Source organism: Bufo bufo, chromosome 7, assembly GCF_905171765.1.
Source record: "Bufo bufo chromosome 7, aBufBuf1.1, whole genome shotgun sequence".
In the NCBI taxonomy this organism is placed as follows: domain Eukaryota; kingdom Metazoa; phylum Chordata; class Amphibia; order Anura; family Bufonidae; genus Bufo; species Bufo bufo.
Genome location: NC_053395.1, coordinates 188,749,041 through 189,037,398, shown reverse-complemented (window position 1 = coordinate 189,037,398; position 288,358 = coordinate 188,749,041). Strand labels below are relative to the sequence as shown.

The 288,358-nt window shown below is 44.8% G+C and overlaps 6 protein-coding genes across 12 annotated transcripts; 4 read left to right on the top strand and 2 right to left on the bottom strand.

Moving 5' to 3' along the window:
* The first annotated feature begins 57,130 nt into the window (after positions 1–57,130).
* COL28A1 (collagen type XXVIII alpha 1 chain) lies at positions 57,131–125,078 on the top strand. The gene is made up of 36 exons (XM_040441513.1): positions 57,131–57,281; positions 58,233–58,801; positions 68,848–68,868; positions 69,982–70,041; positions 70,874–70,927; positions 72,081–72,125; positions 74,085–74,111; positions 74,369–74,413; positions 74,905–74,949; positions 77,072–77,125; positions 79,869–79,937; positions 80,486–80,554; positions 82,679–82,747; positions 84,970–85,038; positions 85,132–85,200; positions 85,289–85,357; positions 85,628–85,696; positions 87,070–87,141; positions 87,426–87,494; positions 87,963–88,034; positions 88,660–88,728; positions 88,991–89,059; positions 89,214–89,282; positions 89,388–89,456; positions 95,645–95,713; positions 102,408–102,476; positions 102,645–102,713; positions 103,045–103,125; positions 113,880–113,915; positions 114,061–114,097; positions 115,342–115,899; positions 115,983–116,362; positions 117,832–117,934; positions 118,111–118,212; positions 122,951–123,142; positions 124,957–125,078. Exons 1-36 carry the CDS (start codon positions 57,131–57,133, stop codon positions 124,962–124,964), a joined length of 3,747 nt encoding a protein of 1,248 aa, XP_040297447.1. The 3' UTR covers positions 124,965–125,078.
* A 6,815-nt stretch (positions 125,079–131,893) lies between these two features.
* Positions 131,894–161,490, top strand: BBS5 (Bardet-Biedl syndrome 5). Its single transcript, XM_040440035.1, has 12 exons — positions 131,894–132,028; positions 135,277–135,359; positions 135,820–135,885; positions 137,223–137,272; positions 139,139–139,266; positions 148,503–148,638; positions 149,853–149,948; positions 151,830–151,892; positions 153,787–153,921; positions 159,430–159,513; positions 161,043–161,066; positions 161,160–161,490. The coding sequence occupies exons 1-12, from the start codon at positions 131,967–131,969 to the stop codon at positions 161,259–161,261; spliced, it is 1,029 nt and encodes a 342-aa protein (XP_040295969.1). The 5' UTR covers positions 131,894–131,966; the 3' UTR covers positions 161,262–161,490.
* Positions 161,491–171,442: 9,952 nt separating this feature from the next.
* On the top strand, positions 171,443–186,728 carry KLHL41 (kelch like family member 41). The gene is made up of 6 exons (XM_040439758.1): positions 171,443–172,628; positions 178,903–179,060; positions 179,146–179,253; positions 182,156–182,341; positions 183,626–183,772; positions 186,493–186,728. Exons 1-6 carry the CDS (start codon positions 171,540–171,542, stop codon positions 186,602–186,604), a joined length of 1,800 nt encoding a protein of 599 aa, XP_040295692.1. The 5' UTR covers positions 171,443–171,539; the 3' UTR covers positions 186,605–186,728.
* Positions 186,729–187,886: 1,158 nt separating this feature from the next.
* On the bottom strand, positions 187,887–212,473 carry LOC121007660 (FAST kinase domain-containing protein 1, mitochondrial-like). 4 transcript variants are annotated; one of them, XM_040439756.1, is made up of 15 exons: positions 212,416–212,473; positions 209,904–210,301; positions 208,769–208,837; positions 206,598–206,723; positions 204,642–205,040; positions 201,839–201,949; positions 200,991–201,122; positions 199,881–200,367; positions 199,631–199,745; positions 195,463–195,591; positions 193,362–193,493; positions 192,450–192,554; positions 190,621–190,699; positions 190,051–190,162; positions 187,887–188,029 (listed from the first exon to the last, which is right to left on the bottom strand). In XM_040439756.1, exons 2-15 carry the CDS (start codon positions 210,236–210,238, stop codon positions 187,940–187,942), a joined length of 2,421 nt encoding a protein of 806 aa, XP_040295690.1. In that variant the 5' UTR covers positions 210,239–210,301; positions 212,416–212,473; the 3' UTR covers positions 187,887–187,939. The 4 variants fall into 4 exon arrangements, with proteins under 4 accessions (XP_040295690.1, XP_040295691.1, XP_040295688.1 ...); XM_040439757.1 differs by having other exon boundaries at positions 212,402–212,471; XM_040439754.1 differs by having other exon boundaries at positions 212,151–212,465.
* A 6,282-nt stretch (positions 212,474–218,755) lies between these two features.
* On the bottom strand, positions 218,756–238,907 carry LOC121008487 (FAST kinase domain-containing protein 1, mitochondrial-like). Of its 2 annotated transcripts, none has more exons than XM_040441079.1 (15): positions 238,731–238,907; positions 236,385–236,872; positions 236,237–236,305; positions 234,083–234,208; positions 233,280–233,678; positions 232,676–232,786; positions 230,189–230,320; positions 228,478–228,967; positions 227,204–227,318; positions 226,805–226,933; positions 225,335–225,466; positions 224,558–224,671; positions 223,438–223,579; positions 219,914–220,028; positions 218,756–218,876 (listed from the first exon to the last, which is right to left on the bottom strand). In XM_040441079.1, the coding sequence occupies exons 2-15, from the start codon at positions 236,717–236,719 to the stop codon at positions 218,784–218,786; spliced, it is 2,502 nt and encodes an 833-aa protein (XP_040297013.1). In that variant the 5' UTR covers positions 236,720–236,872; positions 238,731–238,907; the 3' UTR covers positions 218,756–218,783. The 2 variants fall into 2 exon arrangements, with proteins under 2 accessions (XP_040297013.1, XP_040297012.1); XM_040441078.1 differs by having other exon boundaries at positions 238,792–238,896.
* Positions 238,908–239,108: 201 nt separating this feature from the next.
* On the top strand, positions 239,109–282,159 carry PPIG (peptidylprolyl isomerase G). Of its 3 annotated transcripts, XM_040440038.1 has the most exons (14): positions 239,109–239,338; positions 243,755–243,823; positions 244,770–244,844; positions 245,290–245,397; positions 245,786–245,830; positions 246,556–246,643; positions 246,948–246,977; positions 247,061–247,206; positions 260,093–260,285; positions 261,338–261,499; positions 261,912–261,981; positions 279,768–279,904; positions 280,820–281,248; positions 281,341–281,492. In XM_040440038.1, the coding sequence occupies exons 2-14, from the start codon at positions 243,763–243,765 to the stop codon at positions 281,351–281,353; spliced, it is 1,557 nt and encodes a 518-aa protein (XP_040295972.1). In that variant the 5' UTR covers positions 239,109–239,338; positions 243,755–243,762; the 3' UTR covers positions 281,354–281,492. The 3 variants fall into 3 exon arrangements, with proteins under 3 accessions (XP_040295972.1, XP_040295971.1, XP_040295970.1); XM_040440037.1 differs by having other exon boundaries at positions 261,915–261,981; positions 280,820–282,159; XM_040440036.1 differs by having other exon boundaries at positions 239,110–239,338; positions 280,820–282,159.
* The last annotated feature ends 6,199 nt before the right edge of the window (positions 282,160–288,358 follow it).

Sequence of the window (288,358 nt, the reverse complement as noted above, 5' to 3'; positions counted from 1 at the left end):
ATCTTCTGTTGAGCTTCAGCTGGTGGACAGATGGCCTTAAGTTCTCCTGCAAAATGTCTTGATAAACTTGGGAATTCATTTTTCCTTCGATGATAGCAATCCGTCTAGGCCCTGACGCAGCAAAGCAGCCCCAAACTATGATGCCCCCACCACCATACTTCACAGTTGGGATGAGGTTTTGATGTTGTTGTGCTGTGCCTCTTTTTCTCCACACATAGTGTTGTGTGTTTCTTCCAAACAACTCAACTTTGGTTTCATCTGTCCACAGAATATTTTGCCAGTTCTGCTGTGGAACATCCAGGTGCTCTTGTGCAAACTGTAAACGTGCAGCAATGTTTTTATTTGACAGCAGTGGCTTCCTCTGTGGTATTCTCCCATGAAATCCATTCTTGTTTAGTGTTTTACGTATCGTAGATTCGCTAACAGGGATTTTAGTATATGCTAGAGACTTTTGTAAGTCTTTAGCTGACACTCTAGGATTCTTCTTCACCTCATTGAGCAGTCTGTGCTGTGCTCTTGCAGTCATCTTTACAGAACGGCCACTCGTAGAGAGAGTAGCAGCAGTGCTGAACTTTCTCCATTTATAGACAATTTGTGAACAGCAAGGCTTTTGGAGATAATTTTATAACCCTTTCCAGCTTTATGCAAGTCAACAATTCTTAATCGTAGGTCTTCTGAGAGCTCTTTTGTGCGAGGCATCATTCACATCAGGCAATGCTTCTTGTGAAAAGCAAACCCAGAACTGGTGTGTGTTTTTCATAGGGCAGGGCAGCTGTAACCAACACCTCCAATCTCATCTCATTGATTGGACTCCAGTTGGCTGACACCTCACTCCAATTAGCTCTTGAAGATGTCATTAGTCTAGGGGTTCACATACTTTTTCCACCTGCACTGTGAATGTTTACATGGTGTGTTCAAAAAAAACATGGTAATATTTAATTCTTTGTTTGTTATTAGTTTAAGCAGACTGTGATTGTCTATTGTTGTGACTTAGATAAAGATCAGATCACATTTTATGACCAATTTGTGCAGAAATCCAAATCATTCCAAAGGGTTCACATACTTTTTCTTGCAACTGTATGCTCCAAAATTGTACCGCAGAAAAATACATCTGATCCTGCAAATATACAAGTGCACTGGTAAGGTTTGGGGTGGTCCCAATGCTACACTGGGTCCCCTGGACACCATCAATATGTCACTACATGTTACTCCTCTCCAGAACGGATAGTAAGGCATGGTGCATCTCAATGTGAAATAACTCAAGAGAGTCAGGGTTTGTAATAAAACAGTGTGCCTCTTTACTGGAGGAAGTCAAGTGCAAAACAATACAGGCAAGACACTAAGCTGGCTTTTCCAGTCTCCCCCGGGCAGAAGAAGGTTTCCTGTTGAGGAAATGCCTGAGCTAGCTGTTCCTCTCTCTCTCTCAGGTACCCTGGCTAAAGGCTGGTGGCCCAGGGTCAGTGGCTCAGTCATCCGGCTGAAGCCCTGTTCAATGGTCTGGTAACCTGGGGTTTGTAGCTTAGCATCCTGATCTCAGCTTTTTCTTCTTGTCAACCACGCAGTCTGGCAGAGTCTCTCCTACTATGCACTGGTCTCTATCTGTAGACAACTAAGGGCTATAACTGCCAGCCTTATTTACAGTTTCTAGCTGAACTAGAACCTTCTAGTAGGAAGGGTGGAGTGAAGAAGCACAGCCTAAACAGAAACAATGTAACCATTTTATCCTGTCATAGACTTGTTTGGAGTTTCAATGCATGTCTACGGGAATGACTAAGCAGTTTTTCCAGATGTAAACAAGTCTTAAGACATAAACAACAGAGCCAAACCAGTCAGAAGGTCAGTGTGTCTGGTCTTTTTCCCTCTCTAAATAGGTAGGAAGTCCTAAAGTCTCTCAATATTAGCTGGCTATGTATTAACCCTTTCCACAGTGCAGTGCACAAATAGTGCAATAGCAAGGCAAATTAACAAGATATATCACAATCAACATAGTGCAAGTTAACATTTCAAAGTGCAATAAAGCAGCGTGTTGATGGCTTTGCGTAGTAGCAATAGGGGCAAATGTCCACAAATGTCCATAGTCCAAAGCACCCTTGCTCCAGGGCACTACCCAAGCCCTTATACAGTTATGTCAACGGAGGATGTTTTGGCTCTCTGAGCGCAGCAATGCAAAAAATTAAAAAAATCTTCTGGTACTCCTTGCCAAAAAATGCATATATCTTTTTTAACCTTCAGCTATGTCAATCACCTATGTAAAGATACTGTATATTAGGTGGCTTTGGTGGTATGGAGATTTGCAAGCACATGTCCGTATAGTAGAAGGGAGCATACATTGAATTTCATGCATATATCATGAATATTGAATTTCCTTTAACAAGCCCTATACTAAAGCTATTCTGTATTTCATTGCTGAGTTATCATAGGCTTATGTTACAAGCCTCCGGGGGGGAATAGTATCTGTGTCTACTGATATATACGTATACTATATGGTATACCATAGAAGCAGACCATAGGGTACATGTAGAGAGAGGACCCAAGCCGGGTTGATCCCATCATCTTTGCAATTACTGAATTGTTAGTAAGCAAGGGGTCGGGAAGGAAACCAAAATTCATGGAATGGAGATGGAGGAAAAGAGATCCAGGGGTCCAGCTTTACCTTTTCTATGGGGCCTTTCTCTTCTTTGTACACCACTTGCTTTGTCCCAATATTTCCCGTTCCAGCGCTCTGGCACCTATGTGTTGTCATAGGGGCACTGGGCCATTGCTATTACTGAGATCCTTATCTGTATATTATTCAGTTCTATACTTTTTTATATTTTTTTTTATATTTTGACAGGTGCTAATTTGACAAGTTGCCATTGGCAAATTGTGAATCACCACCTGGACGGCGGAGACACCTTAATATACCTTTACAGATGACATCATCATCAAATGATCCACTAACAGTCTGTTCATAATGAATGGTGAGCTCATCTTTCATGACATGAGTCAGGGGAAATCTCTATTATTGACACTCGACAGTTAAAAGAAAATATGCAAGCAATTTATGAAAAACTTTGGGCCAGATGGATAAGCCCATGAATTGCCCAGGTGCACAAGTTAATTACAGCCTACCATTCTGAAATGCGAAACAGGACATGCGACGTTTCGGCTCTATGCTGGAGCCCCTGCTTGAGAAAGGCTCCAGCATAGAGCCGAAACGTCGCATGTCCTGTTTGGGTAAATAAAGATTTTTGTACCTTTTTATCTCATGGAGTGCTGCCCACCTTTTTTGACTTTTATGTATTGGACTTGCTAATATCCATATTGGGCCAGTTGCACCCCCTTGTTTGCATTAGAGACGGTGCTGCCACTTTTTTCTTTTTTTCTATATGTATATAGAGATATATATTTAGTTATCTATATCTCTAAATACATATATATATACCATCTATATACTGTATAACTATATGGAGATATATATTTACCAATCGATATCTCTATATACATATATCTATATATATAGAGAGAGAAAGATGTAGATATATCATATATGTACATAGAGAGATAGATCAGTAACTATATTATATACATATATACACTCACCTAAAGAATTATTAGGAACACCTGTTCTATTTCTCATTAATGCAAATATCTAGTCAACCAATCACATGGCAGTTGCTTCAATGCATTTAGGGGGGTGGTCCTGGTCAAGACAATCTCCTGAACTCCAAACTGAATGTCAGAATGGGAAAGAAAGGTGATTTAAGCAATTTTGAGCGTCGCATGGTTGTTGGTGCCAGACGGGCCGGTCTGAGTATTTCACAATCTGCTCAGTTACTGGGGTTTTCACGCACAACCATTTCTAGGGTTTACAAAGAATGGTGTGAAAAGGGAAAAACATCTAGTATGCGGCAGTCCTGTGGGCGAAAATGCCTTGTGGATGCTAGAGGTCAGAGGAGAATGGGCCGACTGATTCAAGCTGATAGAAGAGCAACGTTGACTGAAATAACCACTCGTTACAACCGAGGTATGCAGCAAAGCATTTGTGAAGCCACAACACGCACAACCTTGAGGCGGATGGGCTACAACAGCAGAAGACCCCACCGGGTACCACTCATCACCACTACAAATAGGGAAAAGAGGCTACAATTTGCACGAGCTCACCAAAATTGGACTGTTGAAGACTGGAAAAATGTTGCCTGGTTTGATGAGTCTCGATTTCTGTTGAGACATTCAAATGGTAGAGTCCGAATTTGGCGTAAACAGAATGAGAACATGTACCCATCCTCTGATGGCTACTTCCAGCAGGATAATGCACCATGTCACAAAGCTCAAATCATTTCAAATTGGTTTCTTGAACATGACAATGAGTTCACTGTACTAAAATGGGCCCCACAGTCACCAGATCTCAACCCAATAGAGCATCTTTGGGATGTGGTGGAACGGGAGCTTCGTGCCCTGGATGTGCATCCCTCAAATCTCCATCAACTGCAAGATGCTATCCTATCAATATGGGCCAACATTTCTAAAGAATGCTATCAGCACCTTGTTGAATCAATGCCACGTAGAATTAAGGCAGTTCTGAAGGCAAAAGGGGTCCAACACCGTATTAGTATGGTGTTCCTAATAATTCTTTAGGTGAGTGTATATAGATGATATTTACTGATCTATATCTCTATATACATATATAATATATCTACATCTTTCTCTCTCTATATATATATATATATATATATATATATATATATATATTGTATATAGATATACACCCTGTACAGAATTATTAGGCAAATGAGTATTTTGACCACATCATCCTCTTTATGCATGTTGTCTTACTCCAAGCTGTATAGGCTCGAAAGCCTACTACCAATTAAGCATATTAGGTGATGTGCATCTCTGTAATGAGAAGGGGTGTGGTCTAATGACATCAACACCCTATATCAGGTGTGCATAATTATTAGGCAACTTCCTTTCCTTTGGCAAAATGGGTCAAAAGAAGGACTTGACAGGCTCAGAAAAGTCAAAAATAGTGAGATATCTTGCAGAGGGATGCAGCACTCTTAAAATTTCAAAGCTTCTGAAGCGTGATCATTGAACAATCAAGCGTTTCATTCAAAATAGTCAACAGGGTTGCAAGAAGCGTGTGGAAAAACCAAGGCGCAAAATAACTGCCCATGAACTGAGAAAAGTCAAGCGTGCAGCTGCCAAGATGCCACTTGCCACCAGTTTGGCCATATTTCAGAGCTGCAACATCACTGGAGTGCCCAAAAGCACAAGGTGTGCAATACTCAGAGACATGGCCAAGGTAAGAAAGGCTGAAAGACAACCACCACTGAACAAGACACACAAGCTGAAACGTCAAGACTGGGCCAAGAAATATTTCAAGACTGATTTTTCTAAGGTTTTATGGACTGATGAAATGAGAGTGAGTCTTGATGGGCCAGATGGATGGGCCCGTGGCTGGATTGGTAAAGGGCAGAGAGCTCCAGTCCGACTCAGACGCCAGCAAGGTGGAGGTGGAGTACTGGTTTGGGCTGGTATCATCAAAGATGAGCTTGTGGGGCCTTTTCGGGTTGAGGATGGAGTCAAGCTCAACTCCCAGTCCTACTGCCAGTTTCTGGAAGACACCTTCTTCAAGCAGTGGTACAGGAAGAAGTCTGCATCCTTCAAGAAAAACATGATTTTCATGCAGGACAATGCTCCATCACACGCGTCCAAGTACTCCACAGCGTGGCTGGCAAGAAAGGGTATAAAAGAAGAAAATCTAATGACATGGCCTCCTTGTTCACCTGATCTGAACCCCATTGAGAACCTGTGGTCCATCATCAAATGTGGGATTTACAAGGAGGGAAAACAGTACACCTCTCTGAACAGTGTCTGGGAGGCTGTGGTTGCTGCTGCACGCAATGTTGATGGTGAACAGATCAAAACACTGACAGAATCCATGGATGGCAGGCTTTTGAGTGTCCTTGCAAAGAAAGGTGGCTATATTGGTCACTGATTTGTTTTTGTTTTGTTTTTGAATGTCAGAAATGTATATTTGTGAATGTTGAGATGTTATATTGGTTTCACTGGTAAAAATAAATAATTGAAATGGGTATATATTTGTTTTTTGTTAAGTTGCCTAATAATTATGCACAGTAATAGTCACCTGCACACACAGATATCCCCCTAAAATAGCTAAAACTAAAAGCAAACTAAAAACTACTTCCAAAAATATTCAGCTTTGATATTAATGAGTTTTTTGGGTTCATTGAGAACATGGTTGTTCAATAATAAAATTAATCCTCAAAAATACAACTTGCCTAATAATTCTACACTCCCTGTATATGTATATAGAGATATAGATCGATCTGCAATGTGACAGGAAGATCTTCTGCCTGTGTGAGCTAGGAGATGATCATGTGACTGTGTTTGTATGCACGGTTAGGTTGTGCAGAGCAGGGGGCGGGGAAGGGCAGATTATTCACACCCACAAATATTCATGAGGGCGAGCTCAGGCATTGTTGGTACACGCCCCCTCAGCTTTGCTGCAGCATGTAAACAAAGCAAGAATAACAGAACTATGCAAAGGTGTTAGTATGGTTTTTCTCTTAAGAAATCAAGATTAACCGCCTCAGGACCGCCTAATGCAGGATTGCGTCCTGCGGGCGGTCGATCTGTTCCTCCTGGACGCATCGGCGCGTCTTCTCGCGAGACGCGAGATTTCCTGTGAACGCGCGCACACAGGAGCGCGTGTTCACAGGAACCGGAGGTAAACTAGTACATCTACAGCCTGCCAGCGGCGATTATTCGCTGGCAGGCTGTAGATGCGATTTTTTTAACCCCAAAAAGGTATATTAGACGCTGTTTTGTTAACAGTGTCTAATATACGTGCTACCTGGTCCCCTGGTGGTCCCTTTTGCTTGGATCGACCACCAGAGGACACAGGCAGCTCTGTAAGTAGCACCAAACACCACACTATACTACACCCCCCCTGTCACTTATTAACCCCTGATCACCCCATATTAGACTCCCTGATCACCCCCCTGTCATTGATCACCCCCCTGTAAGGCTCCATTCAGACGTCCGTATGTGTTTTGCGGATCCGAGCCTAACAGGGGGGTGATCAATGACAGGGGGGTGATCACCCCATATAGACTCCCTGATCACCCCCCTGTCATTGATCACCCCCATGTAAGGCTACATTCGGACGTCCGTAAGTGTTTTGCGGATCCACGGATCCGCAAAACACATACGGATGTCTGAATGGAGCCTTACAGGGGGGTGATCACCCCATATAGACTCCCTGATCACCCCCCTGTCATTGATCACCCCCCTGTAAGGCTCCAATCAGACGTCCGTATGTGTTTTGCGGATTCACGGATCCGCGGATCCGCAAAACACGGACACCGCGGATCCGCAAAACACGGACACCGGCAATGTGCTTTCCGCATTTTGTGGATCTGCACATTGCCAGAACTATATAGAGAATGCCTTTTCTTGTCCGCAATTGCGGACAAGAATAGGACATGTTCTATAGGCTCTACAAAAAACGCAGTGTTCGCCCGATCAGGCCTGATCTTGTGCACACACTTGCGTTTAGTCCGCCCCACCGCAGTGATCGAAAAAAAATAATTCTGATCGCTGCAAAAACACCGTAAAATCGCTGTGGCGCTATAAAAAGATCACTTTTGACTTCTTACAAAGTCTCATATTCCACTAACTTGTGACAAAAAAATAAAATCTCCATGAACTCACCATGCCCCTCACGGAATCCAAATGCGTAAAATTTTTTTGACATTTATATTACAGACTTCTTCTCACGCTTTAGGGCCCCTAAAATGCCAGGGCAGTATAAATACCCCACATGTGACCACATTTTGGAAAGAAGACACCCCAAGGTATTTCGTGAGGGGCATGGCGAGTTCATGTAAAATTTTATTTTTTGTCACAAGTTAGTGGAATATAAGACTTTGTAAGAGGAAAAGAAAAAAAATCATTTTCCGCTAACTTGTGACAAAAAATTAAATTTTACATGAACTCACCATACCCCTCACGGAATACCTTGGGGTGTCTTCTTTCCAAAATGGGGTCACTTGTGGGGTATTTATACTGCCCTGGCATTTTAGGGGCCCTAAAGCGTGAGAAGAAGTCTGGAATCCAAATGCCTAAAAATGCCCTCCTAAAAGGTACTCATTGGAATTTGGGCCCCTTTGCGCACCTAGGCTGCAAAAAAGTGTCACACATGTGGTATCGCCGTACTCAGGAGAAGTAGGGCAATGTGTTTTGGGGTGTCTTTTTACATATACCCATGCTGGGTGAGAGAAATATCTCTGTAAAATGACAACTTTGTATAAAAAAATGGGAAAAGTTGTCTTTTACAGAGAAATTTATCTCACCCAGCATGGGTATATGTAAAAAGACACCCCAAAACACATTGCCCTACTTCTCCTGAGTACGGTGATACCACATGTGTGACACTTTTTTGCAGCCTAGGTGCGCAAAGGGGCCCAAATTCCAAAGAGTATCTTTCCGATTTCACAGGGTATTTGTTACGCATTTGGATTCCAAACTACTTCTCACGCTTTAGGTCCCCTAAAATGCCAGGGCAGTATAAATACCCCACAAGTGACCCCATTTTGGAAAGAAGACACCCCAAGGTATTCCGTGAGGGGTATGGTGAGTTCATGTAAAATTTTATTTTTTGTCACAAGTTAGTGGAATATGAGACTTGTAAGAAAAAAAAATAATAATCTTTTTCCGCTAACTTGTGACAAAAAATAAAAACTTCCATGAACTCACTATGCCCATCAGCGAATACCTTAGGGTGTCTACTTTCCGAAATGGGGTCATTTGTGGGGTGTTTCTACTGTCTGGGCATTGTAGAACCTCATGAAACATGACAGGTGCTCAGAAAGTCAGAGCTGCTTCAAAATGCGGAAATTCACATTTTTGTACCATAGTTTGTAAACGCTATAACTTTTGCGCAAACCAATAAATATACACTTATTGCATTTTTTTAATCAAAGACATGTAGAACAATACATTTAGAGAAAAATGTATATAGAAATGTAGTTTTGTTTGAAAAATTTTACAACAGAAAGTGAAAAATTTCATTTTTTTGCAAAAATTTCAGTCAATTTCGATTAATAACAAAAAAAGTAAAAATGTCAGCAGCAATGAAATACCACCAAATGAAAGCTCTATTAGTGAGAAGAAAAGGAGGTAAAATTAATTTGAGTGGTAAGTTGTATGACCGAGCAATAAACCGTGAAAGTAGTGTAGTGCAGAATTGTAAAAAGTGGTCTGGTCATTAAGGGGGTTTAAGCTAGGGGGTCTGAGGTGGTTAACTAATGTATATGCATGTCCTGATGAGTTTTATATGTTTTTTTTTTCCATAACTCGGATAACCCCTTTAATATTTTCTGCTATACATAGACTTACTGTGCACCAGACTCATTGACAATAGGGCTAATATATAGCCGCATTAATTTAGTACACTTGCTGTGCCATCTATACTTAATCTGTTCTGTTATACATAGACTTACTGTGCGCCAGACTCATTGACAATAGGAGGTCCAAAATATAGGTGCGTACTGTACATCAGACTCAGTGTCAACAGTCAGTCTAATTTATAGGCCCGTTTATCTAGTTCACATGCAGCGCCATTTATACTTAATCTGTTCTGTTATACATAGACTTACTGTACATCAGACTCAGAGTCAACAGGTGGTCTAATATATAGGCACGTTTATTTAGTTCACCTGCTGCGCCATTAATACTTAATCTTTTCTGTTATACATAGACTTACTGTACATCAGACTCAGCGTCAACAGGTGGTCTAATATATAGGCACGTTTATTTAGTTCACCTGCTGCGCCATTTATACTTAGTTACATAGTTACATTCTGATTCAGTTACCATACAGACAGTTGCCTAGGCCCTCAAAAGGAACGTACAGTGGCAAAACTGTTGCTATAGCCGGCACAAGTAGCAGCAGAAGAAGGGGTGGTGGTAGCAGCAGCCACAGCAACAGGCCAGAGCTGCCACTGTCATCCAGTGGTCGTGTTTCGACCAACAATCCAGATGTACTAGAATGGTTGACTCACTCTTCAACATCATATCAGGTGACAACAGATACACACAGCCAGGAATTGGTGGTTTCCTATGACACCACACTTAGTTGATATGGCCCAGGAACAACATCTGTGCCCTCACCTGTCTTGCAGCTGCCTCTTTCTTTTGCTGCTCCTTCTGGTCGGGAAGTACTGTATGCTGCCAGCTCTGCTCCACTTTTCAGCAAGGACAAGCTTAGTGAGGACAGTCAGCAGCTACAGGCCAGCACAGACATGGAAGAGAGGTCCGCTGAGCCCTCCCTTAGGCATGCAACTAGCGATAATGACAGTCAGGTGGGAGCACGTGTTGCAAACGGTCAGGGACATGGCCATGAAACTGGTGAGGGTGACATAAGTGACAAACAGACAGTAGTGGATGATGATGTAGCCAGGAGAAGAGGGGGCATCATCATCATTATCATCAGTGGGTGAGGGTGGCAGCAGGCCCGTGAGACAGCAGCAGGGCGGCAGCCATGCGATGAGCCAGCAGGGTGGAAGCAGTGGGAGATCTGGAGCCAAACGTGCCCAAGGTAGACCATCTACTACTCAGGAGCCTACCTGTCACGAAACAACTAGCGATGCACGGGTTCATAAAGGCAGCGCCAGTCAATCAGCACAGAGTGGTGGGGGTAAAATCACATACTCGGCAATGTGGGAATTTTTTATGATGTCGCTGGAGGACGTTAGCATAGCGGTAGGCAGGATATGTGGGCAGAAGGTGAAGCGTGGTCAGGGTGCTAATGTTGGCCCCATGGCCCTGCGTCAACACATGAAACATCACCATAAAGTGGTCTGGGAAAACCATGGCACTAATGTAGTGGTACAGCCTGATGCAGCAACCTGCACCAGTGGCCTGCACCCATTCTCCAGCAGTCAGGGCTCCTAAACCTCAGCAGAGGGAAGTTGTCGTTCCTTCCGTTCGTATATTACTCCTGATGCTCCTCCTACTCCTCGTCACGTGTTTTGCCAGCGATCGATCACCGAGGTAATGGTAAAGAGACAACAGTATGCGTGCACTCATCCAATGGTGCAGAAGCTGAATGTGCACCTGGCTAGTACTACAGTCCCTTCCTTTTCATATTGTGGACTCTAAACATTTTAGAGACCTGATGGCTTGTGCCCACCCATGATTGAGAGTCCCAAGCCGTCACTACTTCTCTAAAAAAAAGCTGTACCAGCCCTGCACACGTATGTTGAGCAGAAGGTTGGCCAGTCCTTGAGCCTGTCGGCGTCTGGTACAGTCAATGCCAGCGCTGACGTGTGGAGCTATAACTATGGTCAATGACAATACATGTCCTTTACAGCCCACTGGGTAAATGTGGTTCCGGTCCAGGCACACCAGCAACTTTGCCAGGTGATGGCAATGCCGCCTCCAAGTCATAGTCATTGGATTTCTGCGCCAATGTCCTCCTCTGCCTCCTCATCCTCCACCTTGACCTCAGCCTCAACCATAGGCACAGTTCAGAGTGGTCCTCCAGCATAACACCTATGCAAAGCACAGTGTTGTCATGCGGTTCTGCACCTGGTCAGCCTGGGCGAACGGAGTCACACCCGGGAGGAACCGCTCTGCATCATCAACCAAGAAATCGAATCCTGGCTGTCTCCTCGCCAACTGGAGATAGGAACAATGGTCACTTATAACAGGAAGAACATTCTGCACAGGGAGGGCTGACCCATGTGTCCTGCTTGGTGCATGTCTTCAATCTGGTTGTCACCTGGTTCCTGAAGTCTTCCACCCAACTGCAAGGAAACTGTTCATGCACTTCTAGGTGGTTTATCTGCCCAAGCGACAGTAGAGGAGCATAAGGAGATGGAGGGAGACGACGAAGATGATGCAGATGACTCCAACAGACCGTGGCAGTATGCAGTGGAAATGGAGGCAGGGAGTCCCTCTGAGCCTTTGCGCAAATGGCCAGAGGCATGCTGAGTTGCTTGCGTAGTGACAGCCGCATTATCACCATTCGGCAGGGGGATGACTACTGGCTCTCGACAATTGCTACCGGGCCAAAATGGGGGTGCCTTTTTTACACCTTCTAAGAGGGATGAAATACTCAACTATACTGATAAGACATCCTTTGTAGTCGGTTGGTCACCGCCTATGTGCATCATCACTCATCCTCATGAAGGTCTAACCAGGGGGACCCTCTGGGCTCACACTCCTCTGCCATGATTGTTGGAGTGGGATGGAGGGGCTGGAGCAGCATCTGCTCCATCAGCACCAACTTAAGTTATAAGTCTCTGATGAGCATTTTTCTTCACCCGCTTACTGAAAAAACCACCCAGCAACAGTAGCAGGACATGGAGCAGAACCTGAACCAGCAGCGGGTGGCATATTTGCACTACACCGTGTCACCCCAGATCCAAGATCCCCTGGACTACAGGGCAGCCAAGCTTGAATTGTGGCTGCAATTGGCTGAGTTTGCCCAGCCAGTAGTGTTTAGTGCGGTGAGCGGCATAGTTACCCAAAAGAGAACTTGTCTTTCAACGCAAAATGTTTAGAGACTAAACTTTATAAAGATGAATCAGGCGTGGATCAACCAGGATTTCCAGACAGCGGTGACTAAGGGAACAGACTAGATCATTCTGGCAGTAACGATATGACAGTAGTGTGCTGCCACACTGGAACATTGTGACAAATGGCCCATTACTTCTGTCACTATTTGGATGCTGCCACCCATCTGATGCCACACACCTGCTGCATCTACTGCCATATGCTCCTACTGTGATCTGACACCATCTTGTGCTGTTACTGCCACTGCTGTTGCATCCCCCCACCACCACCATTCTGTTCAGGGGCCACTATTGTGACTTTTCATACTGTTGCCACCCTCACCACTCTGTTATGGGGACACTATTTTGACTCTTCAGCTGTTGCCACCCTCACCAGTCTGTTACAGGGATACTAGGGATTCCCTGTTTGACCATGTTGACATCACCGTTTATTTTTCGGTTCTTATGATCCGTAAAAAAAAAAAAAAAACAGTCCTGTCGTTTGAGCGTCCATAAGACTTCTATCACATGGTCAATATTTTTCATCAGGATTTGATCATGATTTGGAAGCCAGGACTGAGCCCAAAACACAGAAGACATGAAAATATTTCCATCACATGTTATCTCTGTTTTGGACCCACTCCTGGTTTTGCCTTACCAATACTGATCAAATATTGATGCAAAAAACTGACCAAATACTGAGCATGAGGCCTCCATCACACAGTCAGTATTTTACTTCGACTTTGATGAGGATTTGGAAGCCAGAGTGGGTCTGCTATTAATTCATTCATAATTTCTAGCAGGAATAATAAAGGATTGACACAACATACAATCATAAGAATAGATGCTCCAGAATTACATGGGGAATACAAGTAGTTACTAAAACAGACATGTCAGGAGAGGTTAGAGGTCCTCTTTAAATAAGCACTGATTGATTATGTATATCGTCGATCAGTGCTCGTTACTGGACAGAAATGTGCCCGTGTAAAGGGACCCGAACACAAGGATTTTCTCATGCCTCCACAGGCCTTGTACATCGCATCCATTTTGCCAGACTGTTCATTTAAGTTTCAGCGTCCTATCCCACCCTAAAGACATCCGCAAATGAGAGAAGCATTAAAGAGAACATTAGCTGAAAAACTTGCATAAACTTTTCTTTTACTTTTGCAAAAATGTAATTTTATCATACTTTTCTTAAAAAAGTGAATTTCTTGTCAAACCAAGCAAAACAGAAATTGTGTCACTAAATACTTCGGTCTGCTTGTAACAACTGGTGCGCCTGAAATATTACTGCTCGCCAAATTACATTTTTTCCTTTTACACTGTGTTAACTGCTTCAGGGCCATTTGGGATCTTTCTGCAAAACGAGAAGAAAATGAAAGCATTCCTTGTTGTCAGACACTTAATAAATGGATTTTCCAGTGCTTCTTTTGCTTTTTTAAATAATTGAAAAAGGGGGATATTTGGGACACAAATTATGAGAACTGCAAGGGTTAAAAAAAGATTTCCAATTCTAAATAATTGAATAATACTTGCTGCATTTTTTCTTTTCAATTCAATAAAAAAAGGGGTTGTTCCCAACTGGCCACATTGTACTGCAGCATTTACCGTTACATACTGTATGGCACTTAATAATACAACAGCAAAAGCCATGGCTGAAAAGCACCTAAGATTAGCTTCACATCAGCGTTTTCTTTTACCACTGCCAAGGTGGTCTCAGTCAGGCAAGTCCTACGCTAAACCTACCTATGCCGTATGGGTATCTACATTCAGGAGAGCAGACCCTGCACATATAGTGTGTGTGGCGAAACCAACCTCGCCACTGGGTTTTGGAGGGGCCTGGCTACTAGCCTCTTGCCCCAGGATTATGGGCCCTCTCATCAGCCAGGCCTCATTTGTTCACAAAGGACTTGGACTAACTTGAACTCCTGGTCTAATTCGTGCCATTTTGGGATGTTAAATGTCTGTGTATTGAAAAGGGTGGGACATTGTATACGTTGAGTAGGGAGGTCTGTTCCATTGTCTCTCTGTGTGTATTGGCGATGTCCTTTGTCCTGAGAGATAATTGAATTACTTCTCGGCTGTCTCCAGGACAGAGGATATTGTGTATTCGCCTGCCTGTGATGATTGCATCAACCCAGTGTGAGGTAATTCTATCACGGGCAGAGGGGAGGATTTTGTGTGGGAGTGTCTGAGTGTATTGTACGTGGTTATTGGCTGTTTTTACAAAACCATGTGGGTGGTAACCTTGTTGGAAGATGTGTATAAAATGCTTGTGTGTTAAAATAAAGAGAGTTCCTGTTTTTATACCTTCATGAAGTTTTGGCTCATGTTTGGGGAATGGGATAACTACACTCTTGGGGATTGCGATATCACAATACTCCCCTGAGTATAAGCTCTTGTAAGAGCTTGTTCATGGTTCCTGCTCTCTGCATTTAAGAGAGGTTCTCCTACTGGAGCCTGGAGCCTTGTTGTAGGTCCAGGGTGGGTAGGAGACGGCGAGACCTCCACCAAGCTTCGGCGGTTCATGGGGTCTGCAGTGCTGACGGTGTCAAGTGGAGTGCTTGGAGTCCTCTGGAAGCACTAGGAGCAACTATCAACGCAGGTCGGGGTGCTAGGCGTTCCGTTACAGTGTGCTGCTCCTGGTTACCTCTTTATGCATCCAGCAACCAATGTACCACCTAATCAAGGTCACCTGTGGGATAGGTGGGACAAAAGTGCACAAAAACTGCCAATCCCAAGATGAAATAGAAGTACATTCACACATGAAGGACATCTTTCCATCCAGTTCAGCCTGTTATCCTGCACGATATGATAACTGAATATGCAGATGTGAATGGCTACATTTATAAAAGAAAAATCACAGAAAATAATGCAATCAAAACACATCTGTGCCTGCCTACCAGCTCACCTGAACATAGATGCCCAACTACATACGTAGGTTTAGAGTAGGACCTGCCTGACTGAGACCATCTTGGCGCGGGTAGGCGGGCACAGATATGTTTTGATCGAAATATATTGGCTGAGAATCTCGGATTTTTATATATATTATCTCGGATTTTTATATATATTTCTTTTATATATGTAGCCATGCGCATCCGCATATTCATTTATCACATCATGCAGGATGTTTTGTATTTTTTATTTTTTATTTTTGATGATGTGAACTCTCACTTACATGGAGCTTTGTTGAGGATTTCCTCCTTCGTGAAAACCCACAGTATACATTGACACGCTGTGGATTTACTGTCTGTACCGAGGGTCAATTTCGCAGCAGATTCCTTACTCTTTTTTTTTTTTTTTTATACAGCGGTTGGATGAGATTTGGTAAAGTCTCATCCACTTTGCTCTTGCTGTTAATGATCTTGATTTTTCACTGGCAATTCTGCAGTGTAAAATCAGCATGTGGTTAAAACCTAAAAGTTCTATGGAGTCAGCTTTTTCAACTTTTATGTGCTTGGTGATGAAGATAATGAGACAAGGGAAGGACCCAAAACTGTGCTCTGACATGTCTGATCAATTAACAATGCGTTTTGTTATTACAGTAATGCTTGTCGCCATTGACCAGACAATTGCACCAGCAATAACTGATGTAAGAAATGCAGAAGTAAAATAGTCCGCATACTGTGGGAGGGGAAAGGTCTAAAGGCCAGCTAACCCCAGAAGGGTACAGGTGAGGACGCATTCCTTCACTGATCTCTAAACTTACTCTAACATTATTCACAAAGTGATGAGCTAATACTAACAAATACTGAATAATAAAGAGAAATACTGCTTAAGGGCTCTTGCACACGACCGTATGTATTTTGCGGTCCGCAAAAAACAGATCCGCAAAAAATACAGATGACGTCCGTGTGCATTCAGTATTTTGCGGAATGGAACAGCTAGCCCCTAATAGAACAGTACTATCCTGGTCCGTAATGCGGACAATAATAGGACATGTTCTATTTTTTTGTGGAACAGAAATACGGACATACAGAAGCGGTACCTTCAGTTTTTTTTGCCGACCCATAGAAATGAATGGTTCCACATACGATCCACAAAAACGGACACGGAAAGAAAATACGTTTGTGTGCATGAGCCATAATACTGACAGATACTACAAAATACTGAATGATACTGTCTAATACTGCCAGATACTGAATAATGCTGCCAAATACTGAATAATACTGCCAAATACTGCTTAAGGGCTCATGCACACGGCAGTCGGTCGGCTGTTCCTTGCAATGGGGACCGCAATTTGCGGTCCACAATGCACTAACAACATGCGTGCGGAATCTGCAGACGGATCCAGACCAATTCAACTTGAATTGGTCCGTGGTCCATCCGCACTGCATATTGCCCAGCCGTGTGCGTGAGCCCTAATACTAATACTGACAAATACTACAAAATACTGAATAATATTGTTTAATACTGCCAAATACTAAATAATATTGTCTAATACTGCCAAATACTGACTAATAATGCTTAATACTGACAAATACTACAAAATACTGAATAATACTGTCTAATACTGCCGAATACTGAATAATACTACCAAATACTACCCAAACCTGCCAAATACTGCCTAATACTGTCTAAGGCCTCATGCACACGACCATTGTGTGTTTCGCGGTCCGTAAATTGCGGATCCTCAAAACACGGATGGCACGGACAGCCATTAATATAACTGCCTATTCTTGTCTGCAAAGCGGTCCGCAAAGTACAGGTTATATTTTTTTTCTGGACCACGGAACGGAGCAACGGATGCGGACAGCACACTGAGTGCAGTCCGCATTTTTTGAGGCCCAATTGAAGTGAATGGGTCTGCAACCAAGCCGCAAAAACTGCGGCTCGGATGCGGACCAAAACAACCGCCGTGTGCATGAGGCCTAATACTGAAATATACTGGCAAGTACTGCCTAATGCTGCTAAACACTGCCTAAGGCCTCATGCACACGACCGTTGTTTTGGTCCACATCTGAGTCGCAGTATTTGCGGTTTGGATGCGGACCCATTCACTTCAATGGGGCCGCAAAAGATGCGGACAGCACTCCGTGTGCTGTCCGCATCCGTTACTCCGTTCCGTGGTCCGCCCAAAAAATATAACCTGTCCTATTCCTGTCTGCGCCATTCCGCAAATTGCGGAACACACACGGACGCCATCCGTGTTTTGCAGATCCGCAATTTGCGGACCGCAAAACACACAACGGTCGTGTGCATGAGGCCTAATACTGCCAAAATAACACATCTACTAATCCTGTAGACGACATGCAGACAGTCTAAAGATGCGCCAAATTCATCACAGTGACTCATACTGGATGATAGATTTGGTGCACACGTAGGCACATTTATCCAAATATACACCAACTATTGGTTAGCTTACTTTGAAATTGCACCCAAATTGTGGTGATGGTTGAAGCCACACACCTATTCGATAATCCATGCCCTGTTGTTGATCTGTAAAACTAAAAATTTATGTCAAATAATGTAAAATTATTATTTTTGGTGCTTGATAAATATGTCTAAAACTTGATGCAACATTATGTGCACAAGTGCATCAAGTTTTGGTTATTTGGATAAAATAAATTTTTACGACAAGGTCTAGGCACAATCACATTAGTAAATTTGCCAAATTATACTGTATATACCAGCCGCTTGTGTAACCCATCAAGCATATAGACATAATGATGAAGTGTTCCATATTATTTAATTATTATTGAATTTAATACTGAATATATTTTCTTTGTATTTTTACAGAAATGTACATACTGTTTACATCCAATAGATCAGATTATAATCTGACATGTGAACAGACCCATAAACGGATTGTGTCACAAAAAAATATTCTATATTTTTTAAACCAGCACCTGGATCTGAATACTTTTCTGATTGCATGTAATTAAAAATGTAGTATAGCCAGTGAGCTATTCAATAACAACCGATACGAATACCAATAGTTGAATATGTGTCACTAAACAGATAACCAAGAATGATAATACACACATATAGTATAAACTCAATCTTTATTGTTTAAAAAGAAAAATTAAATACATATTAAAGCAAAGATGCGTATAGTGGTAGCAGTGCAGGAAAATACTGCGACAAGTATAAGACCACCATCCCTCCAACACCAATAACTCCTATGGTTCGTTTTGCACAGTGAAATAGGAGATTACAAGCCAAAGTCTTAATATAAATATTGTGTACCAAACACATATAAGAGTATAAATGGCTCACATATCTCATACCTTGACCTCATGCCATAACATCTTACCATACCTATTAAATATCATTGCATGTTAACTAGACATGGAGTCTCCAAAGGCATACTCCAAGTGCAACCATATATGTGCAAACCTAGATGCAAGAGTGGCTAATGGACGATGGAAGGCATGAACCAAGCAAATACTGACCCGGAATGGAGAGGGGATAATGGCACCAACCCGACGCGCGTTTCGCCTCGCTTCTTCAGGGGGCGTGTGAAGAAGAGGTGAAACGCAGCTACAAGATATTCTGACCCACTTGGACGACATTGAAAACAGAAATCAGAGAAACAATCTCCGCCTCAGAGGGGTCCCTGAATCAATAGTTGCTCCTGACTTGGAGACTTGGGCCCAGAAATATTTTAGCAAGTTGCTGAATGTGGACTCTGGCAAACCTATAGAAATGTATTGTATACACGGAGCACTAGGCCCTAAGCCATCAGATCCTGCACGATTTGCCGAATCCATTTTTATAAAGAAAAAGAGGCCATTCTCAGAGCGTCCAGAAGTGAGGAGGCATCAAGACATACTCTGATGTTAAGAAAGGCGTTAAAACCCCTCCTGACGATTCTCAAGGAGAAAGCCATCATCTACAGATGGGGGTATCCGTTTCAACTCATCACTAATAAAGAGGGGAAATCAGCTGTTTTTAAGTCATTGACTGACCTCCCTAAAATATTGGTCACTTTTGATCTTCCTCCGCTGGAGCTCCCCGACTGGCCTCGTCCCCAGTTTGTGCAGCTGCCCTCGGGAAGAGTAGAATGGCAGATGTCGACTTCCAAGTCCCAGAGATCCTCTCGACGACATCAAAGACTGACCAGCTGAGAGACCAGCTTCTATTGTTGTTCTATTGTTCCTTTTCCTTGGTGTTCTGTGCTCTCTTATTCTGTTACATAGCTTTGTTCCTGCTCGCTCTCTTTTTTGCGCATCATCTAAAATTTTGCGCTACCTCTTTCACCTTCCAACCTGATTAGTATACTTGCTTACTGATTTGACATGTGTTCCCTGTCATATTTACAGTTCTTATATATTTTATGACCGGAGATTAGTAAGGCTGCTGTTCGGCCCTTGACTTCTCCTTCCCCTACTTAGGGATTGCAGCACTCAGTGCTGCTTGTGACTGTAGTCACTATGTAGTTTAATTTTGAGTCGCAGTAGCCGGCTCTCTTGTCCACCTTTGTTGCGTTTTTTGTCTGGTCTGTCTAATATTTGTCCTACCCTCCCCATATCTTACCCCTTTGTTGCCCCACGTTATTGGGTGATTGATCCACTTTATCTAAAGGTCCCGATACCGACCCATTCTCCATGATAGTACACCTTTTATTCTGTACTTACAATGCCAGAGGTCTCAACAAGCCGGAAAAGCGTAGTCAGATTCTATACCATTTCTATAGGAAACGAGTCATGCTAATTATGTTACAGGAAACCCACTTTAAGGCTAAGTCGGTTCCCAATTCTGAAAGTAGTTACTATAATACCTGGTTTGATAGCCCCAACCCCTTCCACAAAAGCTTCCGTCCGGTGGTTCTGTCCGCAGACATTGACCACAGAGGCAGATATGTTTTTCTCAAGCTGTCGGCTGACAATACCATTTTCACAGTCGCTAATGTTTATTTTTCGAACCAGGACCAGGCGACCTTTGGATCCTCAATACTTAGAAGATTAGCCCGGTTTGCGGATGGCTCCTCTATCATTCTTGGAGGCGACTTCAATATGGTGATGGACCCCTCCATTGATTCATCAGCTGGTAAGTCTCCAGTCTCCCCAGTGTCTAGACGCAGATTTAGGGCAGACCTGGCCGCTCTTCGCCTGGTAGATTTATGGCGGATACTGCATCTAGGAGTCAGGGATTACAGCTTCCACTCACAAGCCCACAATAGTTACAGTAGACTGGATCATTTGTTCATCTCACATAAGCTATTAGACTCAGATCCCCGCTGCTCGATGGACGGGTTCTTGTGGTCAGACCACTCCCCTGTCTATGGCCTTATACAACCGCATTTTACAAAACAGCGTTCATTCTCTTGGAGGTTGAATGATAATCTGTTACATGACATAGTATGCATGTCAGATATTAGAGCTGCTATTTCGGATTTCATTGAAAACCACCAATCAGACACGACCCCACCACCCATGAAATGGGAAGCTCTAAAATGCATTCTTAGGGGCATCTTCATTTCACACGGAACCAGACTAAAAAAAGATCGTTCACATAAGCTCTCCTCACATCTTGTAGAGTTAGACCACAAGGAGGCTCTTAATAAGATCTCCCCCTCTAGCCAACTTAAAGCTGACTTATCTTCAATCCGCCAACAAATCCTTCAGATCTTAGATCAAAGAACACTTTGTGTCAGAGACAAAATTAAACATGGCTTTTTTTAATACGGTGATAAAAGTGGGAAATGGCTAGCGAGAGCATTACATCCTCGGATTCCCTCCTCATAAGTGTCATCTGTGAACACATCTTCTAAAGGAGTGATACACGCCCCTTCTGATATAGCATCTGAATTTCAGGCATACTATGATAAACTCTATAATCTCGAAACAGGGAGAGACACCACGTCAGAAGCATTTCTACAAGACATACGACATTACCTGAACCAATTCGGCCCTTCACGTATTCCAGATGACTTAGCTTCCTGCCTGGAAGACGACTTCTCTGCCTCAGAACTCATGTTGTAAAAGACCTCAAAAACAGGAAAAGCCCAGGACCGGATGGTCTGACACCACGCTCTTATAAGATGTTATGCGAGGAATTATCCCCAATCATCCTACAAGCTTTCAACTCAATCTCGGCAGACTGTCCCTTCCCGCGTCAAACCCTTCAGGCCTGCATTACGGTGATTCCAAAGCCAGATAAAGATCCCTCCTCATGTGTAAACTACCAGCCAATTTCCCTACTGAATGTAGACCTAAAACTCTATGCCAAATTATTAGCCCTAAGACTACAGCCACACATTCCTAACTGTATCCGTAGGAAACAAGTGGGCTTCGTTCCAGATAGGGAAGCACGAGATAATTCCCTGAAGTCTATAGATATTATTGCTAGATTTAGGTTGACAAAAACGCCATTATGCCTCCTCACAGTTGACGCAGACAAGGCATTGGCTGGCAGTTTCTGGCAAAAACGCTGGAGTGTGTGGGACTGGGAAGTAGGACACTGGCACTTTATGACTCTCCCTCAGCGCAGGTTCGAGTGAATGGCCTTTTATCAGACCCCTTTACTATTGGGAAAACAAGTTATCACTATTTGCAGATGATCTCCTGCTATTCCTTTCCTCTCCAAGATTAGGGCTACCCTCAGTCCTCCGTGAATTTTAACTTTTTGGGCGCCTCAGTAACTTCAAAATTAATATCCAGAAGTCAAAAATATTAAATATTACTTTACCCCATAGTGAAGTTATACATATTAGAGACACATTCTCATACCGCTGGGCCTCGCAATACATCAAACACCTCAAGATTTGCTTACCGGCGAACCCTGCCCATCTTTTTAAACTTAACTTCAAACCGATGCTCGGATCCATTGAATCACTCCTTCAGAGATGATCTTCCCTTCACATCTCATGGTTCGGTAAAATCAATGCCCTTAAGATGGACATTTTGCCCAAACTCCTGTACCTTTTCCAGACGATCCCCTGTGATATCCCCCAGACATTCTTTAGCCGACTTTGTAAGATGGCTTCTCAATTTATTTGGAGTGGCTCTAGGGTGGGGTTAAGTTACAGTGTCCTGTCTCGCCCTAAAGCTAGGGGAGGAACGGAACTTCCTAATTTCCTTTCATACCACAGGGCATCAGTTGTGAACTGCGTCCTAGATCTCTTTCATAATCGCACTACGAAACTGTGGGTAGAGATAGAACACGAACTGGATCCACATTTAGCAACTGGTATTTTCTGGTTACCTCTCTCTCTCCAACGGCGATTATCTCAAACACAACTCTCACCACTTTTGTTAACATTAGCAAAATCATCATGGAGTAAGTTTGCAACGAAACTTAAGCTAATTTCAACACTAGGACCGCTAACGGTCTTGTCGAATCACCCAGATCTGCCGATGGCTTCAAACTTTTAGGGATCACAATTTAGCCCCAATTAGGATCCGAGATCTATACAATGAACGAGGCCTACTCCCCCTCAATGAACTTTCACACCACTTACCAAATTCGGCAGGACGCTAGTTCCAATACTTTTAACTTCGTAACTTTCTCAACTACCTGGCTCCTGGTTCTCAGTTATCGGCCCCTTTAACTGATTTTGAGAGATTGTGTACTGCTGATTCTGGGTCAGGACACGCTGTGTCACTGGTCTACAGTCTGTTGGGCACTGGTGAGATTGGAGATGGGGCAGTCAACGCTCAGGGGAATACTCCTGGTTTCATCTTGGCATGGGAAAAGGATCTGGAGGTTTCCCTAACTAAGGAACAGTGGGGAAGAGTACTTTTGCTTACACACAAATCCTCCATATCAAGTCGAATTCAGGAACTTAATTATAAGATTTAGACACGTTGGTATCGGACACCGCTAAATATTCACCATTTCTACCCCTCGGCCCCCAATTACTGTTGGCGGTGCATGGCGGGAGTGGGCTCCATGATCCACATATGGTGGGATTGCCCAGGAGTAGCACCACTATGGCAGGATGTATTCGCCTTATACAACAATCTGTACCGGTCCCATATATCACCCTCTCCTCTGATAGCATTACTATCTATATTTCCGGGTCGATTCCAACAAGTGAAAAGAGGAGCACTCAAAACTTTTATTCATTCCTCCATGAGGCAGATAATCCCCCGTAAATGGAAGTCAACTGATAGCTTGTAGAGAGTAACCTGGGTAACCGCACTTGATGCTCTTGTCCACATGGAGGAGTTGAGTGCGGAGGTCCATAACCAGAGGTCTGTTTTTACACAAACCTGGGAACCTTGGTTCCAATTTCAGGAATCAGCGCAATTTTCGGCTTGGTTGACCAGTGGCATTATCGTCTCTCAAGATACATAGAATCCCGGTGTCATCTTCTGGATACTCACCCTTCCCCCCCCCCCCTTTTTTTACCCTTCATTTGTCTTGTCTCAGTCTTTCCCCCTGTGTGTACTTGTTGACTTAATGTTGCTTATATGGTGTTTTAACTTAACTATTACTGTTAAGAAAGGCATACATCTTGTTATGTACCTGGATGTAGGTTCTTTCCGATACCTCCTTCTAGACATCATTTGTGATGTATTTTGTATTTGTGTACAACCTATATGATGGTACCTCTACACTTATTATCCCTCTTTCAATAAAAACTGATTGAACCATAATGTTAGAAACTGTGACAGCTAAAAGGAGACAGCTGCAGCAGAAAGGCCACACCTGCTTGAGCAGTGAATAGATCCATGTGAGTTACATGGCTGGTTCTAGCTTTGTTAGAAAGAGATTATCATGTACTATATGATGTCTAACAGACCTTAGAAGGCTTAATGATTCAGGGCCTGACACCCTTATGGGGCCTGCACTGCCGGACTGACTAGGCATGTCATTTATGACAAGGTACAGGCCTCATCATAAATTACCTGACTCCTACAGCTTTCCATGTGCCAGAATTAAATCTACGGCAGATTAGAGCTGCCGTAGATTTTAATCATTATTTACACCAGTTTCTGACAACACCTTCATTCCATCCTCATCACGCCCCCAGTTTGTAGACTTGGCTAGGGTGGCGTAAAATGCAGATTGCAACTTGAAAAGCTGTAAATACATTAAAAAGCTTAAGAGGAATGATAAATTCCTCCCAAGGTTTTTTACACCAGTTTTACACCAAATTTTTGTCTACGCCTATTTTATGCCTTGTTTGATGCAGCGTTAGACAAATTTTGGCGCATGTTTTAGAGAAAAGCTATATCAGCTGCCAGGTGGACTAAAAAGTAGTATAACAGTCTCAACTATTTTCGGAAGTCCCATAGAAATGAATAAAGGGTGGTCATACATGCGCAGTGCTTGTTCTCTTTGGGAGCTTTGTTCTAGAGACATGGGCGTAGCTATAGGAGGTGCTGATGTAGCAGTCACCTGAGGGGGCCCACAGACCCCTGAGTTGCATAAGAAGACACTTGTATTATAGAAAGTGCATGCTGGTCAAGTTACACCTCTTGACTGGAGGGAAGAGGTTAGGTCAAGAATTTAGCATTGGGGGAGGGGGGTGCCGTTTCGATTTTTGCCTCCAGCAGCATGAAGTCTATGTGCTTCCCTGCCCCTGGCCACAAAGCACTGAGAGAAGGGGAGGCCTAAGCTGAACTCTTTCACCAGAGCCCACGAGCCTTTAACTACACCCTTGTCTAGAGATAGGTGTTGGTGGCATATCCTAGTAGTATGCCACCAACAGGGGCAGATTAAGTGCATGATAGGCCCGGGGCTGTTTAACCAACTTGGGCCCCCCCCCCTCCATTTTAGTTTAGTTTTTTTTTGTATGAAGAGGCTGCGGTGCTTCATGAGCGCCACAGTCTCTTCCTAGGCTATATAACATCTTCAGACAAAAAAAAATACCCCAAATTGGGTCCTAAACTGAAAAATTTGGTCGCCAAATTTAAAATACATATAATTTATAATAAAAAAGACATGGAGGAGAATACAGCACCACATACCGCTTACATCCAGTGACATCTCCTGTCATGTATACCTTCTCTTTCCTCTTCTCCTCCGTTTGACCCAGACCACCATGGCAAATTCTTTCAGCCGCATCTCGTCTCTACAGTTTGTAACACAGACACGTTAGCTTTCTCAATTTTTCCATCAACCTCCTCATCCTGGTGTCCCCACAGTGTCATCCTGCTGCCACCCCCAATACTGTGCCCGTTGTGCCCCCCAATGCCCCAGGTACTATACTGCTGAAAAAATAGTGACCCTAATAGACATAATTGGAGTCATTCATCTAACTGGTGTAAAGTAGAACTGGATTTCCAAAAGAGCTGTCAAATATGAAAGGTGGAATCTGATTGGCTGCTACTTTACACCAGTTTGATAAATTACCCCAAATGTTCCTATAGTGTCCACAGCAGCTATAATGTCCCCTAGAGTGCCCCGAGTAATAATACCACCCTCTATTGTGCTCCAGGCAATAATCCCTGTATAGTGTCCCCAAAAATAATAGAATTGCCCCTACAGTGCCTCCCCAATAGCAACACCCCCATATAGTAATTTTCACCACACTGCCCCACATAGTAATCCCCCCATAGTAATTTGCCCCCACACAGTAATTTCCCCCAAACTGCCCCCATATAGTAGTTTGCCCCCACACAGTAATTTCCCCTACATAGTAATTTGCCCCACACTCCCCCTACATAGTAATTTCCCCCACACTGCCCCTACATAGTAATTTGCCCCCACACTGCCCCCACATAGTAATTTCCACCACACTGCCCCCACATAGAAATTACCCCACACTGCCCCCACATAGCAATTTCCCCCACACAATAGTTTCCCCCACACTGCCCCCACATAGTAATTTGCCCCACATAGTAATTTCCACCACACTGCCCCCACACTGTCCCCACATAGAAATTACCCCACACTGCCCCCACACAATAGTTTCCCCCACATAGTAATTTGTCCACACATAGCAATTTCCCCACACTGTCCCCACATAGAAATTACCCCACACTGCCCCCACATAGCAATTTCCCCCACACTGCCCCCACATAGTAATTTTCCCCCACACTGTCCCCACATAGCAATTACCCCACACAATAGTTTCCACCACACTGCCCCCATATAGTAATTTGCCCCCACATAGTAGTCCCTCCCATAATAATTTGGCCCCACACAGCCCCCACATAGTAATTTGCCCCCACACTGCCCCATATAGTAATTTGCCCACACATAGTAATCCCTCCCATAATAATTTTCCCCCACATAGTAGTCCCTCCCATAATAATTTAGCCCCACACAGCCCCCACATTCCCCCTCCCATGTACTCGAGGTCTCTTCCCTAATATGTCCTCTGTGTGTCGTCCCCCACATGTCCCCCAAAGTAGGCACATGAAATAAATAAAAAAAATAAAATAAATAAAAGCTAAATACTCACCGTCCAGGGCCAGGCACTTGCTCGCAGACGAAGGCAGTGTTGTGCTGTGTCCCGGCACAGGCGCGTGATGATGTCATCACGCACGCCTGCGCCGGGATTTCACTACCGCATAGGCCTCAGGCCTACTAGGCGACGGGACAGGGTGATAGGCGACGGGACAGAGAGCTATGCGCTCCCGTGCCCTGCCGCAGTATGTGGGCGTTTGGGTCGGCGTTGGGCCCCCCAGCGGTGCTGGGCCCGGGGCTGCCGACCCGAACGTCCCTATTGTAATCCGCCACTGGCCACCAATGTTCCAGGCTAGACGATCCCTTTAACATGTCTGCCCCATTATTCTCAACGATACATCATGAATGAGGAATGTTTCATTCCAGATAATGAGAAGGGTTTTCCTTCCACTGACTCCAAGTCCAGAAGAAGAGCGATGGAGCAGGGCGCAGCCATAGCGGAATTTAAAAAAAAAAGGGGGCGGATAAAGATGGGGATTGGTGGAGCAAAAGGTGGTGCAATGGAGGTTGGCGGGCAGTATTTAAGTGTGTTGGGGGCGGAGTTAGTCAATATCTCTGGGGAAAGGTTGAAAGTTCCCGCCCACCTGCTCTTAACTTGTATGTTTAATTCGGGGGAATGGAGGGATTGTCGTTGCGGGAGGCAGGTAAAAGGGGGATTCTGGGAGGCAAAATATTTGGAATAGTTGCATGACGCTTTCGGGCGTGCAGCTTAGGAGGTTTGGAGAGTTGAAGGATGGGTGCTCCTGTTTGGGCTAGAAGGCCTGCAGGGGCATGATGTTTATGTTTGGTGCCCTTGGGTCGGTGAGTGCGGCCAAGGGTAAGGTTAAAAACTTTAACTGGAGGATCAATATGACGGGGTTGCCTTCCAGGATCCCTCATTATCAGGGGGTTATTACATGCAAGTTATGTAAAGAAATGTTATGATGGTTAATATGTTAATAAATGGGCCACTACGGCCTTTTACTCCAAAAGAGATCTCCTGTGTTTGCTAAAGGGAAAAAGGGGGGATGGGGGTGGTAAAGGGCCGCACTAATCTTCCATCCTATTAAGTCAGTGCATGGAGACATTTTACATGCCTGGAACTCTATAAAAGAAACTTCTGCATGTTGTAATTGTCTACCTGCAAAGTTACTGAGGCTTTATGGATAGACTTACACCTGGGAAACCTTGTATGTGGAGGGTAGAAGTCATTTTAACCACCTCCGGACCGCCGAACACAGCGACGCGTCCTGGAGGTGGTTGATTGATTCCTCCTGGACGCATATACGCGTCCTCTCGCGAGACGCGAGATTTCGGTCACAGCCGGCCCGCGCATGCGCATCGCGGGCCAGCAAAAGTTCGAGGAGTATTGCATCAGCAACCTGCCAGCCAATGATCATTGCTGGCAGGTTGCTGATTTTAAAAAAATCGAATCAGAAGCCATCTAACACCTTATATTAGTAAATATAAGGTGTTAAATGGCTTGTCTGCTCCTCTGCTGGTCCTTTTCGTCTGTTGGATCCAGCAGAGGAGCAGACAAAACTGTGAGTACCCACCAAACACTGCCCTTAGCCCCAGATCACCTTCCATCACCCCCATCATCCAAATTAACCCCTTGATCGCCCCCTGTCAATCACCTAGTGAAAGGGAAAAAAGTGATCAGTGTAAACTGTCATTTATTTTTTTTCACTGGTATTGACTGTTAGGTTTTAGGGATAGTTTAGGCCCCTTGGTTAGGTAGTTTAGCGTCAGTAAGCGCCCACCGCACCGCACCGCAGTCACTTTTATTCGCTGATTAGCGTATCGCTAATCAGCATTTGTACTTTTATAGTATCTGTAAGTGATCAAAACTGATCACAGTCAGATCTATAATTGTATTAGTGTCACTTTAGCTCGCCCTCCACCCAAAATGCAGTGTTTGCCCGATCAGGCCTGATCGGTCGCCCACACGTGCGTTCACCCACGCCCGCCCCACCGCAGTGACAAAAAAATAATTTTTTTTTGATCACTGCACAATCACTTTACAAGCACTGCGGCGATAAAAAAAATCAGTTTAGATATTTTTTATCAACCGCAGCGGCCTCCGGTACTTCGCTAGCCTTCCCTTTGTAAGACAGGCTTGCTTTTTTTCTTGGGTAGTCTCAGGGAATACCCCTAAATTTAGTAGTCCAAATGTCAAACAGGGGGTATTCTTCTGAAGAGGCCTACAGGATTCTGACCCAGTCGGATGAGGAATGGGAACCCTCATCTGACGAATCTAGCGGGTCAGAATATGAACCTGTAGAAAGCAGTGGCACTCTGACCCAAAGTTCGGACGAGGAGGTTGAGGTCCCTGATAGCACCAGGCGTACCAGGCCCCAGAGTGGGGCTGGCGCTGTCGGATCACGTGGTGAGGCATACACCAGCAGCGCAGCCCATCCTGGACCTAGTACCAGCACTGCCGTACAACCTGGTGAAGTGGCGAGCACCAGAAGGGCAGTTGAAGCTGGTACGGTGGCACGTGCAGTAGTTACCCCGTCGCAGCCACCGCGCAGACAGGCCCGTAGAGCCCCTAGAGTCCCTGAGGTGCTGGCAAACCCTGATTGGCAGTCACCAACTTCAGCCAGGGCCGGATTAAGAGCATCATGGGCCTGGTGCTGAGGATTTTGCTGGGCCTTTTTATGGAACTGCACTCAGTGTCTTAATTACATATATATTTTATCAATACCATTAAAGTATTTTGTTCCTGCAACTACCCCTTCATTTGGCGTCTATCTTGGCAACATGGAGGGGGACCACGGGAGGGGGACCCTGAGGGTGGGTGCACCCTCAGGGCACTATAGTGTCAGGAAAACCGCTTTGTTTTCCTGACACTATAGTGATCATTTAACATTACCATGAAGATTACTGTTTTCTAGCTGCTGTGGACTGTGGACAACAGCAGCTAGAAACAGTAATTTTCATAGAGCTGTGTTATGATTTATGGACACAGCACTCAGCATGCTTAGCCAGTCAGATAGAAGGCTGGCTAAGCATGCTGAGAGCTGTGTCTAAATAACATAACACATTAAAGGGATTCTGTCACCAGGTTTCACCCCTGTCAGCTAAAAATATGCTGATGTTCAGGGCGTCTTCACGATTCCTAATGTGGGCTTATAAATGTCATCTGTGGGCTTATTTAGCTAAAAAACAGCTTTTACTAACCTGTCAGTCAAACAAATAGGGTGCCCAAGGGGATGGTAATGGATGCAAGGTGCCGGCCGCACCCGCCGCCGTTCGTGCCCAGCGCTGCCTTTCCAGACTTCTGCGCCGCCTCCTAATCCTTTGTGGCCTCTCGCTCTCCCTCCTTCCCCCCTCCTCCTGCTGTAAGATCTCGCGCATACAGGGGTTGAGCGAAGTGCCGGCGCATGCGCACTTTGCTGTAAGAAGCCAAATGGAGAAGTCCGCACGGGCGCATCAGGCAGAGCCCTGTGCGCAAGCGCGAGATCTTACAGCAGGGGGAGGGAGGGAGAGCGAGAGGCGGCACAGAGGATTAGGAGGCGGTGCAGAAGAGCTTATTGTCCTGCCGTTTAGCTAAAAAAATAACTTATATAGATATGCAAATGAGCCTCTAGGTGCTATGGGGGCGTGATTAGCACCTAGAGGCTCCGTCTACCTTAACAAACTGCCGCCGCCCAGCGCGTCCCTCCAGCCCGCCCATCTCCTCCGGAATGCGATGCTCCTCGTATTCGGCGCATGCGCAGTGAATGTCTGATCGCTTCCCTGCTCAGACATCTCCACTGCGCCTGTTCCTCGGAGCACTATGACGTCATCGGCGCAGGCGCAGTGGAGATGTCTGAGCAGGGAAGCGATCAGACATTCACTGCGCATGCGCCGAATACGAGGAGCATCGCATTCCGGAGGAGATGGGCGGGCTGGAAGGACGCGCTGGGCAGGGGCAGTTTGTTAAGGTAGACGGAGCCTCTAGGTGCTAATCACGCCCCCATAGCACCTAGAGGCTCATTTGCATATCTATATAAGTTATTTTTTTAGCTAAACGGCAGGACAATAAGCTCTTATATTAGGATGGTTAGATAAAGCAGACACTAGCGGATCGCTAGTGTCTGAAAGCTAAATAGGTGAAACGAAGTGATAGAAACCCTTTAATCTTATCACTGCTGCAACAAAAGCATCAGCCGAGAGCCTCAGTGTAAACTGTTCTAGAGTCTGACTCACGGCTCTTTTAACTCAAAGAATCGAATGAGTCTCTAACTAATCGGATCTTTAGATTCTTTTAACCTGAGACTCATTCGATTCATTTCTATTCTTAGACTCCCTGCACTACTCAGACGACTCCGAGCTGCTAGTGCTTGCCTTGCCTCAGCTCTGATTGGTTGGTGGGCGGGGAGGGGAGGGGCTGGCAAAAGCAGCTTCCACTCTAGGATCATATTACGCTCCTCCCGAGTCCCTCCCTCAGGCTCCCTGCTGCCAGCGTGAGGTGAGCGTCTCTGCATTGTCTGTGCGCTGTGTGACGCTGCGCTGTGTACAACAGAGGACTTTTAGCGCGGGCCGCTCCCGACGGCCTTTTGGCTGGCGGATGGGCCTATTTTATGGTAGTGGCCTGGAGCTGCAGCTCCATCAGCCCCTACGTTAATCCGGCCCTGACTTCAGCCGCACCTGTAGTTCCCCCTTTCACCGCCCAGTCTGCAGTTCGGGTTGAGAAAGCTCAGATCGGTTCGGCCCTGGGATTTTTTGAGCTGTTTTTGACTGCGGAGCTCTTGGACTTAGTCGTGGCAGAAACAAATCGGTATGCCACACAATTTATATCCGCCAACCCGGGAAGCTATTATGCCCAGCCTTTCCGGTGGAAACCAGTCCAAGTTTCCGAAATTAAAATTTTTCTGGGCCTTCTCCTCAACATGGGTCTAACTAAAAAGCATGAATTGCGGTCATATTGGTCCACGAACCCGATTCATCACATGCCTATGTTCTCTGCTGCTATGTCCAGGACACGTTTTGAGACCATCCTGCGTTTCCTGCACTTTAGCGACAACAGCACCTCTCGTCCCAGAGGCCACCCAGCTTTTGACCGGCTCCACAAAATTCGGCCCCTCATAGACCACTTCAACCAGAAATTTGCAGATTTGTATACCCCCGAGCAAAACATCTGCATAGACGCGTCCCTAATACATTTTACCGAGCGCCTTGGCTTCAAACAATACATCCCAAGCAAGCGTGCCCAGTATGGGGTCAAATTGTATAAGCTCTGTGAAAGGGCCACATGCTATACCCACAAATTTCGGATCTATGAGGGAAAAGATCAGACCCTGGAGCCGGTCGGTAGCCCTGACTACCTGGGGAGCAGTGGGAAGACAGTCTGGGACTTGGTGTCACCCTTATTTGGCAAGGGGTACCATCTTTATGTGGACAATTTTTACACAAGTGTGCCCCTCTTCAGGCATTTGTTACTAGAACAGATTGGCGCCTGTGGCACCGTGCGACCTAGTCGCGTGGGCTTCCCCCAACGGCTCGTTACCACCCGTCTTGCAAGGGGGAGAGGGCTGCCTTGTGTAACCAAGAACTGCTCGCGGTGAAATGGAGAGACAAGCGTGACGTTTACATGCTCTCCTCCATTCACGCAGACACGACAATCCAAATTGAAAGGGCAACCCGTGTCATTGAAAAGCCCCTCTGTGTCCACGACTATAATGCGCTCATGGGAGGGGTGGACTTCAATGACCAGATGTTGGCTCCCTATTTAGTTTCCCGACGCACCAGACGCTGGTATAAGAAGGTGTCTGTATATTTAATTCAATTGGCTGCCTATAATAGTTTTGTTCTCTACAGTAAAGCTGGGAGAACACGATCCTTCCTCAAATTTCAGGAAGAGTTCATCGAGAACCTCCTGTATCCAGGAGGTTCCGTGGCCCCAACCACCAGTGTAGTGAGCCGTCTACACGAGCGACATTTCCCCAGTGTCGTTCCTGGTACCTCAACCCAACCGCCACCCCGAAAAAAATGTTGTGTCTGTAGCAGGAGTGGAATAAGGCGTGACACCCGCTATTTCTGTCCTGACTGCCCTGACCACCCTGCCCTATGCTTAGGAGAGTGTTTCCGGAAGTACCACACACAGGTACACTTAGCATAGGGATTGCATCTCACAGGACAGGCACACAGGGCTATTAGGGCCCTTTCTCTCACAGCTGCTGCAAACCTCTCCTTTCACCTGGGATAAAGTGCATAACGTACTTCGCCACATCTTTGGGCGATTTGCGCTTTGCACATTGTCCCATGGGGAAGGAGAGGTTTGTTCTATAAAGGTAAAAAAAAAAAAAAACACCGGTAAGTATAAAAGTTAACGTTCAGTTCAATAAAGTTTATATGTTCTGTTCCAAAGTTCTTATAAAGTTAATAAAATTTATTGCGTTGAGGCCTGGTTTTTTTCTTTTTTGTTTTGTTTTTTTTACCTTCCAGGTGGACCAACCGATCGACTAGCTGCAGCACTGATGTGCATTCTGACAGAAGCATTGCGCTGCTGTCAGATTACACACAAGTCGGTGTATGCGCCGCTGCAAGACGAGATTTCTCCTCTGCAGTAAAAGATACGTTTGCCGAGGCATATGAGCTGAGGAGGTGGCGGTGTTCATATACTTTGGCAAACACTTTATATATAAAAAATAAAAATAAATCCCGGCAATGATTTATTCATTCACATCGATTGATGTGAATGGAGAAATCGGGTTTGCCAGGGCATACGAGCTAAGTGGGTATGGATGTTGGGCGGAGCTCCTATGTCCTGGCAGACTCTTTTCCCCTCCATTTTTTTTTTTTGGCAGAGACTTTTTCATCCACATTGATCGATGCGAATGAAGAAATCTGTGCCGTTCATTTTTTTCTTTCAGCCCAGAGGCTGAACGAAAAAAAAAAATCTCATTACCCGTATGCTCAATATAAGGAGAATAGCAGAAACTCCTAATGCTGGCCATACATGTAATGATTGCGGAGACCCTCAAATGCCAGGGCAGTACAAACACCCCACAAATGACCCCATTTTGGAAAGAAGACACCCCAAGGTATTCGCTGAGGGGCATATTGAGTCAATGAAAGATTGAAATTTTTGTCCCAAGTTAGCGGAAAGGGAGACTTTGTGCGAAAAAAAAAAAAAATAATCAATTTCCGCTAACTTGTGCCAAAAAAAAAAAAATTCTAGGAACTCGCCATGCCCCTCATTGAATACCTTGGGGTGTCTTCTTTCCAAAATGGGGTCACATGTGGGGTATTTATACTGCCCTGGCATTTTAGGGGCCCCAAAGAAGAAGTCTGGTATCCAAATGTCTAAAAATGCCCTCCTAAAAGGAATGTGGGCCCCTTTGCGCATCTAGGCTTCAAAAAAGTGTCACACATGTGGTATCTCCGTACTCAGGAGAAGTTGGGCAATGTGTTTTGGGGTGTCATTTTACATATACCCATGCTGGGTGAGATAAATATCTTGGTCAAATGCCAACTTTGTATAAAAAAATGGGAAAAGTTGTCTTTTGCCAAGATATTTCTCTCACCCAGCATAGGTGTATGAAAAATGACACCCCAAAACACATTGCCCAACTTCTCCTGAGTACGGAGATACCACATGTGTGACACTTTTTTGCAGCCTAGGTGGGCAAAGGGGCCCACATTCCAAAGAGCACCTTTCGGATTTCACTGTCCATTTTTTACAGATTTTGATTTCAAACTACTTACCACACATTCGGGCTCCTAGAATGCCAGGGCAGTATAAGTGACCCCATTTTGGAAAGAAGACACCCCAAGGTATTCCGTGAGGGGTGTGGCGAGTTCCTAGAATTTTTTATTTTTTGTCACAAGTTAGCAGAAAATGATGATTTATTTATTTTTTTCTTACAAAGTCTCATATTCCACTAACTTGTGACAAAAAATAAAAACTTCCATGAACTCACTATGCCCATCAGCGAATACCTTGGGGTGTCTTCTTTCTAAAATGGGGTCACTTGTGGGGTAGTTATACTGCCCTGGCATTCTAGGGGCCCAAATGTGTGGTTAGAAGTTTGAAATCAAAATGTGTAAAAAATGACCGGTGAAATCCGAAAGGTGCTCTTTGGAATGTGGGCCCCTTTGCCCACCTAGGCTGCAAAAAAGTGGCACACATCTGGTATCTCCGTACTCAGGAGAAGTTGGGCAATGTGTTTTGGGGTGTCATTTTACATATACCCATGCTGGGTGAGAGAAATATCTTGGCAAAAGACAACTTTTCCAATTTTTTTATACAAAGTTGGCATTTGACCAAGATATTTATCTCACCCAGCATGGGTATATGTAAAATGACACCCCAAAACACATTGCCCAACTTCTCCTGAGTACGGAGATACCAGATGTGTGACACTTTTTTGCAGCCTAGGTGGGCAAAGGGGCCCACATTCCAAAGAGCACCTTTTGGATTTCACCGGCCATTTTTTACACATTTTGATTACAAACTACTTACCACACATTTGGGCCCCTAGAATGACACGGCAGTATAACTACCCCACAAGTGACCCCATTTTGGACAGAAGACACCCCAAGGTATTCGCTGATGGGCATAGTGAGTTCATGGAAGTTTTTATTTTTTGTCACAAGTTAGTGGAATAGGAGACTTTGTAAGAAAAAAAAATAAAAATCATCATTTTCCGCTAACTTGTGGCATAAAATAGAAAATTCTAGGAACTCGCCATGCCCCTCATGGAATACCTTGGGGTGTCTTCTTTCCAAAATGGGGTCACTTGTGGAGTAGTTATACTGCCCTGGCATTCTAGGGGCCCAAATGTGTGGTAAGAAGTTTGAAATCAAAATGTGTAAAAAATTACCGGTGAAATCCGAAAGGTGCTCTTTGGAATGTGGGCCCCTTTGCCCACCTAGGCTGCAAAAAAGTGTCACACATGTGGTATCTCCGTACTCAGGAGAAGTTGGGCAATGTGTTTTGGGGTGTCATTTTACATATACCCATGCTGGGTGAGATAAATATCTTGGTCAAATGCCAACTTTGTATAAAAAATGGGAAAAGTTGTCTTTTGCCAAGATATTTATCTCACCCAGCATGGGTATATGTAAAATGACACCCCAAAACACATTGCCCAACTTCTCCTGAGTACGGAGATACCAGATGTGTGACACTTTTTTGCAGCCTAGGTGGGCAAAGGGGCCCACATTCCAAAGAGCACCTTTCGGATTTCACCGGCCATTTTTTACACATTTTGATTTCAAACTACTTACCACACATTTGGGCCCCTAGAATGCCAGGGCAGTATAACTACCCCACAAGTGACCCCATTTTGGAAAGAAGACACCCCAAGGTATTCGCTGATGGGCATAGTGAGTTCATAGAAGTTTTTATTTTTTGTCACAAGTTAGTGGAATATGAGACTTTGTAAGAAATAAATAAATAAATAAATAAATAAATCATCATTTTCCACTAACTTGTGACAAAAAATAAAAAGTTCTATGAACTCACTATGCCCATCAGCGAATACCTTAGGGTGTCTACTTTCCGAAATGGGGTCATTTGTGGGGTTTTTCTACTGTCTGGGCATTGTAGAACCTCAGGAAACATGACAGGTGCTCAGAAAGTCAGAGCTGCTTCAAAAAGCGGAAATTCACATTTTTGTACCATAGTTTGTAAACGCTATAACTTTTACCCAAACATTTTTTTTTTATCAAAGACATGTAGAACAATAAATTTAGAGAAAAATTTATATATGGATGTAGTTTTTTTTGCAAAATTTTACAACTGAAAGTGAAAAATGTCATTTTTTGGCAAAAAAATCATTAAATTTCGATTAATAACAAAAAAAGTAAAAATGTCAGCAGCAATGAAATACCACCAAATGAAAGCTCTATTAGTGAGAAGAAAAGGAGGTAAAATTCATTTGGGTGGTAAGTTGCATGACCGAGCAATAAACGGTCAAAGTAGTGTAGGTCAGAAGTGTAAAAAGTGGCCTGGTCATTAAGGGTGTTTAAGCTAAGGGGGCTGAGGTGGTTAAAGAAGAAGCTATTTTCAGAAAAATGTGCTGCCTAATGAAATGATGAGTCTGTAACACATTTACCGTGTAAAACTCCCTGCACTGAGAAAATAGAATCTGCTTAGTAAACGTACAAGTGGAAGCAAAGATGTTCGCAGCAGGAGCGCATTAATATTTTTTTTTGCTGCCTAAAGCAAACAGTGAAATGATGCCCCTTCCCGAAATTACAGATCTGAAAATGCAAGAATAGACATGACATGCTACCTCCTGCAGAGAGGTAAGAGTGATAGTAATTTTTTTTTCCTATTGGATGGTGCACCCCTGATTAGTAAACTGCCTTACTATATGCTATTTTCTGGACTTGGACTTCAATTCATGTGAATGGCTTTTAGGTGAGGACTAGAGAGAAACCAGATGTTCTATTTCTGTTCCATTGGGGGAGTTGTTCATCTTCTGGGGGTCATTCGGCATACCCCCACAACCCCCCTGGGGACACCCCTGTGGAAAGAAGCATATTTACCTGCTCCTTGCTTGGTCTCAGTTCCTTCATTCCTCTGCTGCCCCTGCAGTGCTGGGGTCCCCCGATGTCAACATCCGGTTTGACACTGTTGCAGCCAATGAATGGACACAACAGTGTTCCCCCTTGCATCACACCAATTGGTCACAGTAGAGAGGCAGCGATGGAGCCAAGGACCCAGTGGCATGGACCAGGTACTGTAAGTATGCATCTCAACAGAGGGTTGGCCAAGAGTAGGGGCCTGCCAAAGACCCCCAAAAGATGAACAACCCCTTTTATTGTCTTGGCCACAAACAATATTCATCCCATATCCATAATTTAGGTGACAAATGTATGGTCACTGGGGATCTGGCCATTTGGACCCCGACCGTTCATAGGAATAAGTCCACGTATGAACGGAGCTGTGGAGCGCTTGACCTGTCTATGGTCTGCCAAGTACAAAACTGAGCTACCTCAAACAGTTCCTCAGAAATGGATGGAGGGGTCATCACACAGCTCCATTCACACATGGGACTTGACCGACTGTTCTTACGATTGGTGGGAAACCGCAGAGATCATACATTTATCACCTATGCTGTGGATAAGTGATAAATACTATTTGTGGGCCTCTGTAAGATGGTCTTACACATTGTATTAATGTTGGCTGAACCTGCCAGTTTTTGTGGGGGAGGCTGACCATCTAATGTAGATCAGAGCCTCCTGACTTTCTCTGATGGCAGTTGTTGAGGGAGTGAAGGATCAGGCTGTTGGAATTCAACATGCCCAATCCATTCCAAGCCACTATAGGTATCTGACAGCACTTTCTCCCCTGTCTGTATGGAATGTTCCTTCCACCAACAGCTATCTAATGAGTATGGCCAGCCTTAGTTTCTGTAATTTTGAAGACCACTGGTGGCCAAGTTGTGGTCTGCAAGTCACATGTCTCCCTCTTATCTATGGCCAAGAGTCATGGTTGATGCACCAGACCAGAGCTGAGGATCAATGCAGGAGATGGCATGAATATTTTATACCTTATTTCTTTATTTCATTTTTAACATGCATTGCCTGGTTCCTTAAAATGGACCTATGAGGTAAGAAAAAAGTTAAATTTTGTTCCTCTGAAAGCAGCACCGCTCTTTCAAGTGTGCACTCTCATTGATTGGAGTGTCCTCAATGGGCATCCTTTATCACTGCGTCCCCCTATACACATCATTATACAGGTGTTGAGTCCAATCAGCAGAAGATTCCTGGGTGACAAGCAGTGATTTGTTACTGCTCCGCAGGTGTAGGATGTGGTCAGTGGAGATAAAGGTCAGCCAGGTACAGGCTATGGACAGTCCTAAAGTCAAATACAGAAGACCACACAGACAAAGGTCAAGGCAACAGCTGCAAACAGACGCACAATTGACAGATGGACTAGTGACAGTATCAGAATGCACTTCATTTGATTTGCTGTGCTGATCTGCAAATGATAAGACCATGTCTACTTAGGTCAATTCACCTAACCCTGAATTATATTGTGTATGTATATATATATATATATATATTATTATTATAATAATAATAATAAAATAAATAACTATGCTGTATCTGATTCTTACATTTTGTACATAGTTGTTATAATCTGCCTGTAGCATGCAGTTAAAGGGCACATGCAACTAATTTGTATAGCTATAGAGTGGGCCCACAGAAAGCCTTCCTTGAGTTCACCAAACTCACTTTATGATTGCCATATGATAATGAATATGCGGATGTGGATGGCTAAATTTCTTCTGTAAATATAGCCATGCACATCCGCATGTTCGCTATCATATCGTGCAGAATGTTTTGTATCTTTTTCTGTGATTTTTTGATTAGTCTTGAAGGAGTGGCACCTTCAGCTGTGAATGCGCTTCTATCTTGGGAGTAGCATTTTTGTGCACTTTTGCCTCGCCTGTCCCACAGGCGACCTTGATTAAGGTGGTACATATAGCTGTGTGTGCTCCTCCTCTCATTGGTTGCTTGGTGCACACAGAGGTAACAGCATAGGTAGGTTTAGAGTAGGACCTGCCTGACTGAGACCACCTTGGCGCTGGTAGGCGGGCACAGATGTGTTTTGATCAAAATATAATGGCTGATAGTCTCATATTTTATCATATCAGAATGAGGGCTTAGTCTATATAATATGTTTGCATCTATTGTTTTAGTGCGTATCTTTTACTACATGAGTAGTTCTGCAGATAGGGTGTCCAGATCGCTATTTTATATGCTCATAGTTCCCCCTCTATGCACCCTCAAAGCTCCAATGTAATACATTGTCAGGACTGCTCAGCATGCGCTCGGGAGGGCCAATCCATTATGTGTGTCAGAACAAGGAGCAGTACAAGGATAAAAATTACAGATTCTGGGCTCTATCTACAGAACTACTCATGCACTACTGCAGGTAATAGGGCTTAATCTAAGTAACAGATTCCCTGTAAACTAGGCAGTCCTGAGGGCCTAATAGTGTTTAACCCTTTGAGAACATGACGACTGTCTGTTTTTGCATTTCCATTTTTACTCCCAGCCATCCAGGAGCCATAACTTTTTTATTTTTCCATTCACATAGCTGTATGGGGCTTGTTTTTTCTGGGACAAGTTGTACTTTTTTACATTTGATCAGGCATCTGACGGGTTAAATCTCTGTGAGGCAGACATTAGCCCCAGGTGTCTGCTGTGTGGGCACATCTTTAAAGAGACGACATCCGGCGCATATAAACAGTGGATGTTATAAATGTCAGATTCTTGGCAAAAACATTTTGTACAAAATAATTTGTGCCTGTCCGCGACCGGCAAGGTGATCTCTTTTATATACGGCGGATGTTTGTGTTAGTTTTTGCGCTTTCAGCCATGGTGGCGTGCACCCGCGCACTGGGATCTGCTGACTGACCCCCATTTCTTTGCAGTTAATACAAGAGCACGTGACTGACAGCAAGGCTAGAGGCCACTTTATATTTTAAATGTGCTGGAAGTGCCTACTGCTGTTGCATCAGCCCAAGGCTATGTTCATTATTAAGTTGGTTTCAATAAAAGCTGTGAGCAACCCCCTTGGTGGAAGTTTGAAAAGGCACCTCCAGTGGGTTTCAGTTGTAGTTCTGTTGTAGGTCTAGTCTGAAACTATCATCCAGCATCAACCTCTGCGATCAATCTGCAAACAGGATCTGTTCACATTCACATCAAACACTTTTATCAGCAATTCTGTCCAGTTTGATGACAAAATAGAGCTGCTGTGCCCTTCTTTGCTTCAAGATGTTTAATATCTAAACAGAAACCGAATGACCCAATTATAGTTAAATGGGTTATCATTGGTATCAGTCAAGAGACAGACTGGGTAGATATGAACAAAGCCTAACCAAAAAAAATCTTCTATCAAATCCGATCACATCCCACCCATACTATGTACCATTTATAAGGGCTGTTTCCAGGGGTGCACCACCAATGAGGCCAGGTGAAGCGATCACCTCAGGCAGCACCAGGTAGAGGCAAGAGAGGGGAAGCCAAAGGGCCATGAGCTGAAGGGAAAGAGTTAGGTTAAAGGGGTTCTCCTGGAATAAAAAAAAAAAGTGAAAATACTTAAATATTACTTTATTATAAATATATTCCCAAATATCTTTAATTAGTTATAATGGTTCATTTTGTCTAGGGAGCAATCATCAGTAAAAAATTAAATGGCCGCCATCCTACTAGTACACAAAAAACCTGTCCTAATCACACAGAAGGACAAGTTACTCCAGAACACTGAGCTAAAGAGCTGCCTCATCCTCCTCTCTGCTCTGCTTGTCAGGAATTATGAACCTGAATACAGCTGATAAGATCTTAAACTAAATCTCTGTAGGAATGGAGTTTATGAGGAGACTTTAAAGAGGACCTTTCATCGGTCCAAACATTGTGAACTAAGTATCATGACATATACAGCGGCGCCCAGGGATCTCACTGCACTTACTATTATCCCTGGGCGCCGCTCCGTTCTCCAATTATGTCCTCCGGTATGTTCGGGGACTTGGTTATAGTAGGCGGAGACTTAGGGGACTTGGTTATAGTAGGCGGAGTCTGCCCTTGTTCAGCTGGGCGTCTCCTTCTCCTAGGCTGTAGCGCTGGCCAATTGCAGCGCAGAGCTCACAGCCTGGGAGGTTTTTTCTCCCAGGCTGTGATCTCTGTGCTGCGATTGGCCAGCGCTACAGCCTAGGAGAAGGAGACGCCCAGCAGAACAAGGGCAGACTCCTCCTACTATAACCAAGTCCCCGAACATACCGGAGGACATAACGGGAGAACGGAGCGGCGCCCAGGGATAATAGTAAGTGCAGTGAGATCCCTGGGCGCCGCTGTATATGTCATGATACTTAGTTCACAATGTTTGGACCGATGAAAGGTCCTCTTTAAGTACGAAGAGGACGCACAGGACAGACTGTGGTAATGTGGGGCTGTGGTAATGGAGAATGCATTTAAGAGCTGCTGCTTATCAGCCACATCCCCACCTCCTCTCTGTACTTCATGTCTCCTCATGAACTCCATGTCACGGCCATGGCTATGACCGTGACTCCCGAACCGCATGCGGTTGTCAGCGGTTCTCTTTGGTGTTCAATCACAGGTGAGGGCTGTGGTATTTGCCTCACCTGTGGTTGCCGCTGGCAACAGTGTGTATGGGCAGCGTAGCAGTCGGAGCTGTGCCATTGCAGCTTGCTACGTTGTAGCATGCGGTTTTGTGTGATGTGTGTATGTGTGCACTTGTTGTTAGTTATTGTGTGCACTTTCCCTTTATGTATGTTTGTTTTCCCTTCTGTTTTACTGGAAGGGTTAACTTCCTTCCCAGTGTGTGTGTGATGTCACTGGGTGTGTCCAATCCTTGGGTGTGGCCACTTGGGCCTATAAAGACCCTCTCTCTTGCAGAGCTCAGTAGGTTGCTTCAGCATGCTTGCTGATAGCAGCCTCCTGTGTTTGTCATCCGCCAGTGAGAGCCACCACTGTGGTCATAGTTTAAGTTTGAGTTCTATGTATGCCTATGTCTTTATGTGTGTGTTGTAGCAAGTTTGTCTGTTGGGATTTTCATATGTGTTTGTGCAGCATAACGGTTCTGGATCCCTGTCTGTTTAGGGATCCAGTCAGCAGGGCTGTGGCAGGTTGGTGAATGTCTGTTCACCTGCCATTTCCGTATTGCTGTTTCTGTTCCCCTTTTCCCAACAGCTTGGCCATTGAGGCTCCTGCTCCTCCGTGTCAAGGAGGAGTAGGTTGCCTTACCCAGCTCTTAGCACAGGGATCTGCGGAGGGTAAGATAGGGCTCCGAGGTTCCGGCGCATGGGCCCTCCTACCTTAAAGGTCGGCCCATGCAGGTTAGGAGTTAGGGTCAGGGTAGGGACGCTGTAGGAGGTGACCTGCTCCCTGTCCTGTGGCTTCATGGCCGAGTAGCTACTTAAACACCTGGCACCTCACGGCTGAGGGTTTCCCCCATCCTCAGCCGTGACAGTATGACCACAATGGTGGCTCTCACTGGCGGATGACAAACACAGGAGGCTGCTATCAGCAAGCATGCTGAAGCAACCTACTGAGCTCTGCAAGAGAGAGGGTCTTTATAGGCCCAAGTGGCCACACCCAAGGATTGGACACACCCAGTGACATCACACACACACTGGGAAGGAAGTTAACCCTTCCAGTAAAACAGAAGGGAAAACAAACATACATAAAGGGAAAGTGCACACAATAACTAACAACAAGTGCACACATACACACATCACACAAAACCGCATGCTACAACGTAGCAAGCTGCAATGGCACAGCTCCGACTGCTACGCTGCCCATACACACTGTTGCCAGCGGCAACCACAGGTGAGGCAAATACCACAGCCCTCACCTGTGATTGAACACCAAAGAGAACCGCTGACAACCGCATGCGGTTCGGGAGTCACGGTCATAGCCATGGCCGTGACACTCCATTAGTACAGAGATTCAGCTGAAGATAGTTACCAGCTCTATTCAGGATCATAATCACTGACAAGTAGGAGAGGAGGCTGAGGCAGCTTTTCAGCTCAGTCTTGTAAAGTAACTTGTCCTCCTGCGTGATGGGTTTTGTGTGTACTAAAAGGACGGCGGCCATTTTATTTCTCCTAATGATTGCTCTACAGACAAAACGAACCTTTATAACTAATGAAAGCTATTTGGGAAAATATTTATAATAGAGTAATATTTTGTCAATTTCTTAATTCCCTGAGAACTCATTTAAGAAATTGGCATTGGGGAGAGGGGGGGGCACCGTTTCAGTTTTCGCCTCAGGTAGCAGAAAGGCTAGGTGCACCCCTGGCTCTTTCACACGAGCGTGTCCCTTGCGGGAATCATGTTTCATGTGAGAGAGGGATTGTGCGTTCTGGACTTGGGAAGTACACGGCATTATCATGATTGATAATGCTGTATGCCTCTGCGTGACCTTTCTGTAACGGAATCATACTGACAGCTTTATGCCCAGAACGCAAGATCCCTCTCTCACTCGGATCGTGATTCCTGCAAGGGACACGCTCGTGTGAAAGAGCCCTAACACTGGTGGCTTCTAATGTAGCAACAGACGAGGTAGGGGTGTTATCTCTTCGCCCCCTATGAATACACCCCTGACAGTGGCGTGACTAGAAATGACTGGGTCCCACAGCAAATTTTTGAACAGGGCCTCCCACCCCCCCCACTCCAGCAAATTCTTTGCAACCCTCTCCTCCCGTGCAACCCCCACTCCCATGGCTAGTCAAGATCACGCTTTCATACCAGGCCAGGCAGCAGCTTAGTCCACTTCCTACATTGTCTGTATATAATGTTATTTTTTATAATACTGTTGAGGGGGCCCTGACAATAAAATATTTTAGTTCTACTCCTGGGTGGGCCCCTTCTGAGTTTGGGCCCCAAAGCAGCCGCTTCTGCTATAGCTACGCCCCTGACCCCTGACATATGGGTTTTCCATAAGCAGGAACATCAAGCTCAGCACAACCCTTGGCTTCACCTTCATGGCTTCTTCTGTATATTTTACACCCTATTTTTATTTCTTCCCATTGAAAAGGCCAAGATCACTGTGAACATGGGTGACGTGGTGTATGATAATAAGAAGTTCCGATGGTTAGAAGGACTTACCATCACCAACAAAGGTCTTTCCAAGGAACTGAAAATCACCACTTGGTCTCCTTGGACCATGTGATGTGTATCAGTCCATACGTGTCCAGATTTAGCTTTTTTTTTTTTCTACCCTGATAAGCACTGAAACATGCTAGACACAAGCCATCTCAGCACCCAGAAGCCTGGTGGCAAACAAATCCGAAGCTGAAACTTCCAGAGGTGCATTCTTCAGTGACAGCTCCATTCTACAAAACTATTTCAGCCTCAAGGTAGTAAGTTGGAATAACGTACCTATCCTGACCACAGCTGGCTCTGGTATTAAAGAAGACCATTCTGCTAAATACATAGTGATATATTTTAAGCAGCTGGATTTTACAAGACGTTTTAGAGGGACTAGAAGGGTCTGTAAGTAAAACGACTAGAAAAAAAAAAGGCAGCACTTAAGGAGCTGAGATTTACTGTATATTCCATTCTTTTATATGTAAGGTGCTGGGGTAATTTTAAGAAAAAGCGAAGCACAAGTAAACACACATAAAAGATATAATAGACTATACAAACAAGTCATATATTCCTTGACAGAGGCAGCAGAATAAAGGCTAACTGCTATAGACACATTGCCTTCCACAAATGGATTTCACGCTGAGACAGCGAGTTTCAGCATGTAAGATTCGAGATGAATCACGGCATGAGTCTCCTTTATATTCTGGTTTGTGCTGTACCCGCTGTCAAATGGGTACTGGGAAGAAATAGGAATAGCGTGATGAGAAGCTTCATTCTGTGTGTGATTACTTTCACCATTATGTACAGCTGCAAACCTCTTACAGGGTATTTTTATTATTTTCGTATAAAATTTAAGAATTTCAATTTTGTGCAGTTAAGTAAAGGCTATGGGGGAAGGATATCATACCCAGAGAAGCCTAGAGAGAGGTGCCAAATACAAGAGATATTAATGCATAGACTGATCGTTAATTATTAACATTGTTTAAAAGCATAGTAACCTCTGCAATCCATCAGCAAGACGTTTTGAAAATCTATTTATATACACTGCTCAAAAAAATAAAGGGAACACAAAAATGACACATCCCAGTTCTGAATTAATTAAATATTCTTCTGAAATACTTTGTTCTTTACATAGTTGAATGTGCTGACAACAAAATCACACAAAAATAAAAAAATCGAAATCTAATTTTTCAACCCATGAGGTCTGGATTTGGAGTCACACTCAAAATTAAAGTGGAAAAACACACTACAGGCTGATCCAACTTTGATGTAATGTCCTTAAAACAAGTAAAGATGAGGCTCAGTAGTGTGTGTGGCCTCCACGTACCTGTATGACCTCCCTACAATGCCTGTGCATGCTCCTGATGAGGTGGCGGACGGTCTCCTGAGGGATCTCCTCCCAGACCTGGACTAAAGCATCTGCCAACTCCTGGACAGTCTGTGGTGCAACGTGACGCTGGTGGATAGAGCGAGACATGATGTCCCAAATGTGCTTAATTGGATTCAGGTCTGGGGAACGGGCGGGCCAGTCCATAGCATCAATGCCTTCGTCTTGCAGGAACTGCTGACACACTCCAGCCACATGAGGTCTAGCATTGTCTTGCATTAGGAGGAACCCAGGGCCAACCGCACCAGCATATGGTCTCACAAGGGGTCTGAGGATCTCATCTCGGTACCTAATGGCAGTCAGGCTACCTCTGGCGAGCACATGGAGGGCTGTGCGGCCCTCCAAAGAAATGCCACCCCACACCATTACTGACCCAATGCCAAACCGGTCATGCTGGAGGATGTTGCAGGCAGCAGAACGTTCTCCACGGCGTCTCAAGACTCTGTCACGTCTGTCACATGTGCTCAGTGTGAACCTGCTTTCATCTGTAAAGAGCACATGGCGCCAGTGGCGAATTTGCCAATCTTGGTGTTCTCTGGCAAATGCCAAACGTCCTGCACGGTGTTGGGCTGTAAGCACAACCCCCACCTGTGGACGTCGGGCCCTCATATCACCCTCATGGAGTCTGTTTCTGACCGTTTGAGCAGACACATGCACATTTGTGGCCTGCTGGAGGTCATTTTGCAGGGCTCTGGCAATGTTCCTCCTGTTCCTCCTTGCACAAAGGCGGAGGTAGCGGTCCTGCTGCTGGGTTGTTGCCCTCCTACGGCCTCCTCCACGTCTCCTGATGTACTGGCCTGTCTCCTGGTAGCGCCTCCATGCTTTGGACACTACGCTGACAGACACAGCAAACCTTCTTGCCACCGCTCGCATTGATGTGCCATCCTGGATAAGCTGCACTACCTGAGCCACTTGTGTGGGTTGTAGACTCCGTCTCATGCTACCACTAGAGTGAAAGCACCGCCAGCATTCAAAAGTGACCAAAACATCAGCCAGAAAGCATAGGAACTGAGAAGAGGTCTGTGGTCACCACCTGCTGAACCACTCCTTTATTGGGGGTGTCTTGCTAATTGCCTATAATTTCCACCTGTTGTCTATCCCATTTGCACAACAGCATGTGAAATTGATTGTCACTCAGTGTTGCTTCCTAAGTGGACAGTTTGATTTCACAGAAGTGTGATTGACTTGGAGTTACATTGTGTTGTTTAAGTGTTCCCTTTATTTTTTTGAGCAGTGTACTATTAGGAAAGTTAAGAGTGGAGGGTCCCTCCTTAAAGAGGTTGTTTCATCTCAGACAATGGGGGCATATTGCTAGGATATGCCCCCATTGTCTGATAGGTGCGGGTCCCACTGCTGGGCCCTGTACCTATATAGAGAACGGATCCCTGAAAGTGGTGGAGGGAGCACTGTACATGCACAGCCGCCGTCTATTCATTTCTGTGGGGCCGCCGAAAATAGCCGAGCACTGTTTTGGCTGTTTCCGTCAGGCCCATAGAAGTGAATGAGAGCAGGGGCCGGTCATGTGCGGTTCGCTCCCATTCACTTCTTTGCGGAGAGCGCTTGGTGGTGGCCAGACCGAAGTCCTCCAGCCACCTCTTTGCCTGCTTCGTTTTCGATGTAGGTGCGGGTCCCACACCTATAAGACAATGGGGGCATATCCTAGCGCAGCGGTCAGCAACCTTCGGCATTCCAGATGTGTTGAAACTACAACTCCCAGCATGCTCCATTCACTTCTATGGGAGTTCTCAAAATAGCTAAGCAAGTGTGCATGCTGGGAGTCGTAGTTTCACCACAGCTGGAGTGCCGAAGGTTGCTGATCCCTGTCCTAGCGATATACCCCCATTGTCTGAGATGAGAAAACCTCTTTAAAATGGGTTTTAACCATTTATTGTCAAGTTCCCCCAAAGATTACACCTGATCGTTGAAGGTCCCAGCAGCATGAGAACCTTCAATTCACTTATTAGAGGACCCATCCAACAAAAAGGGACCGTCCAACAGAGTTGTCCAATAGGATTGCCACACAGAAGTATGGAGGCTTCTATATTCCTTTTCATGTTACATACTTGTTATGGTGCCCCTGGTGTTCTTTTGATCCTCTCTCATAGAATCCACCTAATGTGTCCAATGGTGGTGGTCACATGTGCTCAGGATCGCAGTCCCACTGCCTAGATCATCTCATACACAGGTGGTTAAAGGATAAGTGTCATATTTTTATTTTATTTGCTAGTTTATTAGAGTTAGGCATGTATACCTGAGTTACCTAGTTTGTCAATGATTGCCAAAAGATCTGTAATTACCTTATAATAGCTTTAATTAATGTCCTCTGTCCCTTTCCACTGCTCCCTTAAAAGACCATTGCTATGGCTCATCTGTCTCTGGCTAGGAAGACAGAGGGCGGTCCTTCACACTGCATGCCTGCATTAGGCTTCAGAGTGAGGAGGCGTGTCTCTCAGTAATCCAATCTGATTGGCTGGCAGGGAGCTGCTGGCTACAGCAAGTGTGTATGTGACCTGAGGGAATGCAGTTTTGGCCTCAGAGAACTGGCAGAGGAGCCATCTTGAGAAGATCCTCATAATGTAGGATTCAAAACAGCCGTAACTAAGGGGGAAACTCAAGAAAAACAGTAGTAAGTGAAGAAACTAAAGATTGCTTTATGCATAATGCTGCTGCAGTAGTAACATATGTTAAAATAGATTTTTTGATGAAAATATGACAGTTATCTTTTAAGTGATTGCAGTTACTGTGCAGGCAGCCAATAGGAATTGTTACACCAGAAGTAGTATGTAATAGCAGTATCTACACAAAGGAACTTTTTTTTAAATAAAACTTGTTCCAGCTGAATAATTGTTAGTCTTTGCATAAGGTAACAGAGAAATATAATATTTAATCTAGGGACGGCCTCTTTAATGCTAGTTTCATTAAACGGTAAAATAGCTCGAGAAATGCCAACTCTTAGGACCCAAATACTGAATTAAGCCTTACTAATAACTGTAGACATACTCAACCTCCCATATTCAACCTGATGTGAAGGATTGCAGTATTTTAGTAGAGTACCTTCCATGGAGGCAGATTATGCAATTGCTATGGTGCCCTAGGTAAGGGGGCCCAGCCCCCCAGTGCCGGACACCTTCTTCTGTCTCTTCCTGATATCAAAACACTGCACTTTCGTGCAGCTACCACTACAGGGAGCTTAGTAAAAACAGATGATTACAGTAACTATATAAATTCCTATGCAAAGAGCTCCTCCTAGTGGTGGCTACAAGCCACCAGCTTTGTAGTAGAAGACAAGAAGATTTATCATGAATACACTGAAATATATGGTGCTCAGAAGGACTGCCATATTTATGAAGTACCTGTTCCACTTTAGTGACATAGTTGTCAGATAAAGTAGGCGAGGCCAAGGGTGAATTTTTTATTATTTATAATTTATTATGAATTAAAATGTCTTCAGCTTACTTAATAAAAAAAAGTAAATTCCTCAGAAATGTGGGGCATTGCGCTTTGCATTCTGCATTGCATGGGAGTGATTGACGTACAAGGAAACTGGGTGCGGCAGGCGAGCCCATACTGTTTTGCTATGGAACCCTATGAGATCTGTGTACACAACTGCAGTATGTGTTCCACTAACCACCTGTGTTTCACTAGCCACCTTCCCCATGGAGAAAAACTCACGCTAATAAAGACTGAACTTAGAAACATTATTGAAATCATGTCTGGTTGATTAACGGGATTTGTGTTATCACACTAAGCCTGAGGGGGCCCAAAGACCCTTGTGCTGCATGAAGACACGTACAGAAAGTGCATGCTGGTCAAGTTACACCTCTTGCTTGAGGGAAGGGGTTAGGTCAAGAAATTGGCATGGAGGGCTGCCGTTTCAATTTTTGCCTCAGGCAGCACGAAGGCAACGTGCTCCCCTGCCCCTGCCTACAAAGCACTGAGGGAAGGGGGGCCCAAGCTGAACTCTTGTACCAGGGCCCATGAGCCTTCAGCTACGCCCCTGGTGTGCAATGACCTGGTCTTGATTTACATAATTTTTGCAGCAGAGGCTTCGTATTATTCTGGGATGGTTGAGTATCCCGAATATACCCAAATTTTCTATACTGATTTGTGGCTAGCTGTGCACACTTCAGTAAAGTTTTCTGGTTCCACGGTTTCTCTGTGAGCCTATATATGGTTACATTAGTGAGACAGAGACCAATAAACTGTCAGTATACAGCAAAAATCTCAGTATAGAATAGTGTAGTAGATTACTGTACTCCATATACTGGTATCTGTCACATAGGGTAGGGAAAAGTGCACCCCGGTACTCCACCCACACTTCTGCCCATACCTACTTGCACGATCTGCCCTAAATGGCGGCCTACAACTTGGCGACGGTCCCTGACTTGACTAAATGCCTAAGCCTAGTGAAGTTAAAGAGTAGTCACGCAGAAAGACGTCAAAACCAGACAGGCAAAACCAGGACGGGATCGGAATCCAAAAGCTAAGTCAAAATCAGGCCAGAGTCCAAACCAGAGAGATAGGTCAGAAGATACAAACACAGAGTCAACTACCGGACAGGGTCAGTGGCAGAAGATAACATCAGAGGAATAATCGGCAGTCAGGAGCAAGGTCAGGAACAATCCAAAAGTCAACGCCGGAGCGCAGACAGGTTAGTACTTGACAGTATCCAATAAAAACATATACTTTTTGTTTTGTTTTTTTTATAATGTAACCCTAAGGTTATTGGGGAGCTTGAAGGCAGTACTGAGTTACTTTTACATAGAAAAGTCCCTATAAAAAATGGTTCTGTGTCTAAAACATATTTTGGATCCTATAATGGAAACTGATCAAATTGAACTTTTAAACATAACATTACAACTTCTCAGTTTACTGCTCTATGGAAACCCATTGATCTCTGACGTATACGATACTTAAGATTTTCCATACAGGTAATTTGTGAAATATTCCTGTACGCTGCTTTAGGCATTTCATAGCTCCAGTACTTTTGAAAAGTGGTGTCCCACCTTAACATGCACAGACCCTTCCCACACGTTTATTTGCATAACCCCCCATGTTAACAATATTTCAGCCATTCTGACAGGTACAGGGGTTCAGCCCACATCTATAAGACTAAATTTACAGAAGCCTTCGGTGCAGACCTAAGAAGGGAGGATCAGCAATAACATGGGCAAGAAACCCTGTGGCTATTAACACCTGCAGTCCACCTCTGCTGCCCTGATCGACCTCACATTGCTCGAAATCGCAGCCCTCCCAGGTAAGACCTTGCATTCCTTGTACTTAGTGATCGTCGGTTTGTATCGTTTTCTACGGCACTGATGTAAAATAGTCGTTTTATGCTCCTTTTTTTTGCTTTTTGATATTTACAAATTAAATGAAACTAGCAAAAAAAAAACACTAAATTCAGAGAAAAATTAAAAAAATTTTTGAATTCATTTCTTTGTACAAATACTTAACAGTTTTTGGGATACATATATAATTCATTATGTATTCATAGCACAATGGGTAATAATGAGCCTCTAACATGAACTTGACTGTCATTTAATTACGGTAAAAGGGTTTATCCCACAATTAAATATGAATGAAAAAAATCATTTTATAGCTGATTTTAGTCACTATATATAGCTATTGCTGTTACATATTTATCATGTCGCCTCCTGCTGTCCTTTTGATTCCCTCTCAAAACGTCCACCTGATGTGACGGTCTAGACCAGGGGTCAACAACCTTCAGCACTCAAGCTGATGTGGAACTACTATTCCCAACATGTTCCATTCACTTCTGTAAGAGTTCTGAGAAGAGCAGAGCAAGCATGCATGCTGGGAGTTGTAGTTTACCGACAGCTGGAGTGTCGGAGGTTGCCTATCCCCGGTCTAGACAATGAGAATGAGCTACTGAGCATGTCCGACCACCTGGACACATTAAGTGGATGTTTTGAGACAGAATCAAAAGAACACCAGGGGCGCCACAACAAGTATGTACCAGCAATATTTAGAAACAGGAGCATTTTTTTCCCAAGTAATTCCATTAAAAACATGTTATTTTTGTTTGCTCTAACAGAGGAAATTAATACCACTTTGCAGGACAACCCCTTATGCTGCATAGCCTAAAGTCCATCATAAAACAGTGCATTGCATCAGTTCCACTACACCCACATCAGTGCGCTTAAACCGGCCTGGTTCTTAAAGGGTTTTTCCAGGACTTAGGCTACTTTCACACTCGCGTCATGGATCTGCACAGACGGATCCGTTCAGATAATACAACCGTCTGCATCTGTTCAGAACGGATCAGTTTGTATTATCTTTAACATAGCCAAGACGGATCCGTCTTGAACACCATTGAAAGTCAATTGAGGACGGATCCATTTTCTATTGTGCCAGATTGTGTCATAGAAAACGGATCCGTCCCCATTGACTTACATTGTGCGTCAGAACGGATCGGTTTGGCTTTGTTTCGTCAGACGGACACCAAAACGCTGCAAGCAGCGTTTTGATGTCCGCCTCCAAAGCGGAATGGAGGTGGAACGGAGGCAAACGGATGCATTCTGAGCGGATCCTTTTCCATTCAGAATGCATTAGGGCTGAACTGATCCGTTTTGGACCGCTTGTGAGAGCCCTGAACGGATCTCACAAACGGAAAGCCAAAACGCCAGTGTGAAAGTAGCCTAAAAGCGGTTGTCTCCTGTCAGCAAATGGCATTTATCATGTAGAGAAAGTTAATACAAGGCACTTACTAATGTATTGTGATTGTCCATATTGTCTCCTTTGCTGGCTGGATTCATTTCTCCATCACATTATACACTGCTCGTTTCCGTGTTTACGACCACTCTGCAATCCAGCAAGTGGTGGCCGTGCTTGCACACTACAGGAAAAAGTGCTGGCGCCTTTTCCTATAGTGTGCAAGCATGACCTTACTCTGTAAGATCAAACAACCCCTTTAAAAACAGATAAGCTATCCCTAGGATAGGTGATCAATATCAGATAGGTGAAGGTGTAACTTTGCGCACCTTGTCCTGTGATGTCATGTTTTTTGCCTATTGTCTGTTAACATGAGAAAAGGGGTCTTCATTCAGTTCAGAAACAGCTCCGCTGCTGTCCATGGGTTGTGTCTGGTATTGCATTACTTGAATGGGGTTGAGCTGCAATACCTGATGCAGCCCATGGACAAGAGTGGCGCTGTTTCTGGAAAAAAAATATATTATTTTTTTTTCTAATATCATACAAGCTCATTAAATAAACCTTAAAGTTACAATGATCACATTTGAAGAAGTATTTTTATACCCCATAATTATTCTGTGTCTCATACCCCAAAATCTCTTCAAATCACCATATTTACCGTCTCTAAGGCTTCTGTAAATGACAAGCTATAACACGGTTCAAAGTCATACAGAAGACAGTCTGAGTATTTATGGAATCCTGTTATTGCCTCGTCCTCAATCCTTTTAGGTCAGCCTGAAATAACATGAGCTTGAATACGTAAGTATGGAATTAAAACCGTATTAATGTCACCTTGCCATTGTTATTCAAACAACCATGACACTAGTGTGAACAGAGCCTTAAGCTGGCCATGCATTTTATATGCTCACTCAGCTGAGAGCTATCTCACGTGACGCAAACAAATGTATTTTTTTCAGCGTCCGTTACGGGGTTTTTTTGCGCCCCGTATACAGAACCATTCACATCAATGGGTGTTACGTAATTTACATTCACATCAATGGGTCCGCAAAAAAAAACAGAAATGACTCAGTGTGCATTTCATTTCTGTATGTCCACATAGCCCTTCCGCAAAAAAAGATAGAACATGTCCTATCCTTGTTCGTTTCGTGGACAATGGATCCGCAAAAAAGCGGGTGCAATATGGATGTCACACTGACGTCATCCGTATTTTTTGCGTATCCGTGTTTTTCGGACCGCAAAATACGTACAGTCGTGTGCATGAGCCCTAACCCACATACATGCACACCTGGCCAAGCGTGCATGTGTTCTGACTAGGAAAGAGGAGAACGGTAGTGGCTTCTCTACTACAAAAGGACCAATCATGTTGAAATACAACTACCCAATCCTTCTCTCTTCCAATATTTGCCATTGGGAGGCCCCCATAGACTTTAGGGGATCAGACAGCTTTAGATGTGAATAGGGGACACTTTAAAATGGTATCTTTCTCACTGGTTCACTTGTGTTTGCTTAGATTTACTTCTACTATACAATCAGCCCTTTTCTACTATACAAGCAGCGGTTGTGAATTCATTCATAAATATTCAGGGTTAATAATAGAGGAATGGCACAATGCAATGTGATGAGAGAAGATGCTCCAGAATTCTTATTTCATGGGGTATACAGGTGTATACGAGGACAGACATGTCAGGAGAGGTGACTGGTCGTAGCCAGGAAGTTAGCAAGACTACTTTTATGTGTATAACTTTTTGTTATAATTCTCACATGTATTGCAATAAATATTCTATATAAACGTCAACCAGTGTATTTTATTACTTGATATGACACTATATAATCATAATATCATAAAATGTAATATTTCCATTTGATAGAAGGTATTGTAACAGGTTTAAACACGACAGCAGAACATTTTTCTAATATTTTTGCCCCCCCCCCACTATGAGATATTCCTCGCAACCACAGAATTGCCCCCGAGACTACTCAAACATGTGAACTGAAGTTTAGCTCTAGGGGCTGATGAAGATGAAGATTAATCTGGGAATACATTTTTCTTTATTGCATGGTGCATTGTAAAGTATGTGCATCCTTGTATTACTAATCAGCTATGTGGAAAATTCCAGAGACAAGTCTACGAAGATATCTAGAAGCATTCCTTTATAGAGCGCCAGAATACTAGTGACTGCTTTCACGCTTTACAACCTAGTAGCAGTGGCGTAGCGTGGTTTGCCAGCATCCGGGGCAAGGCAAAAATTGGGCCCCCCATGCCTGTGGGCACGTCCCTTTTAACTGATAATGTAGTAGATCACTTGCAGTCCTACGTAACTCCACAGATAACACAGTGATAACTCTCTGAGTACAGATATTATGATAGATGGGTGTGAGCCCCTAGATTTCAGATCATGCTCAGTGTGACCTGAAGTCTGCGGCAGGGTGGGCCAAATTCTCAATCTCCTCCCCCCAACCCTACCATGAAACAGATATTTGGATGGACATTACATACATCGCTATTAAATATACAGTAGAATATAGCACCATACCTGCCTACGAGCCAGGGACAAGGGACAGGCAGAGTAGGCAGCAGCCTAGGGCACCATTAAGGGGGCAAATGATCAATCTGCCTTTAAATCTCCTTGTACGGTATAGACCCAAAGCATTAGTATCCAGCCCAGTGGAGAAGATTCCCAGTCTCAGTGAACAAGATAAATCAAGGGGTTCTTAAAGAGTTTTCTAGGCTCCTAATATTGAGGACCTATCCTTAGGATAGGTTCTCAGTATCCAGCAGATGGAGGCCTGAGATGGATGGATAGTGAACAGCGTGAATGCTGCGTGAGAGCCGTACATGGCAGTCCCACAGAAGTGAATGATGTGCCAGATAATGATGTGCCACTGCGCCAGGTTACAATGGGCATCTTCCTTTAGTACACTGGCCTTCCACTTCCACTGCATGACCTACAGGCAGAACCTACACACGGTGTTCTCACAACCTCCCACCGCTCGCTCCAAGTACCATCACAAACCAGCCGCCAGTGACGCTGCAGTAGACCTTTAAGCACTTTTAGTATTTCTTATCAACACTAAAAGAATTGAGAAAGGAGTCCCAGAACCCCGAAACGAGTTGTCCACTTGATGTATACTGACCAATAAAGTACCTCTGGTCTTCTCATGGTCATGTTTTGCTCCTACTAGCCAATTATTTGTGGTAGAACCAATCTGGTCCACTACTCCCTACCATCCAGTAATCATCCTGTACTCCTCCAGTTGGCTGGTAACCACAATCTGGAGGATTATCAATGGCCTTGGCAGCATTGATTCTAACAGCTCACACCAGTGTTGCACTGACCATCATAGCACAACAGGAGAGAACAACATATTTCTGCGTGGACCATCAGGCCTCACATACTTACCCTATGAGCACCTCTCTTTTTGGTTGCCTTTCTCAATATATACCAATATATAAGTGGGGAGGATGGAGTTGGGAGAGGAGCTGTATATAGGTAGTAGGGTGGCCACCCAGGTTCTGCATTAAGAACTGCAAATGTTCTCCAGGGTTCTGCAGGCTATAGATATTGATGACCCATCAGTGAGGATCTGACACCCAGCACCCGCCAATCAGCTGTTATGGGCTGCCACGGCTGAATGCTCCATGCACTGTGCAGCTTCTGGTGCCAGCGTACTGAATCTTAGCTCGCGCTCACTTGAATAGGAGCTAAACTGCAGTACCCTGGTATGACCACTACACTGTGTATGGAGCTGTCTGCTTCCAGCTCTGTACACTGTACAGTTTCTGGCCCAAAACAGCTGATCATTGGGGTGCTGGGTGTTGGACCCACACCAACCTGATACTGGTGACCTATCCGGAGGAACAATTAAGTGAATGATTGTTCCATGGGATAGCCATAATGCTAAACATCAGGGGGAAAAAGGTTGGTGGGACATATTCTGAACCCCTGCCATGTCAAAACAATAGGGCCTGTAGCTGTAATACTTATGGCAGTATATTAAGCTAACACTTCCACTTAGACAAACTTGTATAAGGATCAGATCATCTTTACATTTCCATTATGTTCCAAAGAAATCAGTTTGAGCTGTATGGGTATGTGTGTGTGCTTGTCTACTCATCCATACAGCATAAGGTCATGTGGATGTCATAAAGAGAAGCCCCTCCATTCAGGACCCTCCTTTATGAGTAAGAATGAGGAGCCGGGTGGCTAATGAGCAGTAGCCCACACTCACATTGAAGCGCCCAAGAGTTACATGTTGGTCACCCTAAGGAAACCTTCTGTGCGCACCAGCGCCCCCTAGTGTCTGCAATGATCAGAATGTTTGCTCTTTGCTTTTAGCTATGTCATGTCAATTACACTTTGAATGATCAAAAGGTATTCACCCTCATATATGACCTCGGTCCATACAGCAAGATACTCATGCAGATGTTACGTATTTCCAGAAGAATCTAATTTTTTACTGACGGATACATAACCAATCAAAATGTTTCATTTCGCTAAATAATCATTTAGGGTTGTAAGAAATTCTTTTTTAGAAACTAACGTTTTTTTATTCGGGGACAGTGATCTTTTTTAAAAACGTGACTGACTTAAATAATAGCTGTATGGAGTGTTCTTCAAATAATGAATAAATCATTTTCCTTTGTAGATCAATCATGATCCCTCAGGTTTGGTGGTTCTTGTTCTTATTACATGTCCAGATTTCTATGGCCCAGAATTATTTTGAAGAGAGGAGATCGGTAAGAAATAGGCCCAAAGCATTAGTATCCAGCCCAGTGGAGAAGATTCCCAGCCTCAGTGAACAAGGTAAATCAAGGGGTTCCCAAAGGGTTTTCAAGACTCCTAATATTGATAACCTATCCTCACGATAGGTCCTCAATATCCAGTAGATGGGGGTCTGAGATGGATAGTGAAAAGCATAAATGCTGCGTGAGCACTGTACATGGCAGTGCCACAGAAATGAATGGAGCGGTTGTCATGCAAGTACACCACCACTCCATTCTCATTGAGCGCTTCTGGACCTCCATTCTCTCAGTGGTTGGACCCCCAGCAATCAAATACTTATCCCCTGTTCTATGGGTAGGGGATAAGTATTGTTAGTGGGGAAGACCCTTTAAAGGCAATGTCTATATCCACTTTCGCAACCAATGTTTTTTTTAAATGTTTATCAAAAAATATTAATTTAAATTTCATTTTGCAACCATAGCTCCTCTACAGCCTTATGTGTTGCTATGGTTACAGACTACAAACAAACCCTGTGTAGTCTGATCCTGCAATCATGTGTTACTCTCTTCCATTTGACGCCTATGTCTTAGATCAGGCATGCTCAACCTGCAGCCCTCCAGCTATTGCAAAACTACAACTCTCATCATCCCCGGACAGCCTACAGCTATCAGCCTACAGAAGGGCATGGTGGGAGTTGTAGTTTCACAACAGCTGGAGGGCCGCAGGTTAAGCATCCCTGTCTTAGATAATGGATATAGGTTAGCCAGAAGTAGGAGACTAATGGGAGTGTGAAGGGAGTAGGATCAGTCGACACCCTGGGTGTTGACTGATCCTACTCCCTACACAATGTCAACCTAGAGACACATAGGTCTGTAGACGATCTGTAGAACAGAATGGTTCAAAAATATTAATCAAATGGATGCAAAAGTATAAAAAAAAAACTGTTATGTATGTTATAAATGAAATGTGATTATCATCAGAAAGTAAGTACTTCATGAGGACCTCAGTAGGTGTCCTGTGATCTCATTCCAGATGAAGACTGCCTTCTGGAAATGGCCTTCCTCTTGGACAGCTCAGAAAGTGCTAAGGAATATAATCACAATCAGGAGAAAAGATTTGTTTTGCAAATGGTGGACAAACTAAAGGGCGTTCAACTGGACTCCATGAGGCCTTTCAGCTGGAGGATGGCCTTAATCCAGTACAGCAGCACAGTACTGATAGAGCAAACCTTCAGAGACTGGAGAGGACCTGACAACTTTAAGGCTCGCATTTCCCCCATTGTATATATTGGCCATGGTACATTCACCTCCTATGCCATCACAAACTTAACTCAGCTCTACATGAATGAAGGCACACAGAAAAGCTTGAAAGTGGCCGTACTCCTAACTGATGGGGTGGACCATCCCAGAAACCCTGATATATTTGCCGCTACTACTAATGCTAAAAACCACGATATCAAGCTCTTCATTGTTGGAATGACGTCCGTAGCCAAGGAGGCCACCAATGCTGCAAAACTGCGTCTCCTGGCCAGCGTGCCTGCTACCAGATTTGTCTTCCATTTGCAGGAAGCTGATATGGTGGATAAAATCATCAAGGAAGTGGTAAGTAACCACGTGGCCATCATAAAAAAAATGTATAACTATGCAATAAATGCTATTCCAATGTGTATCTGGCGGATGGACTGTGTTAGTATACTCCATCGCCCCATACCACAAAATGGTTACTTGTCTATGGTGCCCAGTTTAGGAAGGAGTCTGATAAGTGGAAAAGAGGCATTTTTCTCTGCTAAGATATACAATATTACAAAGTTTCTTATATTCACCTGTACTATTGATTTAGGCAAAGTTTGTTAACATAATAGTTCTTCTTAAAAGAAGAAAAACTGATACAAGAGGACATAGTTTTAAATTAGAGGGGCAAAGGTTTAAAAGTAATATCAGGAAGTATTACTTTACTGAGAGAGTAGTGGATGCATGGAATAGCCTTCCTGCAGAAGTGGTAGCTGCAAATACAGTGAAGGAGTTTAAGCATGCATGGGATAGGCATAAGGCCATCCTTCATATAAGATAGGGCCAGGGGCTATTCATAGTATTCAGTATATTGGGCAGACTAGATGGGCCAAATGGTTCTTATTTGCCGACACATTCTATGTTTCTATGTGACTGTTTAAAATTTTTATTTGCTTTTTATACTGTACGTGAAGCACATATCTGATGTAGGTCAGAGTTTTTCCAAAGCCACATTCAAAGTTTGCAGGTTCCAGAGCTGCAATCCACAAGAAATCCTATGAGCCCTCATTCACATCTGGATCTGGATTCATTCCACCAGAGCCAATGTTAGTCTATGGAGCTATTCACACGACCTTATTTAGACCTGGCGTAGATTTGGACAGGCTAGTGGATACGCCGAAGTTAGCACCTCTACATAAATTTGGCACGTCCACCACCAGCTAAAGCGGTATTAAGACCGGTGTCTAAAACGCCGGTCTTAATAAATGACCGCCTATGTCCATATGTTGCCTGTATATGTATCTATAATGGAGAAAATACTTTATATATGAAAACAGAGAAAATACACTAACTAAGTGTGAGATATAAAGATAGATGTTCAAGTTGAGCAGGATTTTAATCTGGGAAGAAATGTACACATTTTGAGGAATATAGCCCTCACTATATAATAACTGGCATAATTACAGGGATACATGACGCCCAATATGTCATTGATACAGGTGGATAGATCACATGGGTGACATCAGTGATCTCTAAATCACGACCAGAATAAAATTGCTTCATCGCTGCAAAGTTCTATTCTAAGGAAAGGTCCCTTCAAAGAGGACCTATAACCTCTCCTGACTTGTCTGTTTTAGTAACTATTTGCATTCCTCGTGTAATAACAATTCTGAAGCGTCTATTCTTTTGACTCTATGTTGAGTCTGTCCTTTATTATTCCTGCTAGACGTTCTGAATAAATTACTAGCAGTCTGCAATGAAGGAACCAGATGGGTGTTACCAGTTGGGGGGCGTTTCTGAGGTCTGATACTATCCAATCAGTGCTGCCAGTATCAGACTGTGCAGGGACACACCCTAAACTGGTAACACACAGCTAGACCTTCATTGAAAACTGCTAGCAAATCATTCATACCTTCCGGCAGAAATAATAAAGGAATGGCACATCACAGAGTCAGAAGAATAGGTGCTCCAGAATTATTACAAGAGGAATGAAAGTAGTTGCTAAAACAGACATGTCAGGAGGGGTAACAGCACCTCTTTAAATAAGTGGCAGGCTGCTTACAAGGTTGTGCCTGGTTTCTGGTAGCAAAGCAGTTAGAAAAGTTAGCACCAATAGAATCTTCTTACATGGATTTATTAAATGTAAAAAAATGACTGAGAATTGAGGCTATATTCACACACACACACAGCACTTTTCCACTTTTTGCTGCGTATTTGTTGGCGGTTTTTAAAGTTTTTTGTAGGTCAAAGAAGCTGCAGCCAGATGCTAGATTAAAAACTAGCAAATTACTTAAAATTCTAGATTGGGGATCAGCAACCTCCGGCACTCCAGCTGTTCTGAAAATACAACTCCCAGAATCTTCCTTTCACTTCTATGGGAGTTACAAGAACAGCCGAGTAAGTGTGCACACTGGGAGTTGTAGTTTCACAGCAGCTGGAGTGCCGAAGGTTGCTGATCCCGATTCTACATACATAGTATTTTTGTTTCTGGTGTTTGTGTGATTTTTTCAAAGGTTTGGCGATTGGCATTTTTATGGCGTTTTCTCTAAAGTTCTTAAAGGCCAAGTACACCTTCGGAGGCAATATTTTTTTATGATTGCGTGTTACTCATTTATGGCTGAAAATATTTTTTTTAATTGACCTTTATTAAAAATATTGAGCCGTTCTGTCACAAAGGGTTAACTGTTTTTCTAGCTGTGTGACTGGTACTTTCACTTTATGCTGGTCATCTAATGAACCTTATCTCTAATATACTGAGAGGTCATAAACACTTATTTAAGCCACATTCTCATCAGTAAGATAAGAACTGAGCTTTACTGAGTGTTTACAAGGTCATTACAAGGTCAAATATTTTTAGCTCAAAATGAGTACAATGCAATAATAAAAAAAAATTGCCCCCAAAGGTGTACATAGCCTTTAAAGGACAGCAGAAAAAAATCATGAAAAACGACACAAAAAACCCACAGGAGACTTTCCCCATCTAGTTACTACATATCTAGTAATAACATTTTCAAATTGCATATCTAAAAATGGGTCTACTAAACCAGAAAACTGACCTTATATTTCAGCCCATGTAGCTCAGGAGTCTGCTTGTCTGTGTGTGTCTGATTTAGTTCCTGCTCACTCCTCCCCCTCCCCTCTCCATAGACTTGAATTGATATGTGAAATATGTTCGTCCTGTGGAGTCCGCCTTGGATAGGATTACAGGGGTTTTCTTAGATTTTTTTTACTGATGACCTATTCAATGAATAGGTCCTGGTATCTGATTGATAGGGGTCCGACACCCGGGACCCCTGCCAATCAGCTGTTTGAGAAGGCAGCGGCACTCAAAGTAGTGCTGCGGCCTTCTCTCTGCTTAAGCCAAGTGACTGCAGCTTAAGCGATATGTCTGGTCATTATATGGCTTGTATATAGCATTTCCACCAGTTTTTCCCTAAACTATTAGGTGAAGACTAGCTGCTCTGATGTCTCCTAGAAATTAAAGGAGATTCTGCTCCCTTATTATTATCTCTCATACACAGAAGCAGCAACACCATGGAAGATATTCTAGACAAATACTGAACAGAGTAAATGTGTCACTACCAGAGCTTTGAGACGTTCTCACAGCTCTGTTTCTCCAGCCCTGTGATGATGTCACTACTAGAGCTTGGAGGAGTTCTCACTGCTCTGTTTCTCCGCCCCTGTGATGAGGTCTTTACTTTCTGTTTCCTTCCTCCCAGCTGTTCCTCCTCTGTTTGATTTCTCTGCCTTTAAATCACCCCTCCTCCTTTGTAGGGAGCAGATTATATTTCTCATTTGAGTTGTATCTCTTGCTTGAGTATCTTCACTTGTGGGCTATCATTTCACTGGACCTGTGTTCTGCTGCAGCAAGTACTCCGGATATTGCCAGCTGTCTTTGGATCTGTCTTCACGGCTGCTGCAGCTCCTTCAGCTAAGTGTGCAGACATTGTAGTGTTTCTGTTTGTTTTCTGACTGGATCCGAGGCGACCCCGGGGCCGTCCATATACTGAGCAGGGCACCGGTGGCCGTGCCCCTTCCACTATTGTAGGGGTTACAGTGGTCATCAGTCTTAGGTACGCGGACATGCCTCGTTCCACCATTTGGATCCGGGCATGTGCTTAGCAGCATAGGGAGAGCTTTGAGGGTCTGACAGGGGTCACCCTTTATCCTCCCTAGTTTGGGTCCGGTCAGTAGCTCTATTTAATGTGTATGCTCTTGTTGCTCACATACAGCCGTGACAAAATGTGAATCCAGAAGCTGTGAGACTGCCAAACATGTAGCTGCACTAGCATGTCTTTTTGTGTCTCGGCTTCTCTCTCATTCGGTACCCCCTCCCCTCTCCATAGACTCTCAGTGAGCGGAAAATCCATCTTGCCTTCCAAGATGGAATTAGCAGTGAATTCTGAGTGAACAGTTTAGGAAGGAGCCTGATAAGTAGAGAAAGAGGCATTTTCTTATATTCACCTGTGCTATTGATTTATGTAAAGTTTATGTAAAGTTTCTAGAAATAATAGTGAGTATTTAAAAAAAGAATCTTGCAATTTACGGATCCGCAAAACATGGATACCGGCCATGTGCGGTCCGCAATTTGTGGCCGCAACCATAATAGAAAATACCTATTCTTGTCCGCGATTGCTGACAAATATAGGACATGTTCTATCTTTTCTGTGGAGCAGCGGTACAGAATAACGGATGCGGACAGCACACGGTGTGCTGTCCACATCTTTTGAGGGCCCATAGAAATTAATGGATCCGCAGACCTTCTGCAAAATTGCGGAACGGGTGCGGATCTGTTCATACGGCCGTGTGAATGAGCCCTTATACCGTAAGTGAAGCACATATCTGATGTAGGTCAGAATTTGTCCAAAGTCACATTCAAGATTTTGCATTTCATCTATTTCATTTAAAGTTTATGTGTGTCGATAAGATATCGACAGTATCCCCCATAACATGACCTCTACAGCACCCCACCCCCTTAACAGTGAACTCCACAGCCCCCCACCCCTTAACACTGACCCCCCCACAGTGCCCCGCCTCCTTAAAATGTGACCTCCATGGCAGCCTACCCCTTAACTTTGACCTTCACAGCAGCCCGCTCCTTTAACAGTGACCTCCACAACACCCCACCTGACCCACTAACAAAGACCTCCACAGCGGGGCATTATTGTCTTTAATTGACAGTATATAAAACTCCACAGATATAGTATACACTTAAGGTCATATAAGTTACATCAGCCTCAACAACAACGTTGGCTAAGCATTGCAATCGAAATCATATTAACTCACAAATAAGCTGTCTTATACTAAGAATGTCCTTTGTTGCCTATGGCAACCAATCAGAGCTCATATTAATGACCTGTAGCAAAATAGAAGCTGAGCTATGATTGGTTGCTATATGCAACCTGATAAATATCCAGGCTAACTGCCACAACAGCCAACAGCTCCTGTAGTTTGGCGGTTAGGTTACTAAACGTATTTTTTGGCAAATAATTGGAAAGCGGGGGGTGAAAATTTCCACTCAAAACATAGTCTATGTGACGTTCCTCGAGTCACAGGAGGCGGTTGTGCAAAATTTCTTGATCATAAATGCAACGGTGCGGATTCCTTTAGCGGACATACATACATACATACATTCATACACTCAGCTTTATATATTTACAGGGTCAGACAGGGGCGCCCCTTCCCTCAGTGCTTTGTGGCAAAGGGCAGGGGTCTACATAGCCTTTCTGCTGCGGGAGGCAAAAATGGAAATGGCACCCCCATCCCTCCTCCCATACCAAATTTTTAACCTAACCCCTTCCCTCCAGCTCAACTTAAATACATACTTGGAAAACATTACATACAGAGCTACAAAACATACAGGGTAATACAGCGCCCCATACCTCTTATATTCAGTGATGTAGATGTTCTCTTTCCTCATCTTCTCCATTCAGACTGCCATGATGATTTCTTTCAGCCATCTCTTGTCTCTGCAGAGTTTGACAAACAGACATCTTAGTTTCCTACTTTTCCATCATCCTCCCACCTCAACACTGCATCTTGCCACCCCCAATACTGTGCCCGCTGTGCTCCCCAGTACTATACTGCAGAAACAGTCCCCCTGAAAATACTAGTACCACACAGAAAGTGCCCCCTTCAATAATCATTGGCACACAGTGCCCTAAAAAATTACTGCGCCCAGAAAATTGTGTCCCTGACACTAATCGTGTAAACAAAATTTTCCCCAAAAATATTTGTGTTAAGTTGATACTGTGCCCAGTTGCCCCCCACAGTAATAGTGCTTCCCAAAGTACCACCAATAGAAATAATTATATGCCAGAGGGCATAGTGTTAACAGTGCCCCCCAATAGTAATAATGCCCCCATTGTGCCCATATTAGTAATCATGTTCCTCATAGTCCCCCAGTAGTAACAGTTCTCCTTATAATACAGTCCTGATCAAAAGTTTAAGACCCCTTGAAAAATGGCAAAAAATCATATTTAGCATGGCTGGATCTTAACAAGGTTCCAAGTAGAGCTTCAACATGCAACAAGAAGAAATGGGAGTGAGACAAAACATTTTTTGAGCATTCAATTTAATGAAAACAACGAATAAACAGAAACAGGTTGTTTTTCAGCTGCTCAAGTTTAGGACCACACCTCCAAAAAAATAAATAAACCCCCCCAAAACAGAAATCCAACTTCCAAACATGAACTCAGTAATAAGTAGCTCCGCCGTTATTGTTTATCACTTCAAAAAATCGTTTCGGCATGCTTGATGCAAGCGTTTCCATGAGTTGAGTGGGAAGACGGCCGCACGAAGGCCATCTACCTTCTGGAACTGTTGTCCATCTTTTTTTTAAACTTCTCTTGCCATCCATCCCCAAAGGTTCTCAATTGGATTTAGATCAGGGGAACACGCAGGATGGGCCAAAAGATGGTTTGTTATTCTCCTGGAAGAAGTCCCTTGTCCTGCGGGCATTGTGTACTGTAGCGTTGTCCTGTTGAAAAACCCAGTCGTTACCACACAGACGAGGGCCCTCAGTCATGAGGAATGCTCTCTGCAACATCTGGACATAGCCAGCGGCCGTTTGACGCCCCTGCACTTCCTGAAGCTCCATTGTTCCACTGAAGGAAAAAGCACCCCAGACCATTATGGCGCCTCCTCCACTGTGGCGCATAGAAAAAATCTCAGGTGGGATCTGCTTGTCATGCCAGTAACGTTGGAAACCATCAGGACCATCAAGGTTAAATTTTTTCTCATCAGAGAATAAAACTTTCTTCCACCTTTGAATGTCCCATGTTTGGTGCTCTCTTGCAAAGTCCAAACGAGCAGTTCTGTGGCGTTCAAGGAGACGAGGACTTTGAAGGCGGTTTTTGTTTTTGAAGCCCTTCAGTCTCAGATGCCGTCTGATGGTTATGGGGCTGCAGTCAGCACCAGTAAGGGCCTTAATTTGGGTCGAGGATCGTCCAGTGTCTTGACGGACAGCCAATTGGATCCTCCGGCTCAGTGCTGATAACATTTATTTGGGTCTTCCACTTGACTTTTTTGTTCCATAACCCTCAGGATCATTTAAGAAATTCCAAATGACTATCTTACTGCGTCCCACCTCAGCAGCGATGGCGCGCTGTGAGAGACCCTGCTTATGCAGTTCAACAACCCGACCACGTTCAAAAAGGGAGAGTTTTTTTGCCTTTGCCATCACAAAGTGTGACTACCTGACAGAAAATGACAATGAATCCACATCTTTGCACAGATTTGGCCATTTAAAGGCATGTGGTCCTAAAATTTGGATCAGCTGAAAAACAGCCTGTTTCAGTTTAATCGTTATTTTCAATAATTGAATGCTCAAAAAATGTTTTGTCTCGCTCCCATTTCTTCTTGTTGCATGTTGAAGCTCTACTTGGAACCTTGTTAAGATCCAACAATGTAAAATATGATTTTTTGCCATTTTTCAAGTGGTCTTAAACTTTTGATCAGGACTGTATGTGCTTGTAGAAAAATGCCCCCTAATGTGTGCCAGTACAAACAGACCCCATTATAATGTGTGCCAGTACAAAAATACACCCGAATAATTTGTCAATAAAAAAATACCCCATTATAGTGTGTGCCAGTACAAAAAAAAAACTTACATACCCTCTTACCTTTCAGATCAGACCCCCATATCAGATCCTCAGATCAGACTCCCATGTCACACCTGAGATCAGACCCCCATATTACACCTCAAATCAAACCCCCATATCAGACCTCAAGTCACACCCCCATATCAGACCTCAAATCAGACCCCCATATCAGATCTTCAGATTAGCCCCCCATGTCACACCTCAGATCCGACCCAGATATCAGACCTCAAATCACAGCCCATATTAGACCTTAAATCAGGCCGCCATATCAGACCTCAAATTAGACCTCAGATCCGACCCCCATATCAGATCCTCAAATCAGACCTCCATATCAGATCCTTAAATTAGACCCTCATATCAGATCCTCAAATCATACCCCCATATCAGACCTCAGATCAGACCTCGATATCAAACCTCAGATGAGACCCCCATCAGACCTCCCTGTTAGACTTCCCATATCATACTCTCTTTAGACCTCCATGTCATACCCCCATCAGACATCAGATCAGACCCAAAATAAATAAATCAAAGAAGTTACCCGAGTTATATAAAAAAAATAAAGCACTGTAAATCTGATGGTCAGCAATATATACATAAACTAAGCAAGTTTTATGCAAAAAAATTATATTTACTAATTTCCCTAGTTCTGTTCTGGCCCCTTTGTTTACATGCAGTTGCAGAGCTGTGGGGCATGTAATAATCTTTGAGGTTTTCCTCGTGAATATTTGTGGGTGTCTATAAAGACTGTCTTTCCCTCTCCCTCTCAAAGGGAGTGAATAAATGTGCTGCCCTGCCTGCAGTCTGACTGTTGGGCAACTCATGTTGTATGTATAGAACAACAAATCACAGTTGTACAGTACAATTACATTGCTGATACACACAGGATCTTCCTCCTACCTGTTCTTGTGCAATGCTCTGCAGACACTTTCTCACAGCCAGCAGAAGAGTACAGAGGAGAGAACTGCTTCAGTATTTGTCATTGCTGTGTTGGCAGGGTGAGGGGGGAGGGAAGATCCTCTGCACAGCATTTATCTCTTCAGTGCCTGAAGAAGAGGAAACCCTGCTCAGTACCTGAGACAGAGCCTCCAACCCTGAGTTTGTGCTGCTGATAGTAGAAGGGGTTAAACTTTGCTGAAGAATCTAATGGGAGGGGAGACACAGGGAAGACAGCAGATCGGCAGTGCAGATGGGGCATGGCTTGTTGCTCCAACCAGCACAGCCTTCACAGTGACCTTCCGTGCACAGAGACAGACCTGCTCCCTCCTGCTCTCTCAGGCTTGTGCCCTAAACGTCATCAGAGCAAGGAAAGAAGCTGACATCACAGGTCATGTGATGCTCAGCTAATTAGGATAATACGGCCACTGTAGATGAAGGAAGTGATCTGAAAAGCCCTTAAATTTTCTCAGTTAGAAACACACAAAGAAAAAAAAAACTTTGACAACCCCTTTAATTTAATTCTCCTGCTCCATGGCTACTCTACAGGTCTACTCAGGATCTGCGCTGCACTGTAACCTGACTGGGTACAACTGTGCGCAGTCAGGAAACTGAAGCACAGGCCAGGAAAAGACCAGGGAGTAGTGAGTACAGTGCTTCATACACTGCTCCCCACGCCTCCTTGCATTCTTGTTCCATTATGGAAGTGCTAACTAGTATTCGCTTTATAAGACACACTGACATTTTCCTCCCACTTCTGGGGGGAAAAAAGGCATCTTATAAAGAGAAAAATACAGCAATTGGTGGTGCACCACTGGCAATTGCAGCCCTGCAATTGCGACAGCTGCGAGCCCTCGGGGTCAGAGCTTTATTTTTTTAACAAGTCATAGAATTACATAATAAAATACTGACTGACTGCAACCACCACTAAGGAGTGGACTCTGCGCATTTATTTATGCTGCTACTACAGTGGGATCTGCATGTATCTGTATGCAGTGAGCTCCCCCTAGTGGTCACTTTTATAACTATGTGATGTGACACAGTGCAGTAGTCTACATTTATGGCAAACATTTCTAATACACTTTTATCACATGGACTCAAAGCTCAGGGACAGTTGTGCAGCTGGGACAACTCCGTGGGAAGTCAGTGACTGCATTTACAAGCTCGACCACACAACGCACAATAGGGTCAATTTCATATGAAGCCAATTTGGCTCAGACCCTACAATATAATAATAATCATAAATGTGTGCATCTTGTCTTAATGTTCTATACATTCAATAAAATAAATATTTAAAAATGCATGTGTGGAAAATGGTATGTACGCTGTCGAAAGCTTCATTCACACATACATTCTACTTATACCTTTTTTTTCCTTTTGCAGAAAGAACTGGCAGAAGAAGGGGTAAGGTGTTATGTCTGCCTCCTTAATAACTTTTTTAAATGAAATATTGAAGACACAAAATGTTAAGATTGTCGTCCAGTGTAAGAACTACTAACCATATGGTAAAAATAGTATGAACATTAGTATAGGTTAGATAGATGATAGATAGATAGATAGATAGATAGATAGATAGATAGATAGATAGATAGATAGATAGATAGATAGATAGATAGATAGATAGATAGATAGATAGATAGATAGATAGATAGATAGATAGATAGATAGATAGATAGATAGATAGATAGATAGATAGATATGAGAGATAGATAGATATGGATAGATAGATAGATAGATGATAGATAGATAGATAGATAGATAGATAGATAGATAGATAGATAGATAGATAGATAGATATGGATAGATAATAAATAGATAGATAGATAGATAGATAGATAGATAGATAGATAGATAGATAGATAGATAGATATGGATAGATAATAAATAGATAGATAGATAGATAGATAGATAGATAGATAGATAGATAGATAGATAGATAGATAGATAGATAGATAGATAGATAGATAGATAGATAGATAGATAGATAGATAGATAGATAGATAGATAGATAGACAGATAGATAGATAGACACATGTACATAGATAGATCGATAGAAGATAATAGACAGGAGATAGAAAATAATAGATAGATAGATAGATAGATAGATAGATAGATAGATAGATAGATAGATAGATAGATAGATATGGATAGATAGATAGATATGGATAGATAGATAGATAGATAGATAGATAGATAGATAGATAGATAGATAGATAGATAGATAGATAGATAGATATGGATAGATAGATAGATAGATAGATAGATAGATAGATATAAAATAGATAGATAGATAGATAGATAGATAGATAGATAGATAGATAGATAGCTTTATATCTAGGTATAAGCTCTAAATACAAGGAGTGGATTTACTATGCAGGTTACCAGTGCATTGTTCATCAGTTTATATGTGAAATCCTTGTAGCACTACATGTACTACAGTAAGTACATTGATAACTCTGCCCTGGTGTGTAAGTACCTACTAAGTGACATTTCTCTCTGACTACTCTTTCTCTACAGTGTCGGCAATCGCCCGTTTGTACCTGTGAAAAAGGTGAAAAGGGTCTTTCTGGATCTCCTGTAAGTACAGCAGCAGAACATTGATACTGGCCGTCACCAATGATATGGGAAATATGACAGTCGCTATGTGCCATGGTGCCAAGACTTGTAGGTTTGTTACGTCTCCTTGCAGAGTGCCAAACCTGCTACACGACTCCTCAACTAGCATGTGCCATGTTTAAAAATGGTGTCTTCTTGTAGAATGTTGTAAAATCGCCGGTGTGCTTATTTAGGCGCCAAGGTACGGGTATGACTGTAAAGGTACTTTCACGCTAGCGTCATTCTTTTCCGGTACTGAAATCCGGTAAAGGGTCTCAATACCGGAAAAAAACGCATCAGTTTTGTCTTAATGCATTCTGAAGGAATTTATTTTTTCACCCAGTCTATTCAACCTCTATTTGGAATAGATGTTCATTCTGAACACCACATTTCTCAATGAGGGACAACTGGCATACATGCATACATTCATAAATTTCCCCCATTCAGCTCTAAATCCTCTGCTTCCCTTCATATAGTACATGATAAAACTGACTGCCTGCAGCCACCACTAGGGGGAGCTCAGAGCATAGAAATGCATACAGTTACACCTGAACTCAATTGAAATGGTAAAAGCTCTTTGTACTGAGCCCCCCTAGTGGCAGCTGCAGGAAAATGCAATTGTTTTATTTTGGGAAGCAGAAGGAGTACAGCTCCAAGCCCCATCCCCCTCATAACGGGCCTCTATGGTAAGTACGCCACTGGGAAACTTTACTGAAGCCACATTTATCTTTTAATGAAACTTTTCTGATCACTCCCATAACAATTGTAACACTCCTTATTATTGTACCATAATGCTATTTTTTCTATTTAATAGGGTAAGAAAGGTCGGCCTGGTGATGATGGTATTCCTGGACAGAAAGGCACTAAGGTACTTATCCACAATATGCCATCATGGCTAAACAGATTGCAGGCTGCCATGATGGCATATGGTACACAGGATCACATAATTACTTTCTATTATAAAGCAGGGTTCCAGTAATGAAGAAATCCAGTGTGTGATATGCCATCATGGCTGAGCAGCCTGACAGTAACACTCATAGTACTGTATTGCAGGCACCTGAGTGCAGTGTAAAGAAGTGGGGTCACGTCCCCCTCTATGCAGCTCAGTAGCAATACACATCGTATCCTATACTCATTCTAGGACAGGTTGCTAGCAGCTTCTTTAATTAATTCCCAGAGAATCCCTTTACAATTTATAGAGAGGTTTAGCATAACCTAGAAACACAAAGTGGCAGATTTACTAATCCTGTCCAAGATTCATCAAGCCCTGCACCCCAGATTTCTGGTAATAAAAGTTCCCAATAGAAGTCACAAATTCACTCCAGTAGGGGGTGGTGTAAAAAACTGGAGTAGCATTTGTAGTCAAAAGTGTTATGTTTTAAATATTAAAGGGGTTTTTCCATGTTCAGAGGCCTCTTGGGCAGACCCTTTCCCCCATGTGAGTAAACCTGTGGAGGAAAGTATACTTACCTGCTCCCTGCTGCTGGGTTCTGGCTTCCTCGCTGCAGCCAATCAGTAGGTGCAGTGGTGATACTATCCCCTTGCATCACGTTAATGGTTCACATGATGAAAGGGGCACGTGTCACCACTGCAGCCACCAACCCAGATGTTGACACACGACAGGGACCGGAGCACTGCAGCGGCGGTGGGTGAATGAAGGAGCAGCGGGGAGCAGGTAAGTGTGCTTCCTTCTGCAGGTCCAGCTACTTGGAAGGGGGTCTGCCCAACAGGCCCCTGAATATGGAAGACCTCTTTAAAGGTGTGCCATATTTAACAAACAACATGCAACATCTGATGTACATGTAGGTCAAGGTGCACAAAGGGGTTAAGAAGGTGATCAATGCAAGATTTTATTTTTTTGAGATTCCGGAAAGGAAAACGCAAATGTGAAAGTAGCCTAAATGAGACTATACAATATTACCACTTACCTATGAACAAGATGTAACTTGTCCTTGTATCCAAAATTACATTTCGTAATGAGAAGTATATGATGCGCGTGTCCTTCTTTTTGTTCTTTGCAGGGTGAATCCGGCCTGAATGGTATTCCTGGAAGAGACGGTTTAGAGGTAAATTGTGAAATCATACAGAAAGAGAATTGGGTATAAGGGGTAGCACTCCGCGTTACAGGTACGCCATAAAATGGCAGAATAACGTAAGCTGGTATAAACCTGGCACGTGCTTCTCACCAAAGCCATTCACCACCACAATATTTTCTGAAAATGTGCTGCAACGACAATGCCCTTTACCAACACAGACGACAACTGGCATTAATGGTAATATGTGTTGGGGAGGGGGCTGACAAATTTGGTATGTGGTCCCTCCTCTTATTTTCCCACAGACAAGCAAAGGAGTATGTCTGATGTGAAAATGCTAGTTATAATTAAAAATCATATACCTCTGGGACATTTACAAGACATAGCCTGACTACCTATCTATTGACTACTCTCTTATACGTGACATCAGGGCACTAAAGCTTTTCCATAGGGGGGGGGGGAAGGTGGACTGAGAAAAAATGCATAATAATTCAAGACATCTCGCAAGACTGTCCTGCGCAGTCAGGTCACAAAAGGGTGGAGCCTATTTAAAGGGAACCTGTCATGTTAAATATTCTGTCTGAGCTACAGGCAGCAGGTTATAGAGCAAGAGCTGAGCAGATTAATATATAGTTTTATGGGAAAAGACTGAGTAAAACTTGTATTTTATACATTTAAATTCCTGCTCATTCTGGTCTTTGAAGTCCAGGAGGCGGTTCTATCAGTGATTGACAGCTATTTCTGTATACACAGTCATAGAGGGAAGGCTGTCAATCACTGATAGGACCGCCTACTTCAAAGAGCAAAATGTGCAGACATTTAAATGAATAAATTACAATTTATATTTAATCTTTTCCCATAAAACTCCGGTATATATTTGGCCTCATGCACACGGCCGTTGTTTTGGTCCGCATCCGAGCCACCGTTTTGGCGGCTCGGATGCGGACCCATTCACTTCAATGGGGCCGCAAAAGATGCGGACAGCAATCCGTGTGCTCTCCGCATCCGTTGCTCCGTTCTGTGGCCCCATTTAAAAAATCTAACATGTCCTATTCTTGTCCACTCTTTGCGGACAAGAATAGGCATTTATATTATAGGCTGTCCGTGCCGTTCCGCAAATTGCGGAATGCGCATGGACGCCATCCATGTTTTGCGGACCACAAAACACAGCACGGTCGTGTGCATGATGCCTTAATCTGCTCAGATACTCCTGCTCTATAACATGCTGCCTGCAGATTACAGTGCATTTTCATGGTGACAGGTTCTCTTTAAATTTACATAAAAGAGGAGGTTCTATTCCATTCTGGTCCAATCCAGGGTGGAGCTTAAAGGACTATTCCAGTTTTCAATAACATCCTTTAAAATAATCATTTAGGAAGTTAACTATAATCTCTTAACATATTTCTTTTACCTTTTATCACCCCTACCGCTCTTTCTTATTTGATGGTATGTCCATTGGCGTGTCAAAGCAACAATAGGGGCAGTGATAGGGGAGTGTCTATGTAAATAGCTGGGTGGGAGGAGCTATAAACTAACAGGCTGTTAGGGGCGGGGCTGGAGCTATGGTAGAGAAAGGAGAAGTGCATCATGGGTTTGGTTGGATACAGGAACAGGAAGTACATACAGGATGGAAACAGACCAGAGGGATTGGTTTATAAGGAGACAACGGGTCAGGAGATGCCAAACTGACAAAAAAAAGACATAGGGAAGATGTACATGAGGGAGGCAACTCTATGAGCATATCTGTTAAAAACCATAGGAATCCCAGAAAGCCCCTTTAAATATTTGGCTCTTCATAAGAATGGCAAATAGGCTTCCTAATAAACATTTTAACACCGATTTTTGTCAATTTCAACAATTCCCCTTTAATTATAATTAAAACTTGTTGAAAACTAATGAATTTCCAAAACATACGGAATCAGTTCTCCTCAATGTACTCATTATGATATTATTCATATTGTCTGCTACTGATCGGTGTTCTTTTTTTCACAGGGAAAACCCGGATATAAGGGAGAGCAGGTAATGGATTTAGTTTCTTAACCATCAATTCTACTTTTATTATTATTATTCTACATTTGTATACAGTATAGTAGATATTGTTTTATACATTGACCCTTCTGTTTCACCATTTTCTTTAACTGATGGCCTTGAGAAAAACTGTATGAGAAAATAATTGCAATGATTTACCGTTTTTTTATTTCTCATTAACTGGTTGACCTGAATGCAATACCAGAGACAATTATTATTGGCTAATATCTATGTGTTTTTTATTTTAGGGAGAGAGAGGAGAGTGTGGTATTCCTGGTGTCAAGGGAGATCGGGTAGGTAGCAAAACAAGACTGTACATTTTTAAGCAACAGGGATATTTTCTCATATCATTTTATGTTGTTTTTAGCTTTTTTTTTTTCATTAAGGGCATGGCAAACTTAAAACTACGATGCTAGTGAAAGGGCTTTGACATAAACCCATTCACACGTAGCAGATTTATTATTGCAGATTTGACAGTATGTTGTGGATTTTCATATCTGCAGAACGTCTACTATGTTGCGGATTTGCAGGAGATTGCACGCTTTGCAATGTAACACGTGCAGCTTTTGCTCCAGATTCACTGCGGATTTTTGCTGTCTTGCATGTATGCGGCCTAACAAGGAAAACGTATGCATTACAGGCTAGCAGAACCAGAATATAACTAGTAATGTAGAAATACATGTAGATTATGCTGCAATATTGTGTTCTATTTGCAACCTTTTCGCTATACATATAGTGGTTGATAATAAGTTTATATGCTAATCTTTTTATTTTGATCATTTAGGGTCCTGAAGGTCCTACTGGAACAAGAGGTCTGAGGGGCGTGCAGGTAAGGAAAAGGCAACAGCTTGGAACCAAAATTCTGTACCTCTGAAGCAACAATGTACGAAACCACACGACCAGAGGAGTAAAACAATGAAGGTTGCTATGGAATGGTAGAGACGAAAATATATTGGAAAATCGCATAACTTTTCCTGATGCAAAGAACAACCTTTATTTGAGGTTCATTGGACTACACATGGCCAACTACTTCCAGAGATTGGGCCCTTTACACTGGCCAAGGACCAGGAAAATGATGGGGAATAAATGGTTGTATGAACACTTACTCCTGATTATTTTGCCCATGTAAGGGTGCTGCGGCACCTAAAATAGTAGTTTTTGGCAGCACATCCTTGGTAAACCGAGGACGTGCTGCCGACAATATGCAAAGTGAATGAAAGAACAAACAATCGTAGTAATGGTTGTTCGTGCCCTATTCATTTTGCACCAACAAGGCCCTTCAAACGAGCGCAATCAAATTAAATATCTTTGACTGGTGTTCGTTATTGGTCGTGTAAAAGGCCCAATAGACACATGAGGTGGTTTGCAATATACACTGCTCAAAAAAATAAAGGGAACACTTAAACAACACAATGTAACTCCAAGTCAATCACACTTCTGCGAAATCAAACTGTCCACTTAGGAAGCAACAGGATAGACAACAGGTGGAAATGATAAGCAATTAGCAAGACACACCCAATAAAGGAGTGGTTCTGCAGGTGGTGACCACAGACCACTTCTCAGTTCCTATGCTTCCTGGCTGATGTTTTGGTCACTTTTGAATGCTGCCGGTGCTTTCACTCTAGTGGTAGCATGAGACAGAGTCTACAACCCACACAAGTGGCTCAGGTAGTGTAGCTTATCCAGGATGGCACATCAATGCGAGGTGTGGCAAGAAGGTTTGCTGTGTCTGTCAGCGTAGTGTCCAGAGCATGGAAGCGCTACCAGGAGACAGGCCAGTACATCAGGAGACGTGGAGGAGGCCGTAGGAGGGCAACAACCCAGCAGCAGGACCGCTACCTCCGCCTTTGTGCAAGGAGGAACAGGAGGAGCACTGCCAGAGCCCTGAAAAATGACCTCCAGCAGGCCACAAATGTGCATGTGTCTGCTCAAACGGTCAGAAACAGACTCCATGAGGGTGATATGAGGGCCCGACGTCGACAGGTCGGGGTTGTGCTTACAGCCCAACACCGTGCAGGACGTTTGGCATTTGCCAGAGAACACCAAGATTGGCAAATTCGCCACTGGCGCCCTGTGCTCTTCACAGATGAAAGCAGGTTCACACTGAGCACATGTGACAGACATGACAGAGTCTGGAGACGCTGTGGAGAACGTTCTGCTGCCTGCAACATCCTCCAGCATGACCGGTTTGGCATTGGGTCAGTAATGGTGTGGGGTGGCACTTCTTTGGAGGGCTGCACAGCCCTCCATGTGCTCGCCAGAGGTAGCCTGACTGCCATTAGGTACCGAGATGAGATCCTCAGACCCCTTGTGAGACCATATGCTGGTGCGGTTGGCCCTGGGTTCCTCCTAATGCAAGACAATGCTAGACCTCATGTGGCTGGAGTGTGTCAGCAGTTCCTGCAATAAAAAGGCATTGATGCTATGGACTGGCCCGCCCGTTCCCCAGACCTGAATCCAATTGAGCACATCTGGGACATCATGTCTCGCTCTATCCACCAACGTCACATTGCACCACAGACTGTCCAGGAGTTGGCAGATGCTTTAGTCCAGGTCTGGGAGGAGATCCCTCAGGAGACCGTCCGCCACCTCATCAGGAGCATGCACAGGCGTTGTAGTGAGGTCATACAGGCACGTGGAGGCCACACACACTACTGAGCCTCATTTTGACTTGTTTTAAGGACATTACATCAAAGTTGGATCAGCCTGTAGTGTGTTTTTCCACTTTAATTTTGAGTGTGACACCAAATCCAGACCTCCATGGGTTGAAAAATTTGATTTCCATTTTTTAATTTTTGTGTGATTTTGTTGTCAGCACATTCAACTATGTAAAGAACAAAGTATTTCAGAAGAATATTTAATTAACTCAGATCTAGGATGTGTTATTTTTGTGTTCCCTTTATTTTTTTGAGCAGTGTATAAGGCAAATAAGCTTTACTATTTTTATATAGGGTATCCAAGGACCTCCAGGAGATCAGGGACCTGAAGGACCGCAAGGAGCAAAGGTAAAAAAAGAACTATATTACTATACTTTATCAGGGTATTTGGAAACTGCATTCTCTCCAGGTTCCTAATATGTTTTCGTTAGCTAAATTACTCCAGGACTAATCTGCACCAATGCAAAATATACCATTTATATTGCCGGTGCCGTGCCTTCTTATGTGACAAAAAGGCCGTTAGGACCGTTCAGGCTCCAGGTAGAAATGCTATCCTTGTACCCCACATAGCTACACTCCTCATAGGTTGCCTTGTACTTTCCACTTTTTTATTTTAAAAGTGAAAAATCAACATGACATTTAACGGCTTTGTCAGCTTAAAGGGGTTGGCCCATCTCATACATTGGGGACATATTGCTAGGGCGGAGCCAGCAAAGTGAAGGAGACCGGACCACGCATGCACAGCCACGTTTTATTCATTTCTATGGGACTGCCGAAAATAGAACTGCCTCGGCTATTTCCGTCAGCCCCACAGAAGTGAATGGAGCGGCAGCCACACATGCGTGGTATGCTTCCCATTCATTTCTATGAGACTTCCGAAAATAGCTGAGCTTCTTGCGGGCTCCGTTCTAGATACAGGTGCGGGTCCCAGAGGTGGGACTCGCACCTATCAGACATTGGGGGCATATCCTAGCGATATGCTCCCAATGTATGAGATAGGCGAACCCATTTAATGCGCTGCCCTATGTAAGGATATTACAGCTACAAATCCATACTTCCACCCGAAGTATGGAAAGAATACACTATGCACTTAATTTATGAGTGTGGTGGATTTATAAGCAGAGTGTTTCCCTTGCCTCTCTTATACACAATGCAGCCTGTCAATCACTGCAGAGAGGGGTGTGGAGGCTAAGCGAGTGCTCTCCTTATAAATACCCCAAACTTATAAATTGTGGGGACAATCAGGAATCGCGTTTTTAACACCAGTCTTGATCTAGACTAAGGCGCCGAGAGATGCACCAAATTTATTAAGAGGCACACAATACTTAATAATATTAGTACCTCTTGGCAGGTTGGTGCACCATGATCTAAAATCAGGGTTACCAACCGTCCAGAAATTTCTGCACAGTCCGTAAAAATAGATACGTTTTTTCCTGTGTCGGTGAAAAAAGAAATAGAGGTGTCAATGATTGTTTTGAAGCTGGTGGTATTTGACTATAGGCATTTATTACTTACAGTCTATCATTCATTGTGGTTTTCTAATTTGGCCGTAAAAAATGTTGGCTGTCCGGGATTTTGGGATAAATTGCCCAGTAAAAAGATCAATTCTGGTTGGCAACTTGGCAACCCTGGTTAGGAACTGACATTTCTGGTGTAACTTGTGCCATGTAGGCTTCAGTGAGCGCTGTGGCCTCCTCTTAGGCCAGTGATGTCACATTCATCAGTCACATGGCCTAATTGCCAATCAAGTGAATGGGCCTGGGCTGCAATACCAAGCACAGCCACTATACAATGTACAGCGCTGTGCTTGGTTAGCTGTGCGGAGTCTGTGGGGCTCACTGGAGTGATAGGCTATCAATATGGAGCTCCCAGTTAAACACTTTAATAGAATATTTTTGGCCTTCTATTCTTCCCCACTCGACCATAGTTTGTGAGCTGTTAAAGGGGTTGTACCATCTCAGACATTGGGGCATATCACTAGGATATGCCCCCAATGTCTGGTAGGTGTGGGTCCTACCTCTGGTACCCGCACCTATACTGAGAACGGAGCCTACAAAGTCCTGGAGGGCGCACCACGCATGCACAGCTACCCTCCATTCATTCCTATGGGAGCACCAAAAATAGCCAAGAACTGGCTCGGCTATTTCCATTATCCCCATAGAAGTGAACGGAGTGGTGGCTACGCTTGCGCAGTGCACCTCCCATTCATTTCAATGGCAGTTCCGAATATAAAATTTTCGGCAGTCCTATAGGAATGAATGGAGGGCGGCCATGCATGCACGGTGCGCCCTACGGGACTTTGCCAGTTCAATTCTAAGTATAGGTGTGGTGAGGTGAGACCCGCACCTATCAGACATTGGGGGCATATCCTAGCGATATGCCCACAATGTCAGAGATGGTTCACCCCCTTTAAGATTGCCCTGAAGGCAGACCAGTGAGAGGACATGATGCTCTGTAACAGCTGACTAAGGCTACTTTCACACCAGCGTTTTTACTGGATCCGGCAGGGTTCAGCAAAAACGCTTCCATTACTGATAATACAACCGTCTGCATCCGTTATGAACGGATCCGGTTGTATTATCTTTGACATTCCCAAGACAAATCCGTCATGAACTCCACTGAAAGTCAAAGGAGAACGGATCCGTTTTCTATTGTGGCAGAGAAAATGGATCCGTCCCCATTGACTTGCATTGGGGGTCATGCCAGATCCGTCTTGCTCCGCATCCCAGGACGGAAAGCAAACTACTACATGTTGCGGTTTGCTCTCCGGTATGTGAGCATTCCGTTCTGTTCAGTTTTGTCCCCATTGACAATGAATGGGGACAAAACTGAAGCGTTTTTTTCCGGTATTGAGCCCCTATGACGGATCTCAATACCGGAAAAGTAAAACGCTAGTGTGAAAGTAGCCTAAGGAATAATCTTTCATAGACTTGTAGAGACTTGATTGGCTATATCTCCATAGGCTTTTGAGGCTAGCATGTAGTCAGTAGGTAATTCCCTGATCTATGAAATATCACTCATAAAATACAGCAATGTTTAGCACCTTTTTTTTTTAATCAATAACTTAATGCAATCTTATTGATTGACACAGGGTGATAGAGGTGTTGCTGGACCACCAGGAGCACAAGGAGAAACAGGAATAGGACTTCAAGGACTGAAGGTAAGAGAAATAAAAAGTAGTGCTTCCTAGAATTGGAGTTGACGAGTATGCCGGTTCATTAAAACATTTCAAATGGAATTAAATATTAAACTTCTAGCAACTTCTACATGAATAAGGTCAAAATTCATCTCATCTGTCAGGGGGACAACTCTAAAAATATACAGATGTTCGACAATTTTTGAAGTAACCCAATATTTGCTATTATTGTTAACAGGTTATGTATTTAGGATAAGCCCTCTTCTCCTACAAAGAACCTCACCTGAATAAGTAAGCGAAGAGAGCGTCAACAAGTGACTTTCAATCTGGAAGACTTGCCATGGTTGCTCACTGAATTTAATGGACTCCACATAATATTATATTTTTGTTACAGCAAAATGTGGGCATGCCAGTAGCTTCCTTTAGGAATAAAAGCTGATTACCAGGGGGTTCCAAGAACCAGATGCCAACAATTGGCTCACTGGAGGACATGCTTTAACAAATGGACAACACATTTTTTAAAGTGAACTTATATAACCGGAGTATCAATTAATGTAAATTAATCATTTTAGGGAGACATGGGTCACCAAGGAAGACCAGGACCAAGTGGGCCGCCAGGAATTGGAGAACCCGGACCATCGGTAAGCATTTCTTCACAATACCAATTGTTGATGCAGATTGAAGCTATAGATGTGTATTACTCCACCAATTACTCTTTCTGGTACAATAAGAACATCAACTGAGTTGTATGGTATGATACATGCTACTGATAGTAAATTATTTTTGATTAAAAAATGACATATTGCAGTTGTGAAAAGGTCATCTATAATATACATCTAAAATATACTCTATGGGGGACATTTTTCATCTCCTGTAAACCAGAAAACTAGAATCAAAAAGTCTTAAAGCATCCTGCACAGATGCCCCACAATTATTAAAGGGTTTTCTGGGAGTTCTAAATGAATTCCATTGATTGTGGTGGTCCCACTCCTAGCACCCTGACGATCAGGTGTTTGAAGGGGCCGCAGCCCTCCTCACACCATACCAAGTACAGCGCCATTCATAGTATTGCAGCCCAGACCCACTTACTTGGATGGGACTGAGGTGCAAATAGGCCATGATGTCACTGGTCTAGAAAGAGGCTGCAGCACTCACCAAAGTACCGTGACCTCTTCAAACAGCTGATTGTGGGGGTGTTGCAAGTCAGACCCCCACCAATCACATATAGAGGACCTATCCTGATGCTGGGCCATTAATATTAAACTCCTGGAAAACCGCTTTAAGAGGCATGCGCCTCTTAATAATTGTGGTGGAGAAAGATTACGACTAGCGTGTAATCTTAAAAGGGTTATCCCATATTAGACAATGGGGGCATATCGCTAGGATATGCCCCCATTGTCTGATAGGTGTGTGTCCTACCTCTGGGACCCGCTCCTACAAGGAGAACGAAGCGGAGAAACTTTTTGGAGGGCTCACTGCGCATGCGCAGCCGCCCTCCATTCATTTCTATGGAGCCGCCGAAAATAGCCGAGCGCTGGCTCGGCTATTTCCGTCGGCCCCATAGAAATTAATGGGAGAGGTGGCAGCGCATGCATGGTGCGCTCCCATTCACTTCAATGGGAGAGGTGTGGAGCTGTGCCTGGTGGTGGACGGACCCCGGGAAACCCGGGGTCCTCCAGCCACAACTCTCCCCAGCTCCGTTTTCCTTGTAGGTGTGGGTCCCAGAGGTGGGACCCGCACCTATCAGACAATGTGGGCATATCCTAGCGATATACCCCCATTGTCTAAGATGGGATAACCCCTTTAATAAATGTCCCCCTATATAAAGGTATATTTAGTCATATTTTCTCTGTAAGAAAACTGATTTAAGACTTAACTGTAAAAACCCATACGTTTCCCTAAACAGGGATCGTGCTGGGACAGGTTTATGTAACTTACCCCAATTCTTACAGACCTTACAAAAATTCATTAGCTTAAAGGGAACCTGTCATGTGGATATTTGATTATAATCTAACTAATTATATACAATCATTAACTACTAAAAAGTACCTTAGATGTATTCACTTACTGGTGTGACAGATGGTTACCTCATAATATACACACAAACATGCTGCATGCTAATGAGCTGATTTGAGTCCAGCCTGATGTCAGTGAGTCCAGCGTTTTTTTAATTCAGAGCTATAGCCACTCCCCTGCCCACCTGCTGCTGATTCATATGGAAAAAAAACTGTCAATCAGCAGCAGGTAGGCGGGGAGAGTCAGGCGCTCATGAATATTCAGGTCTCATCATTATGAGCTGGAGCTTTTCAATACAAGATGTTGGCAGATTGACTGGGTCAATTAAAGAAAGTGACCCAGCATTTTGCTAAGAGAATCCGTCACTTATTTATGTTGCCCTTAGTTAGGACACCATAAAACTGGTGACAGGTTCCCTTTAATTCATATTAACTGTAATTTCAAACAAAACAAAAACGTATCATGCATAAACTGAGTGTTATTCAATGAATATCATATGCACAATGTAACAGATTAAAACTCAGTGAAAAATAAACAGTTTAATATTTTCTATTTGATACAATAGTTCTAAACAATAAGGAATATTAGCTTCCAGTCCTAACACTTTCGTCAGTCGTCCTACATGAAATTATTGTAAAACAAGTTAGGACTGGATGGCCGATGCAGAACAAAGCGTTAGCCTTGTAGTGTCAAGTCAGCAGGCATTACATGAGAAGAATGATATATTGTAAATGCTTCCATTGTAACAGGGACCTCAGGGATCGCAGGGGCTGCCAGGAGAAAGGGGACCTCAAGGAGAAGGATTTCCTGGACCTAAGGTAAGGCTTACCCTGTACGTGAAGGGAAAATTACGTTCCTCATAAATTGTTGTCTTCGTTTTTATCTACAAATTAAAACCAAATACTGATACTTTAGTTTTTTTCTAAGGGTACCTTCACACTAGCGTTTTTCTTTTCCGGTGTTGAGTTCCGTCACAGGAGATCAATACCGGGAAAAAAATGATCAGTTTTATTTTAATGCATTCTGAATGGAGAGCAATCCGTTCTGGATGCATCAGTTCAGTCCCTCTTACGTTTTTTGGTCGGAGAAAATACCGCAGCATGCTGCAGTTTTCTCTCCGGCCAAAAATACTGAAGACTTGCCGGAATGCCGGATCCGGCATTAATTTACATTGAAGTGTATTAGTGCCGGGTCCGGCATTAAGTGTTCCGGGAAAACGGATCCGGCATGTGCAGACCTTTCAAAATGCAAAATTTAATACCGGATCCGTTTTTCCGGATGACACCGGAGAGACGGATCCGGTATTTCAATGCTTTTGTCAGATGGATCCGCTTCCGGATCCGTCTGACAAATGCCATCCGTTTGCGTCTGGATTGCCTGATCTGGCAGGCAGTTCCGGCGACGGAACTGCCTGCCGGAATCCTCTGCCGCAAGTGTGAAAGTACCCTAATCCTTTTTTCAGAATTTTGTTTTATTCTACGGGGGCAGCCATTGTGCTTGAACTGCTGCTTTGCTCTGTTATCAGTTCAGAGCCACCTGGACAAATGAAAACAGCAGTCTGGAGATGACTCATTGACTTCTATTGGAGTATGTTGTGGGCATGCTCTGTGCAGAGGTCATTGTGCAGGGAGGGGGGTGGAGATGAGGTGTGTTTATAACACACTGTCAGTAGTGGATCCAATGTTATGTGCCTCCACCCTTTATAATAGATATTGTAACGGAACGCCTAGCACCCCGACCGGGTACCTCCGTCGATAGTTGCTCCTAGTGCTTCCCGAGGACTCCAAGCACTCCACTTGACACCGTAAGCGCTGCAGACCCCACGAACCGCCGAAGCTTGGTGGAGGTCCTACCCACCCTGGACCTACGACAAGGCTCCAGGCGATCAGTTACCCAAACACCAGCCTCAACATGATGAAGGATAAAACAGGAACTCTTTAATGGGTTCTTTTCCAGCTTTTTATGCAGGTCTCCTAACAAGGGACACTCCCCCTGCGGCCCTTGTAAAAGACTGTGACAGTTTATATTTTAGCCAATCACATGCATTTACAGTATTGAAACCCTCCCAGCAATTGTACACAAAATCCCCTTCCCTCTGTCTGTAACGCAATCAACAAAATACAATGAGCATTGTCTGAGACGCAATTAACTAACACACTGGCATTGTCTGAGACGCAATCCACAAAATACAATTACCAAACGTAATGGGCTAACTTAATCACTACCAGACAGAACACACACATTTTTCCCAACACACAGAAAACACCTCAAAACCCCACACATCCCCATAATGTATACATCCCTGGATAGCTCTGATCTGGGTGAACAACATATCCAAAAATCACCCAGATCCGAGCAGGGGTTCCCGAATTCCATGGAAGTCACATTTGGCTGGTCTGTCTTCTCCTTCAAAGTTAGTATGGGCCATAATCCTGGGGCAGGAGGCTGGCAAACAGCCCCCTCCAAAACACCGTGGCGAGGTTGGTTTCGCCACAGATATGTTACATTTTATTGTAATGCCTGCCTGCGATGATAATGAGATGACTGCTCAGAAGTGATCTCTTTAGAACAGGAAGACTCAGTCTATTGGGAGGCTCAGTGGCCAGTGTGGAACCTGTAGGATTTCAGGAATTATAAATATAGACAGAGACATGGCAAATAAAAATATATATTGTATACTCAAAACATTTTGACTTGACTTTAACAATAATGTCCTTTTCTGCTGATATATTTTCTTTCATTTCTCCTGTGATGGTGCTGCAGCGAAAATGAATATTTTCTTTTGGGTTCCCTCGCCAATTACAGGTGATTGCTGTTGGGGACACCCTATGAATAGTTTATTGTCAAGAAATCCTTCCAACAAAAAGAGATTAGCAAAGTAGAACACAATTTCAAAAATTTCCCTAAAGAGATTTGTTCCAATTAAATATAGAGGATTAATTTTCCACTTATCTCTGTATAATGCCTCCGTGGAATAACTCAACATACCAAGTTATCACATTTCTTATGATAAAAAGTAATACACTGTTTCCTTGTATAGGGAGATCGAGGATTTGAAGGACCTAGAGGAACCCGTGGCTCACCAGGACCTAGCATTAAGGGTGATAAGGTGAGAATTTAAGAAGCTCTGTTCCTTAACTGCGTCATGTACTATACTATTATTATTACTCACTTTATGAATTTGTCTTTTTTTTTTTTTTAGGGAGAGTTTGGTCCTCCTGGCTTACCTGGCCCAATTGGTTTACCTGGTATTGGAATACAAGGAGAAAAGGTAAGAGAAAAATAATATATTAGGCATAGAGTACTGATGAAAGGATGCTGACCTTGAAAGTAAGACAAAATATCTTTATTGATTATAGGGAGTCCAGGGTCCTGGTGGGCCACCAGGCATGAGAGGACCACCAGGAGAAGGACTTATGGGGTCCAAGGTAAAAATATACTAGATAATCAACAAACCATATAGTTGTGTTTTGCATAATTTAATTTTCTGATCACTTATCTGTACCATATCTGGGGAGGAACATAGTCAACCACACAGGTATTCTGCTATAGCTATGTTTAGCTTGTATCAGTAGCAAAGAAAAAAGTCTTTACATGGGTACAATACGGAAAATGTAGATCATTACAAAAAAGTCATCATGTCAACTTGTATATCAGTTCCTGTACACATTTCCTACTTATAAACCTTTCTTATTTAGGGAGATCAAGGTTTGCCAGGAGAATCTGGAGTACCTGGAGAAAGAGGGATTGGTGACTCTGGAGCAAAGGTACTTTATTTTATAGGATTCCTAAAATCTGCTTTTTCATACACCTTCAATACCTTTCGGCTTTTACTTTTGACCCCCATACATGAGCAGGTTAGGCTGAGCAGAGGTGCTCCTAATAGGGGTAGGAGAATAAGCTGCTGTCAGACACAGAACAAAAGGATTGGACAGGTTCAAATCCTATATCATCGAGAGAGAGAGTTGGGACATCCCCATATACCTTAGGTGACCAGGTGATCCCAATAAAATTGGAGGGTTCAGCCAACATTGATCTAATTTCTATGGACAGCTACAGTCTGCATATTTACCCATCATCACTTCTGACCAAATGTTCTTGAAGTACAGAATTTTTGTGTATGAGTTTCAGACAAGGGCTTATGTCCCACAGAGGTGGCCCATATGGCTGATATAGGGCTCGTGCAAAGTGTTGACCCATGTGAGGACCTGTACAGAATTTACCTCACTCTGGTCGTACAACGTTTTCAATTAACCTATGAATGATAGAAACAAGACGGAGGGCAAACAAGCATCAAGGTCTACTATCTCAGGTGGCAAGGGGGGTTAACTAGTACCAGAAAGGGGACACATCTTATTGTTTGCCCCATTACAACACTTGCAGTGGGGTGATCCTGCGGCCCAACACTGGACTGAAATACCATGATTTAAGGGGGATTCTGGGCCCCAATAATCAGTAGATTAAGGTCTCCTATTTAAAGGGGTTATGCCACGACTGATGTCAAAAATTAAATGATATAGTACATGACAATCTCTATCTAACAAAGCTAGAACCAGCCCTGTACTCTCCCTGTAACTGCCACAGCTTCTAACAGAACATATGGCCGGTGGCTGTTGAAGATTTAAACTGAGCACGTGTGACCAGCTCAGTGAGACGGGCAAAAAATAAGGAAACGAACAAACAGCAGGTGGAGCTATACAGATACATTTTATTGAATAGATCAGTGGCTATACTACATTTTGAATTCCATGCAATTGCAAAAGTATTCAGATCCAGGGGCTGATTTGAAAAATGCAGAATATGTTTCGTGACACAACCCCTTTAAGTGAAGGTGGGAATGGGACTGAGCTGCGCCTCAGCCATGTGACCAATGGAAAATGCTGCAGCGCTTACATCTTCAAACAGCTGAACGGCGGTGGTGCTGAAGTCGGGCCCCCACCGATAAAAAATGGATGAGCTATCCTAAGGATAGGCAACCAATATCAAAATTTTGGACGACCAATTTAAAAAATTCATTTCTAAAGAAATCTCTAACTAGAAAGGGGAGGGACACAAATAAAATGTAAAGGTATGAGCACTAGGAGCAGAGTCACAATTCATATGCAGTTGTTTCACTCGACATCTGCTTTCTATATTTCAGGGTGAACCCGGGTCTGCAGGTTTAGCTGGTTTACCTGGTTTACCAGGGGAAGATGGTGCCCCAGGACAAAAGGTTTTTAATGTCTTATAAATGTTATAATATTTTTACTATTGTTTTCCTTTTTTCCATAAATTTTAATGCTAATCTGCATATCTTTCAATTTGGAATTTACATTGTCATATGTTATGTTTGTATAATATTATCAATAATAATAATAATAATAATAATGGTTGTTTTATTAATGCCATTACTATATAGGATATGTTTACATGCATAAATAAATGGTTCCAATCTCTACAGGCATAAAGGAGATTAAATATAAAAGAACATATATATTTTTTGGGGTTTTCATTTAGGGTGAGTCAGGACTTCCGGGTCTCAGGGGTCCAGAAGGGTCTCTTGGTATTGGCATACAAGGTGAAAAGGTAAGTCTTAAAGATCCAATTTCATTTATAAACTTTGCTGAATAAAAGGGGTTTTCTGAGACTTTTATACTGATGATGACCTGTCCTCTGGATAGGTCATCAGTATCTGATTGGTGGGGGTACGACACCTGGGACCCCCGCCAATCAGCTGTTTGAGAGGGCAGCGGCACTCACAGTAGCGCCGTGGCCTTCTCACAGCTTTTCCTAGGCTGTGTAACTTCACGTTCATGGCCTAGGCGCAGCTCTGCCCCATAGAAGTGAATGGGGCTTAGCTGCGATACCAAGCACAGCCGCTATACTATGTAAGGCACTGTATAAAAGTCTCAGAAAACCCCTTTAATGTTGATATGGCTTTCTTATATCCTGCAGTCATGTTTAGTCCAACTAAACGTTATTATTGCAGTAAAATTATTATTGCAGAAAAATACTACTGTAGTAACAAATTTTCCCATGTCTGTTTTTTTTAAGGGTGACCAAGGACAACGTGGCATCCGTGGGTTAACTGGGCCCCCAGGGCCTTCTGGACCATCAGGACCAAAAGTAATCAAATGTCATTCATATTAAAAATATAAATGGATAATCATTTAGGTTTTCTGTTCTATGCCTGAAGTACATTCATCTCAGTGGGTATCCTATTTAATCCTTCTTAAAACGGGTTTATCGGAGCTAAATATTGATGACCAATGCTCAGTAAAGGTCATGAATCAGGTCGTTGGGGTCAGACTCGTGGCACGCCTGCTGACACCTGGGCCTCAGTACTCAAGCCAGCACTACGCCTCTTCCTCAGCCTTCCTCAACTCCACTTGTCATATGGCCTTAATGCAGCTCACTCCCATTTAAGTAACTGGGATTGAGCTGCAATACCGAGCACAACCTCTACACAATCAATGGCGCTGTGCTTGGTATACCATGAAACACCAAGACCTTCAAACAGCTGATGTTGGGGTGCCGGAGGTGGGACCCTCATTGATCTGACATTGACGACCTATCCTCATCAATACTTAACTTCCAAACAAATTACTGCTGGTTGAAAAGCTTTGATCATCCTATAGGATAACATGATGTACAAAATATACAATTACTGTATGTTGTGTGTTGTAAGTGTATAAAAAACCAAGATCGGGAACTAAATTGTTTCACTTATTGTGGCCTTCTTGTGTTTTAGGGTGAACCAGGTGCTGCAGGACGTCTTGGACTGCCAGGTCCCCCCGGTCGGGCAATAGTGGGTCCTAAGGTATGCTTTGCTGGTAGATGTAGTACAGTCACTACAGTCACTGAAATGTGGTACAAATTAATAAATATACAGATATGAATCAGTAGTTGTGATAAAGCGATGTAAAATCCTGGCTCATCATTCACATGAACCAAAGTAAAATTCTTGCTCCCACACATAGATGCCCATACTGTATAGCTACAGCTGTGTTGAGTAACATCTTATTTAGATCAGTCTTTCAATAATTATTTTACATGATGGTATGTTTTATATCTTATTTAAGGGAGACATTGGTCCGGCTGGTCGACAAGGTCTTATAGGAGAACCAGGAATTGGTATTGCCGGTCCAAAGGTAATGTGACATTTATCCACTATGGTCAACAAAGATACTGGGTGCTTTATAGAAATATATTCTCAGTGTTTCTGTATTATCTTATAATATAATTTGATATTTTACATATTTAGAATGAATAATGTATGTAACAACTGCAACCTATGTTCTGTAGGGTGACAGGGGCAATCCAGGACCACCAGGGCCATATGGACCAAAGGGAGATGGATTTGCAGGACCTCAAGTAAGTAAAACATTACGCTTTGCTGGTTTAGGAACGCCAAGTACCATGTGAAACCTTTCAAAATCTGATATTTACTAAGTAAGAATTGTTTCTATTTAAAAATAGGGAATGCCAGGGCTTCCAGGAGCTCCAGGTGAACCAGGACCAGAAGGCATTGGACTTCCAGGACCAAAGGTAGCATTTAATATAGATGTAAAAGTACTATAACAGTACTGGGAAGGTCTTTTCACTGTTAACTAATCTAGATATTACTTCACCCGAGGATAAAGACATATCTGACCCTACTAAACAGACTAGGCAAAGTTTTGCTATATTACCCCACACCAGTGGTTCCCCATATTGTTATTAGTGCAGGGGGACCCTTGAAAAATGTTTCCACTTTTGGGGAACCCATAATGTCATTCCTATCTCAAAGAAGCTTGGTAAAATGCCCTATAATTCTTGTCCTGTAGAATCATTTGGCTCAGATACATTTACTTTGGAAATCAGGAATCCCTTCCGTGTTGTAAAAGATACAGGTCTTTATCATGCTGTGTTCCGGGTGAGGACCACAATCAGGGCTCAAGGAACCCCAGATCCTGGAAATCCTGGTTGGGAAACACTACCCTACGCAATAATGGGTCAGAAGTAGTGTATTTTCTGGGTCTGACATTAAAAGAGTCTTGTGACACGTGTTGAAGTCTTTAGTCACTTGAGGAAGAATATGCCACCACTCCTGACATGTCAGTTTTCGCAACTACTTGCATTCCCTATGTAAAAACAGTTCTGGAGCATCTATCTTATGACTCTCTGTTGAAGTTGTGAATGAATTGCTAGCAAGGTCCAGCTGGATGTTATCAGTTAGCGGTATGTGAATCAGTGCTATCAGTGTCAGACACTGCAGGGACATGCACCCAAATGGTAACACCCATCTGGGCCTTCTCTGAAAATTGCTAGTAATTTATTCATACATTTTTGCAGGAATAATATAGGAATAGTACAACATATAGTCATGAGAATAGATGCTCCAGAATTGTTATGACACAGGGAATGCAAGTTACTAAAACAGACATGTCAGGAGAGGTGACAGGTCCTCTATAAAGATCACTGGTCCATCCTGTGACGTGTCTTCTAGACATCCAACTGATTTCTGTCACTACCAGAGCTTTGAGACGTTCTCACAGCTCTGTTTCTCCACCCCTGTGATGATGTCACTACTAGAGCTTGGAGGAGTTCCCTCTGCTCTGTTTCTCCGCCCCTGTATTGAGTTCTTTACTTCCTCCCAGCTGTCCCTCCTGTGTTTGATTTCTCTGCCTTTAAATCACCCCTCCTCCTTTGTAGGGTGTGGATTATACTTTTCATTTGAGCTGTATCTCTCGCTTGAGTATCTTCACTTGTGTGTTATCTTTCTATGGACCTGAGTTCTGCTGTAGCAAGTACTTCGGATAGTGTCTGCTGACTTTGGATCTGTCTTCACTGCTGCTGCAGCTCCTTCAGTTAAGTGTGCAGACATTGTGTGTTTCTGTTTGTTTTCTGACTGGATCCGAGGCGACCCCGGTTCCGTCCATATTCTGAGCAGGGCACCGGTGGCCGTGCCCCTTCCACTATTGTAGGGGTTACAGTGGTCATCAGCCTTAGGTACGTGGGCATGTCTCGATCCACCATTTGGATCTGGACATGTGCTTAGCAGCATAGGGAGAGCTTTTAGGGTCGGACAGGGGTCACCCTTTATCCTCCCTAGTTTGGGTCCGGTCAGTAGCTTATTCACTGTGTATGCTCTTGTTGCTCACATACAGACGTGACATTATAATCCACCGTAACCGTCCTTTTTGACATGGATCCGCTTTCTAACCTGGTTGACCGTATGCAGGATCTTTCTTTGGAGGTAGCGGATCTCCGTCAATCTATGACTCAGCTTCATGCATTGGGCTATGCTCCGGCCCATGGAGTCTGTTGCGAGCCAAAGGTCTCACTTCCGGAAACGTTCTCCGGGGGCAGTGAGAATTTTGTTCGCTTCAGAGAGGCATGCAAACTCCATTTTTGCTTGTGTCCCCATTCCTCTAGTAATGAGGAGCAGAGGGTGAGGATTGTCATCTCCCTGCTCAGGGGTAATGCTCAGACTTGGGTTTTTTCGCTGCCATCGGGGGATCCCTCCCTTCGATCCGTATAAAGATTTTTTGTGGCCCTGGGGCAGATATATGATGACCCGGATCGTGTTGCTCTGGCTGAATCCAACTTACGTTTTTTATGCCAGAACAAACTGTCTGCGGAGCTTTATTGTTCTGAATTTCGGAGATGGGCAGCTGATTCAGGTTGGAATGATGCTGCACTCCGGAGTCAGTTCTGTCATGGTCTCTCAGAGAGATTGAAAGATGCGTTTGCTTTCCATGAGAGACCAACGTCCTTAGAGTCTGCCATGTCATTGGCGGTACGCCTTGACAGGCGTCTAAGAGAAAGAAACGAGACCTCTCTGTCCAGCCATTGTCAGTCTAGGGGCAGTGGTGCGGACTCATTCAGTGTGCAGGGTCCTCATCCTGTCTCGGTCCCCTCTGAGGAGGAGCCCATGCAGCTAGGTCGACTTGCCCCTGATAAAGGAGGATTTAATCCTCAGAGAATGGTGTGTTTTTGTTGTGGGGGCATAGGTCATTTGGCAAATGTTTGTCCGTCTAGGAAATTCATGAACTGTACTAAGAGTGATAATAAGAGAAAAACCTCAAAAGGTAAATCATCAAACTCTGCTTTATCTGCTACTTTGGGCAAAGTAGATGTAGGAATTGATGCTTTTCCTCTGACCTGCAGTTCCCGTTTTCTCCTTTCTGCAAAGGTGGCGCTAGAGAGCAAAGTAATTTCTTGTGAAATTTTTGTCGATAGTGGAGCGGCCGTCAATCTTATTGACACTCAATTTGTAGCCATGCATGGTTTTCAGGTTTGCACATTAGAAAAGGATATACCTGTTTTTGCTATTGACTCTGCTCCACTCTCACAGAGATCCCTGAAGGGCATTGTTCACAATATCCGGTTAGCTGTAGGTGACACTCATGTGGAGGATATTTCTTGTTTTGTCCTTAACGGATTGCCTTCTCCTCTAGTTTTGGGGTTACCCTGGCTCACTAGACATAACCCCACTATTGATTGGCAAGGAAGGCAAATAAATGAGTGGAGTGAGTTTTGTAGAGAGAATTGTCTCACAGCGACTTTGGCAGAGGTGTCTACTAAAACTGTGCCATCATTTCTCTCTGATTTCTCGGACGTGTTTTCCGAGAGCGGTGTTCAGGAGCTACCTCCTCACCGGGAGTTTGACTGTCCCATTAACCTCATTCCCGGCGCCAAGCTGCCAAAAGCACGCCTCTACAATCTCTCACAACCGGAAAGAATCGCAATGCGAACCTATATCTCTGAGAGTCTCGATAAGGGGCATATTCGTCCCTCAAAATCACCTGTTGCCGCTGGTTTTTTTTTTGTTAAAAAAAAAAGATGGCTCTCTGAGACCTTGCCTAGATTTTAGGGAGCTGAACCGTATCACGATTCGCGATCCCCTTCCTCTGATCCCGGACCTCTTCAACCAAATTGTTGGGGCCAAGGTTTTTTCCAAATTGGATTTGAGAGGCGCGTACAACCTAGTCAGGGTCAGAGAGGGGGATGAATGGAAAACGGACTTTAATACCCCTAACGGGCATTTCGAGAATCTCGTTATGCCTTTCGGCCTGATGAATGCTCCGGCCGTCTTTCAGCATTTTGTTAACAGTATTTTCTACCATTTAATGGGGAAATTTGTATTGGTGTATATTGATGATATTTAGATTTTTTCCCCTGATGTTCAGACCCATCAGGATCATCTTTTTCAGGTTCTGCGGATTCTGCGGGAAAATAAATTGTACGCCAAGCTGGAGAAATGTGTTTTTATGGTATCGGAGATTCAATTTCTGGGTTTTCTCCTCTCTGCTTCTGGTTTTCGCATGGATCCGGAGAAGGTCCGTGCTGTGCTTAAGTGGGAGCTTCCTGAGAATCAGAAGGCTTTGATGCGCTTTCTGGGTTTTGCGAACTATTACAGAAAGTTCATTTTGAATTATTCCTCTGTTGTCAAACCCCTCACTGACATGACAAAAAAGGGGGCGGATTTTTCTAAGATTAAAGAAAGTTTTGCGTCTGCTCCCATCTTGGTGCATCCCGATGTTTCCTTACCTTTTATTGTTGAGGTGGATGCTTCCGAGGTGGGTGTGGGTGCGGTATTGTCCCAGGGTCCTTCTCCTGCCAAATGGCGACCCTGTGCCTTTTTCTCTAAAAAACTCTCCCCGGCAGAGAAAAACTATGATGTGGGAGATAGGGAGTTGTTGGCCATCAAGTTGGCTTTCGAGGAATGGCGCCATTGGTTGGAGGGGGGCAGGCACCCTATCACCGTTTTTACCGACCATAAGAATCTGGCGTACGTGGAGTCGGCCAAGCGTATGAATCCGAGACAGGCCAGATGGTCTCTGTTCTTCACACCTGTCCATGGACTTTATCACGGATCTTCCTCGTTCCTCAGGGAAGTCGGTGATCCTGGTGGTGGTGGACGGTTTTAGCAAGATGGCTCATTTCGTACCCTTCCCTGGTTTACCCAATGCTAAAATGTTGGCGCAAGCTTTTGTCGACCATATTCTTAAATTGCATGGCATTCCCTCTGATATTGTTTCCGATAGAGGCACGCAGTTTGTGTCCAGATTCTGGAAGGCTTTCTGTTCTCGCCTGGGGGTTCGGCTGTCCTTCTCTTCTGATTTTTCATCCACAGTCGAATGGTCAGACTGAACGTGTCAATCAGAATCTGGAGACATATTTGCGCTGTTTTGTGGCAGAGAACCAGGAGGATTGGTGTTCATTTCTCCCTCTGGCTGAGTTTGCTCTGAACAACCGTCGTCAGGAATCTTCTGATAAGTCACCATTCTTTGGTGCATATGGGTTCCATCCGCAGTTTGGGACATTCTCGGGAGGGGCTCCTTCTGGTTTGCCTGAGGAGGAGAGATTTTCCTCGTCTTTGTCTACCATTTGGCAAAAGATTCAGAGTAATCTTAGAAAGATGAGTGAGAAATATAAGCGTGTTGCTGATAAGAGACGTGTGCCTGGTCCAGACCTGAATGTGGGTGATCTGGTGTGGTTGTCTACAAGAAATATTAAACTGAAGGTTCCCTCCTGGAAATTGGGTCCCAAGTTTATTGGGCCTTATAAAATCTTGTCAGTCGTCAATCCTGTTGCCTTCCGTCTTGATCTTCCACGGGTTTGGAAGATACATAATGTATTTCACAGATCTCTCTTAAAACCATATGTCCAGCCCACTGTACCCTCCTCTTTGCCTCCTCCTCCGATTTTGGTTGATGGCAATCTGGAGTTTGAGGTTTCCAGAATTGTGGACTCTCGCATTGTCCGCGGTTCTCTTCAGTGCCTCGTTCATTGGAAGGGTTATGGTCCTGAGGAGAGGATGTGGGTCCCGGTGTCGGACATTAAAGCCACTCGCCTCATCAGGGCATTTCATAGGGCTCATCCTGAGAGGGTGGGTCCTGGGTGTCCGGAGTCCACCCGTAGAGGGGGGGGGGGGGGGAAATGTCACTACCAGAGCTTTGAGACGTTCTCACAGCTCTGTTTCTCCACCCCTGTGAGGATGTCACTACTAGAGCTTGGAGGAGTTCCCTCTGCTCTGTTTCTCCGCCCCTGTGTTGAGGTCTTTACTTCCTCCCAGCTGTCCCTCCTGTGTTTGATTTCTCTGCCTTTAAATCACCCCTCCTCCTTTGTAGGGTGTGGATTATACTTTTCATTTGAGCTGTATCTCTCGCTTGAGTATCTTTACTTGTGTGTTATCTTTCTATGGACCTGAGTTCTGCTGTAGCAAGTACTTCGGATAGTGTCTGCTGACTTTGGATCTGTCTTCACTGCTGCTGCAGCTCCTTCAGTTAAGTGTGCAGACATTGTGTGTTTCTGTTTGTTTTCTGACTGGATCCGAGGCGACCCCGGTTCCGTCCATATTCTGAGCAGGGCACCGGTGGCCATGCCCCTTCCACTATTGTAGGGGTTACAGTGGTCATCAGCCTTAGGTACGCGGGCATGTCTCGATCCACCATTTGGATCTGGACATGTGCTTAGCAGCATAGGGAGAGCTTTTAGGGTCGGACAGGGGTCACCCTTTATCCTCCCTAGTTTGGGTCCGGTCAGTAGCTTATTCACTGTGTATGCTCTTGTTGCTCACATACAGACGTGACAATTTGGCATTTACACGTGAGCCCGAATTGCGTGATTGTGATTCAATTCAGATAAACGGCTACATTGTACCATGTATTGTGGGGTTTATCAGAATCAGACGTAGAAACGTAATAACACTATTTTGTCACCTTATTTACGAATGTATTTATTTATAGGGAGACCCAGGTTTCAGAGGCCCTATTGGTGTGTCCGGTCCTCCTGGTGAAGGACTGCCAGGACCTAAGGTAAGAAAACTTTCAAAATTCACCGCATTTTCTTTTTACGTTAAATTTAGATGAAGAGCATTACAGAAACCTGTGTGTCAACTGTGTGGCAGAGAATCACGGCATGTCTCATATCTAAATTTCTTGAGGTTTTTACCTCTGGAGGGACATCACATCCTGAATGCCAAATGGCGTCAAAAAGTTTGGTGCACACCTCCTTGTGCAAAGTTTTGTTCCCTGTTCACCAGTTTTCTCAAAGGCAGGTGGTGCGGGGACAGGCATAGCTGGCCCGGCACATTTATTCTAATCTATGCCAAGAAACTGGTGTAAAATATACCTGAAATCTTCACCAGGTCCCGTAGTGATATAGATTTGAATTCTGGCACATGGACCTGCCATAATTATTAGGAAGAGTGGACTTAATAACTGTGTTGCATCTCACGCCGGCAGGGCAGAGATTAAGATTGGCATACAAAACACCAGCCTTAAAGGGGTTGTCCACCTTTGTTGTGCTTTTCTCCAGACCCACCAGCGTGGCCAGACCCATGGTGGTCATCATACTTACAGTATCTGATTCCTGCTGCTGAGTTCAAGCTCCATCACTCCCCCTTGTGCGCCACAGGTCCAGGGTCTCCTCGTATCAACTTCCTGTTTGACGTGGGTCATGTGACCGCCGCAACCAGTCATTGGCTGTTTACATACAGCATGTTGACGTGGGTAGACCCAGGAACAGAGGCGGACAAGGGGGAGCGACGGAGCTGGGGATGAGGTAAGTACGCTCACCAACGTAGATTCAGCGACGCAGGATGGTCTGAAAAAAAGCACAACATAGGTGGACAACCCCTCAAAAGAATGTACCCAAAAGTGTATAGCTATGGAAATGCTAGCGAGGGAAACTGATAGGTAACCACGTTCATCCTTATAGCAACCAGTATGACATAGACTGCCCTTCAGGTGACACAATGGGAGCATGCATCCCATCTGTAACGCAAACCCATTTAAAGTAGATCCGGCGCCAGTTTCCATTTCCCAAGCTACTCTGAAACAGCTATCCCTATATATGAAACATATATAAATATTTGAGTGAATAGGGTGGCTCACTTGCTCACCAGCAGGATGCAGGTGCTCAAATAAGTATGGTTCAGCCACACACACATTTGTACTATACATATATATACACACTGTATGTATGTATGTATGTATATATATATATATATATATAATAGAGAAAGCAGGACTGCACTCCGGATTGTGATGAAAATCAAAGCAGTTTTATTCACCCATATTGTGGCAAATCTTGCGACGTTTCAGCTCATACGAGCCTTTCTCAAGCATAGAGACAGTGAAAGTGAACACATATAAAGCGTTACAAGAAGTGTCTCACCCATAAGGGTGTGGTTACAATCAACTTAAATTGCAAGCATATGATACAAATATAAAGTGCATGTTTATCAAAGTGACTAGTGTCATACGTTCTATATTATCAGGATACAATCCCTTTTACATAGAGCGAAACATATACAAAACTTTTGTTCCAATTAGAATAATATAATAGTGACAACATACTGAATAAGGATCCCAGAAGTGAAACCAGGAAAGCCATGGAGCCCACATATACCGTCACGTTCCCTTGGCGTCTTGATCTCCTCAATGCGCATGACCAGGATGACGACATCGTGTGAATCACAATATGAGAATAGTGCGCATGCGCTCTGTAAAGTAACAACTAACAACGCCATCTTTCTTTAGGGAGGATTGCCCTATATCTCCGTTCACATCCATCACATAGATAATAACTGGACCGAGTATGTGCCTAAAACAGTGACTATACAGGGAGTGCAGAATTATTAGGCAAGTTGTATTTTTGAGGATTCATTTTATTATTGAACAACAACCATGTTCTCAATGAACCCAAAAAACTCATTAATATCAAAGATGAATATTTTTGGAAGTAGTTTTTAGTTTGTTTTTAGTTTTAGCTATTTTAGGGGGATATCTGTGTGTGCAGGTGACTATTACTGTGCATAATTATTAGGCAACTTAACAAAAAACAAATATATACCCATTTCAATTATTTATTTTTACCAGTGAAACCAATATAACATCTCAACATTCACAAATATACATTTCTGACATTCAAAAACAAAACAAAAACAAATCAGTGACCAATATAGCCACCTTTCTTTGCAAGGACACTCAAAAGCCTGCCATCCATGGATTCTGTCAGTGTTTTGATCTGTTCACCATCAACATTGCGTGCAGCAGCAACCACAGCCTCCCAGACACTGTTCAGAGAGGTGTACTGTTTTCCCTCCTTGTAAATCTCACATTTGATGATGGACCACAGGTTCTCAATGGGGTTCAGATCAGGTGAACAAGGAGGCCATGTCATTAGATTTTCTTCTTTTATACCCTTTCTTGCCAGCCACGCTGTGGAGTACTTGGACGCGTGTGATGGAGCATTGTCCTGCATGAAAATCATGTTTTTCTTGAAGGATGCAGACTTCTTCCTGTACCACTGCTTGAAGGAGGTGTCTTCCAGAAACTGGCAGTAGGACTGGGAGTTGAGCTTGACTCCATCCTCAACCCGAAAAGGCCCCACAAGCTCATCTTTGATGATACCAGCCCAAACCAGTACTCCACCTCCACCTTGCTGGCGTCTGAGTCGGACTGGAGCTCTCTGCCCTTTACCAATCCAGCCACGGGCCCATCCATCTGGCCCATCAAGACTCACTCTCATTTCATCAGTCCATAAAACCTTAGAAAAATCAGTCTTGAGACATTTCTTGGCCCAGTCTTGACGTTTCAGCTTGTGTATCTTGTTCAGTGGTGGTCGTCTTTCAGCCTTTCTTACCTTGGCCATGTCTCTGAGTATTGCACACCTTGTGCTTTTGGGCACTCCAGTGATGTTGCAGCTCTGAAATATGGCCAAACTGGTGGCAAGTGGCATCTTGGCAGCTGCACGCTTGACTTTTCTCAGTTCATGGGCAGTTATTTTGCGCCTTGGTTTTTCCACACGCTTCTTGCGACCCTGTTGACTATTTTGAATGAAACGCTTGATTGTTCGATGATCACGCTTCAGAAGCTTTGCAATTTTAAGAGTGCTGCATCCCTCTGCAAGATATCTCACTATTTTTGACTTTTCTGAGCCTGTCAAGTCCTTCTTTTGACCCATTTTGCCAAAGGAAAGGAAGTTGCCTAATAATTATGCACACCTAATATAGGGTGTTGATGTCATTAGACCACACTCCTTCTCATTACAGAGATGCACATCACCTAATATGCTTAATTGGTAGTAGGCTTTCGAGCCTATACAGCTTGGAGTAAGACAACATGCATAAAGAGGATGATGTGGTCAAAATACTCATTTGCCTAATAATTCTGCACGCAGTGTAGAACGGAATACATAGAGAGTGTGTAGCGGACCGCAGCAGGGATCTCCTACAAATACCAGCATTAGGACCGGGATCCCCACCTCTCGGAAGGGACACCGGACCATGGGGCCATGTATGCCGGAGGGGGACATCTCCATGAACCCCGCCGACAGCCGAAACCCACTTGCTGGAAAAAATGCGGTTATAGAGGGGTTATCCCTCACAATTGCAGAGACAGCAGCGCACTAAAACTTAATGGTACGTCTGGAGTGGCGCGTAGAGGATGAGATGCTGTAATTGGTACTGGGCTGCATCGCTTCCAACAGGCTACAGTCCGGGGATCCAAATCCAACACTGTGAAGATTAAAAACTCTAAAAGGCAAAAAGAAATATAGATAAATTAGTTTCAAGGTTCATGTTCTATTGTAGTTACAGTTACATATAATTCTTTCACAATTCTCCTGCACTATTACATGTATGGGGAAAGTGAATCACATACATCCATGGAAAGCGAGGGCGAGCAACACATCAACAGACATCTACCTGAACTCAACATTTAAGCCTCTTGGGTGCAAGCTATCCAAATCGTATATCCACCGCAATTCTCTTTTTTTCAAAATTGCTAAACGGTCTCCGCCTCTTCTAGGAAGCACAACATGATCTAAAATCCAGCATCTCAGATCCCGCTCGGTGTGCCCTAGGGATCTAAAATGTCTGGAAACTGGTAGATCGACACGTTTCTTTCTTATCGAATTCCTATGGTTGTTCAATCTCAATTTTAATTCTGTGGACGTTTCACCAATATATATTAGGTCACAGGGGCATGCTAGCACATAGATTACATAAGATGATGAGCAATTTAGGTGAAATTTGATGGGATATTCCTTATGTGTAGAGGGATGTATGAAGGATCTGGATTTGCATATATAGCGGCAATTAACGCAATTGAGACACGGATAGCAACCATGTCCCGACTGTGACAATGTTCGCTGTACACTAATTTTCTTGGGGCCTACATCCGCTCTAACTAAATGATCCTTAATGTTTTGACTTTTCAAAACATTAAGGATCATTTAGTTAGAGCGGATGTAGGCCCCAAGAAAATTAGTGTACAGCGAACATTGTCACAGTCGGGACATGGTTGCTATCCGTGTCTCAATTGCGTTAATTGCCGCTATATATGCAAATCCAGATCCTTCATACATCCCTCTACACATAAGGAATATCCCATCAAATTTCACCTAAATTGCTCATCATCTTATGTAATCTATGTGCTAGCATGCCCCTGTGACCTAATATATATTGGTGAAACGTCCACAGAATTAAAATTGAGATTGAACAACCATAGGAATTCGATAAGAAAGAAACGTGTCGATCTACCAGTTTCCAGACATTTTAGATCCCTAGGGCACACCGAGCGGGATCTGAGATGCTGGATTTTAGATCATGTTGTGCTTCCTAGAAGAGGCGGAGACCGTTTAGCAATTTTGAAAAAAAGAGAATTGCGGTGGATATACGATTTGGATAGCTTGCACCCAAGAGGCTTAAATGTTGAGTTCAGGTAGATGTCTGTTGATGTGTTGCTCGCCCTCGCTTTCCATGGATGTATGTGATTCACTTTCCCCATACATGTAATAGTGCAGGAGAATTGTGAAAGAATTATATGTAACTGTAACTACAATAGAACATGAACCTTGAAACTAATTTATCTATATTTCTTTTTGCCTTTTAGAGTTTTTAATCTTCACAGTGTTGGATTTGGATCCCCGGACTGTAGCCTGTTGGAAGCGATGCAGCCCAGTACCAATTACAGCATCTCATCCTCTACGCGCCACTCCAGACGTACCATTAAGTTTTAGTGCGCTGCTGTCTCTGCAATTGTGAGGGATAACCCCTCTATAACCGCATTTTTTCCAGCAAGTGGGTTTCGGCTGTCGGCGGGGTTCATGAAGATGTCCCCCTCCGGCATACATGGCCCCATGGTCCGGTGTCCCTTCAGAGAGGTGGGGATCCCGGTCCTAATGCTGGTATTTGTAGGAGATCCCTGCTGCGGTCCGCTACACACTCTCTATGTATTCCGTTCTATAGTCACTGTTTTGGGCACATACTCGGTCCAGTTATTATCTATGTGATGGATGTGAACGGAGATATAGGGCAATCCTCCCTAAAGAAAGATGGCGTTATTAGTTGTTACTTTACAGAGCGCATGCGCACTATTCTCATATTGTGATTCACACAATGTCGTCATCCTGGTCATGCGCATTGAGGAGATCAAGACGCCAAGGGAACGTGACGGTATATGTGGGCTCCATGGCTTTCCTGGTTTCACTTCTGGGATCCTTATTCAGTATGTTGTCACTATTATATTATTCTAATTGGAACAAAAGTTTTGTATATGTTTCGCTCTATGTAAAAGGGATTGTATCCTGATAATATAGAACGTATGACACTAGTCACTTTGATAAACATGCACTTTATATTTGTATCATATGCTTGCAATTTAAGTTGATTGTAACCACACCCTTATGGGTGTGACACTTCTTGTAACGCTTTATATGTGTTCACTTTCACTGTCTCTATGCTTGAGAAAGGCTCGTATGAGCTGAAACGTCGCAAGATTTGCCACAATATGGGTGAATAAAACTGCTTTGATTTTCATCACAATCCGGAGTGCAGTCCTGCTTTCTCTATTATACTATTGGGGATTGCCGTTGTCCGCCTTTGGATATTGCACCCATCGTCCAGGCTGGTGCTCCCGCTGGATTTTCTTTTTATATATATATATATATATATATATTTTTTTTTTTTTTTTTTAATATTTGTTTTTTCATATTTTGAAAATGTTATTTTTTTTAAAAAAATTGTCCCCTTAGAGAACTTGAACCTGCAGTCTTTGGAACACCTGTATTAAACATTGTAATGTTGTAGTACAGTGCATAGTCAATCATACAGACGGTCTGTCACATTCTGCCAGGCCTTGAGAAGGCCCCCGGCTGCCATGCCAAATACTTGGCACACCACAATTTATTTTTCAGGGTGCCGATTGAAGGACAGAAAGAGCTCTCTTCCTAACCGCTTAGATGCTGCAGTTGCTATTAACCGTGGCATCTGAGGAGTAAAACTGCTGACATAATACAGCTGACAAGCAAGAGCATGGGCACAGCTCCTCAGCCTGCACTGTGACATACTATTACAGCACATAATAATACTGGCACTGAGCATGAAGGGGTTAAAAATGTCAAATCTAAAATTCTCAATATTGCTACAAATTACTACAGTGTTTTGTAATTCCTGGCTTATGATATGCTTCATATTTCATTCATATAAATACTGTTTTTAAGGGAAATGTGGGAAAAACAGGATTACCAGGTCCCCAGGGTCCTCCAGGAGAAGGCATACAGGGATCAAAGGTAAGGAATACACTTAACCCAATGTTCTCTTTTTTGTCAGGACTTTTAAAGTACGAGCCCATCAAACGCAAATAATATTTTTTATTCTTCTTCATAACTCTTTACAACTTTCTAACATTTTTGTTTCACAAGTAAATGTATACATGCATGGTTTTATTCTGTTTTAAGGGAGAACAAGGAGTTCAAGGTTTGCCAGGATCACGTGGACTTCAGGGAGAGGGACTTCTAGGGCCGAAGGTCAGGTCAAATTTTATTTACATTACCTCTTAATTAGGGGGTTTCTGTATGACCAGTGCAAGCACGACCAATGAGACCCAAACCGATCATAACAATGAGTGGACTATTTCATATGTTCCCAGCTGTTGGACCTTCACCTACTATACCTCGCACTGGTAGAATAAGCCTATGACATCAATTTGGAAATTTACAGAACTTCTTTAAACTAAGAATAACAATGCTCCTCCTCAAAGATGTTGTATTATTGTTGTTGAAAAACACAAAATCTTATGTAAAAATAAAAAAAAGTAGATCAAGGACTTTTCTAATGTGAGACTGTTAAACTTTTCAGGGTGATCGTGGTTCTGCTGGCGAAAGAGGAAGAAAGGGGGATAAAGGTGACAATGGAGATCCTGGAGGCCCTGGAGAAATGGTAAGGCCTTACCTTGTAGACAATCCTTCCAACAACATTGCCTTATGCATAAGTAGCATAGTGCGAACCCCTCTAACTTCATTTATCTCCCTTGGAGCAACAAAGGTTACCACCAATCCACTTTAAAGGGTTATCCCATAATTAAGGTTAAAAAAAAAAAAAATCTGACATTTTATCGTACATTGCCATCTCTTTCTAACAAAGATAGAACCAGCCCTGTACCTCACATGGATCCAGAGATTTCCAGCCTTAAATTATCTAGTTTAAAACTCTCACCCCAATGGCGTCCTGAAAGTCCACCACTTACTTTCTTGAATCACTCATTCATTTGTGCACAGTTATCTAGATAGTCATGTATATATCAAAATCAACTGTCTTGGATCTAGAGGAAGCAAAACATAGACACTGAGCAATCGTAGATAGGGGAAGCGAAAATCTGGACCTTCTAAAGCAGGGGTGCACAACGTGCGGCCCGCCCCAGAGCCAAAGTTTGCAGCCCCCGTCTTCCTGGACAGAAACACAGATGATCGTGCGATCAGCTGTGTTTCTGCCATGAGCGCCACACGACAGCGCATTACAGCACTGTAGCAGGAGCAGGACGGGTCCTCAGCTGTCAGTGACAGCACGAGACCCGAGGAGAAGGCAGAGGCAGTGTATCAGCGATTCTGCCTTCTCAGATAGGTAAGCGCTGCGCTATGCAGGGTGGACCAGGCTGGGGGACAGAGGAGCGCAGAGACCCTGCTCAGCCCCCACAGCAGGCTGATTTCCCCTGTAACTGGGGCACTTTTGGATGCAAAAAAACTCCTATTGTCTCCCAAAGATCTTTCAGTGACCTCTTAGGGACAAATTATGTGAAAAAAATAAATAAAAAAAAAGAAAAGTTCAAAAATTATTAAAAAAAATAAAAACAAAAAATATATTAAAACACAATTGAAAGAAAAAATAAAATAAAATATGATGTGGCAAAATAATAGAAAATTATAAAAAAATAAATAAAAATACAAATAAAAAAAGAAAAAGGAAAAATTGCTAAATATAAGAGTGTTCACTGTCCACCAACAAGCTTTTTATGATCCCTTGGGGGACATTTTATGTGTCAAAAATATATTTAAAAAAATTAATACAATAAAATATTAATAAAATACAAATAGGAAAAAGTGAAAAATTTACAAAAAATTTCAGTATCCCCCAAAGGTCTTTTTATTACCTCTTGGGGGATATATTTTGTATCAGAAATATATAAAAAATGTATAAATAATAAAATACATAAAAGAAATAACAGCCACACCAACCAAAACCATTATCACGTGAATGGTAAAACCATACATATTATATAACAAAATGACCGACACAAAATAAGGAACTAATTATAATAATTTATTTTGGTGTCAGTTTGCATAAAGAATAAGGAGCAATAGTTTGAAAAAAATATATACTTTTTAAAAATGTTTTGTACAGTTTTTCCCCCAAATTAAACAAAAAAATAATTTATAAGGCCCTATGTGTCAAGTAAAAAATTGTTTTAAAAATTATTTTAGTAGTCCCAACACATAAAACATAAAAAAATTCAAAACTTTTGAACCACCACAAGCACTAAATCACAAAAAAAGTGTCTGTTCAGGCCTGGTTATTAAAGTGTTAACCCATAAGCGCTTTCCCCACTAGTAAGGGAAAGTGTTTACTGGTTATTACATGGCGCCTGTAACTGGGGGGCAGGAGGTGGTAATACCAATTAGCGCCGTCCAATGCAGTGAAGGAAAGCGCTTATTTATGAATAGGAGGCAGGAAGGAAAGAAATGTCACCACTTTTTACTGTAAAAATGATTTTTTAACAAGTTCCTGCAGCATGGCCCCTGAAATAGAAGATTCAAACTTACCTGCTCCCAGCCGCCCTGGTCCTTTGCGCTGTTCCCATTGCCTCCATCTTCTGGTTCCTGTGCTGTTTACACCAGTCAGTGCATGGACATGGTCACATACATCACTCCAGTCAATCACTGGCTTCAGTGGTGACACGCTTAGGGTACGGAACTGCCTGCCGGATCCGGAAATCCGTGTGCAAACAGATAGCATTTGTAGATGGATCCAGATGCAGATCCGTCTAACAAATGCATTGAAACACCGGATCCGTCTGTCCGGTGTCATCTGGATAAACGGATGTGGTATTTTTTTTTTTTGCATTTCTAAAGGTCTGCAAATGGGCAGACCGGAAAACCGGATCCGTTTTTTCGGAACACTTAGTGTCGGACCCGACATTAATGCATTTCAATGGAAAATCATCCCCGCGAGTCTTCTGGAATTTTGGACGGAGAAAATACCGCAGCATGCTGCGGTATTTTCTCCGGCCAAATGCCATAAGAGTGACTGAACTGAAGACATCCTGATGCATCCTGAACGGATTGCTCTCCATTCAGAATGCATTAGGATAAAACTGATCAGTTTTTTGTCAGTATTGAGCCCCTAGGACGGAACTCAATACTGGAAAACTTTAACGCAAGTGTGAAAGTACCCTAACTGTGCCAGTCACCCCATCATCGGCTGCATCACATCGCCACTCTCTCTCTCTCTGCCAGGCGCCGGGATCTTTGGTGGTTGGATATAGCCTGCGCTGCACGGACACGTAAGAGCTGCATAGGTGGAGCAGGGTTTAGTGCACCTGTGGGGGACTGAAAGGGGTTAATAAATTCTGTGAATGGGGGACTGCTGAAAGGGATTAATAACTACTGTGGAGGGCCTTCATAGTAGTTATTAACCCCTTTCAGCAGTCCCCCATTCACAGTAGTTATTAACCCCAGCAGTCCCCCCTTCACTGAAGAGGAGACTGGCTGGCTCCAGGACACCGCGAGCCCCTCCAGAACACCCCTGGCCCCTCCAAAAGTTCTTCCCCCCCGTTTTTTCCCCCGGCTGGTGTGGGGGCGTGGCCGGCTGGGTTAAAGCCAGTGGCCACCCTAGACACGCTGCTTGTGGCCACATCACCGCTGAAGCCAGTCATTGGTTTGAGAGGTGTATGTGACCATGGTCATGCACTGCCAGGTGAAAACAGAGTGGGGACTGTAAGATGGAGGCAGCAGGGGCAGTGCAGAGGATCGAATCGGCGGGGAACAGGTAAGTTTAACTCTTTGGTTTCAGGGGCCATGCTGCAGGAACGTGTTAGAAATTCATTTTTACTGGGAAATCACTTTAAAGGGTAACTGTCATATATTTTTTTATTTGCTAGTTTATTACAGCTAGGCATGTATACCTGAGTTGGTCTGTCAATGATTGTCAAAAGATCATTATAATAACAGCTTTCATTAACCACCTCAGCCCCCATAGCTTAAACACCCTTAATGACCAGGCCACTTTTTACACTTCTGACCTACACTACTTTAACCGTTTATTGCTCGGTCATGCAACTTACCACCCAAATGAATTTTACCTCCTTTTCTTCTCACTAATAGAGCTTTCATTTGGTGGTATTTCATTGCTGCTGACATTTTTACTTTTTTTGTTATTAATCGAAATTTAACGATTTTTTTGCAAAAAAATGACATTTTTCACTTTCAGTTGTAAAATTTTGCAAAAAAAACGACATCCATATATAAATTTTTCTCAAAATTTATTGTTCTACATGTCTTTGATAAAAAAAAAATGTTTGGGTAAAAAAAAAAAATGGTTTGGGTAAAAGTTATAGCGTTTACAAACTATGGTACAAAAATGTAAATTTCCGCTTTTTGAAGCAGCTCTGACTTTCTGAGCACCTGTCATGTTTCCTGAGGTTCTACAATGGCCAGACAGTACAAACACCCCACAAATGACCCCATTTCGGAAAGTAGACACCCTAAGGTATTCACTGATGGGCATAGTGAGTTCATAGAACTTTTTATTTTTTGTCACAAGTTAGTGGAAAATTATGATTTTTTTTTTTTTCTTACAAAGTCTCATATTCCACTAACTTGTGACAAAAAATAAAAACTTCCATGAACTCACTATGCCCATCAGCGAATACCTTGGGGTGTCTTCTTTCCAAAATGGGGTCACTTGTGGGGTAGTTATACTGCCCTGGCATTCTAGGGGCCCAAATGTGTGGTAAGTAGTTTGAAATCAAAATCTGTAAAAAATGGCCGGTGAAATCCGAAAGGTGCTCTTTGGAATGTGGGCCCCTTTGCCCACCTAGGCTGCAAAAAAGTGTCACACATCTGGTATCCCCTTACTCAGGAGAAGTTGGGCAATGTGTTTTGGGGTGTCATTTTACATATACCCATGCTGGGTGAGAGAAATATCTTGGCAAAAGACAACTTTTCCCATTTTTTTATACAAAGTTGGCATTTGACCAAGATATTTATCTCACCCAGCATGGGTATATGTAAAATGACACCCAAAACACATTGCCCAACTTCTGCTGAGTACGGAGATACCACATGTGTGACACTTTTTTGCAGCCTAGGTGGGCAAAGGGGCCCACATTCCAAAGAGCACCTTTCGGATTTCACCGGCCATTTTTTACAGATTTGGATTTCAAACCACTTCTCACGCATTCGGCCCCTAAAATGCCAGGGCAGTATAACTACCCCACAAGTGACCCCATTTTGGAAAGAAGACACCCCAAGGTATTTCGTGATGGGCATAGTGAGTTCATGGAAGTTTTTATTTTTTGTCACAAGTTAGTGGAATATGAGACTTTGTAAGGAAAAAAAAAATCATCATTTTCCGCTAACTTGTGACAAAAAATATAAAATTCTAGGAACTCGCCATGCCCCTCACGGAATACCTTGGGGTGTCTTCTTTCCAAAATAAGGTGTCTCGGCAAAAGACAACTTTTCCCATTTTTTATACAAAGTTGGCATTTGACCAAGATATTTATCTCACCCAGCATGGGTATATGTAAAATGACACCCCAAAACACATTGCCCAACTTCTCCTGAGTACGGCGATACCAGATGTGTGACACTTTTTTGCAGCCTAGATGCGCAAAGGGGCCCACATTCCTTTTATGAGGGCATTTTTAGACATTTGGATCCCAGACTGCCAGGGCAGTATAAAATGCCAGGGCAGTATAAATACCCCACATGTGACCCCATTTTGGAAAGAAGACACCCCAAGGTATTCAATGAGGGGCATGGCGAGTTCATATAAATGTATTTTTTTTGGCACAAGTTAGCGGAAATTGATTTTTTATTTTTTTTTCTCACAAAGTCTCCCTTTCCGCTAACTTGGGACAAAAATTTCAATCTTTCATGGACTCAATATGCCCCTCACGGAATACCTTGGGGTGTCTTCTTTCCGAAATGGGGTCACATGTGGGGTATTTATACTGCCCTGGCATTCTAGGGGCCCTAAAGCGTGAGAAGAAGTCTGGAATATAAATGTCTAAAAAATTTTACGCATTTGGATTCCGTGAGGGGTATGGTGAGTTCATGTGAGATTTTATTTTTTGACACAAGTTAGTGGAATATGAGACTTTGTAAGAAAAAAAAAATAATTTCCGCTAACTTGGGCCAAAAAAATGTCTGAATGGAGCCTTACAGGAGGGTGATCAATGAAAGGGGGGTGATCAATGACAGGGGGGTGATCAGGGAGTCTATATGGGGTGATCACCTCCCTGTAAGGCTCCATTCAGACGTCCGTATGTGTTTTGCGGATCCGATCCATGTATTAGTGGATCCGTAAAAATCATACGGACATCTGAATGCAGCCTTACAGGGGGGTGATCAATGACAGGGGGGTGATCAGGGAGTCTATATGGGGTGATCATTCCCCTGTAAGGCTCCATTCAGATGTCCGTATGTGTTTTGCGGATCCGATCCATGTATCAGTGGATCTGTAAAAATCATACGGACATCTGAATGCAGCCTTACAGGGGGGTGATCAATGACAGGGGGGTGATCAATGACAGGGGGTTGATCAGGAAGTCTATATGGGGTGATCACCCCCCTGTCATTGATCACCCCCCTATAAGGCTCCATTCAGATGTCCGTATGTGTTTTGCGGATCCGTTCCATGTATCAGTGGATCCGTAAAAATCATGCGGACATCTGAATGCAGCCTTACAGGGGGGTGATCAATGACAGGGGGGTGATCAATGTCAGGGGGGTGATCAATGACAGGGGGGTGATCAGGGAGTCTATATGGGGTGATCACCCCCCGTAAGGCTCCATTCAGATGTCCGTATGTGTTTTGTAGATCCGATCCATGTATCAGTGGATCCGTAAAAATCATACGGACATCTGAATGCAGCCTTACAGGGGGGTGATCAATGACAGGGGGGTGATCAATGTCAGGGGGGTGATCAATGACAGGGGGGTGATCAGTGAGTCTATATGGGGTGATCACCTCCCTGTAAGGCTCCATTCAGACGTCCGTATGTGTTTTGCGGATCCGATCCATGTATCAGTGGATCTGTAAAAATCATACGGACATCTGAATGCAGCCTTACAGGGGGGTGATCAATGACAGGGGGGTGATCAATGACAGGGGGGTGATCAGGGAGTCTATATGGGGTGATCATTCCCCTGTAAGGCTCCATTCAGATGTCCGTATGTGTTTTGCGGATCCGATCCATGTATCAGTGGATCTGTAAAAATCATACGGACATCTGAATGCAGCCTTACAGGGGGGTGATCAATGACAGGGGGGTGATCAATGACAGGGGGGTGATCAGGGAGTCTATATGGGGTGATCACCCCCCTGTCATTGATCACCCCCCTATAAGGCTCCATTCAGATGTCCGTATGTGTTTTGCGGATCCGATCCATGTAGCAGTGGATCCGTAAAAATCATACGGACATCTGAATGCAGCCTTACAGGGGGGTGATCAATGACAGGGGGGTGATCAATGACAGGGGGGTGATCAATGACAGGGGGGTGATCAGGGAGTCTATATGGGGTGATCACCCCCCGTAAGGCTCCATTCAGATGTCCGTATGTGTTTTGCGGATCCGATCCATGTATCAGTGGATCCGTAAAAATCATACGGACATCTGAATGCAGCCTTACAGGGGGGTGATCAATGACAGGGGGGTGATCAATGTCAGGGGGGTGATCAATGACAGGGGGGTGATCAGGGAGTCTATATGGGGTGATCACCCCCCGTAAGGCTCCATTCAGATGTCCGTATGTGTTTTGCGGATCCGATCCATGTATCAGTGGATCCGTAAAAATCATACGGACATCTGAATGCAGCCTTACAGGGGGGTGATCAATGACAGGGGGGTGATCAATGACAGGTGGTTGATCAGAGAGTCTATATGGGGTGATCACCCCCCTGTCATTGATCACCCCCCTATAAGGCTCCATTCAGATGTCCGTATGTGTTTTGCGGATCCGTTCCATGTATCAGTGGATCCGTAAAAATCATACGGACATCTGAATGCAGCCTTACAGGGGGGTGATCAATGACAGGGGGGTGATCAATGTCAGGGGGGTGATCAATGACAGGGGGGTGATCAGGGAGTCTATATGGGGTGATCACCCCCCGTAAGGCTCCATTCAGATGTCCGTATGTGTTTTGTAGATCCGATCCATGTATCAGTGGATCCGTAAAAATCATACGGACATCTGAATGCAGCCTTACAGGGGGGTGATCAATGACAGGGGGGTGATCAATGTCAGGGGGGTGATCAATGACAGGGGGGTGATCAGTGAGTCTATATGGGGTGATCACCTCCCTGTAAGGCTCCATTCAGACGTCCGTATGTGTTTTGCGGATCCGATCCATGTATCAGTGGATCCGTAAAAATCATACGGACATCTGAATGCAGCCTTACAGGGGGGTGATCAATGACAGGGGGGTGATCAATGACAGGGGGGTGATCAATGACAGGGGGGTGATCAGGGAGTCTATATGGGGTGATCATTCCCCTGTAAGGCTCCATTCAGATGTCCGTATGTGTTTTGCGGATCCGATCCATGTATCAGTGGATCTGTAAAAATCATACGGACATCTGAATGCAGCCTTACAGGGGGGTGATCAATGACAGGGGGGTGATCAATGACAGGGGGGTGATCAGGGAGTCTATATGGGGTGATCACCCCCCTGTCATTGATCACCCCCCTATAAGGCTCCATTCAGATGTCCGTATGTGTTTTGCGGATCCGATCCATGTATCAGTGGATCCGTAAAAATCATACGGACATCTGAATGCAGCCTTACAGGGGGGTGATCAATGACAGGGGGGTGATCAATGACAGGGGGGTGATCAATGACAGGGGGGTGATCAGGGAGTCTATATGGGGTGATCACCCCCCGTAAGGCTCCATTCAGATGTCCGTATGTGTTTTGCGGATCCGATCCATGTATCAGTGGATCCGTAAAAATCATACGGACATCTGAATGCAGCCTTACAGGGGGGTGATCAATGACAGGGGGGTGATCAATGACAGGTGGTTGATCAGAGAGTCTATATGGGGTGATCACCCCCCTGTCATTGATCACCCCCCTATAAGGCTCCATTCAGATGTCCGTATGTGTTTTGCGGATCCGATCCATGTATCAGTGGATCCGTAAAAATCATAAGGACATCTGAATGCAGCCTTACAGAGGGGTGATCAATGACAGGGGGGTGATCAATGACAGGGGGGTGATCAGGGAGTCTATATGGGGTGATCACCCCCCTGTAAGGCTCCATTCAGACGCCTGTATGTTTTGCGGATCCGATCCATGTATCCGTGGATCCGTAAAAAACATATGGACATCTGAATGCAGCCTTACAGGGGGGTGATCAATGACAGGGGGGTGATCAATGACAGGGGGGTGATCAGGGAGTCTATATGGGGTGATCCCCCCGTCATTGATCACCCCCCTGTAAGGCTCCATTCAGACGTCCGTATGCGTTTTGCGGATCCGATCCATGTATCAGTGGATTTGTAAAAATCATACGGACATCTGAATGGAGCCTTACAGGGGGGTGATCAATGTCAGGGGGGTGATCAGGGAGTCTATATGGGGTGATCAGGGGTTCATAAGGGGTTAATAAGTGACAGGGGGGGTGTAGTGTAGTGGTGTTTGGTGCTACTTTACTGAGCTACCTGTGTCCTCTGGTGGTCGATCCAAACAAAAGGGACCACCAGAAGACCAGGTAGCAGGTATATTAGACGCTGTTATCAAAACAGCGTCTAATATACCTGTTAGGGGTTAAAAAAATCGCATCTCCAGGCTGCCAGCGAACGATCGCCGCTGGCAGGCTGGAGATCCACTCGCTTACCTTCTGATCCTGTGAACGCGCGCGCCTGTAAGCACGCGTTCACAGGAAATCTCGCGTCTCGCGAGATGACGCGTATATGCGTGACTCTGCACCAGGCTGCCGCCTCCGGAACGCGATCCTGCGTTAGGCGGTCCGGAGGCGGTTAATGTCCTCTGTCCCTTTCCACTGCTCCCGTTGCTAGGGCTTGTCTGTCTTCCTATTAGTATAAACAGAAGACGGAGGGGCGGTCCTTCACACTGCATGCCTGCATTAGGCTTCAGAGTGAGGAGGGTTGTCTCTCAGTAATCCAATCTGATTGGCTGGCAGGGAGCTGCTGGCTACAGCAAGTGTGTATGTGAAGTGAGGGAAAGCAGTTTTGGCCTCAGAGAACTGGCAGAGGAGCCATCTTGAAAAGGCCTTCATATTGTAAATGTTTAAACTGCCGTAACTAAGGGGAAAAACTCAAGAAAAACTGTGGTATGTAAAGAAACTAAACATTGCTTTATGCATAGAGCTGCTGCAGCAGTAACATATGCTAAAATTGATTTTTTTAATAAAAACATGACAGTTACACTTTAAGCCCCTAATACACTATGAGATATTAAGGTCAATTATTGGAAACAAGTGTTCATAACAGCGCTCATTCATGATAAATGGCCGGTATAATCGTGCCGCACATCTCTCTGTGTAATCAGGGATGTGCTACTGATAATCAATATAACTAAATGAAGGAGGAATGACTGTTATAGCGATCATTCCTCCCCAGTCACTCTACATTGGCCGGCTTAATAGGCCAATGCAAATGATTGCCGATCAACACTTTTCTTTATTTGCGGCCCCCTGAAATAGAGCGATGTGACAATTCGGCCGTCAGACCAAAAAAGATTGTGCACCCCTGTTCTAAAGGTTTAGACTACTTTCACACCAGCATTTTTGCTGGATCCATCATGGATCAGCAAAAACGCTTCCGTCACAATAATACAACCGGCTGCATCTGTTATGAACGTATCCGGTTGTATTATCTTTAAAATAGCCAAGACGGATCCTTCTTGAACACCATTGAAAGTCAATGGGGGACGGATCCGTTTTCTATTGTGTCAGGACGGATCCGTCTTGCTCCGCGCCACATCGCGGACAGTCCGCTATGGGGACGCAACCAAACGGAACGGAATGTATTCTGGTGCTTCCTGGTGCATTCCGTTTTGTTCACTTCAGTTTTGTCCCCATTGACAATCAATGGGGACAAAACGGAAGCGTTTTCCCCCGCTATTGAGATCCTAAGGCTACTTTCACACATGCGGCACAGCTCTCCGGCAGGCTGTTTTGGCAGAGAATGCCGGGAATCAGTCAGGCAACCACATGCAGTGGTTTCTGTCCAGCCGAATCACAGCATATTTGCCAGGGAGCTGCCAGATCCCATTATTGTCATTTGGGTCCGAAGGGTAGATGGCACTATCCGGCAACACCCTGGCGGAGAGCTGTGCCACAGATGTGAAACTAACCTAAGGACTCCATGCATGAGCCATCTATTAAGAGCAGAAGATGGAAAACCGTATTGTCATCCAGAAATAACAACTGTTTTTTATGTTACTACAGGGAAAAATGGGATCTAAAGGAGAAGCTGGATTAACAGTAAGTCAACTGGTTTTGTTACTGTAACAAGATCCAGCAAACACATCAAAACAGAACATAAACTTATATTTATACATCATTGTATCCTTATATTTATTTCTCAGAAGATAGATTTTTTCATATGAATAATATTTTTATCACTCAGAGAGAAGATATCATTAAGATGATAAAGGAGATTTGCGGTAAGCTATAATTTTGCTTAACTGTTTTGCGTTCTCTCTTTTTAATTGATAGCATGTGTTACTAAAACTTCAAAGCAGTTATCGCACAAAGAATATTGTATACAGTAAGATACAGTCCATAATTTAGAAAAAAAAATTGTATTTCCACTTGCTAAAATGCTTATAACCCCAAATTATCCTGATATAACGTTAAAGTTTAGTGCCATTATTGAACGGCCCATCTGTCTCCACCTCCGTTAATGTGCTAGGATGGACACACATGCTCAGTCTTGTCTCTCTGCTCCACCAAGTATGCAGAGGGATCCCTGGTGTGGTGAGTCGACTGCTTCTGAAGCAGCAGCATCTTATCTGCATCTCAGAGGAGAATCTGAGCAAGCACAATTGCAGTGAAGATGTCTTACTTTCTTATCACTTGCTCAGTATCACCACCCCAGGGATCCTACACAAAGCTGAAAGAGCAGAGACAGAAGTAAGACTGAGCATGTGTGTCCACATTAAAACATTCACTGAGGTGGACACAGAAAGGCTGTTCAATTGAAACAGCAGGTGGCACTATACTAAGTGTTCCTATAATACCTGCAGATACAAACTTTTTTTTTTTTCAAATAAGTGGAAATACAATATAAAATTCATAATTATGACCTGGATTTATCAATAAACAACATTCTTTGTGGAATAATATGTTTAAAACCTATGCCTAAGGCCTCATGCACATGGACGTTGCTCGGCCGTTCTGTGCATTGGGGACCACAATTTGCTGTCCCCAATGCACGGGCAACATCCGTGCGGATTCCGCAGATGGATCCAAACCCATTCAACTTTAATAGGTCAGTGATCCGTCTGCACTGCAAAAAAATAGTGCATGCACTGCTTTTTGTGGTGCGGAGGCACGGAGGGAAACCGGGCTACGGAGTGCTTCCGTGGGGTTCCATGTCTCCGTTCCGCACCGCATCTTCCAGATTGCGGACCCATTCAAGCTGTTTGCGGGCCACAATACGGGCATGGCCGTGTGCGTGAAGCCTAACTATGCACCCAAATTATTTTTGTTCCAATAAGCCTAAAATGTAGCAAATTTGCAAGGGGTCTCTATGGTAACAGACTACAAATAGTCTGATCCTGCAGTCATACTCCAACCTGTCCCTTACTTTTTGGTAACGTATTTTGAATGTAGCTGATGCACCATATGAAAACCTTAAATAAGGTTATGAGGCTTCTATTGAACTCCTATTCTTTGTTCCCTATAGGTTGTGGTGTGAAATGTAAGGAGATACCCATGGAACTTGTGTTCGTTATCGACAGCTCAGAGAGCGTTGGACCAGAAAACTTTGAAATTATCAAAGACTTTGTGACAGCCCTTGTTGACCGTGTAACAGTAGGACGAAATGCCACACGTATTGGACTTGTTCTCTACAGTTTAGAAGTGCGGCTCGAGTTTGGCCTAAACAGGTTCACCACTCAGCAAGATGTAAAGCAAGCCATCAGAAAGATGATGTACATGGGAGAGGGTACCTACACAGGAACTGCCATACGAAAGGCTACACAGGAAGGTTTTTATGGAGCAAGGAATGGGGTCCGAAAAGTTGCCATTGTCCTCACAGATGGCCAGACAGACAAGAGAGAAGTCGTAAAACTGGACATAGCTGTTCGGGAGGCTCAAGCAGCCAATATAGAAATGTACGCAATTGGAATTGTGAATTCCACTGATCCAACTCAACAAGAGTTTATAAGGGAACTAAATCTTATTGCTTCTGACCCTGATGCTGAGCACATGTACTTAATCGATGATTTCAACACTTTAACAGGTAAAAGGGAACAAAAGTTGAGTAACTTTGTAAATACATTGCATTATTAGTACCAATAATAATTATATATTAATCTTTTTCAGCTTTGGAATCAAAATTGGTTAACCAGTTCTGTGAAGATGAAAACGGGGCTCTTATATACAACCGTGTTGGAAACAAAATCAGCACAATTTATGCACCAAAGGGTTCTTCCCGTTCTACCTTTACTGCACCTCAAGGCAACAGTGACAGTGTCAAGATTGAAGAAAGTAGATTAGAAGAAAAACGTAGGTTAGAAGAAAGAATTAGGTTGGAAGAGGAAAGAATTAGACAAGAAAGACTTAGACAAGAAAGAATACGACAAGAAGAAGAAAGAATACGACAAGAAGAAGAAAGAATACGAAAAGAGGAAAGACTTCGTCAAGAGGAAGAAAGGCGAAGAGCAGAAGAGTCTTTTGTTGTTTCTCGATTGCCAATAGTTCCGGTATGAAAGTTATCAAAATGTGAAGTGTAAATGTTATAATGCGCCTTCTGTATTGTGAAATGTTACCTACTAATTGAGTAAAATAGGGGTTCATCATCTTTGTTTCATATTCATATAATTTCTTATATATTGGGGATTACATTTTACACATTTTCTTACAGAATGGATGGTAAATTGTATAACTTTTAGGATAAAGCTCCATCTGCTCATTGAATGCAAGTGGGCTGATTACACATATTATGACTAGAGGGGGTTGTAAGCAGGGGTGCAGCTAAGGGCTCATGGGCTCCAGTACAAAAATTCAACATCTGGCCCAGACCCCCATGATGACTTCCAGCCACAACTCATCTCAACACACTAACTCCCCATCCAATTGCTACCCCCAATGCCCCTTTCAGTACCCACTACAGTAGTATTGCCCGCTTTGTACTCCACAAAGTATTAGTGCCCCTCTTTTTTGTTCCTCACAAAGTTATAGTGCCACCACACAGTAATAATTCCCCTATTGGGACCACTACAAAATAAAAATGCTTCTTTGTGTAAAAGTAAAAATCCTCCTTTTCTTTTTCTTCCTTACACTATAGCCACTTTGGGCCCCACACAGGGGCGTAGCTATAGGGGGTGCAGAGGTAGAAGCCCTACTGGGCCCAGGAGCCTAAGGGGCCCAAAGACCCTTGTCCCTCAAAAAAAGGACACCGATATTATAGAAATTGCATTCTGGGAGCGCTCTGGTTTAAATTTTGCACTGGGGCCCATAATCTTCAAGTTACACCTTTGGCTGGAAGGAAGGGGTTAGGTCATGAATTTGGCATGGGGGGTGCTGTTTCAATTTTTGCTTCAGGCTGCAGGCTATGTGTTCACCTGCCCCTTGCCACAAAGCACTGAGGGAAGGGGGGGCCAAGCTGAGCTCTTGCAACAGGGCCCATGAGTCTTTAGCTACGCCCCTGGCCCCACAACAGTAATAATCCCCCTTTCTGCATCCAAAGTAATACTCCCCCTTTGCAACCCCCACAAAGTAATAGTGCCACATTTGTGCCCCAAGTATTAGTGTTCCCTCTGTGCCCCCCATAGAAACAATATACCCTGCATCCTATCTTCAAAGCTCACCTTCAAGTAGGACGCACAAGAAAGGGTGTATCTTCAATCCTCTTCCCCTGTCTCCATCACTTTTACACTTTGATTTGCCTTATCTAGTCTTATCCCTTCTTGCTATTCTATCCTGATGGATCTCAATTTTCTTGCCTTTTACCTATCATCTCTTCTAGAAACATAAAAATAACTTGTTTTCTAAAAATGGACGCTAACACATATAGTAGAGCGATCACGACAGCGCATAGCAAGGTAGGATGTGACCAACCGTTATACAAATTGATCGGCAAACACAAAATTTAAATTTAGTTCATTACAGGAAGTACGGTAATTATTCCAAAAATTTCCTTTATTCTTCAACAATTCGTTTTCATTTTTAGCCACGAAAAATTGCCCCTATTCCAAACGTTGAAGAAGAGGGAGAAGATTATGATGACGAGGAAGAGGAAATCGAGCAGCCAGCACCACCTTCTACCAAGAGAGGTAATAAGATACTTTGGTTTTCCCTTTACATTCCATTACTTCAATTCCTTATCTAAGTTTTATATAAAATAACTGAAGGACAATGACACGATATATTCATTTCAGAAAATATTTGAAATTAATAAAATGACACTGATGTAGTAAAACATGGCTAATACATTAATTTACTTTGTCAGCTGAGATTGCAGCTCCTTCAATATCACAATCCTCATCATCCAGGACTGTCATATTATCTCCAAGTTCATCAGAGAAAATTGACCCAATATTACCAAAAATAGGTGAGCATTATTAATATCTACCCATCTCTCAGCCAAACCTATGAAAAGCATAATGTCATGTATTCAATGGCAGCAATAAGGGGCGTAGAGGTTTTGTAGATGGCTGAAACCTACATCTGATCCTACCAAGTGCTAGATCCCTGGTGTAAAATAGAGGAGGTGCATTTTTCGGATCCTGTTTATCCTCTTTCTACAGCTTTGTATTACTAATCTACCAGTTTGGGGAATTTTAACAGATGCCAGTAACAAAGCCTATGATTCTGGAGAAAGGACCACTTTGATTTTGCCATTGGACTAGATTTTCTTTTAACTATTGTAAAGCTGGCCATACACATTAGCTTAACCCCTTAAGGACTCAGCCCTATTTCACCTTAAGGACTGGGCTTTTTTTTGCAAATCTGACCAGTGTCACTTTAAGTGCTGATAACTTTAAAACGCTTTGACTTATCCAGGCCATTCTGAGATAGTTTTTTCGTCACATATTGTACTTCATGACACTGGTAAAATGAAGTAAAAAAAAAATCATTTTTATTTATAAAAAAAATACCAAATTTACCAAAAGATTTTTTTAAATTGCAAATTTCCAAGTTTCAATTTCTCTACTTCTATAATACATAGTAATACCTCCAAAAATAGTTATTACATTACATTCCCCATATGTCTACTTCATGTTTGGATCAATTTGGGAATGATATTTTATTTTTGGGGGATGTCACAAGGCTTAGAAGTTTAGAAGAAAATCTTGATATTTTTCAGAAATTTTCAAAAACCCACTTTTTAGGGACCAGTTCAGGTCTGAAGTCACTTTGTGAGGCTTACATAATAGAAACCACCCAAAAATGACCCCATTCTAGAAACTACACCCCTCAAGGTATTCAAAACTGATTTTACAAACTTTGTTAACCCTTTAGGTGTTGCACAAGAGTTATTGGCAAATGGAGATGAAATTTAAGAATTTCAATTATTTGGCAAATTTTCCATTTTAATCCATTTTTTCCACTTACAAAGCAAGAGTTAACAGCCAAACAAAATGCTATATTTATTGCCCCGATTCTGTAGTTTGCAGAAACACCCCATATGTGGCCGTAAACTACTGTACGGGCACATATGGGGTGTTTCTGCAAACTACAGAATCGGGGCAATAAATATAGCATTTTGTTTGGCTGTTAACCCTTGCTTTGTTACTGGAAAAAATGGATTAAAATGGAAAATTTGCCAAAAAATTGAAATTCTCAAATTTCATTTCCATTTGCCAATAACTCTTGTGCAACACCTAAAGGGTTAACAAAGTTTGTAAAATCAGTTTTGAATACCTTGAGGGGTGTAGTTTCTAGAATGGGGTCATTTTTGGGTGGTTTCTATTATGTAAGCCTCACAAAGTGACTTCAGACCTGAACTGGTCCCTAAAAAGTGGGTTTTTGAAAATTTCTGAAAAATTTCAAGATTTTCTTCTAAACTTCTAAGCCTTGTAACATCCCCCAAAAATAAAATATCATTCCCAAATTGATCTAAACATGAAGTAGACATATGGGGAATGTAAAGTAATAACTATTTTTGGAGGTATTACTATGTATTATAGAAGTAGAGAAATTGAAACTTGGCAATTTGCAATTTTTACAAATTTTTTGGTAAATTTGGTATTTTTTTATAAATAAAAATGTTTTTTTTTTACTTCATTTTACCAGTGTCATGAAGTACAATATGTGACGAAAAAACTATCTCAGAATGGCCTGGATAAGTCAAAGCGTTTTAAAGTTATCAGCACTTAAAGTGACACTGGTCAGATTTGCAAAAAATGGCCAAGTCCGTAAGGTGCATAGAAATGAAGGGAAGGCGGCCGCGCATGCACTCTGGCACTTTGCGGGCTCTGTTCTAAGGATAGGCATGGGTCTCAGAGATATGACCCCAATGTCCCAGATGGGACAACCCCTTTAAGGAAGATATGCTTCTGCTAGAAGTGTCTCGCAGTAGCTTACCCCCTCTCCCCAATTAGAGTACAAGGTCGGCTTAGCTTATTTATGGGGGGGGGGGGGGGGGGGGGGTCAGGAGGGAACATTATATTGTTCAACAACTCTAATATGCTTTAATCCCATCTCATTATAGCCATGGTTGCTTTGCTTTGTCATTTTTCCCTGGAACTAGACTGCTATTGAACTGCAACATATCTAATGCCTGACCAGTGGTTCCCAAGTCCTATAATAACTAACTTCACCATAAGCTGTTCAGTAATTATCATGAATTATCTCCAAAACGATACAAAAAAAAGCAACAGAGCCACAATCATTTACCCATAAAAAAAATCGGATAGGAAATTTGTTTTGTTTAGTTTCATGTGCTACCGCTTGATCCTTCTCTTCTCCTGACGAAGGAGTAACACACGAAACGTGAGCCGAGGTAGAGGGGTTGGACCTTACACGCTGGATAAGTTAGGTTTGGCATCTTTTTGTATTACTGTTATTTCCTATTGATTTGACACTTTTGGGTCATGTAGTGATCAGTTGTGGTCATTTAGGTTAGAGCCCATGTATTTATAATTAATTATATTTGGATATGTGACAGTGCCAATAGTACTAATAGACATATTGAGAATTACATCTTACTATATGGCGTTACTGGTCCAGCCTCATGTTTGTATCCTATCTCCACATGAATTGGGGTTACATTGGTATATTTTAGTTTTACAAACCGGATTCCAAAAAAGTTGGGACACTAAACAAATTGTGAATAAAAACTGAATGCAATGATGTGGAGATGGCAAATGTCAATATTTTATTTGTAATAGAACGTAGATGACAGATCAAACGTTTAATCCGAGTAAATGTATCATTTTAAAGGAAAAATACGTTGATTCCAATTTTCACGGTGTCAACAAATCCCCAAAAAGTTGGGACAAGTAGCAATAAGAGGCTGGAAAAAGTAAATTTGAGCATAACGAAGAGCTGGAAGACCAATTAACACTAATTAGGTCAATTGGCAACATGATTGGGTATAAAAAGAGCTTCTCAGAGTGGCAGTGTCTCTCAGAAGCCAAGATGGGTAGAGGATCACCAATTCCCACAATGTTGCGCAGAAAGATAGTGGAGCAATATCAGAAAGGTGTTACCCAGCGAAAAATTGCAAAGACTTTGCATCTATCATCATCAACTGTGCATAACATCATCCGAAGATTCAGAGAATCTGGAACAATCTCTGTGCGTAAGGGTCAAGGCCATAAAACCATACTGGATGCCCGTGATCTCCGGGCCCTTAAACGACACTGCACCACAAACAGGAATGCTACTGTAAAGGAAATCACAGAATGGGCTCAGGAATACTTCCAGAAACCATTGTCAGTGAACACAATCCACCGTGCCATCCGCCGTTGCCAGTTGAAACTCTACAGTGCAAAGAAGAAGCCATTTCTAAGCAAGATCCACAAGCTCGGGCGTTTTCACTGGGCCAGGGATCATTTAAAATGGAGTGTGGCAAAATGGAAGACTGTTCTGTGGTCAGACGAGTCACGATTCGAAGTTCTTTTTGGAAATCTGGGACGCCATGTCATCCGGACCAAAGAGGACAAGGACAACCCAAGTTGTTATCAACGCTCGGTTCAGAAGCCTGCATCTCTGATGGTATGGGGTTGCATGAGTGCGTGTGGCATGGGCAGCTTGCATGTCTGGAAAGGCACCACCAATGCAGAAAAATATATTCAGGTTCTAGAACAACATATGCTCCCATCCAGACGTCATCTCTTTCAGGGAAGACCCTGCATTTTTCAACATGATAATGCCAGACCACATTCTGCATCAATCACAACATCATGGCTGCGTAGGAGAAGGATCCAGGTACTGAAATGGCCAGTCTGCAGTCCAGATCTTTCACCTATAGAGAACATTTGGCGCATCATAAAGAGGAAGGTGCAACAAAGAAGGCCCAAGACGATTGAACAGTTAGAGGCCTGTATTAGACAAGAATGGGAGAGCATTCCTATTTCGAAACTTGAGAAACTGGTCTCCTCGGTCCCCAGACGTCTGTTGAGTGTTGTAAGAGGAAGGGGAGATGCCACACAGTGGTGAAAATGGCCTTGTCCCAACTTTTTTGGGATTTGTTGACACCATGAAATTCTGATTCAACATATTTTTCCCTTAAAATGGTACATTTTCTCAGTTTAAACTTTTGTTCCGTGATTTATGTTCAATTCTGAATAAAATATTAGAAGTTGGCACCTCCACATCATTGCATTCAGTTTTTATTCACGATTTGTATAGTGTCCCAACTTTTTTGGAATCCGGTTTGTATATACTTAAAGATTCTTTTTATGGGTAAATAGTTGTGGCTCTGTTGCTTCTTTTTGTATTGTTTTGGAGATGCCTCACCAGTGGTGCCTAATACTATGCTGACACAATGGATGTATTTCTGCACCAAAAACCCATGCAGGTCTTCCCCATTGATTTCATTGGAGACTCTGCATGTTAATTCAAGCATCTTTTTTTCCCACTTATGGTTTTACAAACCGCACCACTGAATAAATAACTGTCCCATCAATTCTTGACTCGGAATCCGCATCCAGAATTCCCATTGAAAATAAGCAGGAATAAAATTCTCGCCAAAACCACACCAAAAACAGTGTTAAAAACTCAAAAAAAACTGATGCAGATTCCGATTTTCAGCACAGAAAATCCTCTAACCCTAAGAAGTCAAGTAGTAAAACAAACCTAGTAAATAATGATGTCCTTTCACCTCTTTTATCACTTTGTAGACTATATCCAGGATGCACGGTGCAAACTGCCATTAGATCAGGGTCCATGCCGGACTTATATCATAAAGTGGTATTATGATAAACAAGCCAATTCTTGTGCCCAGTTTTGGTATGGTGGCTGCAGTGGAAATGGTAACCGTTTTGATACTGAAGATGAATGTAAGAAATCCTGCGTCTTCTCTTTTGATGGAGGTGAGTTATGTACATTTATAAAACATTTTTTCCTACATCTCCTATGCATACCTATGTGTCTCCCTGGTCATTTGCTGAAACAATCCCTGTGTAGTTTTATCCTGCAGTTATATTGATGACCTATCCTCAGGATAAGCAGTTGTCGAGGCTCACCTGGTCCCAAGTTGCAATGGAAGCACGGATATTCGCCAGGAACTAATCGATGGTAGAAATGTAAATGAAGAAGGAGATCCAGCTTCCAGACAACGTATAGATTCTTTAATGAAAAAGTGCTAAAATCCAGAGATGTACATTAGGTCTACGCGTTTCAGATCAATAAATTCAGATCCTTACTCATGGCAACGACTCATGTCATGAGTAAGGATCCGAATTTATTGATCTGAAACGCGTAGACCTAATGTACATGTCTGGATTTTAGCACTTTTTCATTAAAGCATCTATACGTTGTCTGGAAGCTGGATCTCCTTCTTCATTTACATATCCTCAGGATAGGTCATCGATATCAGATCAGCGGTGGTCCAACACCCAACACCCCCGCCGATCAGCTCTTTGAAGAGAAAGTAGCACTCGTACGAGCGCTGCCTTCTCTTCAATGATTACCGGCTCGCCATCACAACCGCAGCAGTGAGCAGGTGTAATTACTATGTACGAGCACTGCTTTGTCTTCAAACAGCAGATCAGTGGGGGTGTCGGGAGTCAGACCTCCGCCGATCTGATATTAATGACCTGTCCTGGGGATAGGTCATCAATATACAAAAGCCGACAACCCCTTTAATTATCTTGCACACGTCTCCTACTTCTTGCTAACACAATTCGCTTGGTTAGCAAACTGTACAGATAGGGAACATGACTGCAGGATCAGGGTACACAGGCTTTGTTTACAGTCAGTAACTATGGAGACACATAGATGTAAACTGGAGCTGCATACATGAAATTTTATTTTAGATACATTGGAGCAATACGCAAGTGGACATAGCCTAAAGAAGACCTGTCATCTATCCTGACATGTCTGGTTTAGTAAATACTTGAGTTCACCATGTAATAATTCGTGAGCATGTTTTCTCACAATTCTGCATTGTGCTGTTCCTCTTTTATTCCTCCAGAATATTTATGAATAAATCGACAACAAGGCATTACCTTCGCCTTGTCAAAGCAGTGTGTCCCAACACAGTCTGACACTGGCAGTACCGATTGGACAGGCACCCCCAGCTGGTAACACCCAGTTGTCATTTGATTCATACATTTCTAGGAGGAACAACAGAGTAATAATAAAAGATGCTCCAGAAACATTATTTCATGAAATATACAATTATTCACTAAACTAGACATGTTAGGATTGACAAGTCACCGTTAAAGTGGTATTCCGCTTAGAGCAGTGATGTGCAACCTGCGGCTCTCCAGCTGTTGTAAAACTACAAATCCCATCATGCCCTGCTGTAGGCTGATAGCTGTAGGCAGACTGGGCATACTGGGAGTTGTAGTTTTACAACAGCTGGAAAGCCGCAGTTTGCCCATCCCTGGCTTAGAGCAAGCTGTCCCCTAACCACTGGATAGTGGATAACTGTGAGAACAGTGGAGGTCCAGCAGCTGGGACCTCGCCAATCTAACAGTTATGCTCTATCTAGTAGATAGGGGGATCATTTGCTCTAACCGGTAGCCCTTTGCAAAGTAAAGGCATTTACTCAACATTATACCTATACTGTATATAAAATATCTATAAAGGAACTATAAAATTATGCATGAAGTTAACCTTATAAAATTCGTCTGTATATACAACAATGTTATGATGGTCTTTCTTTTCTTTTGTTTTACAGAAATATAATGTGGAGTAAAGTGAGAGGTGCTACTCTTGAAACTGAAGGATTCAATTAACCATTTCCTTAAGGCCAGATTCACCCACAAGAATTTTCATCATCGTTTTTTAACAGCGCGTTTTTTTTTCTAATCAAAAACAAAGCAGATACTATTTTTTGTAGTATTTTTGGCATTTCTGACTTTTTTCTTTTTTTACAATATAGCATGCTATCGGAATCGTGTTTTTCTGGCATTTTTTTATAGACTTATATATAGGTCTTTAAAAAATGGCAGAAAAAAATGCATGTTCCAAAATAAAAATGCCACCAGAAAAATGCTTGAAACTCACTGTGTCAGATCCCTATCAGTGCTGCTTATGACAAAAGACAAACATTTGTAATGTGCTTTTCTCACAGGGACAGTTGCGTGGCCGGGTCAGTGGCTGCCATATTAGACGCTGAACCCCAACACACAGCGCACACTAGTGCAGGGATTAGCAACTTCCGGGACTTCAAATGTTCTGAAACTACAACTCGAAGAATCCTCCTTTCACTTCTATGGGAGTTACAAGAATAGCTAATTCTGCATGCTGGGAGTTGTAGTTTTACAACAGCTGGACTGCCGAAGGTTGCTGTTCCCTGCACTAGGGTCAATTTCATAGGAAAACAATCTGCCTGTTTGTAGATTTTTGGAGTTTATGATGTCAAGGGATTACTTTTTGTTAATATTTTATTGACATGTACCTATTCCTAAATGTTATATTGACTCACACGTTTCACGGGCAGGCTCTGATGCTCTTAATGCACCAGTAGCAAAAGATTTTGCTCACTTACTCACTTGAACTGATGTCGCACGATAGGAGAGCACATAGTTGTTGTTTTTTTATATTGTGGCCTCATGCACATGACTGTATTGTTCGTTCGTGTGCTATCTGCATTTTTTGCGAATAGCTCATAGACCCATTCATTTCTGTGGACCCAGACACACATTTATATGTTTGGCGGATCCGTATGGCCGTTCTACAAATGATAGAACATGTCCTATTCTTGTCTGTCTGATTCTAAAATAACACTCTATTTAATTTTAAAACCGACATGCCTTACAATATTTATAATATGTTCTCTATAATTCTATACACTGTGTTATATCTAGTTATGGGCCTTGAAGGGGTTGTCCCATTTTGGATATTGATGGCATATTGCTAGGATATGCCCCCCCAATGCCAGAGGTGGGACCCGCACCTATCCTTAGAACTGAGCCTGCAAAGTGCAAGAGGGTACATTGCGCATGCGCGGCCTCCCTCTATTTATTGCTATGGGACTACCGAAAATAGCATGCTTGGGAGCCCCTTTGAAATGAATGGGAAGCGCACTGAGCAAGGCCACCGCTCCATTCCCTTCTTTAAGACTGGCAGAGATAGCCCAGCCAGTGCTCAGCTCACTATTTTCAGCAGCATCCTGAACTTTTCGGGCCCCTAGCGATATGCCCCCAATTTCAAAGATGGGACAGCCATTTTAAAAGGACAGTGCATGTGTTTGATATCCTTTCATTCCATGTGATATTTGCTTCCCTTGGACCTTGCACTAAGTTTAAAGAAGACCTGTCGCTTTTTTTTTTTTTTTCATAAACCTAATACGTTTTCTTGTTGTCCGTCCTAATCAGATTCCAGCACATTTGGGTTTTTAAAATGGGCCGTCGTTCTGCCGCATTGCGCTCCCCACTCTGTTTAAGTAAATGGCCAGTAAAGGCACCGGGAGCAGAAGACCTCTGCTCTCGTCAGTGGGCGGACTCTTCTCCCTGCCTATGACGCTATCCAGTAGCTGCAGACCGCTTCACAGCCAGGGAGAAGACATGCTATTCTCGTGAGATGTACCAGATCTCATGAGAACACTCTATGCAAGCAAGTAATTCTGGAGGTGACGCCATTGTGACAAGAAGAGAAGACGCGAGAGGAAGGAAGAATTGTCGCGATGCGCACCGCACATATTGTCCCTCTTCGGGATTTTCAAACATTGGGAGGTATAGAAGCGGTCTACAGTGACTAGACACCGTCACAGGCCGGGAGAAGACAAGAGCAGAGGTCTCCTCTTCCCGGTACCTTTACTGGTCATTTACCTAAAAAAAGAGAGGGGCAATGTGGCAAAACAGAAGGGACGACTGAAAAAAAAAAGCGCTGGAATCTGCTTAGGAACGAGAACAAGAAAAAGTATTAGGTTTAAAAAAAAAAGTGACGACATTCCTAACTCAAAATACCGTCTCCTTGTGTATGAAGTAGACAAGGGGCAAGGCTATGGGCATAAAATACACAAAACTGAAGGCTATGCTTTGTGTGTACTTGGATGTAGACGAAGACTATAAAATGGCTGAAGATCATTTTAGCTTACCGTCTCCATTTACAGTAGAAATAGCAGCTCTGGAGCACAAACTGCTGCGCAAAGGGTGAATTCAGATGCAGCCGATTTGTGGCAGAATGAGGCTTGCAGAAGAGCAGGTGCTTGCCACTGAAACAGCACAGGGTTAATTATTGTGGAGGAGATGTGAATCTGTATATTATTCATCACCTGAAGTGTACAGTCTTATTGTAGTAATAGAATGCAGTCAGGAATCATAGGTTTCACCAGGCGGATATAAGTGTACTGTATGTGTTTTATACTTCTAATTATTACTGATCGGTTGTGTGTCAGCCATAAGTTATATTTATAATATCTCTTAGTCCTCATCACGGTGGACAGTCACACAGGCCCCATTTGGCTCTACACATGAATGGAACCTTCCATATTTGTACATATAACTATTTTTTTTTTAGCGAGCAGAGATTTTTTTTGTTGTTTTGTGCCACTCTTCAAGTCTATTAAAGTGATAAATAATAAAATAGTTGGAGTCTGAATTTTTTGTTCCGGTTTCATTTAAAAGACTACAGTGTCACTATCTACTTCTGTGTTGATGTCAGCCATATGTACGCTTCACTTTTTTGTTTTTAGAAAGGTCCAAAGTTCTGTGCTATAACTCCTTCTAGAGACAAAGGCCCACATTCACCAACCCCATGTACACCAGTTTTCTTTCATCAAAAGTCTTGGGGGGAGACTTATTAAGACCGGCGCTTTCTGTGTCAGTCTTGATATCCCCTGCACCGCAGGGGGATGTGACTAATTTATGATGAGGTTTCTCCTCCGGCAGTCCGTGCACCTAAACAGAAATCTACAACAGTTCAGAGCTGCTGTAGATTTCTGGCTTCATGTGTACATGTGTACAACAAACTGGTGTAAATGAAGACAAATTTGTCAGGTTGACTGACTACGCCCCCTCCTTGGCCTTGCCACGCCACTTTAGGGAAAGTGGTGAGGGCGGTGTAAAATCCGAGAGATGTGACAATTTTTTGAAAAGTCACGGTTAAAATATTACAAACACATAGGGGGTCATTTATTAAGACCGGTGTCTTAATAACCCCTATAGCTGGCAGTGGATCCGCCGAAGTTATGAAGGGACACCGTCCTCTACATAACTTCAGTGCATCCAGCGCCAGTCTAAATGTAAGACAGTTTCCTTGCTGTCTTACATTTAGACCATTTTCGTAGAAAACGCGTAGAAAATGAAGAATGAGACGGGCCTGCCGGCCGTCCCCTTCCGCTACCCCTTTTTTAGACTGTGGCGCGAGTGGGGAAAAGTCGCAGATTGTGGCCGCCACAACCTGCGCCAGAGATACAGCTAATACGGGCATATTTCTGGATAATAAATGACCCCAATAGTTTGTGACTTTTTAACGCTACTTTTCAGGCGCCACGGGGGATGATAAATCTTCCCCATGGTGCAAACCTGAGCGATGCAGGGCTACCTACCCTGACACATTTATTATAATTTATGCCAGCTACCTGGCGTATATTATCCCTGGAAGCTCTGCCAGCTCCTGGCTGGTGTACAGTTCACTTCTGGCACATGGGCAGCCTGAGATGTAAAACTCAAGTCAGAGCAAGACAGATTAAGACTGGCATCATTTGATAAAATTCTGGCTGCCGTCATATGGAGGAGCTTGAAGTGACTTGAAGTCAGGGGGAGATAAAAATGTAATAAATTAAAACAGAATAGGTTACACCAAAAAATAAAAAAAAATGTAAATTAGTCACCGATCCTTGCTGCTCTTTAGTCACTTCCTTCTCCTGGATCAACACACAGGAAATGGTTTGGAGTAGCTGCCCTGCCGATCACTGGCTGAGGAGGGTTAGCACTGCGGCCAGTGAGCGGGCGTCTTACAACAGCATCTTTATTCAGTTTCCAAACCTGTAAATAGACTGGATCGGTGTTTGCATCAGAGACATACAAGGACCTGTAACAGTGAGCGTAAATATACATACATGTGTCAGATCAATAACAGCCGACATACGTGTCCGTATAGCACACTGACCCATACACATGAATGGGGCTATTCACATATCTGTATCCATCTGCCCAATCAGAGGATCTCACCGTAGGTCTTAGGGCTCATGCATACGACTGAATGTATTTTGGGGAACGGAACAGCTGGCCCCTAATAGAACAGTCCTATCTTTGTCCGTAACGCGGACAATAATAGGACATGTTCTATCTCTTTTGGAACAGACAAACAAAAAACGGAATGCACACGGAGTAAATTCTGTTTCTTTGTGGTTCCAAATACGGTCCACCAGAAAAAAAGAACAGACACGGAACGAAAATACGTTTGTGTGCATGAGCCCTTACTCTGGTGCTTTTTGCAGACGAGAGTATCCCTTTCTTATGAACGGGGAGCGAGAAAAAAAAATAAGGAATGCACACGGAAGCCATCTATTTTTTAAGGCTCAGTTTTTTGGGGACATGGCCTTGTGCATGAGGCCTAATACATATATTTACAACCCTTATTTTACAAACGTGCTCATAAAAGATTGCCATTTCCTATTAGTGCATTTGAGCAGGAGGAGAGTAGGGCAGGGAGGTATATTGATTTAAAGGGGTTGTCTCACTTCAGCAAGTGGCATATATTATATAGAGAAAGCTAATACACGCCGCTTACTAATACATTGTGATTGTCCATGTTGCTTGATTTTTCCTTCACGTTATACACTGCTCGTTTCCACGGTTACGACCACCCTGCCATCCATCAGTGGTGGCCGTGCTTACACACTATAGTAAAAAGCATTGGCCTCTCTGGTGGTTGGGACTGTGGAAGAGCTCATAGGCTAGTGTTTTTTTCCTATAGCGTGCAAGCATGACCACCTCTGCTGAATTGTAGGGTGGTCGTAACCATGGAAACGAGCAGTGTATAATATGAGGGTAAAAATGAATCCAGCCAGCAAAAAAAAAAGCAATATGGACAATCACAATACATTAGTAAGTGCCTTGTATTAACTTTCTCTACATAATAAATGCCATTTGCTGAAGTGAGACAACCCCTTTAATTTCTCATTTCACTTCTGTTTTATTGATGGTCCAATACACCGGTGCCCGCCTGTACCTGATGAAGCTGCTCTTCTATTACATATCCACTGGCTGATAACACACATGGATGACTTCTGTGTTCATCCAAGTCTGACCCGCCAAAACAGACCAGGACAGGACATGCCGGGCACCTGGATTGGAAAAAAACCTGCATATGTAAATAGCTGCATTGTCCTGTATTGGTCAATGCGCTGTACGCTTTAAAAACGGACAGAAGGCGGCAGAGAAAAACAGTCGTGTGAACACAGCTTAGTTAATCACGGTGGGTCTTTCTCTTTAGCAATATTATTCATAAATATATGACATTTTGATACTTCATAAATATTTTCTACATTTGTCTGCAAAATAAACATGAGAAGGGAATATGTAACAAGTCTGTCCGGTATAATGCTTCAATCATGTCCTGTGCAGGTCCTTTACTAGATGTACAGGACCTGTGATGACATCATCACAGGTCCTTTAGCTTTCCCCACTGATACTAGGGATACTGTACTAGAGCTGGACAGTAAGGCCCCTTTCACATGAGCGAGAATTCCGCGCGGGTGCAATGCATGATGTGAACGCATTGCGCCCGCATGGAATCCGGACCGATTCATTTCAATGGGTCTGTGTACACGAGCGGTGGTTTTCACGCATCACTTTTGCGTTGCGTGAAAATCGCAGCATGTTCTATATTCTGCGATTTTCACGCAACGCTGGCCCCAGAGAAGTGAATGGGGCTGCGTGAAAATCACTTGCGGATGCGATTTTTTTTACGGATGGTTGCTAAGAGATGTTATTTGTAAACATTCCGTTTTTTATCAAACGCAGTAAATCGCATTGCACCCGCGCGATAAAAACTGAACTGAACGCGGTCGCAATCAAAACTGAATGGCTTTGTTTGCAAAATCGTGCAGTTTTCACTGAACGCATCCTGACCTAATCCGGACCCGCTCGTCTGCAACTGGCCTAATAATTAGGTTCACTGTGGTCTCCATAGCAGCTGCGTAGTCTGCCTCTGTTGGAAGTACTTCACAAGGCCTGTGTGCAGCTCCATTTCATTCAAGTGAATAGGGCTGAGCTGCAATACCAAGCACAACCAGTATACAATGTAAGGCGCTGTGCTTGGTATGCTGTGAGGAGGCCGCAGCTCTCACTAGATCTCCAGGGGCCTCTTCCTGAACACAACTGCCCTAAAATGCACCCTAGCAGACCAGATCATCCCTTTTAAGCCCCGCCCATGAATAGTCTGATGTCATTTTGTGAAAAATGTATATATATATATATATATATATATATATATATATATATACTGGAAAGTTTGCAAAGCCAATCTTTGCTGAATACATAAGAAACCTAAATTTGTCACATTTGTCGCTGCCACAAAACACGACCACTTCACCGCAATCCTGCACAAAGCACAGCCGCCAGACTGCTCTACGCATGCGCGTTAAAGCCTCTATTTCCCTCTGTACGTCAGTACCTGTTAAGCGCATGCGCTGTACGTGATCTCTGCGTCCCGTGCGCGGATGTCTGGTCGCCTTGGTAACCGGACGTGGCTTCATTCTTTTCTTTCGGTACAGGCCGGGGATCTTAGGGCACCATGTTGTCGGTTCTGGACGCCCTGTGGGAGGACCGGGATGTGCGGTTCGATATATCGCCCCAGTGAGTATAGACTCATGTAATCCTCCTGTGGTATCTTATAGTAATGTAGTACCATAAGTGGTGGGTTTCTAGGTGACATGACAGATGAGAGGCAGCACGTCCGATCTGCCCACCGCCAGGCAATGGCATCTGCTGTTTGTGGCTGTGCCCCATAGGGTTGCATTAAAGGGGTAGGCCATCAATATAAAAAAAAGCGGATAACCCCTTTAAGTACACAATATCTGCGCTGGTGGGGTCCTCGCTGGAATATGGAATGGAGGACCACTTTACTGAGCGCCACAGGAATAAATGGAATTTAATACAGTAAAACAACAGTGCCATAGACTGCTTATAGAGGTAGAAAGAGGAAAATCACTATACATTATAAATGATACGTTTTCTATTTCAGGGACCAATTCACACAACTGTTTTGTTTTAACTCCCCGTGTAGTATCGCGGTCCACCGCAACGTGCACAATACAGGCAGACGCCGGCACCGTAATAATGAATTGACGTCACATGAAGGTTTTTCAGCACAGATTCAATCCCGATTTTGACAGTGTCAAAATCAAACCACAAAATGCATCGCTATATCCTGAGAATTGCCCATGGAAGTCAATGGATACCCGAAATAATTGCTTCCGTTACAAAGATTTGAAAAATGAAATTAACAGGAGTCTGTTGCCAACTTTAGTCGTCTCAGACGGTTCCCACCGCACCGTGGGCCACATAGACCGATAACACATGGTACTTCTCTGCGGCTGTAATGCTCCAAAAATAGTGTTGAGCGAACTTCTGTTTTAAGTTCGGCGTCTAAAGTTCGGCTTCTGGTTAGCGGAGAATCCCGATATGGATTCCGAATTCCGTTGTGGTCCGTGGTAGCGGAATCAATAATTGGCCGATTATTGATTCCGCTACCACGGACCACAACGGAGTTCGGAATCCATATCGGGATTCTCCGCTAACCGGAAGCCGAACTTTAGACGCCGAACTTAAAACAGAAGTTCGCTCAACACTATCCAAAAACTAACTTAGAAGGCAAATGCAAATGAGGCTTAAAAGTGCCCAGGGGCGGCGTCTACGGCTTGCAAGTGCCCAGGGGCGGCGTCTACGGCTTGCAAGTGCCCAGGGGCGGCGTCTACGGCTGCAAGTGCCCAGGGGCGGCGTCTACGGCTGCAAGTGCACAGGGGCGGCGTCTACCGCTGCAAGCGCCCAGGGGCGGCGTCTACGGCTGCAAGTGCCCAGGGGCGGCGTCTACGGCTGCAAGTGCACAGGGGCGGCGTCTACGGCTGCAAGTGCACAGGGGCGGCGTCTACGGCTGCAAGTGCCCAGGGGCGGCGTCTACCGCTGCAAGCGCCCAGGGGTCTACGGCTGCAAGTGTGATAGACACCCCCCATTAGAGCTTCATTTGCATATGGCTTCAAGATTCATTTTGGAGAAGTAAAGCTGAAGAAAAGCCAAAGAAAGGTACCATGTGTTCTATCAGTCTATGTGACCCAAGGTGCGGTGTGCGCAGTCTGAGACGACTTCTAAGGCAGAGTTCACACCAGCAGTGTCCTGTTCTGCTTCATTACAGAAGTAGCAGCACATAACAGAGCAGACCTGTGCTGCACCGACCTCACTGACTGTAATGTGGTCCGTCAGTTTTGATTCGAGAGTCCGGCAATTTATCGGACACAATAGAGCAGCTCTGAGTTATTTTGTCCTATATTCTTTACCAAAATCTGCGCAGGAAGCCCCTAACAGAACTTGCGACGTCGATGTCGACCGAGCCTTAGATCTTATTACAGATGTGAGGGACGATAGAGAATTGTTAATGATTTTTTAAAATTTCTGTGCATTTAAAAAAAAAAACGGAATGCCAGGGCCACATATGTCTCATGACAAGATTGCTGTGCACCCGCCCAACTAATGACGGTGAATGTGGTCTCATTGCTGCGACCACGACACAGTATGTGGCATATTTGCTGTATTGTAATGCCTTTGTACTTCCAAACTGGCAGCCGCTGTCCTTGTAGGTAATCTTATTAGGAGTCTGGAGAATAATCCGCTTCACGCATCAGATCCCAAGTAGCCGTCTAAACCCCCGCCATAATAATGCAGGACGCTCATACACCGCTATGGGAAATCCACCTGGTGATTATGTTCATCTAACTTCAGTATCAAAAAGTTCTTCCCACCTGGACCTTCATGGTATTTCCTCAGGATATGCTAGAAACGCCCGATAGGTGCCACTTCCGGGACTCTCCCCTATCTCAGGTACGGGGCCGCTTTTCGCTCCGCCAGGAATGGAGAAGTGGCCTCGTGTGAGCATCTCACTGCGTAAAAAAATGCTCCCGTATGTACTATAGGACATTAGGATTCCCATTGATGTCAGTGTGTGTCAAGGTGTGGATTTTGGCACAGAATCCATATGAAATATGCGCCCTCTGAACATGCCCTGTCGCCACTGCTTACACCCGTTTACTATAAACTCACATCAATAGGCTAACAAGCCAAAAAATCCCCTTTATTCACAAAGGGGATTTTTTGGATTGTTAGCCTATTGATGTGAGTAGTCTTGTACATCCCCAACACACTATAGGGTCTTTTTTCCGTATTTGTAGTTTACCGTATAGTTATAGATATTATAAGTTAGGAGGGAAAATGGCATCTTTTATGTCTAAGAATTCACGTACAAAACAATCTGGCTGTTGCTGACGGTCAGTTTTCTTATTTTCTTATTAGGCTACTTTCACACTTGCGGCAGAGAGATCCGGCAAGCAGTTCCGTCGCCGTAACTGCCTGCCGGATCAGGCAAAACGTATGCTAACTGATGGCATTAGTAAGACTGATCATGATCCTTATCAGTCTTAAAAATGCCTGATCAGTCGAAAAAATGCATTGAAATGCCGGATCCCTTTTTCCGGTGTCATCCGGCAAAACGGATCCGGCATTTATTTTTTTCACCTTTTTTTTCAGTCTGCGCATGCGCAGACCGGAAGGACGGATCCGGCATTCAGGCAAGTCTTCAGTTTTTTTCGCCGGAGATAAAACCGTAGCATGCTGCAGTTTTCTCTTTTGCCTGATCAGTCAAAACGACTGAACTGAAGACATCCTGATGCAAACTGAACGGATTACTCTTCATTCAGAATGCATGGGGATAAAACTGATCAGTTCTTTTCCGGTATAGAGCCCCTGGGACGGAACTCAGCGCCGGAAAAGAAAATCGCTAGTGTGAAAGTAGCCTAATCTGTATAAAGTAGTCATTGTGCTGTTTTATATTCCAGACAAATGAAAATGAGACCAGGCGAGGTTCTTATAGACTGCTTAGACTCTATTGAAGACACCAAGGGAAACAACGGGGACAGAGGTAACTTTACTTTGTATTTAAAGGGGTTGTCCTGCCCAGGAGCGGACAGCCCCAATGCATGAAATCTGGGACTCGCCTTCCCGACTGCTGCCCTGTTCCCAGCTACTCCTGGTCACTGCAAGATCAGGACGGGACTTGGTCCACTGACCACAGGCTTCAGCAGTAACATTTGCATGGACTACTGTGACGTACCGTTCAAGCAGATACGACCCCTGAGGCCTGTGATTGTCCACAGCAGTCACGCGACCAAGTCAGTTCCTGGTCCTGTGGGGACTGGATGCGAGCTGGAATGGGGCAGCAGCGGGACCTCAGACAGGTGAGTGTGGGTTTTTTTGTAGTGTTTTTTTTTTTTTATGCTGTATGTTTATTTAACATTTTGCCTGTTTTTGGTGTAATGTAAAAACTGCTGCCCTTCAAAATGGTTGTAGTACCGATTTTCTGCTTTTTAATTTTTTTTCAGGTAGGCTTTTAGTAACCAATCTGAGAATCATTTGGCATTCAATCGCATTGCCCAGAGTTAACCTTGGTACGTATCACTTGTTATGTATTTGGATTGTTTATACAAAAACTGCCTTTTTGTTGGGTGAACTAGAGCACAGAACGTCATCTGTCATCTTCCGGGACTGCGCCATTGTGGATAAGAAATGTTTCTGTCAATTTGTCCGCCTAGGGTTGGTTTCACGCAGTCAGTGTTTGATCAGTGATTTCTGTCGGTGATTGTGAGCCAAAACCAAGTGCGGGTCATAGACACAGAACAGGAGCAAATCTTTCCATTACACTTTAATTCTGTGGAGGCTCCAATCCTGCTTTTGGCTCACAATCACTGATGGAAATCACTGACCAAAACACTGACGTGTGACTGAGGCTTTATGGCCATTTTCACACAGTGCGAGAAATATGCTCCATGTGTCAGAGGTATTTCCCGTCCTGAATGCTGATCCTAAGACATGGACCTGGCATTATAATGATTTATAGCGCTGTGTGATCCTGCCCAGCCTAAACTCTAATGAGTCATACTGACGGCATTATGCGAGTATGTATTATTAGATTTGAGGTCAGGCAGGAACACACAGCATTATAAATCATTATTATGCCATGGGTCCAGGTCATAGGAGCAGCATTCGGGATGGGAAATGCCTCTGACACATAGAGTGTATTTCTTGCACTGGATATGCTCGCGTGAAAATTGCCCATAAGGTGTAATGAAAAGATTTGCTCCTGTTCTGTGTTTTTGACCCGCATCTGGTTTTGGCTCACAATAACTGATGGAAATCAATGAGCAAACACTGACATGTGTTTTAGACCTACGGCCTTAGGCCTCATGCACACGACCGTTGTTCTGTTCCGCATCCAAGACGCATTTTTTACGGCTTGGATGCGGACCCATTCACTTCAATGGGGCTGCAAAAGATGCGGACAGCACTCCGTGTGCTGTCCGCATCCGTTGCTCCTTTCTGTGGTCCGCCAAAAAAATATAACCTGTCCTATTCTTGTCCATTTTGCGGACAAGAATAGGCAGTTATATTAATGGCTGTCCGTGCCGTTCCGCAAATTGTGGAACGCACACGGACGCCATCCGTGTTTTGCGGATCCGCGATTTGCGGACCACAAAACACACAACGGTCGTGTGCATGAGGCCTTATTCACACCTCAGTGTTCGGTCAGTGATTTCCATCAGTGATTTTGAGCCAAAACCAGGTGCGGTTCTAAACACAGAAGAGGTGCAGATCTTTCCCCTATACTTTATCTCTGTGGAAGAAGCTCCAATCCTGGTTTTGGCTCACAATCACTGATGGAAATCACTGACCATACACTGACGCGTGAATAAGGCGTAAATGTGATTTCTCTTTCTCTTCTTTCCAGCGGTCGGCTACAATTGCATTCTAAACATTACGACGAGAACAGCCAACTCAGTAAGTGTGGATATTTCTACATGATTTAGTATCTACCTTTTAGTACTGAATGCACCTATATTAAAGGGAACACATTAAGGCTACTTTCACACCTGCGTTCGGTGCAGATCCGTCTTGTATCTGCACAGACGGATCCGCACCGATAATGCAGTTCAGAACGGATCCGTTTGCATTATTCTTTTAAAGTCTACGTCAAAACGGATCCGTCTTTACTTACATTGAAAGTCAATGCGGGACGGATCCGTTTTCAATGGCACTATATTGTGTCAGTAAAAACGGATCCGTCCCCATTGAATTACATTGTAAGTCAGGACGGATCCGTTTGGCTCTGCATCGTCAGGCGGACACCAAAACGCTGCGAGCAGCGTTTTGGTGTCCGCTTCAAAAGCGGAACGGAGACCAACGCAGCCAAACTGATGCATTCTGAACAGATCCTTATCCATTCAGAATACATTGGGGCTGAACTGATCCGTTTTGGGCCGCTTGTGAGAGCCCTGAAACGGATCTCACAAGTGGACCCAGAAACGCCAGTGTGAAAGTAGCCTTATTCTGCTCCCTAAAGTAGCGTCAGATGCAGTAGGTCACTTATGTGTGAATATGTTTTACTTGTGTAGAACTTTGGGGGAGATTTATCAAAACTAGAGTAAAGGAAAACTGGCTTAGTTGCCCATTGCAACCAATCAGATAACACCTTTAATTATTCAGAGCTCTTTTGGAAAATGAAAAGTGGAATCTGGTTGCTGTTGGCAGCAAAGCCAGTTTCCTTTACACCAGTTTTGATAAATCTCCCTCCTAGTATGGCAGCACACAGAGCGTGGAGTATGCCCTGTTTGTCCGCCCAAATTTTGTGCAGTGTATTACAATACGAGCAAAGTGTATGACATTAGACAAATCTCATGTACACTTTGGGGTTTCTTTAGGTGCCACACTGTATGGGGAGGAATGATTGCTATAGCCATTGCTCGTCCCCATCCAGACTCGTTGTTTGCTGGCAGCAGGGCGTGTTTACACAGCATTATCTGCTGCCAGCAAACGATAAATTATGTGCCTACACAAACTATCGAACTACACGACAAATGAACGTTTTGCTCGTTCATCGGGCAATCTGCGACACCCTTAGGGCTCTTTCACACGAGCGGATGCCGTGCGGGTAATCTGCTGCGTGAAAGAGAGCCAAGCCCCGCTCTGGACATCAGAGACACGGAGCATTAACATGATTGATAATGCTAATTTTTTACTAGAAAATCGCAGTGAGATAAAGTTGTCACCGTGATTTTGTAGTAAAAAGATCACAGAGAGGCACGGAGCATTATCAGTCATGTTAATGATCCATGTCTCTGCTGTCCAGAGCGCGGCTTGGCACTCTTTCACGCAACGGATTACCCGCACGGCATCCGCTCGTGTGAAAGAGCCGTTACACAGTCAGATAATTGCTAACGAGCGTTCCTATGAGGTGGCCTTCCTCATTAGCGATTATCTGGCGGATTCTCAGCCTAGGTAAAAAAAACTTCACAGTTTAATCATTGCAGCACGATGCCAACACTGAGTCCTACGTGTTAATGAGATGCAGGCTCCCCTCACCCTCCTCACACTGATTGATGTATTGCTGTATGTGCAAATAAACAACAGCCAACCATCAGTCCATGGGGACCCAGGGGCAGTGCTCTATCATTGATATACTGGACTCACAAACTATGTGTTCGGTGTATTCTTTCATGGCTCCTGATAGCCAAATGGCTCAATAACTTTTTTTTTTTAATGTTTCGTCTCCATGCCATGCTGCCCTTACATAGCGCAGTATAGTATGACAACACATCCACTTTAAAGTTCATCCTATCTGATGCTGATTTCTCTGTTTGTCATTAGAAATTGCGTGGCCAGACAGAAGCGCTCTACATACTGACCAAATGCAACAACACTCGCTTCGAGTTTATTTTTACCAATGTGGTCCCCGGGAGCCCGAGGTTGTTCACTTCGGTTATTGCTGTACACAGGTAAGTTCATCATGTTCTCTGTTGTTGTTCTTCTCGCCGTCACAACATTTTACATATTGCAAGAATTGGAACATAAAAACCGTGTCCTCTTCTCAAAATAAATCTCTGTTGTTCCTAAAAGTGGAGATTGCTTTCCAGCCATTAGTTGCAGTCATTGGATAGTAGATGTGTCCACACCGTACCTCATATTAACTTGGGGTCAATTCACGCGTTTGTGAGGAATAACGGAGGTACACTTTGGGAGGACTTCCTGATGTATGCTTCCAGCAGATGCCTCCAACGTACGGCACTGTATAGTGTGATATATGTTGATAGGTTCCCGCATTAAATGGCATATACTGCATGCTATATGTCTTTTTTTGCAGAATGGCACTGTATGGAATAGTGCAACAAACTGTGCTATTACATACCAGCCCAGCAGAGACAAAAAAGCAAAGAACATATTCAAATTAATATATCATCTGTGTAGCACAGGAAGGTCCATCAAAGAGACAGATGCCCTTTTACTTTGGACAAGAAATCAGAATGGTGAGCATAGGAATTATTTTATTAACTATCCTCTATTAGGGCTCTTGCCCACGAGCGTACCTGTACAGTGCTCATATTGCGGACCATAAACAGCCGGTCCGCAATATATTGGCACTGGCTGTGTGCACACCGTATCACGGATGTGTACCCATTGACTTGAATGGGTCCGCATCCGCCAGATACAACCGAAGATAGGACTTCACCTATCTTTCCACCTCATCACCACGACGGCTACAAGGAGATTGACCCCTGACCTCTGTAGGGGCAGGAACAGAGAGAGGGTTTAAATCCCCCCCTCCCACCACCAACACCAGTGTTTCCTGTCCCTACAGAGGACAGGGGCAGAGAGAGTCTCCCTGCGGGGAGATGAAGATGGTAATAATTTCCTGGCACCTACCGGTGTTCCCCCTGCCCTCCTGCGGTCGGTGTACTAATGCTGGGCAGGGGTGAGGAGGGAGGCCTCGCTCCATTATTAGATGTGAGCCTGCTCCCGGCTGCGATCTCCCGCCGACGCCGAGTCTGGGGCGTTCGCCGGGTGCGCACCAAAGCGCTTCTGGGGCGGCCGACGTCACTTCCGGTGGACGGAGGGAAGTGACGTCATCCAGGAAGCGTCTCCAGATTCAAATTTTCGGCGCCAGCAAGCGCTGAACGCCCGATCTGTGCGGTGTACCTGGAGCTGTGTTGATCATGTCGGCTGAACCCCGCTCCCCTGGAGACCCTCCTGTGCTGCCTACAGTAAGTCCCCTGTGGGGAAGCGCTCGTTGCTCTGCTACTTGTTTTGAAAACACTGTACCAGGTTGCATACTCCTTCTCCTCCACTTCTCAGGCTTGGGGCTTTTTTCTCTCCTCGACTTTTACCTATGGCTGATAGGGATTATTTCCCCCAGGTTCCTAAGGAGGTCCAGAAAAGGATCAAGAAACAGGCCAAATGCGTGTCCTGCCTCAAACGGCTTCCGGACGAGTATCGCAAAAAGCTCTGCAAGGACTGTATCTCTAGCGTCATTGCAGAAGAACAGCCTTCCTTCCTTGAGGAACTGAGGTCCATGATTCGTAATGAAGTAAAGACCTCCTTATCCCAAATTTCCCCCCCTCCCCGGGATTCGCCTCCACCGAAAAGGCGAAGGGAACCATCTCCCTCCTTATCTGACCCGGAGGTAACAGGGGAAGATGCGTCTACATCTAGAGCCTGGGAAGACGAGGAGCTTCTCTCTGATACCGATATGGCTGAGTCAGAGAGGAAGTTTTGCTTTTCGCTAGAGGAGATGTCAGACCTTCTAAGGGCTGTCCGGGCTACGATGGGTATAGAAGACACCCCAAAAGCCCACTCAATACAAGATGAGATGTTTGGGAGACTCCGGGTTAAGAAAACCCGTGTATTTCCAATCAATGAAAATATCCGAGATATGGTTTTGGACGAATGGTCCAACCCCGAAAAAAGGTTGGGGGTTTCCAAATCCTTCAAGAACCGTTTATTATTTGATTCAAATGAGGTGAAGATCTTCAATGAGACTCCCAAAGTGGACATTCAGGTCGCCAAGGTCAATAAAAAGACTGCCTTGCCCTTTGAAGATACCTCGCAATTACGTGATCCTATGGATAGGAAGGCAGATAGTCTCCTGAAAAAATCATGGGAGGCGGCCATGATTAATCTGAAAACTAACATCGCGGCCACCTCGGTAGCCAGGTCCATGAGGATATGGCTAGACGAGTTAGGAAATCATATTAGGGATAATACCCCTAGGGAAGAGCTACTCAGGTCCCTTCCCTTATTGAAATCAGCCACAGCTTTTATGGCAGACGCCTCGGCCGAATCTGTTAGATTCGCCGCAAAGGATGCGGGGCTTTCCAACGCTGCCCGCCGCGCCTTGTGGATGAAAAGCTGGTCGGGCGACAACACTTCAAAGATGAAGCTGTGTGCTATCCCGTTTTCGGGGGAATATGTATTTGGCCCGGTCTTGGACCGTATCCTGGAAAAGGCCGCAGATAAGAAGAAGGGCTTTCCTGAGGAAAAATCTTTTAGAAGGAAATATCCCTTTCGGGCCCCCTCTAGCCAGAATAAACCCTTTAGGGATAAGGGAAAGTCAGGGCGTTGGAGCTATTCCAAAGGGGGCAGGGGTAGAGGTAATCCCTCTTCTGCCCAAAATAAATCCCTAAAATCCCTGATCCCCTTAATAGGGAAGAACGCCCTAATGTGCTCAGTAGATCTTCAGGATGCCTACTATCATGTCCCAATTCATCCAGAATCCCAGAGGCTCCTGAGATTTGCTATTCAGGATCACAAGGGGATAACCAACCACTTCCAGTTTACGGCCCTCCCCTTTGGGATATCGTCTGCGCCCAGAATCTTTACGAAGCTGGTGGTCGAGATGGTAGCCTTCCTGAGACACAAAGGACTAGTGATCGTTCCATACCTGGACGACTTCCTCCTAGTCGGGAACTCAGAGGACGATCTAAAATCGGACTTACTAACCTTCCTATCTCTCATCCAAGATCTGGGATGGTTGGTGAACCAGAAAAAGTCACATCTGGTACCGTCCAGCACTATCCAGTTTCTGGGGGTCATCCTGGACTCCCGGGCTCAGCGTACCTTCCTTCCACCAGACAAAATCAAAGGCCTCCAACTGAAGATCCATCGGTTTCAGAGCAGAAGGTCTTGTCCCATAAGAGAGGCTATGAGCCTCCTGGGCCTTCTTTCATCCTGCATCCCATCCGTTCCCTGGAGCCAGTCTCACTTTCGATCACTTCAGCTATGGATCCTCAGATCTTGGGACAGGCGACAGTCCTCACTGAACCACAAGGTTCTGATTCCCACCGCGGTGAAGGTCTCCCTAAACTGGTGGAGACACTCAGCCAACCTGTCCTTGGGAGTCGCCTGGGAGAAGACCCCCTACATCCAAGTTCTCACGGACGCGAGTGAGAAAGGATGGGGTGCGAAAGTGGGAGATCACTTCTTTCAAGGCTCCTGGGTTTCGGTAACCCGCTCCCAATCTTCCAATTTCAGGGAGCTAGAAGCGGTCCGGAAAGCCCTGAAGGCGGCAGAAGCCCTCCTTGTGGGTCACCACATAAAAATACTCTCCGACAATACGACGACAGTGGCGTACCTTTCTCATCAGGGAGGCACAAGGTCAGAGAAACTGATGTCAATCTCAAGAAAAATCTTCGACTGGGCAGAGTCCCGCGTGAGGTCCATCTCCGCAATCTATCTAAAAGGGATCCTAAACGTGGAGGCAGACTATCTCAGTCGTCAGTGGATAGACCATACCGAGTGGTCCCTGAATCAGGACGTGTTCCAGACTCTCGTAGAGAAGTGGGGTGTCCCACAGGTGGACCTGTTTGCGTCCAAGAAAAATGCAAAAGTACCAACATTCTGCTTCTTGAACCCTCGGGACAACCCTTGGGCTCTGGACGCGCTGACGATTCCCTGGGACTGGGATCTCGGCTACGCATTCCCACCCTTGCCTCTGCTTCCCAGGGTAATTCAAAAGCTCAACTCAGAAAACTCGACTTTGATCCTAATAGCCCCTTATTGGCCGAAAAGGAGCTGGTTCACTTCACTAAAGAACCTATCGATAGAAGATCCATGGCCTCTTCCCTCCAGGAGGGACCTTCTTCATCAGGGGCCGATACTGCACCCAAATTCGAGTTTTCTCAAGCTATCGGCCTGGATCCTGAAGTCCAGAGGTTGAGATCTCAAGGACTTTCTGATCAAGTGATTTCAACCCTTAAAGCAAGTAGGAAGAAAGTCACCTTTTCGATATACCTAAAAATTTGGAAGCGTTTTTGTTCTTGGAGCGGCAATCCTGCCCCAAATCTAGAGCCACCCAACTTCCAGAGGATCTTAGATTTCCTCCAGCAGGGACTTGAATTGGGTCTCAGGCCTTCCACCCTGAAGGTACAGGTCTCGGCCCTAGCCTGTTTTTTTGATCTAGACCTAGCCAATCATCGCTGGATCAAAAGGTTTATGAGAGCCGCTTCCCGACTTCGTCCCTCCCTGAAAACTAGGATCCCCAATTGGGACCTCAATACGGTACTCACAGGCCTGACCCTCGCCCCGTTTGAGCCCTTGGATAGCTGTTCTATCAAACATCTCTCTCTAAAAACAGCCTTTTTAGTGGCCATCACGTCCGCAAGAAGGTTAGGCGAGATTCAGGCCCTATCCATTCAGGAGCCCTACCTCCGCATCACCGATGACCGAATTATCCTAAGATTAGATCCAGGTTTTCTACCTAAGGTAGTATCAGATTTCCACCGGAACCAGGAGATAATCCTTCCTTCCTTCTGCAGTAATCCCTCTAATGATAGAGAGGCTAGCTTCCATTCCCTGGACGTGAGACGTTCAGTACTACGTTATCTTGAGGTATCTAAAGGTTTCCGTAGATCTAACAACCTATTCATCCTCTTCTCCGGTAAGAATAAGGGCCTAAAAGCCTCCAGGTCCTCCTTAGCTCGATGGATCAGGGATTCCATTTCCTTTTCTTATGAGTCTCAGGGTCTCCCTTGCCCCACAAATTTGAGAGCCCACTCTACTCGAGCTATGTCCTCTTCCCAAGCAGAGCGAGCAGGAGCTTCCCTGGAGGATATCTGTAAAGCTGCCACTTGGTCTAACATTCACACCTTCACTAAACATTATAGGTTAGACCTATCCAGTTCAGACCTGTCTTTTGGACGTAAGGTCCTTCAGGCGGTCGTCCCCCCCTAGGCGATAATTTTGTATATCTCCTTGTAGCCGTCGTGGTGATGAGGTGGAAAGCCGGAATTAGACTTACCGGTAATTCAGTTTCCACGAGATCACCACGACGGCACGTATTTTCCCTACCCCTTACTTATTTTCTATGAGGTTATGAAGTAATACCCTCTTGATTTACTATGTTTGTTCTCACCACCTTTTTTGTTTGATTGTCTCTGTAATTTTGGACACACTGGTGTTGGTGGTGGGAGGGGGGGATTTAAACCCTCTCTCTGTTCCTGCCCCTACAGAGGTCAGGGGTCAATCTCCTTGTAGCCGTCGTGGTGATCTCGTGGAAACTGAATTACCGGTAAGTCTAATTCCGGCTTTTTGCGCTGCGGAGGCACGGATCGGTAGCACTATGAAGCACTTCTTTGGGCTTCTAATCCATGCCTCTGCACCGCAAAAAGTTAGAACATGTTCTATCTTTGGCCGCATGTTGACGATTGTGGAACCATTCAAGTTAATGTGTCCGCATCCACAAGCAGTGTGCACATGACTAATGCCCATGCATTGCAGACCGCAATTTGTGGTCCCACAGCACTGGCACTGAGGGAGGAACAAAAATACCAAACTTAAAAAAAGTCCTCAAAAATAAAAATACAGCCGCAAAATAGGATATTTTTAAAAGCATCCTAAAATCTAATTGTGAGAGGTACATACCTTATGGGAATAAAAGGTTAAGGAACAAGAAAAAAACCAATGTGCATAAATAGAACTGTAAAGAAAGCAATAAATGACAAAAAGAAAACATTTAAATCACTAAAACAGGAGGGTGGCGAGGAAGCACTGAAAAACTATAAGGAGAAAAATCGAATATGTAAAAAACAAATAAAAGCATCTGTGCTGCCTTTACAGGCTATTTAAGTTATAGTTATTTATATAGGCTATGTAGTTTATCACTGCCATCTAGTGGCAAAAGTGAGTGGCAGCTTTACCCAGGTTATGTAAATCACTCAGGCAGGAAGTGACCCTTGGTTTAGGAAGTGTTTTCAGCCATTTTAGCTATTCTCGATGGATGCAGCCTGTCTGCTTCTCTCCCAAGGGGCTTGAGACATCATCGCCTTTTCACAAAAAATAAAATAAAGTTTGATTCCTTTGGTAGACAACACAAGCAGTGGGCTTCTGTTTTCTGGAGTCTCGGACAAGTGTTTAGCTGTCCGTTCAGAACCACACATAGTCAGTGTTTTGAGAGCGGAACAGAAGCCAAATTAGAGACCGAGAGATTAATTGCCAAAGAGAGCAAAACTAACCTTAAAATGTTCTACAATTATATACTGTAAATGGTAAAAAGTATAAATCTGACGGTGTTTCAGAGAGCGATGAGGAGAAAGCAAAGCCATTAAATATTTTTTTCTCCACTGTATTCACTGAGGAAAATAAACTGTCAGATAAAATGCAGAATGTAAAAGTAAATTCCCCATTTAAAAGTGCCCTGTCTGACCCAAGAAGAAGTACAGCGGCATCTTAAAATGATTAAAATAGACAAATCGCCAGGACCAGATGGCATACACCCCCGTATCCTAAGGGAATTAAGTAATGTCATAGCCAGACCCTTATTTCTGATATTTAAGGACTCTATACTGACAGTGAGTGTTCCACAGGATTAGCGCATAGCAAATGTGGTGCCAATATTCAAAAAGGGTCCAAAAACAGAGCCTGGAAACTATAGGCCGGTAAGTTTAACATCTGTCGTGGGTAAATTGTTTGAAGGTTTTCTGAGAGATGCTATCTTGGAGCACCTCAATGAAAATAAGCAAATAACGCCATATCAGCATGGCTTCGTGAGGGATCGGTCATGTCAAACTAATTTAATCAGTTTCTATGAGGAGATAAGTTCTAGACTTGACAGCGGCGAATCAATGGATGTCGTATATCTGGACTTCTTCAAAGCATTTGACAGTGTACCACATAAAAGGTTAGTATATAAAATGAGAATGATTGGACTGGGAGAAAACGTCTGTATGTGGGTAAGTAACTGGCTGAGTGATAGAAAACAGAGGGTGGTTATTAACGGTACACACTCAGATTGGGTCACTGTCACTAGCGGAGTACCTCAGGGGTCAGTATTGGGCCCTAGTCTCTTCAATATATTTATTGATGATCTTGTAGAAGGCTTGCACAGTAAAATATCAGTTTTTGCAGATGACACTAAACTGTGTAAAGTAATTAACACTGAAGAGGACCATATACTGCTACAGAGGGATCTGGATAGATTGGAGGCTTGGGCAGATAAGTGGCAGATGAGGTTTAACACTGACAAATGTAAGGTTATGCACATGGGAAGGAAAAATGCAAGTCACCCGTACATACTAAATGGTAAAACACTCGGTAACACTGACATGGAAAAGGATCTAGGAATTTTAGTGAACTGCAAACTAAGCTGCAAAAACCAGTGTCAGGCAGCTGCTGCCAAGGCCAATAGGATAATGGGTTGTGTGGCGAAAGCCACTTCGCCACGGTGTTTTGGAGGGGGCTGTTTGCCAGCCTCCTGCCCCTGGATTACAGCCCTTTAAGATACTTTTACTAACTTTTAAACCCCTGAACCTATTCAAGTGAATTTTGGATAGGTTTGTCCCCAAGTTATACTGGTTAAATTGATATAAGTTATATGTATGTACAATGTAAACTCACAAAGTTGTAACAATTTATAAGAAGTGTAACTTTTCAGCTTAGGAGATAGTTGTGTAGATACAGAAGTTGACTCAATTATCTCCTAGACAGAGGGGAGGAATATGCTGGGTGTGTTTCTATTGTCCCATTGTGCCCGATTGGCTGCTGTACTTACATTGTATGTGTTGTAATATATTGATTGGTTGTATTTCAAAACCCTGTGGGCAGTACTATGTTTGTGGATTGTGAATAAAAGAGGCTGTACGTGCAAGTACAAACAGTTCTGCTTGACCTCAAAACGAAGTGTCGTCTCGTTATTGGGGGAATTGGATTGTTTGCTGATTGCCAGGAGTGTAAGCCGATTGTATGCTTTTCCTGTTCCGCCGTTTCCAGTGTTCGTGTAGTTTGCAGTTCGGCAGACTGGTGCTTGCAGTAGCTGCCTGTGCATGGAAAGGAGAATATCGTCTGAACGGAGTTGTGTGCTGAACGGTCCGTTACAGGTTGCATCAAAGGGGCATAGATGCCCATGATGAGAACATAGTCCTACCACTTTACAAATCACTGGTCAGACCACTGGTGTACAGTTCTGGGCTCCTGTGAACAAGGCAGACATAGCAGAGCTGGAGAGGGTTCAGAGGAGGGCAACTAAAGTAATAACTGGAATGGGGCAACTACAGTACCCTGAAAGATTATCAACATTAGGGTTATTCACTTTAGAAAAAAGACGACTGAGGGGAGATCTAATTACTATGTATAAATATATCAGGGGTCAGTACAGAGATCTCTCCCATCATCTATTTATCCCCAGGACTGTGACTGTGACGAGGGGACATCCTCTGCGTCTGGAGGAAAGAAGGTTTGTACACAAACATAGAAGAGGATTCTTTACGGTAAGAGCAGTGAGACTATGGAACTCTCTGCCTGAGGAGGTGGTGATGGTGAGTACAATAAAAGAATTCAGGAGGGGCCTGGATGTATTTCTGGAGTGTAATAATATTACAGGTTATAGCTACTAGAGAGGGGTCGTGATCCAGGGAGTTATTCTGATTGCCTTATTGGAGTCGGGAAGGAATTTATTTTTACCCTTAAGTGGGGAAAATTGGCTTCTACCTCACAGTTTTTTGTTTTTTTTTGCCTTCCTCTGAATCAACTTGCAGGATAACAGGCTGAACTGGATGGACAGATGTCTTTTTTCGGCCTTATGTACTATGTTACTATGTTACTATGCTAGAGGTCTGATCTTTATGTGGTTGGTTAGGTGTCCTGTTTTCTTCAGTTATACCACTAGGTATGGTATGTTTTTGCTTGCTCACTTTCATGCATCCAGTATTCATTTTTAATCATTTTGCTTCCTTTTGTATTTTCATAGAGCTTATGAAACCTCTAAGATGTATCGAGATCTCAAACTAAGAGGGGCACTGATCCAAAATAGGCAACTAAGACTCCTTCCCCGGGAACAAGTTTATGACAAAATCAATGGAGTATGGAACTTATCCAGTGACCAGGTAATAAACAGTATTTTATCAAGGAAATGACATTTGACTGGATAACAAAAAAACAAGACATACGGTGGCTTGCACGACCTTTCACACTGCTACTTTGAGATGGGGATGTGGGGGAGGGTCTTTATAGTTATATGTACCATTCCGCTGAGTACAGTACAGAATTATGCTGAATTATTAGGACTTTAAGAAACCTCTTGTGTGCAGTTTGCATTTGAATCGTTTTCTGCAGTACTTCAGAGAAGAACTTGCATTATGCACTATGTTTTTTAATTGTTTGCACAGTCTTTCATCTCCCTGTCTATTTATCTCAAAAAGCTTGTTATAACAAATCTTCTGTCTAGATCTCCTGCATCAGCATTTCAGGAAACACAATCTTCAACCATGGACCATAGGAGCCAATTATCCCTTATGGACAACATAGGGGATAACTATGGTATTAGATCGGCAGGGGTCTGACTAATGGGACCCTTACCAATCACAAGAACACCACTGGCTTCCCTTAAATGAATGGAGTGGCACTGCTGTCTCCACCAGTCCCTTAGAGAATAAATAGAGCAGGACACATAACCTGCCTCTCCATTGAGGGGGCCTTGTGGGTATGGGGGCCCCCATTTTTGTGATGGTGGTTGAACCTCCACTGATCTAATAGTTCTATTTCTTATATTGGGGGATAACTTTATATATAGCCAGAATACCCCTTTAAAGTCTACGTCATCAGTATATGATCTGTAGGGGTCCGACACCCGGGGCCCCTGCCGATCAGCTGTTTGAGAAGGCACTGAGGCTCCTGTGAGCGCCACGGCCTTCTCTGTGGTCACAAAGTACAGCGTCGTACGTTGTATAGCGGCTGTGCTTGGTATCGCTCTCAGCCCCATTTACTTCAACGGGGCTGAACTGCTCCTAGGCCACGTGACCGATGAGCGTGATGTCACTGGCCCAGGAAAAGCTGTGAGAAGGCCGCAGGAGCAGCGGTGCCGTCTCTGACAGCTGATCAGCAGGGGTCTTAGGTGTCGGACCCCCACCGATCAGACACTGATAGCCTATCCTAAGGATAGATCATCCGTATTAAAATCTCGGAAAACCCCTTTAAGATGGCTTGTTATTATGGCGCAGAAGTACTTCATATCAATGTACAGAAGCATTACAGATCTAGTTTTAAGACCTTGTTTTCACTTGACTCTGTATATTCACCTTTTCACTGTTTTCCTTCACAGGGTAACTTGGGCACGTTCTTTATAACTAATGTCAGGATAGTTTGGCATGCCAACATGAATGACAGTTTTAATGTCAGCATACCGTACCTTCAGATCGTAAGTTTTTTATTTTTTTTATTTCTATTTTAATGTTGGTAAATCAGATCAGATTTAAATTGTACTGTCTCGGTGATTGCATTGACTTGATCACAATAGTTTCCTGAGCAGCGTAATTAAATAGCATCTCAGTAGACATATAATTACCTAATATCAGTACATAGTAACAATAATCTTGTATTTATATAAAATCCACATACTGCAAACAATTTTACAAATGAGAAAGCTGTAAAACATAAAAAATGCATGAAATAAAAGGACAGGGGGCCCTGCGCCGGGACACACACCTTATCTCCAATTATTAGCAACAAAAATGACATATTCAGGTCAGTAAAAAAGCTATAAGGAATGCCCTGCTGAGTGAGGGTCTCTTCCTATCTCACTGTTAGGCCTCATGCACACGACAGTTGTTTTTCTCGGCCTCCGTTCCGTTTTTTTTGCGGATAGGATGGGGACCCATTCATTTCAATGGGTCAGCAAAAAAAATGCTGATAGTTCATCCGTTTGTGTTCCGCGTCCGTTGTCCGTGTTTCCCTTCAGCAAAAAAAATAGTGCATGTCCTACTTTTTTCACATTTGCGGACAAGGATAGGCATTTATTACAAGGGATCTGTGGGAAAAAACGGGGCAGTAAATATTAGTCAAATTATTAGAAGCTAAAACATGGAGGCAGATATATTAAGTATATTATGGATGCACCATTTTTAGTTTGCATTTTTCACTATATGTATTTAGAGTGTTTAATGTGTTTAAATCTGTGATATTGTTTTACAAAGCGGGAAAGGGAAGATGCAACGCAGTGCGCCACAAGTATTCCTATTCGTGACACAGTGCGCCATAGGACTTTATGCTGTCACACCACTTTTCATACCACCTAGAGCTGACCGCAAGATGCGCTAATATCTGTCCAAGACTGTGACAAAACCAAATAGGACTAGGTAAAAAAAAGTTGGTACAAAAGTTGGCTGAAAAACCCTGGGGGTCATTTGCTATCCAGAAATACACCTATATTAGGCATATTTCTGACGCAGAGGTTACTTATGCCGCATTCTGTGACTATTCCCTGCTGACGCCAGGTCTAATAAAGTGGGCAGAGAAGGGGACAGGCCAGTAGTCCCGTCTCATTCATCATTTTCTACGCCTCTTTTAGGTGTAAAAAAAATGGTCTAAATGTAAGACAGCTAGGAAGCTGGTTTACATTTAGATTGGCCCAGGATACTTCGTACTTATGTAGAGGCCGGCGCCATAACTTCAGCGGATCCATCGCCAGCTATAGGGGTCTTTATAAATGACCTCCCCTGTGTCTAGCATGTTGTAAATTAAATAAAATAGTGGTGCGTACACTTTATGTGTAACACTCACTCATCGGGTGAAACAATCTTTCATGCGGACACCTCAGTTGTCATTTCTGGGCAGCAGATCGTGCCATTTAAAGGGAACCTGTCACCGGGATTTTGTGTATAGAGCTGAGGACATGGGTTGCTAGATGGCCGCTAGCACATCCGCAATATCCAGTCCCCATAGCTCTGTGTGCTTTTATTGTGTAAAAAAAATGTGACTCATCTCAGGTTAATTTGCATATGTATCAAATCGGTTTTTTTACACAATAAAAGCACACAGAGCTATGGGGACTGGGTATTGCGGATGTGCTAGCGGCCATCTAGCAACCCATGTTGCGATCTGCTGCATGAGGACGAGTGATGGCAGCGCTTCACCTCCAGTGATGATCAGGTAATTGTCGGGAGGGACGCGTTCCCTGCTCCATCGGCCTGTGTTTACTTGTTAATTAAGCGCTGTCTCTTGTATTGCATGTCAGGAGTATCAGTATATGGTGTGTCTGTTCAGTTATATAGCTTATTTCTCTGTCTTTTTATTAAACTAGCGTTCCATAAAGATACGCGACTCCAAGTTTGGCTTAGCTCTTGTGATTGAAAGCTCCCAGCAGGTAAAAGCTATTACCATGTACATTGCAGTATTTTATTATGTACTCCGCCACAGTGATAAGTTCTTGTGTATATAGTAAAGTGGGCGTAGGAGCGGTGAGGGGTCTGCTGGAGCGGAAGTAGAAATTAGAGAACATATTCTTGTAGTCTAAAACAACATACATTTACAGTGTGATGGTGCAAAGTCTGAAGGCTGCATGTTTCCATGATCTTGGGTAAAAGTTCCTTAAAATCAGCCAGAAGAGTAAAAGGGTTTTCCGAGACTTTATTTTTAAACTGATGACCCGTCTTCTGGATATGTCATCAGTATCTGATCGGTGGGGGTCTGACACCCAGGACTCCACCAGTCCGCTGTTAGAGGAGGCTCGGGTGCTCACAGTAGCGCACTGCCTTCCCCTTTTTTTTCCGAGCCCATGTGACGTCACATGGCCTAGGCACAGCTCAGTCCCATAGAAGCGAATGCGATATTAAAGGGAACCTGTCACCGGGATTTTGTGTATAGAGCTGAGGACATGGGTTGCTAGATGGCCGCTAGCACATCCACAATACCCAGTCCCCATAGCTCTGTGTGCTTTTATTGTGTAAAAAAACCGATTTGATACATATGCAAATTAACATAAAAGAGTCATATCTTACTTGTGTGATCAGAGAAGAGTCATATTTTCAAGCTCTGACTCATCTCAGGGTAATTTGCATATGTATCAAATCAGTTTTTTTACACAATGAAAGCACACAGAGCTATGGGGACTGGGTATTGCGGATGTGCTAGCGGCCATCTAGCAACCCATGTCCTCAGCTCTATACCCAAAATCATGATGACAGGTACCCTTTAAGCACAGCTGATATACAAGCTATGGTGATGTGCTTGGTGAGCTGAAAGAAGCCTGCGGCGCTAGTGCGAACCCCGCTGCCTTCTCAAACAGCTGTTCAGCGGGTGTCTGACCCCTTCCGATCGTATACTGATAGGTCATCAGCTAAATAAATCTCGGAAAACCGCTTTAAGGCCAGGTTTACATGCTCAGGCTGCCAGTGGAGGCCAATGGCCGCACTGCTTTGCAGGCAATACCTTGATTTCTTCACCCTCATAGCCAGAGCACGTAAACTTGGCTGAATGTTACCTGGCTATATATTTGAATTAAGAAATGAAGCTCTTGAGACTAATCTGGGCATGACAAGGGGTAGGGTGAGTAGGTGGCCAGCTAAGGTTCCACTGGAGGATGCAATTTATGGATTAAAAACAATGCAAATGGATGCCGTATTTAAATGTCTGACAGTGTGGAAGGTGGCGGGATACAATGAGCTCTTCTCTTTAGTGCATTAGTGAGTGACCAGCGCCTCTTATACAAGGTGTCTATTGTAACCGCTTAGCATTTTCCTATAGGAGAGGGAAGAAATCGAGTCAATAGAGGACAGCCACCCCTACATTCAGAAGTGCCCATGCTTGGTGGGGGACAAGTCCATTGATTGGTGGTAAAGCTGGGGCAACATGCAGAGTAAATGTCCATCCAGCAGCTGTGTGGCTGAGCTTCAGGGTGGGTTCATTCATAGACCACGGCCTATAGCGCCAAGCTAGCCTGCTGGGCCCCTTAGATTACTGCAGTGCCTACTGGTTCGAGGATCCATAAACAGACCAGTAAGGATTGGTGACATCCATTCTCCACTCTTTACATCTATCTTACAGTTTCAAGATCTTAGTCTATTAATCATAACATCTCAAGACCTTTCAGATATGAATTGGCTGCAAACTTTTGATATTTTAGTGATTGCAATATTACCTCACTAGGCAGTTTTAATAACCTTTCTTATGTTTTTATGTGGTTTCATTGATATTTATGCTGGACTTTGTTGTTTTCAGCATTATATTCATTAATCTTGTGTCCTTTTCTTGTGGATTAGAGCGGTGGCTATGTGCTAGGCTTTAAAATTGACCCGGTAGAGAAGCTCCAGGATTCTGTGAAAGAGATTAATTCACTGCACAGAGTCTACTCTGCAAGCCCCATATTTGGAGTAGAATATGAGATGGAAGAAAAGGTAAAAAAAATTCTGAATTGTTTTGAAAGGGGTTTTCAGGGGCCCTGAAATTTTTTTTGCTGAAGGCCAGAGATGAACCTGCTTACCTATCTCCCCCTTCCAGTGCTGATGCTCCAGGCAGTCTTTGTTTCCAGCGCTGCCTCCATGCTTGACTTCCCCGTGTGACCTCAGAAGCCACTGCCTGGCTGCAGTGGTGACATAGAGTTGTTGGGTACATCGTCATTGCAGTATTAGAAGCATAAACTGCTGGAAGCACAGAATGGTTTCTGGGTAATTAAGAAGGTGAGTTAAAGGTCCTTTACACGAGCCAGAAATCTGCCAGATAATTGCTAACAAGCTTTCATGGGAATACTTGTTAGCAATTATCTGGCGGTGTAAAGGTCCTGCCGAATACCTGATGAACAAGTGAAACGCTAATAGATCTTTTGTGCGGACACAAAAATCGTTGTTTGCTGTATCACGCTCTGCTGCTGGCAAACAACGAGTCTGTATGGGGACGAGTGATGGCACGAGTGATCGCTCCTCCCTATACTGTGGAGGGGATCGCTGCATGTAAATGCAGCGGTCTCCTCTGCTGACAAGCCGGCGATTGCTTCCTCCTCGACATTTGCTTGCTGTATCGTCCCTTTTTTTTAAAAAAATTTTATAGCGTAAACTTCCTGCCTTTGGTCAAAATTATTTGGAGTCCCAGAACACGCTCTTAACGGGAGTTAAGTAGGACCAGCACTTTTAACAACACTAATACTTGAGTAGTGCACATGCCATTGACTTCAGATTAGTAATTCATACTCACTCTGGCCATGTAATACTTAGAGAGGACTTCTCCTTTTGGAGTCCCTTCCATTATGTGTCAGAAGAATCCCAGCAAGCATTCTGTATTTCAATAAGGTATATTCTTTATTTCAGCAAATAATCAAAGATTACAGGACTCGTTTCTGACCTGGGGAACGCCCCCGTCCCATTGCAGCGCGCCCTACGGATCGAGTGTTGGCTGAATCTAGACACGACCCCCCCATAATGTCAAATAAGAAATGGCTCAGTACACCTCATTTACCTCCCCTCAGGCTTTTTCATGCACATTATGTTTTTTATGGCTCTCCACATTAAAGGGAACCTGTCACCGGGATTTTGTGTATAGAGCTGAGGACATGGGTTGCTAGATGGCCGCTAGCACATCCGCAATACCCAGTCCCCATAGCTCTGTGTGCTTTTATTGTGTAAAAAAAACGATTTGATAAATATGCAAATTAACCTGAGATGAGTCCTGTCCCTGACTCATCTCACGTACAGGACTCATCGCTGGTTAATTTGCATATTTATCAAATCGGGTTTTTCCCACAATAAAAGCACACAAAGCTATGGGGACTGGGTATTGCGGATGTGCTAGCGGCCATCTAGCAACCCATGTAAAAATACATATATACTTCAGAGTAACATATAGCAACAATTAGTGAGGATCCCCTTCTCAGAAAGATCACCGTGTTCCCAGCAGAAATGGTCCTGGAGCTCTTTCAAGCTGCACGCTAAGTGTCTGATGTCAATAATGTCATTTTTATTTATGATAGGTGACAGGGCATTTCTGCTTTACATGTCATGAACGGTTAGCAGATATGTTAGACTCCATTTGTCACAGACACAGTAAGTAACTAGAAGGCTTATGTGTCTTCTATAAAACTGCTGGCACAGGTGCACATCTCTGCCCCATGAATCATGTTAAAGGTCTTTTCAAGAATATATGTGTATAGTTTCCTGGAGGAGATTAGTTGTACCATAAATAAAATGACAATGTGCACTGCTGTCAGTTATACATAGCGAGGTGCCCATGACTCATGGGTGACCCAGAACACTTCAGTTACAGTCTTCATGACTTAGCATGACGCCTCTGTGCTGTCATAGGCAAGAGACAGCGAGAGCTGGAATCACTCAACATTCAAAGTAAGTTAAAGGGTTATGCCATGATTGATGTAAAAAAAAAAAAAAAATCGGACATCATATGGTACATGGCTATACCTTTCTAACAAAGCTAGAACCAGCCCTGTACCTCACAGAGTGTAATGGTCTCATAGAATAGCACTGCTTAGACACCTTGTATTCACTCATTCCTACTTCCACAGAGGTGTATATAGCTTTATCTCTCTCTAGATATAGGAGAAGGAAAGGTGGGGGTAGTGCATACCATATGTGTCTCTGGGGCTATATGTCAGGGGAGGAAGGAGCTAAATGCAGTGCATCCTGGGAGATTCAGGTGCTTGATTGTCTCATGTGCCGAGCTGCTGCCCACCCACAGAAAGGGAAGAAAGTCTTCCAGATATGTGAGTAAAAAAAGAGTCTTAAATTCATGGGATAACTCCTTTAAATGAGAATGTATGAGCTGTCAGGGAATTAAAGATGAGGGCAGCAGATCAAGTTGTCAGAAAACAAACTTTTTTTTAAATATTTTATAGTTCAATTAAAAATGATCTTTAGCACACAATAAGTAGAATACAATAAGAAATAATGGAAAGGTGTCCAGAGTATCCCAGGGCTCCTGACTTGACTCTTGTCAGATTCTGGGCTTCAGACCTGACTATATTGGGGCTCCCGTTGTCGGCCCAGGGGCTCCAGAATGGTATTCTTCAGGGTCCCTGAAGTCGGGGTTCTTCATTTCAAGCTATTCAGCTTCTTTTTTTCTGTAGGGAAAGCGGTTATGACAGCAGAACACCCTATGATCGGCTCATTGTGTGTCTCTGATGTGAAGGACCATTTTTTTTAAGTGGTTGCTATTAAAAGTTGTTAAACTACAATTGTATCTCTCAGTGTGTGTAGGACAGAACAATGCATATCAGGGGTAAATGTATTCACAAATATACTGACCCTACTATGACGTAGTCCTGGCAGGACTGACAGGTCCTTGTAGGAAATATAAATAGACATAAAAGCTCTTGATAAAATGTCTCTTTAACACTTAGATACAGAATGTTCTCTTTTAAAGGGAATCCGTCACCAGCGACCTCCCTATCCAGCTGTTGGCATAGACACATAGCTGTGGTTCACCTGATTAAAACGCTGCTTTTCATTTGTATATATGTAGGTGGGTGGCTCTCACCTAATAGCTATGATGGGTGCTACTAACTCTGAATTGGGAGCCCGATCCCAAGAATAATAAAAGCTTAAATAAAAAGAGGAGAGCGAGCACTCACAACACCTGTGTCATATGGAAATGATTTTACTTGGACCTAATAGGTCAGAAAACGTTATAATACTATTACATTCACTACTAAAATACATCCACATTAAAATACAATAAACATAAAATGGTACCAATTTGATTACACGACTGTGGTCGGGGTAAAGAATCCGTGGCCGCACTCCGTGACACTTATGAAATAGTGTCAGTGTCTATAAATTGAATAGATGAAAGTGTCCTAAAAGTTCCTCATGTGGGGCACTTTTCACGGCTTGTTTCCAATGTGAGCGGACACCATGTATATCAATTCCTGCAGAAAGGTTCGCTCCTGCCAGAAGAGTAAAGGCAAAGTCCCAAACTTAAGATTTTCAGTTCCTACCTGGTTCCTTAGTTATGTACCTCGCTATGTGGCGTCTCCTCGAGGCGAGCGGTGCTGGCCGTCCGAGCGTTCTCCGCCGCAAATCTCAGGCGGGTGACGACACAGTATCGCGGGATCCGACAGGTAGGATTCCAGACAGCAAAAATGCGCTGAAGGCTATGTGCGTACTTGCTTTACTGGAGATTCATCCATGCATGGCCATGCAATCCATAAGAGGGTCCGGTATGTTAGGTGGGCGCTTTTCCTTCTCTTACACCAGACGCGTTTCGGGGCGTCTACACCCCTTCCTCAGTGGTCAAAGTTTTGACCACTGAGGAAGGGGTGTAGACGCCCCGAAACGCGTCTGGTGTAAGAGAAGGAAAAGCGCCCCACCTAACATACCGGACCCTCTTATGGATTGCATGGCCATGCATGGATGAATCTCCAGTAAAGCAAGTACGCACATAGCCTTCAGCGCATTTTTGCTGTCTGGAATCCTACCTGTCGGATCCCGCGATACTGTGTCGTCACCCGCCTGAGATTTGCGGCGGAGAACGCTCGGACGGCCAGCACCGCTCGCCTCGAGGAGACGCCACATAGCGAGGTACATAACTAAGGAACCAGGTAGGAACTGAAAATCTTAAGTTTGGGACTTTGCCTTTACTCTTCTGGCAGGAGCGAACCTTTCTGCAGGAATTGATATACATGGTGTCCGCTCACATTGGAAACAAGCCGTGAAAAGTGCCCCACATGAGGAACTTTTAGGACACTTTCATCTATTCAATTTATAGACACTGACACTATTTCATAAGTGTCACGGAGTGCGGCCACGGATTCTTTACCCCGACCACAGTCGTGTAATCAAATTGGTACCATTTTATGTTTATTGTATTTTAATGTGGACGTATTTTAGTAGTGAATGTAATAGTATTATAACGTTTTCTGACCTATTAGGTCCAAGTAAAATCATTTCCATATGACACAGGTGTTGTGAGTGCTCGCTCTCCTCTTTTTATTTAAGCTGCTTTTCATTTGTTGATCTAATTCTCCATTTCCGAACGATGATACTTTTTCTTAACATGCCTTTGGTGCAATAAGGGTGTCACCATTGCTCTTGTTGCACACAGCCTCTGCTCCTTTCTGTGGCCATCCCCTCCCTGGCTGTTTTGCCACTGCCTGGCCCTGTCAATTAAAGCAGCTAGCCATAGAAAGGAGTGGCGCTTGGGTCCGACAGGAGCAATGTGACGCGCTCATTGCACCCAAAAAATGTTTTGCCCTATTTTACATAATAAGAAAAAGTATCACCACTCAGGAACGGAGCCTCAGATCAACAAAGGAAAAACATATAGAATATTGGATGGTGGCAGGTGTGTGGGGCATTTATAGAAGCCTGATAGTGAGGGGGTTACCTGGAACTAGAATGTGGCTGTATGGGAAGATTGATGATGGACTAGGATGTTATATGGAACATCGCTGATTGGAATTAGATGATGGTAGATGGCTTATTTAAGAGTAATGTGGTGCCGACACCCCGAGAGTGATGACTAAGGAAGATGTTTTAGGAGTGTGTCCTGCCTTAAAGGGATTAGGGAGGGGGGGGGGGGGGAGGTATGGGTTTATTTGTTTAGGATGGATAATTGTACTCACATTGAAGATACTTTTGATACCAGAGGCTATATGTGGATTTATGCCATGTCCTATGTAGATATGTGTAATAGAATGTATATATTATATACTATATATGACAGATAATGTATACATCTGTGGTCTACAAAATATCATGTTAATGTGATAAAATAAGACTGGAAAATGTTAATAAAGAAATATCTGATTTAAAAAAACAAAGGAAAAACAGCATTTTAATCGGGTGAACCACAGCTATGGGTCTATACAAACAGCTGGACAGGGAGGTCGCTGGTGACAGATTCCCTTTAATACGAGGCCAAGCTTTAGGACATAAAACGTCTTTTGTGTTATTTTTCAGCCCCAGGCTCTGGAGGAGCTGACCGTGGAACAGGTTCAGGATGATGTGGAGATAGAAGCTGATGAGCACACAGATGCATTTGTGGTAAGATTCACCTTTTAGGACACTTCCAGATTGTGGATTTATGCTTTAGTACAATACAATTAGGCTCCATTCACACGTCCGCAACGTGTTTTGCGGATCCACGGAGCCGCGGATCCGCAAAACACGGACAGCGGCAATGTGCGTTCCGCATTTTGTGGAACGCACATTGCCGGCACTATAGAATATGCCTATTCTTGTCCGCAATTGCGGACAAGAATAGGACATGTTCTATTTTTTTCGGGAACGGAATTGCGGACCCGGAAGTGCCGGTCCGCAATTCTGTGTCCGGGCAGCACATCGTGCTGCCCCATAGGAATGAATGGGTCCGCAATTCCGTTCCGCAAAATGCGGAACGAAATTTCGGACGTGTGAATGGAGCCTTAAACTGAGTTTTTTAAACCTTTTTTTTAGATGTAGCAGATTTTTCTACTGCAGATTTGAAGACCTGACGGGGGCCGTATAGAAATGTTTCCCTTCAGTTTTTTGTTTTGTTTTTTTGTTCAGTTGACATACAGGTGAAACTCGAAAAATTAGAATATCGTGCAAAAGTCCATTTATTTCAGTAATGTAAATGAAAAGGAATTGCATTAATGCAGATTAAAATTAGAATTTTGTGAAAAGTTTCAATATTCTAGGCTCAAAGTGTCACACTCTAGTCAGCTAATTAATCCATACCCCCTGAGCAAAGGGGACCTCAAAATTTCATAAGCTGTAAGCCAAAATCATCCAAATTATAACAAATAAAGGCTTGAAATATCTCGCTTTGCATGTAATGAGTCTATCTCATACAGTACAGACCAAAAGTTTGGACACACCTTCTCATTCAAAGAGTTTTCTTTATTTTCATGACTATGAAGGCATCAAAACTATGAATTCACACATGTGGAATTATATACATAACAAACAAGTGTGAAACAACTGAAAATATGTCATATTCTAGGTTCTTCAAAGTAGCCACCTTTTGCTTTGATTACTGCTTTGCACACTCTTGGCATTCTCTTGATGAGCTTCAAGAGGTAGTCCCCTGAAATGGTCTTCCAACAGTCTTGAAGGAGTTCCCAGAGATGCTTAGCACTAGTTGGCCCTTTTGCCTTCACTCTGCGGTCCAGCTCACCCCAAACCATCTCGATTGGGTTCAGGTCCGGTGACTGTGGAGGCCAGGTCATCTGGCGCAGCACCCCATCACTCTCCTTCATGGTCAAATAGCCCTTACTTTCAAAGTTTTCCCAATTTTTTGGAGAAGTGAATGGAGAGTAGACCACGCATGTGCAGCATTCTCTCCATTCGCCTCAGTGGGACTTCTGAAAGTAGCCAAGCTAGGGCTCAGCTATTTTAGGGAGTGAAGAGCAAGCTGCACCCGCACCTATCAGACACTTAAGGCAAATCCTAGTAATTTTCCATAAATGTTCCAAATGAAGCTTACCTTGTTAGTTACCTTTTTCTTTCTTTTCCTCTGAAAGCAAATAAGGTATAAAATGAATAGCTCGTCGTTCTCCTACTGATGTACTATCCCTTTTACTTTTTTTCAGGCTTATTTTGCAGATGGTAACAAGGTACAGAAAGTTCTTGACATTTACGTATTTATAATATCCAGTCGTATGATTTTCTAGTAGATTTATTCAAGCTTTTTATTTCTGTCCTATAAGCAACAAGATCGTGAACCAGTCTTTTCTGAGGAGCTTGGCCTCGCCATTGAGAAGCTAAAGGACGGTTTCACTCTTCAAGGATTATGGGATGTCATGAATTAACCTTTTGCACATCTTATGAAGATATGAGGAGATAATGTAGCTTTCATTATAATACATTTTTTACAAGTAACTGTCATTATTGAATGGTTTACATACTAGTCTACCAGAGTGACCTGTACATACACTGAGGAACAGAAGTATTTGAACACCTGCGATTTTGCAAGTTCTCCCACTTAGATATCATGGAGGGGTCTGAAATTCACATTGTAGGTGCATTCCCACTCTGAGACAGAATTAAAAAAATAATTCAGGAAATCACATTGTATGATTTTTAAAGAATGTATTTGTCTTGCACTGCTGAACATAAGTATTTGAAGACCTGAGAAAATCAGTGTTAATATTTGGTACAGAAGCCTTTGTTTGCAATTACAGAGGTCAAACGTTTCCTGTAGTTCTTGACCAGGTTTGCACACACTGCAACAGGGATTTTGGCCCACTCCTCCACACAGATCTCCTCTAGATCTGTCAGGTTTCGGGGCTGTCGCTGAGCAACACATGGTTTCAGCTCCCTCCAAAGATGTTCTATTGGATTTAGGTCTATTGGAACCTTGATATGATTCTTACGGATCCACTTCTTGGGTATCCTGGCTGTGTGCTTTGGGTCGTTGTCATGTTGGAAGACCCAGCCACAACCCATCTTCAATGCTCTGACTGAGGTAGGGAGGTTGTTGCTCAAAATCTTACAATAAATGGCCCCATTCATCCTCTCCTTAATACAGTGCAGTCATCCAGTCCCCTTCACAGAAAAGCACCCCCAAAGCATGATGTTACCACCCCCATGCTTCACAGTAGGGATGGTGTTCTTGGGATGCAACTCATCCTTCTTTTTCCTCCAAACACGACGAGTTGAGTTTAGACCAAAAAGTTCTACTTTGGTCTTATCTGACCACATGATTTTCTCCCATGCCTCCTCTGGATCATCCAGATGGTCATTGGCAAACTTCAGACGGGCCTGGACATGTGATGACTTGAGCAGGGGAACCTTCCGTGCAATGCATGATTTGAAACCATGATATCGTAGTGTTCTACCGACAGTGACCTTTGAAACTGTGGTCCCAGCTCTCTTCATGTCATTGACAGCTCCTCCCTTGTAGTTCTGGGCTGATTCCTCACCTTTCTTATCATCAGTGATACCCCACGAGGTGAGATCTTGCATGGAGCCCTTTAGCCTCTTCCATTTTCTAACAATTGCTTCAACAGTTGATCTATTTTCACCAAGCTGCTTGGCAATTGCCCCGTAGCCCTTTCCAGCCTTGTGGAGGGCCACAATTTTGTCTCTGATGTCTTTTTTGACAGCTCTTTGGTCTTGCTCATGGTAGTAGTTGGCGTCTGACTGACTGTGCGGTGGACAGGGGTCTTTAAAGAGCTCAGACAGGTGCTACTAAGTTAGATTAATGAGTGGAGTAGAGGTGGACTTTTTAAAGGCACAGTAACAAGTCTTTGAGAGCCAGAATTCTTGCTGTTTCTCAGGTGTTCAAATACTTATGTTTAGCAGTGCAAGACAAATATATTCTTTAAAAATTATACAATGTGATTTCCTGCACCTAAAATGTGAATTTCAGACCCCTCCATGATTACTAAGTGGGAGAACTTGCAAAATCGCAGGGTGTTCAAATACTTCTGTTCCTCAGTGTACATCTATTATATAGTTGGGTAACTGTGTAAATGTACGCCTCTGAAAATTTGTATATATTTATTTATTACAAATTGAATAGAATCTAATATTGTTTTGAATATAGAAAGTTATAATTCACATTATTGTTTATGCAATGTTATATTTAAAGGAGTTGTCCCACCCTACACAAGTGATGGCCTATCCTCGGGAGAACTTTCTTCTGGTAAGTGGTTCCCACTTGTCAATGCTGCCCAACACCTCCCCTTTTGCCCTTGTTAAGAGTGTCTGCCTTTTCTGATGTCACTAGTATCCCAATCAAAAACTCATGCAGGTGGTAGAGACGCATGGGCGGTAGGCACTCTGTTGTGGGCGCACATGCAGAATATGTCTGTGAGGCCATTGACCTGAGCAGGTAGTGTACAACAATTGGTGTCTGCACAAGATTTTAATTGGGACTCCAGTTATTTCAGTTGGCACAAAAAGCAAAAGAGGAGATATTTTCTGCGGGGCCACTTTAAAATTATATCAAAAACTTTTTTATTATTAAAGGGGTCACCTCATGACTAATGTAAAACATGAAAATCAGATAATACATGACAATCTCTTTCTAACAAAGCTAGAACCAGCCCTGTACCTTACATGGATCCAGAGATCTCCACATTCATTGCTCTGCTAGATTTATATCAAGCTGAGAGCTCAGGGGAGTGTCTATTCTTCTGCAGCTCAGGAGGCGTGTCTCAGCTCTCCCTATCACAGCTCAGGAGGCGTGTCGCAGCTCTCCTACAGATTGGCGTGGTATTAAAAAGCAGGAAGTGCTCAACCCCATATACAGTGGTGCATCTATACCCGGGGGGGGGGGTCAGATCCTGCACTTGTGGCCCGCTGCTAATGGCAATCCCCAGCAAAAATGCATACAATGAAGGATGCCGGCAGCGGACCAGAAGTACCACAATGGACATACTACACAGGATAGCAAATGTGTGGATGTGATAAACAGTAAAAATAATATAACAAAAACAAAGACAGGTGCACTCTGCGGTCTTACTACCCCTCGTACTGGTGTAAAATTGAGAATTAGCCAACATATCCTGCTTGGAGGACATGTCTGAGCCCGAGCACCGCACCAAAGTTTCTCAAGTAGCTCGAGACCTAACGCTAAACCTACCTGGGCCGTATGGGCAATACCAGGAGCCAGTGGGCGAATTACAGGCGCCCAAGGTCCGACTCAAAGCAATCTCCCAGTGACCTCCAGCATGTGACCATGCATACAATGGGAGGAGGCAGAGAGCTCTGAGCCCCACCCAAGACTGGCTGATATAGCCCGGGCCTCACATGTGCACCAGAATGCGGCCTGTGGATGGAAATAAAGGCACATTCAGACTAGGAGTTTCTACACCTCCGAACAATTCAAAATACAAATTACAGATTGGCGTGGTATTAAAAAGCAGGAAGAGCTCAATCCCATATGTAGTGATGCATCTATACGGGGGGGGGGGGGGGGGGGGGGCAGATCCTGCACCTTGCTAATGGCAATCCCCAGCAAAAATGCATACAATGGCTCTCCCTATCACAGCTCAGGAGGCAGTTGAAGGTTGAAACTGAGCATGTGCGACCATCTCAGTGAGCCGGACAAAGAAATGGAAAAAAAACAGCAGGTGGCGCTGTACAGATACATTTTATTGAATAACTCTGTGGCTGTGCTAATTACATGCAATTACAAAAGTATTCAGATCCAGGTGCTGGTTTGAAAACTGTAGAATATTTTTTTTGTGGGACAATCCCTTTAATGTAACATAATAATGTATTAATTACAAAATAAAATCTCAAATAAAATGTTTTAGATTTATGTTTGGTCCCTTCTTGAATGTGTAATCAGTTCCCCTCCCCCCCCCCATTAGGGGATGTACTTTTTCTCGAACCTGAGTTAGGTGATCTACTAGGGAAAGAATGGACAGTGGAGAAGGAAAGTTGGGACCCTTTGTGGCACTGTCAGGAAGAAGTGGTGTTTTTAGATTTGCATTAAAATTAGTTTTCTTTATTCAATGTTGGGGCTCAGGCGTGTTTCGGGGCCAAACCAGTCCCTTCTTCAAGTGAATATGTAGTATTCATAAAAGTTTTATGAATTATGAGAATATGTAGTATTCACTTAAAGAAGGGACCAGTTCAGCCCTGAAACATGTTTATGCCACACCATTGGTCCACTACTTCCAGAGAGCACGAAAAAGGGTCCAAACTTACAGTGTCCATTGCTCACCTTCGGTCTGTACCCAAAGAACTTACATGACCATCGGCTGCAGTCACCCAAGGAGTGATAGATAAAAAGGCCTTCTTTTTGCCTACCTGTGCTAGTTCTAACAGCTCAGGTCTATTTGCCGTCCTGCACATTAAGTGTTTCCTCCTTTTTACATACTATTTGAATGCTAATAGGGGACCAGGGACAGATATGTGGTGTGCAGAGGGCAATGCTATAATTTTTTCATATGCCCCATTGCTCCCATGACAGTGATAGCAGCTAGAGTTAGTTAGTGATTGCGCCATGCTTCCTTCATACATGACCATGCTGCTTCTCCCCTGTGCTTTGCTTTGAATGAAACCAAGTAATAGCACTGGGAGAAACATTAGCTTTCCCAAGTCTGGTAACATTGACACTGAAACATTAACCTATGAGAAGGTAGTTTCCAACTTTTCCTCTTTTTCTTTGTAGGGCTCATGCACGCGACTGTGATCGTGACCGCAGCTCCCCTGAACTGACTGTATCATGTTTTATGATACAGTCAGTTAATATCTGATCACAGGTTTCCTGTACTGAACTCGCAGATCGGTACAAGAGATTTGTGATCAGATACAAACCGACTGTATCATAAATTACTATGATCGAGTCCGTTCAGCCCAGGAGATCCGGCAGATACACTGACCGTGTTTCCCGGAACAATCACTGTTTTGTGCATGAGCCCTAAAAGTCGCGTGATTTGAGAACTGTTGCTCCCAGACCTGATGCCCTTGCACCTTTAATTGCTGTTGGCCAAACACTCATTAGGCCGAGAGCTATTCCTCCTGACCCTCCTGCATACCCTTGTACGCTCGGCTATGCACGCATGTGGTCTCAGAGGGGAGAAAGCACATACGTTCACTTTATGCAGCAACAGATCCGGTGTTTTGGCAGAGAGCAGCCTGCTGGACTCTACAGTTCACCGCCGGATCCCCATTGACTAGAATAGGGTCTGGCGGTGATCTGGCCACATTCTTGCATAAATGCCGCTTTTCAACCAGGCAGAAACTGCTGCATGCAACGTTTTTTGTCCTATCGACAGCCGTCATTTGTGCCGTATCAGGCATGCCACAGATGTGAACATACCCTTAGGCCTCATGCACACGACCGTTGTTGTGTTCTGTGTCCGTTGTTCCGTTTTTCGTGATTTTCTGCGGACCCATTGACTTTCAATGGGTCCGTTGAAAACTCGGCTAATGCACCGTTTGTCATCCGCGTCTGTGATCCGTGGTTCCAGTCCGTCCAAAAAAATAACCTGTCCTATTTTTTTCACGGAAAACGGTTTGCGGAACCATTCAAGTCAATGGGACCGTGAAAAACTGCGGAGGTACACAAGATTGTCATCCGCGTCCGCGTCCGTTTTTTTCCTATCATTTGCATGGCAAACTTGACTTAGACTTTTTTTTACTTTCCTTCATGTCTGGTGATCCTCCAAAAATAAAGGAAGACCTACAGAAACAAAAACGGATAACGGTACCCCATTTTGCGGAACGGAACACAACAACGGTCGTGTGCATGAGGCCTTAGTCGGCTGGTCATGCTGAAAGTTACCATGTTTATGGGGGCCTGCAGGGACAACAATGATAGCTGGAGGACTGTATGTACATATCACACAAAATATATCCCTTTTACTCATAGATGAATCATCTGATGAACCTTCCAGATGATGTTGCATGTTTCTTTACCAGACTCATAGTAACTAGTCATAGATGCAGACAGACCTATGAAACAAGAGCAAAAACTGCCGGGAGATTAGTGTAAAGACCGAGATCAGATGTTCCTGCCCTGGTAGATATTTAGCATTTCCTTCTCCCATGGAGAGTATTAAGTCATGTATATTGTTGTCACCACTGTAGTACAGCTGCCAGTCTTTTGGATCACGGCTACCTTAGACTATGTGCTCAGCTAAACATGGACTCAAAGGCAACTGAGCTCTTTGCTCAGCTGTTGTTTTAGCAGCTGACTGTCTCCGTGTGGTGTAGCAGGGCTGTGACCGTTCACTAACAGAATTGTCCTTTTAGGCTAGGTCTACACGACGCACGACACATAGGGCACCACTACACTGCAACATGTGTCGCCGCACGACGATTTTTATAGTGGTAGTCTATGGTGTCGCACTGTGACATGCGTCGCGACAGTCACAGAAAAATCACAGCATGTCGCAGTGCGACACCATAGACTAACATTATACAAATTGTTGCGCGACATTGGTGCGACAAAATGTCGTCGTGTAGACTCAGCCTTAATGGCTGTTTCACATGAGCGAGTCCCTTGCAGGAATCGCAGTGGGTGTGTGAGCGTGATCCTCCATTCTGGACTCGCAAGAGAGCACGGCATTATCACGATTTATAATGCTGTGCGCCTCGGCTTGATCTTACTGCTTCAGGATTAGGTTACATGCACACTAACGCTGTTTGTTTCCGTTCCGTTTTTTTTTCTGCGGATAGGATGCGGACCCATTCATTTCAATGGGTCCGCAAGAAAAGCGGGCAGCACACCGCGTGCTGTCCGCATCAGTATGTCCGTTCCGTAGCCCCGCAAAAAAAAATAGAACATGTCCTATTCTTATCCGTTTTAGGCATTGGATCCGCAAAAAAAAACGTATGGCATACGGATGTCATCCGTGGTTTTTTTGCGTACCACAAAACACATACAGTCGTGTGCATGTAGCCTTATACTGACAGCTTTATGTCACTATGATCCTGTAACATTAAGGTCAAGCAGAGGCACACAGCATTATAAATCATGATAATGTCGCTCTCCAGAACGGAGGATCACACTCTCACACGGAGCATGATTTACACAATGGACTCGCTTGTGTAAAACAAACCTTCGGTATGTCACGTGCTTTTTTTTTTCATGACTTTTTTTTTGGTGGACTTTTCTTCAACATTTTATTTATTTATTTATTTATTTCAGGTTTTTGTTTACAAACACTTCAATTAAAAAACCACAACTAGCAAAACAAAAAAAGGAGGCGTGTCCTGAGTTTTAAAATTCTCGTAGACTTTTCAGCTAACATCTGGCGATTGGTGTTTTTCCCAGGAAAAAAACATGAAAAAAGAAAACTAGTCATAAATGACAAAAAACACTATAAAAAACTGTGGGAAGCCGTAAAGGTTTTGTCAGGTAATTGCAGACACAGAAATTAGTCTCCTTATTAAAACGGTTTTCCCATTAAAATTTATCCCAGTCCACTGGATAGGGAATAAGTGTCTGATTGGCGGGGTACAACCTCAGGGGACTCGGTCGTTCATATGAACCCCTGTGGGGCTGCTGGAGATAGCCAAGCGCTTGCACACCATTCATACGGGAGAACATGGTCACCGATTCTCGTGATCATTGGGGGCCCCAGTGGTTGGACCTCCGAGGACCTGACATATAGGGCTCTTGCACACGACCGTATTACTTTTTCTGTATTTGGCGGTCCGTTTTAAACAGATCCTTGTTTCCATTTTTTTGCTTCAGTAGTGTTTCCGCTTTCGTTCTGTTTGGGATACATTTTTTGCTGATCGGAAACGGAAGCCTACGATAATGTTTAAACAGTAAGTACATAAAAAAATTTGGCTGGGCATAACATTTTCAATAGATGGTTCAGCAAAAACAGAACGTATACAGAAGACATACGGATGCATTCCGTTTTCTTTATGGAACCATTGACTTGAATGGAGCCACAGAACGTGATTTGCGGGCAATAATAGACATGTTCTATCTTTGAACGGAAATACGGAAACGGAATGCATACGGAGTACCTTCCGTTGTTTTTGCGGACCCATTGAAGTGAATGGTTCCGCAAACGGAGCACAAAAAAGCAGAATGGAAACAAAAATCGTTTGTGTGCAAGAGGCCTTAGCCCTACTCCATGGAAGAATGGGCATACAGCTGATGGTTTTTGCTAAATAAATGAGATTTATATGGGTTTTTTTTTGTGTTTTTATATTTTTTTTTCATTTAGGTGTTTTTCCCCCTATAGAGAAGGGGATAAAAAAATGCCAAAAGCTTTGACATGTGTTTAAAAAAAAACGGAAAGACAAAAAATGGATCCGCAACAACAAATCACTGGGGTCTCATCTCGCATCCATTGTATAAAATGAAATCAAAAGTGTGAACATAGCCAAATAAGCGAAACATATCTCAGACATAGATCTCTATATTTTAGATCAGGGAGGAATGTGGAAATAAAAGTGCCCCCATAGTCAACTATCCAAAACCGGAAATGTGTCTGTTTTCGTGCTCCTGTGTATCGCCGCCTTGCACTTCACTCCTGCTGATGCTTTGTTTGGAGGCAGCTAAAGTTAGAAACATTGTCAGTGTGTTTTGCTGCCAACATGCAGTACGTGACATTCTAGAGCCCCGACCCTTCTGACAGTGAACAGCAAAATCAGAGAAGTCGAACAAAGCCGATGTAGATGCAATGTGAATACTTTCCACTGTGAAAAACACTTGTAAATCGAGTTTACTTATAGTTTGGCACAGATATACAGGTGAAACTCAAAAAATTAGAATATCGTGCAAAGTTCATTTATTTCAGTAATGCAACTTAAAAGGTGAAACTAACATATGAGACTCATTACATGCAAAGCGAGATATGTCAAGCCTTTATTTGTGATAATTTGGATGATTATGGCTTACAGCTTATGAAACCCCAAAGTCACAATGTTGAGGTCCCCTTTGCTCAGGGGGTATGGATTAGTTAGCTGACTGAGTGTGACACTTTGAGCCTAGAATATTGAAGATTTTCACAAAATTCTAATTTTAAGCTGCATTAATGCAATTCCTTTTCATTTGCATTACTGAAATAAATGGACTTTTGCACGATGTCACCTGTACATGAAGCAGCAGTGAGCATGTGTAGCAATATTCCTTTAATCTGGCATTTGACAATCCAGAAAGCCTGAAAAACCCCGCTCATCAGCAAAATTGTGCTCCCACTGGCTGCCCCAGGAGTGGGGGGGTTGTTTTGGCCGCATGTGACAGCCGGAGCACGTGCACTCACCTTCAGGTATACTACAGGTCCAAGCTTTGTGATCCAGTACTTTGAGTATTAGGCCTCATGCACATGAACGTATATTTTTTCCGTTTACGTTCCGTTTTTTGCGTTCCGTATACGGAACCATTTATTTCAATGGGTCCGCAAAAAAAAACGGAATGTACTCCATATGCATTCCGTTTCCATACTTCTGTTCTGTTCAAAGATAGAACATGTCCTATTATTGTCCGCATTACGGACAAGGATAGTACTGTTCTATTAGGGGCCAGCTGCTCCGTTCCGCAAAATACAGAATGCACACGGATGTCATCCATATTTTTTTCAGATCCGTTTTCTGCGGACCGCAAAATACTTAAAAAGCCATGCGGTCGTGTGCAATAGGCTTTAGTGGGTTGTTTTTTCAGGGTAGGGCTACACAGTGACACTGTTCGCGGCCAGGATCGGAGTGTAGCAGTGATCCCATAGAAATGAATGGGGTCGCAACACAAGTTGTACATGTGCCTCGACTGCGACCTTTGTATCTCAAAAAATCCAGCAGTGTTGGATTTTTGGCAATTCAGGGGTCGCAGTCATGGCACACGTGCAACTTGTGTTGCGACCCCATTCATTTCTATTGGATCTCCACTAAACTGCGATGCTCCTGTGATCCTGGTTGTGACCGGTGTCGCCTTGTTGCCCTACCTTAATTTATGTACCTCATTCTCTGATGTACTACAAGTCCAAGCATTTGCGCCAAAGCTGTGCCCATAAATTCTGCTCCATTGAGCAACTACCAAAAATGTACATAGAACATCGAGCTCCTTTTTCATAAAGAATGTCTAATCTAATTGAATAGCCTTTGAAGATTAACCCTTTATATGTGCATTTGCACTATATATGATATACATATGTCATGGTACCCGCATAATTATTTTTTTGCTGAAATTTCTACAACTCCTCCATACAACTGAATGGGCTTGGCGAAAACCCATGCACATGCTGCAGAAACAACCCCAGTCACATGTACGGGACTTTCTGCAGCAACTCTTCCATGCATGAACATATCATTTATAGGACTGATTAATGCACACCTTCCAGGTAAGTCGGCATCTAATGTGCTGAGTGTTCCCCTTTCATTGCAACAGTTTCACAGAGATATCTCGCCCTAGTAACAACCAAAATCTACAGTTGTTTCTTTCAATCTGTGACAGCTGCAGGAGCCATTCCTCTTTCCAATTTGGCCAACCTGAATTCCATATTGTAAGAGCCTGTACCTATATTTAGCTGGTAGGCTTAAATTGCAGAGAGTTTAAGCCTGGCGGAGTTCACAGATCAGCCTTTTTACTGCTTGACTTGGGAGCTGACAACAGCTAAGGCCTTTCTGCTCTCTCCCTCAAACACTGTGCTCTTCAAGCAAGAGAAAAAATGGATCCCACCAGGGAACTAAAAGAAGAAGTTCGGCTTTATCAATCTACTCTTCTACAGGATGGACTGAAAGAACTTCTAGATGATAATAAATTTGTCGATTGCTTCCTGAAAGCTGGAGACAAAAGTCTACCTTGTCACAGGCTGATCCTTGCAGCCTGTAGTCCTTATTTCCGGGAGTTCTTCTTGTCTGAGGAAAGCGAAGAGAAGAAGAAAAACGTGGAGCTGGACAACGTTGACCCAGCTGTGATGGAAGCCATTCTTAAGTACCTCTACTCTGCCGATATTGACCTTAATGATGGAAATGTCCAGGATATTTTTGCATTGGCCAGTCGTTTCCAGATCCCATCCGTCTTCACCGTATGTGTCACCTACCTCCAGAGGCGCCTCTCACCTGCGAATTGCCTGGCTATCTTCAGGTTAGGCCTACTTCTGGACTGTCCACGTCTTGCAGTCACTGCACGCGATTATGTGTCTGATCGGTTCAACCATATATGTAGCGAAGATGACTTTCTGCAGCTCGCTCCACACGAACTGATCGCTGTCATTTCTAGCGACGCCTTAATTGTTGAAAAAGAAGAAACTGTGTTTGAGGCCGTGATGAAATGGGCCAAGACGGATAAGGAGAACAAAGTGAAGACCCTGGCAGATGTCTTTGACTGCATAAGATTTCGTCTTATGACCGAAAAATATTTCAAGGATCATGTCGAAAAGGAGGAGCTGTTTAAAGATCCTGAAATCCAGAAGAAGATTAAGGTCATTAAAGATGCCTTCGGAGGCAAACTGCCTGAACCACCCAAAGATAAGGCAGGCGATAGTGATGTTGGGGATGAAGACTTACTTCCCGGATATCTGAATGACATTCCTAGACATGGCATGTTTGTCAAAGATCTTGTCATAATGATGAGTGACACGGCTACAGTGGCTTATGATCCAGTAGAAAACGAATGCTACTTGGTAGCTCTGTCCGAGCAGATTCCAAGAAATCATTCCAGTATTGTCACCAAATCCAAGCAAGTGTATGTCATTGGCGGGCTGTATGTGGATGAAGAAAGCAAGGATAGCCCTTTAAAGTCCTACTTCTTCCAGGTATGTAGAGGTAAAGCATCTTAAGATTACCGGTAGGGCTCCTTCACACTTGTGTATGAAAATATGGGTTGTACAATACTGATCTTTTTTTTTTACAATTGGTTCTGTTTTTGGGTCTAGTTTATATCTATTCTTGTTATATTTTGAGTTGTCTGTTTTTTCATCCATATTTGTTCCATTTTTTATTAAAAAGTTTATTTATTTGCTGTTTTTGTCATGTGGCTGAAATACGAATGTAAAAAGACGACACAAGTACACGCATGTGAACCGTGCCAATACACAGGGCATGCGTTTTTAAATTCATCCCATTCTGTGGGCTAAAACTGGCACCAATACATACCCTTTGGAATATGCGCATTAAAAAAACCTGCATAAAAATAAGTGTAAATAAACCATTCAATATATTGGCATATTTGTTTCAATATAAGCAATGTAATTAGTAAGCATCTGTAATAGGGAAGTGTGAAAAAGCCCTTAGATTTTATTTTGTGTTATTACCTTTTGATTATAGAACATTTTTATTATTGTATTGAGTCCATAGAAGTTTATATGAATAATGCACACCAGAAAATCAATTTTAGACACCTAGCATCCAGGGATTATTTAAAGGGAATATCTACCTTTTTAACCCTATTTAGAGCTCCAAATCGACAGCATAGGAACTTACTGCACACTGTTTCATTATTGAGCTCAAGGCATAAACAGTATAACATAAACTCCCCCTAGTGGTGGCTTTTAACAGACAGAATTTAGCTGTATGTGTATACAGGGGATTTTGGAGCTCTGTATCAGGAGAACAGAAACATAAGTGCTATAAAGTTATATTAAGAAATTGATGAGCACAGATTTTTGAACCTATTTAGACAGAAAAGAAACACAATTATATTCTCTGGTGGGCATCATCCTAGAGATGCTATTTAGAGCTGTTATACATATTATGTAGATACAAAATGACTTCTAAGATTTTCAATCGTTTACAACTGTGATGAGGTGTAATATCCCATTCAGTGCACAGACCATACATACAAGTGTATACAATTTTTGAGTTTTAAAGGGAATGTGTCATCTGAAAATGTTCTATTGTTTAAATCAAGTTTTTGTATTTTTTTAGAATTATCATCGTTTTTTAAAATTTTCCCATGTCACTATATTTTTAAAAATATCCTAACATTTTAGGGTTTTTGTCTGGCCACTAATCCTAATAATAGGTCAAGACTTGACCGCCATTTCTTTGTGAGCAGCCATTAGGGCTGTAGACACAGTAGACCAGGGGTCAGCAACCTCCAGCTGTTGTGAAACTACAATTCCTAGCATGCACACTTGCTCAGCTGTTCTCAAAACTCCTATAGACATGAACGAAGCATGCTGGGAGCTGTAGTGGACCAGAGGTTGCTAATCCCTGCAGTAGACTAAAGATCACCTCATTCACTTCTATGGGAGAGTTTTCTAGACATACTCTGTGACCTGTGGAAAGGTCACTGTACAGGAAAGGGGAGTAGATAAGTTGCGACCATCACCTATTCTGAATAGTGGATTCAGTGTTATCTACACATATTGTAATCCTGTCTGATATAATAATGAGATGACTCAAAAGTGATTTGTACAGAACCTGAAGTCTTTGACATATTAATAGGCCTAATGATCAGTGTGAAATCTGATATTGACATAGAAAAGACAAAAAAATTACCAAAAATTCTAACTTGATTTAAACATTTGGTTATTTTCTGAGAACACCTTCTCTTTAAACCAGCCAGATAGGCCATAGGCACTAGATTAATGTCGGATACAAAGCTTTTTTTTTTTTTATAAATGCTGTTATCACACCTGCTTCCCACTGAACACACCTGCTATTTCTGTGAATGGGGGAGGGAGAAGACCAACATTGCTGATGATCCTTCTTGTGAGAATGCATGACAGTGAGGTACTAGTCATACACCTTGAATTGTTAGATATTTCCACTCAAAATTGCAGATTCTACTGAGAAAAAGCCAATTTTTTAAATGTTTACAAATGGCTATTTAGAGGCCATGGACAGAGGAATGAGGACATTTACCAGTATGTGTGAACAGACTTATAATGTCCTGTCTTCATAAGATCTGGTAATGAGGAGTCAAACCAAATGTATATAATTGCATCTGCATGAGGAGGTTGAATTTATAGTCTGTTCAGATCAGTACTCACAATGAATTGTGTTGGGCATTATCCCTCATGGTCATTCTGAATTCTAATCTGCATTCCACAAAGTAGGGCAGTGGTTCCCAACCAGAGGTCCCAGGACCTGGACTTCCTTGAGCCCTGATCAGGTGTTCCCCAGAACACAACAAGACATGTCATTAGGGAGTCCAAACTGATTTCAGCTGCTCAAAGAGGAGTCAAACTATTGCATTGGACAATAATTATAGAATACTTTATATGTCACTACACCAAGCTTCTTTTAAGAAGGAATGGCATTAGGGGTTACATAGTTAATACGGTTGAAAAAAGACATAGATCCATCAAGTTCAACCAAGGGATAGGTGGGGATGCGAATCCCAGAAGGAAGAGAGGCTCAGATTTCTACACATTTTCATAAGCATTAATGTTGTTTAGAATTAGAATTCATCTAAACCCTTTTTGAAACTGTCCACTGTTCCTGCTGTGACCACGTCCTGAGGAAGTCTATTCCACAGATTCACAGTTCTTACAGTAAAGAAGCTTTGACGCTTCTGGAGACTGAACTTTTTCCTCTCCAGTCGGAGGCAGTGCCCCTTGTCTTTTGAGCAAATTTTACAGCTTTTCGCTGTATTTTTTGTATGGCCCATTTACAGTATATATTTGTATAGGTTAATCATGTCCCCCCTTAGACATCTCTTCTCAAGACTAAATAAATTCAATTATTTTCATCTTTCTTCATAACTAAGACCCTCCATGCCCCTTATCAGTTTAGTCGCTCTCCACTGTACTTTTTCCAGCTGCAGTGCGTCCTTTCTATGGACTGGTGCCCAGAACTGAACTGCGTATTCCAGATGAAGCTGCACCAACGCTTTGTAAAGTGGTAATATTACATCCCTGCCCCGCGAGTCCATGCCTCGTTTAATGCATGACAATATCCTGGTGGCCTTAGAAGCAGCTGATTGACATTGTATGCTGTAATTTAATCTACCATCTACAAGGACACCCAAATCCTTCTCTATAAGTGACTCTCCCAGTGCTAGGACATATGAAGCACAGAGATTATTACTACCAAGAAGCATAACTTTACATTTGTCCACATTGAACTTAATTTGCCAAGTTGATGCCCAATCACTCAGTGTTCAAGTCAGCTTGTATTTTATGGGCATCTTCCATAGACTGCACAGTATTACACAGCTTAGTATCATCTGCAAAAATATAAATGGTGCTATTAATCCCCTCCTCGAGATCATTAATAAATAAATAAATTAAATAATAAAAGGGCCCAGCGCTGAACCTTGGGGTCACCACTTATAACCTGGGCCCATTCTGAATAGGAATCATTGACCACAACTCTCTGGACACGGTCCTTCAGCCAGTTTTCAATCCAATTACAAACTATACTTTCCAAGCCTATAGACCTTACTTTACTTATTAAGCATCCATGAGGGACAGAATCAAAAGCCTTTGCAAAATCCAGAAACACTACATCCACAGCCGCCCCTGTGTCCAGGCTACTACTCACCTCCTCATAAAAACAAATCAGGTTAGTCTGACAACTTCTGTGGAGACATTTTTCAGGGGATTCACTGAAGTAAAGTCTTGACAGCTAATGACTTCTACTGACCAGCTTGAGGTCTTGGCTGCATTCATCCACATTCCAAAGCAGTCCATTGAACAGATGATAAATGCTAGTCTGATGGCAGTCTGACCGTTCAGACCCCCACAATTGTTAGAAAAAGGACCCTTGACCCCAGTCCACCCCCAGCCGCAAGTCAACAACTAGGAGGGGTTAGAATGGAATGATGGTCGAGCATGCATCCTGGCGCTTCATTCATATAACTGTCAAACTCATAGTTGTGGTTTGAACTGTGATCCCCGACCTGTGGCTCCCCAGCTGCTGCACAACTACAATTCTTATCATGCCCTGTTGGCCACAGGCTGTCAGGGTATGATGGGAGTCAGGATTGGACTGTCCCACCAGAGTACCAGAGGATCCTCTGATAGGCCCAAGCTCTGACAATAAAACAGACCCCTTAAGGTCCAATATACACATAGGGTATCAGGCTCTCAGGATCATTTCCTCTGGTGGGCCAAAGGGACCAGTCTGATGCGAATTGTAGACTTGCAACAGCTGAAGAGCCACAGGTTGGAGGAATGATACCTGGGACTCTATTTTGGGGAATGGTGTGGACGCCAGCGTTGGACTCCTACTAATCGAGCATTTATCATATGCAATAGATAGAGGATTTCAATGGGCACCATGAGATACTTCATTTTGGGTACCAGTAGTGAGATACTTTATGATTTGCTTTTTTTTTTGTTGTCGACCCCTTTAGGGATAAAAACTAAAATACCAACACTAATATACAGCCGTAATGTGGTTACAGCCCTAACATACAGAAAATCAGTAGAAAATACAGCTTTTACGTTACTCTGGATCAGTGGCGGCGAACCTATGGCACTGGTGCCAGAGGCGGCACTCAGAGCCCTCTGTGTGGGCACCCGCACCCTGGAAAAAGTCTATGGTGTACCAATATGCCTTAGACTTTTCCTGCTATTCATCAGCGCAGGCAGCGCACTGATTGTAGGCAGGCTATTATAGCTGATTGATAAAGTACATGGAAGATATACTATACTGGTATTCAGGGTAAATTGCCGTGTTGGCAATTTGCAATAAATAAGTCGGTTTTGGGTTGAAGTTTGGGCACTCGGTCTCTAAAAGGTTCACCATCATCCTCAAACCCTCAAAAGAGAAGGGGGCACTGCCTCCGATTGGAGAGGAAAAAGTTCAGTCTCCAGAAGCGTCAAAGCTTCTTTAGTATAAGAACTGGGAATCTGTGGAATAGACTTCCTCAGGACGTGGTCAGTTTTAAGAAGTGTTTAGATGAATTCTTAAAAGAAAAACGACATTAATGCTTTTGAAAACGTGTAGAAATCTGAGTCTCACTTCCTTCTGGGATTCGCGTCTCCACCTATCCCTTGGTTGAACTTGATGGACTTACAGTACAGACCAAAAGTTTGGACACACCTTCTCATTCAAAGAGTTTTCTTTATTTTTATGACTATGAAGGCATCAAAACTATGAATTAACACATGTGGAATTATATACATAACAAACAAGTGTGAAACAACTGAAAATATGTCATATTCTAGGTTCTTCAAAGTAGCCACCTTTTGTTTTGATTACTGCTTTGCACACTCTTTGCATTCTCTTGATGAGCTTCAAGAGGTAGTCCCCTGAAATGGTCTTCCAACAGTCTTGAAGGAGTTCCCAGAGATGCTTAGCACTTGTTGGCCCTTTTGCCTTCACTCTGCGGTCCAGCTCACCCCAAACCATCTTGATTGGGTTCAAGTCCGGTGACTGTGGAGGCCAGGTCATCTGGCGCAGCACCCCATCACTCTCCTTCATGGTCAAATAGCCCTTACTTTCAAAGTTTTCCCAATTTTTCGGCTGACTGACTGACCTTCATTTCTTAAAGTAATGATGGCCACTCGTTTTTCTTTACTTAGCTGCTTTTTTCTTGCCATAATACCAATTCTAACAGTCTATTCAGTAGGACTATCAGCTGTGTATCCACCTGACTTCTCCTCAATGCAACTGATGGTCCCAACCCCATTTATAAGGCAAGAAATCCCACTTATTAAACCTGACAGGGCACACCTGTGAAGTGAAAACCAATTCAGGGGACTACCTCTTGAAACGCATCAAGAGAATGCCAAGAGTGTGCAAAGCAGTAATCAAAGCAAAAGGTGGCTACTTTGAAGAACCTAGAATATGACATATTTTCAGTTGTTTCACACTTGTTTGTTATGTATATAATTCCACATGTGTTAATTCATAGTTTTGATGCCTTCAGTGTAAATCTACAATTTTCATAGTCATGAAAATAAAGAAAACTATTTGAATTAGAAGGTGTGTCCAAACTTTTGGTCTGTGCTGTATGTCTTTTTTAAACCGTATTAACTATGTAACTATGAAACCACTGCTCTGGATGCTAGGTGAATAACAAGCAGTTATACTTTTTAAGTAATACCATTTTGTTATAAATTTTCTATATATGTTTGAAGATTTAATATGTCATATGGACGTAATATCGTAATATATTCTTTTGTATTGCAGCTGGACAGCATTGGTGGGGAATGGATTGGGCTACCACCACTTCTGTCAGCCAGATGTCTTTTTGGCCTGGGTGAAGCTGACAACTGTATCTATGCCATTGCTGGCAAAGACCTGCAGTCTGAGGAGTCGCTTGATACAGTCTTTTCTTATGATATTAAGTATGTTATATGTGGTAACCAAGCCCATTACTATGTGCCCCTCCACCCCCACACTGTGTTACTAAGTTTCTATATGTCTTTTCAGATCAGTAGCTTGGAACGAAGCAAAGAAACTTCCTGTCAAGGTTTATGGACATTCTGTAGCGTCACATAATGGACTCGTCTATTGTGTTGGAGGAAAAACAGATGACAAGTAAGTATGTGACAACACGGTGTTACTGTCATAAGGAACATGGTTTTCCAGTATGTTCTTCCAGTCCGTAAGTGCCGCACAGGTCCCTATATTAATACAAGTAGTCCAGTGTAGAATAAGTGGTGGTGTTCCCTGTGAGATCTCCTTGTAGAGTTGAAGGATTTCAGATGCCCTATAGAGTTGGCGTCTAAACCTGTTGACCCCCCATCCACTATTGTTATTTTCCAACATGCGTAGAAGATATGTCAGAAGATTATGTTTGGTGAAATTCACCTTTCGAATCTTTGTTCATGGCTTTATAGTATCATAAGGCTCTGTTCACACTGCCATGATGGGTTCCATTTTGAAATGATGTAGAATGGTTCTTTATGGATCCCATTGACTTATACACTGCTCAAAAAAATAAAGGGAACACTTAAACAACACACTGTAACTCCAAGTCAATCACACTTCTGTGAAATCAAACTGTCCACTTAGGAAGCAACACTGAGTGACAATCAATTTCACATGCTGTTGTGCAAATGGGATAGACAACAGGTGGAAATTATAGGCAATTAGCAAGACACCCCCAATAAAGGAGTGGTTCTGCAGGTGGTGACCACAGACCACTTCTCAGTTCCTATGCTTCCTGGCTGATGTTTTCGTCACTTTTGAATGCTGGCGGTGCTTTCACTCTAGTGGTAGCATGAGACGGAGTCTACAACCCACACAAGTGGCTCAGGTAGTGCAGCTTATCCAGGATGGCACATCAATGCGAGCTGTGGCAAGAAGGTTTGCTGTCTCTGTCAGCATAGTGTCCAGAGCATGGAGGCGCTACCAGGAGACAGGCCAGTACATCAGGAGACGTGGAGAAGGCCGTAGGAGGGCAACAACCCAGCAGCAGGACCGCTACCTCCACCTTTGTGCAAGGAGGAACAGGAGGAGCACTGCCAGAGCCCTGCAAAATGACCTCCAGCAGGCCACAAATGTGCATGTGTCTGCTCAAACGGTCAGAAACAGACTCCATGAGGGCGATATAAGGGCCCAACGTCCACAGGTGGGGGTTGTGCTTATAGCCCAACACCGTGCAGGACGTTTGGCATTTGTCAGAGAACACCAAGATTGGCAAATTCGCCACTGGCGCCCTGTGCTCTTCACAGATGAAAGCAGGTTCACACTGAGCACATGTGACAGACGTGACAGAGTCTGGAGACGCCGTGGAGAACGTTTATGCTGCCTGCAACATCCTCCAGCATGACCGGTTTGGCATTGGGTCAGTAAAGGTGTGGGGTGGCATTTCTTTGGAGGGCCGCACTGCCCTCCATGTGCTCGCCAGAGGTAGCCTGACTGCCATTAGGTACCGAGATGAGATCCTCAGACCCCTTGTGAGACCATATGCTGGTGCGGTTGGCCCTGGGTTCCTCCTAATGCAAGACAATGCTAGACCTCATGTGGCTGGAGTGTGTCAGCATTTCCTGCAAGACGAAGGCATTGATGCTATGGACTGGCCCGCCCGTTCCCCAGAACTGAATCCAATTGAGCACATCTGGGACATCATGTCTCGCTCTATCCACCAACGTCACGTTGCACCACAGACTGTCCAGGAGTTGGCAGATGCTTTAGTCCAGGTCTGGGAGGAGATCCCTCAGGAGACCGTCCGCCACCTCATCAGGAGCATGCACAGGCGTTGTAGGGAGGTCATACAGGCACGTGGAGGCCACACACACTACTGAGCCTCATTTTGACTTGTTTTAAGGACATTACATCAAAGTTGGATCAGCCTGTAGTGTGTTTTTCCACTTTCATTTTGAGTGTGACTCCAAATCCAGACCTCCATGGGTTGAAAAATTTGATTTCCATTTTTTTATTTGTGTGTGATTTTGTTGTCAGCACATTCAACTATGTAAAGAACAAAGTATTTCAGAAGAATATTTAATTAACTCAGATCTAGGATGTGTTATTTTTGTGTTCCCTTTATTTTTTTGAGCAGTGTAATTGGTACATCAAGTTTCTGTTAGGTTTTTATGTCAATCAGAATAAAGCAGCATTCAGCTACTCTGCCTGTCAGGGGGAAATAGAAACCTAACAGACTGGACCATGACGCTGGTGTGAACAGAGCCTTGTACAACTAGTTTATCTGAAAACAAAATCCTTATAGCATTGTGATTTCTCCCTTGAAGTTACTGAGATGTGATTATGCTTCTACTACTAATATAGGAAGCTAGTCAAAGTCCATTTGCCAGTAAATAATGAAGAGAAAAGACTGTATACATACAGCTCACCAGCTTCATGGTCCCAGATGCTTGGAGGATATGTGGAAAGCACAAATGATGAACATGAAAATCAACGGAGGAACTCCAGCATTCGATAAAAGACGGCAAAGACTTATTGTGCATCTTAAAAACCAAACAGGGAACATCATGAATACCTACGAGTTTCGTGTCTGAGAGTAGTGACGCTTACTCATGGCATAAAAAGTAAATTATGCCATCATGTGCCAGATAATGATCCTGCCAACTAGATGCAGGTATGCAGTTTGACCCTTTTTCTTTTCTAGAGTGAGGAGGCCCCTACTTGAAACTGGACTATCAACGCCCCTTGAAATCATTGGATGCACTTTGATTTCAATGGGTACCTCCAGGACTGGATTTTTAGGAAGAGTAAAGGGGTTGTGTCCAATGCCTTCCATCATTGGTTGGACTACCCTTTCCCGATAGGTTATAGACTGTATTATGCCCCTGTACCAGCACTGTTGGAGCTCTTGATGCTGGATGGTCAAATAAGCAAGATTACATTAAATAATAAAAAAAACTAACCATCTTCTTGTGATGGAGACATGGTAAAGCCCATGAATCCTACATTGCTGGACTCTACTATGTCTCTTTTGATGGAAAGCAAGGTTTGTGTTTTTTCGTCGTTACAGGAAATGTACTGGAAGAATGTTTGTATTCAATCCCAAAAAAGGCGACTGGAAAGATCTTCCTCCAATGAGAACAGCTCGCTCAATGTTTGGTATTGCTGTGCATAAAGACAAGATCTTTGTCGCTGGTGGTGTTACAGAGGAAGGACTGACCGCATCAGTGGAAGCCTATGATATTGCCACAAACAAGTAAGTATGAGAGTTGCGCTTGCACACCTCGGTTTCGGTTCCAAGTGGTACCTTGGAACCAAACCCAAGTTCGGTAAAAGGTATTTTACAGTAGAAATTAATTTCTGAAGTTATTACCCGAAGTCTCGCAAGACTTCGCAAAGTAATAACTTCGGCTTTTAGGAGCCAATACATTGTAATACTGTACGGAGCGCTCGCTCCGTACAGTATTCTAACAAAGTTTTATGCGAATCGACTTCGGATGTTTCATCCAAAGTCTATTCCCTCATCCCTAATCCTCATCAATATCAGATTGGTGGGGCCAACACCAGGAACCCCCACCTATTTGGGCAGCCACCGGTGCCAAAAACTATACAGTGGATGGAAGGCTCTGTCCACTGTGTTTACAGTGGTGGCATACTGCAGCTCAGATCCCATTCAGTACCCCGGCACAGCCGATACACAGTGGACTGAGCCATTTGCTTCCAGTTCTGTTGACAGTATAGTTGCCGGCGCCAGCTCCAAACAGCAGATTGGTACCTCCACCGATCTGATATTGATGGCCTATCCTAAGAATATGTCTATAGCTCTTAAGAGTTTTTTATTTTATTTTTGGTGGTGGGGGAAGAATATAAGTAATCAAGGGTGTACTAAAACTTTACACATTATTTGAAGGGTCTGTCTCAAAAAGAAACCCTCTGTCCATATGCCCTGTTAGCAGGGTCTTTCCTCCAGCAGGGTGTAAGACGTCAGATCGGCTGCAGGGTCTGTCTGAAAAGGATTTGTCACACAAACCCTATAAAAAAAAAAGATAGAACATCGGTTACCTTGAAGTTGAAGCCCAGAACATTTCTGCCAGGAGATAAGTGATGAGCGGCTCCACGTCATGTAAAGCCATCCTGGCGAACAGATCCTACAGTAATCCCAAGATGAAACCTAAAACCTGACTGTGCCCACGACTAGGCATGCATGAACCCTTGGCTCTAGGCATTTGAGATCTGTAGATAGAACACAATGCTCTTTCCAGTAACCAGTGGAAAATGAATTCAATGGAATGGAATCCTTCACAACAAGCAGTTTATATCGGTTCCTTAGGAACTGCAGGCTGTCTGGTATAACAGCTCTGCCATAACAAGTGATTAGAGCTAAGCTGCAAATACCAGACACAGGACGTGGACAAGAGCGGCGCTATTTCTGGAAACAAAAAAGTGGCAATATTTTTTACAGTCCCTGCAACCCATTTAATGCATTTGTGCTTTGCTTATTTAACCTTTCATTTCATGCCATTTTTATTTATTTTTTCAGATGGGAAACGATGCCAGAATTCCCACAAGAAAGAAGTTCCATCAACTTGGTTACTTCAGCTGGATCTCTGTATGCTATTGGAGGGTTTGCAATGGTTCAGCTGGAAACAAAGGAATTTGCACCTTCAGAGCTCACAGACATATGGAAGTAAGTTGAGCAGTAAAGACTGTACGGTATATAGCTGTTTGGTCCATCCTGAATACCAGATACACCGAAAAAAGTACCCAAAAGAAAACCTTTGAAGAGGACCTGAAAACAGGCTTTTAAATATTTATGAAGTATATGCCATAAATAGGTGCAGGTCTGATTGGTGGGGATTCCATCCATTGGACCCCACCTCTGAGGGAAACCTGGTTCCCTCTAAGCCTCATTCGGCAAGGGGGTGGCAGAGACTGAATAGAGAGGATACCACATGGATTACAGCGTCAGAGTCCAGTCATAGAAATGAATGGGGTCACAGCGTAAATTTTATGTTGCCTGCAACCGTGACACCAGATCTGAAAAAAATAAAAATATACAGCAGGGTTGGATTTTTTGTGATTCCGGGTTTGCGGTAAGCTTGAAAGTCACACTGCGAACCATTCATTTCTGTGGCTGCACTTCTACACTGCAATTCTTGATCGTGACAACTAGGGATTGACTAATTATCGGATTTACCGATAATATCGGCCGATATTCATGATTTTCAAAGTTATTGGTATCGGCATCTAACCTTGCCGATAATGCGTCCAGCGCAGCTCGCTTATGAGCTCTGAAGATGCCCGCACCCCTGCCACCAATGAATGTCTGGCTAATATTAAAGCAGGAGGAGGGACAGGGGAGGGTTTTCGCTGCGTCGTCTCAGCTAGTGTGCTCGGCGAACGGCAGCAGCCTCCTCCTCCTGAGTGTCCTCCCCAGAGTCAAACAGCCTGCATAGCAGGTGCCTGGCTACTGTGCCACCAATGATCATTTTAATACAAATACAGGAGGCGGGTGCCGGCTGTACCCGCTTCCTGTATCTGTATTAAAGGTTACCATGGCAGCCAGGACGCTACTGAAGCCCTGGCTGCCATGGTAAGCTCCCTGCTGCTGTGTGTACTATGCACAGGGCAGCAGGGAGCGTGTAAGATCCTATTCACCCTAATAGAGCTCTATTAGGGTGGATAGGGAATATTGGTATAGGTTATCGGCTATCTGCCTGAAAGTTCACAGGTTATTGGTATCGGCTCTAAAAAAATCAATATCGGTCGATCCCTAGTGACAACTGTAGCCCTAGCCTTATAAAGTGTTCTCTAGACTGGCAAAAAAAAAAATGCTGACAACTGGTCAGGCTATATATATATATATATATATATATATATATATATATATATATATATATATACACACACACACACACATACATACACACACACACACACACACATTGATAAGAAGACTTCTTACTAAAAAGCAGAATGGTGCAGAGGTGCCATATAATGTATTTTGCAATATTTCTAGTTTGGCAATTGCATCCCATCCACAGTGGACATATGTGCGCAATTTTTGTGAAGTTGAGGAATGTCCCGTGAAAACTGCATCCAGTGAACTTATCAGCAAAAATGCTCAACATTTACAAGCTGATCAACTTGCTAGTGTTTTATAGGGATCTACTACATCTAGCTGTTATGCTTTCTAGGAAAGGTCAGCCAGTTGTGTTAGTGTAGGGAACAATGTAGACCCTATGGGGTCTTTCACACAAGCATGTCCCTAGGGGGAATCGCGCTCCGTATGAGAGAGGGATGGTGCGTTCTGGACATAAAGCTTTCAGTATGATTCTGTTACAGAAAGGCAGAGGCATACAGCATTATCAATCATGATGATCCAGACTGCACAATCCCTCTCTCACATGGAACGTGATTCCCGCAAAAGACACGCTCATGTGAAAGAGCCCTGAAGGTGTATGCAGAAATGTCTGTTAAAAATCCATTCTACAAAATGGGTTGTATCTGCAGCATGTGCATAGATTTCTGCTAACCCCATTCAGATAATAAAGACAAATGGAGAAAGTTTTGCAACAAATCTCAAAGTTCCAGATAATAGTTGTATGAAAATATTATATGAACACTCATTTGTCTGCACTAACACATATCAATTATGTTTTTTTTTTTGTTTTTTTTGGTGTGTTCTCTTTAAAGGGGTTCTCAGGTATATGTCCTGGAATATGAGTGTTGTCTCCACTTGCAGGGGTGAGGGTGCAGGGCCCACTACACACTACACTGCTCTACAATAGATGGTAATGATGTGATCCTGCCTATGATATGTCATCATGGCTGAGCAGCCTGACAGGAACACTCAGCCATATGTAGTACCGTATATGCAAAAGCCAGAGCTGTACTGTGTAGCGAGACCCCGGCGCCTCACCTATCAGGCAGCTCTGCAAGTGGTGGCAACATCCTGCTCACATTCTAGGACATGCTACTGGCAGCCATTTTAAATTATTCCCTTTAAATGGTGTGTGTAGATTACTGTCAAACTCATCATCCGATCGTTACCTTGATACATGGTGTTCTGCCCTTATAAGTGACCGGAGTGGTTGGGGATATCGCCATCCAACATTTAACTGACTTTTTAGCTAATGTTTAGGTGACTGGAAACCTCTCAACATGAGACAGACAACCCCTTTAATCAATTTATTCCATGCTGCACTGGGGCGAGAGACAAGTGTTTGATATTTCATGGCGAATTATATTATACGTTTTTTTTAAAAGAATTGCAACGTGATGACCTGTCTTCTGGATAGGTCATCAGTATCTGATCGGTGGGGGTCCGACACCGGGGACCTCCGCTGATCAGCTGTTTGCTCCTGGTGATCGCTACTTAAATTTCTGTGGTGTGTCTCCCTTTAGATTTGAGGATGACAAGAAGGAATGGAGTGGGATGCTGAAGGAAATCCGATACGCCTCAGGAGCCACCTGCCTGGACTCTCGCCTTAATCTATTTAAGCTGACAAAGCTGTAAGGCTAGAATACGTGGCTGATGATGAAAGTATTACCATATTTTTGTTCGCTACTAATTGTTTTAAACTAAAGAAAGGTTGTACATACATTTATAGTTAAATTAATAAAGTTTTGGAAACCAGATATTCATCTTGTCACATGATAAACGTCATTGGAAATCTGTTAAATATTGGTCTATAATGTATTGAATTTGTAAAGAGCTGCGGAATATGGTGGCGGTATAGAAATAAATATTATTATTATTATAAGCTGGGGCGAACACAGTTTGGAAGATGGTGAACAAGAGTGGCACTGCTTTGGAGAAAAAAAAGCTTACTTGTCTAATTTTGGCCAAAACCTTCAACACACTTTATACTGTACATGCATACATAATATATTGTGCTACTACCACTATATAGCTATTATCTCCATACAAAGATAGAGTTGTGTCATCTCAAGCACTGGTGGCATATTTCTGGAATATGCCACCACTGTCAGATATGTGCGGGTCCCACCTATGTCTAAAATGAAGCCCACAAAGTGAAAGAGAGCAGGCCGCCCTCCATTCATTTTTAATAGCCGAGCGTATTATCAGAAGTGCGTGAGCGAGCGCGCCCACTGCTCCTTTCACTTCTATGGGGGCAGTCCTATTGAAATGAATAGAGGGTAGCCATGCATGAATGGTCCACTCTCCTTCACCTTGGGGGCTACGTTCGAGAGATACGTGCCGGAGGTGGGAAACACACCTATCAGACATTGGTGGCATATCATAGTAATATGCCACCAATGCATGAGGCGAGACAACCCCTTTGAAAGGGAATAGGTCAGTTCTGAAACATGACCCAAAATAGAGTAAGCGATGTGTAGTGCAAGTGGTGGCGAGTCCAGTTATGTCATCTTTATGTTCATACTCATTTGCATCCCAACGCTGTGCCCTGACAAACCAGCAGTAAAATGCATCAAGAGGACTTCTCTCATTGCATTTTACTGCTGCTTTTTCGGAGCCCAGCGCCAGAAGTAAGGTCTACCATCCCTGTGCTGCCACCTTGCTCTCCTGGCAGATGCGACATGAAGAGCTGCCGGCACCGAATCTGTAGAAATACAATCCCATCGTGGTTGCTCACAAGCCACAACTTCTGTTACAAGGCAATGGCTGAAATATTTTCTTACCACTGCTTAGCGGCTAACAAATTATTCATCGCAGGGTCCGAAAGTCTCCCTAGTGATTCCAAGTTACTAAGAGTAAAAGCGATTTGTCTGGAAAAGATGTGTTGAATCATCATAAAGAACACTACAATAATATGTAATAAAATATTTTATCTTTTTTGTTACATGACAATAAAATATACGGTACAGGTCAGTGATTGGCAAAAATCTTCTTCCTGAGATACTGTATCTGGTTCTTTCTTTCTGACACAGTCAGTGATTTCCATTCATAGCTGGGTATCTGTAAGACAAATAAAATCTCATATTAAAACCAATTTATGACATTTATTGGCAAGCTGAAAATGTATATCTGCATACAGTCTTGTTAGCAGCCAATTGTTCACTGATTTTTTTTGTAGTTAAAGGGGTTCTGCAGTTTTTTTAAACTGATGATCTATCCTCTGGATAGATCATCAGCATCTGATCGGCGGGGGTCCGACACCCGGGACCCCCGCCGATCAGCTGTTTGAGAAGGCAGCGGTGCTGGCAGTAGTGCTGTGGTCTTCTCGCTGTTTACCGCAGACCCAGTGACGTCACGACTAGTATCACTGGCCTGGGCGCGGCTAAGCTCCATTCAAGTTAACAGAGCTTAGCCCCGCCCAGGCCATTGATACTAGTCGTGACGTCACTGGGCCTGCGGTAAACAGCGCGAAGGCTGCGGCGCCGCTGCCTTCTCAAACATCTGATCGGCAGGAGTCCCGGGTGTCGGACCCCGCGCCGATCAGATGCTGATGATCTATCCAGAGGATAGATCATCAGTTTAAAAAAAACTGCAGAACCCCTTTAATGAGGTTATACAGCCAGAAGAAAAATGGTGGCGGGGGGCTCAGAGTGGGTTAAAAAAGAAGAGATACTCCCCTCACCACCACTTCAGTTCCAATGCCGCCTGGGTTATTGGTGGCAGCAGGCTCAGAATGGATTAATTCAGGGATGCCCAACCTGTGGCCCTCCAGCTGTTACAAATCTACAACTCCCAGCATGCCTGAACAGCCTACAGCTGGGAGTTGTAGTTTTGCAGCAGCTGGAGGGCCGCAGGTTGAGCATCCCTGGATTAACTGATAGCTCACAGGTCCTCTGCCGTTCCAATGCTCTCTGGGCCCCCAATGGTCTCTAGTTCCTGGTCCTGTCCCGACGCAGAGGAAATGCCTGCTCAGCCAATCACTAGTACGGCCAGTAATTGGCTAAGCAAGCATTTCCTGTGGGGCGAGACAGGACCAGAAAATAGAGACCAGTGGAGGCCGAGGCAGCATCGGGATGATGGAGGACCTGTGAGCAGAGTATCCGTTAACCCTCTCTGAGCCTGCTGCACCAATAACCCAAGCAGCATTGAACTGAAGCAGTAGTTCCCAAATTCCAATAATAATTCCAGTGCTCTTAGACTACCCAGGGTCACCACAGGCAGTGGCAACACTGCATATTCCCCAAAGTAGGGAATAGGTGTCTGGTGTGGGTGCAACTGCTGGGACCCTTGCCAATCACAAAAACAGTGGCCTGTGTTCAATTTGAATCCAGCGGCCGTCGTGCACATCTGCTGATGCTTCAATAAAAGGGGTTATACAACCCCTATAATGCCCTCCAAAATGCCCAGCCCCTCACACAGGTTATACTTACCCTGTTCCCCGACACCCGCGTCGCTTCTGATGCCCGCACGGCCGCTGCTGCATCTCCCCATCACGCGGATCAAAACATCCAGCGATGGGGGGAGCAGCCAATAGCAAGCTGCAACGGGAACGAGCCTCCCTAGCATAGATGCAGCGGCGGCCATGCAGGGATCAGAAGCGATGTGGGTGCCGGGGAGCAAGGCAAGTATAACCTGTGTGATGGGCCCGGGCATTTTGGGAGGCATTCTAAAGGTTGGACAACCCTTTTAAACTCTATGTGCTGTACTCGGCTGTCTTCAGCAGTCCCATAAAGTCGAATGGAGCGTCAGCAGACGTGCTACCGCTGCTGGATTCACGAGACACCCATTTGTGTAAGCAGTGGGGGTCCCAGCAGTAGGACCACCACCGATCAGATACTTATTGAGGATGTGTTGTTTCTTTAGTTTGCTTTTTTCAGTGATAGTTGTTATGTTGAGTAGACGCTCATTCTACTTTAGACTGTCTGTGTCGTACTCAGAATTGACAATCACCACAATCTCAATCATTATCTTCTTAGCTTTAGGAAGTCTTCCACTGCACGCTGTCAACAGGCAGACCCCCCCAGCCACACAGCGCAGCGATGTGTCCCCCGTGATCAATCACAAAATACGCTCCAATGTACCTGAATGACGTGGTATCCTAATATCTCCAAATGCCTTTTCTTCATTGCAAATTGTCCTTTTAAATGTGTATTTTGGCAGAAGGCCTTGGGGCTAAGCAATTCCACAGCAAATCTGTAATACAAAACGGGGAAATTAGCATTAACGAGCAAACTCATGAATTTACTCCTAGAAATGAACACAGAAAATCAGATTTGCCTTTTAAATGTAATAGAAATAACAGGTGCATTGAAACAGAATGTCTACCTCCCTTCACAGTGAAGAGGGGTATTCTGGTTTCACTAAATAAATTATATACAATTGTTGAAAAATACTTTCTGGATTCACTTCCTCGCTTTTGTAAATTCTCTGCTTGCCATCAATCAATAGGAACCTTCATTGTATGCCTCCAGTGGATACAAATCAGTGATGGACACACAGGTCGGCACTGATACGCATACCGTATACTGCAATGTGTAAACAATATAAGTTTCTGCTGAATGACAGCAAGCAGAGATCTTGACAGACCATAAGGAACTGGTATAGACCATGTACATGGCAGTACAGAGAGTACTGGAGAAATAGATATTGACCTCTGAGTTCCTTCATAGACATCGTCCTGCTCCGGGTATGGAATCGGCTCTTTGTCCTTGTCCAACGTGAATTCAAAATCTGAGGAAACAAATATTTATAAAACATTCTGAACCTGATGATAATTCTCCACAGCTGCATTCACAATTCTGCAGGCTACTGAGCTTAAAGGGGTTGTCCCAACAGTTCTATACTATTGAAAATTAAATACAAAATATTGTCCTTCTGTAGCCGCCAGCACAAATGATTAAACCTCCTATATAGACAGGAAATCTATTGTCAGTTTACTGCTGCTGTTTGGGGAAGACATTATCTGCAAGGTAATCCTCGTGATAACAGGAGATAGAAAATAGAAGATAGAAAATTGGGGATAACAGTATGACAGCTCTGTTGTTCTCTTGATGGCATGACAGAGTTAAGGCCCCTTTACACAGACCTGAACGACCAGGCCGTTCCCAATAATTGCCTGATCATGCGTGCAGGTAAGAGCTGCATGGCTACTGCAACCGCTCGTCTCCACACAGATTCCTTGTTTCTGGGCAGCAGGTTCCTGTTTACATAGGCCAATCCGCTGCATAGAAACAAAGGTTTTGGGTGCAACATCAAGGATGCTTTGATCTGATCAACAATCATCAACCCATGTAAAAGGGCCTTTATTAAAGGGGATGTCCCATCTCAGACAATGCTGATAGCGGTGGGACCCGCACCTATATCGAGAACGGGGCCCCGCAAGTGAAGGAGGGCGCACTGCGCATGCGCAGCCGCCCTCCATTGATTTCTATGGGGCCACCGAAAATAGACGAACGCTGGCTCCGCTATTTCCGTCGGCCGCATAGAAATGAATGGGAGACTGGGCCGCGCATGCGAGGTATGCTCCCATTCACTTCTATGGGAGCAGCGCTTGGTGGTGGACGGACCCCCGAAAATCTGGGGTCCTCCAGCCACAGCTCTCCCAGCTCTCCGTTCTCGTTATACTGCTGGGACCCGCACCTATCAGACAATAGGGGCATATCCTAGCGATATGCCCCCATTGTCTGAGATGGGAATACCCTTTTAAACGAGCTATCCCATGACTAAAGTAAAACGTGAAAATCAGACATCATATAATACATGACAATCTCTTTCTAACAGAGCTAGAACCAGCCATGTACCTCACATGGATCCAGAGATCTCCCCATTCATTGCTCTGCTAGATTTATATCAAGCTGAGAGCTCAGGGGAGTGTCTTTTCTGCTGCAGCTCAGGGGGCGTGTCTCAGCTCTCCCTATCACAGCTAAGGGGGCGTGTCTCAGCTCTCCCTATCACAGCTAAGGGGGCGTGTATCAGCTCTCCCTATCACAGCTCAGAAGGCAGTTCAAGGATGAAACTGAGCATGTGCGGCCTTCTCAGTGAGCTGGACAAAGAAAAAGGATACAGATACATTTTATTTTATACTAAATTTTTAATTACATCCAATTACAAAAGTATTCAGATCCAGCTTTTGGTTTCAAAACTGTATATTTTATATGGGACAACCCCCTTTAAGCGAGACTGTCTGCTATGCTAACAGTGCAAACAAAGGAAGTTCAAAAACTAGGAAAGAAAGTAGAATACATGGAGTGACTTTAAAACATTATATCCAGAAAACCATTCACTTGTTTGTTTTTCTTATTTATTTATTTTACATACAGAATAGGCTGTTAATACGTGACAAAAACATTTTGTAATGCAAGTGCATCCCCTGCCTTGGTGTTTATATAAGTTCAACACTGTGTACGTATTTTTCTAATGGCATCTGTGATTGGTTATTATGTAAAATACTAGGATGTTAGCCTGTTTACGCATGTCTTACCTATGGAATAACCGTACGGGGCTGTTACGGAGACCTTTGTATAATGTTTTCCTCCTAAAATCTCTTCTAGCAATTCCTGAAGCAGCAGGTTCACGGAAGTCACTTCTGTAGAATTAAATTGCATATTATTATTACAGGATATTAGATTTCCATTTTGAAAGGCTTCCTAGTCAATTTTAAGTCATTCTTTTACCAACACAATCTAGGCCCTAGGTTCTCCAACACAATCTAGGCCCTAGGGCACATCTATTCTTTCAAAAGCGGTGAGAACACCACAAAATACAAAAAGAAAGGGTCAAAACCTTTTGGACAAAATGCGTAGCATAGATCATTGATCTCTAGAACACGGACATGTTAATATTTATTTATTTTATGCACTTACATAGCGCTGACATATTCCACAGCGCTTTACAGACATTAGCATCCAACTGTCCCCAATGGGGCTCACAATCTAAGCTCCCTATGTCTATGGAGTCTGGGAGGAAACCGGAGAACCCGTAGGAAACCCACACAAACACGGGGAGAACATACAAACTCCATGCAGATGTTAATATATAACAGTTCCTAAAGATTGAAATACTAAAAGAGATAGGATTCAGATACCAAAATCTGCGGTTGCACAAACATATGAAAGAAATACAAAAATCGCTGTCATTAAGCAACTTGTTATTTTCTAAGGTAAAAAAGGGACTGATGACCTTGTGACAATTACACAATTTCCAAAGTGTTTCCCAGTGGAAACATTTATCCCCTCTGTTTGCTGCAATACATATGTGACCGGCTTTGTTATAAATTTGTTATATATCTTATAACAAGCCGATACAATTGTACTTTTTGGCAGCGGTGTTGCAGTAAATAATAAATGCCATGCAGACATGTGGCTTCAGAGAAGAACAGAAATCTGCCTCTTACCTTTCCTCTTCAGGTGCTGACAGTATGGATCATGGAACCATGGAACCTGATATTCTGGGTGCTCAATGCAAACCGCACGATTCAGTTCCATAAGATAATACCGTAAACTCATGCTCTGAGCGTGCGGAAAAGCTGAAACATTATACAGTATGGATGGGATCAGTCATTTGCAACATGCACCTGAATCAAGGCTAAGACTATGGGGCACATTTAAGAGCTGCGTTTTAGACGCCATAACTTTTTTTTATTTTATTCTTTGCATCAGGCCATTTTGCCATACACATCAGTAGGATTAAAATTTTTATCAACTTTTGTTATGAGCAAAAAGAAGGAAAAAAATGCAGCATTTTTATTTATGCTATCTACCAGTCACCCTAAATAATATGTTCATTATAATGTCCGAGCTATTATTATGACTGGATACCAAATACTGTTTTGTGATGCCTAATAGTATGTTACAAAGACACATTGATTGTAATGCTGTTTGCTCTGTTGTTATTACTAATATTTTGTAACATTAACGTTGTAGAGAAATGTAACTTTTACCATAAAAGAAAAAAGCTGGGAAGTAAAAATTCTATTTTTCTGCCACTACTTTTAAAACAAAAATTTTCCTCAGGTCTTGGAGGGATTTGAATCCCAGGCCTTCCTTATAGCAGGCAATAAACTTTCCACTAGTCTATAACACTGCTCTATTGTATAGACATGATTTTCTTTGCTTAAAAAGCTAACTATTTATTCACTTTTATGAATGTGAAGAAAACAGTAATACCATTGGGCATAAACAAATTCCATGTTCATAGCAAAACGTTTATATACAATAGTGAGTAAAGCAGCTGTTTACTGTTACAGACGGTCTGGGGTTCAAATCCCACCAAGACCTGTAAAATAATCTTTAATTTTAAAAGTTAAAGAGGACCTTTCACTGATCCTGACATTGTGAACTAAGTATACAGACATGGAGAGCGGCGCCCGGGGATCTCACTGCACTTACTATTATCCCTGGGCGCCGCTCCGTTCTCCCGCTATGCCCTCCGGTATCTTCGGTCACTAAGTTATGGTAGGCGGAGATTTCGGTCACTAAGTTATGGTAGGCGGAGTCAGCCCGCAGAGCTCACAGCCTGGGAGGTTTTTTTCTCCCAGGCTGTGAGCTCTGCAATGCGATTGGCCAGCGCTACAGCAGAACAAGGGCAGACTCCGCCTACCATAACTTAGTGACCGAAGATATCGGAGGGCATAGCGGGAGAACGGAGCGGCGCCCAGGGATAATAGTAAGTGCAGTGAGATCCCCGGGCGCCGCTCGCTCTCCATGTCTGTATACTTAGTTCACAATGTCAGGATCAGTGGAAGGTCCTCTTTAAGGTAAAAAAAACTGAATTTTTACTATAAAAGTTAAATTTTTCTGCAAAGTTATTGTTACTAAAAAAAAATATAATAATTAACGAAACAAAAACTTTTACAGTGTTTTTTGCAGCCTTCCCTTCTGTAACTTTCAAAACACTAGTAACGCCTAAGGAATGCTAGGTTCACATCAACGCTAAGAAATCCAGCAGGCTGTTCCGGCAGAGGAGCGGCCTGCCGGAGTTCACTGTATCCAGCATAGCCGTATAATGCCATGAACCACCAGATCCCCTTTTACTATAATGAGATCCCACAGGGATCCGGCTATTTAACAGCAGAAATGCCGCCTTTGGGCCAGACAAACAGTTGTGCCAGCCGAATCCCATGATAGTCCACTGGGATCTAGAGGTTCATGGCATTATCCGACTCTCCCTGTGGCTGGGGGATGACATTACTGGAATACCCCTATATAGGAATCTGCAATCCAAAGTCTACTCTCTCCCTTGAACACACTCCTGCTTGGTCACAAACGACACCATATTCCCAGTGACTTCCCTGCAGCCTGTATAGTGACTACAAAACCATAGAGGCTAATAGTTCATTAAATACATTTTAATAGGTTCCAAAGGCAATGTCAGAGATTTTCCTTGCTTATAGTGGACCTTTACCATCTGTAAATCACTTGATATTTAAAACTACTTTACAGATCCTACACAATGACAAAAAGCCATAAGAATAACCAAAAAAGGAGCGAACTTACATGCCAACTGGGCATCTAGCTGGCGTAAGAATTTGATGTCGAATACAGCATTTATTAATTCCTTCGGAAACTGTTTTACCAAAGCAAAACTGTAACAGATCTGAATCAAGCACGAAGGACTCAAAGAATCTATAAAAAATAAATAAAAAAAAGACAAAGATATAATTCAAATAATAAAGTACAAGTGAAGCTCTAACTTTAGTAGGAGGCACCTTAAAGCAGTGCTCCTCCAGTCCTCAGGGCCCACCTACCGTCATGACCTGATAATATCCCACAGAACACCTGTGGTAAGTCCTGATGCACTGACACTAATTATATCACCTGCTCAATACTAAGGAAATCCTGAAAACATGACCGGCAGGTGGACCCTGAGGACTGGAGTTGAGGAACCCTGCCTAAGGCTACATGCACACAACCATTCAGTTTTTTGCGGTCCGCAAAACACGGATGGCGTCCCGCAATTTGCGGAACGGCACGGACAGCCTTTAATATAACTGCCTATTCTTGTCCGCAAATCGCGGACAAGAATAGGACATGTTATTTTGTTTTTTTTTGCGGGGCCATGAAACGGAGCAACGGATGCGGACAGCACACGGAGTGCTGTCTGCATCTTTTGCGGCCCCATTTAAGTGAAAGGGTCTGCATCCGAGCCGCCAAAACTGCGGCTCGGATGCGGACCAAAACAACGGCCGTGTGCATGAGGCCCTAAAGGATATCTGCAACCAACAGTTTATTTCATTGCTCCAATCTGAGAAAAAATTAAGATTAAGCAACTCTGCCAAATCCTGATGAAAAATACCCTACCGTTTTGTGTACACAGCTCAAACTCAGGCCCATGTATCTGCATGGTCACAGACTACAAACCAACCTCTGTAGTCTAATCCTGAAGTTATATTAGAACAATATTATCATGTTCCATTTTCCTTTTCGTCCTACAAACCAGCAGACAGCATAAGAGGGGACGGGGGTAAGACATGACTGCAGGACCAGAACATGGATCATGGATCTAGACAGGACTGTGTTTGTCTTCTATGTATGCAGACCTATTTCTACATACTGTACTGAGTCCAAATGAATCCTGCAATCCTCTAATCCTATAACTGGATGGATATTTAAAATGTAAGTGTCCTCCTGTCTACTGTGCAGTCATACTCTTCCATCTTCTCCCTGTCTGTGAGATGCCCAATCGCAGCGGAGAGCGTCACAACCAGGGAGAAGGGGATGCCCCTTAAGAAACAGGGCCGTCTCCTCCTCCCTGTTCCGATGGTATGAATTTACATACCAGGCGGAAAACCAGAACGGGGGGCACAGCGGGGGAACGGAGCAGCGCATAGGAAACATAGTAAGCGTTATAACATACCTTCAGTATGCCCTACACAGCCCCTATTTACATGATTATGTCAGGACTGGTGAAAGGTCCTCTTTAAGCCAGTACTCTCTGCTCTGCACTGACGAGGGGCAATCACCCTGAAACAGCTGTCTGCAGATGAGATGCTGGCTTATTTAATATCCGACTCATGTCTCAAGGACTTTTTAAAGGGTTGAACATTGACTTAAAGCAGGGATGCTCAACCTGCGGCTCTCCAGCTGTTGTTAAACTACAACTCCCACCATGCTCTGCTGTAGGCTGATAGCTGTCCAAGCATGCTGGGAGTTGTAGTTTGGAGGGCCGCAGGTTGGATATCCCTGACTTATAGGATAGCTGCCTTATATCTGGTGGCATTAGAGGCTTGTTAAGAGCTTATTTGAATCCCTTTTTACCTAGATTTTAACACGTGGAAATAAATGATGAAGATTTTATTGCACGCTGGATTCAATACCTTCTTTAAACAGGGTTTGTCTCTTTCCATGGAGGCATATACCAGTGAGGAACACACGTATTTGAACACCCTGCGATTTTGCAAGTTCTCCCACTTAGAAAAAGAATTCAGGAAATCACATTGTATGATTTTTAAATTTATTTGTCTTGCACTGCTGAACAGAAGTATTTGAACACCTGAGAAAATCAGTGTTAATATTTTGTACAGAAGCCTTTGTTTGCAGAGGTCAAACGTTTCCTGTAGTTCTTGACCAGGTTTGCACACACTGCAACAGGGATTTTGGCCCACTCCTCCACACAGATCTTCTCCAGATCTTTCAGGTTTCGGGGCTATCGCTGGGCTTCATTAAGTTTCAGATTCCTCTAAAGATTTTCGTTTGGATTTAGGTCTGGAGACTGGCTAGGCCACTCCAGAACCTTGACATGCTTCTTACGGAGCCACTCCTTGGTTATCCTGGCTGTGTTTTTTCGGGTCGTTGTCATGTTGGAAGACCCAGCCACGACCCATCTTCAATGCTCTGACTGAGGGAAGGAGGTTGTTGCTCAAAATCTCACAATAAATGGCCCCATTCATCCTCTCCTTAATACAGTGCAGTCGCCCTGTCCCCTTTGCAGAAAAGCACCCCCAAAGCATGATGTTACCACCCCCATGCTTCACAGTAGGGATGGTGTTCTTGGGATGCAACTCATCCTTCTTTTTCCTCCAAACACGACGATTGAAGTTTAGACCAAAAAGTTCTACTTTGATCTCATCTGACCACATGGCTTTCTCCCATGCCTCCTCTGGATCATCCAGATGGTCATTGGCAAACTTCAGATGACTTGAGCAGGGGAACCTTCAGTGCAATGCATGATTTGAAACCATGACGGCGTGTGTTCTACCGACAGTGACCTTTGAAACTGTGGTCCCAGCTCTCTTCATGTCATTGACCAGCTCTCTTATCATTAGTGATACCCCACAAGGTGAGATCTTGCATGGAGCCCCAGTCCGAGGAAGACTGACAGTCATCTTTAGCCTCTTCCATTTTCTAACAATTGCTCCAACGGTTGATCTATTTTCACCAAGCTGCTTGGCAATTGCCCCGTAGCCCTTTCCAGCCTTGCGGAGTTTCCACAATTTAGTCTCTGGTGTCTTTTGACAGCTCTTTGGTCTTGCCCATGGTAGTAGTTGGCGTCTGACTGTGGGGTGGACAGGGGCCTTTAAAGAGCTCAGACAGGTGCTACTAAGTTAGATTAATGAGTGGAGTAGAGGTGGACTTTTCAAAGGCACAGTAACAGGTCTTTGAGAGCCAGAATTCTTGCTGTTTCTCAGGTGTTCAAATACTTCTGTTCAGCAGAGCAAGACAAATAAAATCTTTAAAAATCATACAATGTGATTTCCTGATTTTTTTTATTTTTATTCTGTCTCTCAGAGTGGGAATGCACCTACAATGTGAATTTCAGACCCCTTCATGATTACTAAGGTTACTAGGTCTGCAGAAAACAAAAATAGGACCTTTTTCATAAATAACTATTGCAAAGTTGCTTCATTTTAGAAGCATTTGTGATACTGGTTTGTACGTAGGACATAGCTTTTAAACAGTTTGCATTTATGTTCCATCACTTTATAATTCCTGAGAATCTGACCTTGTTTTACCAATCCTGAAAACACAGAGGATGCGGCCATTCATTGTGTTCCCCCTCCGCTGTGGCACTGCGGCCACCTGGTGTACTGGGAACCGAAGCACAGCCTGATTCATGTGAATGGGACCAGTTACAGTTCTCTGCGCGGTCTGGTGACCGAGAATACTGCTGTGAAGGGGACGCAGTGTTTAAAGCATTGCAGCCCCTTCATTCTCCGAATTGTGGGGAGCCGGCAGGTTGGAACCACACTGATCTCCGATCATTGTGATGGCTTATCCTAGTGATATAGTATCAATTTATAAGATTGGAATACCCCTTTAAAGGGGTTATCCAATGTCTAAAACATGCCCCCCCAATGCCTGGGCCCCTCATATAGATTATACTTACACCGCTCCCTGCATCTCCCTGTCGCGCGGATCAAAACATCCAGGAAGCAGCCAACAGCAGGCTGCGAAGTAGATGAGCCTCCCTAGCGTCACCGGTAACGTTGCGACCTGCTATTGGCTGCTCCCCCCCCCCATGGCCGGAGATTTTGATCTGCGCGACGGGGAGATGCAGCGGCAGTCGTGCAGGGATCAGGAGCAACGTGGGTGCTGAGGAGCGGGGTAAGTATAATCTATATAAAGAGCCCGGGCATTGGGGGGGGGGGGGGCATGTTTTAGACATTCGATAATCCCTTTAAGGATTGACCTGCTGACCATAGCACAATATGACGAAGACACCTACCTTTACGCTCCATTACATGTTGTAAGCATATGTTAAAAAACTCTCTACCCTGAGGTGGCTCATAATTCAGGAAAGCAAAAGGACGGAGAACTATAAGGATACAGGAAGGATGAATCTAGGAGAAAGCAGATGCACATCAAAAAGCAGTTAAGAGCATTAAAAGAGCATTTGAATGAATTGCCTCACAATGGCGACCCCTTTCTACATGGATACTATAGGGTGGGGGGGGGGGGGTCCCTTCCTGTAATACCTTTGTAATATCCTCCATGGTCACTGCAGCAATGGTGTGTAGAAATGGCGCTCGAGCAACGTTCATCTGCATTAAACAAATAGAAAGTTTTGTGACGTTCCTCCAGGTGACCTCATGCAGTAAGCGCTGGCAGGTGTCCAGCACTCCCTCGGCCAGTTCTCCATTCATCCACTGCCGGCTCTTGATCTGCATTATTTCGTCTAGCAAGAGATCAAGGCTGTCCACCTGCTGGAGTCTCTCCAGGGCACAGCTCTTCAGTTTTTGGAGGAGTTCCCTGTAGGTTTTATGGTGGTTCCCAAAGGAACGAGGTGTTTTTGACAACTGCATAAGTAGGACGGCTATCTTTTCCAGGCTTGGCAAGTTGCACTGCTGGATTATAGCATCTATTTTAGAAAGGACAGCTTCATCCACTTGGTTGAGGTTCAAGAGAGAAAGTGCCTTGGCCATTCTGGCCACTTCAGATGGTATAAAGCTTGCAATTAGGTTCCTGCAGGGGAATAAAAAAATAAAAATAATAATGTAATAAATAAGTATTAATTTATTAAATTAATAAATATTTAGTGCATTCCAGACATGACGTCAGAAGATTTCCCGATCGATGAGTGTCCCAAGGCTGTAAACCCTTCCACAGTAAGAAACCTGTCAGCAAGTGTTCAATTTCTGTACAGTGCCCCCACAGAGAAATAGAAGTGTTAGGCCTTATACGCGACTGTATTTTCTGTGGTTCGCACGTGGACCCGTCCACAAAAATGCAGGCACCAGACGGTTGCTGTTCGGCAAATAATAATAGAACATGCCCTATTCTTGTCTGTTTTGCAGACAAGAACATGCATCTCTCTAGAACAGGGCTCCTGGAAAATGCAGGATGCACACGGACCGCAAAACGGATACGTTCGTGCGAACAGAGCCTTACACAGCACCCACTGAAAGAAATGTGCTCTCCCTGTAAGATGCAGAAATGCCTGGTCATTAATAGTAAGAGATGCCACTTTTTTGTGTGCCACGTAATAAATCCTCTAGAACCATAGGGTAACAGCTGATAGCTCAGCAGAGACGATGCACAACAGTCCGCAGACATGCCATTGTACGGTGTCATTTACTGTCACTTACCTTTGCAGATGCCTTTGTAGTTCTTTTAGCAGCTTGGTATTTTGGTGTGGCAGATTCACCACGGACTCCGTCGTGTGAAGTAGTTGTGTGGGTTTGCAGATATCCAAATGTTTCTGCAAGAGGGAGCAAATTCTAAAGAAGAAACAAAAATAAAAAATAAATAAAAAATAAAGGTCTATGAAATCCGTTCACACTATAGCATTACATTGGAAGCGCCTCTATATGACGGAACCTTCGGAGACATTTACAATGATTATCGAGTTATTTTCTGTACAGGTTCCAGGGCAGCACATTACAACCACTGTTGTGGTCGGGGACAAAGCTATAGAAGGTGCAGAGGTGGCCCTGGTGGCTAAGGGGGGCCCATAACAAAACACCACTTGTATAAATGATGCATTGTAGTTGGGGTCCAGACGCTTCCAGGCTTCAGGTTACACTGAAGAAGCCATCTACATGAAGACCGCCATGGAAGTATAAGGGTATGGCTACATGGCGACACTGGTCATGGCCAGGATCGCAGGGCCATCGCAGTGCAGAGGTGACCCCATAGAAATGAATGGGATCACAAGGCGAGTTGCAGGGGTGCTCTGACTGTAATCCCCAAATCGCAAATAAAAAAAGATCAACTTTTGGATTTTTTTTGCAATTCAGGGGTCGCGGCACACCTGCGACCCTATTCATTTGTACGGGACCACATCTACACTGCGATGTCCCAGCAATCCTGACCGTGACAGCTGTTGTGCAACCAGTGTCGCCATGTAGCCCTACCCTAACTTTGGGGATGAGGAGCCATTAAACAGGTACATGTTAACGTAAAGACTATCCAGCGGTATACCCAGAAATCTTACTTTTGGATGAGGGCGTTATTTGTGCAATCCATTTCCACCATTGCTCTCAGGACAACAAGTAGATGGCTCAGGTTCATCTCATCAGTGAAGGCCAGCAGCTTTTCTTCAAGTCTGGGGGAGGAAGCGAAATCCACAAGTATGAAGCTGGGCCATACAAAGTCCTTGGTTGTATTTTATAAAGACATTTACGTACTGGAATGAATTAATGGAGATGTATGAAACTGGAAGAATGGTTCTGATTTGCTCAGCGTCACTCATGCCCAACGGCTGTACCTGGTATTTCAGCTCAGACCCATTCACTTAAAGGGGTTGTCCAGGTTCAGAGCTGGACTCGGACATACAGTGGCGGAAATAATTATTTGACCCCTCACTGATTTTGTAAGTTTGTCCAATGACAAAGAAATGAAAAGTCTCAGAACAGTATCATTTCAATGGTAGGTTTATTGTAACAGTGGCAGATAGCACATCAAAAGGAAAATCGAAAAAATAACTTTAAATAAAAGATAGCAACTGATTTGCATTTCATTGAGTGAAATAAGTATTTGAACCCCTACCAACCATTAAGAGTTCTGGCTCCCACAGAGTGGTTAGACACTTCTACTCAATTAGTCACCCTCATTAAGGACACCTGTCTTAACTAGTCACCTGTATAAAAGACACCTGTCCACAGAATCAATCAATCAAGCAGACTCCAAACTCTCCAACATGGGAAAGACCAAAGAGCTGTCCAAGGATGTCAGAGACAAAATTGTAGACCTGCACAAGGCTGGAATGGGCTACAAAACCATTAGCAAGAAGCTGGGAGAGAAGGTGACAACTGTTGGTGCGATTGTTCGAAAATGGAAGGAGCACAAAATGACCATCAATCGACCTCGCTCTGGGGCTCCACGCAAGATCTCACCTCGTGGGGTGTCAATGGTTCTGAGAAAGGTGAAAAAGCATCCTAGAACTACACGGGAGGAGTTAGTTAATGACCTCAAATTAGCAGGGACCACAGTCACCACGAAAACCATTGGAAACACATTACACCGCAATGGATTAAAATCCTGCAGGGCTCGCAAGGTCCCCCTGCTCAGGAAGGCACATGTGCAGGCCCGTCTGAAGTTTGCCAATGAACACCTGAATGATTCAGAGAGTGACTGGGAGAAGGTGCTGTGGTCTGATGAGACCAAAATAGAGCTCTTTGGCATTAACTCAACTCGCTGTGTTTGGAGGAAGAAAAATGCTGCCTATGACCCCCAAAACACCGTCCCCACCGTCAAGCATGGGGGTGGAAACATTTTGCTTTGGGGGTGTTTTTCTGCTAAGGGCACAGGACAACTTATTCGCATAAACGGGAAAATGGACGGAGCCATGTATCGTGAAATCCTGAGCGACAACCTCCTTCCCTCTGCCAGGAAACTGAAAATGGGTCGTGGATGGGTGTTCCAGCACGACAATGACCCAAAACATACAGCAAAGGCAACAAAGGAGTGGCTCAAGAAGAAGCACATTAAGGTCATGGAGTGGCCTAGTCAGTCTCCGGACCTTAATCCAATCGAAAACCTATGGAGGGAGCTCAAGCTCAGAGTTGCACAGAGACAGCCTCGAAACCTTAGGGATTTAGAGATGATCTGCAAAGAGGAGTGGACCAACATTCCTCCTAAAATGTGCGCAAACTTGGTCATCAATTACAAGAAACGTTTGACCTCTGTGCTTGCAAACAAGGGTTTTTCCACCAAGTATTAAGTCTTTTTTTGTTAGAGGGTTCAAATACTTATTTCACTCAATGAAATGCAAATCAGTTGCTATCTTTTATTTAAAGTTATTTTTTCGATTTTCCTTTTGATGTGCTATCTGCCACTGTTACAATAAACCTACCATTGAAATGATACTGTTCTGAGACTTTTCATTTCTTTGTCATTGGACAAACTTACAAAATCAGTGAGGGGTCAAATAATTATTTCCGCCACTGTATCCTCTTCTTCTCCCAGGCAGCCCCTCTGAGATGAGCATCAGAGCATCTCATGCTTTTTCAGCAGACCCGGCTTCCACCTAGCGGTGTTCCCAGTGACAACACCGGAACTAATGGGCGGGCTTTAACGGTGACCCAGGCTAGGGCAGCACTAAAGCCTGCCCATTAGGGCCGGCGTTGTCACGGGGAAGCCTCCGCCTAGCAGAGACCAGATACGTCACCAGATCTGCTGAAAAACCATGAAATGCTCTGATGCTCATCTCAGAGGGGCTGCCTGGGTGCAGAAGGGGATATGTCTGGGTTCATCTCTGAACCTGGACAACCCCTTTAAAATAGAGCTGACCTGCAATACCAGACACATGCCATGGACAAAAGTGGCACTGTTCCCGGAAAAAATAAAATAAAAAAATGAACATTTTTGTACTGCAAGACAACCCCTCTAACCCCTTAATGGGGTTGTCTGAGATTTTAGTACTGATGACCTATCCTCAGGATAGGTTGTCAATATCAGATCAGTGGGAATCCACTGATCCGATATTGTCCGCATTGGAATGAATGGGTTTGCACCTGTTCCGCGTTTCCACAAATTGTGGAACGGATACTGTGAATGAGCCCTTATTCAATGCTTTCAACATCATTTTGGTGGTGGTGGAAATAATCAAACGCAGGGACGAGGAGAAGACGCCCATAGCAGTCAATTAAATTCCAGCTCTCCTTTTTCAGAGGCCAAATGCCAAAGCATAAATGACTATGTCAATAAAATATGGAAGCGGCTGATGAGGAAGAAAGAGTTTACATGTCTGCTGCATGCAGGAAGAGAGGGACATTCACGCTTTTTCGGACACTTACCCGTCTCTCATACGAGGAGATACCATTCTACTTAAGGCATCAAACAGATCCACAAAGGTCTCGGGATCATTACACATTTTCATCATCTCAACAAGTCGTGGCTTGGCCATAACGGGGAAGTCCGTATTGTTTAGTCGTAGGTGCTTGTACACCCCAGCAATGCTGGACAGGTCTTTGGCGTCCATTGTGCCTATGTGCTGCTTGAAGAAGTTGTCGTATTTCTCCAGCAGGGAGACATAGGTGAACTTGTATTTATAGAAAAGTCTCATCACCCTGAACGCATGCCTGACGTCGGACAGCTCAAATTTCTGGATGACGGATTCAGTCTTTTCGACCAGTCGTTCCTGCAGGTTCGGTGAGCTTACCGACTGCAAGCAGACGAGGAGACAGGACAATGTTCTGGAGAGCAGAAGATGGGACAGAACCATCATAGAGAGGACATCGACAAGAAAGGTTAGGCCAGAAATACATTGTACTGACAGTGGAGCTAAAGAGAACTTTTCAAAGGGTGTTCCAGTGATATCAAGTTCTCCCCTTTGCACAAGACAGGGGAAAACTACTAGATTGGTGGGGGGTCCTACCACCGATCATGAGAACGTGGGTCCCAAACACCATGGAAATGAACGGAGCAGGTGGTCGGAAATGCACGCTGCTGTTTCATTAATTTATGTGGGAGTTACCGAAATAGCTCTCAGTGCAACGCTCAGCTATTTCCAGAACTTTCATTTCCGTTAAAATGAATAGAGCAGCCGCACCCATTTCTGACCACCCATTCTTTCCATTTCAGGGGGGCTCCATGAGATTTGGGGCCTCCATTCTCATCATCTGCGGCAGGACCCCCACCAATCTAATCGTTTTCCCCTATCCTGTGGGCAGAGGATAATGATATAACTGAAATACCCCTTTAAATGCAATGTGTGTAATTTCCTCTTCTCCGTACACATCCAAAGTTGCATTTGAAATTCTTTTTGCTATGGAGGATGAATTTCCTCAGGTTACAAACTCTGCAAATAGACCTGACCCTAAATAGGGTTGTTTCATCATAACAAGACCCTTTAAGATTAAAATGGGATCTGTCAGCAGTTTTGACCATCCTGAACTGCTGACAGCAACAGGTAGGGACAGTACAAACATACCTTTTTGTGGAGCTTTTGTCATCAGGAGGAGTTTGAATATGAAGTTTTATTCTGGCAGATTCTGGAAGTACTCAGGAGGTGGAGCTTCAATGTGAAGTGCTCTCTGCATGGAGCTGCTCCACAGCCCCTCGCCTCTGCTGAGTGACCGCTGCAGTGGTCTGCTGGTTGGATTTCATAGCTGTCACTCAAAGCAGAAGGTAGAGGACCCTTTTATCAAGTAGATGGAAAAAAATGAAAAGTTTCTAAGAAACTTTCTATACTTCCTAATTTGCTTTGCCTTCCAATCCCTTAAAGGGGTTATCCAAGACTTTAAAATGCTCCCCCATATCCCGGGCCCCTTACATTGAATCTACTTACTTCGCTCCCTGCGGCGCTCCTGGTTCCGCACCGCCGCTGCAGCTTCTCCCAGTGCGCAGATTAAAACATCTGGTGTCGGGGGGTGCAGCCAATGGCAGGCGGTGACAGGGACGAGCCTCCCTAGCGTCACCCGCAATGCTGCCCGTCACTGGGTGCTATCCGACCCCCAGACCCCCCCCCCCCCCCCCCCTTTCCTCCGACATCAAATGTTTTCATCTGGGCAAAGAGAGAAGCAGCAGCAGAGGTGCGGGGACCAGGAGAGGCGCAGGAGGTGGGGAGCGAGGTAAGTAGATTCAATGTGAGGGGCCCCAGCATATGGGGGAACATGTTATAGTCTTAGATAACCCCTTTCATTTACAATTTCCTCCATTTTCAAGATCTGTGCTTGCTGTCAGAGTCTGCAGCATTAAAGTTGCTTATTATCTGATACTGGATAAGGCGATGAAGGTGTGAGTATACGTACACAGGATCGTCCGCATCTTCCAAATCCCTGTCCACGACACTGGCCATGTGTCCTATAAGCGGACTAGTGGTCAGATCTTGTTTTTTCAAGCAAACTGCAAACTTTGCTAATGTTGGAAGATCAAGTCTGTGCATTCAAAAAAAATAAAGACAAAATTCCTGATCACAAAGTGCAAATTTACACGTCTCACCTTCTGTAAAACCCTGTATCTATCATCCTGACATGGTGACGTGCAGGTGTACGGCAGGTAACCGCTGCAGCCAATCACTGTCTTCTGTGTAAAAACTGCTGAGGACAGTGATTGTCTGCAGTGGTCATATGCCATAGACTACAAGGTCACCTCTGCAGTTTGTACACAAGCAGCGGCAGAAGGACCGGAACAGCACCGCAAAGAATGGAGATTATATGATGATTTTTTATTTTAGGCTACAGGAGGGCTTGTCCGAGATCTTTCAATATCTTGGAAACCCCTTTCAGGCTGTGGTAAACTGTTAACATGGTTCTGCAAATAGAGACCCCCTGCATACAGCCATACAGCGGCTCCATTTTGTACGCAGCCTTAAAGGGGGGTTGTCCCACCTCGGCACACGGCATTTATCATGTAGAGAAAGTTAATACAAGGCACTTACTACTGTATTGTGATTGTCCATATTGCCTCCTTTGCTGGCTGAATTCATTTTTCCATCACATTATACACTGCTCGTATCCAGGGGTTATGGCCACCGCTGCAGCACAGATACAAGTTGGCCGGGAGCTGCTGCACACGCGTGCCTATGTGCACTCCTAAGGTCCCGGCCACCAGAGAGGCCGGCATTTTTTCATATAGTGCGCACGGCCACTGCTGAGGAATTGCAGGGTGGTCATAACCGCCGTATACGAGCAGTGTATAATGTGATGGGAAAAGAAATCAAGCCTCCAGCAAAGGAAGCAATATGGATAATAACAATAGTAAGTGCCTTATATCAAAGGGCATCTGTCAGCAGATTTGTCCCTATGTCACTGGCTGACCTGTTACATGTGCACTGGGCAGCTGAAGGCATCTGTGTTGGTCCCATGTTCATATGTGCCCGCATTGCGGAGAAAAAAATAAGTTTTAATATATGCAAATGAGCCTCTAGGAGCAACGGGGGCGTTACCATTACACCTAGAGGCTCTGCTCTCTCTGCAACTGCCACACACTCTGCACTTTGATTGACAGGGCCTGGTGTGATAACATTTGCCTGGCCCTGTCAATCAAAGTGCAGACGATGTGGCAGCTGCAGAGAGAGCAGAGCCTCTAGGTGTAATGACAACGCCCCCGTTGCCCCTAGAGGCTCATTTGCATATATTAAAACATCATTTTTCTCAGCAATGCGGACACATATGAACATGGGACCAACACAGATGTCTTCAGCTGCCAAGTGCACATGTAACAGGTCAGCCAGTGTCATGGGTACAAATCTACTGATAGATGCCCTTTAACTTTCTCTACATTATGAATGTAATTTGCTGAAGTGAGAAAACCCCTTCAATAGGGATCCACAAGAGTGAAAGAGTCCTTGACTGTAACTCTTATGTCTCCAATTTCACATTAATCTAACAACAAAAAAAACAGCATGCTCCATCAGAATGTATGCACGGAGGAAAGTTCCTTAAAAGCCCGGGTTCTCACCCAATGGAGCTTTGTACAGCAACACACAGTGTCCGATACAGACCCCCATGTTACACCGTATCGCCTTTGTGCCCTGTAAATCATGCCTAAGGCTTACCCCGGCCATACGCATTAGATTCATGTAGGCCAAACCCGTTGATTTCGGTGAAGCTGGTCAACTGTCTAATATGTATGGGGGCCTCCTGACTCTCCACGTCAGCAGATATTGGGGGGGAAAAGATGGCCATCAGAGGTGTCTGGGAGCCTTTTACTTCCCTTTCCCAATGAAAACACATGCACACTTGGCTGAGAAGGGGTGTGCATGTATATTGGGCGAGGGGTGTCAGGGAAAACTGCCGCCAAGCATTCAGCCATCACTTATCTCAAATGGACAGCCAGCTTTAGTTCAGACTGAAAAAAAAAATAATTACCCCCAAAAAATTATTGTGAAAAAGAGGACGAACTCAGTAAGGTCACGGGCTGCGGTATCAGGATCACTGAGCACTTCTGCATTTGAATCTTCAGACATTAATGAACTCACCTTTCTAATCTTCTCCATCCTTCAACTACCAGCCGCTGTATTACAGCATCGTGCGCCTGCACCTGAAACCTTGAGGTGAACAAATAAAGGGTTAATGCAGTGCATGTGCATAGGCTGAGGTCATACCCGTGTCCCCCCCCCCCCGAGGTCACAGGACAAGCCATGACAGTAACAGACTGTGGTCATTCTTCCTGATGTCACTTGGCGCCGCCCTTCCCCCCCCATTACACATACATGGCACCAGGCGGAAAAACTTTTCATGATGCTCCCCAAATAATGCTCCTAATATCGAGCCTGGTGTCATTTGAAAGCTAAGATTACGGGTTTCAGCAGGATGCCAAGATACTAGCGAGGGTTTCAAAATGTATTCAATAATTCCATGACAGTGAAAGGGTCTAAAAAGGTTTAAAATTCTGTGCCGATTCATCTCTATATCGAGTGGAGCTTCGTTTTTTTTCATTCCCTGCCTAAGGCTAGGTCTACACGACGACAATAAGTCGCGAGACAGATAGGGCACAGCTACACTGCAACATTTGTCGCGCGACATTTTGTTGCACCAATGTCACGCGACAATTTTTATAATGGCAGTCTATGGTGTCACACTGCAACATGCGACTGCGACGCAACAGTCGCAGAAAAATCCACCTCGATTGGATTTTTTGCGACTGTTGCGTCGCAGTCGAAGCATGCCGCATGTTGCAGTGCGACACCATAGACTATCATTATAAAAATTGTAGCGCGACAAATGTCGTCGTGTAGACCTAGCCTAAAAATATGACAACTTGCTTCTGCCTTCAAATTCCACTAGAGGGAGCCTAAGAACTCAATAATAAGGCATTATGCAGCTCCCTCTAGTGGCGGCCAGTATGGTGCCTTTTACATCTACGAAGAGAATTTGAAGATTCGTATAAAAAAAATAAAAAAGAGTGAAGATGATAATTCTGATACGAGACCTGTTTTATAACTGCTGCAAAAAGCATTCACACAGCAGATCTTTGATAACGTGACTTGGATTTTTCTCTGATTATAATGTATTGGGGGAGGGAGTTTGATACTTTTAAACTTGGCAGCATCACCACAACACAATCCAACCTCAATGTGTCCCATATAGTAAGCGTAGTCGTCAACCACCTACATCATTAGGTTGTACAAGACATCCACCAGTTCTTTATCATCTAGGAGATCAACGTTGTCCCGCGCTAATGTGCGGAGAGCAATAAATTCTGGGTGATCTCGAGTTTGGCCAAGTGTTTTACACGTTTCCGGTTTCCCTTCTTGAAAATACCAGAGCAGATTGACTGCGTAGCCCACGTGATGTACCGAAAGTGCGGATCGGTTCATGCCCAGCAGCTGGAACACTTGATATTCTGTGGTGCATTTCTTTAACTGGTCCAACAACGGTTCCGTTTTCACAGTTTGAGTCCGAAGCAATCGCAGTGAGAAACGGAAAGGACTCCTCCAACGAAGCATGGTGGCCAGACTTATCTATAGAGATGATTGCATCGTGTTTCTCATCCTCCTTTCTGCGCACGCCTATAATAAAAGGGTTATGTTAGAAGTGATTTTATAGGAGGTCATTTTTGCTATTATATATTTATATTACAAAACAACAGATTTTTATGATCCCCAGCAAACAAAGATGACATGAACATGGAGAACCAACATAAAAATGTTATAAACAAGTCACGTACACGGCAGGAATCCCGCACAGCACCTAGTACTGACCACAGTACACGACCATATTACGAGCCAAGCAACATACAGGATGAGATCTGAGATCATTTCTGGCCCAAGTTTCATCCATACATTCTTCCCTAAAACAGATCCCAATACACACAATAAGGGAAATGTATAAAACTGATGCAAAGGAAAAGTAAGGAAGAAGATATCTAAAAGGGAACCTGTCACATTGGACATGGTGTCTGATCCGCAGGCAGCAGGCTATAGTTCAGGAGGAGCTGAGCAGATTGATACATAGTTTTGTGGCAAAAGATTCAATAAACCTAAATTTTATACACTCATAAGAGATGCTGCAGAATTGGTATTACATGGGAGATGTAAGTGGATACTAAAACAGACATAACAGGAGAAGTGACCTCTTCTCTTTAAAGGCTATTTACATCTTCGGGGGCAATTTTTTTTATTGTTGCATTTTACTCATTTGGGGCTAAAACAATTTTTTTTCAATTGGTCTTTATTAAAAAAAAAATATTGAGCTGTTTTGTCACAAAAGGTTAACTGTTTTTCTAACCATGTGACTGGTACTTTCACTTTGGGCCAGACATCTAATAAACCTTATCTCTAAACCACTAAAAGGCAATAAAAACGTATTTAAGCCACATTCTTATCAGTAAGATAAGGATTGAGCTTTGATGAGTGTCTATAAAGGTCAGAGATAAGGAGTCCTTCAGCTGCCTGCCTGACGGAGCAAACAGAAAATTCTGATCCTGCTAGTAGAGCATCTCAGCTCTGAACAGAAAAAAGGACTCCATATTTTTTAATAAAGACCAAATGAAAAAACTATTTTTAGCTCATAATGAATACAATGAGCTAATAAAAATAAAAGAAAATTGCCCCCCAAAACTGTACATAACCTTTAAATGAATAAAATACACGTTTTACTGAATCTTTTCGCACAGAATGCTATATCAGCTCACCATGTTCCGTGTGGCAGGTTCCCTTTAAGGCAGACAGTTTGACATTTTCATTTTCCAAAGAACCTCAGAAAAAGGAGGTAGAGTCCGGCTGCCATGAGCAATAACCCAGATTTTCTGCAAGATTCTTAAAAATGACACCAGAAAGACTTGGGCAGGGCCATCTCATGTACGACCCAGTTGATGATTTCATTTAAAATGTACTATCACGAGCTGCACTTTGTTGGAAATTCAAAGTCATGCAAACGGCCCCATCTATTCTGATAAAACCGTTGTGTGCTATGCTGACGCTTTTGCTAACTTTAGCCATGAGTTTTAGAAAAACTTTTCATAGGTCATAGTGACAGATCAAAAGTTTTGATCTGTGGTAGTCTGAGTGCTCCCCCCGGTCGTGAGAACAAGGAGAGAGAAGGGTCACACATGGCTCTCTCTCCTCACTGCAGGACAGAAAGTGAGATGGACTCAACAGAAAGTCTATGGGCCAGTCTCGCTTCCGACACGGTTGCAGTGGGCGCGATTTTGTTTTGATCCGACAAGCATCTAGTCGTGCTAAAACATGTGCTTTACAGGGTGACTTGACATGTCGCACTTTGCACCTATTGTAGGGATGGAAGGTCTAGTTTAACAGTCTTTCATCTGCTTGTCAAAATAAGCTCCTCTCATTCCACACATGATAACAAATACAAAATACTATATTCAACTCTCACAGTTAAAAAAATAACCATTACCTAATACAACTCAGATTCACTTACAAATGATCGCCACTTTTCTCCTAAAACAGAGGGGAATACAATCACTGGAACACAGTGACCCAGAACGTCGCGTTCATGACGTCATCCTGCAAGCCCTGCATTTCTTACACGTAACTTTCTTTGAACGAAGACGGTTACTGGAGATAAGCCGGGTGTAACGTGCGATGGGTATACATGAAAACACATAGAGGCATAGAAGGCTGTCTGGCCCACGGAGCTTACACTCTAGTCTACAGCTTACAGAGGTCAGGAGCAAGGCAGGAATCCTGCTAACCGCCGAGCTGACTTTCACTGACGACCACAGTCACAAGAAGCCAATAACCGAAACATCGATTCTCCCTTTCCCAAAGCGAGTGATCGTGGCCGCCACCTGCTGGTCACTAACTGTTAATGGTGGACTGAAATTGGGAGAAGCTACAACACAAAGGGAGAGTTACCTGTAGCAGTAAAACCATGTTGTTGCTTTAATAGTTCAGATAGTGCCAAAAAAGAGTAACCTAAAAACATCGCTTTACCATGGGCAATGCCAAAACTGACATCTTGTAAGTAGGGGCAACAAGGAGATGTTGAAAAGCTTTGTTTAAGGGCTTGTTCGCACGAACGTAAGGGCTTCGTGCCCGTGCTGTGGATCGCGAATTGCGGTCCGCAATGCACGGGCACCGACCGTGGGGCAGCCGCATGCGGATCGCAGACCCATTCACTCGACTGGGGTCCGCGATCCGTCCGTTCCGCAAAAAGATAGAACAAGTTCTATCTTTTTGCGGAACGGAAGCACGAAACGGAACACCACATAAGCACTCCATAGTGCTTCCGTGGGGGGTTCCGTTCCGTGCTTCCGCACCGCATCTCCGGACCCATTCAAGTGAATGGGTCCGCATCCGTGATGCGGAATGCACACGGCTGGTGACCCGTGTATTTCGAAACCGCTGTGTGTGCAACATTCTACCCTGAGGCTAGTTGCTTTTTTTTTTTTTTTTTTTTTTTTGCGCAGTTAAAAAAAGCAACAAAAATGTATTTTTGCAATGTAGTAATTGCCCGTGTATTTTGTACAGGTGAACCGCCACATTTATTTAACACGTTTCACCCCTTAAAACACAATCATGGTAAAAACGCACTAATAAAATGCAGCATGTAATAAGCCCAGCCTTACGCTCTGCTCTGTTTATATAGAACATGACCCCAAAACGAATACAGACACCGGATCCTAATAAGGCCACAGATCTAAGGACCCTCTAAATATAGACCCCTCAGGCCCCCTAGACTAATATACAATGCAGACTCCTGCCGTTCTCTTCACTCCCAAGCTGGACCCTACAGACAGGAATGAAGAGGACGGAAGGAACATGGAGGGATGAGTCAAGGTCTCAGGCAAACAACCGGAACTGTTTTGCGGTCTGCAAATTGCAGATCCATAAAACATGAAAAACGGCCCTGTGCGTTCTGCAGCTTCTTGTTCCGCACGTCCTGCCCGCTGTTAAAAATGCCAATACTTGTCATTTGCAAAGCGGACAGGTATAGGACATGTTCTATCTTTTTTGCGGGGCCACAGAACGGAACTACAGATGCGGACAGCATGCGGTATGCTGTCCAGGTTTTTTGCGGCCCCATTGAAATGAATGGGTCCACATCCAACCCGCAAAAAATGCAGGTCAGATGTAGACGGTCTTAGGGCTGGTGTTTTTTATTAATTTATTTTTAAACAATTTTTTGCATTTGTTTGGACTTTTTATTTACTAAAAAAATGAAAGGTGGAATCTGATTGGTTGCTGACCAGCTCCCCAGCGTTTCCCCTTATAGAGAAGGTAATGTGAAAACACCTGTGCAGAGGTCATTGTGCAGGGAGGGTGGTGAGGTAAGCTGTGGCCATCGCCTATTGTCAATGGTGGATCCTGCATCATCTGCCTCTAGCTTTATAATCCTGGTTTCGTTTTTTTAAACTGCTATCACTGCGTTTTTTAGAAACTATATCCCCACCCCTCTCCAGGTTACATATGAAAAGGAGGAGGGGATTGCTTCATAATGACATTGAATGGTCTGAAGAAGAGATTGTTAAATTCTCATTTCAGGATTGCACCAAACTCTGCACTAAAGGTTCATCCTCGGAGACAGCGCTGCAGGACCAGATCCTAGCTTTCCCGTCTCCGTTGTTATAAGATAACCAGTGTTATTCACTGCACCGGTCAGGAATATTAGGCTCCATTCACACGTCTGCAAAATGTGTCCGCATCCGTTCCGCAATTTTGCGGAACGGGTGCGGACCCATTCATTCTCTATGGGGATGGAATGGATGCGGACAGCACACAGTGTGCTGTCTGCAGCCGCAATTGCGGAGCGCGGCCCCGATTTCAGGTCCGCAAAAAGATAGAGCATGTCCTGTTCTTGTCCGCAGCTTGCGGACAAGAATAGGCATTTCTATGGGGGTGACGGGCTGGTGTGTTGCGGACCCGCAATTTGCGGGTCCGCAACACACCACGGACGTGTGAATGTAGCCTTAAAGGGCTTTTCCATTTTAATATTGATGAGCTATCCTCAGAATGGTTGAAGGGAAGGCCACTCTTGGGATCCAGGATCCTCGGGAATTAGCTGGTTGAAGAGACGGCTGTGCTCCACGCAAACGCAGGATTCCCTTCAATGTTTACCTGCTTGCTGTCGACATCGCAGCGATGAGCATGTGTAATTATAAGAAGCAGTCCCATTCAATTCTATACACTTGAATAGGACCGAGCCGCCCTATTAAAATGAATGGGACAGCTTGTAATTACACCTGCCCACCGCTGCCATGTCCGACAGCGAGCAGGTAAACAATGAAGGGAAGGCTGTGCTTGCACAGAGCGCGGCATTCCCTCCAACCAGCTGATCGGCGGGGGTGCTGGGTGTCGGACCACTGCCCATCTGAGGATAGGTCAGCAGTATTAAAATCCCGGAAAAAAAAACTTTAGGCCTCTTTCACACGACCGTATGGTTTTGCGGTCAGTTTTAAATGGATCCGTTTTTCCGTTTCAGTAGTGTTTCCGTTCTGTATGTGATCCTTTTTTTTGCGGAACGGAAACATGTCATATACAGTAATTACATTGAAAAATTGGGCAGGACATAAAATTTGCAATACAAGTTTCCGCAAAAATGGAAAGGATACCAAAGACTCCAAGGGTTTGTCTCCAAGAAGGCATAGGGAAGGTGAGTAAGTACAGTCCAGCAGCGAGGATAGCAATCAGGAATTTTTTTTCCAGAATTGCTGGATACGTGGACAAGACCACCAAATGTGGTAGACCGTACCTTCTCCCCCACATCCTCTAAAACATAAAGAAGAAACTTCAGGATAGATATGGTGCAATCTATAGGGCACTAGATATGTCCTATGAAGGACTTTTATCGAAGTCTCCGCCAGAGTAATCTGCCATGAGTTTTTGGTCACGGTCTGGGAACGGAGATGCCATTTGGATAGGGGAAATTCTTCCTGGATATCCTCTTCCCAATCTTTCATGTATGGCAGTTTAACTCCTTCTGGGGAGGCATTAAGCGTCCCGTAAATTCTTGACAGTAATCCCTGTTTGCACAAGGAGAAAGTAATAAACCGTTCAAAGGGGGTGAAGTCTAAAGTTAAGTTATTGACCTTCTGAGAGTGAAGAAAGGAGAATATTTGGTTAGCATTATATGAATCATTATCTGGGAGTGCGTATTTGTCCTTAAAGTCACTTAGGGGTATCATCTTTCCCCTGATCAATAACCTATGGAGAGATGAGAATCCATTAGAAATCCACCACTGAAAAGTATCTGTCCAGAGACCCGGGCGGGGGGGAGGGGAGGAAGCCGGATTTCCAAACAGGTAGAGAAGTGGTGAACATCTGGATTGTAACCTAGCCTTGAACCTAACGGACCTCCAGAGTATTAGAGAGGGATGGGATAATAGAGAGTAGGTCCAAATTCTTGGTGGGGAGGGGAGACCAGAGTAGAGCTTTCCAAGACCAAGGGCTAAGAAGGGATTGTTCAAGGGAGTCCCACAGAGGGTGCGCTTCTGGCTGCAGGTGTGTTAGGAATAACTGGGCTAAGCTCGCCGCTTTAATGCTTTGCAAAATCGGGGACTGAGAGATCCCCTTGTGATTTATGTCTACACATTACAGTACGGGAGATGCGGGCTCGTTTATTGCTCCAGATAAATTTCATCACATCTGACTGCAAACTACAGATATCCTTACTGGGTATTTGAACTGGAAGGGTCCGATACAAATATAACAGCCTGGGTAAGATCACCATTCTGACTATGTGTATTCTACCGATCCAAGAGACTGGTAGTGAGCTCCAGGTTTTGAGGTCTTCCCTGACTTTTCGGTATAATGGGAGGTAATTAAGTTTATATAGGGTGTTTAGTTGGGACGGTATCAGAGTACCTAAATATGGGATGTAATTGGGTTGATGCGAAAAGGGCAAGTTCTGCAGGAGAAGGGATTTTAACGGGGGAGGGGTGTTACATAATAGAAGTTCAGACTTCCCATGATTAATGTAAAGCCCCGAAGTCACCGAGAAAGATTTCAGAAGATATAACAGGTTTGGGAGAGAGGTTATGGGGTTGGTGAGGAATAACAGGAGATCGTCTGCGAATAAGCTGAGTTTATATTCAGTGTTTCCTATCTTAAGTCCTGTAATATTCGGGTTACTCCTAATATGAATGGCGAGAGGCTCCATCGCAATGGCAAATAAAGCAGATGATAGAGGGCAGCCCTGACATGTTCCCCTAAGGATCTGGATGGAGGTTGGATGTGTAGAAGGGAGTTTTAGGTAAGCTACTGGGGTAGAATAAAGGGAGTGGACAGCTTGTAGAAATGGACCTCTAATACCCATAGCCTGTAATACTCTATACAGATAATCCCATGTGAGTCAAAGGCTTTTTCTATGTCTAGGGCCAAATTAGCTAACGGAGGAGTTTTATTATTAGCTACTTGTATTATATTAAGGACCTTTCGGATATTATCAGGGGCCTCCCTGTCGGGGATGAATCCCACCTGGTCTTTATGTATAAGGCTGGGTAGGAGAGTATTAAGACGTCTGGCCAAAATGGAGGAGAAAATTTTTGTGTCTAAATTCATTAAGGATATGGGTCTGTAATTGGATGGTGATAGGGGATCCTTTTTTGGTTTAGGAATGACTGTGATATTGGCCACCAGAAAATCTGGTTGCAGAAGTTGGTGATATGTGGGGTTAGTATGGGGGCAATATTTTTATAGTAAAGAGCTGAAAGGCCGTCCGGGCCTGGGGCTTTCCCCAGTTTCAAGGCTTGCCTTTACATCTTATAACAGGTACAAAGCCATCCTGGAGAAGATGTATCTAGGGACCAATCAGATGGAAAGAAAAGGTGGAATCGCTTTAATAGCTCCAGGTCAGATCTATCTGTATGGCCAGCTTAAAGGGTATGTTCACACTCGGCAGATTTGTTGCAGTAGTTTCTGAAAATATCTGATAAGGCCTCATGCACACGGCCATTGTGCGGCTGTTCCGTGCATTGGGGACCACAATTGCGGTACCCAATGCACGGGCAACATCCGTGCAGCGGGCCAGACCCATTCAACTTGAATGGGTCCGTGGTCTGTCTGCATTGCAAAAAAATTTGACATGTCATATTTATTTGCGGTGCGGAACAATGGAGAGACACCACGGAAGCACTCCATAGTGCTTCCGGTGTTCCGTATCTCCGGAATTGCGGACCCATTCAAGTGAATGGGTCCGCATCAGTGATGCGTGGTGCACACAGCTGGCGGGCCGCAATACGGCCACGGCCGCCCAACAGCTGTGTGGATGAGGCCTAACTGTAATGTGACTTGCAGACATCCATGCGCATGTTGTGGAAACGACTCCTTTCAGATGCTGCATGTGAACATACCTCAAGGCCATGTAGAGTCCACACTAATTTAATCACATGTCTGTCAGGTCAGCCTTTGTTTTCTTCACTTCTGTAAGACAGCAGCCATGTTTTTCTTAGGCCTCTTTTACACGACCGTATGGCTTTTTCAGTGTTTTGCGGTCCGTTTTTCATGGATCTGTTGTTCCGTTTTTTGTTTCCATTGTGTTTCCGTTCCGTTTTTCCATATGGCATATGCAGTAATTACGGTACATAGAAAAAATTGGTCTGGGCATAAAATTTTCAATAGATGGTTCCGCAAAAACGGAACGGATACGGAAGACATACGCAGTACATTTCGTATGTGTTCCATTTTTTTTGCAGACCCATTGACTTGAATGGAGCCACGGAACGTGATTTGCGGGCAATAATAGGACATGTTCTATCTTTCAACAGAACGGAAATACAGAATGCATACGGAGTACATTCGTTTTCTTGTTTTTTTTTCAGGAACCATTGAAATGAATGGTTCCGTATATGGAACGCAAAAAAACTCCCGTAAACGGAAAATAAAAAATAAATAAAAAAAAGTTGTGTGAAATAGGCCTTATGCTGTGGAACCCCTTTAAATTTTCTTCGTACTTTCATAAAAAATCTTGATGCTGCATACATTTTTTGTACATGTTCTGCACACAGATCTATATATATATATATATATATATATAAATATAAATAAATGAATAAAAAACTAGTTTATTTACAAATTTGCATAAAACATTTTATAGCTCATTAGCAAAAATCTTCTTCCTGAGGTAGTTAATCCAGGCGTCCTTTGTTCCTAGTTCCATTGAATTCCATTCAAAACTAGGGATCTGAAAAACAGAAAACTGACATGAAATGTGGGAGTCATAACTAGGTCCCTTTTACACGAGTTTCCGCAAGAGCACCCGTCCTGACCTCCCAGCACTGCTGGGGTCGCATAGCATTGTATTGATTTAGGATGCTATGTAACCCTTACAGTTCTGGAATGTATTGGATAACACTGACAGCATTATGTTAGTGTTATAGAATACATTCCAGAACTCTAAGGGATCCAGTGCATCATAAATCAATATAATGCTATGCAACCCTGGCAGTGCTGGAAGGTCAGGACGGGAGCTGCTGCATAATCATGCTGCGAGTCCAATGCATGGAGCTCGCTCGTCTGAAAGGGGCCTAAAGGTGGCCATACACATTAGACCACTGTCAGCCAAACCCACCAATGTGATGTGCATGGGGGCCTCCTGACACTCCCTTGACAGCGGAGGTAGGGAGAATGATGGATCAGGCAGTTAGGTTTCAAAATGTCTGACCCTTTTGTTCTGGGGGGAGATAAGCTGCCAACAGAGGCGCCTGACGGTAGTTTACTTCCACCTGTCCATTGAAAACACATGGATGTTTGGTTGACCTAAGCAGGGAAGAACAGATGTCCACTAATAGGTATTTTAGGTATATGGCTGCCTTTACAATATTTATTATCTCCAGGTAATTCTTATATTGATTAGTAACTGGGCAATGGGAATCGTCAGGTTTTAAATCCTGAAAGCCACAGATCCTTCCCCTGGCGAGCGGCGCTGCCTCTACAGCGATCAGTGTCTGTATCTAAAGAATAAGCCAGATGCAGCTTGAGACCCAGAACGTATGGATTACTATAGGGATATTTACAGGTTCTAAAATGATCAGCGGATCACCAGGGTGTCCATGGCCTCTGCAGGAGAAATGTGCTTTACATGGTCGTGCTAAATCCCTCAGGGTACGGAACATGGAGGCTTTATGGAACCACACCTTTGTACTATTTACTCAGAATTTACCAAGTTATAAGACTTAACCCCAATGGTCCCAAAACTGAGGACAAGAAACTGTAACCAACCTGCACTACATAGTACCCCAGAATCTCCAAATGTCTCTTCTTCATGGCATTTAACCCTTTGATCTTGGAAGAATTTCTGCAAAATGCCACTGGATTAAGAAACTCAATAGCGACTCTATAAAGATGAAGGAAAGAACATTTGTTAAATGTTGTAATACACTTTATTAAGTAAATATGTTAATTTTTATTACACAAATGTATGTAAAGTCTCCCCTCTGAGGGTTGTTAAAGGAAATCTGTCACCAGGATAATCGCTATTGCAGTAAAGCCATGGCCTAATAGCACTTAGCACCTTATTTCCAGATGAGCCTTTGTTCCAGCAATAGATGTTTTCTATCTTCTGAAAATCCAGTTTATTTGGTATGCAAACGAGCCAGTAAGGTGCCCAGAGGGCGTCACTCTTGCCGGAAGGAGTCCAGACACGCCCCCTACCACAATGAGTCCACCCACTCCTCCTACATCACATTCAAGCCATAACTCTGCCCCCTTTTCCCAGCATGAGGGTGGGCTTGGGCACTAGCAGGAGGCGTGCCTACTTCCTGCAAGAGTGACGCCCCTCTGGGCACCTTACTGGCTCATTTGCATAGCAAATAAACTGGATTTTCAGAAGATAAAAAACATCTATTGCTGAAACAAAGGCACATCTGGAAATAAGGTGCTAAGTGCTATTAGGCCATGGCTTTACTGCAATAGCGATTATCTGTCACCGCCAGCTCTGTGAGAACATCTGGCAGACGTTCTTCTCTACCTGTTGTATGATGTTCTTTGTTTTGGTTTCACTTTCTCATCTCCTTTCCTTCTCCCAGCTGTCATCTATTTGCACTGATTGTCTCCCTTTATATTCTCTCCCATACTGCCTCACTTTGCGGTTTATACTTCTTCCTGGATTGTGTTCACTGCTGGAGGCTGCTTCTCCTGATTCCTCAGATAAGTCTGTTCCCTTTATTTGTGTTTCTTGCTGGCTTGATTGTAGGTGACCCTGACTCCGTCGGTATTAAGTGCAGGGAGCCGGTGGTCGTGTCCCCTCACTATTATAGGGTTTTCAGGTGTCACATAGTATAAGGTACGAGGGCATGAAATAGTCTACCATAAAGATCTTTGCATGGGCATAGCAGTCAGGGAGAGCTCTAGGGGTTTTATAGGGCTCACCCATATGCTCCTTAGTTTGGGATCAAGCCAGTCGGATGTTTATTTATAAGTTCCAGCTTTCTGCAACACCATCCGTGACATTATCCTGGTGACAGATTTCCTTTAAAGGGTTTCTATCACTTCGTATGACATAATTAGCTGTCAGACACTAGCGATCTGCTAGTGTCTGCTCTGGCCAACCATCCTACTATAATCACTTGTGGGGCAGCGGTTTTGCTAAAAAACTAACTTTTATAAATATGCTAATGAGCCTCTAGGTGCTATGTGGGAGTCATTAGCACCTAGAGGCTCCGTCTACCTTCATACACAGCCGCCGCCCAGCGCGTCCCTCCAGCCCGCCCATGTCCTCCTCCATGTGACGCAGCGGCCGAATTCTCGCGCATGCGCCGTGCGCGGCTGTATTCGGCGCATTTGAGATGTCTGAGCGGTCAGACATTCAATGCGCATGCGCCGAATACATCCGCGCATGCGCATTGAATGTCTGACCGCTCCGAGCTCAGACATCTCAAATGCGCCGAATACAGCCGCGCACGGCGCATGCGCGAGAATTCGGCCGCTGCGTCACACGGAGGAGGACATGGGCGGGCTGGAGGGACGCGCTGGGCGGCGGCTGTGTATGAAGGTAGACGGAGCCTCTAGGTGCTAATGACGCCCACATAGCACCTAGAGGCTCATTAGCATATTTATAAAAGTTAGTTTTTTAGCAAAACCGCTGCCCCACAAGTGATTATAGTAGGATGGTTGGCCAGAGCAGACACTAGCAGATCGCTAGTGTCTGACAGCTAATTATGTCATACGAAGTGATAGAAACCCTTTAAGGACTACCTGTCTACTGAACATGACAAATAACTGATGCGGAGGCTACTCAGCCTGCTTCTGTTCTCCCTGTCCTAGCCACTGTCTCATTACTCCAGCCCTGCCTCCCTAAATATATGTAATAATGTACTAATGTAACATGCTTCCCTGCAGACAGTTTACAGGTGCTGCCAGGTGCACCCATTTCTACCTTCTCAGAGTGTCTCTGGTTAGTGCTGGGAAGATAGGTAGAGGAGCAGGGCTGCAGCAATCCGCTCTGGCAGGGAGATGCTGAGAAGGGAGAGGGGGACACTGCTGCCAGTGCCGATCACAGTCTTCAGGGAATCATGTAGCATTACTTTAGTAACTTTCACACTGGCGTTTCTGGGTCCGCTTGTGAGATCCGTTTCAGGGCTCTCAAAAGTGGCCCAAAACGGATCAGTTTAGCCCCAATGCATTCTGAATGGATAAGGATCCGTTCAAAATGCATCAATTTGGCTGCGTTTGGCCTCCGTTGCGTTTTTTAGACAGTCACTAAAACGCAGCTTGCAGCGTTTTTGTGACAGTCTGACTATGCAGAGCCTAACGGATCCGTCTAGACTTACAATGTAAGTCAATGGGGACGGATCCGTTGTTCACTGACACAATATGGTGCAATTGAAAATGGATCCATCCCCCATTGACTTTCAATGTAAGTCAAGACGGATTCGTTTTGACTTAGCCTTTTTTGAATGAATAATGCAAACAGATCCGTTATTAACGGATACAAGTGTTTGCATTATTCGTGCGGATCAGTCTGTGCAGATACAAGACGGATCTGCACAAAACGCGAGTGTGAAAGTAGCCTTAGCTCTATTACATTTAGGGAGAAAGAGGCTAGGGCTGGGAGACCAGAGGCATGCTGAGAAGCCTGCCTCTGTACCATAAGGTTATCTGGCATGTCCAATGTTCTGTCTGACAGTTGCTAGGGGGAGACTTTACATACAGTTTTCTAACAAATATTAACATATTTCCATAATAAAGTGACTAAAAAAATAAAAAATAAAAAAATTGCACTAATTTTAACTCTGATTTATCATGCCTTCACTCCGAAATTCTGGATTCAAAAAAAAAATAAAAATTGGGCTTTTTGCTTTTTTCCACCACTCCAGTTTTGCAATATGGGTGGAAAAGCGGGTGTGGTTAGCTATGTCAAGGAGTTTCACTCCAGATTTATCATTGAGACTTGAAAAAGTTGCAAAAACATTCACAATCTCTCCACAGGAGGAGGGAGGAGTAGGAAAACTGGAGTAGCTTTTTCTAGACAAAAGTGTTAGGTTTAAGGACAAGACAAATTTATCAAATATGTAACATTTGATAAACGTGGCATAAAGTACGCCAACGCAGGCTCCAGCAAAACGGACTTCAAATATTCCCCTCATGATAAGTTCTCCCCATTGTCCCTACTGTCCCCAGAGCAATTTGGTTCATAACAATATAAGACATTGGCTCAATCAAATGGGAGTTATGGAAATATCCAAGCGAACTAAAGTTGCACTGGGATGGAGCACCATGCTTCTACACGCAGAAGAATCACTAACCTCTGAGCCCCTTGTGGTAAGGACTTGTTATCCCACATCTGACTCTCCAGGCCCCACTGTACTTCTGCCACATTAGAGGAAAGCTTGTTCTCTTCCATATATGCAATAGGTTTTTTATTTTTGCTCAGTATGCACTCAAAATCTGCAGGAAGCAATCACACTATGTTAGGAGATCCACAACATAAGGCCTCTTGCACACGACCGTATGGGTTTTTCAGTATTTTGCGGTCCGCAAAAAACGGATCACGTCCGCGTACATTCCGTTTTTCACGGAACAGCTGAACCCCTGATAGAACAGTACTATCCTTGTCCGTTATGGGGACAATAATAGGACATGTTCTATCTTTGAACGGAACAGAAATACAGAAACAGAAGGCATACGGAGTACCTTCCGTTTTTTTTGCGGATCCATTGAAATGAATAATTCCGTATACGGAACGCAAAAAAAAAAAAAAAAAACGTTTGTGTGCAAGAGGCCTAACACCTTCAGAAACTTGTAACATTTATAAGGGTTAGGCTAGTCTCACATTGCCGGCATAGCTCTGGCAGACTGTTCTCTGCTGCAACTATCTGGATCCGGAATTGCCGGAATGCCTGCCGACCCCTTAGACTATAGTGGGGTCTAGCGGAGATCTGGTTGCTATCCAGCAAATATGCCAGGATTTGGCCAGATCTCCACTGGACCCCATTATAGTGAAAGGGGTCGGCGAGCATTCCGGCAATTCTGGAACAAGACAGCCTCGGCAGACTGTTCTCTGCCGGAACTATGCTGGCAATGTGAAACTAACCTTATCTTACAAGAGGCAAGATAAGCATTTCTGGCTAGAAGATGAGGATTACAGATCTGCCTTCTCCATCCCAATTGTCATTGGCAAAATTAATTTGCATCTGGCCATACATGACAGCCAGGACCTCTCACCATAACATTCATGTGCCCCAAATAATGAGCTGATCGCTGGCTGCCCTGCTGCTGGCACACAGTGATCAGCAGTCGTCTGTAGGGAAAAGCAGCAGCAAGTGATCGATTTCCCTGCAGCGCCACCACAGGGCAAATGAAGCATTACACTACTGAATTTAATTTGCTGTCAATGTAATGCACACACAAATTTAAAAATCTTACCTACTGTATAGTAATAGGGGGTGGTTACAAACATCTTGGCATAGTTAATTCCTCCAAAGAGATCTCCCAGAAATAGGTGAATCTGATGATATATGGATCTCTTGGAGTTGGCATCTGAGAAAAAATAAATCCGTTATTAGAGGTAAATGATTCTTACAAAATGTAGTTTTGCAGTTATAGATATTCAAGGGGTTGTTCCATGAAAGAAAAAAAATATTCCGTATTTTTCAAACCAGCACCTGGATCTGAATATTTTTTGTAATCGCATGTAATTAAAAAATTGTGTGCAACAACAAAGTAACTCAATAAAATGTATCTGTATAGCGCCACCTGCTGTTTGTTCTTTTTGTTATCTCTGTTCATCTCACTGAAGTGGTCGCACATGCTCAGTTCCATCTTTCAACTGCCACCATCTATATCTGCTGTTAGAAGCTGTGACAATTACAGGGTGAGAGCTACAACAGAAAAGGCACCCCCCTCCAAGAAAGGGCACACTGCCAGCCTCCCCACCACCACATGAGAAAGGGCACGCCCCCAGCAGTTCAGGCATCGCATTAAAAAAATCACAATTCCGAAGACCTAAAAATAAAATTCCCCTAACTCTGCGCCACTCTTGGGCTTTTGTATTGAAGCTCAGCCTCATTCATTTCCATAGGGATGAACTGCAATACCAGGTACAGCCACAAGTAAGAGTGGCACTGTGTACTAAAGTCATCGAACCACTTTGTCTTGTTAGCATAATAAAATCAAGGAAAATCAACGAAGCTAGCCCCACACCTCTTTGCTTCATCTGTCGGCAGTATTCTTCATGAAACCAAGGAACCTGGTGTTCAGGGCACTCGAGACAGACCGCTCGATTTAACTGCATCAGACGCATTCGTATCTTGGAGCTTCTGTCAGATGGAAAAGCTATAAAGCAAAGACAACACAGAAAACATCAAAGTGCTGAACAAAACTTCATTTATTTAGCCGTTTGTATGATTGGGTGTGCAGATCGGGCCTTCGGGGTGCAGGTAAAGTTGCCCACACACATCAAGACTGCAGACCCCAACTGTATGGGAAAACCAGGATCGAATGTCTAATTTCAACATGCCCAATCTCTCTCCCAGCTATCAATCTCAACTCCCTCAAACACGTGCCCGCTAGGCCGAGCATGCATGTATTTTTAGTAGTAAGTGGAAGCCGCCTCTGGCAGTTCCTTATCTTTCCGATAATAAAAGGATTGGTCTGAACCTTATCTCCTCCGACATCCGACAGTGGGGTAGAGTTAGATACATTAGATCAGGGTTGGACAACCTGAGGCTCTCCAGCTGTTGCAAAACTACAATTCCCAGCATGCCCAGACTGCCTACAGCTATCAGCCTACGGCAGGGCATGGTCGGAGTTGTAGTTTTACAACAGCTGGAGAGCCGCGGGTTGTCCATGCCTGCATTAGATAGTTGGACGGGCCCACCAAAATCAGCAGGTGCAGCCAACAAATATTTATTTTCCGCACTTATATAGCGCTACTATATTCCGCAGAGCTTTACAGACATTACCTTCAAGCTGCCCCCAATGGGGCTTACAATCTGCGTTCCCTATCAATAGGTCTTTAAAGTGTGGGAGGAAACCGGAGAACACGGAGGAAACTCATATAAACACGGGGGAGAACATACAAACTCCATGCAGATGTTGTCCTTGGTCGGATGTGAACCCAGGACCCCAGCGCTGCACGGCACCAGCACTAACCACTAAGCCACCATGATACGCTGATATCCAACATGTATGGCCAACTCGAGGCTTGGCCCATCTGAGACATTGGTGGCCTTCAAAGTCAGATAGGTTTGGGTCCCACCTCTGGGACGCACGTCTTTCTCTAGAACGGGCCTCAATGAACATGCGCGGTGTGCTTTCCATTCACTTCCATGGGAGAGTGAGGGCGGTCAGTGAACGGAGAGCACACCAAGCATGCATGGTCACCTCTCCATTCACTTCTATGGGACTGCTGGAAATAGCTGAGCCAGCGATCAGCTATTTTCAGAACTTGCACAGAAGTGGAGGGTGCTTCGCTCTCGTTCACTTTGGGAGCCCCGTTCTACAGATAGTTGAGGTGGGACCTGCACTTATAGGACATTGGTGGCATATCCTAGCGATACAATATCAATGTCCAAGAGGAGACAACCCCTTTAAAGAGTAGAAGGCTAGTCAAAATGAATGACCTAGATAGAAGCGAAGGGGGCGAGATGCAGAAAAATACACCGCACTTACTGTCAAGTTCAGAATCCAGTTTGGTTAGGAAACCAATGTTAAAAATTGATTTAATCAGCTCTTCTGGAAAATATTGTGCAACAGCAAGTGTGAATCCAACCAGAACCATGAGATGAGGAGGGAACGAATCTGGAAGGTGAAATAAGACACACCATCAGAGGATTTAAGACTTACGCCCCCCCCCACACACACACTGCATGGACACAGACAGCATGACCTTCTGGCCACGTATCCACATTGCTGCATAAAGTCATCCCAAGTGGGGGAACCCAACCTACCCAATGAGGTTTACTGCCACAGTCAAGGATTTTCTCGACACAACCCCATTCATTTCTCTGTATTTATAAATGGGGATTTTGCAAAGGTATCCCCCAAAGGTGAAACCCACAGAATACTTACTCAGATTCACGAGTATATGCTGAATGCACAGATTAAAGAACTCTTCTTCTCGCGGGGGATCGTAGTTCAGATTGATAAAGGCATACAATATTCTGTTCAAGTCAGTGGGATGAATCTGGACACAATTAAGAAACAGCAAATCAGAAGACGGTTTTGATAACGTCTCACATGTCTGTATAAAGGCTTTATACATCTTGTAAAGGCCGTGCACATTACGTGTTCCTGAAAATCAACTTCGAAATTCCATGAAGGTTCATATAGGGTCAAGTGGAGGGGAGATGAAGAGGAACTGCAAGTTAAGGCTTCACTCACATGACTGTATTTTTCATCCACGTGCTATCCACAATTTTTGTGGATAGCACACAGACCCGTTCATTTCTATGGGGCCATGCACACGTCTGTGTGGCCGTTCTGCAAATTATACAGGGTCCTATCTGTGTCCATATTGCAGATGAGAACAGGCCTTTCTATTCATGGGAGTGAGGAAAACTATGGAGTGCAAACGAAAGGTATCTTGTGGATCCGTTTTCTTGCAGAAATACTGACACGGCCGTGTGCCGGCACTAGAACCAAAACTTATATTTGAATAGCAGGAAATTGCATGCACAGCAATTTTCCAAAACATTAGTATTATTGGGACTGTCCCATTGCTATACTCAGAGGAAGACTGGGAACTTAAAGGGGTTCTGCAGTTTTTTTAAACTGATGAGCTATCCTTTGGATAGATCATCAGCATCTGATCGGCGGGGGTCCGACAGCCGGGGCGCCCGCCGATCAGCTGGTTCAGAAGGCAGCGGCGCTGGCAGTAGTGCCGCAGCCTTATCGCCGTTTACCGCATGCCCAGTGACGTCACGACTAGTATCACTGGCCTGGGCGGGGCTAAGCTCCGTTCACTTCAATGGAGCTTAGACCCACCCAGTACATTGTAGTCTATGAGAATTTTTAATTCTCATGCACACGATGCAGATTTTTACCTACGGTGTGGATTATAAAATCCGCAGCATGTCAATTTATAATTTTTTTTTTTCCCTGACCGGATTTTCTCTATTCACTTCCATGGGGAGAGTAAAATCCGTATGCGGGAAAATCCACACCAATTGATGCGGATTGATCACCTGCGGATTGTCCGCACATAAATCCTGAACGTGTGCATTTACCCTAAAGGTTCAGGTGCAACGTGCACAGACCATTTCCCAGTCCTGCGTGATAATCCTCTAATTTCTGCGACAACTTGACAAACTCTATGAGACAAAGCGGATGCATGCGACTACTACCTTTGTAACATTCTCCATGGTGACTTCGGCGATCTTGTCCAGTACTGGAGGACACAGAGTATTACAGTAACTTATAACCAGCGCCAGAAACGGGGCGTTCCTCCAGGTGACCTGATGCAGCAGGCGCTGGCAGGAGTGCAGGATGTCGTCTAGAAGCATATTGTGAAGCCACTGGCCATTCATCATGTACGTCAGTTCATTTAGCAGGTTATCAAGGTTGTCTATGTTTCTGACTCTCTCCAGTCCGTGTCGGCTCACTTTATGGAGGAGCTTTTCATACAGCCCAGATTTATTTTGCCTGGACACCCGGGCCGGCTGCAGCCACCGGATGACGCTGTTAGCAATGCTGTTCAGGTCACTGAGATCGCACTGGGGGATGACCGCGTCGATCTTAGTCAGGATGGTCTCATCCACTTTAGTAAGGGTCAGTAATGACAAGGACCTGGTCATCATAACCAAGATGGTGGGCACATAACACGTCTTCATGTAGCTATGGACATACAAATGAGAAACAAACATTAAGTAAACCTAAAAAGCCAAAATGTCCATTATTACAACTCCTGCAGGGTGGTCACACCGCTCCCACCCGGGGGGCTTTGCTCTCAGCTTCTCTAGAATCCTGAAAACCAATGGGGTCATTTATCAAACTGGTGTGAAGTAGAACTGGCTTAGTTGCCCATAGCAACCAATCAGATTCCACCTTTCATTTTCGACAGCTCCTTTGGAAAATGAAAGGTGGAACCTGATTGGTTGCTATGGGCAACTAAGCCTGTACTACTTTACAGCAGTTTGATAAGGGACTCCATTGGTTTTCAGGATTCTAGAGAAGCTGTGTGAAAAGCCAGTGGTAGCGGAGATAGCAACAATTTTCTAGAAAATAACTAATAAACAAAAAGATCTTTTGTTTATGCTTCCTGCATTTTTTTTTTTTGTTGTGCCATTTTTTTGGGCTTGTAAAAAACGCCATGAAATTCATGTGTATTTCCAAGTGGGTTTTTTTTCCCCCACTAATTTTGACAAGCATTTTTTTCAGCAGTTTTTTCCCCTACAGAAAAATCACCTGAAAAGAAGAGAGAGAAAAAAAAAAAAAGCCCACGTGCTATCATTGCGCAAAAGTGGTAAAAAACGCACAAATGTACACACATTTGGTATCGCCGATATCGTACTGACCCATAAAATAACAGTAACAGGCTAGCTGTGCCGTCGGAAATTTAAAGTGAAAATACAATGGTGGAGCTGCTTTTTTTTCATTATCACCCCAAAAAGGTAATAAACTTAATAAGTTATATGTACCCCAAAATGATGACACTAAAAAATACAATTTGCCCCGCAAAAAAACAAGCCCTCATACCGCTACATCGACAGAAAAATAAAAAAGTTATGGCAGGGAAAAAATAAAAATACCCACTATCTTATTTCAGACTCCTCCTTCACTGAAAATACTCCTTAAAAATGCTAAGAGGAGTATTGTTACTCTTCCGGGAAAAATGTAGTGCGTCCTCTGCCCTGGGATATACCTGTAATATATCACAGCATGTACATGGAAATCCCACCTATCTGCTCTTCTCACCTCCATTACCAACATACAAGAACGGTTCACAGCTCCCGTATTACATCAAGGGAGAGAAGAAGACGGCATCCCGAAGTGCAGACCCGGATGCCTGCATTCAGTGTCACATGCGTTTTATTGCCCCCCTTCAGTTACACTTACGCTGTCAGACGTTTCTGTAGGTCGGCAAACAGTTGATAATTTTGGCAGGGCAGGCAGACCAGGGCATCTGTTATTTTACATAAATACAGTCGCTGATAATGATCCAGATTATCCTGTATGGTTGAACAGATTCTAAATGGAGAAAAAAGAAAGAAAGAAGGGACAATATCAACACGTACGTCTCTATTCACAGGTCATCATGCAAGCTGTGAATGTAGGAGAACAAGACTCTGATCACAGCCGGGTGGTGTAGAATAAGGCCCCTTTCAGACAAGCGGGTGTCATGCCCCGGACTCGCAGCTTAGCTCCCGTCCTGAACTTCCAGCACTGCCGCCGTCCCATAGCATTATATTGTATTGTATGACATAATCTCAAAGACAAGATACTTCAACCCACAAATATTCAAGTGTCTACCAAGGAAATATCACTGCAACTGAGAAAGAGACTGAAGGCCTCCTCTCCAGGTCGGAAAGAGGTTGGGGGACCCCCTTTCCGGAGATAGGTACAGGGTCTCGCATGGATATTCTGTAAATGCCCAAGATGGGAATATGCCTTTAAAGGGACTGCCCATCTCTTATCACATTCATCCGCACAGTACATGTAAGGGTCCATTCACACGTCTGCAAAATGGGTCCGCATCCGTTCTGAAATTTTGCGGGAAAGGGTGCGGACCCATTCATTTTCAATGGGGCCGCAAAAGATGCGGACAGAACACCGTGTTCTGTCAGCATCCGCACTTCTGTTCGGCGGCCCCGCAGGAAAAATAGAACATGTCCTATTCTTCTCCACATCCACGGACAAGAAAAAGCATTTCTACTATAGCGCTGGTAATGTGCGGTCCGCAAAATGCTGAACGCACATGGCCAGTATCCGTGTTTTGAGGATCGCAAAACAGTTGCTGATGTGTGAATGGACCCTAAGGCCTCTTTCACACGGGCGTTGCGGGAAAATGTGCGGGTGCGTTGCGGGAACACCCGCGATTTTTCCGCGCGAGTGCAAAACATTGTAATGCGTTTTGCACTCGCGTGAGAAAAATTGTGCATGTTTGGTACCCAAACCCGAACTTCTTCACAGAAGTTCGGGCTTGGGATCAGTGTTCTGTAGATTGTATTATTTTTTTTTTTTTGTAAATTCTTTATTTTAATTTTTCAATTTTCAATAGAACAAAGCATGACAAGCAATGAGACTGATGTTGAATACATCTCAGCATCACAGCATAGGTAAAATAAATGCCAATCAACGGGTCGTACAATTCTAGATCCCTACTCGGGAGAAACCACAAACGACTGTGGAACAGTATTATGCAAATTAAATACAAACATAATGTAGACACGAATAGGGGGAAACAGGGAAGGGAAGGAGGGGTAAAGGAAAGGGGGGACAGCATTCGCAGATTGTATTATTTTAACATGGTTATAAGGGAAAATAATAGCATTCTGAATACAGAATGCATAGTAAAACAGCGCTGGAGGGGTTAATTTAAAAAAAAAATAATAATTTAACTCACCTTAATCCACTTGATCGCGTAGCCGGCATCTCCTTCTGTCTCTTTTACTGAACAGGACCTGTGGTGAGCATTCATTATAGGTCAAGGACCTTTGATGACGTCACTCCGGTCATCACATGGTACGTCACATGATCGTTTACCATGGTGAATCACCATGGTAAAAGATCATGTGACGTACCATGTGATGACCGGAGTGACGTCATCACATGGTACGTCAATGCTCACCACAGGTCCTGTTCAGTAAAAGAGACAAAAGGAGATGCCGGCTACGCGATCAAGTTGATTAAGGTGAGTTAAATTATTATTTTTATTTTTTTAACCCCTCCAGCGCTGTTTTACTATGCATTCTGTATTCATGTATAACCATGTTATAAGGGAAAATAATAATGATTGGGTCTCCATCCCGATCGTCTCCTAGCAACCGTGCGTGAAAATCGCACCGCAACCGCACTTGCTTGCGATTTTCACACAACCCCATTCATTTCTATGGGGCCTGCGTTGCGTGAAAAACGCAGAATATAGAGCATGCTGCGATTTTCACGCAACGCACAAGTGATGCGTGAAAAGCACCGCTCATGTGAACAGCCCCATAGAAATGAATGGGTCGGTATTCAGTGCGGGTGCAATGCATTCACCTCACGCATCGCATCTGCGCGGAATACTCGCCCGTGTGAAAGGGGCCTAAGTCAGGCAGAACAGATGGGGGGTTAGAACCTGGACAGACATCCTGACTGCAGAAAGGCTTTCACAAGCATGCAAGTATATCCCTATGCTGACAGAATGATATACAGTCAATAACCTCCAGAACAACTTGTGGATCAGAAGCTGAACCCTATTCCCCCCATTGATGTCTTATTCTGCCCATAGGTACGAATCCCGATCCAGCTGATTGTGTGACCTTAACCTAATGTCTGCAGGCAGCCTTTAGATAAGTATGAGAAAGACGCACAATGCTTCAAACTAATTCCATAAAACCGTACTTTTGAATAAGCATGGGATTTCTACATTCTGCCTCTGCCATGGTCTCCAGGATATACACCAAGCTGATATGATGGATCTTATCTGCCAAGATTACAAGGTCGTCTTCAAGCCTGGAGAGAGAAAAAGAAAAAATGATGGAGGTCATACCTTAAAGTTAGCCATATTCTTCAGACAGCTGTCTCTCCTAAACTCCCCATACATGCATGCTCAGCCAAGTGTGCATGCGTTGTGAATAGGTAAAGTGGAGTAACCTGCTGCCAGAAATTGCTGGTGATGGTTTTAGCAGGTTTTGTGTTAAACGGGTTGTCCAGCCTTTACTCATCGATAGCCTATCCACTAGCTGATCGGCAGGGTGCCGACGCCCAACACCGCCAATCAGCTGTTCAGGTGTAGCTCCATCGCTGGAAGTCGGCACTGGAAATACACAGCTCCGTCAACCTTGCAACGCTGCTCCCAGGGACTTCAGTGTTGGACCCCTGCCGAAGAGCTAGAGGCGACCTATCCTGAGAATATCATCATTTAGTAAGGGCCAGACAACCCCTGTGACGTTTTTCTGGTGGTTTAGGGGTGACACACATTATACGGCTTTGAGGGGCCACTTACTTATTTCTTGTCTCTTGGGAAGCCATGGGAAATAAGGCACAAAATATCTTTCCAAAATGATCAGCAGTATTCCACAGGTCTGATAATTCGAGCAGAGCCGACTTTGCCATCACCTGAAACTCAAACTGCTTGAAGGACATTTGTCGGTACAGAGAGGCGACGATGCACATGGTGTCCGTGCTCATCTTCTTTATGTCCCGCACAAAAACCTGGTTGCATTTGTCCAAGAGGGGCTGGTAGTCATACTTCATGGAGAAGAGGAACTGGACAATCCTGCGGACGCTGTGCACATCGACGCGATCACTCGTCTCCATCAGGGATTCCGCCTTTTTGATCAGTCGATGCTGCAGCCTTGTAGAGGTGACGGGGAATGTCTTGACCATAAGATTGGACAAGATTCTGGTAAAGGATTAAAAAAAAAAAAAACAGAAGATGATCCAAAGTGATCAGTTATATCATTTCTTAAGAAAGTATGAAGAGGGTGAAGCAGAAAATGTCCTGCTCTTACCATCTCTCATAATGCACGGGTGGATCTTAAAGGGGTTGTCCACCCACCGCTCACAAGAACTGGGTTTCCCTGAGTCCTCCGAGAGCATTGAGCACACTTGCACACTGCTGCACCACCTGACTCTATGGGATCGCTGAAGGGAAGCCGATTACAGCACTTATCAATCCCATAGAGGTGAATGGAGCTGCAGCCTTTGTGTGATTTGACCGCGATGTGTCAACTCCTCCCCAGGTTCTTAAAATCACTGAACATCTTCTTAATACAACATTATTGGGTATAACTGATGGATTCTTACCTGATGTTTTGTATATCATCCAGATTTGTGCTCAGCGCATTGGTTACCTCTCCCATCAGTGGACTGGTGTCTAGGTCAGTTTTCTCCAAGCAAACTGAAAATTTCGATAGAGTCTCTGGTTCAAACCTAAACAGGAGAAAAGATAAAACCTGTCACTAGAGTCATAGTAAAACATAAGCGGAACAATAGGAATATTGTAAAGTCCTGCGGCAATAACAACTGGTTCTATTACTGCAGATTCAAGCTGTAGTGAAGCCTCCATAGAAATGTAATAAAGACTGAGCTACACCAACCCTACAAACACCTGTACAGGTTATAGTCCATTCAGACGTCCGTAGTTCAGGGACCGCATCAGTCCCACAATTTTGCAGGATGGGTGCAGACCCATTAATCTCAAAGTGGCTGCAAAAGATGCGGACAGCACACCGTGTGCTGTCCGCATCCGTAGTTAAATTCCGCTGCCCCACAAAAAAGATAGAGCATGTCCTATTCTTGCCCGCATTTCAATCACAGAGCTGGCCATTTGCGGTCCGCAAAATGCGGAACGCGCACGGCCGGGATCAGTGGTTTGCGGATCCACAAATTGTGGACCGCAAAACACTTGTGGACGTCTGAATGGACCCTTATACAGGCAATTAAAAGGAGATTATCCAAGACTATGTACACCTTCGGAGGCAATTTTTGTTTATGATTGCATTTTACTCATTTCTGGCTAAAAATCATATTTTCAATTGGCCTTTATTAAAAATATTGAGCCGCTCTAAACTACTGGGAGGTCATAAACACTTATTTAAGCCACATTCTTATCAGTTAGATAAGAACTGAGCTTTACTGAGTGCTTATAATGTCAGAGAGCAGAGATAAGGAGCCCGTCAGCTCCCCAGCTGATGGAAAAGAGAGAAAATCCAGAGGCTGCTTCTAGAGCATCTCAGCCATGTACAGAAAAAAAGACTCCATATTTTTAATAAGGACCAATTAAAAAAAATATATTTTTAGCTCAAAATGAGTACAATGCAAAAATAAAAAACATTACTGAAGACGCAAAGTGCAAATTTCCAGCAAACAGCATATTAGCGTACCATGACTTATTGAACAGGTGATAACTGTGGAGGTCCACACGTTGGGACCCTCACCGATCATTTTTCCCATCGTGGACATGCAGGTCTTTTCTCAATAACTAGGTTCCCAGCAGTAAGACCCTCACCGATCTAACAACTCTCACCATTCCCGTGGTGATAAATGTTAACATTTTGTTATCCGTGCCAATTTAATGATAATTTAATTGTTTTCATAATTGACTTACTTTTAACAACTAATTTTTTCATGATCCCAAAGTTATGAGCAGTGCAGGCCTTTTTTTTTTCACAGCACTGATCGGCCTGTGCAACTTGGCTCATGAAATGTACATTCAAGAGGGAAAGGTTATATGATGGCGAAAACCTTTGGTTAAAGGAGGGGCGCTACCATCAAAAAATTTTATCTCATATTAACAGCCTATATATAAATATTCTATGGGTTTTGTTTTTTTGTTTTTAAAAAAGGGGTGGATGGTTTTCTGGATATAATTTTTTAGGTCTCTCCATGTATTCTACTTCCCGTCCTGGATGTTCAACTTCCTGTTTCTTTGGATTTTTAGCAGGGCAGAGAGCCTCACTTGACTTTCTCACTTAAACCATTCACTCTGACCAGACAGGTAAAGGGATGAGTGACTCAATTAGAGCATCACACTGATCAACGCAATGCTCTTCTGTGGGCATCTGTATCTAGGCCTATCAAGAGGACACTACAGATGTCATACTATTATTCCAATTCTACACCTACTATTATACTGGCAGATAACCTCTTCCTCTCACAGCAGCAGTAAACTGACAATGCATTATCTATCTGAGTTTTACTGCTTCAGATGGAGAATATTTCGTATTTAATTTTCAATGGTATAGGACTGCCGAAATTAAAAAGAGCCAAAAATATGCATAAAAATCTCTAAATCAAGTCTCTCTTTAATCCAGAGCTGGACAAAAGCCAAGCAGCTAATGCAGTGTTAGTGCAATGGCATATTGACTACCAGGGTGACCTGCTTGGCTTCTAAAGGCCACAGTATTTTATCTGACATAACCAGAGGGAGTATTGAGTGAATATTTCACCATGCTTTACCTTTCCAGTCTTCTCCAGCCTTCTACTAGCAGCTGCTGCACCAAAGAATCATGTGCTTCCACATTAAACCTGGAAATATAAAATAGGGAATGAGAAGTCACATAGCAGCAGAGCAAAGGAGCAAATAATAAAGGCCCTGACCAGTTACCTTATTATGGCGTACAGCGTATTCACCAAGGTGGCGTCATTCATGAAGTCAATCTTATTCTCTGCAAGGATGCGAAGGGCAATAAATTCCGGGTGATTCCGGATGGTTTCAAAATGTAAGCTTTTGCTCGGTGTCTCCTTCTGAATCTCCCATAACGTGTTGATTGCGCACCCCACGTGCTGAACTGTAAGTTTGGACTTGTGGATCCCAACGAGTTGGAAAATCTGGAATTGGTTCGTGCAGGTCATCAGCTGGTGCAGGAGAGGATCTGAGCTTAAGCTGCGCATCGGAAAGAAGCGCAGCGAAAGGGGAAATGCCCTCTTCCAGCAGAACATGTCTGGACTACAGGAAAGGACGCTTACGGCTTTAGAGAAATGGAATAATTTTTGGCCTTTTCTTGCACCATCTTCTTGGAACGTCAATATTCTTGGCTCTGGATGAGATCATGTCTTTTTAAAGCTATGACGACACATTTTGACTACAGCTATCTGTAAAGGAAAACATAAAAAAAAACATGGAGCATTTACAACCTGTATATAAAGCTCTGCTCAACCATAATTGGACAATCCAGCTGCATTTTTAGCGTGTTTGGTATATGGCATATATACGAATCTGTAAAATTTGAAAGGAGTCATCCTACGTACGATGCGACCGTCTTGGATGACAGAAGAGGAGCCAGGAAATCGGAGGATCTGCAATTGAAGAGATGAAAGAAAAAAAAAAAAAAAAAAAGTTTTCTGTTCATTATCCCATTCATCTGAATATTTCGCTTCAACTGGAGGTTCTCTATAAGTACACTGTAGGATGTTTGAACCCATCTGGTCATAAAGACAAACCTATTAGATCACGTTGAAATCATCATAGACTGTCCCCCCACCTTAGGGCATCCCGAACTCACAGACGCATACTGCTGTCACTTCCTTTTTAGCATATTAGCAGATACTGGTGCTGCGCTTAAAACATGGCTGCTGATGGCGGCCTGCATTCACTAACACTGGGGACGGACCCTCCATCAGCAGCCATGTCTCGAGCGCAGTGCCGGCATGCAGGTCAAGGGACTTGCGTGTAAACTTGATTTATACATATTAAACTACTCAATGCATGCATGGGCGGACTGGACATAGTCCCTACAGGGAAATTTTTCCGGTTGGCCAATGCCCTGAGAGCCCCCCAAGCATTCATCTTGGCTCCATGCCAGGTACATAAAGATCTGAAGCTCTCAGCATTACATAGAATGTGTCGGCAGATAAGAACCATTCGGCCCATCTAGTCTGCCCAATATACTGAATACTATGGATAGCCCCTGGCCCTATCTTATATGAAGGATGGCCTTATGCCTATCCCATGCATGCTTAAACTCCTTCACTGTATTTGCAGCTACCACCTCTGCAGGAAGGCTATTCCATGCATCTACTACTCTCTCAGTAAAGTAATACTTCCTGATATTACTTTTAAACCTTTGCCCCTCTAATTTAAAACTATGTCCTCTTGTAGCAGTTTTTCTTCTTTTAAATATTCTCTCCTCTTTTACCTTGTTGATTCCCTTTATGTATTTAAAAGTTTCTATCATATCCCCTCTGTCTCGTCTTTCTTCCAAGCTATACATGTTAAGGTCCTTTAATCTTTCCTGGTAAGTTTTATCCTGCAATCCATGTACCAGTTTAGTAGCTCTTCTCTGAACTCTCTCCAAAGTATCAATATCCTTCTGGAGATATGGTCTCCAGTACTGAGCACAATACTCCAAATGAGGTCTCACTAGCGCTCTGTAGAGCGGCATGAGCGCCTCCCTCTTTCTACTGGTAATGCCTCTCCCTATACACCCAAGCATTCTGCTAGCATTTCCTGCTGCTCTGTGACATTGTCTGCCTACCTTTAAGTCTTCTGAAATAATGACCCCTAAATCCCTTCCCTCAGATACTGAGGTTAGGACTGTATCACTGATTTTATAAATGCAGGCAGTAATGTGTGCTGCACTATGGTATTTTGCTCTGTATTATTGCTGGCACCACCTGCTTCTGCATCGTCATCTTCTGTCACTTTGGACCCACCTAAAAACATGGGGCCACTTTGAGGTCTTTTCCAGAGACATTGTAAGTTCCCAGTCCGCCCCTGGTTCCCAGCCCATGGGCAGCTAGTCGTATAAACTGGACAACCCCTTTAAAAAATCACGCCTAAAATGTACCAAATATTCTCCTAATGGCTGGCAAATCTGGAACCGTTTGGGTTAAATCAGAAAAATTACAAATTGTCTGAAACATTAGCTCAATTCTACACCCAATCCACTTCCAAATCCCCAGGTCTAATCTGAAGGGACACTCTGCACCACAGGTCATAATAACAACAGACCTAATAAATAGAAAGCCGAGCAAGCATTGCTCCAAATAGCAGCGCCATAACGTAGCCTTACACTGCGGCTGCTGTGGCTAATCCCTCAGAGATTCTTTTCTTTCTAGATGTAGAGGACAACTCCAACTCCTGCAGAAGTGTCAAAGACATGTGTTGGTCTCATTTACAGTCACACACTTCCTGTCGCACAGCTGACGTCATCCTGCAAGTCCTGCATCATTCCTCGCAGCCACACCACCAGCAGGTTTGATTGAAGGGCAGAACAGGAAACGTCAAAGACGTCCCCATACTCTCGCGAGACCGTCAGGACCACAGTCGCCGCCAGTCAATGGCCGATCGTCTCGTTCGCTTTTAAGCGCAACTCGGGTCACGTGACCGACATCAGAGAGCGGCCATCTTCCTCAGCAGACTGCAGCAGTTGAGGGAGGGGAACGATTGGATCGGCGCTTGCCAGCTCATGTCTGTGTGGTCTCCGCGCTCAGAGGAGGGAGGCGGACAGGGCCGGATGGTGTTCTGCTAGTTGGAGGTCCCGCACGCTTCTGCTTCCGTGACTGTAGGAGAAGACGCCCTGGCCCTCGCCTTCCGCGGTGTCCACCGTGCGGACTGAGGTGAGTGCCCGGGGCGTATTTTAATGCATGCACACAGCGTTTCCTGCAGCCGAGCTGGCCGTGGCCGAGTCCCGAGCTCAGGACCGCAGGTTCCAACCTGAGATCAGTCCGGTGCATCCCTGACCATCACTCCCAGCGCGCATGTGTGATCCAGAGCCGTGGCTGGATGCCCTGCGGTACTACAAATCCCAGCATATGCTAATATCTACAGCCTTTCATTCATTGGTGGGGGTTTGTAGTACTACAGATCCCAGCACGTGTTCATATCTACAGATAGAGCAGCCTGTGACTCTTAAGGCATGCTGAGAGTTGTAGTTATGTCGGCTGCAGAGCCCCAGATTGGACCTCTCTGCTGTGCACTACAAGTGCAAGAATATACAGCTATCTACAGCCGGACGGAGGAGCGGAAAACGCCTTTAATAAAACAGATCCCTAAAAGGGAACTCCATTACCAGCCAGTTCCTTGCAGGCACTGTGGCCCCTTTAAGCAGCTGATTTGGGGGGTTGTAGTCATGCCGCACCTTTCTAGGGATTGGCCCTCAAAATTGTGATCCTGGAAAACCTCTTTGAAGCTACGCTAAGGCTCGTCAGCCTCTCTGACTGCCCCTGCCTTACTGGTGTGACGGGTATAGTTGGTGCCGCTTATCTTGGGCACCGTCAAAGGTAGACATTATTGTAAGGTGCCCATATACCTCAGATGATCAGATTTTGTTAAGACCGGATGATTGTCTGATGTATATGGGGGCGTCCCATTTTCCCCAATGACATATGTTGCTGGAAGTAAGGATTGGACATGTTGGGTTTTCATTATGCCCCATCCTTTGTTGCCGCAGGAGTCTGGCAGTGGCCGATTCCTTCCTCCCCATTGAAAACAGACGCATAGGGGATGGGTAGGAATAGCTTTTGGTTATAAGGTGCCTAAAAAAAATAATCTGTGCTTGACCACAGAGTGCAAGTCACCGCGCCTGCAAAATTGCAAAAAAAGAAATAAAAAATCCAACGTTGCTGGGTTTTCTTGCAATTCTGCCGTCGTGGAAACTTGCAAACCCATTCAATTCCGTAATGTTAAAACGCTGCCCTGTTAGGTAGCGATCTTTGGCCCCGTGCAGCCTCAGTTTAAGGGCCCCCTTCTGCAGATTTTGCCACTTTTCCGCAGCAGAAATTTCTAAGTTTTTATTACAAAGGGTGATATATGCATCAGATGTACGCAGCAGAAATTGGCATGCTGCGGATTTAAAGGGGTTGTCCGAGATTTTTCTATTCATGGGCTATCCTCAGGATAGGTCATCAGTATGAGATCGGCGGGGGTCCGACACCTGGCAATCCCCACTGATCAGTACAAGTCCCGTGACGTCATCCTAGGCCAGTGACGTCACCTTCATCGGTCTTATGGCCAAGGCAGTGAATTGGGCTGAGCTACAATACCAAGGATGGCCGCTATTCCAGTGGACGGCGCTGTGAAGAGGCAACGATGCTCATCGGAGTGGCTCGGCACGGGTCCGTGGCGTCGGACCCCCACCGATCTGATATCTATCCTGAGGAGGGTAGGTCATCAATATCAGAATCTCGGAAAACCGCTTTTAAATCTGCTCCGCAGGTCAATGTTTGGTTTGTGATTTGAGATTTCCTAAAAACTCATCCACTTTGCTGGTACTGAAAAATGCTGCCGAAATTACCGCACACAAATCTGCAGTGAAGAAAAACAGTGTAAATTATCCCGTTGTGTGGATTATAACGACAGCACGTCTGTTATCCTTTGCATTGGATGGGGTGAAATCCCCTACTTTTGGTCATTTATGGAGTCATGAATATCGCTCTTGTCAAGGGTTCAGGGTTTCTTCACACTTGGGGCTCATGCACACAAACATATTTTTCTTCTGTTTCCATTTTTTTTATACAGGTCCGTATGCGGCACCATTCATTTCAACAGGGCTTGGGGGGGGAAAAAAACTGGATGCAACACGGAGGTCATCCGTTTTTTGTTTTTTTTGCCGATACGTGTTTTGTGGACCGCAAAATACATAAGGTCGTGTGCATGAGCCGTTAGTGGACAAGATGCAGATTTTCTGATGGAGAATTGCGGGTGTATAAGCTGCAGTGTTTTACATCACCGGAGATGTAGATGAGATTTTACAACCTCTTAGGGCTCATGCACACGAATGTATTTTCTTTCTGTGTCCGATCCTTGTGGGGGTTTTTTGCGGACCGTATACGGAACCATTTATTTCAATGGGTCCGCAAAAAAAAGGAAAGTACTCCGTATGCATTCATTTTCTGTATTTCCGTTCCGCAAAAAAATAAGAACATGTCCTATTATTGTCCGCATTACGGACAAGGATTGTACTGTTCTACGAAGGACCAGCTGTTCCGTTCCGCAAAATACGGAATGCACACGGATGCCATCCTTTTTTTTTTGCGGACCACAAAATACATACGGTCGTGTGCATGATGTTGCAGGAAAAACTGCAGTGGAAATTGACCTCTGATGTGGCTTGTGAATCCTGAGCACATGTTGCATATTTCTCTTTCACTGTAACACATGGAAAAAGATGCACGTGACCCCCCCCCCCCCCAAGCTGCATGTCACTGGTGGGTCACGTGCAGCGCGAGGAGACCCCCCAACTGGTAACACCCAGCTGTACCCTTACTGCAGACTGCTAGCAGGAATAATAGAGGAATGACTCAACATGGTCATAAGAATAGAGGCTCCAAACTGGGGGTGCAAGTAGTTACTAAAACAGACCTGTCAGGGGGGGTGACGGCATCTCTTTAATAGGTACGTATATTTAAACATTAAAAAAAAAATACTTTTGTCAGAAGTTTTGATCAGTTTGGGTCCAGGTGCTGAGACCCCCAGCATTTCCTAAAACAAGGGGCAGAATGGCTCGGCTCACCTGTCGCACAGCGTATGGATTTATAGAAAGTCTCAGTCCGTACATTAATTGCTCCACAGAGAACAGAAAGGAAGAGGCAGCGCGTTCATCTGGGCTCTTCTGACCCTTTGTGGCACCAATCGCTGGGATTCTCGGCCCCGGGCCCCATTGATCAGAACTTCTGACAGTTCACTATGACACATGATAAGCTTTTTAAAATGGCAGATAGCCTGGAGTCAGTCAGCTGACTGGAGTAACGTGTGATGGGGGCAGGAAGGGTCTCTGAGATGTATACCTGCTATGTTGCTGTCTATTGCAATTATTGTATAAGATACGTTCACTTTTCACCTTTATCACGTCCATCACTACTTTATTTTTTCACTTTTCATCACATTTATTATCACCTTTTTGCACCCATCACTTTTCTCTTTTCTTTTTCATCCCCCACAATCAATTAATATTATCAGTCATAAATGAGTATTAAATGTTTAGATCTATACTGTATATATGGTCTGTGAATCTGTACCTGTTTTTATATTCTATCTATATTATCTGATTTATGCACTTTGTTATATTATATAAAGGTAATCTCTATATAGGTGGGCCCCTACCATAAAAGATGTATACCTATGAATACAGGAGGAACTTGTGTTTAAACTAGAAGGCTGAGTACCAGTGTGGAACGCACTATGCATTCATCTTGTTCATGTGATCTACTGCTATGTTGGGCCTGGATGTGGGAGGGGGCTGCGCCGGCTGGCTCTGAGAGTGATGCGTTCCACGGTGGAGCGCATGCCGGATATCCGGTTTTCGGATGCGATCCTCCTCGGCCTGTTCCCGCGGCTTCCTCTCATGTTCTGTCTATGTAGTAGGATTTCACACAGGCCATCTTAAAATAATCATGTGCGCTTATTGCCCAGCATTAGCGGTTTGCATTAGAAATAAGACTGACCGAACCGGAAGTGATGTGATGCGTTCCAGTGTGGAACGCATCGCACTTCCGGTTTTCGTTGTTAGTCTTTATTTGCAGCTCATGCGATCCCAATCTAGCCAATTTGCAGACTATATATGAACAGTTTAGACACCCCATCAGCATCCCTTGAGAAATCGACCGCGAAACACGTGTTGGGATCCAGGACTGCTTGGTCTGTATTGCATGTATTTTCCCTATGCCATGTTCTAGTTCTAAGCACTATGCACTTTATATATACTGACTGTGGGCTGTGATTGAGTACAACTCTGCACAGCTTGGGATTTTTTTTTTTTTGCTAAATTAATTATATTATAATGCAACAGACCTGTAGAGATCATCCCGTGTGATTTAATGCTGCTTATGTATATGGATGTTTATGTTTTATACAAATGTATGTCCAATAAATGACTTTGTATTTCTATAATTTATGCTGTTCTGAGTCTAGTTTTGGGTTTATACGTATAGTTGGTCTAGGACAGCAACAATACCGGGCGTTTATTCGCTTCGCGATTTGGGATTGTCTATTGCAATTGTCTCTCAAATGTTTTTCTTTTCTTCTTTTTTTTACAGTGGGAATCATGGGGGTCAAAGCTCAGCGTCCTCGTTGTTTTTTTGACATTACAATCAACAATGTACCTGGTAAGGCTGTTATGACAATGTCATGCTGTGTTCTGTAGTTCTATTGTTCTGTGCGTTGAAAAAAAACTTTAACACGTCATAGTGACAAATCAAAGGCTCTGATCTGTGGGGGTCTGAGCCGGAGACCACCCCCGATCACTAGAAAGAGGAGAGAGAGGCGCTGTCTGCGGGAGATGGACAGTCCTGACCCATCTCCACTTGTTCTACTGCAGCTGGAGGGAGTGTGTGAGGTGCACGCTTCTCTCTCCTCATTGGGGGTCTCGGCCCTCAGAGACCTCTGTAGCTAAACCTTTGATGTGCCGATATGATGTATTAAAAGTTATTTCCAACTACAGAAACGCTTTAAGGCCTCTTTCACACGAGCGATAAGGATTGTGTCGGGATCTGTTCAGGGAATAACTAAATGCAATCAGTGTTTAATTTTTTTCCTCGCGGGTGCAATCGGTTTTTGGTGTGAAAAAAAACCCTGAAGAATAACAATCTACATCTCCTAGCAACCATCAGTGAAAAATGCATTGCATCCGGGTGCCTTACGCTTTCACACAAGCTCCATTCACTTATATGGGGTCAGGGCTGCACAGTATAGAACTTGCTGCGGTTTTTATTTTTTGTTTTTCCCCGAACGCAGACATGATCAGTGATAAACAGCGCTCATGTGCACCGACCCATTGAAATGAGTGGTCAGGATTCAGTCCAGATGCCGTCCGTTCACAACATGCATAGGACCTGGCTGGGAAAACTCGCTCATGTGAAAGAGGCCTAAGGGGTCTTTCTTGGCCGGTCAGCCCAGTGGGAGCTGTCGCTTTGCATTCAGTGGCCAGGGACGGGTACTCGTTGAGGGAGCACCCACTACACGAGGGCTAGCTGAGAGTTGAAGACCTTTGTCCTGCGTTCTACACGATCGCTCAGGGGTATTCTTAATGGTGTTCTCTCTCTTTTCTTGCAGCTGGAAGAGTCATCTTTGAACTGTTTGCAGACATTTGTCCAAAAACGTGTGATAATTTCCGATGTCTCTGCACAGGTTGGTTGATGCGCCTTTGTTACAGGAAAACATTTGGGCAGGCTCCATACTGACATTGTGTCGTTGACTAGTTGCAATAAAATTATGACATTATTGCAACCTCATAATTTAAAAATAAAACATAAATTCGACAGTCTGAGGAAGTCAGAAAGAGTGTCATGCCAGACCTTATTGCCCCCCGCCATAGGCAAATGTTGAGGTTGTGCGGTTTGTAGTAGTGCCGCCTTTGTACACCGCCATAGACCTGTAGACTGAATAGTGTTCTTGACCGTATTGCGGTGGACACTTGGCATTCTGGTGACTGGTGATGTTTTTAGGCCACATGCACAGTGTACCTGGAGGAGGGCCACATAGGACCGGGACTCCTTTCCCACTTTGTTCTACAGTCAGACATTAAAATGCTGTGGTTTTATATGGAACACGTGTCTTCTCTTTCACTACCTAGGTGAAAAGGGCATTGGGAAAATCACACAGAAGCCATTGCATTACAAAAACGGCATGTTCCATCGAGTGGTGAAAGAATTCATGATCCAGGGAGGTGATTTTAGTGAAGGTAAGCTCTTGTTTCTCCATTTAACTAGGTCTTATTTGTGCTGGAGTAGTTGTTGTCTGATTCTCCTGCGCGCCCCCCGCCCCCCCCCCCCCCCCCCCCCCCCCTCCCAAAAAAAAAAGAAAGTTACTAGCTGCAATTAAGTTCTTTCAAATGAAATGGGGGGGGGGGGGGGTGTAACTTTTTGGAAGCGTCACCACCGAGCCATGTGAATGAGTACAGCGGTTAGCATGGGACTTTATCACTTCTGGTCCGCCTTGGCACTGGAATGGAGGGGCTTTCAAAAGGCGATATTTTTTTATTTTTATTTTTCCTCCATGAGGGGAGTTAGATAATCCCTTTAAACTTTCTTTACACTGTGTACATAATTTTTTTTTTTTCTTCTTCTTAGGAAATGGAAGAGGTGGGGAGTCTATCTATGGAGGCTTTTTTGAAGGTATGTAAACCATTGGCAAGCACTGGTGGTTTATATCTCTGCACTGTGAAGTTGATGACATATATTACGATACGTTAGTCCTTTTTTTGTTTGTACACTTTCTTCTTTTTAAAGGGCATCCGTCAGCAGATTAGTACCTGGCTGACCTGTTACATGAGCGCTTGGCAGCTGAAGACATCTGTGTTGGTCCCATATTCATATGTGCCCGCAGTGCTGAGAAAAATGATGTTTTAGTATATGTAAATGATCCTCTAGGAGCAACGGGGGCGTTACCATTACACCTAGAGGCTCAGCTCTCTCTGCAATGGCCATGCCCTCTGCACTTTGATAAGACCAGACAGTATAAACGTTATCACGCCTGGTCCTGTCAAAGTGCAGGGCGGTGGGGGCAGTTGCAGAGAGAGCAGAGCCTCTAGGTGTAATGACAAACCCCCGTTGCTCCTAGAAGCTCACTTGCATATAATAAAACATAATTTTTCTCCTCAATGCGGGCACATATGAACATGGGACCAACATAGACGTCTTCAGCTGCCAAGTGCACATGTAACAGGTCAGCCGGTGTCATAGGTACAGATCTGCTGACAGATGCCCTTTACATAGTTATGATTATAAATCTGCTGTAAATTTGTGTCTGCCTGTGTCTCCATCTTTACACACTGAGCGTAGTCTGCAGCCTTGTGCTACTTCTCTCTGGTCTTGCTAACAATAGTCTGTCTTTCTTACAGATGAGAACTTCTCAGTTAAGCACAACAAGGAATTCTTGCTGTCCATGGCCAACAGAGGCAAAGACACTAATGGGTCACAGTTTTTCATGTGAGTAGTGGGATTACTAAGGGTCTCTCCCTTGGACTTGTCTGATCAAAGTGTCTCTCCAATCTGGAGGAATCGTAGCTGTAATGTATTACATTGCCACTCTTCCATTCAAATAGTGCCCTTTAATACTACATCACTCCCGTACTGGCTCCTGATGGAGAAATGTATGACCAAACCCTTGTCCCCAGTAAAGAATCAGTGGATATAATATCCTTTGTGTGTATTGTATTATGCAATTAACTGTGTGTTGTCTTTTTTCCCCTCCTGCTTTGCTTTATGCTTCCGTTTATCTGAACCCCTTCAGAACAACAAAGCCAACGCCACATTTGGATGGGTAACTATCGCTTTTGCATGGCTTTTACTTAGCCTATTTCTTTTTAGTATGCTTGGTTTGACTCCTTCTTTTTGTTTTAATAGACTTCATGTTGTTTTTGGACAATTGATATCTGGACAGGAAGTGATCAGGGAGATTGAAAGTCAGAAAACGGACGCCTCCAGCAGGCCAACAGCGGAAGTCAGGATACAGAATTGTGGAGAGCTCGTCCATGTTCAGAAGTCAAAATGTGAGAACATAATTTTTATTTTTTTTAATGATTACATTGGGGGAAAAAAATCATGACATGCTCTGTCAGATAGTGAATTACTTCTCCCATAGAAACATTGCTAGTACCGAGCAGTAGGAACTTTTGATTGTGTTCATGCCCGGAAGAGTATTTTCTCGCCCATATTCCTTGGGGGACACAGGAAACCATGGGTATAGCTCTGCTCCCTAGGAGGCGTGACACTAAGTGAAAGCTGTAAGCCCCTCCTCCATCAGCTATACCCTTCAGCCTGGAGAAGAGACTGCCAGTTTTTGCTTAGTGTCCAAGGAGGCAAGACACCCCCTGCTTATGCAGGGTTGTTTTCCTATGATTTTTTATTTTTGCGTTATTTGTTGTTTCTAATTCGGTTTTTTCTACCTACAGGGACAACAGAGGCGCATTAGACCCCTCTGTTTCTCCCGGGGTTGAGTTGCGCCAGTGCCGGTAATTCCGCACTGCCGCCTCCCCCACAGAAGACAAGGTGGACCAGGGCAGCCTCGCTCCCCTGCGTCCCGTCAGCTCAGGGTCGTCCGCACGCCAAGTCCCTCCCCCGGCTTCCTGCCACTGCGGTGCCAGGAGCTGAAGGGGCGACCCCCGCTGGATGGACTGAGGGCGAAGACAGCGTATGGTGAGAGTGGCTGCTGCAGCCTCCCCTTCCTCCCTCCCACCGCTGCTACATCACATGGCCGCTGCTACATCCCCCATGGCCACTGCTACATCGCCCCCCCCCCCCCCCCCCCGGGCATATCGGGACCGTTACCGGGCATAGTTTGGGGGGGAGTTTATCTGGGCAAGTCCTTGGCAGGGACGCTGCCTTACAGGGGACGGCTGGGGGCCGCTTACTTGGCGTGAACGGCGCCATTTCTTGGCCGGCACTTCATCACCTTGGGGGTTAAAATCATTTTGCCGCGCGCGCGGCTCTGCTTCTGCTTTAGCGCGGCAGAGGGGGGGCGGAGCTTCCTACATGCGCTCCGCTACTTCCGGTTTCGTCGGGCTCCACTTCTCACAGTGCTGCGTGGAATCCTCTCTGCCGTGCGATCCTGAAGCCATTCATCTCCGTGCTGCTGCCTCTCCTCCACAGCCTCCTCAGTCTGTTCCCCTTACCGCTGCCGCTTGCATCATCCGGGTCTGGTAGGACTGTTAACCCCCTCCGTGCCACAGTACTGTTGCTTGGGTGTTATCCCCGTTCCTTTTCTTTGGGGTCTCCCACTTTAAGTGCAACATCTTTTTTCCACCATGTCAGACCCTTCTGCAGCCACCAAGCCTTGGTACCATGCCTGTACTGCTTGTAGGGAACCCTTTCCCCGGGGGCAGTCTGATCCGCACTGTACTGCATGCCGAGCTCCACCGCAGCCTCAGTCGCCCGCTGTGTCGCTCCCTGCTTCCTCTGACCCGCCTGACTGGGCTAGATCCCTGTCCCAGGCCGTGGAAAGCCTCACTCATGTCGTAGGCCGCCTAATAGACAGGCCACCTACCCCGCAGGACGCCTCTCTGACTGTCGCGCCCTCCGGGTCCACTGCTTCTGCCGCTGCAGCGGGTTCACTCTCTCCTAGTGACCCCTCCCGAGCTAGGCACTCTCAGAAGCGTATTAGAGTAGAGCGAGCCTCCTCCTCTGAGGCCTCACTCTCCCCGCCACGCGTGCGCACCCAGACGGGCCTCTCCTCTCCAAGGGATTCGCTCTCTGAAGGTGAATTGGCGGTTTCAGATTTGGAAATGGACTCGGCCCTGCCGTCCAAGCTAGCCTCAGCGATGGGTCAACTCATCTCTGATATTCGTGACACCTTTAAGGTGCAGGATGATCCCCCTAGCTCTGACGCAGCTAGCGTCTCCTTTATCAGACCCAGGCAGGCCTCAAAAGTCTTTCCAATCCACTCTGATTTCTCCTCCCTGGTGTCTAAGGCTTGGGCTCGCCCGGACGCCCGTTTTGTCAACCCCAAGAAGCTAGACATTTGCTATCCTTTTCCAGCCGATGTCGTGGCCACCTGGTCTTCCCCACCCAAGGTGGACCCCCCTGTGGCCCGGCTGTCAAAGAACACGGCCATCCCTGTTCCCGACGGATCCTCTCTTCAGTCAGCGGAGGACCGTCGCATGGAGACCCTTTCCAAGGGCATTTTTGCTGCCTCCGGTTCTGCTCTCAGACCGGTTTTTGCCTCTGCTTGGGCAGGGAAAGCAATCTCTGCTTGGGGTGCGCAGCTGGAACAGGAGTTGGACTCGGACGTCCCCATCCAGGACCTACGTTCCTTGGCCCAGCTTATTATTCGGGCCGGGAATTTTGTTTGTGAGGCCTCCCTTGATGCGGGAGCCCTTATTGCACGCTCCTCCGCCCTGGCAGTTGCCGTCAGGAGGGAGCTCTGGCTGAAGGTTTGGAAAGCGGACGCTGCCTCCAAACGTTCCCTGGCGGGGCTACCGTTTGCGGGTTCCCGCCTTTTCGGGGTCCGCTTAGACGAACTTATTTCGGAGGCCACGGGTGGTAAAAGCACCCATCTTCCTCAACCCCAAGCCAGGGGCGCCCCCCGCGGACGCCCTGGTGCGTCTCGTTTTCGGTCCTCCCGCAGGGCCTCTGGGGCTCCCACCACAGCTGCCGCTTCGGCTCCTCCCCAGGATAAGCGTAGGAAGCCGTTTTTTCGGGCGCAGCCCTCCTGGCGCAAGCCGCAGGCTGCCCGCACACCCGCAGCAAAACAGTCCTCTGCCTGAAGGCGCGCCCCCACCCACCCGGGTGGGGGGCCGGCTCCTCCTTTTCAGGGACGTCTGGATGGCTCACGTCTCCGACGCCTGGGCCCTCGAAATTGTGTCCTCCGGATACAAAATCGAATTTGCATCCTTCCCTCCAGATCGGTTCTTTCGCTCCCGCCCGCCGCGGGACCCGAAAAGCGCGGCTGCGTTCTCCGCGGCCGTTCAAGCCTTACTGGACAGGGGGGTGATTACCCCCGTTCCTCTAGAGGAAAGGTTCCAAGGGTTCTACTCGAACCTCTTTGTGGTTCCCAAGAAGGGAGGTTCGGTGCGGCCCATTTTGGACCTCAAAAAGCTCAACCGTTTTCTCCTCCTTCGACGGTTTCGGATGGAGTCCCTCCGTTCCGCGGTGGCTTCCCTGGAGCAGGGAGATTTCATGTCTTCCATCGATATACAGGATGCCTACCTCCATGTTCCGGTAGCCCGGTGTCACCATCGCTTCCTCCGATTCGCCGTGGGGGACCTCCACTTCCAATTTGTCGCCCTTCCCTTTGGGCTGGCAACAGCCCCCCGGGTGTTCACCAAGGTCCTGGCCCCGGTTTTGGCCTTACTCCGTTCCAGGGGTGTTTTTCTGCTACCGTACTTGGACGATATCCTCATCAAGGCTCCGTCCCTTTCTCAAGCGGTTGCCAGCGTGGATCTCACTCTAGAGACTCTGGCGAGGTTCGGTTGGGTCATCAACTTCCCCAAGTCCTCCCTTCCCCCCTCCAGACAACTAGTCTTCCTGGGAATGCTTTTAGACACGGGAGCGGCGGAGGTACGTCTTCCCTCGGAAAAACGTCTGATCCTCCGTGGGGCGGTTCGGGGTCTCCTTCTCCACCGTCAACCGTCCTTCCGCTTCTGCATGCGGGTCTTGGGGCAAATGGTTGCCTGCTTCGAGGCGATCCCATTTGCGCAGTTTCACTCCCGCCCTCTCCAACGGGCGATCCTCTCCTCCTGGGACAAATCGCCGGAGTCTCTGGATCATCCCTTCCATCTATCGCCTCCGGTGCGGTCTTCTCTCCGCTGGTGGTTACAGTCCCCTCTTCTGGGCAGGTCTTTTCTGCCACTCAACTGGTTGGTGGTTACAACCGATGCCAGTCTCTTGGGCTGGGGAGGCGTCTTTCCTCCCCGATCCGTCCAGGGCATTTGGTCTCCATCGGAGTCCAAACTCTCGATCAATGTCCTGGAGCTGAGAGCGGCCCTTCTGTCTCTACGACACTGGACTCATCTGCTGAAGGGTCATCCAGTTTGTGTACAATCGGACAACGCCACGGCTGTGGCGTACATAAACCACCAGGGGGGCACTCGCAGCGCTGCAGCAATGCGGGAGGTCACCAGCATTCTCCGTTGGGCGGAAGCCCACGTCCCGGCCCTATCTGCAATTTTTATTCCAGGGGTGGACAATTGGGCGGCGGACTTCCTCAGTCGCACCACCGTCGACCCCGGCGAGTGGTCTCTTCACCCGGAGGTATTCGAGGCCATTTGCCTTCGTTGGGGCATACCGGACGTGGACCTCATGGCCTCAAAATTCAATCACAAGGTCCCCGCCTATCTGTCCAGGGCCAGGGATCCGGGAGCTTGCGGAGTCGACGCCCTCGTTCTTCCTTGGCGAGGCTTCGCGCGCCCATACATATTCCCTCCCATCCCTCTCCTGCCCAAGGTCCTTCGGAAGATCGCGGCGGAAGGCGTCTCGGTGATTCTGGTCGCTCCGGACTGGCCCCGCCGGTCTTGGTATGCCGACCTCATGCTGCTCCTGGCAGACGCGCCCTGGCCGCTGCCCGCCAGGGAAGATCTTCTCTCTCAGGGACCGATCTTCCACCCGCGTTTAGGGTCCCTACGTTTGACGGCGTGGTTGTTGAGACCACCGTCCTGACACGTAGGGGTTTTTCTGCGGACGTCGTCCGCACCATGATCCGCGCCCGTAAGCCGTCCTCTTCTAGGATCTATTATAGGACCTGGAGGACTTTTTTTTTTTTTTTGTTTCAATCGTTTTTATTGGTATTTCAATGTAATACACAATACAATAAAAATGCATTACAATACTTGCATTGTCAGTTGAGTTATTAATAACAAATATAGTACAGTGACATAACCCTTGTCAAAGTAAACAAACTTTCATATATGACATCCATGTTGAAGCCTATTCAGCCCATAAACCGAAAACTTAATGTTTTCCGAACCATAGGCCCCCACTGTAGGAGCATGCGAAAAGAGTATCTAAAAGAAAGTATCCACCACCTCCCCCTTACACTCGACATACTTTATGAATCTGAAAATTTATTCTTTATTGGTTGTCCAACACTCGTGTGAGTCTAAATCTACTAGTTAAATTTCAAGGTATGTTTCAGGGAATGTTTTTCCTCTTTCCTTCCCATCACTTTTTGCAATATGGAGACGACATACAAACTTGCCACAATTTCAAGAATTTTTGATAAGTGCCATTCCCTAAGGCTATAATTCTTTCGTAGGCAAAAGTGGTATTAATTGCTGACACTAGGTCCCTCAGATGTGGAATATCCCGAGATTTCCATCTCTGTAATAACATCAATTTAGCCTGGACATTGAAAACACAAACCAATTTCCTGTTTTCCACCTGGAGATCCGCCACTCCAATCAATAGTAGGACAAGTTGCGGTGACCATACCAACTTTTGTGGGAGTAGTAGGCCCAACATCTTTTCACATGCCTCCCAATATTCTGAAATCAATGGGCATTGCCAGAGGATGTGAAGAAGCGTCCCTCTTCCTCCACATCCCCTCCAACACTCGCCAGACACCCCCTCATACATATGTTGCAATTTTTCTGGGGTGTAATACCAATGTAAGATTGTTTTCAGAGCTGATTCTACGTGAGAGGAGCACTGTAAATAAGAATGGATCACTCTGATTGATCTCTGCCAATCTTTCTCAGCTATGTTGATATTCAAAGACCTTTCCCATTTATGCATGGGGTGAGATTTTTTAAATTGGGTTGGCTGAAGTAATGCCTCATATAGTGTCTTAATCCCTTTCAAATTACCCGAAATAAATGTCATGCCTATTCGATTATATTTCAGGTTGGCAGGGCGAAGTGATTGTAGCAAATGCCTAATTTGTAAGTATTTAAAAAAAAATCAGACTTGGGAACCAATAATTGTTCCTGCAAGGCTTGGAAGGTTTTCAGCGTTCCATTCTCATACAATAGTTCAATTGTACCCGCAGTCCTCAAAACCCACCCTGAGAGATCTACGTGTGGAAGTAAGGCTTTTATAAAAGAAAAAGGCAGTGATATCACAGTAGGCGGGTGTCCCTCATTATCTATACTATGAAATTGTTGCCAAGCTGAAACAGATGCAACAATTATCGGGTTCATATTCTTAGGGATCTTAATGCTCCAGAAAGGTAAATGGAATAAGTCTGGCAAACTAAACGGAGCTGCCTGTGCTTGTTCTATTTGCACCCAAGGGATTTCCAATAGTTCTCGTTTCCAGCTTCTAAGCATGGATACCAAAGTGGCCAGGTAATACGCTTTCATGTCTGGGACCGCGAGGCCACCCCTATCTCTGGGTCTCTGAATAATATTTTTAGCCACCCTTGGTTTCTTGTTTTCCCATATATATTTGGATATTGTGTGTTGCACTTTGCTAAAAAACCTATTTGGTAGCGGAATGGGGACCGTACGGAATAAGTATAAAAAACGGGGGAGGATAAACATTTTAAAAGCAGCAATCCTACCTAACCACGATGTTTCATGCTTATGGAAATTATCTATGTCTTTACCCACTTCTGTTAGTAGGGAATCATAGTTGAGACTATACAGTTTGGACAACGAGGGAGTCATACTAGTTCCCAAATATTTAATACTGTCTGTACACTAGTCAAAGTCCCATTTCTCTTTAAAGGACCTAGTTAAGGTATCCGGGATATTGATCGGCAATGCCTGTGTCTTGGAGGAATTTAAATGGTAGTATGATATGTTTCCATAGATTTCTATTTGACTCATAACCGCTGCTAAGGATGTTTCTGGATATGAAAGAGTTAGTAAGACGTCATCTGCGTAAAGTGAAATTACATGCTCCTGGCTTCCAATCATAACCCCCGGGATGAGGGGGTCCATTCTTATAGCTTGAGCTAGTGGTTCCATGGCTATAATAAAGATCAGAGGGGACAGTGGGCAACCCTGTCTAGTGCCGTTTGTTAAACTAAACGACTCTGACAAGGCCCCATTGACATATACCCTAGCCGTGGGGTTGCTATATAAGGCCTCTATTGCGGACATGATTGGACCACTAAATCCCATGTTCGAGAGCACCGAGAATGCGAATGACCATCTTATTCTGTCAAACGCCTTCTCGGCGTCTAAAGCCAGAACCAGCATAGGACTCTTCTGCTGTTTGACTTGGTGGAAAATGCCCAGCATTCTCCTAGTATTGTAGTAGGACTGGCGGGTTGAAACGAAACCAGTTTGGTCAGTGTGTATTATGGAAGGGAGTATTGCAGCTAACCTAAGAGCCAGAAGTTTAGCATAGATTTTAATATCTTGATTTAATAAAGATATGGGCCTAAAGTTTTGGGGTTTATCCGCTGGTTTACCCGGTTTAGGTAAAGTGATGATAGGGCGGATTGGCAAAAATCCCGTAGAAAGGGGCTTAAGATATGTGAGAGCTTTTTATAGTAATGACTCGCAAACCCGTCTGGGCCAGGGGCTTTGTCTTGAGGCAAGGATTTTATCACTCGTTCAACCTCCTCAGTTGTTATGTGAGTATTGAGGGTGCAGAGTTGCTCCCTGGTTAGAGTGGGTAGATTAAGAGTATTAAGATATCTTCTTATCTTGGTGATCAGGTCTGGGGGAGATGGAGTTGAGTCCTTCAGATTATAAAGATCATGGTAATAGGTCTGAAACCCCTCTGCTATATCTAATGGGGAATACATTTTTGTTTGTGTAATAGGATGTAAGAGATACGGTATTCTACTTTTTGTCCGTTTTGCCTTAAGGCTGGCCGCTAGAAGTTTACCTGCTTTATTTCCCTGGGAGTAATAGCGTGCTTTAGATTTCCGGAGTCCTTTTTCAAAGGTTTCTAACATGTGATTCCTCAGATCCTGCCTGGTCTGTTTTAAGGCTTCCATATTGGAGGGTGAGGGATTATTCTTGTTCCTATCTTCCAGTTGTTTCAATTTGTTGAGCAACTGTGTTATGGTCTCCTCTAATTTCCTCTTTCGCACCGCCCCCTGTTGGATGAACGTCCCTCTTATAAATGCCTTATGGGCATTCCATAGTACCACCGGATTAGTATCCTCTAGTTTATTAAGATGAAAAAATTCTCTCAGGTCAGATTCAATACGCTGACCATGCTGTGGACAAGATAATAAAATGGGGTTGCTCCTCCAAAGATATCTTGGGGAGTAGTTGTTTTCTTCTGACAACTTCATTGTAATTACAGCATGATCAGACCACTTAATCTGCCCTATTCCTGCATCTATAACCTTTGTCAGTGCCTCCCTTTCTATCAAGAACATATCAATGCGGGAATAAACATTGTGTGCCCCTGAATGAAACGTATAGTCCCTCTCTGATGGGTGTTTGATACGCCAAATGTCAAACAATTCTGCTTTCCACAAGGTATCACTTAGGGACTGGTTAGTTCTACTTGGTGAAGAGGATGTATCTATTTCTGGGTCTATAGTTAGATTGAAATCCCCAAATAATAAAAGTTGCCCCTTCTTTTTCTTACTAATTATTTTCAATACTTTTTTTCAAGAACCGAGTTTGACCCTTGTTGGGAGCATAAATTGATACCAGGGTGAAAGGAGCATTGTTTAAAGTGCACACTAGAATTACATATCTCCCTGCTGAGTCGCTGGTTTGCTCTATTAGTGTGAATGCTAGAGAATTTTTTATAGCTATCATCACCCCTCTAGTTTTGGAGTTGGAATGGGCTTGAAAGATGTGGGGAAATTGTGCATTTTGTAGTCTATGATCATCCTTAGCTAGTATGTGGGTTTCTTGTGCCCCTAGAACATCACAATTAAGAGACCTAGCCTCCCTCCATAGGTGAGATCTGCGCATTGGACTGTTCAAACCATTTGTATTAATGCTTGCAAAAGATATTACCATAATAAAGCAGTTTAAAGCGTAAGGTAAAGAAATCGCATAATATACTGTAAAAAAGGTGCAGGACGCCTCCCAGCCAGCGCGCCCGCCACCAGAACACGGAGGAGGTGGACCCTTGTACAGGCCTACGTCTGGTACTATTCATGGATGTAACATCATATAACAGTAGTAAAACATAATAATAACACATAACTAAAATCATAACTTATAGGCTCTCCGTAAACCTAAAAGAACTCGGGGTATAAATGTCCTGTCTGAAGCCTGAGTAGTAACCTAATTGGACAGGCACTTAACCCCGGCATTTGCACTGAGATCAATTCCACCTTCTGATGAACCCTTGTTTAACGGACAGTATCCCAGTCCTTCTGGATTTTGTCAGGTGGAGCCCGGCGTTGTTCCGTTATTAAGTCCATTGGGATGTCCCAGCTCTGCAACAAATCCTTGCCTTCTTCTATAGACTTTATAACGTAGAATTTCCCGTCTTGATGGATCATGAGGCGCACCGGGAATCCCCATCTGTATTGAATCTTGGCTTTTTGTAGTGCCGCTGTAATAGGTATCAAGGCCCTTCTTTGCCTAAGTGTTGCAGCCGATAGATCTGCATATAACGAAACATGATGGTATGGAGCTGGCAGTCCCCCATTTTGCCTAGCAGAGGACATTAGTTGCTCCTTAATAGAGTAAAAGTGGACTCTGGCCAGGACATCTCTAGGAACATTTTCATCCAAATGCCTGGGACGCGGGACTCTGTGGGCCCGATCCATCTCTAGGTCTTTGTCACTGCTTTGAGGCAAGACGCATTTTATCAGCGCCCTTACATATGAGGGAATGTCCTTGGAGGCAACACTTTCAGGTATCCCTCTTAGCTTTATGTTACGCCTGCTGCGATCCTCCATATCCGCCATTTTGTTTTTCAGGGCCTCCACTTCAGCTTCTAACGCATAGTGAGCGTCGATGAGGTCGTTATGGGAGCCTGCAAAGTCCCCAAATTTGCGTTCTAAGTGATCCGTTCTCGCCCCCAGGTCTTCCACCTCTAATCTTAAAGGGGCCACTATGGAGCGCATATCATGCAGGAGAGAGCGCCTCTGTATCAGCAGCATGTCTCTCATAACAGTGTCCGTCAGGGCCATGTTAGTAACTGGCAAAGCTAAAATTTCAGCCTCCCCTGTATCTTGTAAGTCCCCATCTGTTCCCAAAGTACCTGTTTGGGTAACCTCCCGTTCCGGAGATCTGATGCGTTGTGGGGAATGTGGGGAATCTGCCCTGTAGAGGATTCTCCTTCGTCGGGTGCAGGTCTCGGTATCTTCCCTACAGCCAGCTCTCTGTCTGGGTCCGAGCCATTAGCTGAGTGGGTGGCGACCTTGCGTTCGCTTGTAGCTGCGCTCCGGTCTCCGGCGCCATCTTGGGACCTTCCCGCTTCCCTTGTGAAGTAAAATTTTGTCAGCTTCGGGTGCGTCACCGCTTTTTTCTTTCGACCCGTCATCTTCAGGAAGGGTTCAGTAACTCTCCCTTTCAGTATTTAGGTGTCCACCGTGGATTTAGTCGCTGTGTAGGTCGCTGAAATGCAGTGCTAGCTCCGGAGCTGTACCACACTACATCCGCGCGCCTCGGCAGCCAGACCACGCCCCCCCTGGAGGACCTTTTTGGGGTTCTGTGCCGATCTGGGGATTCCTCCGCTCCGCTTTTCTCTCCCCACCGTTTTGTCCTTCCTGCAGAGCGGACTGGCCCAAGGTCTAGGCCTTAGTTCTTTGAAGGGTCAGGTGTCTGCGCTGTCCATTTTGTTTCAGCGCCCACTGGCCCCCCTTGGTCCTGTCAAGACCTTCCTTCAGGGCGTGGCTCACGCGGTTCCCCCGTACCGCCCTCCGGTACCGCCCTGGGACCTGAACCTGGTTCTCTCAGCGCTCCAGGCTTCTCCTTTCGAGCCTCTGCGGACGGTTTCCTTGCGACTTCTGTCCTGCAAGGTTATTTTCCTTGTAGCCGTCACCTCTCTTCGGAGGGTGTCCGAATTGGCTGCACTCTCCTGTCTGGAACCTTTCCTAGTGTTCCACCAGGACAAGGTGGTTCTTCGTCCGGTCCCTTCCTTCCTTCCTAAGGTGGTCTCCGCCTTTCATCTGAACGAGGACATCGTTCTCCCCTCTTTGTGTCCTTCCCTTTCCCACCCGCGGGAGAGGAAGCTTCATCGCCTGGACGTTGTCAGGGCGCTCAAGATTTACCTGGAAGTAACCAGCTCTTTCAGGCATACTGACTCGCTCTTTGTGGTCCCGGAAGGGTCGCGCAGAGGGATGGCGGCATCCAAAGTTGCTATCGCCCGTTTTGTCAAGATGGCTGTTACTGAGGCTTATCTCGCCAAGGTCAAGGTTCCGCCCCTTGGTGTTACCGCTCACTCCACTAGAGCGGTCGGGGCTTCCTGGGCTCAGAGGAATCGGGCTTCTACGGAGCAGATTTGCAAGGCGGCCACTTGGTCTTCCTTGCACACCTTCACCAAGTTCTACAGGGTGCATACTCATGCGTCGGCTGACGCTGCTTTAGGCCGTCTGGTGTTGCAGGCGGCAGTTGATTGATGCCTCTGGTGTTGGTCTAGTTTGTTCTGGTCCCTCCCTTCTGGGACTGCTCTGGAACGTCCCATGGTTTCCTGTGTCCCCCAAGGAATATGGGCGAGAAAAGGAGACTTTTGTATTACTTACCAGTAAAGTCTCTTTCTCGCTCTTCCTTGGGGGACACGGCACCCGCCCTTCATTTGGGTTACAGTTGTGGTTCCGGCTTGGTTGCCCCAGTTGGGGCTCGACAGTTCTTTTTCCGGTTGGTGGTTATCTTTCACTACTTGGACACGCAACTGGCAGTCTCTTCTCCAGGCTGAAGGGTATAGCTGATGGAGGAGGGGCTTACAGCTTTCACTTAGTGTCACGCCTCCTAGGGAGCAGAGCTATACCCATGGTTTCCTGTGTCCCCCAAGGAAGAGCGAGAAAGAGACTTTACTGGTAAGTAATACAAAAGTCTCCTTATTTAGAAGCAAGGCAATCGTACATTAATTTATACTCCAGTTGCCTAAATTGCAGTTGTCGAAGCCAAAGCAGTTTGGTTGGGAGAGCAGCTTGCAGGTATTCAAGTGGTGGGTGAGATCAAAGAGGCGAGGGATCACAATCATGTTCTCAAAAGCTGCTCTTCTAGTGCGGTTGCAGTGCGAGCACCATTTGGCAGGGAGGAGGTGTCCTGGGGATCATGATTTCTATGATCTTGACTTTTCCCAATAAAGAAGTTTTCATACTTGGACGTTTGGGTCGTGTATGTGCTAAAAGGTGTCAACCAAACAGGTGGGTGGAAGTCCTTCCCGCTGCTGTATCTTGTTCATTTCTACCTCTTGAGGGCTGAACCCCGTTTCAGAGAGGAATCCTAAGACACTGGCAGCACAGGCCCCTAGGGGTTTTTCACTGATGGTAGCTAAGAGATGTTTGTAAACCTTCAGTTTTTTTTATAACGCGTGTGAAAAATGCATTGCACTCGCGTGGAAATAAAAAATGAACAACTGAACGCAATCGCAGACAAAACTGACTGAACTTGCTTGCAAAATGGTGCGCGTTTCGCTGAACAAGTCCGGACCTAATCCGTCACGCTTGTGTGAGAAAGGCCTTAGTGTTGTCTAAATTTGCACAACAGGACAAGGTGAGTAGTATTCTCTCACCTATATAATCAATTATCAAAACCGAATCGCCCTGTGAGCACCAGCCTCTGTGCTTTCTCGTTTGCCACTGCAAGCCTGACGCATACTGGTACATAATACAAAAAAATATGCATGCATATCTCTGTAGTATTAAAGGGGTGGTCCCATAATGACAACCCCTGTCCATGCGCTCTGTGTTGACCTGGGACGACTTTAGCCAGAGCGGCCCCCCCAACAGCTTTCCCCTGCAATAACAGCAGATCACTGCAGCTATCAGATCAACAACTATCAGCAGGTTCTCATATTTGGGAAAAGCTTGTGATCAAGTTATATGTGTATGTTGTATATCATCTAGGATGGAACCTACCATAAGAACTGCTTTATGTTCTACTCTATCAAATCCATTAGCTAAAAAAGAAAAGAAAAAACACAAGTCCTCATCTTCCAGTGACACTGAAGGTTCAAGTGATTCTGACTCGTCTTCTGATTCGTCTTCTGACTCCGAAGAGGAGGAGAAAGCCAAGAAGAAAAAGAAGAAACATAAGAAAAATTCAAAGAAGCAGAAGAAGGAGAAGAAAAAGCGTAAGAAGACTAAGAAAAGGTAAAGTCACTTCGGAATGATTTTCTGTTATGGTTACAGTACCCAAATCGCTGCTGGGAGCCCCACCAAACAGGAGAACAGGGGTCCTGTGAAATACTTAAAATAAATAAATAAAATTTACAAGCTAAGGAGGCGAGAGGTGCAAACAAAAAAGTAGGAGCTCAGGTATTGTAGTAATCCTTGTTGATGTAGGTGGATTATTAAAGTTTCCCTGCAGACAGGTGATACTTTTTCTATGAGTTTGGTATATTGTGGCTTACAAGTTTTGTAGGTTGTATATGATGGTTTTGTAGCCCTACCTGTTACTACAGTGGAATATTTATAGGCACTCCAGTATAGTTACATGCTGTCATTTTAGTAACATAGTACATAAGGCCGAAAAAAGAAATTTTTCCATCCAGTTCGGCCTATTATCCTGCAAGTTGATCCAGAGAAAGGCAAAAAAAACTGTGAGGTAGAAGCCAATTTTCCCCACTTTAGGGGAATAAAAAATTCCTTCCCGACTCCAATCAGGCAATCGGAATAACTCCCTGGATCAGCGACCCCTCTCTAGTAGCTATAGCCTGTAATATTATTACACTCCAGAAATACATCCAGGCCCCTCTTGAATTCCTTTATTGTACTCACCATCACCACCTCCTCAGGCAGAGAGCTCCATAGTCTCACTGCTCTTACCGTAAAGAATCCTCTTCTATGTTTGTGTACAAACCTTCTTTCCTCCAGACGCAGAGGATGTCCCCTCGTCACAGTCACAGTCCTGGGGATAAATAGATGATGGGAGAGATCTCTGTACTGACCCCTGATATATTTATACATAGTAATTAGATCTCCCCTCAGTCGTCTTTTTTCTAAAGTGAATAACCCTAATTTTGATAATCTTTCAGGGTACTGTAGTTGCCCCATTCCAGTTATTACTTTAGTTGCCCTCCTCTGAACCCTCTCCAGCTCTGCTATGTCTGCCTTGTTCACAGGAGCCCAGAACTGTACACAGTACTCCATGTGTGGTCTGACTAGCGATTTATTTTTTATTTATTTTTTTCTTTCCCCTTAAGTTCTGAGAGTGAAAATGAAGATCAAGAACTTCAAGTGACATCCACTGTCCGTCCAGAAGAGATCCCAACTGTGCCAGAAAACAAATTTTTGATGAGAAAGAGCCCTCAAAGAGCTGAGGAACAGGAAAGCAGAATGAACAACAGAGAACGTGAGCGGGAAAGGTAAGTGTGTACGGATCAAAGCTTGAACTGCTGACATTCGTGGTATTTCATCTCCCCGACCCCTCAGTAAATGACCAATGTGGTAATCATCTGAGCATGCATGTTTTTCATTACCCCAGTTAGAGGGAGACAGCTGGCAGACTCTTCTGGTGCCACTTACCTCATGAGACAGTGAGTACAGGGCTATGTTAAAATCCAGGATGCCCAAGGGTGACTGCATTGGCACAATGTAGCTGACTGTTTCTTCAATCGCATAAACTTAGAGGCGTGTACATTTCTGAAATGGACCCGAGAACATAAGTGGATTCGGCGTGCCTTCTTCGTACTGCAATACATGTTGCTTATTTCAGTGTAATTTTTTTGGGCTGTTTCATATAATAAAATATTTTATATATTTTTGTTCCATCAACAGTTCTTCGCTTTATCAGAGAAGACTCTTAGTAACCAGGTCTGGAAGAAAGATCAAGGGTAGAGGCCCAAGAGTAAGTTTTTATTTCTCTAATTGAGTTGTATTTAACCACCTAATAGTTTTGCCTGAGCACTGCTCATATCTCCAGATTGGTAGGAGCTAGAGCTATGGGCCTGTTCTTGCTTGAAAGCTGACATTCCAAGTACATCACAGCATTATCTCAAGCACATCGGGAGAGTTGGGAGTAAAAGCTGTAAAAACTTTGATTTCTCGCCCATATTCCTTGGGGGACACAGGAAACCATGGGTATAGCTCTGCTCCCTAGGAGGCGTGACACTAAGTGAAAGCTGTAAGCCCCTCCTCCATCAGCTATACCCTTCAGCCTGGAGAAGAGACTGCCAGTTTTTGCTTAGTGTCCAAGGAGGCAAGACACCCCCTGCTTATGCAGGGTTGTTTTCCTATGATTTTTTATTTTTGCGTTATTTGTTGTTTTTAATTCGGTTTTTTTCTACTTACAGGGACAACAGAGGCGCATTAGACCCCTCTGTTTCTCCCGGGGTTGAGTTGCGCCAGTGCCGGTAATTCCGCACTGCCGCCTCCCCCACAGAAGACAAGGTGGACCAGGGCAGCCTCGCTCCCCTGCGTCCCGCCAGCTCAGGGTCGCCCGCACGCCAAGTCCCTCCCCCGGCTTCCTGCCACTGCGGTGCCAGGAGCTGAAGGGGCGACCCCGCTGGATGGATTGAGGGTGAAGACAGCGTATGGTGAGACAGGCTGCTCCAGCCTCCCCTTCCTCCCTCCCACCGCTGCTACAGGCCTCCTGGGCTCACATGGCCACTGTTACCACATGGCCACTGCTACATCGTGCGCCCACCCCTCCCCCCCCCCCCCCCCGGGCATATATCGGACCGTTACCGGGCAGGGGAGTTTATCTGGGCAGGTCCTTGGCAGGGACGCTGCCTTCTGCCACATCCAGGCGCGGAGGGGGCCGCTTTCTTGGCGTGAACGGCGCCATTTCAGGCCGGCACTTCATCAGCCTTGGGGGTTAAGATCATTTTGCCGCGCGCGCACGGCTCTGCTTCAGAGCGGCAGGGAGGGGGCGGAGCTTCCTACATGCGCTCCGCTACTTCCGGGTTCATCGCACAGTGCTGCGTGGAATCCTCTCTGCAGTGCGATCCGAAGCCGGTGCTGCTGCCTCTCCTCCACAGCCTCCTCAGTCTGTTCCCCTTACCGCTGCCGCTTGCATCATCCGGGTCTGGTAGGACTTTTAACCCCCTCCGTGCCACAGTACTGTCGCTTGGGTGTTATCCCCGTTTCTTTCCTTGGGGTCCCCCACTTTAAGTGCAACATCTTTGTTCCACCATGTCAGACCCTTCTGCAGCCGCCAAGCCTTGGTACCATGCCTGTACTGCTTGTAGGGAACCCTTTCCCCGGGGGCAGTCTGATCCGCACTGTACTGCATGTCGGGCTCCACCGCAGCCTCAGTCGCCCGCTGTGTCGCTCCCTGCTGCCTCTGACCCGCCTGACTGGGCTAGATCCCTGTCCCAGGCCGTGGAAAGCCTCACTCATGTCGTGGGCCGCCTAATAGACAGGCCGCCTACCCCGCAGGACGCCACTCTTACTGTCGCGCCCTCCGGGTCCACCGCTTCTGCCGCTGCAGCGGGTTCACTCTCCTTTAGTGACCCCTCCCGAGCTAGGCACTCTCAGAAGCGTATTAGAGTAGAGCGAGCCTCCTCCTCGGATGCCTCCCTCTCCCCGCCACGCGTGCGCACCCAGACGAGCCTCTCCTCTCCAAAGGATTCGCTCTCTGAAGGTGAATTGGCGGTTTCAGATTTGGAAATGGACTCGGCCCTGCCGTCCAAGCTAGCCTCAGCGATGGGTCAACTCATCTCTGATATTCGTGACACCTTTAAGGTGCAGGATGATCCCCCTAGCTCGGACGCAGCTAGCGTCTCATTTATCAGACCCAGGCAGGTCTCAAAAGTCTTTCCAATCCACTCTGATTTCTCCTCTGTGGTGTCTAAGGCTTGGGCTCGACCGGACGCCCGTTTTGTCAACCCCAAGAAGCTGGACATTTGCTATCCTTTTCCAGCAGATGTCGTGGCCACATGGTCTTCCCCACCCAAGGTGGACCCCCCTGTGGCCCGGCTGTCGAAGAACACGGCCATCCCTGTTCCCGACGGGTCCTCTCTTCAGTCAGCGGAGGACCGTCGCATGGAGACCCTTTCTAAGGGCATTTTTGCTGCCTCCGGTTCTGCTCTCAGACCGGTTTTTTTTTTGCCTCTGCTTGGGCAGGGAAAGCAATCTCTGCTTGGGGTGCGCAGCTGGAACAGGAGTTGGACTCGGACGTCCCTATCCAGGACCTGCGTTCCTTGGCCCAGCTTATTGTTCGGGCCGGGAATTTTGTTTGTGAGGCCTCCCTTAATGCGGGAGCCCTTATTGCACGCTCCTCCGCCCTGGCAGTTTCCGTCAGGAGGGAGCTCTGGCTGAAGGTTTGGAAAGCGGACGCTGCCTCCAAACGTTCCTTGGCGGGGCTACCGTTTGCGGGTTCCCGCCTTTTCGGGGTCCGCCTAGACGAACTTATTTCGGAGGCCACGGGTGGTAAAAGCACCCATCTTCCTCAACCCCAAGCCAGGGGCGCCCCCCGCGGACGCCCTGGTGCGTCTCGTTTTCGGTCCTCCCGCAGGGCCTCTGGGGCTCCCACCACAGCTGCCGCTTCGGCTCCTCCCCAGGATAAGCATAGGAAGCCGTTTTTTCGGGCGCAGCCCTCCTGGCGCAAGCCGCAGGCTGCCCGCACACCCGCAGCAAAGCAATCCTCTGCCTGAAGGCGCGCCCCCACCCACCCGGGTGGGGGGCCGGCTCCTCCTTTTCAGGGACGTCTGGTTGGCTCACGTCTCCGACGCCTGGGCCCTCGAAATTGTGTGCTCCGGATACAAAATCGAATTTGCATCCTTCCCTCCAGATCGGTTCTTTCGCTCCCGCCTGCCACGGGACCCGAAACGCGCGGTTGCGTTCTCCGCGGCCGTTCAAGCCTTACTGGACAGGGGGGTGATTACCCCCGTTCCTCTAGAAGAAAGGTTCCAAGGGTTCTACTCGAACCTCTTTGTAGTTCCCAAGAAGGGAGGTTCCATGCGGCCCATTTTGGACCTCAAAAAGCTCAACCGTTTTCTCCTCCTTCGACGGTTTCGGATGGAGTCCCTCCGTTCCGCGGTGGCTTCCCTGGAGCAGGGAGATTTCATGTCTTCCATCGATATACAGGATGCCTACCTCCATGTTCCGGTAGCCCGGTGTCACCATCGCTTCCTCCGGTTCGCCGTGGGGGACCTCCACTTCCAGTTTGTCGCCCTTCCCTTTGGGCTGGCAACAGCCCCCCGGGTGTTCACCAAGGTCCTGGCCCCGGTTTTGGCCTTACTCCGTTCCAGGGGTGTTTTTCTGCTACCGTACTTGGACGATATCCTCATCAAGGCTCCGTCCCTTTCTCAAGCGGTTGCCAGCGTGGATCTCACTCTAGAGACTCTGACGAGGTTCGGTTGGGTCATCAACTTCCCCAAGTCCTCCCTTCCCCCCTCCAGACAACTGGTCTTCCTGGGAATGCTTTTAGACACGGGAGCGGCGGAAGTACGTCTTCCCTCGGAAAAACGTCTGATCCTCCGTGGGGCGGTTCGGGGTCTCGTTCTCCACCGTCGACCGTCCTTCCGCTTCTGCATGCGGGTCTTGGGGCAGATGGTTGCCTGCTTCGAGGCGATCCCGTTTGCGCAGTTTCACTCCCGCCCTCTCCAACGGGCGATCCTCTCCTCCTGGGACAAATCGCCGCAGTCTCTGGATCATCCCTTCCATCTATCGCCTCCGGTGAGGTCATCTCTCCGCTGGTGGTTACAGTCCCCTCTTCTGGGCAGGTCTTTTCTGCCACTCAACTGGTTGGTGGTTACAACCGATGCCAGTCTCTTGGGCTGGGGAGGCGTGTTTCCTCCCCGATCCGTCCAGGGCATTTGGTCTCCATTGGAGTCCAAACTCTCGATCAATGTCCTGGAGCTGAGAGCGGCCCTTTTGTCTCTACGACACTGGACTCATCTGTTGAAGGGTCATCCAGTTCGTGTACAATCGGACAACGCCACGGCTGTGGCGTACATAAACCACCAGGGGGGCACTCGCAGCGCTGCTGCAATGAGGGAGGTCTCCAGCATTCTCCGTTGGGCGGAAGCCCACGTCCCGGCCCTATCGGCAATTTTTATTCCAGGGGTGGACAATTGGGCGGCGGACTTCCTCAGTCGCACCACTGTCGACCCCGGCGAGTGGTCTCTTCACCCGGAGGTATTCGAGGCCATTTGCCTTCGTTGGGGCATACCGGACGTGGACCTCATGGCCTCCAAGTTCAATCACAAGGTCCCCGCCTATCTGTCCAGGGCCAGGGATCCGGGAGCTTGCGGAGCCGACGCCCTCGTTCTTCCTTGGCGAGGCTTCGCGCGTCCATACATATTCCCTCCCATCCCACTCCTGCCCAAGGTCCTTCGGAAGATCGCGGCGGAAGGCGTCTCGGTGATTCTGGTCGCTCCGGACTGGCCCCGCCGGTCTTGGTATGCCGACCTCATGCTGCTCCTGGCAGACGCGCCCTGGCCGCTGCCCGCCAGGGAAGATCTTCTCTCTCAGGGACCGATCTTCCACCCGCGTTTAAGGTCCCTACGTTTGACGGCGTGGTTGTTGAGACCACCGTCCTGACACGTAGGGGTTTTTCTGCGGACGTCGTCCGCACCATGATCCGCGCCCGTAAGCCGTCCTCTTCTAGGATCTATTATAGGACCTGGAGGACCTATTTGGGGTTCTGTGCCGATCTAGGGATTCCTCCGCTCCGCTTTTCTCTCCCCACCGTTTTGTCCTTCCTGCAGAGCGGACTTGCCCAAGGTCTGGGTCTTAGTTCTTTGAAGGGTCAGGTGTCTGCGCTGTCCATTTTGTTTCAGCGCCCACTGGCCCCCCTTGGTCCTGTCAAGACCTTCCTTCAGGGCGTGGCTCACGCGGTTCCCCCGTACCGGCCTCCGGTACCGCCCTGGGACCTGAACCTGGTTCTCTCAGCGCTCCAGGCTTCTCCTTTCGAGCCTCTGCGGACGGTTTCCTTGCGACTTCTGTCCTGCAAGGTTATTTTCCTTGTAGCCGTCACCTCTCTTCGGAGGGTGTCCGAATTGGCTGCACTCTCCTGTCTGGAACCTTTCCTTGTGTTCCACCAGGACAAGGTAGTTCTTCGTCCGGTCCCTTCCTTCCTTCCTAAGGTGGTCTCCGCCTTTCATCTGAACGAGGACATCGTTCTCCCCTCTTTGTGTCCTTCCCCTTCCCACCCTAGGGAGAGGGAACTTCATCGCCTGGACGTTGTCAGGGCGCTCAAGGTTTACCTGGAGGTAACCAGCTCTTTCAGGCGTACTGACTCGCTCTTTGTGGTTCCGGAGGGGTCGCGCAGAGGGTTGGCGGCATCCAAAGTTGCTATCGCCCGTTTTGTCAAGATGGCTGTTACTGAGGCTTATCTCGCCAAGGGCAAGGTTCCGCCCCTCGGTGTTACCGCTCATTCCACTAGAGCGGTCGGGGCTTCCTGGGCTCAGAGAAATCGGGCTTCTACGGAGCAGATTTGCAAGGCGGCCACTTGGTCCTCCTTGCACACCTTCACCAAGTTCTACAGGGTGCATACTCATGCGTCGGCTGACGCTGCTTTAGGCCGTCTGGTGTTGCAGGCGGCAGTTGATTGATGCCTCCGGTGTTGGTCTAGTTTGTTCTGGTCCCTCCCTTCTGGGACTGCTCTGGAACGTCCCATGGTTTCCTGTGTCCCCCAAGGAATATGGGCGAGAAAAGGAGACTTTTGTATTACTTACCAGTAAAGTCTCTTTCTCGCTCTTCCTTGGGGGACACAGCACCCGCCCTTCATTTGGGTTTACAGTTGTGGTTCCGGCTTGGTTGCCCCCGTTGGGGCTTGACGGTTCTTTTTCCGGTTGGTGGTTATCTTTCACTACTTGGACACGCAACTGGCAGTCTCTTCTCCAGGCTGAAGGGTATAGCTGATGGAGGAGGGGCTTACAGCTTTCACTTAGTGTCACGCCTCCTAGGGAGCAGAGCTATACCCATGGTTTCCTGTGTCCCCCAAGGAAGAGCGAGAAAGAGACTTTACTGGTAAGTAATACAAAAGTCTCCTTTTTTGTACTTACCGTAAAATCTGTTTCTCTTCAGTTCATTGAGGGACACAGGCTTGACCCGTGGGTACAGCTGCTGCCGCTAGGAGGCGACACTAAGCACAAAAGTGTGAGCTCCTCCCTCCAGCTATACCCTTCCTACAGGGACTAAGCAAAACAGTTTGTGCAAAAGCAGTAGGAGAAGCAAAAGGAAAAACAAACAATGTACAAACCCAGAATCACGCAGGCTACGAGGCCCGTAACCAGAAAAAATGGGTGGGAGCTGTGTCCCCCAATGAACGGAAGAGAAACAGATTTTACGGTAAGTACAAAAATCTAGTTTACTCATCCGTATCATTGGGGGACACAGGCTTGACCATGGGACGTTGCAGAGCAGTCCCAGGGGTAAGCCATAAACGAAGAAGCCCTCCGGCCAATGATAAAACCGCCGTCTGCAAAACTTTACGCCCCAGAAAAGCGCAAAGGTGTGTACTCTGTAAAATTTGGAAAAGGTGTGCAAAGATGACCAGGTAGCCGGACTGCACACTTGAAGGGCCGAAGCCCCATGATGTACTGCCCAAGAGGCCCCCACTGCCCAAGCAGAATGAGCAGTCACATGGAAGGGTGGAGCCCGGTCACTGATACGGTAAGCTTCCACAATGGCCAAACGAATCCATCGGGAAATGGAAAATTTGAACGCGGCCAGCCCTTGTCTCTGTCCCTCTGGAATGCCGAATAGTGAATCCGTCGGAAAGAGGATGTCTGAGACAGATGCGAACGGCCCAACCCAAATCCAGAGTGTGGAGCGACTGCTCACGAGGATGAGACTGGGCAGGACAAAAAGAAGGGAGAATGATCTCTTCATTAAGATGGAATGCCGACACGACCTTAGGAAGGACTGGACAGGGCAAAGGACTACCTTGTCCTGATGGTGGATAAGGAAGGGCAACCGACAGGAAAGAGCTGCTAGTTCCGACACCCTACGGATGGAAGTAACTGCCCCCAAAAAGGCCACCTTGTACGACAGGAAGCGAAGGGACACCTGCTGCAAAGGCTCAAACGGAGAGGACTGGAGAGCGCTGAGCACCAGATTAAAGTCCCAGGGATTCAACAGAGGCCGCTAAGGGGGCACAGCCTGTGCCAACCCCTGCAGAAAGGTCTGAACCACAGAAAGTGAAGCCAAGTTCCGCTGAAAAACAATGGAAAGGGCCGAAACTTGCCCTTTGAGGGAACTGAGAGCCAGCCCCAAGTCCATGCCCGACTGCAGAAAAGACAAGCGTTGCGGCAACGCGAACCGAATGGGAGATAACTGGTGGCGTTCGCACCAACTAAAGTAGGACTTCCAGGTCAGGTGTTGGATCCGGGAGGACGACTGCTTCCTAGCCTGAATCATGGTCTGGAAACAGCATCCGAGAAACCCCGAGCCCTTAGTACGGCGGCTTCAACAGCCATGCCGTTAAATGTAGCAACCCTAAATTTGGGGGGAATATCGGTCCCTGTGACAAGAGGTCCTCCCGAGAATGACAGGCAGACCTTTTGGACCTGATTTTTTTTTATTTATTTATTTTTTTTTTTCCGGAGAAGACGCAAAAGAGGAGGGAACGCGTAAGGAAACGCAAACTGCGTCCACGGAATCACAAGGGTATCCGATGCCTGAGCCAGAGGATCCTTGGACCTCGCAACAAAGTTCTCTACCTTTTGGTTGAAGCGGGAGGCCATGAGATCCACATCCAGCTGACCCCCATTGCTCGCAGATCGCGCGAAAGACCTGTTGATGCAGAGTCCATTTGTCTGGATCGAGTCTCTCTTGGCTGAAAAAGTCAGCCATCTAGTTGTAAACGCTGGGGATATGAACTGCCGACAGCTAGAACATGGCTCTCCGCCCAGGAGAGGATGAGCGTTGCTTCCGACTTGGCTGTGGGGCTCCGGGTGATTTAGATATGCGACTGCCATGGAGTTGTCGGATTGAACCCAAACTTGACACCCCCGGAGACGGTCCGTCCAATAAACCAAAGAGACAAATCGCACGCAATTCTAGAATATTGATCGGAAGGGAGCGTTCCTCGTGGGACTGAGAGATTGTCCAGGGCAAGAATATCTTGGCCCAATCGGTGTCGAACAGCATGCCCAGAAACAGCAGCTGTCGTGATGGGTGAAGACATGACTTTGATAGGTTCAGAACCCACCCGAAGCGTTCCAGGGTGTCCCGGACGATGCGTAGGCTGTCCGCCGTTTTCCGGAATGACGGATCCTTCATCAGGAAGTACGGAATCGCCACTATCCCCATGGCATGAAGCAGAGCCATGACTGAGGCCAGAAGCTTGGTAAAGACCCTGTGAGCTGTGGCAAGACCGACTGGACCGAAAAGATCCCACTGCGAGCGAACCGAAGATATTTCTGGTGACTGACACAGGTGGAAACATGAAGGTAAGCGTCCTTGATGTCCAATGAGGACAGGTACTCCCCCGGGTCCATGGATGCAATGATCGGTCGCAGGGACTCCATCCGGAAACGGCGGAGCCGAAGGAAGTGGTTGAGGTCTAAGATGGGACGGACCATACCCTCCTTTTTGGGGACCACAAAGAGATTACCGGAACAATCGCTCCCTGCTGCAGAAGGGTGAGAATAGCCTGAGAAAAAGAATGGGCGGCGGAGGGAGAGGTCAGGGGGGGACGAGTGAAAAAAAAAAAAAGCAGGGCGGAGGTGGGGACCGGAACTCCAGTTTGTAGCCCTCCGAGATGACTTCTCGTACCTAGGCATCCGAGATGTGGGCTAGCCAGACATGCTGGAACAGATTAAAACTACCTACCACTCGACTGAGGGGCACCAGAGACCACACATCATACAGAGGAGGACTTGGCGGTATAGGGCTTGGAGCCCTGCTGGCGAGGATGCCAGGGAGGACGAGGCTTAAAAGATGGCTTAAGCTTCTGCTCTGGGGCAGATTTGTCGGCTGGCCACTTCAGGCTGGAGGAACTCCGAAAGGGCCAAAAATGAGGTCTGTGCTTTTTAGACTTGTTGAAGCACATCCTACTCTGCGGCAAATGGGTGCTTTTACCCCCTGTAGCATCAGAGATAATCTCATCCAGACGCTTGCCGAAAAGCCTGTTACCTGCAAAGGGGAGGGACGTCAAGGCCCATTTAAAAGCATCCGCCGCCCAGCAAGATAGCCACATTGTACGGTGAATAGCCACCAAAAGGGCTGAAGAGCGGGACAAAAGCTTGGCCAGAGCCACTTGGCTGTGGAGAGGAGCAGAGGGGATCCAACTGACCAGATGGGAATTTTGAGCGACAAGAAGCACATGCAAAATGTCGCACAGAAGTGACCGCCGGCTTTGGGGCCTGGGTTCGGACATAGTAAGTACCTGTAGTGAAAGGTAGGAGGGCTAAAGTTAGACCCTGTAGGAAGGGGGGAAAGAGCTTACCCAGCCTGTGTCCCTTACTGCAGCCTGTCTGGAAAAAAAAAAGCCTGATGCCAGAGTCCGCAGAGGTCCTCCTGAGCAGGAGATAGGTGGAGTCAGAACAAGCGCAAAGAATTTGCACCAGGAAGCTAGGAGGGGGAAGCAGGGAGAACTCATGCCCCGCCCCCTAATGGAGTCTGCCGCCCGCGATAATTAAAAGGAGCGCTGGTGCACCAACTGGAGGTCTCTCCTCCCCACTCCCCGTATAGCGGTGCTGCCGCAAGGAGCCCCGGCCGAGGGGAGGTGTTGGCCAGGAGAGAAGTACCGCGGCGAGCGGATCAGAGGTAGGCCGCAGTAGAAGCCTGGGACCTTAATTTACAAGCTGCCCTGGGGGAGGAGAGAAACAGGTGGGGGCGGGCGACAGAAGTTTGGCAAGCACAGAGGGCTCCCCTTCTCCTTTCCCCAGAAGAGCTGCCACACAGCTGTTGCCCCTTTCCCTGCCTGGGGGGACAAGGCTTTGTGGGGGCCATCCACAGCAAGTAACTTGAGAGGGGGGTATGGATCCAGGAATACTTACCGGTCTGATGTGTTCTGCCCCCCTGGGTCCAGCCGGGTCACCACCTTCGGTGTGCGGCCCCTTGGGGAGGACTGCTACACCGGAAACTGAGGGCACTTGTCGTGGGCGGCCTTGGTAACCCGAAGGCTGGCGGGATGCAGAGGCTTTAGGACCCTCTGGTCCTCGTCTTTTGAAGACTGGGAAGGAGCAGCGGGCTTGGGGACCCCCTGGTCTCCCGTCTCCTGGGTGGGAGTGCAGGCAGCTGGGACTGCCTATAATCCTGCTAGGGAAAAAAAAAAGAAATCTAAAAGGAAAAAATCAGCAGACCTGCAAAGCAGGGAGGTCTGCCTCCTACAGACACTAAGCTAAAACTGTTTTACCTTAGTCCCTGTAGGAAGGGTATAGCTGGAGGGAGGAGATCGTACTTTCTCGCCCAGTTTCCTTGGGGGACACAGAAGACCTTGGGTATAGCTCATCTCCCTAGGAGGCGTGACACTAAGTGAAGACTGTTAAGCCCCTCCTCCCCAGCTATACCCTCAGCCTGGAGAGAGAGACTGCCAGTTTTTGCTTAGTGTCCAAGGAGGCAAGACACTCCCTGCTCTGCAGGGCTGGTTTCTCCTTGTTTAAATTTTAGATTTTTACTTTTTTCTTTTCTTTTTGTTCCAGATCATCAGGGACAACAGAGACGCACTAGACCTCTCTGTTTCTCCCGGGGTTGAGCTGCGCCAGTGCCGGTCACCCGCACGGCTGCCTCCCCCACAGAAGGCAAGGTGGATCAGGGCAGCCCAGCTCCCCTACATCCCGCCAGCGCAAGGGTCGCCCGCACGCCAAGTCCCCCTTCCAGCGTCCTGCCACTACGGTGCCAGTAGCTGAAGGGGCGACCCTGCTGGAACGGACCGAGGGTGAAGACGTCTATGGTGAGAGATTGGCTGCTCCAGCCCAACGTCCCCGTCCCCCCCCGGTCTCCTGCGTGCCTGACCCTATACTGGGCCTATGGACCCTTCTGTCCCTGCTAGACCTAGGCTGGCCCCTGGGCTGCCGCAGGGCGACATTCTGCTCCCTCTCTCCTGGCCTCCATAGGTCATTGGCACCCTTCTCCCTACAAGAAGAATGCCTGGGGAGCTGCAGTGGTCCGCAACTAGCTGCCCCTGACGGAGGGGTTATGCAGGCATCCCACCCTCACAGGCACCCGGTCTCAGGGTCCCCCTCCCTCTTACCGGCTACTGCTTCAGGGCCAGAGCCTTGCTGCTCCTGACCCTCCTCTGCCCTCACGGGCACCGGCCCAAGGGCAAGGTGGTTGTGGCTGTTGGCCACATGGTGCGCTGTTATAAGCCAGGGCCCGCTCCATGGGTAAAATGGCTGCCGAGCGCAGGGTCCTCGCTTCTGGGCAGCGGGGTGGGCACCCGCGGCCTGCAATATGAGCGCTATGCTTCAACAGCCCCAGGCCGACCGTCGGAATATTCCGGTCGGCCGGGCACCGCAGGCTTTACGGCCGCGATCCCGGCGCTCTATCCGGGTCCCCGCCTCTTCCGGCCCGCGGGGTGGGCACCCGCGGCCGGCATGTGCATGCGCCGCTTCGTTCCCCGGCCGGTACTTGAATACTGTGCGGCCCCGGTCAGCCGGGCGCCGCTAATAATTTAGGCCCCGGCTTCACGGCCTACAATTACTAGGCCTCTGTTGGAGGGGGCTGGAACTTCTCCAGGCGGGAATTCTTCCCGCCGGGAGGTTCCCCCGCCCCCAGGGGATCGCAGCGCCGCCCTCCAGGCCGGATCCCTGTTAACCCTTTGGGTACAGGCCGGCTTCAGATGGCCTGTATGGGTGCCCCCAGGGGATCGCAGCGCCGCGGTACAGGCCGGCTTCAGATGGGCCTGTATGGCTGCCCCCAGGGGATCGCAGCGCCGCCCTCCTGGCCGGATCCCTGTTTAACCCTTTGGGTACAGGCCGGCTTCAGATGGGCCTGTATGGAACCCCCCAGTGCCCCTGTAGGTGGCTCCCCTTTTCTGTTATATATATATATATATATATATATATATATATATATATATATATATATATATATATATATATATATATATATATATATATATATATATATATATATATATATATATATATAAAAAAAAAAAAAAAAAGAATTTTTTTATATATATAACTTGTGGGCTGCGCAGGACGCTGCAGCCTCATGTCAGTACATGCCCCCCTTCCCTAGGCGGCATGTCGCACTCCCCGGCTGCGGCGCTGCCAGGGTCATTTTACCCTTCTAGCCCTCTCTCACGATACGGCGCTGGTCAAGTGCATGCGGCCTTTTCTGTAGGCAGCATTCGTCACCCTCTTTAGTTATGGTACTGCCATGTGCGGGACCCCCCTCCTGGGCGGGATACTGTACTCTCCCTGGCTACGGTTTGGCCTTGTGCATGATCCCCCTTTCATTGGCGGACTACTGCAGTTTCACCGGATACGGTGCTGGCCGTGTGCACGACCTCCTTCCATAGGCGGAACGCTACACTCTCACTAGATTCGTTGCGATCTGTGCATGACCCCTTTTTTCTTAGGCGGAATACTGCACTCTCACCAGATACGGTGCTGGCCATGTGCACGATCCCTTTCCATTGGTGGAACGCTGCACTCTCACTGGATTCGTTGCCGATCATGTGCGTGACCCCCTTCCATAGGCGGAATGCTGCACTCTCTGATTTCGCTGACGCCCATAGGCATGACTCCCTTCCGTGGACGGCATTTGGCACTCTCACTGAATTCACTGCCAGCCATGTGCATGACCACTTTCCATAGGTGGTATGATGCACTCTCATTGGATTTTCCCTGTGGCGGCATTCATACACTCCCTCGGTCGGTGATGTTCTCTCGCCGGTACGTTGTTGGCCATGTGCATGAACCCCATACATGGCGGGGTGCTTGCACTCTCACTGGATCCGCTGCCGGCCATATGCATGACCCCTCTTCCGTGGGCGGTGTACGCACTCTCACTGGATTCGCTGCCGGCCATGGGCACGCCTCCTTCAGGTGACATGCACACATTCTCACCGACTGATCGCACTCTCCCTGGATGCGATGCTGACCGTGTGCATGACCCCCCCCCCCCCCCTCTTTTCTGGGCGGCATACTACACTCTCACCGGATACGTTGCTGGCCTTGAGCATGGCCCTCTAACATGGGTGGAACGCTTGCGCTCCCATTGGATACCGTGCTGGCCTTGTGCGTGACCATCCCTTATTCCATGGGCGGAATTTTGCACGCTCACGAGATCCAAGGCTGTCCTTGTATGTGCCGTATTGGACTTGCACATGTTCCCCTTCATTGGGAGTAGTTACACTCTCACGAAGTTTCGGTGTTGGGTGAGTTGTTGCACACTCACTTAATGCTAGGATAGCCCTGTGCATGCCCCCCTTTCACTAGGTGGACCTCCTGCATTCCTGCTGGATACTGTGTGGCTATGTGCATGGCGCCCTTCGGGGCGAAGTATGGTATGCCCTACTTCTCTGACGTAGGTACGGCCTTGGGCATTCCCCCCTTTTTTTTTTTGGGGCGGGCTTTTGCACCCTTGCCGACTGCAGTTTGCCAGGTAGATACTGTGGCACTCTGGCTGGCCTTCGCTGAGTGATATTTTGGCAGTGAGTGGACGTTTTTGTGCGTTGTTGGGCCGTGTATACCTTCTCGTCCCGTAGGTGGGTTGGCCTTCTCACTGCTTACGGGGCTACTCGTACGTATCCCTCCTTTCCTCCTGCGACATATTTTTTTCTCTTGGGAGACGGTGTTTGCAGCAAGCCTTGCACTATTCTCTAAAGAGATCATTCTGTCCACCTGTGTAAGCCTAAGGTGTTGTCCAACAAACAATAAATGAATGCCTTATAGATAAGTAGACGGCCTCTACCTGCTCGCTACTGCTCCGAGCTGGGCGGTGCTCATTCGTCTTCCCGCAGCATTGTTTCCCTGCGCTAGTGGTCACATAGTCGAGAGTGCTGTCTGCAGCGCCCTTTGCATTCTATGTTGGCTCTGGTGGGACTACGGTCCCCTCGCCTACTACTATTTCCTTCTACCAGGTTCGGGCCGCTCTTCTTGGGAAAGGTCACCCAACTTCTCTTGGGTGCTCGCTTACCCAGGTCCGGAGGACATCCACCTTGAGTTCTTCAGGATATTCGCCTTCTGCGAAGCGGTGAACGGGGCGTCTCAGTGTAGCGGGGTCCTGCTTTTGAGCTGTCCTATGGCTTCTCTATGCCCACTCCTCCTTTCTTTTGGAGGGTGTTATCCCGGCCTCTGTCTCGACTGCCTTTTCTCGCCGGTTCTGTTTGGCTCCCACTCGGTACGGATCTCTCCGATGTGGCTTCTGTTCCGGCCACGCTTCAGAGGATGTTCCTTCTCTGCCCTCCCCTCTGGGAAGAGCATGGTTGTTCAGGTGGATGGTTCTGGTGTCTTGTCCACACTGACTGTACTAGCTGTGTACCTATCTAACGGGTCTACCGCGTTCTGTCCTCCCGCTGGGTGCAGATTGCGTTTTTTCCATTCTAGGCAATGTTTCTGCTATGGATTTACCTTCTCGGTAACTTGGGAGGACTACCATTTAGTCCGTCTTCCTGTGGTGGCTACATCGGCTTGGGCTTTAGCCTGTCTTGTCCTGGCATCGGGCGGTTGCTGGGCGGACCCTTCGGTTCCTGTCCGTCTGCTCCCCCACTCCGGGTGGATACGGGACAACATTGTTCGGGGCCGACGGGACCAGTTCTACTGACCGTTCTGCCCGTGTTACTGATCATTGGGTTTTCGCCCGCTTGCCCAGGCGACTCTAGTGAGCTCGCTAGTGTTCGCTTCTAGCCGAGTTTTCGTCCAGGATCTGTGGTAGGACTTAGGACTTTACCTGGGGTTCTGTGGGAAGCTGGGCGTTCCCCCACTCTGCCTTTCTCTCTCCATGGTTCTGTCTTTCTCCAGCCCGGCCCTGGGGCTGGGACTCCGTTGCTTGAGGTATCAAGTGTCGTTCCTGTCCTTCCTCTTTCAGCGTTCCCCGACCCTCTGGGCCTGTCAGGAACTTCTTCCATGGAGCGGCTCTTGGGTTCCTTTGTACTGCCCTCCGTTACCGTCCTGGGAACCACATACTGGGCTCTTGGCGCTCCAATTTTTCCTTGGAGTCGTTACAGAAGTCCTCTGTACTCCTTCTGTCCTGTACGGTTGGGTTTCTGTAGCCATCGTGTCTCTGACTGGTGCCTGAGTGGCGGCCCTTCTTGTTCCGAGCCTTCTGTCTTCCCCCAGGACAGGGCTGTTCTCCATTCCGTCTCTTCCTTCCTTCTGAAGGTGATGTTTGTCCTTCATTTCATTGAGGCAGTCGTCCTCCCCTTCCCACCCCCGGGAACGGACACTTCACCGATTTGGACGTTTGTTTGGGCCTTGCAGTTTTTTACTTGGAGATCTCCGACTCTTGTCGACGTTCGGTCTCTTGTGTTCCCAGGAGGTCCGCGCAAGGGTTGAGGGCCTCCAGGGTGGCTTTCCTCCGCTTTCTCAGTGTGGCTCTTGCTGTGGTTGTCGCACCAAGGGCAGGGTTCTGCTTTTGGTGTCACCATTCATTTTGCCAGAGCTGTCGGTTTTTCCTGGGCCGGAGGCATTAGGCTTCGGCCATGCATTTGTAAGGTGGTCACTGGTCTTCCTTGCACACCTTACCGAGTTCTACAGGGTGCATACTCGGCCTTCGGCGTATGCTGCCTTGGGCCGCCTGGTCTGCAGGCGGCGGGTTTTTTGTTGCCTTCGGGTGCTTCGCCTTGGTGCTGTGGTCCCTCCCCCTTTGGACTGCTTTTGAACGTCCCAAGGTCTTCTGTGTCCCCCAAGGAAACTGGGCGAGAAAACGAGATTTTTGTATAACTTACCAGTAAAATCTCTTTCTCGCTCTTTCCTTGGGGGACACAGCACCCACCCATTCTTTGTTCTTCTCTGACTGTTTCCGAGTTTGTTTTACCCTTTGGGTAGTTGGCTTGTTGGTTCCACTTTTTGGACTTTGCCTTTTCTCACTACTTGGACACGCAACTGGCAGTCTCTCTCTCCAGGCTGAGGGTATAGCTGGGGAGGAGGGGCTTAACAGTCTTCACTTAGTGTCACGCCTCCTAGGGAGATGAGCTATACCCAAGGTCTTCTGTGTCCCCCAAGGAAAGAGCGAGAAAGAGATTTTACTGGTAAGTTATACAAAAATCTCGTTTTTGTGCTTAGTGTCGCCTCCTAGTGGCAGCAGCTGTACCTATTATCAAGCCTGTGTCCCCCAATGGTACGGATGAGAAACCTGCTTTTACTTCCACTTTCAGCTGCATTCACTGCAAACCCGATCTCGAACAGCAATATCTTCCATGGTCCTTGCCGCCTTTATATTGTCGCCGCATATGGATGCTATGATTATTACTATTTACGAGGATCTATGTTCTCCGGTGATGATGCCTTGTTTCTGCTGCTCATTTTTGTTTTATGTATTGATGTTTTTAATATGTGATTATTAAATGAAGATCCCCATATTCTTCGATGAGTTTGGTATGTTGTGGCTTAGAAGTTTTGTAGGTTGTATATGATGGTTTTTGAGCCCTACCTGTTACTACAGTGGAATATATAGGCACTCCAGTATAGTTACATGCGGTGGATTTGCTGGATTGATTAGGAGTGCTTTTACTCCTGGGTTTCGGACCCCCACCGATCTGATATTTATGACTTAACTTATCGGAGCCAATACATTCTAATACTGTATGGAGCTCCTGCTCCGTACAGTATTGGAACAAAGTTTTATGCAAATTGACTTTGGATGTTTCATCCGAAGTGAATTCGCTCATCCCTAGTTATGACCACCCTGCAATCCATCAGCGGTGGTCATGCTTGCACACTATCTAGGAAAAAGCGCCGGCCTCTCTAGTGGCCGGGACTATGGGAGAGCACATAAGCTAGTGCTTTTTCCTATAGTGTGCAAGCACATGTATTATATACAGGAAGTGAATACAAGCCACTTACTAATGTATTGCGATTGTCCATATTGTTTCCTTTGCTGGATTGACTCATTTTTCCATCACATTATACACGGCTCATTTCAATGGTTACGACCAGTGATGGTCAGTTCGCAGTGTTCGCCAGAGAACACATGCAGGCTGCCATCTTTAGTAAGGTAGACTCACCCGTCTGGCGATGCACAGGTAAGCCCTTACCTGTGCCTGTGGCGGGAGCCGGTCTGAAATCAAATGCGGTCACCGGGAGCAGGCAGTTCCGAGAACAGCCGCCGGGGCCCTTCATCGGGCTGTTCTCGGGCCTGCCCCCGGTGACTGCATTAGATTTCAGACCGGCTCCCGGCACAGGTAAGGGCTTACCTGTGCATCGCCGGATGGGTGAGTCTACCTTACTAAAGATGGCAGCCCGCATGTGTTCGCTGCTGAACACTGCAAACTGACCATCACTGGTTACGACCACCTTGCAGTCCAGCTCTTTAAACAGCTGATCGGCGGGATTGCCGGGAGTCAGACCCCCGCCGATCTAATATTGATGACCCATCCTATATAGAGACAGCAATCGCATCAGTCCTGTCTGCAGAGCTGCTCACTGTGTAGTTCCTTTACATCCCCAATTTTATATTAAGCCAATCGATTGTTTTTCACGTGTGGCAGGAAGTCACAGAAAACTCAGTTCATCTTTCAAACAATCCAATCGCTACTGGAAATCTTCTTTTACATTTATCTTGGTTTCGTTCGTAGAGGAGATTAGATTTCTTGGCTAACACCTTCTTTCTTTTTGTTTTTAGCGCTACCGCACACCCTCAAGGTCTAGGTCTAGGGATCGTTTTAGAAGAAGTGAGACTCCCCCGCACTGGAGACAGGAAATGCAGAGAACCCAAAGAATGAGATATTCTAGTGGAGAACGTTGGATCAAGGGAGATAAGTATGTTGTATTGATCAATGACCATGAAAGTTTTTTGTTATTTTTTCCCCATTTTCATTTTACTGTTGTATGCACATACCACTAAGGCAGTCAGGATTCTGCATGGTCAGATGCACGCATAATTTACGGGTTGTCCCTTTTATCCAAACCTCCTTTTCCAAGTCTTAGCACCACTAGCAAGGCTTTACAGTATTTGGGTTCCACAGATTTCCACATCTTGTCGTTATGACTTTGTGTATCACCAGGAAACCTGCCTTTAACTAGTCTATCACAAAGAGCAGTTTCACATGTTCTGTTTTTTTTTTTTGTTTGTTTTTTAGTTTCTCCACAGCTGTTGGTACAGGAAAGGTATAGACCACAGGCCCCCACCCAGAGCTGTCAACCGTTTTGTAAGGTCAAAATATTTGACGCACTTCCTTTAAAGTATTTCATTCAGGGGCAGCTTGTAATATGGGGCCCCCGCTCTTGGGATCATTGGGGATCGCAGTGGTAGGACCCCCACCGATCTAATAGTTCTTCTCTATTCTGTGAATAGGGGATACATTTATATAACTAGAATACCCTTTAAACTTGGCGCCAGCTTCTTAGCGGCAGGGCCTATGGTTGCTGTGCTTGACAAGGCAAAACTCTTACTTTAAAGGGTTTAAGTGTTTTGACCCTGCAAAACTGACAGTTTCCTGCTGATAATGCTGCAGTAAAGATATGATTGCCACCCTCACTCTAGCCCCTACCTAGTGCGCTCTCAGTAGTTTTGCAGGGGTCTAAACTCCTGACAGTCCCTTTAGGTGCCAAAAATAATTTTATATTTATATATATATATATATATATATATATATATATATATATATATATATATATATATATATATATATATATATATATAATTATTGCTTTTTTTTTTTTTTTTTCCTACAGGAGTGAATTGAATGACAAGGATAGCCAGAAAAGCCCTGTCCGTGGAAGAGAATGGAAACATTCTGATCAAAGAGAAAATTCTGAGAGTCCACACAAAAAAAGTGATCACGGGAAGAGAAGTAAAGACCACAAACGAAGCAGCAAAGACAGGGAATCTAAAGATGCTGAAAATGAAGAAAAACGGAATAGAAAAAGAACAAAATCAGAAAGGAGTGAAAGCAAGGAGAATTTAAAAACCAACAGGGATAATCCAAGCAAACGTAAAGACAGGAGCAGTTCAAGAAGTAAGGAAAGAGGGCACGAGAGGGGAAGAGATAAAGAAAAGCACTCTAATAACAAAGCAAAAGACAAAGAGAGAAGCAGGAGTAAAGAGAGATCGAGGCACAGTACTTCAAAAAATGAGAGAGGGAGGAGTAAAAGTAAGGAAAGGGATAGAAGCAAAGAGCGAGGTAAAGGCAAGGAGCATGATAAAAGCAAGGAGCGGCATGAAAAAGCAAAGAGCAAGGAGAGAGAGTCTGAGAAAGCAAAACATAGATCTAGTAGTAAAACTAAGGAACGAAGCAAAAGCAAAGAGGATAATCGAAGAGCTCGCTCAAGAAGCAGAGATAATGACAGAACCAGGAGTCAAGACCATGCAAGAAGCAAGGAAAGAGACTCAAAGCGAAGAGGTCGTACCAGATCCAGAGACCGAAAGGGAACTCCAGAGAGGTCCAGAAATAGAAGAAGTAGAAGTAGGAGAGGCTCAAAATCTTCAGATAGAGAGGGCAGTCAAAGCAAAAGCAAAGACTCCTCCAGAAGGGAGGAAAGTAGCTCTCAGAAGAAGAACACAGAGAGGGAAAGCCATAAAAGGAGGCATTCTCGTAGCAGTAGTCCAGACAGTAAACGGGGCCGGAGGTCCAGTAGAAATCGTACTAGTCCAGACTCCAATACAGTACATAGTACTCACGGAGAAGACCGTTCATCCCACCGAAGAAGCCAAGACAAGGAGAAAAGAAGGTCTTCACATGGCAAGGAAACCAGCAAAAAGTCTTGCAGTCGTGAACGGGATTCTTCCAGCGCAAAAGAAACAAAATTAAATGACCAGTCAAGTCCTAAGAGTATTGATAACAACAATGAGAAATGAAATATAAATACTACCTACCTAAACTTGCCCTAAAGGACATTCAGCTTTCTGTTTTTTTAAAGCAAAAACTTTAAGTTCCATGTTTTTGATAATCCTCAGTCTGAATCATTTGTATTCATGACGTTTTAATAAACTTTCCAAAATTATTTTTAGATGTAAAACCGTGTCAAGCACAGGATGGCTTTCTCCTGAGTTGTGTATGAAATTTGGCTGATTTAAAGAGGACCTTTCACCAGAATAAAGTATCTAAACTGACTATACAGACGTGTAGAGCGGCGCCCAGGGATCCCCCTGCACTTACTGTTATCCCCGGGCGCCGCTCCGTTCTCCGGTTATAGCCTCCGGTATCTTCATAGTTAGGCTCCACCCAGGGGAACCTGCCGCGGTCTCCTTCTCCTATGCTGTAGCGCTGGCCAATCGCAGCGCTCAGCTCATAGCCTAGCTATGAGCTGAGCGCTGCGATTGGCCAGCGCTAAAGCATAGGAGAAAGACGCCGGCAGGTTCCCCTGGGTGGAGCCTAACTATGAAGATACCGGAGGCTATAACCGGAGAACGGAGCGGCGCCCGGGGATAACAGTAAGTGCAGGGGGATCCCTGGGCGCCGCTCTACATGGCTGTATAGTCAGTTTAGATACTTTATTCTGGTGAAAGGTGCTCTTTAAGAGAGAAATATATTTTCTGCAGGCGTATAAAAAAAAGTGCATGTTCTATAATTAAAATAATGCTATTAACGAAAACGTCATTACCAGTAACCCTGTTTTAAAGGAGTGTCCAAGGTGTTTTTTTTTTGTTTTGTTTTTAAAGGCAGGGAGCCTATTGGAATAATAAAATATTGTACTTACGGTCTCTGATCCCCACTGTTCCTGTGCAGCCGCTCTATCCTCCCTGCCTGGCTTTGTTTTCTTTACTGCAGTGATGATGTGGCTGTATACCGCATGTGACCGCTCCAGATACCATTGAGGCCAGTGATTGGTCACGTGTGGTATAGGGACACCTCGTCACTGCAGCCAAAATCATGATATCATGGCTGCAGTGATGGGGAGGACAGAGTGACTGCTGAAATGGAGGGGTTTAAATGGTAAATCTATTTTTTTTTTTTTATTTTTTTTTTTTTTTACTATAATGGGTTCCCTGACTTAAAAAAAAAAAGAATAATAATAATTAACTTGGAAAACCCTTAACTGGTATGCTCATAGTAGAAACGTTTTATTGTGCGGTACTGTGCATTAAAGGCCAGTTCTTCAACCTGGTATTAGGACTTTTGGCTGAAAATACACAGTGGCTAAGTTTTACATTCTCAGTGATCAGTGTAATCTAAGGCTTCGTATTTGGCCTATGAGAGATCCATTGCTTTTGTTTTTCTGTTTTGTGCATTTTTATGGCGGTCAAGGTGGCTCAAATGGATCCAAAACAAAGGGAAAGGTGAATGAAAAGTAATTTTGTGTACACTGATATGGAAAGTGTAAAAGTTGCCCATGAGTCACTATAAAATAGTTTTTTTTTTTTTTTGGGGGGGGCACGCAGACACTTCATTCCCATGTGACTAGTAACCATATGTGAAAGAAAGTTGCAAGTGACTTTGCAGACCACACCTGAGTTGCAGTGACGTTGCAGTTTTAAGCTTGGGTCGTATATCATATTTTTATTTTTTCACAATGGGAGCCTATTGGTACGTATGGCCATGGATGCCTATACAGTGGCATACGTTGCAACCCTCCATTCGGAAATGTGCATTGGGAAATTCTCCCGACATATACCTTAGAGCAGTGTTTCCCAACTAGTGTGCCTCCAGCTGTTGCAAAACTACAACTCCCAGCATGCCCGCACAGCCAAAGGCTGTCCGGGCATGCTGGGAGTTGTAGTTTTGCAACAGCTGGAGGCACACTGGTTGGGAAACACTGCCTTAGAGGGCTCCAATGGTATGTGAATAGAGCCTTATTGCAATTTGCAGATGACTCAGTGGAGCCGAGGATCCCCCATATAAAAGCTAATGTGAGTCCAAGAAAGAAATATTTTGTTAATTGTTGACAAGACTCCAAGGAGAACATATCCCCGTCTTCTGTGAGTGTCTCATGCGTTTTTGTTTTTTTTAAAATAAATAGTTAGCCGATTGCTTATTTACCTGATGTCACAATCTGCTTTTGTTTTCCCACAGAACCTTATTAGTTTCAAGATTTTTTTTTATTAATGATGTTCCAATGTTTCTGTAAAGTACAAATCAATTGTTTGCTGTATCCAGTGCTGTTTGTTCTTTAGCAATGTATATAATCCCTATGAGGCAGTACCATTAAAGGTGAGACATGTAGACATGTTTCAGAATTTAGGCATTTCAGTTTGTGTAGTCTTATTCTGACTATTATGCTGTTTTGTTTTTTTACAGCTCCTATACAGACCTTTTGTGTTTTTATGGTAACAAACCACAAATTCAGTGTATTCTGATCTACTAAATACAAAGAGCAACTGAACCTCAAAAAAGATGATCATACATATTAGTGTCATCGGGGGACACAGAACCGTGGGTATCGCTGCTGCCACTAGGAGGCAGACACTAAGCTGCTGCCAGCTATACCCCTTCCTGCTGGAAGAGAGCTAACCAGTTTTGATGTACTTCCTGCTATGAAGGGCCCTTTCTGCTCTTGTTGTTTTTGCCTTTCTTTTTATGTGGGAATCGGGGTTCGCCTTGCCTCCCTGTATCATGTGCTGGGAGGAAAGATGGTGTTGGTCCCCCTCAACATTCTATCATTCCCAAGAATGGAAGCTTTTTTTTTTTTTCCCTGTCCCCCCTCTTGGTGTGCTCAGTGGAGGTTTTTTTCTTAATTCACCCCTCCGCCCCTACTCTTGCCGCAATTTGTGCTGTGACTGCTTCATTCTTGTAGGGACCAGATGCCTATCCAGAGCCCATCCATGGCTCTGGTTTCCTGGTGTTCTGATCCATCAGCAGCCACTTCCTGGTGGATTACTATTTATATGAGCCCCAGGCTTCTGAAGCCTACTAGGCCTCAACATCCCAGCCACTGGGGGGGGGGGTTTGCGTTCCCTCACACTGTAAAGTTTTCTCCAGGCAGGATGGAGTCTCTTCTTTTCCTGAGCTTCAGCAGGGGTGGTCTCTCCTCAAACATGCAGCATGAGACTTTGCCATCTTCGAGGGGGCACCAGGACAGGGATACAGCCTGCCATCTGAATAATTTATTTTTGCTCTTCAGGGCCTTTGACTACTTGCTTCCTGGTTGGGCTCTGCTGCTTTGCTCTTCTGTGTTCTCCCTCTGCTGCCCTCCTCTTGCTCAAGCCAAGTAAGTCTGCGGTTGCATTTACTTTGGCAACCATGTTCAAATTTACGGACGCTCTTTCCCATCCAGCAGCAGACCCCACCCAATACCCCTGTACAAAGTGTAACTTAAAGTTCCCTCCCACCACTTTGTGGCAAGGTCTGGACATGTACTTCGGACTCCATGCCCTTATAGTCCTGGTGTTTGCCCTGGCATTCAAGGCACCAATTAAGACTTCACCTCCATTTTGGTTCCCTTTACTTCCATTAGATGGTTGTCAGAATTGGGGGGCCTTTTCCTGCAAGGCCCCCTTTCTGGTACCTCACCAGGATAAGGTAGTTTGTTGCTCGGTCCCATCTTTTTCTCCCAAAGGTTGTATACCCTTTTCATCTCGACGAGGGCATTGGCTTTCCTTCCTTTTGCCCTTCTACATGCCATCCTTGGAAGAGTTCTCCTTCCGCTACATGGACTCCTTGTTTGTCCTTTCTGACGGTCTGCATAAAGCTTTGACGACTTCCAAAGAAACCATCACCCATTTGATTCTCCCGGCTATTTCTAATGCCTATCACACAAGGCACCCCCCCTGAGAAAATTCTCATTCAACCATGGCGCTTGGGCAGTATGCCACTGCTCATCAGCTTTCAGGTGTGTAAGGGGCTATATGGTCATCTCTACACGCATTTACAAAATTGTACAGTTACATCTGCAGATGCTTCCCTGAGTCGCAACGTGCTGCAGGCTCCTGTGCTCTAATCGTCCGTCGGTGTGGATTTGCTCTTTGGGGTTCCTTGTTCTCTTCCTGCCCTGTGGACTGCTTTTGAAATTCTCATGGTCCTGTCTCCCAATGACTTTTTTTTTTTTTTTGTGTGTGTACTTGCCTGGAAAATCTTTCTTGCCAAGTTCATTGGCGCTTTACTGCTTCTAGTGCTAATGTACAAACTGGTTAGCTCTCTCCCTGCAGAAAGTAGTATAGCTGTCAGGAGATGCAAACAGTTTCTTTGGCTTGGTGTCTGCCAAAAAAAAAATTCGGACAGAAAGATCGACTGAAGACGGTGTTTAAATTTGTTTTTTACGATAGTCACTATTACTTGATTGTATTTGGTGCAATATGCTGTTCCACAAGTGATCGTTCGAAGAAGGAATGTTCCACGATGAAAGATTGTTCGTCCTGGGCTCAGTACTGCTGAACGTGATTGGCCATATGAACGAAAATGTGTGCCGTGATTTATTCCCCAGTTGTTCAACCATCAACCTACTTCTGTCAAATGTGCATGATCACCTTAATACTATTAATTGCAATGTTTACCACAGGGAAATCTTAAAAGGTTTGAGACAGTGAGAAGTGGTGTCTCAGCAGTTACAGTAGTGCTTACCTTTTATTGTATCAAAAACCCATGACTTTGTTGGAACTTTACAGAAACTTGTTGACTGGACATAAAGGGATTGTGCAGCGATTTTATATTGATGACCTATCCTCTGGACTGGTCATCCGTATCTGATCTGTGGGCGTCTGTCGCCTGAGACCTCCGCCAATCAGTGCTGCAACCTTCTCCGTGCTCCGCACTGTACATAGTATAGCAGCTGTGCTTGGTATCGCAGTTCAGCCCCATTCACATCTGTGGGACTGAGCTGTGCCTAGGCCACGTGACCAATGAACATTTCGTCACTTGGCCTCGGAGAAGGCCGCACGTCTGCAAGTTATATGGTGCCTTCTCAAACAGCTGATCGTCGGGGGTCCTCACTGATCAGATACTGATAACCTATGCAGAGGATAGGTCATCAGTATTTGTCTCAGAAATCCCATTTTAAAGGTGTTGTCTAGTTCAGAAGTCCTTTTCATACACACTAGTTGACGACGAGCTGGGTCCCAAATTTATATTGTGTGTGTGTGTGTGTTTTTTTTTTTTTTTTTTTTTTTTTAAACCATTTTATTTTTTTGTCTTCATGGTTACAACCACCCTGCTATCCATCAGCGGTGGTCATGGTTGCACACTACAGAAAAAATAAAATACACTAGCCTATGTGACCTCCCATGGTCCCAACCGAAAGAGAGGCGGGCAGATTTTCCTATTGTGTGCAAGCACGTCCACCGCTGATGGACTGCAGGGTGGTCATAACCATGGAAACGAGCAGTGTATAATTTGATGGAAAAATGAATCCAGCCAGCAAAGGAGGCAATATGGATAATAACAATACATTGTTAATGGAAGGCACTTACTAATGTCTGTATGAGAAATGCCAATTGCTGAAGTGACACAACCCATTTAAAGATGCACCAAATTTATTAAACGTCATGCAAAATCTAATAAATTTGGGTCAAATTACGGCAGTGTAAACTCTTGCAAATCATAAGTCTCCCCCATTGACTATATTGAAAAACTTCAGTATGCTTGGGTTTATTTAGTGGATACTGTATCCTTTATGGATAGTGCCTAAAGGGCTGAGGAGTCTTGTATGCCAGGCAACACTCCTTCTGGAATACTGGGAAGAGGTTATCCAAATGAGCTCTTAGGAACACTTACTGCATGAAATGAAGGACTTGGGCAAAGAGGGTTGTGAATATTAGTTTTCAGGACACCACTAGGAATATGTATTTCAAATTATGCCACATGCCTTGGTAGAACTCGACTTGGCAATAGAAATGTTGAAATACGCTGCAAATCTGCATGTAAGATTTTGTGGTGTATTAGTCCATGGCGTCTAAGTTCAGTATGTATGCAGCCTCCCTTAGATGACACACTCCTAATAACGTACTCGGCCATGTTCTTACTCTACAATCAATCAGTTTACCTGATACATGATGAACTTTTTTATTTATTTGAACCAACTACTGTAGTCTGGGCCTCCTGCTTAAAAAAAATATATATAATAATAAAATGTTGCAAATAGACACCAAACTCCAGGATGAGTAACCATATTTTCTCGCTCATATTCATTGGGGGACACAGGAACCGTGAGTATAGCGATGTCCTCTAGGAGGCACTGACACTAGTAAAAGCGGTTAGCTCCTCCCCTGGCAGCTATACCCCCTCCAGCCTGGAGAGAGAGCTTCCGTTTTTTCTAGTGTCAATAGGAGGCAAGACCTCCCTGCTCTGCAGTGAATCTCCTGGAGATTTTTATTTGTTTTATTTTTTTTTTCTCTTCTTGTAG

What these genes read in the sequence shown, in the direction of transcription:
- PPIG (XM_040440036.1), top strand. Translation starts at nt 243,763, where the DNA reads ATGGGGGTCAAAGCTCAGCGTCCTCGTTGTTTTTTTGACATTACAATC. An exon ending in TACAATCAACAATGTACCTG is followed by an intron (nt 243,824 to 244,769) that starts GTAAGGCTGTTA and finishes CTTTTCTTGCAG; the next exon opens with CTGGAAGAGTCATCTTTGAA. An exon ending in AGAGAACGTGAGCGGGAAAG is followed by an intron (nt 261,500 to 261,911) that starts GTAAGTGTGTAC and finishes TTCCATCAACAG; the next exon opens with TTCTTCGCTTTATCAGAGAA.
- BBS5 (XM_040440035.1), top strand. Translation starts at nt 131,967, where the DNA reads ATGTTGTCGGTTCTGGACGCCCTGTGGGAGGACCGGGATGTGCGGTTC. An exon ending in CGACGAGAACAGCCAACTCA is followed by an intron (nt 137,273 to 139,138) that starts GTAAGTGTGGAT and finishes GTTTGTCATTAG; the next exon opens with AAATTGCGTGGCCAGACAGA. An exon ending in ATTTTGCAGATGGTAACAAG is followed by an intron (nt 161,067 to 161,159) that starts GTACAGAAAGTT and finishes CTGTCCTATAAG; the next exon opens with CAACAAGATCGTGAACCAGT.
- LOC121007660 (XM_040439756.1), bottom strand. Translation starts at nt 210,238, where the DNA reads ATGCTTCGTTGGAGGAGTCCTTTCCGTTTCTCACTGCGATTGCTTCGG. An exon ending in GTCTTGTACAACCTAATGAT is followed by an intron (nt 208,838 to 209,903) that starts GTAGGTGGTTGA and finishes GTTCACCTCAAG; the next exon opens with GTTTCAGGTGCAGGCGCACG. An exon ending in TCAGCACCTGAAGAGGAAAG is followed by an intron (nt 192,555 to 193,361) that starts GTAAGAGGCAGA and finishes TTAATTCTACAG; the next exon opens with AAGTGACTTCCGTGAACCTG.
- LOC121008487 (XM_040441079.1), bottom strand. Translation starts at nt 236,719, where the DNA reads ATGTTCTGCTGGAAGAGGGCATTTCCCCTTTCGCTGCGCTTCTTTCCG. An exon ending in CTACAGAAACGTCTGACAGC is followed by an intron (nt 228,968 to 230,188) that starts GTAAGTGTAACT and finishes GTATGTCCATAG; the next exon opens with CTACATGAAGACGTGTTATG. An exon ending in CCCCTATTACTATACAGTAG is followed by an intron (nt 223,580 to 224,557) that starts GTAAGATTTTTA and finishes TGCTTCCTGCAG; the next exon opens with ATTTTGAGTGCATACTGAGC.
- COL28A1 (XM_040441513.1), top strand. Translation starts at nt 57,131, where the DNA reads ATGATCCCTCAGGTTTGGTGGTTCTTGTTCTTATTACATGTCCAGATT. An exon ending in CTGGTGTCAAGGGAGATCGG is followed by an intron (nt 74,414 to 74,904) that starts GTAGGTAGCAAA and finishes TTGATCATTTAG; the next exon opens with GGTCCTGAAGGTCCTACTGG. An exon ending in TTGGACTTCCAGGACCAAAG is followed by an intron (nt 89,457 to 95,644) that starts GTAGCATTTAAT and finishes ATTTATTTATAG; the next exon opens with GGAGACCCAGGTTTCAGAGG.
- KLHL41 (XM_040439758.1), top strand. Translation starts at nt 171,540, where the DNA reads ATGGATCCCACCAGGGAACTAAAAGAAGAAGTTCGGCTTTATCAATCT. An exon ending in GTCTTTTCTTATGATATTAA is followed by an intron (nt 179,061 to 179,145) that starts GTATGTTATATG and finishes ATGTCTTTTCAG; the next exon opens with ATCAGTAGCTTGGAACGAAG. An exon ending in TATGATATTGCCACAAACAA is followed by an intron (nt 182,342 to 183,625) that starts GTAAGTATGAGA and finishes TTATTTTTTCAG; the next exon opens with ATGGGAAACGATGCCAGAAT.